The sequence below is a fragment of the Triticum urartu genome, chromosome 5A (assembly GCF_056163025.1).
Source record: "Triticum urartu cultivar PI428250 chromosome 5A, HENAU_Tu73, whole genome shotgun sequence".
In the NCBI taxonomy this organism is placed as follows: Eukaryota; Viridiplantae; Streptophyta; class Magnoliopsida; order Poales; family Poaceae; genus Triticum; species Triticum urartu.
The window spans coordinates 620,110,004-620,398,361 of record NC_141877.1 but is presented as its reverse complement, the minus strand read 5'-3'; the positions used below and the strand labels follow the sequence as shown (position 1 = coordinate 620,398,361).

The 288,358-nt window shown below is 44.8% G+C and overlaps 7 protein-coding genes, 1 long non-coding RNA gene, 1 other non-coding gene and 1 pseudogene across 16 annotated transcripts; 5 read left to right on the top strand and 5 right to left on the bottom strand.

The window, feature by feature from the left end:
• The first annotated feature begins 49,137 nt into the window (after positions 1-49,137).
• LOC125511108 (uncharacterized) lies at positions 49,138-53,574 on the top strand. Its single transcript, XM_048676394.2, has 7 exons — positions 49,138-49,361; positions 49,794-50,382; positions 51,786-52,365; positions 52,467-52,567; positions 52,648-52,728; positions 52,825-52,952; positions 53,080-53,574. The coding sequence occupies exons 2-7, from the start codon at positions 49,828-49,830 to the stop codon at positions 53,219-53,221; spliced, it is 1,587 nt and encodes a 528-aa protein (XP_048532351.1). The 5' UTR covers positions 49,138-49,361; positions 49,794-49,827; the 3' UTR covers positions 53,222-53,574.
• A 209-nt stretch (positions 53,575-53,783) lies between these two features.
• On the top strand, positions 53,784-132,278 carry LOC125511107 (uncharacterized). 3 transcript variants are annotated; one of them, XM_087522074.1, is made up of 3 exons: positions 53,784-54,203; positions 129,889-131,286; positions 131,858-132,278. In XM_087522074.1, the coding sequence occupies exons 2-3, from the start codon at positions 131,202-131,204 to the stop codon at positions 132,064-132,066; spliced, it is 294 nt and encodes a 97-aa protein (XP_087378200.1). In that variant the 5' UTR covers positions 53,784-54,203; positions 129,889-131,201; the 3' UTR covers positions 132,067-132,278. The 3 variants fall into 3 exon arrangements, with proteins under 3 accessions (XP_087378200.1, XP_048532350.1, XP_087378199.1); XM_048676393.2 differs by having other exon boundaries at positions 129,889-131,578; XM_087522073.1 differs by lacking the exons at positions 129,889-131,286; positions 131,858-132,278 and adding an exon at positions 54,296-56,159.
• On the top strand, positions 54,119-54,483 carry LOC125511109 (Bowman-Birk type wound-induced proteinase inhibitor WIP1-like). The gene is made up of 2 exons (XM_087524682.1): positions 54,119-54,203; positions 54,296-54,483. The coding sequence occupies exons 1-2, from the start codon at positions 54,119-54,121 to the stop codon at positions 54,481-54,483; spliced, it is 273 nt and encodes a 90-aa protein (XP_087380808.1).
• Positions 127,203-131,996, top strand: LOC125506222 (Bowman-Birk type wound-induced proteinase inhibitor WIP1-like). Its single transcript, XM_048671081.2, has 3 exons — positions 127,203-127,389; positions 127,485-127,701; positions 131,858-131,996. The coding sequence occupies exons 1-2, from the start codon at positions 127,299-127,301 to the stop codon at positions 127,679-127,681; spliced, it is 288 nt and encodes a 95-aa protein (XP_048527038.1). The 5' UTR covers positions 127,203-127,298; the 3' UTR covers positions 127,682-127,701; positions 131,858-131,996.
• Positions 132,279-149,437: 17,159 nt separating the features above from the next.
• On the top strand, positions 149,438-150,134 carry LOC125507508 (Bowman-Birk type wound-induced proteinase inhibitor WIP1-like; annotated as a pseudogene).
• An 18,807-nt stretch (positions 150,135-168,941) lies between these two features.
• LOC125511105 (uncharacterized) lies at positions 168,942-171,774 on the bottom strand. 6 transcript variants are annotated; one of them, XR_015602923.1, is made up of 4 exons: positions 171,320-171,769; positions 170,542-171,191; positions 169,962-170,109; positions 168,942-169,393 (listed from the first exon to the last, which is right to left on the bottom strand). It is a non-coding gene; the product is annotated as an uncharacterized LOC125511105 (long non-coding RNA). The 6 variants fall into 6 exon arrangements; XR_007284899.2 differs by having other exon boundaries at positions 168,942-169,414; positions 171,320-171,767; XR_015602922.1 differs by having other exon boundaries at positions 168,942-170,109; positions 170,542-170,780; positions 170,880-171,191; positions 171,320-171,765.
• A 15,047-nt stretch (positions 171,775-186,821) lies between these two features.
• On the bottom strand, positions 186,822-189,055 carry LOC125511292 (transcription factor bHLH106-like). Its single transcript, XM_048676622.2, has 2 exons — positions 188,554-189,055; positions 186,822-188,006 (listed from the first exon to the last, which is right to left on the bottom strand). The coding sequence occupies exons 1-2, from the start codon at positions 188,818-188,820 to the stop codon at positions 187,521-187,523; spliced, it is 753 nt and encodes a 250-aa protein (XP_048532579.2). The 5' UTR covers positions 188,821-189,055; the 3' UTR covers positions 186,822-187,520.
• A 42,843-nt stretch (positions 189,056-231,898) lies between these two features.
• TRNAE-CUC (transfer RNA glutamic acid (anticodon CUC)) lies at positions 231,899-231,971 on the bottom strand. The gene has a single exon. It is a non-coding gene; the product is annotated as a tRNA-Glu (tRNA).
• A 638-nt stretch (positions 231,972-232,609) lies between these two features.
• On the bottom strand, positions 232,610-240,106 carry LOC125511103 (uncharacterized). Its single transcript, XM_048676390.2, has 10 exons — positions 239,923-240,106; positions 239,695-239,793; positions 239,218-239,361; positions 237,325-238,422; positions 236,357-237,215; positions 235,999-236,246; positions 235,713-235,819; positions 233,964-234,111; positions 233,581-233,733; positions 232,610-233,167 (listed from the first exon to the last, which is right to left on the bottom strand). The coding sequence occupies exons 1-10, from the start codon at positions 239,959-239,961 to the stop codon at positions 233,030-233,032; spliced, it is 3,033 nt and encodes a 1,010-aa protein (XP_048532347.2). The 5' UTR covers positions 239,962-240,106; the 3' UTR covers positions 232,610-233,029.
• Positions 240,107-240,440: 334 nt separating this feature from the next.
• Positions 240,441-247,324, bottom strand: ALB1 (ALBINA 1). Its single transcript, XM_048676389.2, has 15 exons — positions 247,029-247,324; positions 246,479-246,657; positions 246,274-246,358; positions 245,878-246,194; positions 245,662-245,785; positions 244,790-244,882; positions 243,374-243,469; positions 242,929-243,093; positions 242,649-242,846; positions 242,218-242,373; positions 241,958-242,065; positions 241,647-241,781; positions 241,404-241,565; positions 241,179-241,299; positions 240,441-240,926 (listed from the first exon to the last, which is right to left on the bottom strand). Exons 1-15 carry the CDS (start codon positions 247,290-247,292, stop codon positions 240,844-240,846), a joined length of 2,286 nt encoding a protein of 761 aa, XP_048532346.1. The 5' UTR covers positions 247,293-247,324; the 3' UTR covers positions 240,441-240,843.
• Positions 247,325-288,358: the final 41,034 nt, after the last annotated feature.

Here is a 288,358-nt window from a genome sequence, read left to right as displayed (position 1 = left end):
CCAATGCCTCGTGCTTCGTCACGAGACCCTGGAGCTCTTGCTGCACCTCGCCCACCCGAGCCTCTTCCCTTTCTCGCTCGGTTCGCTCCTTGGCTGCTTTATCTTCGGCCTCGGACATCGCTTGCTTTAGGGTCGCCACTTCGGCCGTGGCCCCTGGCAAATTAATGATGATCCTGTCATTTTGCAATCGCATTCTTTTTATACATATCCATAGACTAGGTACTACTTACCTTTGTTCTCCTCGAGCTGCCTCTTGGCAAGGCCGAGCTCGTCCTTGGACCCTTTAAGGTCCTGCTTCAGTACGGCGACCTCCACAGTCAGTGCGGCTGACGCCAGCAGCGAAGCCTGCATATGCATATTGACATACTTATATTAGACTCCTGCGATATTGTTTGATCCTCTGTTCGGCTTTTCTTTGTGAACACTGAACAGAGCATCAGGGGCTACTGTCTATGCGGTAATATTTTTCCTATATTTTAAACACTTACCTCAAAGCCTGTTAGAAGGCTGGCACAGGCTTCAGTCAATCCGCTCTTGGCAGACTGAACCTTCTGGATCACCGCACTCATAATAGTGCAGTGCTCCTCGTCGAAGGAAGCGCTGCGAAGCGCTTCCAGCAGATTGTCCAGTGCCTCTGGATGGACAGAGGTCACCGGTATAGGTGTCTTGCCCCTCTTAGAAGGAGGCCGCCTGCCCGAGTCCGGAACCACTCGGAGCCCTCAGGGGCCTTGTCCCCTCTGCTCCTGGAGTCCGGAAGGCCGCCTTGAGGCGCCTCCGGGACTTTCTCCCCTCGACCCGGTGCCTCTTGAGACAATACCTCGGCGTCGTCCGCTAGGTGAGGGGAGGTGGCAGTCGGAACTGGATTGCTATCCATATCCAACAAGGACAGGGAGCCGTCCGACGATACATCGATACGGGCTCGTGGCGGCCTACATAATCATATTCGGCGTCAGGTGAAGCAGTGCGACAAAGGAATGCTATGACTTAATCTGGTATCCGAATACTTACGACTTCCCCAGGGGCTTGGGCCTGGGCAGCCACTCGTCTTCGCCGTCGGCAGCGGTGGTAGAGCTGTCCGGAAGGAGAGTCCTTCCCTTCTTGGACCCTTTGGCCTCGCTAGTTGGGGCGGCCTTCCTTTTCTTGTCTCCCCCGTCTAGAGGGGGAGCATCTTCTTCTGCCTCCTCATCTTCGGGGGAGGATTGCGCCGTAGAGTCCTCGGACGGTGAGTCCGATGACGCCTGGCGTCGGGAACTCTTTCGGGTTCCCTTTGCCTTCTTGGTCTTCTCCGGCACCGTATAAGGAGCCGGAGTCAGCATCTTCGCCAAAAGAGTGTCTGCTGGGCCTTCAGGCAAAGGAGCCGGACAGTCGATCTGTCCGGCCGTCTCCTGCCAGTCCTGTCAAAGGTACGGGAGTTTAGATCCCACATAGAGTCAAACTATGAAAAGCAAGTATCCTGTAAGAGGTAAAGCAGCTTACCGCGGTGGCTTGGCGCTTCGCGCTGAATCCGCGATCCTCAGTAGTGGGAGGGGGAACCTCGGCGCTCTTGAATAGCACCCTCCAGGCATCTTCGTGAGTTGTGTCGAAGATCCTGTTCAGAGTTTGGTGCTGCGCCGGGTCAAACTCCCACAAGTTGAAGGCCCGTTGTTGGCACGGGAGGATCCGGCGGTTGAGCATGACCTGGACTACATTGACAAGTTTGAGCTTCTTGTTCACCATGTTTTGAATATATGTTTGGAGTCCGGTCAGCTCTCCCGAACTACCCTAGGACAGGCCCTTCTCTTGCCAGGAGGTGAGCCGCGTGGGGAAGCCAGATCGGAACTCGGGGGCCACTGCCCATTTAGGGTCACGCGGCTCGCTGATGTAGAACCACCCCGATTGCCACCCCTTTATGGTCTCCACAAAGGAGCCCTCGAGCCATGTGACGTTGGGCATCTTGCCCACCATGGCGCCTCCGCACTCCGCCTGGTGGCTGCTCACTACCTTCGTCTTGACATTGAAAGTCTTCAGCCATAGGCCGAAGTGGGGCTTGATGCGGAGGAAGGCCTCACACACGAGATAAACGCCGAGATGTTGAGGATGAAGTTCGGGGCCTAATCGTGGAAATCCAGGCCGTAGTAGAACATGAGCCCCCGGACGAATGGGTGGAGAGGGAATCCCATTCCGTGGAGGAAATGGGTAAGGAACACTACCCTCTCATGGGGCCTAGGGGTGGGGATGAGCTGCCCCTCTTCTGGGAGCCGGTGCGCGATGTCGTCGGGCAGGTATCCGGCTCTCCTCAGCTTCTTGATGTGTCTCTCCGTGACGGAGGAGGCCATCCACCTGCCTCCTGCTCCGGACATGGTTGGAGAAGGTCGAGGTGGGAAATGCGAACTTGGGCGCTGAAGCTCAAGTATGCGAAAACGGATGAGCAAAGGAGGAAGAAGGCGTGGATGAAAAGGTAAATCCTTATCCCTTTATATGGGCGGATGAAACTATGCGTCCCCACTAGCCTGGTAAAACTCGCTCATCCCCCAAGCGCCGTAATCGATGGTGCGGTTGGGTTACCCACACCCGTATTGATGATAATGCCGTGATAAGGGGACACGGTCTCTGCTTTGACAAGACGTGTCAAAAAACTGCCTCGTGTTATGTGCGGGGCTAGTTAAAGGAAACGGTTCGAATAATCACCAGGCAGTGACATAATGTCGTGTTGCCAAAACTAGTCAGCAAATTGGATTTGTAGAAATATTATTCTCTCTACGGTGGTATGTGGAACTTATTTTGCGGGGTTGGACACTATCCTTATATTCAAATTCTTTCGTGGTGTATTCGGAGGAGGAACCCGCCTTGCAATGCCGAAGACAATACTGCGCACCGGACTCATCGTCATTGAAAGCCTGGTTCAGGGGCTACTGTGGGAGTCCTGGATTAGGGGGTCTCCGGACAGCCGGACTATATCCATTGGCTGGACTGTTAGACTATGAAGATACAAGATTCAAGACTTCGTCTCGTGTCCGGGTGGGACTCTACTTGGCGTGGAAGGCAAGCTAGGGAATACAGATATGTATATCTCCTCCTTTGTAACCGGCCTTGTGTAACCCTAGCCCCTCTAGTGTCTATATAAACCGGAGGGTTTTAGTCCGTAGGACAACATACAATCATACCATAGGCTAGCTTCTAGGGTTTAGCCTCTCTGATCTTGTGGTAGATCTACTCTTGTACTACCCATATCATCAATATTAATCAAGCAGGACATAGGGTTTTACCTCCATCAAGAGGGCCCGAACCTGGGTAAAACATTGTGTCCACTGCCTCCTGTTACCATCCGCCTTAGACGCACAGTTCGGGACACCCTACCCGAGATCCACCGGTTTTGACACCGACAGTGTTATTTATGTGCAGAAACAAAAGTTCTTGGAATGACATGAAACTTCACGGAACATCTTGTTGGGGGAACATAGTAATTTCAAAAAAATTCCTACGCACACACAAGATCATGGTGATGCATAGCAACGAGAGGGGAGAGTGTTGTCCACGTACCCTCGTAGACCGAAAGCGGAAGCGTTAGCACAACGCAGTTGATGTAGTCGTACGTCTTCACGGCTCGACCGATCAAGCACCGAAACTACGGCACCTCCGAGTTCTAGCACACATTCAGCTCGATGACGATCCCCGGACTCCGATCCAGCAGAATGTCGGGGAAGAGTTCCGTCAGCACGACGGCGTGGTGACGATCTTGATGTTCTACTATCGCAGGGCTTCGCCTAAGCACCACTACAATATTATCGAGGACTATGGTGGAGGGGGGCACCGCACACGGCTAAGAGATCAATGATCAACTGTTGTGTCTATGGGGTGCCCCCCTGCCCCCGTATATAAAGGAGCAAGGGAGGGAGGCGGACGGCCTAGGAGGAGGGCGCGCCAAGGGGGGAGTCCTAGTCCCACCGGGAGTAGGACTCCTCCTTCCCTTGTTGGAGTAGGAGAGAAGGAAAGAGGGGGAGAGGAACAAGGAAAAGTGGGCTGCACCCCTTGTCCAATTTGGACCAGAGGGGGGGCGCGCGCCTCCTTCCTTTTGGCCTCTCTCCTCTATTCCCGTATGGCCCAATAAGGCCCATATACTCCCCGGCGAATTCCCGTAACTCTCCGGTACTCTGAAAAATACCCGAATCACTCGGAACCTTTCTGATGTCCGAATATAGTCGTCCAATATATCGATCTTTACGTCTCGACCATTTCGAGACTCCTCATCATGTCCCCGATCTCATCCGAGACTCCGAACTCCTTCGGTACATCAAAACTCATAAACTCATAATATAACTATCATCGAAACCTTAAGCATGCGGACCCTACGGGTTCGAGAACAATGTAGACATGACCGAGACACATCTCCTGTCAATAACCAATAGCGGAACCTGGATGCTCATATTGGCTCCCACATATTCTACGAAGATCTTTATCGGTCAGACCACATAACAACATACGTTGTTCCCTTTGTCATCGGTATGTTACTTGCCCGAGATTCGATCGTCGGTATCTCAACACCTAGTTCAATCTCGTTACCGGCAAGTCTCTTTACTCGTTCCGTAATACATCATCCTGCAACTAACTCATTAGTTGCAATGCTTGCAAGGCTTAAGTGATGTGCATTACAGAGAGGGCCCAGAGATACCTCTTCGACAATCGGAGTGACAAATCCTAATCTTGAAATACACCAACCCAACAAGTACCTTCGGAGACACCTGTAGAGCACCTTTATAATCACCCAGTTACGTTGTGAGGTTTGGTAGCACACAAAGTGTTCCTTCGGTAAACGGGAGTTGCATAATCTCATAGTCATAGGAACATGTATAAGTCATGAAGAAAGCAATAGCAACAAACTAAACGATCAAGTGCTATACTAACGGAATGGGTGAAGTCAATCACATCATTCTCCTAATGACGTGATCCCGTTAATCAAATGACAACTCATGTCTATGGTTAGGAAACATAACCATCTTTGATCAACGAGCTAGTCAAGTAGAGGCATACTAGTGACACTCTGTTTGTCTATGTATTCATGCATGTATTATGTTTCTGGTTAATACAATTCTAGCATGAATAATAAACATTTATCATGATATAAGGAAATATATAATAACTTTATTATTGCCTCTAGGGCATATTTCCTTCAGTCTCCCACTTGCACTAGAGTCAATAATCTAGTTCACGTCGCCATGTGATTTAATACCAATAGTTCACATTACCATGTGATTAACACCCATAGTTCACATCGACATGTGATCAACACCCAAAGGGTTTACTAGAGTCAATAATCTAGTTCACATCGCTATGTGATTAACACCCAAAGAGTACTAAGGTGTGATCATGTTTTGCTTGTGAGAGAAGTTTAGTCAACGGGTCTGCCACATTCAGATCCGTAAGTATTTTGCAAATTTCTATGTCAACAATGCTCTGCATGGAGCTACTCTAGCTAATTGCTCCCACTTTCAATATGTATCCAGATTGAGATTTAGAGTCATCTGGATCAGTGTCAAAATTTGCATCGACGTAACCCTTTACGATGAACCTTTTTGTCACCTCCATAATTGAGAAACATATCCTTATTCCACTAAGGATAATTTTGACCGTTGTCTAGTGATCTACTCCTAGATCACTATTGTACTCCCTTGCCAAACTCAGGGCAGGGTATACAATAGGTCTGGTACACAGCATGGCATACTTTATAGAACCTATGGCTGAGGCATAGCGAATGACTTTCATTTTCTCTCTATCTTCTACCGTGGTCGGGTTTTGAGTCTTACTCAACTTCACACCTTGTAACACAGGCAAGAACTCCTTCTTTGACTGTTCCATTTTGAACTACTTCAAAATCTTGTCAAGGTATGTACTCATTGAAAAACTTATCAAGTGTCTTGATCTATCTCTATAGATCTTGATGCTCAATATGTAAGCAGCTTCACCGAGGTCTTTCTTTGAAAAACTCCTTTCAAACATTCCTTTATGCTTTGCAGAATAATTCTACATTATATCCGATCAACAATATGTCATTCACATATACTTATCAGAAATGTTGTAGTGCTCCCACTCACTTTCTTGTAAATACAGGCTTCACCGCAAGTCTGTATAAAACTATATGCTTTGATCAACTTATCAAAGCGTATATTCCAACTCCGAGATGCTTGCACCAGTCCATAGATGGATCGCTGGAGCTTGCATATTTTGTTAGTACCTTTAGGATTGAGAAAACCTTCTGGTTGCATCATATACAACTCTTCTTTTAATAAATCCATTAAGGAATGCAGTTTTGTTTATCCATTTGCCAGATTTCATAAAATGCGGCAATTTCTAACATGATTCGGACAGACTTAAGCATAGATACGAGTGAGAAACTCTCATCGTAGTCAACACCTTGAACTTGTCGAAAACCTTTTTGCGACAATTCTAGCTTTGTAGATAGTAACACTAATATCAACGTCCGTCTTCCTCTTGAAGATCCATTTAATCTCAATGGCTCGCCGATCATTGGGCAAGTCAATCAAAGTCCATACTTTGTTCTCATACATGGATCTCATCTCAGATTTCATGGCCTCGAGCCATTTTGCGGAATCTAGGCTCATCATCGCTTCCTCATAGTTCGTAGGCTCGTCATGGTCAAGTAACATGACCTCTAGAACAGGATTACCGTACCACTCTGGTGCGAATCTCACTCTGGTTTACCTATCGAGGTTTCGGTAGTAACTTGATTTGAAGTTACATGATCATCATCATTAGCTTCCTCACTAATTGGTGTAGTAGTCACAGGAACAGATTTCTATGATGAACTACTTTCCAATAAGGGAGCAGGTACAGTTACCTCATCAAATTCTACTTTCCTCCCACTCACTTCTTTCGAGAGAAACTCCTTCTCTAGAAAGGATCCATTCTCAGCAATGAATATCTTGCCTTCGGATCTGTGATAGAAGGTGTACCCAACATTTTCTTTTGGGTATCCTATGAAGACGCACTTCTCCGATTTGGGTTTGACCTTATCAGGTTGAAACTTTTTCACATAAGCAATGCAACCTCAAACTTTATGAAACGACAGCTTAGGTTTCTTGCCAAACCATAGTTCATACGGTGTTGTCTCAACGGATTTAGATGGTGCCCTATTTAACGTGAATGTAGCTGTCTCTAATGCATAACCCCAAAACGATAGCGGTAAATCAGTAAGAGACGTCATAGATCGCACCATATCTAATAAAGTATGGTTACGACGTTCAGACACACCATTACACTATGGTGTTCCAGGTGGTGTGAGTAGTGAAACTATTTCACAATGTTTTAACTGAAGGCCAAACTCGTAACTCAAATATTTCCCTTCTGCGATCATATCATAGAAACTTTTATTTTTGTTACGATGATTCTCCACTTCACTCTGAAATTCTTTGAACTTTTCAAATGTTTCAGATTTGTGTTTCATCAAGTAGATATACTCATATCTGCTCAAATCATCTGTGAAGATCAGAAAATAATGATACCTGCCGCGAGCCTCAATATTCATCGGACCACATACATCAGTATGTATGATTTCCAACAAATCTGTCGCTTGCTCCATTGTTCCAGAGAACGGAGTCTTAGTCATCTTGCCCATGAGGCATGGTTCGCAAGCATCAATTGATTCATAATCAAGTGATTCCAAAAGCCCATCAGCATGGATTTTCTTCATGCGTTTTACACCAATATGACCTAAACGGCAGTGCCACAAATAAGTTGCACTATCATTATTAACTTTGCATCTTTTGGTTTCAATATTATGAATATGTGTATCACTATGATCGAGATCCAACGAACCATTTTCATTGGGTGTGTAACCATATAAGGTTTTATTCATGTAAACAGAACAACAATTTATTCTCTTACTTAAATGAATAACCGTATTGCAATAAACATGATCAAATCATATTCATGCTCAACGCAAACACCAAATGACACTTATTTAGGTTCAACACTAATCCCAAAAGTATAGGGAGTGTGCGATGATGATCATATCAATCTTGGAACCACTTCCAACACACATCGTCACTTCACCCTTAACTAGTCTCTGTTCATTCTGCAACTCCCGTTTCGAGTTACTACTCTTAGCAACTGAACCAGTATCAAATACCGAGGGGCTGCTGCGAACACTAGTAAACTACACATCAATAATATGTATATCAAATATACCTTTGTTCACTTTTGCCATCCTTCTTATCCGCCAAATACTTGGGGTAGTTCCGCTTCTAATGACCAGTCCCTTTGCAGTAGAAGCACTCAGTTTTAGGCTTCGGTCCAGACTTGGGTTTTTCACTTTTGCTTGCCGTTCTTCTTGAAGTTCCCCTTTCTTCCCTTTGTCCCTTTACTTGAAACTAGTGGTTTTGTTTACCATCAACACTTGATGCTTTTCTTGATTTCTACCTTCGTCGATTTAAGCATCGCGAAGAGCTTGGGAATCGTTTCCGTTATCCCTTGCATATTATAGTTCATCATGAAGTTCTACTAACTTGGTGATGGTGACTAGAGAATTCTGTCAATCACTATTTTATCTGGAAGATTAACTCCCACTTGATTCAAGCGATTGTAGTACCCAGACAATCTGAGCACATGCTCACTGCTTGAGCTATTCTCCTCCATCTTTTAGCTATAGAACTTGTTGGAGACTTCATATCTCCCAACTCGGGTATTTGCTTGAAGTATTAACTTCAACTCCTGGAACATCTCATATGTTCCATGACGTTAAAAACGTCTTTGAAGTCCCGATTCTAGGCTGTTAAGCATGGTGCACTAAACTATCAAGTAGTCATCATATTGAGCTAGCCAAACGTCCAGAACGTCTGCATCTGCTCCTGCAATAGGTCTGTCACCTAGTGGTGCATCAAGGACATAATTCTTCTATGCAGCAATGAGGATAATCCTTAGATCACGGATCCAATCCGCATCATTGCTACTAACATTTTTCAACTTAGTTTTCTCTAGGAACATATAAAAATTAAATGGGGAGCAACATCGCGAGCTATTGGTCTACAACATAGATATGCTAATACTACTAGGACTAAGTTCATGATAAATTAAAGTTCAATTAATCATATTACTTAAGAACTCCCACTTAGATAGACATCCCTCTAATCATCTAAGTGATCACGTGATCCAAATCAACTAAACCATAACCGATCATCACGTGAAATGGAATAGCTTTCAATGGTGAACATCGTTATGTTGATCATATCTACTATATGATTCACGCTCGACCTTTCGGTCTCAGTGTTCCAAGGCCATATCTGCATATGCTAGGCTCGTCAAGTTTAACCTGAGTATTCTACGTGTGCAAAACTGGCTTGCACCCGTTGTAGATGGACGTAGAGCTTATCACACCCGATCATCACGTGGTGTCTGGGCACGACGAACTTTGGCAACGGTGAATACTCAGGGAGAACACTTTTTTCTTGAAATTTAGTGAGAGATCATCTTATAATGCTACCGTCAAACAAAGCAAGATAAGATGCATAAAAGATAAACATCACATGCAATCAATATAAGTGATATGATATGGCCATCATCATCTTGTGCTTGTGATCTCCATCTCCGAAGCACCGTCATGATCACCATCGTCACCGGCGCGACACCTTGATCACCATCGTAGCATCGTTGTTGTCTCGCCAATCTTATGCTTCCATGACTATCGCTACCGCTTAGTGATAAAGTAAAGCATTACAGCGCAATTGCATTGCATACAATAAAGCGACAACCATATGGCTCCTGCCAGTTGCCGGTAACTCGGTTACAAAACATGATCATCTCATACAATAAAATTTAGCATCATGTCTTGACCATATCACATCACAACATGCCCTGCAAAAACAAGTTAGACGTCCTCTACTTTGTTGTTGCAAGTTTTACGTGGCTGCTACGGGCTGAGCAAGAACCGTTCTTACCTACGCATCAAAACCACAACGATAGTTTGTCAAGTTGGTGTTGTTTTAACCTTCGCAAGGACTGGGCGTAGCCACACTCGGTTCAACTAAAGTTGGAGAAACTGACACCCGCCAGCCACCTGTGTGCAAAGCACGTCGGTAGAACCAGTCTCGCGTAAGCGTACGCGTAATGTCGGTCCGGGCCGCTTCATCCAACAATACCGCCGAACCAAAGTGTGACATGCTGGTAAGCAGTATGACTTATATCGCCCACAACTCACTTGTGTTCTACTCGTGCACAACATCAACGCATAAAACCTAGGCTCGGATGCCACTGTTGGGGGAACGTAGTAATTTCAAAAAAAATTCCTATGCACACGCAAGATCATGGTGATGCATAGCAATGAGAGGGAAGAGTGTTGTCCATGTACCCTCGTAGAGCGAAAGCGGAAGCGTTAGCACAATGCGGTTGATGTAGTCGTACGTCTTCACGGCCCGACCAATCAAGCACCGAAACTACGGCACCTCCGAGTTCTAGCACACATTCAGCTCGATGACGATCCCCGGACTCCGATCCAGCAAAATGTCGGGGAAGAGTTCCGTCAGCACGACGGCGTGGTGACGATCTTGATGTTCTACTATCACAGGGCTTCGCCTAAGCACCACTACAATATTATCGAGGACTATGGTGGAGGGGGGCACCGCACACGGCTAAGAGATCAATGATCAACTGTTGTGTCTATGGGGTGCCCCCCTGCCCCGTATATAAAGGAGCAAGGGAGGGAGGCGGCCGGCCTAGGAGGAGGGCGCGCCAAGGGGGGAGTCCTACTCCCACCGGGAGTAGGACTCCTCCTTCCCTTGTTGGAGTAGGAGAGAAGGAAAGAGGGGGAGAGGAACAAGGAAAAGTGGGCTGCACCCCTTGTCCAATTCGGACCAGAGGGGGGCGCGCGCCTCCTTCCTTTTGGCATCTCTCCTCTATTCCCGTATGGCCCAATAAGGCACATACACTCCCCGGCGAATTCCCGTAACTCTCCGGTACTCCGAAAAATACCCGAATCACTCGGAACCTTTCCGATGTCCGAATATAGTCGTCCAATATATCGATCTTTACGTCTAGACCATTTCGAGACTCCTCGTCATGTCCCCGATCTCATCTGGGACTCCGAACTCCTTCGGTACATCAAAACTCATAAACTCATAATATAACTGTCATCGAAACCTTAAGCGTGCGGACCCTACGGGTTCGAGAACAATGTAGACATGACCGAGACACGTCTCCGGTCAATAACCAATAGCGGAACCTGGATGCTCATATTGGCTCCCACATATTCTACGAAGATCTTTATCGGTCAGACCGCATAACAACATATGTTGTTCCCTTTGTCATCGGTATGTTACTTGCCCGAGATTCGATTGTCGGTATCTCAATACCTAGTTCAATCTCGTTACCGGCAAGTCTCTTTACTAGTTCCGTAATACATCATCCTGCAACTAACTCATTAGTTGCAATGCTTGCAAGGCTTAAGTGATGTGCATTACCGAGAGGGCCCAGAGATACCTCTCCGACAATCGGAGTGACAAATCCTAATCTCGAAATACGCCAACCCAACAAGTACCTTCGGAGACACCTGTAGAGCACCTTTATAATCACCCAGTTACTTTGTGATGTTTGGTAGAACACAAAGTGTTCCTCCGGTAAACGGGAGTTTCATAATCTCATAGTCATAGGAACATGTATAAGTCATGAAGAAAGCAATAGCAACAAACTAAACAATCAAGTGCTATGCTAACGGAATGGCTCAAGTCAATCACATAATTCTCCTAATGATGTGATCCTGTTAATCAAATGACAACTCATGTCTATGGTAAGGAAACATAACCATCTTTGATCAACGAGCTAGTCAAGTAGAGGCATACTAGTGACACTCTATTTGTCAGTTACGTTGTGATGTTTGGTACCACACAAAGTGTTCCTCCGATAAACGGGAGTTGCATAATCTCATAGTCATAGGAACATGTATAAGTCATGAAGAAAGCAATAGCAACAAACTAAACGATCAAGTGCTATGCTAACGGAATGGGTCAAGTCAATCACATAATTCTCCTAATGATGTGATCCCGTTAATCAAATGACAACTCATGCCTATGGTTAGGAAACATAACCATCTTTGATCAACGAGCTAGTCAAGTAGAGGCATACTAGTGACACTCTATTTGTCTATGTATTCACACATGTATTATGTTTTTGGTTAATACAATTCTAGCATGAATAATAAACATTTATCATGATATTAGGAAATAAATAATAACTTTATTATTGCCTCTAGGGCATATTTCCTTCACATCTTTTTGGAAATAATAAAAACTCCTTCAAAGATGAAGGACCAGGGGGCCCACACCCTAGCCAAGAGGGTGGGGGCGTGCCCCCTACCTCGTGGGCCCCCTGGAGCTCCTCCGACCTCAACTCCAACTCTATATATTTGCTTTCAGGGAGAAAAATATCAAGGAGAATGATTCATTGCGTTTTACGATACGAAGCCACCGCCAAGCCCTAAAACCTCTCGGGAGGGCTGATCTGGAGTCCGTTCGGGGCTCCGGGGAGGGGGATTCGTCGCCGTCGTCATCATCAACCATCCTCCATCACCAATTTCATGATGCTCACCGCCGTGCGTGAGTAATTCCATCGTAGGCTTGCTGGACGGTGATGGGTTGGATGAGATTTATCATGTAATCGAGTGAGTTTTGTTAGGGTTTGATCCCTAGTATCCACTATGTTATGAGATTGATGTTGCTATGACTTTGCTATGCTTAATACTTGTCACTAGGGCCCGAGTGCCATGATTTCAGATCCGAACCTATTATGTTTTCATCAATATATGAGAGTTCTTGATCCTATCTTGCAAATCTATAGTCACCTACTATGTGTTATGATCCGCAACCCCGAAGTGACAATAATCGGGACCACTTCCGGTGATGACCATAGTTTGAGGAGTTCATGGATTCACCATGTGTTAATGCTTTGGTCTGGTACTCTATTAAAAGGAGACCTTAATATCCCTTAGTTTCCGCTAGGACCCCGCTGCCATGGGAGGGTAGGACAAAAGATGTCATGCGAGTTCTTTTCAATAAGCACGTATGACTATATTCGGAATACATGCCTACATTACATTGATGAATTGGAGCTAGTTCTATGTCACCCTAGGTTATGACTGTTACATGATGAACCGCATCTGGCATAATTCTCTATCACCGATCCATTTCCTACGAGCTTTCCATATATTGTTCTTCGCTTATTTACTTTTCCGTTGCTATTGCTATCATCACTACAAAATACCAAAAACATTACTTTTGTTATCATTACCTTTTGCTACCGTTACCACTACTATCATATTACTTTGCTACTAAACACTTTGCTGCAGATATTAAGTTTCCAGGTGTGGTTGAATTGACAACTCACCTGCTAATACTTGAGAATATTCTTTGGCTCCCCTGGTGCCGAATCAATAAATTTGGGTTGAATACTCTACCCTCAAAAACTGTTGCGATCCCCTATACTTGTGGCTTATCAAGGCGCACCCCCACCCTCGTGGGCCCCACGAAGCTCCACCGACGCACTTCTTTCGCTTATATATACTCTTATACCCTAGATCGATCACAAAGAGCCACGAAACCACTTTTCCACCGCCGCAACCTTCTATACCCATGAGATCCCATCTTGGGGCCTTTTCCGGCGATCTGCCGGAGGGGGAATCGATCACGGAGGGCTTCTACATCAACACCATAGCCTCTCCAATGAAGCGTGAGTAGTTTACCACAGACGTTCGGGGTCCATAGTTATTAGCTAGATGGCTTCTTCTCTCTCTTTGATTCTCAATACAAAGTTCTCCTCGATGTTCTTGGAGATCTATTCGATGTAATACTCTTTTGCGGTGTGTTTGCCGAGATCCGATGTATTGTGGGTTTATGAACAAGATTATCTATGAATATTATTTGGTTCTTCTCTGAATTCTTATATGCATGATTTGATATCTTTGCAAGTCTCTTCGAAGTATCGGTTTAGTTTGGCCTACTAGATTTATCTTTCTTGGAATGGGAGAAGTGCTTAGCTTTGGGTTCAATCTTGCGGTGTCCTTTCCCAATGACAGTAGGGGCAGCTAGGCACGTATTGTATTGTTGCCATCGAGGATAAAACGATGGGGTTTATATCATATTGTTTGAGTTTATCCCTCTACATCATGTCATCTTGCTTAAAGCATTACTCTGTTCTTATGAACTTAATACTCTAGATGCATGCTGGATAGCGGTCGATGTGTGTAGTAGTAGATGCAGAATCGTTTCGATCTACTTGACACGGACGTGATGCCTATATTCATGATCATTGCCTTACATATCTTCATAATTATGCACTTTTCTATCAATTGCTCGACAGTAATTTGTTCACCCACCGCAATACATGCTCTCTTGAGAGAAGCCACTAGTGAAACCTATGGCCCCCGGGTCTCTTTCTTATTATATTGCATCTCTTTTATTTACATCGCATCTCGTTTACTATTTTGCAATCTTTACTTTCCAATCTATAAAACAAAAATACCAAAAATATTTATTTTACTATCTCTATCAGATCTCACTTTTGCAAGTGACCGTGAAGGGATTGATGTCGATGTCAAAACTGGCGGATCTCGGGTAGGGGGTCCCGAACTGTGCATCTAGGATCGATGGTAACAGGAGACAGGGGACACGATGTTTACCCAGGTTCAGGCCCTCTCTATGGAGGTAATACCCTACTTCTTGCTTGATTGATCTTGATGAATATGAGTATTACAAGAGTTGATCTACCACGAGATCGTAATGGCTAAACCCTAGAAGTCTAGCCTATGAATATGGTAATGAGTATATGTCCCCTTCTTTCCGGACTACCCCCTATGGTTTATATAGACACCGAGGGGATCTAGGGTTTACATGGAGTCGGTTACATAAGAAGGAATCTTTGGTTGCCAAGCTTGCCTTCCATGCTAAGTAGAGTCCAATCCGGACACGGTGCAGTCTTCGGTCTTCATGTCTTCACAGCCCATCAGTCCGGCCCATAGATAACAGGCCGGACGCCCGAGGACCCCTCAGTCCAGGACTCCCTCAGTAGCCCCTGAACCTGGCTTCAATGACGAGGAGTACGGCACGCAGATTTGTCTTCGGCATTGCAAGGCGGGTTCCCTCCTTCCGAACTCCAGAACAGTCTTCGGACGAAGTAAGTATATCCGGACTTGTGCATATAATGGCAGAGAATATAATAACTCACGAGCCCAACTTGTTGATAACTGTTCATGACATCATATCATGTCCGCCCGGTTGCTATTTCCAACCGTCAGCTAGCGAGCCACCCCACGTCTCGGGGTGCGGTTTTACTGGCATGTCTCGTCAGGGCAGAGATCGTGTCCCTGTATTTACGGGATTTTCATTAATGCAGGCGTGGGTAACCCAACCGTCCCCTGGGTACAACTCCTTGGTGATAGGTAAGTTTAGAGACCCTGGGAGAGACGCCCAATATTTGGGGCCTTTTTATAGAGAGCCTACCCCTTCTTCTTCCTTGCGCTCGCTCCTTCCTCAACTCCAGCCACCCCAAGTTCCAACTCTCGGGTTCCAATCACCACCAGCCTTAGTCATGTCCGGATCCAACCGTCATGGCCGATGGGTGGCCTCTTCTGTCACAGATGAGGACATTGCTGAGCTTCACGTAGCGAGGTACCTGACCTCGGAACATCGGCTTCCGGCGCAAGGGCAAGTCATACCGACCCCCAGATCTGGCGAGAGGGTTGTATTTGTGTCTCACTTCCTTCACAGGCTAGGGTTTGCGCTTAACCCCTTCGTCCGGGGGCTCATGTTCTACAAAGGGCTAGATTTTCACGATCTGACCCCGGACTCTATTCTCCCCTCAACATTTAATGTCATGTGTGAGGCCTTACTCCGGGCTCCTCCGTACTTCGGTTTGTGGCTCAAGACCTTTGATGTGAGGCCGCAGGTGGCAGAGGAGGAGCAGGCAGAGTGTGGCAATGTCATAATAGGTAAACTGGTCGGCGCGGTTTGGCTCGAGGGATCTTTCGCCAAATCTTCAGACCTGTGGCAGCAGGGGTGGTTTTATGTCAACGAGCCGCAGAGCTCCAAGTGGGCGGCTACACCTGCGTTCTGACCCAGCCCTCCAGTTCAGCTTGCTTCATGGGTCAATAAGGGATTGGACTGGGGATCCGTCAATGAAGTGCCGACTCTGCAAAGTCGCATCTGAAGCCTTATTGAGAAGGGCATCGATCTTGTGAATGTCGTTCAAATAATGCTAGTCCGCCAGATCCTGCCATGTCAGCGGCGGCCTCTTCGTATGTGGGAGTTGAACCTAGAAGGGAGGCGGACCCTACAGCACTTCTTCGGCACTACGCACGAAGGAATGTGGAAATTATATTTCGAGGAACGAGAGCAATGGTCGGACACCACCGAAGACGTTGGCCTTGACTGCAATCATCCGGACACTTCGGTAAGTATTCGGTATCCAAGCACCTTTCATTCAGGTATCTCTTGACAAGATATTGAACAATCCATCCCTGTACAGGACTGGATAAAGAAAGCGGTGCCGATCTGGTGTCCGGCACCTCTTCCCGAAGGCCCTGCGACCGACCTGCTGACGAGGATGCTGGTTCCGACATCGTACCAGGTGTCTGTGTTCAGGGAAGCCGAAACCCTTTTACCCAAGGGAAAAAGTGCAGAGGAAGCCTTCCAGGGCAAGAAGAGGGCCGCCTCTGAAGGTCAGGAGGGGAAACCTTCCAAGAAGGGAAAAATGCCGTCATCGAGCGGCTTGGGCCGGGCGAACGAGGACGAACCTTACGACAAAACGTAAGCGTGGCTGGGGCACCTCATTCTTTTCCTATTAGTGAAGTAATCATTCGATATATGTTCATCCACGCAGGTTAACGCCTGGTGCTTCTCAATCGTTCTCCTCCTCGGGAGATCTTCTTCTCGAGATGATGGAGAGTGATACGCCTTCTCTGGCCCCATCGCCCGATAGGGGGGATGATACCGAAGTATCGTCTCGAAGGGCTCCTCCCGAACACCAAGTGGTACAAGAAACGGAGAAGGCGTTACCTGAAGGCGGCGCCTCTGTCACTCGGGGTTCCGAGATCAAGACTGGAGTCCCCGAACCGTCCGGTTTACAGCCGGAGACGATTCTGGAAGTAAGTAAGCGGGATCCTTCGCGGGAAGGCCGTACTTCGGCGGCGGTTTCCGAAGACCCAAGGGTGCCGGAGCCGCTGACGGACTTGCTACGACGAGCATCCCTTTCAGAAGAGCACCGTACCTTGATGGCTACGGTGGTCAAAAAGGTTCTATCCGCGAAGAGTGGATTGGACGAGGCCTTCACGGGCCTTCTGAGAGGTTTTGAGGTTTGTGATGTAGTTTTGTCAATTGAATTTTATTGACAGAATGCACCTGTTGTATATGCAGTAGCCCCTGAGACTCGGATTGTCTTCCGAAGGAAGTGATCGGAGGATCAAAGAGATATGCTCAGGTATTAACCTTGGTTTAATTTGAAATACAGGCTGCTGCCCCTCCTGTGGCTGCCTAGAGTACGGAAGTGGCTGAACTACAGCAAAAGCTGGATATTGCGGAGGATGACATTGCATAGATCAACAGGCGTCTTAACGACTCGCAAGGTACGTATTTCGAGCATTCTTTACACCAGTGTGCTTGACGCAGGAAAGTGATGTATATTAAATGTGCATACAATGCAGATGGTGCTGCCGCCGTGGAGGCTCTTTGGGCGGAGCTAGTCCGGGCCAAGGAGCGGGTCCGGCTTAGTGATGCTGCTGCTAAAGAGGCATCGGTTGAACTGAAGGCCGAACAAGCTGCACGATGCCAGGTCGAGGAGAAGGTATCCACAATGACACTTGCTGTGGAGAATGCCACTGGCCGCTGCGAAATTCTTGAGAAGGAGAATGAAGCCCTAACGGCTGAACTGGACAAGGCCCGACAGGAGGCAAGAGAAGCGCGATCAGAGTCCAGAGCACTCCGTGAGAAGATTCGGCAGGCGAAAGAGATAATGGCTGGAAAGCCTTTTCTACTGCAGACTAAGTTTGGCGACCCGCACTATGCTCAGCTGAACCAAGTGTGGAGTTCTCCGGACGAGTATTTGGACTTGCCGAAGAGTTCTTCCGATGCAGCGCGGTATTACCAAGCGCGAGCTGGATATGCAACGGAGAAGCTTTTTTTGTCACAGTTCAGTGCGTCGAAGCGCCCGCTGCTGCTTAATGAATAGATGTCCCAATGGGCTGAACTTCATAGGGTATCCGGCGCTGCCATGAAGGGTGTTATAATCCGGCTGTGGCCAACCGAACCTGTTCCGAGTAGTTATTTCGGCTTGGTGCAGAAGCTTGTCGACGTGGTGCCGCGAATCGATGCTGCGAAGCGATCGGCGTGCATTGAAGGTGCACGGATGGCCCTTGCCTGAGTCAAGACATTTTGGGGAAAGATGAAGGCCGTTGACGTTGCTACGAAGGGTCCGCTCGGGGGAAGGGACCGTTCGGGACCGGAGAGTTACTTTGAAGACGTCCTGGAGGCCGCCCGCTTGATAGAAGGTCAATGTTCGAAAAACATAATGTTCGAGTGAAGTGTATGATGATTGTAAAAGACAACTTTATAGTTAATCTATTCGTGTTTTGCTCGAAAGCTTGAATTCCTCCTGTGCAGTTGTTTTAATATAATCTGGAAGTTTTCCAGTCGTCGGCTTCAGCCCCCTCGTAGGAAGTACGGGGGTGTTCGGTAAAGCATTTAATCACTCTTTATCCAATGTCTTGGTCCCTGAAGGAGGTGATAATGCGGCGCACCAGGCAATGGGACTATAAGGCGTTAACACTTTCACTTAACCATAGGAGTTTTATGGTGGGGCTATGACATAGCCCTGGTGTGTATGCGGCGTGTGGTGCCTTACATCTCTGATCTAAAAAAGATCCTTCGTGTTACACAGAGAATCACTAAGGATTCCAATAAGTCATCAAGTGGTTGACCAGCTCTCGCCGGATCATGACAGTCAGTTTTTGGCTTTCTCTACTGAGGTGCTCATCCGGTCTAGGCCAGGGCACAATCGCAGTAGTTCTCCCTTTACTACCCTAGCCGATAGAGCGGAACGTAGGGTAGCAAACACATGAGCCGGGCAACCCAACTATTGAACCAAGACAATGATTCGGAGCTGATGCATATAAGGCCAAACTTGCGACGCCGAAGTACGGTATAGAGCTGTTCGGACTTTTACTGGCAGCTCATTCATTCCCATGTCGAGCCCCTGGCAGGGTATGCCGAGGTGTATCCGTAGAGCATCCGTTAAGGCCGTACTTAAAAGAGTATGGAAGATCAGTTCGGATGAGACTTACTGAGAACAGAGCAATGTGCCAATGGTAAATTTATGTATATAATAATAAAAAAGAAAAGACCGCGGACCCGGCTATTTGATATGCACGGGGTCGTGATCAGAGGAAAGAGGGCATAGTACAGGCTCGGAATAAAGAGTGTGGCCCACAAAAAGTTATTTTTGTACCTCCTGTCACACGTCTGCGTCACCCGTCCTCGGGGAGGGGAGTCCTTAACGGAAGTAGCCCCTTAGGTGAGTGTACGGATCTGGACTCCAATAGAGTCCGTTGTATATGTTGTCCGGCTGGTCACCTGTTATTTAGGGATGATACATAAAAATAAAGTAAGAAGATAGAAAATGTTACGGGAATGCTTGCAGGGTGTCCGTATTATGCTTCCGCCGATGGCCATGGTATCTTGAGTGCGTAGTGATGTGCGCGTGGTGCAAATTTTGCCAGTACAGTACGTGGGTGGCGGAAGACGGACTGCTATTCGCGTTCCCGGAGTAGTTGAACATCGAAGGGAAACTGTTTCTGGCCCCTGGCGTTCTATTGGCGAGCCGATCCGTCGTCTTTGTCGCCTGGTGGCCTCCTCCCCTTGTGATCAGCGTTAAGCTTTCCTGCCTGCTTGAAGACCCAACAGTTTCGGTTGGTATGGTTAGCTGGCATATCAGGTTGACCGTGAATCTGACAAGGTCGGTCCAATATCCTGTCAAGGGTGGATGGTCCATCCTGGTTTGCCTTTAGTGGCTTCTTCCGTTGACCGGGCTTCGGATTGTGAAATCCGGCGTTCACCGCTGTGTCGCGTATATTACTGTGACTGTTGTGTTTGGTTTGTCGTGGCTTGCCGTTGCCATCTCGGATTTCGGAGGTGCCCAGGCTGCTGTCGTTGTTGCTTTTACGAGCCAGCCAGTTGTCTTCTCCCGCGCAGAAGCGGGTCATTAGAGCGGAAAGGGCTGCCATGGATTTGGGTCCTTCCTGGCCGAGGTGACGCACTAGCCATTCGTCCCGGACGCTATATCTGAAGGCCGCAGGGGCTTCTGCGTCCGGACAGTCGACAATTTGGTTCTTTTTTACTAAGAACCTGGTCCAGAGCTCCCTGGCTGACTCGTCGGGCTCCTGGACAATGTGACTTAAGTCATCGGCGTATAATGGCCGGACATATGTTCCCTGGAAATTGCCTTGAAAGGTGTCTTCCAAATCTTCCCAGTTGCCAATGGAATTTTCTGGCAAACTGTTTAGCCAGTACCGAGCTGGCCCTTTAAGCTTGAGAGGTAGGTATTTAATGGCGTGGAGGTCATCTCCCCGGGCCATGTGAATATGCAGGAGGTAATCCTCAATCCATACCGTGGGATCTGTTGTTCCATCGTATGATTCGATGTTGATGGGTTTAAACCCGTCTGAGAATTCGTGCTCCATTACTTCGCTAGTGAAGCAGAGAGGGTGTGCGGCTCCTCTATGTTGGGCCACACTATGAAGCACCTTCGGCGGGTTCCGCTTACGGTGTACGGCCCGGGCATAATCGGCTTTATAGCGTCCGAATAGGCGACCATCATCGTCGGTCGAGATATATCTTCGTGATCTGTATGTCGATCGTGTACATCCTGCTCTACCCTCAGTGTATTGGTTGATATCGCGGGTATTCCTCCGAGCTGTTTTGTTTTGACGGTCGGATGGGTTGGTATGGTGCCCTGCTTGGGCTGCTGCTTGGACTGGACCGAACTATGGTCGGCCTACCGCATTATTCGGTGGTGGTATGGGCTCCATCGCCCTGGCATCGTATTGAGGGATCCACCTATTCTTTGGGTGGCTTTTGACCGGGCTGCTAAGGCCGTGTTCTTCGGTGGCCAAGACCTCGGTCCATCTATCATTGAGCAAATCTTGGCTTGCTTGAAGCTGCAGCTGCTTCTTTCTTAGGCTCCTTGCAGTGGCTATAAGCTGGTGTTTAAAGCGCTCCTGCTCGAGAGGTTCCTTGGGCATGATAAAGTCTTCATCGTCGAGGATCTCCTCTTCCTCGGAGGGTGGGAGATAATTGCTGTCCTCCGAGTCCCCATATGTGGTCTGTTCATCAGAGTTGTCCTGCCCGCCTTCTTGTTCATCCTGCTTGGATTCTACCTCAGCAGGGTCTTTGTTGGCAGTGTTTTCTCTTGGGCGATGTGGCCTAGGGTGCCGGTTTCCAGGATGTGTACCAGGCAATTTATTCTTGCCCGGATTCTCCTTATCATCGCCGAGAGCGCCATAAGGTGTGTCTTTCATACACATATCATACCAGGAAGTGGTCTTCCCATCTCGAACGGGTAATAAGCTCTGGCCTTGCCCCTCATCGTCGTCCAAACCGTCAATGTCTTCATGGCAGGGGTCGGGCGTGTTGGTTAGGTCTTCAACAGTGGCGACGAGCTGGGTGGCGGGTGGGAAACAAAATTCTCCATCGTCCGCTGAAAGTTCGAACCGAACATAGTTCGGCGATGGGTCGTTTTCCAGGGATAGGTTTTTTAGATAGTTTAGTATGTCACCCATGGGCGCGTGTTGGAAGACATCTGTGGCGCTGAACTTGAAGGTCGATAACCGATCAAGTTCGGTATATGCGGGCTTGCAGGGTTCGGAGTTCGATGTCAGAGGCGAGTCCGGGGTTTCGTTGATGCGGATACCATAGGAAGTGGAATCTGCATGCGGTTCTAACGTCGTCGAATCGGTAGCCCCTGTGATGGAGTCAAGCTTCCCATCCTCGGGCGATTTGATCTTCTCCGGATTTAAAGCTAGAGCTGCTACAGGAGCCATCTCCTGGGTGCTGCCCAATGACAGGTTTAAGCCATGTTCGTCGGGGCAATGGGGAGCGGCTGCCGTGGTCTCGAATCCGTCGAAGATCAAATCTCCACGGATGTCCGTGACGTAATTCAAGCTCCCGAATCTGGCCTGATGGCCAGGGGCGTAGCTGTCGATCTGCTCCAGATGGCTAAGCGAGTTGGCCCGCAGTATGAAGCCGCCGAATATGAAGATCTGTCCGGGGAGGAAGGTTCCTCCTTGGACAGCGTCATTATTGACGATCGAAGGGGCCATCGAGCCTTCTGCTGACGGCACAGTAGAACTCTCAATGAAAGCACCAATGTCGGTGTCAAAACCGGCGGATCTCGGGGAGGGGGTCCCGAACTGTGCGTCTAGGATCGATGGTAACAGGAGACAGGGGACATGATGTTTACCCAGGTTCAGGCCCTCTCTATGGAGGTAATACCCTACTTCCTGCTTGATTGATCTTGATGAATATGAGTATTACAAGAGTTGATCTACCACAAGATCGTAATGGCTAAACCCTAGAAGTCTAGCCTATGAATATGGTAATGAGTATATTTCCCCTTCTTTCTGTACTACCCCCTACAGTTTATATAGACACCGAGGGGATCTAGGGTTTACATGGAGTCGGTTACATAAGAAGGAATCTTTGGTCGCCAAGCTTGCCTTCCACGCCAAGTAGAGTCCAATCCAGACACGGTGCAGTCTTCGGTCTTCATGTCTTCACAGCCCATCAGTCCGGCCCATAGATAACAGGCCGGACGCCCGAGGACCCCTTAGTCTAGGACTCCCTCAATTGACAACCCCTTTTATCGCGTTGGTTGTGAGGTTCTTGATTGTTTGTGCATGTACTAGGTGACTTGTGCATTGTCTCCTACTGGATTGATACCTTGGTTCTCAAAAACTGAGGGAAATACTTACACTACTTTGCTGCATCACCCTTTCCTCTTCAAGGGAAAACCAACGCATGCTCAAGAGGTAGGAAGGATGTGCCCGTTGTTGTTGCTAATGTTACTATTTTGACTGACTTTGTTATACTTGAGATGCCCGAGGAGGAAAACATGCCGACTATCCTTGATAGACCCTTCTTGAATACTGCAGGGGCTATTATGAATTGCAATAAAAGCAAGTTCACTTTTCATATTAATGGTAATGAGCATACGGTGCACTTTCCGAAGAAACAATTCCAAGTGAATGGTATTAATGTTATTGAAAAATCTCCGACAATCACTATTGGAAGTTTTCAAATACCTCTACCTACTTTCAAAAAGAAATATGAAATGCTTATTGTTGGGGAAATGCATATCCCCATTGAGGTAACTTAGTGATTTACGAAAGTTCTTCGGTTTCATGTTAACCGAAAGTGGTTGTTTATAAGACTTGATCAACCTTATTAATGGATCATTTTTAAATGGTATGAAGTTGATGAATTTAGTAAGCACTACTTTCTGTCCCTACTTTTTATTCTCTATTTTTATTAGTTAAATAAAATAAAATGCCATGTTTTGTCATTTTTCTGAATTTCCCATGCAATAAAAAAATGACCAAAAAATAAAAGTTCTCAGAATGCCCTGAAAATTTAATATATTTTTTCTGAATATTTGAGAATTTTTGGTGCAAAAATTACCAGAGGGAGGTGCACCAGGTGGGCACGCCAGAGCCCCCAGGCACGCCCTGGTGGGTTGTGGTCCCCACGTGGGCCCCCTCACTTACCTCTTCATACCACATCATCACTTATTGCTTCCTCTTGAGCATTGTGTTGGTTTTCCCTTGAAGAGGAAAGGGTGATGCAGTAAAGTAGCATAAGTATTTCCCTCAGTTTTTGATAACCAAGGTATCAATCCAGTAGGAGATCATGCTCGAGTCCCACGCACCTACACAAACAAATAAGAACCTCACAACCAATGCGATAAAGGGGTTGTCAATCCCTTCACGATTGCTTACGAGAGTGAGATCTGATAGATATGATAAGATAATATTTTTGGTTTTTTTATGATAAAGAGAAATAAAGATGCAAAGTAAAATAAACGGCAATAGAAATAACTAAGTGTTGGAAGATTAATATGATGGAAGATAGACCCGGGGCCATAGGTTTCACTAGTGGCTTCTCTCAAGAGCATAAGTATTACGGTGGGTAAATGAATTACTGTCGAGCAATTGATAGAATTGAGCATAGTTATAAGAATATCTAGGTACGATCATGTATATAGGCATCACGTCCGCGACAAGTAGACTAAAATGATTCAGCATCTACTACTATTACTCCACACATCGACCGCTATCCAGCATGCATCTAGAGTATTAAGTTCATAAGAACCGAGTAATGCTTTAAGTAAGATGACATGATGTAGAGGGATAAACTCATGCGATACGATATAAACCCCATCTTTTTATCCTTGATGGCAACAATACAATATGTGTCGGTTCCCTTTCTGTCACTGGGATCGAGCACCGCAAGATTGAACCCAAAGCTAAGCACTTCTCCCATTGCAAGAAAGATCAATCTAGTAGGCCAAACCAAACTGATAATTCGAAGATACTTGAAAAGATAAACCAATCATACATAAAAGAATTCAGAGAAGAATCAAATATTGTTCATAGATAAACTTGATCATAAACCCACAATTCATCGGATCTCGGCAAACACACCGCAAAAGAAGATTACATCGAATAGATCTCCAAGAAGATCGAGGAGAACTTTGTATTGAGATCCAAAGAGAGAGAAGACGCCATCTAGCTAATAACTATGGACCCGAAGGTCTGAAGTAAACTACTCACACATCACCGGAGAGGCCATGGAGTTGATGTAGAGGCCCTCCGTGATCAATGCCCCCTCCGGCGGAGCTTCGGAAAAGGCCCCAAGATGGGATCTCTCGGGTACAGAAGGTTGCGGCGGTGGAATTAAGTTTTCGTGGTGCTCCTGGATGTTTGGGGGGTACATGGATATATATAGGAGGAAGAAGTAGGTCGGTGGAGCAACGAGGGGCCCACGAGGGTGGAGGGCGTGCCCAGGGGAGTAGGTGCGCCCCCTGCCTCATGGCCTCCTCGATTGTTTCTTGACGCCCACTCCAAGTCTCCTGGATCACGTTTGTTGAGAAAATCACGTTCCCGAAGGTTTCATTCCGTTTGGACTCCGTTTGATATTCCTTTTCGGCGAAACTCTAAAATAGGCAAAAAAACAGCAATTTGGGCTGGACCTCCGGTTAATAGGTTAGTCCCAAAAATGATATAAAAGTGTAAAATAAAGCCCATTAACATCCAAAATAGATAATATAATAGCATGGAGCAATCAAAAATTATAGATACGTTAGAGACGTATCAAGCATCCCCAAGCTTAATTCCTGCTCGTCCTCGAGTAGGTAAATGATAAAAGAAGAATTTTTGATGTGGAATGCTTTCTAACATATTTCTCAATGTAATTTTTTTCTTTATTGTGGCATGAATGTTCAGATCCGAAAGATTTAAGATAAAAGTTTAATATTGACATTGAAATAATGATACTTCAAGCATACTAACTAAGCAATCATGTCTTCTCAAAATAACATGGCCAAAGAAAGTTATCCCTACAAAATCATATAGTCTGGCTATGCTCTATCTTCACCACACAAAATATTTAAATCATGCACAACCCTGATGACAAGCCAAGCAATTGTTTCATACTTTTGATGTTCTCAAACTTTTTCAATCTTCACGCAATATATGAGCGTGAGCCATGGATATAGCACTATATGTGGAATAGAATGGTGGTTGTGGAGAAGACAAAAAGGAGAATATAGTCTCACATCAACTAGGCGTATCAACGGGCTATGGAGATGCCCATCAATTGATATCAATGTGAGTGAGTAGGGATTGCCATGCAACGGATGCACTAGAGCTATAAGTATATGAAAGCTCAACAAAAGAAACTAAGTGGGTGTGCATCCAACTTGCTTGCTCATGAAGACCTAGGGCATTTTGTGGAAGCCCATCATTGGAATATACAAGCCAAGTTCTATAATGAAAAATTCCCACTAGTATATGAAAGTGATATCATAATAGACTCTCTATCAGGAAGATCATGGTGCTACTTTGAAGCACAAGTGTGGAAAAAGGATAGTAGCATTGTCCCTTCTCTCTTTTTCTCTCATTTTTTTATTTGGGCCTTTTTTGGCCTCTGTTCTCTTTTTTTCGCCCGGAGTCTCATCCCGACTTGTGGGGGAATCATAGTCTCCATCATCCTTTCCTCACTTGGGACAATGCTCTAATAATGATGATCATCACACTTTATTTACTTACAACTCAATACTTAGAACAAAATATGACTCTATGTGAATGCCTCCGGCGGTGTACCGGGATGTGCAATGATGCATGAGTGACATGTATGAAGAATTATGAACGGTGGCTTTGCCACAAATACGATGTCAACTAATGATCATGCAAGCAATATGACAATGATGAAGCGTGTCATAATAATGGAATGGTGGAAAGTTGCATGGCAATATATCTCGGAATGGCTATGGAAATGCCATAATAGGTAGGTATGGTGGCTGTTTTGAGGAAGGTATATGGTGGGTTTAAGGTGCCGGCGAAAGTTGCGTGATACTAGAGAGGCTAGCAATGGTGGAAGGGTAAGAGTGCGTATAATCCATGGACTCAACATTAGTCATAAAGAACTCACATAATTACTGCAAAAATCTATTAGTTATCGAAATAAAGTATTACGCGCATGCTCCTAGGGGGATAGATTGGTAGGAAAAGACCATCGGTCGTCCCCGACCGCCACTCATAAGGAAGACAATCAATAAATAAATCATGCTCCGACTTCATCACATAACGGTTCACCGTACGTGCATGCTACGGGAATCACAAACTTCAACACAAGTATTTCTAAAATTCACAACTACTCAACTAGCATGACTCTAATATCACCATCTCCATATCTCAAAACAATCATCAAGTATCAAACTTCTCTTAGTATTCAATGCACTTGTATGAAAGTTTTTATATTATTCCTAAAAGAAAATTTCCATGTTGTTCTAAAGGACTCTCAAAATAATATAAGTGAAGCATGAGAGATCAATTATTTCTATAAAATAGAACCACCGCCGTGCTCTAAAAGATATAAGTGAAGCACTAGAGCAAAAATTATATAGCTCAAAAGATATAGGTGAAGCACATAGAGTATTCTAATAAATTTCAAATCATGTGAGTCTCTCTCAAAAGGTGTGTACAGAAAGGATGATTGTGATAAACTAAAAAGCAAAGACTCAAATCATACAAGACGCTCCAAGCAAAACACATATCATGTGGTGAATAAAAATATAGCTCCAAGTAAAGTCACCGATAGACGAAGACGAAAGAGGGGATGCCTTCCGGGGCATCCCCAAGCTTAGGATTTTTGGTGACCTTGAATTTTACCTTGGGGTGCCATGGTAATCCCCAATCTTAGGCTCTTTCCACTCTTTGTTCCATAATAGATCAAATCTTTACCCAAAACTTGAAAACTTCACAACACAAAACTCAAAACAGAAAATCTCATGAGCTCCGTTAGCGAAAGAAAACAAAACACCACTTCAAGTTACTGTAATGAACTCATTATTTATTTATATTGGTGTTAAACCTACTGTATTACAACTTCTCTATAGTTTATAAACTCTTTTACTAGCCATAGATTCATCAAAATAAGCAAACAACACACGAAAAACAGAATCTGTCAAAAACAGAACAATCTGTAGTGATCTGTAGCTAACGCAAGCTTATGGAACCCCAAAAATTCTAAAATAAATTGCTGGACGTGAGGAATTTATATATTAATAATCTTAAAAAAGAATTAACTAAATAGCACTCTCCAAATAAAAATGGCAGCAATTCTCGTGAGCACTAAAGTTTCTATTTTTTACAGCAAGATCAAAAAGACTTTCCCCAAGTCTTCCCAACGGTTCTACTTGGCACAAACACTAATTAAACACAAAAAACACAACCAAAACAGAGGCTAGATAAATTATTTATTACTAAACAGGAGCTAAAAGTAAGGAATAAAAATAAAATTGGGCTGCCTCCCAACAAGCGCTATCGCTTAACGCCCCTAGCTAGGCATAAAAGCGAAAATAGATCCAGGTATTGCCATCTTTGGTAGGCAATCCATAAGTGGCTCTCATAATAGATTCATATGGAAATTTTATTTTATTTCTAGGGAAGTGTTCCATGCATTTCCTGAACGGAAATTGGAATCTAATATTCCCTTCCTTCATATCAATAATTGCACCAATCGTTCTAAGGAAAGGTCTACCAAGAATAATAGGACATGAAGGATTGCAATCTATATCAAGAACAATTAAATCTACAGGAACATAGTTCCTATTTGCAACAATTAGAACATCATTAATTCTTCCCGTAGGTTTCTTAATAGTGGAATCCGCAAGGTGCAAGTTTAAAGAACAATCATCAAAATCACGGAAACCTAGCAAATCACACAAAGTCTTTGGAATCGTGGAAACACTAGCACCCAAATGACACAAAGCATATCACTCATGATCTTTAATTTTAATTTTTATTGTAGGTTCCCACTCATCATAAAGTTTTCTAGGGATAGAAACTTCCAACTCAAGTTTTTCTTCATAAGATTGCATCAAAGCATCAATGATATGTTTAGTAAAAGCTTTATTTTGACTATAAGCATGAGGAGAATTTAGCACGGATTGCAACAAGGAAATACAATCTATCAAAGAGCAATTATCATAATTAAATTCCTTGAAATCCAAAATAGTGGGTTCATTGCTATCTAAAGTTTTAATCTCTTCAATCCCGCTTTTACCAAATTTTGCATCAAGATCTAAAAACTCCGAATTTTTGGAACGCCTTCTAGGTAAAGGTGGCTCATCTTCAGTCCCATCATTATAAAGATTCATATTGCAAAACAAATATTTAATAGAGACACATCAATAACTTTTAGATCTTCTTCTTCATTTTCATAGAAACTAGAAGAACACGCTTTCACAAAGCAATCTTTCTTAGCACACATCCTAGCGGTTCTTTCTTTGCACTCATCAATGGAAATTCTCATGGATTTGAGAGACTCATTGATATCATGCTTAGGTGGAATAGATCTAAGTTTCAAAGAATCAACATCAAGAGAAATTCTATCAACGTTCCTAGCCAAATCATCAACCTTAAGCAATTTTTCTTCAAGCAAAGCATTGAAATTCTTTTGTGAATTCATAAACTCCTTAACACTAGTCTCAAATTCAGAGGGCATCTTATTAAAGTTTCCATAAGAATTGTTGTAGGAATTACCATAATTATTAGAGGAATTACTAGGAAACGTGCCTCCGCGGCCGAAACTAAAAGATTTCTAGAAGCAAAATCCAATCCAGCATAATTTTTTGTATAATCATCCAGAGATTCAAACCATGTGTAGGGCAATTACGAATCATTAATTTCATCCTCTCCCAAGCTTGTGCAACATGTTCATGATCAAGTTGCTTAAATTCATAATATAGTTTCTAAGAGAGATGATTTTAGCGGGAGGAAAATACTTAGAGATAAAAGCATCTTTGCACTTATTCCATGAATCAATACTATTTTTAGGCAAAGACGAAAACCAAGCTTTAGCACGATCTCTAAGGGAAAAACGAAATAGCTTCAATTTAACAATATCATTGTCCACATCTTTCTTCTTTTGCATATCACACAAATCAACAAAGCTATTTACATGGGTAGCGACATCTTCACTAGGAAGGCCGGCGAATTGATCTTTCATGACAAGATTCAACAAAGCAGCATAAATTTCACAAGATTCAACAACGGTAAGAGGAGCAATCAGAGTGCTAAGAAAATCATTGTTGTTGGTATTGGTAAAGTCACATAATTTAGTATTGTCTTGAGCCATCGTGACAAGCAAGCAATCCAACACACGAGCAAACAAGAATTAAGCGAAAAAGAGGCGAACAGAAAGAGAGGGCGAGAGGAAAAGAGGGCGAATAAAACAGCAAGGGTGAGTGGGGGAGAGGAAAACGAGAGGCAAATGGCAAATAATGTAATGCGTGTTGGGGAACGTAGCAGAATTTTAAAAAAAAATTCTACGCATCACCAAGATCAATCTATGGAGTTATCTAGCAACAAGGGAAATGGGAGTGCATCTACATACCCTTGTAGATCGCGTGCGAAAGTGTTCAAGAGAACGGGATTGATGGAGTCGTACTCGTCGTGATCCAAATCACCGATGACCAAGTGCCGAACGGACGGCACCTCCGCGTTCAACACACGTACGGTTGGGAAGACGTCTCCTCCTTCTTGATCCAGCAAGGGGGAAGGAGAGGTTGATGGAGATCCAGCAGCACGACGGCGTGGTGGTGGAAGCAACGGTGTTCTCGGCAGGGCTTCGCCAAGCTCAGCGAGAGGGAGAGGTGTCACGGGAGGGAGAGGGAGGCGCTAGGGGCTAGGGTGCGGCTGCCCTCCCCCCCACTATATATAGGGCCCCTAGGGGGGGCGCCGGCCCTAGAGATTGAATCTCAAGGGGGGGCGGCGGCCAAGGGGGGTGGCTTGCCCCCCAAGCCAAGTGGGGCGCCCCCCATCCCTAGGGTTTCCAACCCTAGGCACAGGAGGAGGCCCAAGGGGGGCGCACCAGCCCACCAGGGGCTAGTTCCCTTCCCCACTTCAGCCCATGGGGCCCTCCGAGATAGGTGGCCCCACCCGGTGGACCCCCGGAACCCTTCCGGTGGTCCTGGTACAATACCGGTGACCCCCGAAACTTTCCCGATGGCCGGAACTGGACTTCCTATATATAATTATTCACCTCCGGACCATTCCGGAACTCCTCATGACGTCCGGGATCTCATCCGGGACTCCGGACAACTTTCGGGTTACCGCATACTAATATCTCTACAACCCTAGTGTCACCGAACCTTAAGTGTGTAGACCCTATGGGTTCGGGAGACATGTAGACATGACCGAGACGACTCTCCGGTCAATAACCAATAGCGGGATCTGGATACCCATGTTGGCTCCCACATGCTCCTCGATGATCTCATCGGATGAACCACGATGTCGAGGATTTAATCAATCCCGTATACAATTCCCTTTGTCAATCGGTACGTTACTCGCCCGAGACTCGATCGTCGGTATCCCAATACCTCGTTCAATCTCGTTACCGACAAGTCACTTTACTGTACCGTAATGCATGATCCCGTGATCAACCACTTGGTCACATTGAGCTCATTATGATGATGCATTACCGAGTGGGCCCAGAGATACCTCTCTGTCATACGGAGTGACAAATCCCAGTCTCGATTCATGCCAACCCAACAGACACTTTCGGAGATACCCGTAGTGCACCTTTATAGTCACCCAGTTACGTTGTGATGTTTGGCACACCCAAAGCACTCCTACGGTATCCAGGAGTTGCACAATCTCATGGTCTAAGGAAATGATACTTGACATTCGGAAAAGCTCTAGCAAACGAACTACACGATCTTTGAGCTATGCTTAGGATTGGGTCTTGTCCATCACATCATTCTCCTAATGATGTGATCCTTTTATCAATGACATCCAATGTCCATAGTCAGGAAACCATGACTATCTTTTGATCAACGAGCTAGTCAACTAGAGGCTCACTAGGGACGTGTTGTGGTCTATGTATTCACACATGTATTACGATTTCCGGATAACACAATTATAGCATGAACAATATACAATTATCATGAACAAGGAAATATAATAATAACCATTTTATTATTGCCTCTAGGGCATATTTCCAACAGTCTCCCACTTGCACTAGAGTCAATAGTCTAGTTACATTGTGATGAATCGAACACCCATAGAGTTCTGGTGTTGATCATGTTTTGCTCTAGGGAGAGGTTTAGTCAACGGATCCGCCACATTCAGGTCCGTATGTACTTTACAAATATCTATGTCTCCATTTTGAACACTTTCACGAATGGAGTTGAAGCGACGCTTGATATGCCTGGTGTTCCTGTGAAACCTGGGCTCCTTGGCAAGGGCAATAGCTCCAGTGTTGTCACAGAAGAGAGTCATCGGGCCCGACGCATTGAGAATGACTCCTAGGTCGGTAATGAACTCCTTCACCCATATTGCTTCTTGGGCTGCCTCCAAGGCTGCCATGTACTCCGCTTCACATGTAGATCCCACCACAACGCTTTGCTTGCAACTGCACCAGCTTACTGCCCCACCATTCAAAATATACACGTATCCGGTTTGTGACTTAGAGTCATCCAGATCTGTGTCAAAGCTAGCATCAACTAACCCTTTACGATGAGCTCTTCGTCACCTCCATAAACGAGAAACATATCCTTAGTCCTCTTCAGGTACTTCAGGATGTTCTTGACCGCTGTCCAGTGTTCCATGCCGGGATTACTTTGGTACCATCCTACCAAACTTACGGCAAGGTTTACATCAGGTCTAGTACACAGCATAGCATACATGATAGACCCTATGGCCGAGGCATAGGGGACGACACTCATCTTTTCTCTATCTTCTGCCGTGGTCGGGCATTGAGCCGTGCTCAATCTCGTACCTTGTAACACAGGCAAGAACCCCTTCTTTGACTGATCCATATTGAACTTCTTCAATATCTTGTCAAGGTACGTACTTTGTGAAAGACCAATGAGGCGTCTTGATCTATCTCTATAGATCTTGATGCCTAATATGTAAGCAGCTTCTCCAAGATCCTTCATTGAAAAACACTTATTCAAGTAGGCCTTTATGCTTTCCAAGAATTCTATATCATTTCCCATCAACAGTATGTCATCCACATACAATATGAGAAATGCTACAGAGCTCCCACTCACTTTCTTGTAAATGCAGGCTTCTCCATAAGTCTACGTAAACCCAAACGCTTTGATCATCTCATCAAAACGAATGTTCCAACTCCGAGATGCTTGCACCAGCCCATAGATCGAGCGTTGGAGCTTGCACACCTTGTCAGCATTCTTAGGATCGACAAAACCTTCCGGTTGCATCATATACAATTCTTCCTTAAGGAAACCATTAAGGAATGCCGTTTTGATGTCCATTTGCCATATCTCATAATCATAGAATGTGGCAATTGCTAACATGATTCGGACGGACTTCAGCTTTGCTACGGGTGAGAAAGTCTCATCGTAGTCAACCCCTTGAACTTGTCGATAACCCTTAGCGACAAGCCGAGCTTTATAGATGGTTACATTACCATCCGCGTCTGTCTTCTTCTTAAAGATCCATTTATTTTCTATGGCTCGCCGATCATCGGGCAAGTCAGCCAAAGTCCATACTTCGTTTTCATACATGGATCCTATCTCGGATTTCATGGCTTCCAGCCATTTGTCAGAATCTGGGCCCGCCATCGCTTCTTCATAGTTCGAAGGTTCACCATTGTCTAACAACATGATTTCCAGGACAGGGTTGCCGTACCACTCTGGTGCGGAACGTGTCCTTGTGGACCTACGAAGTTCAGTAGCAACTTGATCTGAAGTTTCATGATCATCATCATTAACTTCCTCTCTAGTCGGTGCAGGCACCTCAGGAACAATTTCCTGAGCTGCGCCACTTTCCGGTTCAAGAGGTAATACTTCATCAAGTTCTACTTTCCTCCCACTTACTTCTTTCGAGAGAAACTCTTTCTCTAGAAAGGATCCATTCTTGGCAACAAAGATCTTGCCTTCGGATCTGAGGTAGAAGGTATACCCAATAGTTTCTTTAGGGTATCCTATGAAGACGCATTTTTCCGATTTGGGTTCGAGCTTTTCAGGTTGAAGTTTCTTGACATAAGCATCGCATCCCCAAACTTTTAGAAACGACAGCTTAGGTTTCTTCCCAAACCATAATTCATACGGTGTCGTCTCAACGGATTTAGACGGTGCCCTATTTAAAGCGAATGCAGCAGTCTCTAAAGCATAGCCCCAAAAAGAGAGCGGTAGATCGGTAAGAGACATCATAGATCGCACCATATCCAATAGAGTGCGATTACGACGTTCGGACACACCATTTCGCTGAGGTGTTCCAGGCGGCGTGAGTTGTGAAACTATTCCACATTTCCTTAAGTGTGTGCCAAATTCGTGACTCAAGTATTCTCCCCCACGATCTAATCGCAAGAACTTGATTTTCCTGTCACGTTGATTCTCAACCTCACTCTGAAATTCCTTGAACTTTTCAAAGGTCTTAGACTTGTGTTTCATTAAGTAGACATACCCATATCTACTCAAGTCATCAGTGAGGGTGAGAACATAACGATAGCCACCGTGAGCCTCAACACTCATTGGACCGCACACATCAGTATGTATGATTTCCAATAAGTTGGTTGCTCGCTCCATTGTTCCTGAGAACGGAGTCTTGGTCATTTTACCCATGAGGCATGGTTCGCACGTGTCAAATGATTCGTAATCAAGAGACTCCAAAAGTCCATCTGCATGGAGCTTCTTCATGCGTTTGACACCTATGTGACCAAGGCGGCAGTGCCACAAGTATGTGGGACTATCATTATCAACCTTACATCTTTTGGTATTCACACTATGAATATGTGTAACATTGCGCTCGAGATTCATTAAGAATAAACCATTCACCAGCGGGGCATGACCATGAAACATATCTCTCATATAAATAGAACAACCATTATTCTCGGATTTAAATGAGTAGCCATCTCGAATTAAACGAGATCCTGATACAATGTTCATGCTCAAAGCTGGCACTAAATAACAATTATTGAGGTTTAAAACTAATCTCGTAGGTAAATGTAGAGGTAGCGTGCCGACGGTGATCACATCGACCTTGGAACCATTCCCGACGCGCATCGTCACCTCGTCCTTCACTAGTCTCCGCTTATTCCGCAGCTCCTGCTTTGAGTTACAAATGTGAGCAACCGCACCGGTATCAAATACCCAGGAGCTACTACGAGTACTAGTAAGGTACACATCAATTACATGTATATCACATATACCTTTAGTGTTGCCGGCCTTCTTGTCCGCTAAGTATTTGGGGTAGTTCCGCTTCCAGTGACAACTTCCCTTGCAATAAAACACTCGGTCTCGGGCTTGGGTCCATTCTTTGGCTTCTTCCCGGCAGCTTGCTTACCGGGCGCGGCTACCCCCTTGCCGTCCTTCTTGAAGTTCTTCTTACCCTTGCCTTTCTTAAACTTAGTGGTTTTATTCACCATCAACACTTGATGTTCCTTTTTGATCTCTACCTCCGCTGATTTCAGCATCGAATATACCTCAGGAATGGTCTTTTCCATCCCCTGCATATTGAAGTTCATCACAAAGCTCTTGTAGCTCGGTGGAAGCGACTGAAGGATTCTGTCAATGACCGCGTCATCCGGGAGATTAACTCCTAGCTGAGTCAAGCGGTTGTGCAACCCAGACATTTTGAGTATGTGCTCGCTGACAGAACTATTTTCCTCCATCTTACAACTGAAGAACTTGTCTGAAACTTCATATCTCTCGACCCGGGCATGAGCTTGGAAAACCATTTTCAGCTCTTCGAACATCTCATATGCTCAGTGTTGCTCAAAACGCTTTTGGAGCCCCGGTTCTAAGCTATAAAGCATGCCACACTGAACGAGGGAGTAATCATCAGCACGTGACTGCCAAGTGTTCATAACGTCTTGGTTCTCTGGGATGGGTGCGTCACCTAGCGGTGCTTCTAGGACATAATCTTTCTTGGCAGCTATGAGGATGATCCTCAGGTTCCGGACCCAGTCCGTATAGTTGCTACCATCATCTTTCAGCTTGGTTTTCTCTAGGAACGCGTTGAAGTTGAGGGCAACATCCCCTGCATATTTGATCTACAAGACACATTGTAAAGATTTTAAACTAAGTTCATGATAATTAAGTTCATCTAATCAAATTATTCAATGAACTCCCACTCAGATAGACATCCCTCTAGTCATCTAAGTGAAACATGATCCGAGTCAACTAGGCCGTGTCCGATCATCACGTGAGACGGACTAGTCAACATCGGTGAACATCTTCATGTTGATCGTATCTTCTATACGACTCATGCTCGACCTTTCAGTCTTCCGTGTTCCGAGGCCATGTCTGTACATGCTAGGCTCGTCAAGTCAACCTAAGTGTATTGCGTGTGTAAATCTGGCTTACACCCGTTGTATTCGAACGTTAGAATCTATCACACCCGATCATCACGTGGTGCTTCGAAACAACGAACCTTCGCAACGGTGCACAGTTAGGGGGAACACTTTCTTGAAATTATTACGACGGATCATCTTATTTAAGCTACCGTCGTTCTAAGCAAATAAGATGTAAAAACATGATAAACATCACATGTAATCAAATAGTGACATGATATGGCCAATATCATTTTGCTCCTTTTGATCTCCATCTTCGGGGCGCCATGATCATCGTCGTCACCGGCATGACACCATGATCTCCATCATCATGATCTCCATCATCGTGTCTTCATGAAGTTGTCTCGTCATCTATTACTTCTACTACTATGGCTAACGGTTTAGCAATAAAGTAAAGTAATTACATGACATTTATGTTCACACACAGGTCATAAATAAATTAAGACAACTCCTATGGCTCCTGCCGGTTGTCATACTCATCGACATGCAAGTCGTGATTCCTATTACAAGAACATGATCAATCTCATACATCACATATATCATTCATCACATCCTTTTGGCCATATCACATCACATGGCACATGCTGCAAAAACAAGTTAGACGTCCTCTAATTGTTGTTGCAAGTTTTTACGTGGCTTCTATAGGTTTCTACCAAGAACGTTTCTTACCTATGCCAAAACCACAACGTGATATGCCAATTTCTATTTACCCTTCATAAGGACCCTTTTCATCGAATCCGATCCGACTAAAGTGGGAGAGACAGACACCCGCTAGCCACCTTATGCAACTAGTGCATGTCAGTCGGTGGAACCAGTCTCACGTAAGCATACGTGTAAGGTCGGTCCGGGCCGCTTCATCTCACGATGCCGCCGAATCAAGATAGGACTAGTAACGGCAAGTAAATTGACAATATCGACGCCCACAACTGCTTTGTGTTCTACTCGTGCATAGAAACTACGCATAGACCTAGCTCTGATACCACTGTTGGGGAACGTAGCAGAATTTTAAAAAAATCTACGCATCACCAAGATAAATCTATGGAGTTATCTAGCAACGAGGGAAAGGGGAGTGCATCTACATACCCTTGTAGATCGCACACGGAAGCATTCAAGAGAACGGGATTGATGGAGTCGTACTCGTCGTGATCCAAATCACCGATGACCAAGTGCCGAACGGATGGCACCTCCACGTTCAACACATGTACGGTTGGGAAGACGTCTCCTCCTTCTTGATCCAGCAAGGGGGGAGGAGAGGTTGATGGAGATCCAGCAACACGACGGCGTGGTGGTGGAAGCAACGGTGTTCTCGGCAGGGCTTCGCCAAGCTCAGCGAGAGGGAGAGGTGTCATGGGAGGGAGAGGGAGGCGCCAGGGGCTAGGGTGCGGCTGCCCTCCCTCCCCCCCACTATATATAGGGCCCCTAGGATTGGCACCGTCCCTAGAGATTGAATCTCAAGGGGGGGCGGCGGCCAAGGGGGGTGGCTTGCCCCCCAAGCCAAGTGGGGCGCCCCCCACCCATAGGGTTTCCAACCCTAGGCGCAGGTGGAGGCCCAAGGGGGGCGCACCACACCAGCCCACCAGGGGCTGGTTCCCTTCCCCACTTCAGCCCATGGGGCCCTCCGGGATAGGTGGCCCCACCCAGTGGACCCCCGGGACCCTTCCGGTGGTCCCGGTACAATACCGGTGACCCCCGAAACTTTCCCGATGGCCGAAACTGGACTTCCTATATATAATTCTTCACCTACGAACCATTCCGGAACTCCTCGTGACGTCCGGGATCTCATCTAGGACTCCGAACAACTTTCGGGTTACCGCATACTAATATCTCTACAACCCTAGCATCACCGAACCTTAAGTGTGTAGACCCTACGGGTTCGGGAGACACGTAGACATGACCGAGACGACTCTCCGGTCAATAACCAACAGCGGGGTCTGGATACCCATGTTGGATCCCACATGCTCCTCGATGATCTCATCGGATGAACCACGATGTCGAGGATTCAATCAATCCCGTATACAATTCCCTTTGTCAATCGGTACGTTACTCGCCCGAGACTCGATCGTCGGTATCCCAATACCTCGTTCAATCTCGTTACCGGCAAGTCACTTTACTCGTACCGTAATGCATGATCCTGTGATCAACCACTTGGTCACATTGAGCCCATTATGATGATGCATTACCGAGTGGGCCCAGAGATACCTCTCCGTCATACGAAGTGACAAATCCCGGTCTCGATTCGTGCCAACCCAACAGACACTTTCGGAGATACCCGTAGTGCACCTTTATAGTCACCCAGTTATGTTGTGACGTTTGGCACACCCAAAGCACTCCTACGGTATCCGGGAGTCGCACAATCTCATGGTCTAAGGAAATGATACTTGACATTCAGAAAAGCTCTAGCAAACGAACTACACGATCTTTGAGCTATGCTTAGGATTGGGTCTTGTCGATCACATCATTCTCCTAATGATGTGATCCCGTTATCAATGACATCTAATGTCCATAATCAGGAAACCATGACTATCTTTTGATCAACGAGCTAGTCAACTAGAGGCTCACTAGGGACGTGTTGTGGTCTATGTATTCACACATGTATTATGATTTCCGGATAACACAATTATAGCATGAACAATAGAGAATTACCATGAACAAGGAAATATAATAATAACCATTTTATTATTGCCTCTAGGGCATATTTCCAACAATGCGAGGGATAAGAGTTTGTGATGGGTACTTGGTATGTCTTGACTTGTGCGTAGACTCCGACAACGGTGCCAGAAATGGCTCGTTGTCGGGAGTCAAATCTTGACTTGACTTGGCGCGAATCTCCCCGGCAACGGCGCCAGAAATCCTTCTTGCTACCTCTTGAGCACTGTGTTGGTTTTCCCTTGAAGAGGAAAAGGTGATGCAGTAAAGTAGCATAAGTATTTCCCTCGGTTTTTGATAACCAAGGTATCAATCCAGTAGGAGATCATGCTCGAGTCCCACGCACCTACACAAACAAATAAGAACCTCACAACCAATGCGATAAAGGGGTTGTCAATCCCTTCACGATTGCTTATGAGAGTGAGATCTGATAGATATGATAAGATAATATTTTTGGTATTTTTATGATAAAGAGAAATAAAGATGCAAAGTAAAATAAACGGCAATAGAAATAACTAAGTGTTGGAAGATTAATATGATGGAAGATAGACCCGGGGGCCATAGGTTTCACTAGTGGCTTCTCTCAAGAGCATAAGTATTACGGTGGGTAAACGAATTACTGTCGAGCAATTGATTGAACTGAGCATAGTTATGAGAATATCTAGGTATGATCATGTATATAGGCATCACGTCCGCGACAAGTAGACTGAAACGATTCTGCATCTATTACTCCACACATCGACCGCTATCCATCATGCATCTAGAGTATTAAGTTCATAAGAACAGAGTAATGCTTTAAGTAAGATGACCTGATGTAGAGGGATAAACTCATGCAATATGATATAAAACCCATCTTTTTATCCTCGATGGAAACAATACAATATGTGTTGGTTCCCTTTCTGTCACTGGGATCGAGCACCGCAAGATTGAACCCAAAGCTAAGCACTTCTCCCATTGCAAGAAAGATCAATCTAGTAGGCCAAACCAAACTGATAATTCGAAGAGAATTGCAAAGATAAACCAATCATACATAAAAGAATTCAGAGAAGAATCAAATATTGTTCATAGATAAACTTGATCATAAATCCACAATTCATCGGATCTGTACAAACACACCGCAAAAGAAGATTACATCGAATAGATCTCCAAGAAGATCGAGGAGAACTTTGTATTGAGATCCAAAGAGAGAGAAGAGGCCATCTAGCTAATAACTATGGACCCGAAGGTCTGAAGTAAACTACTCACACATCACCGGAGAGGCCATGGAGTTGATGTAGAGGCCCTCCGTGATCAATGCCCCCTCCGGCGGAGCTCCGGAAAAGGCCCCAAGATGGGATCTCACGGGTACAGAAGGTTGCGGCGGTGGAATTATGTTTTAGTGGTGCTCCTGGATGTTTGGGGGTACGTGGATATATATAGGAGGAAGAAGTAGGTCGGTGGAGCAACGAGGGGCCCACGAGGGTGGAGGGCGCGCCCCCTGCCTCATGGCCTCCTCGATTGTTTCTTGACGCCCACTCTAAGTCTCCTGGATCATGCTTGTTGAGAAAATCACGTTCCTGAAGGTTTCATTCTGTTTGGACTTCGTTTGATATTCCTTTTCGGCGAAACTCTAAAATAGGCAAAAACAGCAATTTGGGCTGGGCCTCCGGTTAATAGGTTAGTCCCAAAAATGATATAAAAGTGTAAAATAAAGCCCATTAACATCCAAAATAGATAATATAATAGCATGGAGCAATCAAAAATTATAGATACGTTAGAGACGTATCAAGCCTCTATGTATCCCTATGAGTAGTTGCTATCAATCTTACAAAGTTTTGTTGACAAATTTTTGTCACTCAAAAATTTTTATTTTCAGAAAATTGTACGCGGACATGAATATCTCCAGGAAGTTTGGCTCTAAGAAGAACTCCAAGGGTGTTATTGGGGAGTCTTCTGATAATGATCTCCACCCTCGGAGATTGGCGGAAGTACGGCCGTGCGAATGGCCGCACCCCCCGTTCCTGCAAGAGGCTGGAATTCTAGAGGAGTTCATGCAATATATTGCTAATGCCGGCCTCACCAACTTCATCGCAGATGAGTGTGACCAGCACCACATCCTCACAAACATCTTTGTTCAGAGCTTTACTTTCTTGCCTAGAAATAAACCTCCTGAAGTGAACTTTGATTTATATGCTGAAAATCATTAGATACCCCTTACTGTGTTTTGTAACATATGCATGATCCCGTCGGATGGGAGCTTGGCTGAGCCTAGGCCGGCTGGGTTTGAGGATTTTTATCGCACTCTGGCAGTGGGTGATGAGAGAGGAGTGTCAGCCACTATGGCTGCTAGCATACACTTTCCTGTCATACATTATTTTGCTTTATTTGTTGCTAAGTGCTTGCTTGCTAGAAAGAAAGTAGGTGCGCTCAGTGCACCGGACTTTGCTATTTTACACCAAGCACTAGAGGGCGACAACACCTATAGCTTGGGAGCTATTGTGGCTCGTCGCCTCCATCTTAATAAACCACAGGGTGAAATACATGGTGGGATTTATGCTACTCGTTTGGCGGCTCACTTCGAGGTTGAGATACGCCCTCATGATTTCCCTCTGACCAAAGTTTACCTAGACCGTGCAGCCATGGATCACCACCATTTTACTGATATAGAATATCCTCACATCCCTATTCCGTATAACCTGGTTTTTAGTGTGAGGACTCGTGATGTTATTCCATTGCCTACTCCTGCTTTGTTTGATTCTGTTGCCAGGGGAGGATATAGGATTATGCCAGCAGATATCATCGCCTACCGGAACGCTCAGGCTGCTGCTGAGGCAGCACACCAGGCACCTCCGAAGTGGGATGAGTGGATGCCTGCTCCTCAGGATCCATATTACCCTTCGGGCTACTGATCGACTACTAAGTTAGGCCAAAAGCCTAAGCTTGGTGGAGTATGTGTTTTCACCGACATTACATTCATGTTTATTTATTCAATTTGTCAGTGTTCGTACTTTTTCATTGTATCATCCATGCTTAGATTAATTTTCTTACTTTCTTCTTGTGTGCTTGAAAAACTTTAGAAAAACCAAAAAAAATAGTTGTAGTTAATTTACTTTATATGCATGCTTAGTAGTAGTACTAAAAAGAAAATCCAAAAGGATTTCCTTGTTCTTCTTTTGCTTGTTGGGAGTTTTCCCGTGTAAATAGTTTTTCTTGTTTTGCTTTTCACTTTTATTTGCTTGCTAAAGAAAACCAAAAACTCCTAAAATATTTCAGTGTGTTTCTCTGAATTTCTTTCCTTTTTATTCGAGTTGTACCGAGGAGAAGACCACGATGAAAATGTCGAGTGGCTCTCATATGAATAATTGTTGAACTAATAAAGAGCCCATCTTACCTTATCTTCCCCTGTTCAATAAAATGTTTGCAGATTCCAGCTTAGTCCATGGCACTCTTGCACTATTATTATTTTTCTATCATTCGGTCGTGCAAGTGAAAGGCAATAATGACGACATTCGATGAACTGGCCGTGGCAAAAAGAAACTGGTATGAACTCGACTTGTCTTGTCTGTGTAAATATGTTTAACCCAGCGTCCATGATTCAGCCCGTTATGATTAAACATGTTTGCAATGACAATTAGAGATTATAGTTTCTCATGCCATGCATAAGTAGCTGAGAGTTAATAATGATTTATCTTGGATATCAGCATAGCGTTAAAATGATTGTGATGTAGTATGATGATGTGGTATCCTCCTCCAAATGTTCGAGTGGCTTGACTTGGTACATGTTCATGCATGTAGTTGAATCAAAACCAACACAGCCTCTATAATGTTTATGTTCATGGTGTTCATATCCTACTCATGCTAGTGTCCAATGTTACTTATGCATAATGCCTGGTCATGATCGTTGTTGCTCTCTAGCTGGCCGCTTCTCAATCTTAATTGGTAGCCTTCGCCTGTACTAAGTGGGAATTCTGCTTGTACATCAAAAACCTTGAACCCAAAGTTATTTCAGATGAGTCTACCATACCTACCTATATTCGGTATTACCTTGCCGTCCTAAGTAAATTTGCATGTGCCACCTCTAAAAACTTCTAAAAAAATTATCCGTTTTATGTGCCTGGATCGTTCATGGAACGACAAGAGGTGGTCAATATCTTCCGTGCTAAGCGGGTTATTCTCAAGTCGAGTGTTTATTCACTCGCCATCGCACGAGAAAATGGACGGTAATAGGGATGCCCAATCCCAAAATGCAAACATGAAAAAGAGTTCATCTCTAAAATAATTAAACAAAAACTCCCAATGGAGTCAAAACCTTTACTTTTACCGCTTTGGAACCACCACTAGCGTGCTTAGCATGGAAGATGTTGATAACTGATGGTCGTGAAGTGAATGAGAAGGGTGCATGTCTTAAAATATCATTTATCTCTATTTTAAAAATCAAGCTCTGGCACCTCTGCAAATCACTGCTTCCCTCTATGAAGGGACCTTCTATTTACTTTTATGTTGTGTCATCACCCTCTAAAACAAGCGCCAGAAACTGAGTAGAGCACAACGGTCATGATTTATGCATTGTGTGTAGCTAATGTTGGGTGCATCATGACTGGATATTTTCTACCATGAATTACAATGTTTAGTCGCTGCTTGAACTTTGGAGGTGCTCTGCATTTATGTTTTGCGGTCTCAGAAAGGCTAGTGAGATACCATTATTGTCATATTATATCATGCTTGTTTTGACAACGTGTTGCCATTCGAGATATCTTATTATTGCTCGTTAGTTGGTTATGTCATTGATATGAGTCATTATAATCTTTGAGACTTATTGTCGACATGGTTAGTTATAATGATTGACTGAAAACCTGGGTGCTGTTTAAGCTTATTTATGCAAACAAGAGCAAAAGAGTTCATAAAAGTTTTTCTTTCTCACTTTCAGTTTATCAACTGAATTGCTTGAGGACAAGCAAAGGTTTAAGCTTGGGGGAGTTGATGCGTCTCCAACGTATCTACTTTTTCTCATGTTTTTCCTCTTGTTTTGGACTCTAATTTGCATGATTTGAATGAAACTAACCCCGGTCTGACGCTGTTTTCAGCAGAACTACCATGGTGTTGTTTTTGTGCATAAATAAAAGTTCTCGAAATGGAACGAAACTTTGCGAGGATTTTTTATTCCAATAATATGAATTTCTGAAGCCAAGACCCACCAGAGAGGGGACCCTCTCCTGGCACGCTCAGGTGGGTTGTACCCACCTAGTGGCCCCGCTAACGCCCCCCCTGATACTATAAATTCACATATTTCCAAAAAAATCAGGGAGAAAGAATTATCGCGATCCACGAGACGGAGCCGCCGCCAAGCCCTGTTCTTCCTCGGGGGGGGGGGGGCAGATCTGGAGTCCGTTTGGGGCTCCAGAGAGGGGGATCTTCATTCTTCGTCATCACCAACCAATCTTCATCGCCAATTCCATGATGCTTCCCACCGGGAGTGAGTAATTTCTTCGTAGGCTCGATGGTCGGTGAGGAGTTGGATGAGATTCATCATGTAATCGAGTTAGTTTTGTTAGGGCCCGATCCCTAGTATCCACTATGTTCTTAGATTGATGTTGCTATGACTTTGACATGCTTAATGCTTGTCACTTTGGGCCCGGGTGCCATGATTTCAGATCTGAACCATTTATGTTATCATAATTATATCCACGTTTTAGATCCGATCTTGCAATTTATAGTCACCTACTACGGTTATGATCCGACAACCCCGGAGTGACAACAACCGGGCCCACTCCCGGTGATGACTGTAGTTTGAGGAGTTCATGTATTCACTATGTGTTAATGCTTTGTTCCGGTTCTCTATTAAAAGGAGGCCTTAATATCCCTTAGTTTCCAATATGGACCCCGCTACCATGGGAGGGTAGGACAAAAGATGTCATGCAAGTTCTTTTAATAAAGTACGTATGACTATTTATGGAATACATGCCTACATTATATCGATGAACTGGAGCTAGTGTCATATCGCCCTAGGTTATAACTGTCTCATGATGAATATCATCCAACAACTCACCGATCCAATGCCTACGAATTTATCTTATATTGTTTCTGCTAAGTTACTATTGCTATCATCACTGTTACACTTGCTAAAAATTACTGCTATCACTCTTACTGTTACCGTTGCTGCTGTCACTATTATCAAAACTATCAAACTACTTTGCTACTGATCACTTTGCTGCAAAAAATTAATCTCCAGGTGTGGTTAAATTGACAACTCAGCTGCTAACACCTTCAAATATTCTTTGGCTCCCCTTGTGTCGAATTTATAAATTTGGGTTGAATACTCTACCCTCGAAAACTGTTGCGATCCCCTATACTTGTGGGTTATCACACCTGTTCACAACGCTCAGCCCTGGCCATGATGACATGACCAAGTTCATCTCTGAATACCACACCCGAGCAGCCATAGTTATTTCTAGGTGTAGAGGCCCCGCCGAGATTGGCCTTGAGTTTACTGTCATCAGGTGGTTTCCACTTCACTGCATTGTCTTTCCCCTCATAATGAAATATTGCATATATTCTAAGGAATCAACACATACCCGTCCGATCACTTCATTCACTAGGAACGACATCTCACCTTCGTGAACTTTGTTTCTATTATTCCACCAGTTTCACCAAAGGGTGACTATTTGGGCCATAGTATTTTCACTTAGCCTCCACAAAGAGTCCATCATTGCATGCACACCCGAAAAACTTTCAAGCTGCTCCATCACTTTTTCCAACTCCAGACCGCGTCATAGCTCCTTCACAACCTTACACTTTATGGAAAGGTTCCCTCCATCCTCCTCAGCTTGACCACAAAAAAAGAATTTCACTTCCTTCAACTTCAGTCCCCGATTATGAAGGTTAGTACAAAGAGCAAGTGATTCATGTTTCATCCTCAAGATGAACATTTGGATTTGCCTCGTGCATGGCATTTTCCAAATATGCCACTATGATTGGTCACCCCGCCTTTCAAGTTGTCTGACTTCTGTAGAATTGCAACCCGGGCCTCCTTTACATGACTGCTTGTCTAGCTGCACATGAAGCTCGTAAACACTTTTCACTAAATGTTCTTCTTTTTCGAAGTGCCAACACCTTCCCATAGAGGCATTCGCAGGATATGTGTTGTATCATCTGGCCAGAATGTGTCAAGGACGATCTGTTCATCCCAATTCCTGGAGATAGGGCAGATTAGCTCATTAACATGAGTTAGGAGACTTGCTCCTCTCATTGTGATGATTCGCCTAGACGAGGCCCCAGGTATCCAAGGGTCAGCCGAAATATTCATTCTTGTTCCGTCTCAAATCCTCCAGAGACACTTGGTATTTTTTTCCATGCATGTTAGTTGAACGCCATAGTGATACTTTGCGACTTGATTAGAAACCACACCTACCATGATGTACTACATAATTACAAAATAGTATGCCACTTCAATTAATGTTGTGCTATGTAACAATCACCGCCTTCTACCCCCTCCAACATTCCTGGTATATAGCTCCGCCACCAGTAGCAATGCACGGGGCACTTTGCTAGTTCCTCCAATGTAGTATTGACTTTTAGCTAAGTTTTAGCGAGGATGATTATCCTGAAACAGAACGCATGGAAATGGGCACTTCTATCCTATCTAGTGTAAACATCAAGGTTGTCTAGCTAGTGTGGCATGAAAGAATTGTCATCGATTAATGTTGAAACGTCATCAACAAGTGAAACCTATGGCTATCACTGGCAAGTTGGGGACGCCATTAAGGGATTTCAACACATCCTAACATCCACACTTAGCCGTTGGATCCACAACAACCGTAGCTGGAAGAGTGAAGCCGAGAAAACCCACCGGAGCCAACCAAGAGGCTCCGACATATAGGCAAGCCCTAAACTAGGGGGTCACTCCCTAAACTAGGTTCAATAAGAAGGAGGCTATTCTCATGTGCAAGTGAAGGATGAGAAAACATCACTTGAGAAATTTGGAAGGGCTGGGAGGGCCAAATACGAGGAAAGAAATGCATGCTCAATGCCCAAACCACCTTCCTCCGAACGAGGAGGAGGAAGTAGACAAGAAGAACCATCGAAGGATTGCCAGAATAATAAATGAAGGAAGAGGAAGATCAACTTTGGCAGCCTGAGAAACCAATGTTAGGGGATTTAGTTTAGGAGCAAGGAAAGAGAAACACATGCACACTATTGGCTAGGGTGGCACCACCACGGGCGCCTAACCAAAGACAAATAAGAGCGACAAGGGATAAAGGAACTGGATCTCAAAGATCTAGGCCTGGAGGACCTGGGTTACCCCCTGCCGCCTCAAGAAAGGCGATCACACGTACGTAGGATTCTCCGACGAGAATCCACCGAAGGGTTGGCAGATCGAACTGAAGGACAAAGACCAACAGGAGTCGAAGACCGACAACGACAACTTCCTAACTTGAAAAGGTGCCATAAATGACGCAATCCAGGAAACCCCTAAATACTACAACTAGGGGAGCAAGGGGTTGCCCTACTCACCGTCGGTGAAAGCCAAGAGGGAGAGGGGTGGGGGCGATGGTTAGGGGGGGGGGGTCTGGAGGTGCTCCGGATGTGGAAAGAACGAGGAGGGCATTATAAAGGTCCCTCAACCTTCTCATCAATGCATGTGGATCTATTTATTTTATCATATAAATCCATGATCTACGCGCACTAAATCACCAGCTATATCGACACCATGTGTTTATGTAACTGATTCAGTGACGATACATATTTTGTCACATATAAGTGGATAGTGGATACTCAGTATTGTTTGCCATACATATTAGTTGAACGCCATAATGATGCTTTGTGACGCGATTAGAAACCGCACCTACCACGACGTACTACATAATTGAAAAGTAGTACACCACTTCAATTCATTTTGTGTTATGTAGCAGTCTCCACCTTCTGCCCCTCCAATATTCCTGGTCTAGCTTCGCCGCCGATAGCAATGTATGGGGCCCTTTGCTAGTTCCTCTAATGTAGTATAGACTTTTAATTAATTTTTAGTGAAAATGATTGTCTTGGACCACGACACTAGAAAACGGGCACTTCTATTCTATCTAGTGTAAACAATAAGGTTGTCTGGCTAGTGTGGCAAGAAAGAACCGTCATCGATTAATGATGAAAATGATGAAACATCACCAACAAGTGAAAACCTGTGGTTGTCACCGACAAGACGAGGACACCGTTAAGAGCTTTAAACACACCCTAACGTCCACACTTGGCCGTTGGCTCCACAACAACTGTAGTTGCATGAGTGAAGCCGAGAAAACACGCCGAAGCCATCCAAGAAGCTCTGACATCCAGCCAAGCCCTAAACTAGGGGGGCACTCTCTCAACTAGGTTCAAGAAGAAGGACATTATTCTCATGCGCATGTGAAGGATGAGAAGGAAAGAAATGCATGCTCAACGCCCAAGCCACCTTCCTCCGAACTAGGAGGAAGTAGACAAGAAGAACTATTGAAGGATTACCAAAGGAATAAATAAAGGAAGAGGTAGATTAACTTTGGCAACTAGAGAAACCAATGGTAGGAGATTTAATTTAGGAGTAAAAGAAAGATAAACATACACACATTATCGACTAAGGGTGCCACCGCCACGGCCGCCTCACCAAAGACAAACATGAGCGACAAGGGCTAAAAGAACTAGACCTCAAAGATCTATACCCGAGGGACCTGGGTTAACCCTCCACCCCTCTCAAGAAAGGCGATCACACGTACATAGGCTTCTCGAACGAGAATCCACCAAAGGGTTGGCGGATCGAATTGAAGGACAAAGACCAACGATAGGCGAAGGCCGACGATGACCACTTCCTAACTTGAGAAACTACCATAAATGACGCAATCAAGGATAAAAAACCTAATTAGTACAACTAGAGGAGCAAGGGGTCTTCCTACTCGCCACACCAGCAATGAAGGTCGAGATAGAGGGGAGGGGGCCGATGAGGGGGGGGGGGGTGTCTGGAGGAGCTCGAGAGGCGGAAAGTACGAGGAGGGAACACAAAGGTTCCTCAATGTTATCGTTAATGCAGTTGAATAAGTTTTCTCCATCGCTAGAAGCGCATGATCTACGCGCACTGCATCAACAGCTATAGCGACACCATGAGTATATGTAACCGATTCGGCGACAAGATTGGGTGGCTAGTGTGGCAAGAAAGAACTGGTCCAACGAGCCAAACGAACCCCATTGAGAGATAATCCGAGGGCGTAAATGCAAGAAGTCCATTGAGAGGGGGAGCAGGAGCACGGGCGCCGTGAACTAAAGCGGCAGGCGGAGGAGGGAGACGAGGCCGGAGCGGAACGCTGGCAAAGCCACTCCCCCGTTCCGCTAGAAGAGAAGAGAGATGAGATGGGAGAAAGAGAAATTACGCGTCGCCCACCAACGAGCCCCACGCCTCCACCCTTCTCCTCCCCCCGCCCCGCCCCGCATCATCCCCCCTCCACTCCCCTCCCCACCCTCGGCACATCATCCATCCTCACTCCGCACGGGCCCAGCCCAAATACTCCCCCCACCCTCGTCTCTCGCCGCAAACCCTAACCCTAGCCCCCCACCCCCTCGCCGCCGCACCAATCTTCGCCGCGCCGGCGGCCGCTCCCCTCCGAGGTAACGACACGCTCTACCCAGGGTTCCTGCCCGCTGCCGCCGCCGATTTCGGTCCATTTGGTTTCCTCCGCGCCCGCCGCGCGCTTGCTCGCACCGAGGGGTTTTCGGGGGGTTTTGGGGTGCACGCGCTGGTTCCGAATCCGTCCGAGTTGCTCGCCGGCGCGCCCGTGGGCGGTCCCGTGTTCGCTCTGGGCGGGGATTCGAGGTCCCAACCTGCTATCGCCGCTGCTTCTCTCGGTGTACGCATATGCTCTTGCTGTGCTACCCTGTTTGCCGGGGTTCGGGGATGGGGCTCTCACAGTTCCTGGTCGCCTGCTTGCTCGGTTGATTGATGTATCTGTTGATTCGGTTGATTGATGTATCTATCTGCAATTACTGTTTATATGGTGCCATGATTGTGATGTGGTTTCATTTCAATGCACGCAAGTACAGCGCGGCCTTGGTCCGGAGATAGGCGCGTTCCGCGATGGATGGGCTCGGGAACTCTGCGCTGAACGCCTCAGAAGCGGTGATGAAGAGGCCCAGGAGCGTCGCGTCCAGGAGGCCGAGGCCCAAGGAGCAGCTCGCTTCCGAGTACAAGGACATATCGTGCGCGCCGTCGCGGAGCATTTCCCCGGAAGATGAGGCAGCTGCCGAGGCCAGCGGGCACCGGCGCAAGGAGCTGTACCTCAACGGGCCTGAAGGTAGGGGCTCCACCCACCATAGGAATGCCCTGTCCAAGAAGATAAAGAAAGAGGAGGGATCTGCAGGGGATATTGATATTGGCCACAATCGGAGCAGCAAGCCCAATGATGCCAAGCATATTACTCATGGTGTTCTTGCACTGGCCTCCTCAAGAAACCCTGGATCGACTGATGCCTCGCAGTTGTCCTCAAGGGACACCCCTGTGCCAGTGGAAAATAGGGTGAGAAAAGTTAAGCTCAAGGTTAGCGGACTTAACCGAATCATACCGAAACAAGAGCCTGTTGACGTTGGCATGCCTGGCACATCGGATGTCTCTTTCCATCGCCAAAAGCAGAAGGTTTGTTGTTTCTACTTAACGGAGAAACCTGCGCAAACGGAATATGCTATCATATAGAAACTTGCTTAATTTTTTCAAGTAGAACTAAGTATTGTCTGTAGGTAATTGGTGAGAGATGCTTTTACTTGTCATTTCATAGTAGTACAATGTACTTATTTTAGAGCTCATATGAAATAACACAACCCCATCCAATTATCGCTGATGTGAAAACAAGACTGATACAGCTGTAGCAACGATTATTCTTTTGTCGCTTGTCGGAATGGTAGTATTTACTCTAGTGACGTAATCTTATATGCGTATCAGTCAATGTCGTTTTTCTTTCGGTTCAACTCTCTTGTCTATGCCTTTGCAAAATGCCCTGTTATAGTTTCACTTCGGTACTGATTGACTGAAATGGCAAATATGAGGTGCTACTATTTAATTTATGTTGATAGCTTTGAAAACTGCCCATTTTCATTTTTTGTCGGTACTATATTTAATTTATAACGACTACTCTGTCGGTTGTCGGAATGTTAGTATTGTTGTAGTGAAGTAATCTTATATGCCAACGAGTTAATGTTGTTTTGCTGTTGGTTCAACTCTCTTGTCTATGCCTTTGCAAAATTCCCTGTTATGGTTTGCCTTATCTTATCTATGCCTTTGCAAAATGCCCTGTTATGGTTTGCCTTATCTTATCTATGCCTTTGCAAAATGCCCTGTTATGGTTTGCCTTATCCATGCCTTTGCAAAATGCTGTGTTATGGTTTATCCTATATATGCCTTTGCAAAATGCCCTGTGATGGTTTGCCTTACCATGCCTTTGCAAAGTCCCGTGTTATGGTTTATCCTGTATATGCCTTTGCAAAATGCCCTGTTATGTTTTCTCTTAGGTATCTGATTGACTGAAATGGTAAATATCAGGTGCTATTATTTAATTTATGTTGATAGCTTTGAAAACTGCCCGTTTTCATTTCTTGTCTGTACTATATTTAATTTATAACGACTACACTTTTGTCGGTTGTCGGAATGGTAGTATTTGTTGTAGTGAAGTAATCTTATATGCCAATGAGTCAATGTTCTTTTGCTGTTGATTCAACTCTCTTCTATGCCTTTGCAAAATTCCCTGTTATGGTTTGCCTTATCTTATTTATGCCTTTGCAAAATTCCCTGTTATGGTTTGCCTTGTCTTATCTATGCCTTTGCAAAATGCCCTGTTATGGTTTGCCTTATCCATGCCTTTGCAAAATCCCGTGTTATGGTTTATCCTGTATATGCCTTTGCAAATTGCCCTGTTTTGGTTTCTCTTAGGTATCTTGACTGAAATGGTAAATATGAAGTACTATATTTAATTTATGTTGATAGCTTTGCAAACTGCCTGTTTTCATTTTTTTGTTGTGCTCTAAGTGGGTCCCTTCTTTTCATAGGATTCTGGTGAGCAGAAACATCACAGCACAAGAAAGGATAGTCATGGTAATCAAGTTGATGGAAAACGTGGAGATAAGCATGACATTTCACCATCTTCTGACCTGGTTCGCAAAAGCAAAAGGGTCCCTAAGAAGCGAACTCTTGATTCTGATGATGAAGATGATGAATTACGTTATCTTGAGAAACTTAAAGCGGCTAAAGCGGCACCAGAACAGCCCATGGCTACTGACCAGCCTCTAGCTTATGGTTATGGTGAGGATGGTCTCAGGAAAAAGAAGCTATCCAAGGTTTCTAAAAATAAGAGCACTCCTTATGAAGTGGACAACGACTTCACTATGTCACAATTTAGCAGAGATGTTAGGAAGAAGGTGAAACTGGAGGATACCAGTGATTTTATTGTAGAGGAGGAATTTGGGTTGGATGAGTCTGATAGATTAATTGAAGCTGATTCACCTTTGGGTGTAAAGATTGAAGCTCCTGGCCTAACAACAAGGCAGCGAGCCCTCCAAGGCAGGGGTGGCCATGGTGAAAGCATGATTGAATTTCCCGACGGGTTACCAGCTGCTCCATCATCTAGAAGTACAGTTCCTAGAATATGTTAATACGAGTATATTTATTGATAACTAATGTGCTGTATCTCAGAAGAAAATGCTAAATGGTCTTGGTATTTAACGCTGCAGGGCAAAAGGATAAGCTTTCAGATGTGGAGATACAAGCCAAGAAAGCAGAAGTGGCTCAGAGGCGTAAGATGCAAGTAGAGAAGGCAGAGAGAGAGCAACAGGTTTTGTTTTTCTTCTGGCTCATTGCTTCCTTTCTTTTTTTATGTTGGGTGACCCAATTTTAATGGTCCCTACTGTACAGGCTGAAGCAATGAGGAAAATATTGGGGATTGACACAGAGAAGAAGAAGGAAGAGAGGAAGCAGAAAGAACGTGAAGACAAGGTACAATACATCAGAGTTGTATAGTAGCTGTCCTTTCTTCCCTTGCTAGCTATAATGGCAATTGCATTAATTTTTTTTCTCATTCTTGCCACGCAGGAAAAGCAAGCAAAATTCGAGGAATATAAAAGAAGCTGCATCCAGTGCGTAATGCGACCAGAAGGAACAATTGTTACATTCCCTGATACCATGGGCCTTCCTAGCATATTTAACTCTAAACCTGTCAGGTTAAATACAATGCCTACTTCTGGCTATTTTACATGCATCATTTGCGAGTGACTAGTTCATTTTGATTCTCATTGTGGTAACGTGTGCTTACATTCAACACCCCTGGCTTGGCTTTCATTTCTCCAGTTACCCACCTCCAAGAGAGAAGTGCGCAGGCCCCTCATGCCCCAACCCTTACAAGTACCGTGACTCCAAGACGAAGCTTCCCCTCTGCAGCCTGGAGTGCTACAAGGCCGTCCAGGGAGGTGGTGGGACGATGGCGTGCTGATGCTACAGAGTTGATGGTGCAAGTAACGCGCAACCGCTGGCGGACATGGAGGAGCTGGAGAAGTGCATCTCACCCAATGCCTTGCCTGTTTTGCCGTTTTTTGCGTTGCCTTTGCTAGTCTGAGGATTGAAAACCAACCGATGACAGATGATGTTGAGGTGCCTGCTGCTGATTTCCTTTGTTGGTCCTCGTGGATGTATGTATGTATGTAGCAGTGCCGTGCAAAAGAGTCTGGTTTATGTGCTAGTATGTGACAAGTGGAGGATTAGCCATGAATTGTGTACAGTAATGGTCCGGCTTGACGCTAGTGCGCTGTTGGCCATGATGGGATGAGTTGTACAATGCGTTGTGAATTTGGTCTCTGGGCGCAGCTGTCTTAGGGCCCGTTTCTGTAGACTTATGCAGGAATGGAGGTAGACCTGCATCCTCTGCTTGGCAGATTGTGCCGTAGTCTTCTTTTCTAGATGAATTGTGCTGGGGCCTGGTAAGGATGAAGGCCAAATGCTGCGTGTTAACTTGGACTTTTACTCTATCGAAATTTCGAATTCGGTATGAGAATCCGAAGATGGCCAATAATAATTATGAGAGCAGAAAATAGGTGCATGGACTGGGCGTGGAAGATGGAGATCGAATTGGAGGTGTATGCCTAAAAGGTCCAAGACAGGGAAAGGACCCAAGACCAAGCTAAGCCAGGAGTCAAACAAAGCCTATCCCAAGCACCTATCCACCCACCACCACCAGGACAACAATTTTGGTATACAGATGACGCAGAAAATTGGCAAGCTATATATAGAGAGAGTTGCTTGTAGCTTTGGCCAGACACAAGCACAGCACAAAACCATCATCCCACGAGCAGATCGACAGGAGTGGGAAGAGCAAGTTTAGCACCAACCAAGGATGAAGAGCAGCACGCTGGTGGCGATCCTAATCCTCCACGCCGTCATGGTCATGGGAATCCTCTCACACTCACAGGCCGTCGACGGTACGTTCGCTGCTGATGCTTACCGTCCGTCCCAATTTACGTATCTGTCTCGCGCGGAACAACGTCTGATTCTATATCTGCTGCCTGTGCAGTCGATTTCCCCAAGTGCTGCGACAACTGCAGCACCTGGTCGGGGGGCATGTTCTGCGACGACGTCGGCCCCAAGTGCCGCAACGGCTGCGCGAACTGCCACGTGGTGCAGACGACCCCCGTGAAGACGTTCCGGTACGGAGATGCACGCGCCACCCACTTAGGGCATCTCCAGCCGCGTCCCCAATAAGGCCTCCCCAGGCGTTTTTTTTTGCGCCGGCACCGAAAAATCGGTCCAGTCACGCCCACAGGAGCCCGATTTTCGCTGGCTTGAGCCGAAAACAGCGCCGGCGGACTCAGGCCGAACCCAACGCGCTGGGGGGCGCCCGGGGGCGCCGGGGCGAACTGTTTTGGCGCGAAACAGCCGTGGGCCCGCCGCGTCAGCGACTCTACCCTCTTCTCGGTCCTTCGTCGTCCTCATAGCTTCGTTTCTCGCGGCGAATCAATGCCAAAACTGCCGCGCTGCCGCGCCGGTCAGCCTGCGCCATTGATGCCTCACGGGCGGCGCAGTGAAGACCGGATGACGCGCGTCCCTCGCCCTCCCTCGCCCGCCACGCGTACTCACGGCGGCTCGCGCACGGGCGGCGCCTCGGCCTATATAAGACGCGCCTCAGAGCACTCGGCGACTCGTACTCTCTCGCCGTCGTCGTTCCTCCCTCGCCTCTCTCTCGCCGTCGTCGTTCCTCCCTCTCCTCTCTCTCGCTGTCTCCAGCACCCATGGCCGAGCGCTTCCCAGGCGACGGCGCGGCGGCGAACGGCTTCGGCCGCCGCCATCTTCACGAGAGCGAGGCTCGCCTCCTTTTCGAAGCCGAGTACCCGGTCCCGCCGGACATGCGGGTACTCGGGGCGTGGAGGATCAGCGCCGGCGGCGTGCCGGTGCCCCCGATACCCACCGGCGCGGTGCGGCGTGCGGAGATCGCACGCATCCGCTCGTCCCTGCCGCGTGCGGCGAGGGAGGGGCCACAGTACGTCCCCGACAGCCCGCTCTGGGAGCCCTACTTTCGCCGCGGTCACGCCGAGCAGCTCGAGGCCACCAACGGCGTCGAGCCCTCCGGCAGGCTCAACGCCGTCAGCCGGCGTCGGTGGTGGGGCGTGCCTGGGCGCACGTTGGAGGCCGTCCTCGAGTACATCGAGGACGGCAACACGCCGCGCCTCGAGTACCCCGCTCCTCCGTCCTTCACACGCCACCGGGGAAGCTCCTGGACCCCGAGGCGCATGGAGACCCGGGGGTCCTCCTCCTCGTCCGGCGGCTCCCCCTGCCTCCACCTCCGCCCCGTCAAGCCGGAGCCCCAGGGCGCGCCTGTCAGCGCGCGCACCCGCAGCTCCGGCATCCGCATCGGCGACAACGCCTCCCCCACCGGCCGCTTCGTCCTCGTCGAGCCCAAGCCGGAGCCCGGCCTCCCCGTGGAGTACGAGGAGATAGCCCGGCGTGGCTTCTCCGACGAGGACGCCCTGCGGTGGGCGCGGGACGACTACCTCCGCGACGAGATGGTCCGGTAGCGCCGGGCCCTGGAGGAGATCGCCGCCCGCAAGCGTGGGCGCGAGGACGAGCACGGCGTCGTGGTCCTCAGCGACGACGACGACGACGCCCCCGGACCGTCCAACCCGCCGCGCCAATCGGGGGAGGGATGCAGCAGGGACGGCGAAGGCGTCGGCGGGGGCGACGACGACGACGACGACGGTGACTACACGCGGTTCTACCGCCTCCTCGGCATGTAGAACCGCGTGGGCGGGCGGTGAGGGAGACGGCGGGGTAGCCTGCGGTAGTTTTGTCCTTTTTTTAAAAGTATGTTTAAATTTGAACGAACTCGCCGATGTTTGCGTTAAATTTGAGTCCTGTTTGCGCCGTATTTGACTTTTTTAAAATCCCGTGGGGGGCCGCGACTGGGGGACATCACGCCCCCAGTGCACGGTTTAGCGCCGGTGCGCCCCTAGAGGGCGATTTTTTGCCCCTCCTGAAAGGCCAACGGCTGGAGATGCCCTTAGACACGCCCTGCCCGCCGCCGTGCAAAAAGAACTGATCCCTCCAGCTCCCTCGGACAGTGAGATCGATGTTGCGCCCAAAACATAAAATAAAAAGGAGCAATGCTAGACCCATGTACAGTTACGTGAGGTTTTTACGTAAATGCTGATGAGATGAGCAGAGCCACGCTCAGCGACAATATAGTTGATGCTGCTTTAAATAAACAGTCTTGCTAAGTGTCGTTGATGCTATATTCATGAGATCTTACATTGAAATTCATGTAAAACTATTATTTTAGTTTATTTTTTTTCTTTTACATGTTATGTCACTTGACCGAGACTTGGTTAAATAAACACTGGTATTACTTTATATATACGTCTCTGCTTAATCAAATAAAAAGATCAGTTTTATTTATTGAAAGTTTTCTCCCAAATAAAAATCAGTTTATTTGTGCGATACATTTGTGCTGTCCAGTGCGCAGCGATGAGGGGAACCTTCTCCGTGCTCAAGCATATATCTACGATTGTCACACTCGGTGCGAGTCAGAATAATTATTTTTTCCAACGTAAGGATAAATTCCAGCTTTGTGTCAAAAGATCTTTTATTAGGGGTAAAAACCTGATTTATTCATCAAAATCCATATGAAGTGGGATACGTCTTGGGTCGTGGGGGACGCCAAACCAAACGTGGCGACCCGGACCTCTAGAGAAAGAAAATTTGGCTAAACTATGTGAAGGAAATATGCCCTAGAGGACATAATAAAGTTTTTATTTATATTTCCTTATACTTCCTCCGTTTCTTTTTACTCCGCATATAAGATTTGGTCAAAGTCAAACTACACAAAGTTTGACCAAATTTATATTAAAAAATATGAACGTCTACAATATTAAAACTATATAGTATGAAAATACATTTTGTGGTGCATCTGATAATATTGATTTCATATTGTCAATGTTTACATTTTTAATATAAAGTTAGTCAAACTTTACAAAGCTTGACTTTGACCAAACCTTATATGCAGACTAAAAAGAAACGGAGGGAGTATCATGACAAATGTTTATTATTCATGCTAGAATTGTATTAACTGGAAACTTAGTACATGTGTGAATACATAGACAAACAAAATGTCATTAGTTTGCCTCTATTTGACTAGCTCGTTGAATCAATGATGTTTATGTTTCCTGACCATAGACATGAGTTGTCATTTGATTAACGGGATCACATCATTAGAGAATGATGTGATTGACTTGACCTATCCGTTAGCTTAGCACGATGATCGTTTAGTTTGTTGCTATTGCTTTCTTCATAACTTATACATGTTCCTATGACTATGAGATCATGCAACTCCCGAATACCGGAGGAACACTTTGTGTGCTACTAAACGTCACAACGTAACTGGGTGATTATAAAGGTGCTCTACAGGTGTCTCCGATGGTGTTTGTTGAGTTGGCATAGATCAAAATTAGGATTTGTCACTCCGATTGTCGGAGAGGTATCTCTGGGCCCTCTCGATAATGCACATCAAGATAAGCCTTGCAAGCAATGTAGGTAATGAGTTAGTTATGGGATGTAGCATTACGGAACGAGTAAAGAGACTTGCCGGTAACGATATTGAACTAGGTATTGAGATACCGACGGTCGAACTCGGGCAAGTAACATACCGATGACAAAGGGAACAACGTATATCATTATGCGGTTTGACCGATAAAGATCTTCGTAGAATATGTGGGAGCCAATATAAACATCCAGGTTCTGCTATTGGTTATTGACCGGAGACATGTCTCGGTCATGTCTACATAGTTCTCGTACCCGTAGGGTCCGCACGCTTAACGTTCGGTGACGATCGGTATTGAGTTTATGTGTTTTGATGAGCCGAAGGTTGTTCGGAGTCCCGGATATGATCACGGGCATGACGAGGAGTCTCGAAATGGTCAAGACATAAAGATCGATATATTTGAAGCCTATGTTTGGACATCAGAAAGGTTCCAAGTGAGTTCGGGCATATACCGGAGTATCGGGGGGGGGGGGGGGGTGTTACCGGAACCCCCCGGGAGTATATGGGCCCTAAAGGGCTTTAGTGGAGTGAGAGAGAGGCAGCCAGGGCAGGCCACGCGCCCCCTCCCTCTCGGTCCGAATTGGACTAGGAAGGGGGGGGCGCCTGATAACCCACAAGTATAGTGGATCGCAACAATTTTCGAGGGTAGAGTATTCAACCCAAATTTATTGATTTGACACAAGGGGAGCCAAAGAATATTCTCAAGTATTAGGAGCTGAGTTGTCAATTCAACCACACCTGGAAACTTAATATCTGCAGCAAGGTATTTAGTAGCAAAGTAATATGATAGTAGTGGTAACGATAGCAAAAGTAATGGTAGCAAAAGTAATATTTTTGGGTTTTGTAGTGATGGTAACAGTAGCAGCGGGAAAGTAAATAAGTGAAGAACAATATATGGGAAGCTCGTAGGCATTGGATCGGTGATGGAGAATTATGCCGGATGCGATCGATCATGTAACAGTCATAACCTAGGGTGACACAGAACTAGCTCCAGTTCATCAATGTAATGTAGACATGTATTCCGAATATAGTCATACGTGCTTATGGAAAAGAACTTGCATGCCATATTTTGTCCTACCCTCCCGTGGCAGCGGGGTCCTAATGGAAACTAAGGGATATTAAGGCCTCCTTTTCATAGAGTACCGGGACAAAGCATTAACACATAGTGAATCCATGAACTCCTCAAACTACGGTCATCACCGGTAAGTATCCTGATTATTGTCACTTCGGGGTTAACGGATCATAACACATAATAGGTGACTATAGACTTGCAAGATCGGATCAAGAACTCTCATATATTGATGAAAACATAATAGGTTCGGATCTGAAATCATGGCACTCGGGCCCTAGTGACAAGCATTAAGCATAGCAAAGTCATAGCAACACCAATCTCTGAACACAGTGGATACCAGGGATCAAACCCTAACAAAACTAACTCGATTACATGATAAATCTCATCCAACCCATCACCGTCCAGCAAGCCTACGATGGAATTACTCACGCACGTCGGTGAGCATCATGAAATTGGTGATGGAGGAAGGTTGATGATGACGATGGCGACGGATTCCCCTCTCTGGATCCCCGAACGGACTCCAGATCAGCCCTCCCGAGAGAGTTTAGGGCTTGGCGCTGGCTCCGAATCGTAAAACGCGACGAATCCTTCGAAAGTGAATATACGGAGTCAGGGTTGAGGTCAGTGGAGCGTCAGGGAGCCCACGAGGCAGGGGGGCACACCCAGGGGGGTAGGGCGCCCCCAGCCTCGTGGACAGGTGGAGGCCCCCATGACGTGGATCTTTCTTCCAGTATTTTTTATATATTCCAAAATAATTCTCCGTTGATTTTCAGGTCATTCCGAGAATTTCTATTTCTGCACAAAAATAACACAATGGCAATTTTGCTAAATACAGCGTCAGTCCGGGTTAGTTCCATTCAAATCATGCAAGTTAGAGTCCAAAACAAGGGCAAAAGTGTTTGGAAAAGTAGATACGACGGAGACGTATCAACTCTCCCCAAGCTTAAACCTTTGCTTGTGCTCAAGTAGTTCAGTTGATAAACTGAAAGTGATAAAGAAAAACTTTTACAAACTCTGTTTGCTCTTGTTGTTGTAAATATGTAAAGCCAGCATTCAAGTTTTCAGCAAAGATTATGAACGAACCATATTCACAATAATATTTAGGTCTCATGTTTACTCATATCAATGGCATAATCAACTAGCGAGCAATAATAATAAATCTCGGATGACAACACTTTCTCAAAACAATCATGATATGATACGACAAGATGGTATTTCGCTAGCCCTTTCTGAGACTGCAAAACATAAATGCAGAGCACCTTTAAAGATCAAGGACTGACTAGACATTGTAATTCATGGTAAAAGAGATCTAGTCAAGTCATACTCAATGTAAACTAACAGTAATGGATGCAAATGACAGCGGTGCTCTCCAACTGGTGTTTTTTAATAAGAGGATGATGACTCAACATAAAAGTAAATAGATAGGCCCTTCGCAGACGGAAGCAGGGATTTGTAGAGGTGCCAGAGCTCGGTTTTGAAATAGATATGAATAATATTTTGAGCGGTATACTTTCATTGTCAACATAACAACCGAGAGATCTCGATATCTTCCATGCTACACACATTATAGGCGGTTCCAAAACAGAATGGTAAAGTTTATACTCCCCCTCCACCAACAAGCATCAATCTATGGCTTGCTCGAAACAACGAGTGCCTCCAACTAACAAGAGTCCCCGGGGAGTTTTGTTTGCAGTTATTTTGATTTGATTTGCATAAAAGCATGGGACTAGGCATCCCGATGACCAGCCATTTTCTCGTGAGTGAGGAGCGGAGTCCACTCCTCTTGAGAATAACCCGCCTAACATGGAAGATACAAACAACCCTAGTTGATACATGAGCTATTCGAGCATACAAAACAGAATGTTTATTTGAAGGTTTAGAGTTTCAAACATACAAATTTACTTGGAACGGCAGGTAGATACCGTATATAGGTAGGTATGGTGGACTCATATGGAACAACTTTGGGGTTTATGGAATTGGATGCGCAAGCAGTATTCCCGCTTAGTACAAGTGAAGGCTAGAAAAAGACTGGGAAGCGACCAGCTAGAGAGTGACAACAGTCATGAACATACATTAAAATTAATCAACACCGAATTCAAGCATGAGTAGGATATAATGCACCATGAACATAAATATCGTAGAGGCTATGCTGATTTTGTTTCAACTACATGTGTGTACATGTGCCAAGTCAAGCCACTCGAATCGTTCAAAAGAGGATACCACCCTATCACACCACATCACAACCATTTTAATAGCATGTTGGCATGCAAGGTAAACCATTATAGGCTCCTAGCTAATTAAGCATGGCATAAGCAACTATAATCTATAATTGTCATTGCAAACATGTTTATTCATAATAGGCTGAATCAGGAACGATGAACTAATCATATTTACAAAAACAAGAGAGGTTGAGTTCATACCAGCTTTTCTCATCTCAATAAGTTCATCATATAATCATCATTATTGCCTTTCACTTTCACGACCGAATAGTGTGGAAAATAATAATAGTGCACGTGCATTGGACTAAGCTGGAATCTGCAAGCACTCAATTCAAGAGAGAAGACAAGGTAATATGGGCTCTTTGTTAGATCAACAATAATGCATATGAGAGCCACTCAACATTTTCATTATGGTCATCTCCTCTCGACCCCCAAAGAACAAGAAAAGAAATAAAACTATTCACACGGGAGAGCTCCCAACAAGCAAAAGAAGAACGAGAAATCTTTTCGGGTTTTCTTTTTAATTACTATGACTACAAGCATGGAAAGTAAACTAACTAAAATCTACAAGTATTTTTTTTGTTTTTCTTAAGGTTTATCAAACACACAAGAAGAAAGCATAAGAAGGAAAATAAACTAGCATGGATATTACAATGGAAAAGTATGAGCACCGACAACTAGCATGAGTGTGTGAACATGAATGTAATGTCGGTGAGAAATACGTACTCCCCCAAGCTTAGGCTTTTGGCCTAAGTTGGTCTATGGCCACGGCTGGCCTGGCCGGATATCCAAAGTTGTAGCTGGGATCGTACTGAGATGCAGCGGCAATTGCCTGATGAGCTGCAACTTGGAGGCGAGCTGTCTCCGCCATCCTCTCGTACTCGGTCGCCTCCTCCCTGGTTATAACATATCTCCCCTTTGCCTGAAAGTCAAAGAAAGTAGGAGCAGGGAGAGCGACGTGATAGGTGCGTCGTGTGTCAAAGATTAGTCAGTACTGGAGGAACTGATCGTTCCTCTCAACAAATTGATGACGAACCATAGCCTCATAATCTAGATAAGAAGGTGGCAACTCAATATCATGTCCACGTATGGGTATCTCAAGAAAGTTAGCTATACGGGTTGCATAAATTCCACCAAAGAAATATCCATGAATACGATTATTATGCAACCTACGTGCAACGATAGCCCCCAAGTTGTATTGTTTATCTCCTAAAACAGCGCTTCTGAGAACGCTAAGATCAGGCACACACATGTGACATGCTTCATCTTTACCATTAATGCATCTACCTATGAAGAGAGCAACATAATGTATAGCAGGAAAATGAATGCTTCCTACGGTAGCTTGCGTCACATCTCTAGATTCCCCCATAGTTATACTAGCAAGAAAATCTCTAAATTCAGATTTGCGAGGTTCACTAACATCACCCCACTGTGGAAGTTTACAAGCAGTGGTAAAATCTTCTAAGTCCATTGTATAAGATTTATCATAAAGATCAAACAGGACAGTTTGAGAATTGCGTGATGATGAAAATTTAAACCTTCTCACAAATGAATCAGTTAAATAGAGGTATTGGCGGCACTTATTTGCCTCGAAGCTCTCAAGATCAGCATTACGCACATATGCATCAAATTCCTCCTTGATTCCTGCTCGAATCATGAAGTCCCCCGACGACCATTCACAGGGCCGCACTTGAGCATCCCTTGGTGGTTCCTTGTCCGCATCGTGTATTGCGAGTCTGGGTGCTTGCTTCCTTGAAGAACCACCTTGGTACATTTTCCTAAACATATTTCTTCCTCTGAAAAATTTCTGAAATTTTTAGTGATTTCAAAATAGAAGTGAATCAAACTCAACAATATTGATAGCAACTACTCCTACAAGTGCCTAGAGGCAATATCATGCATTAAAACTACTTTTGACCATATAAATTTGACATGCAAGCTCACGAACAGGGTCACCTAAGCAGCAAAAATATGCAATGAATAAAGCACTAGAACAAAAACTAATTGGACCATTGGAGGATTCACATACAAAAGAACAATCCCCCAAAGCCATTTTGTAAATGGAGCTTTGAGCAAGGAGATCGAAAATGGCAGCAAGATGAGCTTGGACTCGGGTTTGAGCTGGCTAGTGATGTTTTGGGGAGGAAGAAGGAGTGTGTGATAGCTGGAATAAGTGGAGGGGAGCCACTATGGGCCCACGAGGCAGGGGGTGCGCCCTGGACCCTCGTGGCCAGGTGCTTGCTCCCCTGGTGTGTTCTCAGTGCCAGATATTCTCAAATATTCTAGAAAAAATCATATTTAATTTTCAGGGCATTTGGAGAACTTTTATTTTTGGGGTATTTTTATTGCATGGATAATTCAGCAAACAGACAGAAAAAAACTATTTTTACTTTATTTATTATAAATAACAGAAAGTGAAAAGAGGGTACAGAGAGTTGTGTTTTCTAACTCCATCCATCTCATGCTCATCAAAAGGAATCCACTAACAAGGTTGATCAAGTCTTGTTAACAAACTCATCCCGAATTGCATGAAACTGGAGAATTTTCGAATAACACTAGGTTACCTCAACGGGGATATGCATGTCCCCAACAATAAGAATATCATATTTCTTCTTGATAGTAGGAAGAGGAAATTCAAAACCTCCAATAGTAATTGTTGAAATTTTTCCAATAGAATTGATATTATGGACTTGAGGTTGTTTCCTCGGAAAGTGTACCGTATGCTCATTGCCATTAACATGAAAAGTGACATTGCCTTTAGTGCAATCAATAACAGCCCCTGCAGTATTCAAAAAGGGTCTTCCAAGAATAATAGATATACTATCGTCCTCGGGAATATCAAGAATAACAAAGTCCGTTAAAATGGTAACGTTTGCAACCACAACATGCACATCCTCACAAATACCGACAGGTATAGCAGTTGATTTATCAGCCATTTGCAAATATATTTCAGTAGGTGTCAACTTATTCAAATCAAGTCTAGGATATAAAGAGAGAGGCATAACACTAACACCAGCTCCAAGATCACATAAAGCAGTTTTAACATAGTTTCTTTTAATGGAGCATGGTATAGTTGGTACTCCTGGATCTCCAAGTTTCTTTGGTATTCCACCCTTAAAAGTATAATTAGCAAGCATGGTGGAAATTTTAGCTTCCGGTATCTTTCTTTTATTAGTAACTATTTCCTTCATGTATTTAGCATAAGGATTCATTTTAAGCATATTAGTCAAACGCATACGCAAAAAGATAGGTCTAATCATTTCAGCAAAGCGCTCAAAATCCTCATCATCCTTTTTCTTGGATGGTTTAGGAGGAAAGGGCATGGGTTTCTGAACCCATGGTTCTCTTTCTTTACCGTGCCTCCTAGCAACAAAATTCTCTTATCATAACGTTGATTCTTTGATTGTGGGTTATCAAGATCAACAACAGGTTCAATCTCTACATCGTTATCATTACTAGGTTGAGCATCAACATGAACATCATCATTAACATTATCACTAGGTTCATGTTCATTACCAGACTATGTTTCAGCATCAGAAATAGAAATATCATTGGCATTCTCAGGTGTGTCAACAACAGGTTCACTAGAAGCATGCAAAGTCCTATCATTTTTCTTTTTTTCCTTTTAGAAGGACAAGGTGCATCCATATTAGATATCTGAGAATTTTGCTCAATTCTCTTAGGATGGCCCTCAGGATACAAGGGTTCCCGAGTAACTTTACTACCTCTAGTCATAACTCTAACAACATTCTCATTCTTATTATTATTTAATTCATTGAGTAAATCATTCCGAGCTTTAAGTACTTGTTCTACTTGAGTGGTAACCATAGAAGCATGTTTACTAATAAGTTTAAGTTCACCTTTAACATTAGCCATATAATCACTCAAGTGTTCAATCATGTAAGCATTATGTTTCAATTGTCTACCAACATAAGCATTAAAATCTTCTTGCTTAACCATAAAGTTATCCAATTCATCAAAACATTGGCTAGCAAACTTAGCAGGAGGGATTTCAGCTTTATCATATCTATAGAGAGAATTTACCTTCACTACCTGTGTCGGGTTATCGAGACCATGTGTTTCTTCAACATGCGGCAAATTAAGACCATGTATTTCATCAATAGGGGGTAAATTCTTAACATCTTCAGCTTTAATACCTTTTTCTTTCATAGATTTCTTTGCCTCTTGCATATCTTCAGGACTGAGAAATAGAATACCCCTTTTCTTCGGAGTTGGCTTATGAGTTGGTTCAGGAAGTGTCCAATTATTTTCATTGGTCAACATATTATTCAATAGAATTTCAGCTTGATCAACAGTTCTTTCCCTGAAAACACAACCAACACAACTATCCAGGTAATCTCTGGAAGCATCGGTTAGTCCATTATAAAAGATATCAAGTATTTCATTTTTCTTGAGAGGATGATCAGGCAGAGCATTAAGTAATTGGAGAAGCCTCCCCCAAGCTTGTGGGAGACTCTCTTCTTCAATTTGCACAAAATTATATATTTCCCTTAAAGCAGCTTGTTTCTTATGAGCGGGGAAATATTTAGCAGAGAAGTAGTAAATCATATCCTGGGGACTACGCACACAACCAGGATCAAGAGAATTAAACCATATCTTAGCATCACCCTTTAATGAGAACGGAAATAATTAAAGGATATAATAGTAGCGAGTTTTCTCATCATTAGTGAACAGGGTAGCTATATCATTTAATTTAGTAAGATGTGCCACAACAGTTTCAGATTCATAGCCATAGAAAGGATTAGATTCAACCAAAGTAATTAACTCAGGATCAACAGAGAAATCATAATCTTTATTAGTAACAAAGATATGTGAAGTAGTATAAGCAGGATCATATTTCATTCTAGCATTCAAAGTTTTTTATTTCAGCTTAGCTAAAAGTTTCTTAAGATCACTTCTATCATTGCAAGCAAGAAAGTCTCTAGCAGTTTCTTCATCCATAACATAACCCTCAAGAACAACAGGTAATTCATATCTAGGGGGAGAATCTTCATCACCACTTTCATCAATATTATCAGTTTCAATAATTTCATTCTCTCTAGCCCTAGCAAGTTGTTCATCAAGAAATTCACCTAGTGGCACAGTAGTATCAACCATAGAAGTAGTTTCATCATAAGTATCATGTAAAGCAGAAGTGGCATCATCAATAACATGCGACATATCAGAATCAATAGAAGAAGAAGGTTTAGGTGTCGCAAGCTTACTCAAAACAGAAGGTGAATCAAGTACAGAGCTAGATGGCAGTTCCTTACCTCCCCTCGTAGTTGAGGGATAGTGAAGGAAATATGCCCTAGAGGCAATAATAAAGTTATTATTTATTTCCTTATATCATGATAAATGTTTATTATTCATGCTAGAATTGTAATAACCGGAAACATAATACATGTGTGAATACATAGACAAACAGAGTGTCACTAGTATGCCTCTACTTGACTAGCTCGTTAATCAAAGATGGTTATGTTTCCTAACCATGGACAAAGAGTTGTTATTTGATTAACGGGATCACATCATTAGGTGAATGATCTGATTGACATGACCCATTCCATTAGCTTAGCACCCGATCGTTTAGTATGTTGCTATTGCTTTCTTCATGACTTATACATGTTCCTATGACTATGAGATTATGCAACTCCCATTTGCCGGAGGAACACTTTGTGTGCTACCAAACGTCACAACGTAACTGGGTGATTATAAAGGTGCTCTACAGGTGTCTCCAAAGGTACATGTTGGGTTGGCGTATTTCGAGATTAGGATTTGTCACTCCGATTGTCGGAGAGGTATCTCTGGGCCCTCTAGGTAATGCACATCACATAAAGCCTTGCAAGCATTGCAACTAATGAGTTAGTTGTGAGATGATGTATTACAGAACGAGTAAAGAGACTTGCCGGTAATGAGATCGAACTAGGTATTGAGATACCGACGATCGAATCTCGGGCAAGTAACATACCGATGACAAAGGGAACAACGTATGTTGTTATGCGGTTTGACCGATAAAGATCTTCGTAGAATATGTAGGAGCCAATATGAGCATCCAGGTTCCGCTATTGGTTATTGACCGGAGACATGTCTCGGTCATGTCTACATTGTTCTTGAACCGTAGGGTCCGCACGCTTAAGGTTTCGATGACAGTTATATTATGAGTTTATGAGTTTTGATGTACCGAAGGAGTTCGGAGTCCCGGATGTGATCACGGACATGACAAGGAGTCTCGAAATGGTCGAGACATAAAGATTGATATATTGGAAGCCTATGTTTGGATATCGGAAGTGTTCCGGGTGAAATCGGGATTTTACCGGAGTACCGGGAGGTTACCGGAACCCCCCGGGAGGTATATGGGCCTTAGTGGGCCTTAGTGGAAGAGAGGAGAGGTGGCCAGAGATGGGCCGCGCACCCCTCCCCCCTTGGTCTGAATTGGACAAGGAGAGGGGGCCAGCCCCCCTTCCTCCTCTATCTCCTCTTCCCCCCCCCTCCACGAATCCTATTCCAACTAGCAAAGGGGGGGAGTCCTACTCCCAGAGGGAGTAGGACTCCTCCTGGCGCGCCTCTCCTGGCCGGCCGGCCCCCCTCCCTTGAACCTTTATATACGGAGGTAGGGGCACCCCCTAGAGACACAAGTTGATCCACGTGATCATATTCTTAGCCGTGTGCGGTGCCCCCTTCCACCATAGTCCTTGATAATATTGTAGCGGTGCTTAGGCGAAGCCCTGCGTTAGTACATCAAGATCGTCACCACGCCGTCGTGCTGACGGAACTCTTCCCCGACACTTTGCTGGATCGGAGTCCGGGGATCGTCATCGAGCTGAACGTGTGCTAGAACTCGGAGGTGCCGTAGTTTCGGTGCTTGATCGGTCGGGCCGTGGAGACGTACGACTACATCAACCAAACGCTTCCGTTGTCGGTCTACAAGGGTACGTAGATCACACTCTCCCCTCTCGTTGCTATGCATCACCATGATCTTGCGTGTGCGTAGGAATTTTTTTGAAATTACTACGAAACCCAACAGTGGCATCCGAGCCTAGGTTTTATGTGTTGATGTTATATGCACGAGTAGAACACAAGTGAGTTGTGGGCGATATAAGTCATACTGCTTACCAGCATGTCATACTTTGGTTCGGCGGTATTGTTGGACGAAGCGGCCCGGACTGACATTACGCGTACGCTTACGCGAGACCGGTTCTCCCGACATGCTTTGCACAAAGGTGGCTAGCGGGTGACAGTTTCTCCAACTTTAGTTGAACCGAGTGTGGCTACGCCCGGTCCTTGCGAAGGTTAAAACAACACCAACTTGACAAACTATCGTTGTGGTTTTGATGCATAGGTAAAGATTGGTTCTTGCTTAAGCCCGTAGCAGCCACGTAAAACTTGCAACAACAAAGTAGATGACGTCTAACTTGTTTTTGCAGGGCATGTTGTGATGTGATATGGTCAAGACATGATGCTAAATTTTATTGTATGAGATGATCATGTTTTGTAACCGAGTTATCGGCAACTGGCAGGAGCCATATGGTTGTCGCTTTATTGTATGCAATGCAATCGCGCTGTAATGCTTTACTTTATCACTAAGCGGTAGCGATAGTCGTGGAAGCATAAGATTGGCGAGACGACAACGATGCTACGATGGAGATCAAGGTGTCGCGCCGATGACGATGGTGATCACGACGGTGCTTCGAAGATGGAGATCACAAGCACAAGATGATGATGGCCATATCATATCACTTATATTGATTGCATGTGATATTTATCTTTTATGCATCTTATCTTGCTTAGATTGATGGTAGCATTATAAGATGATCTCTCACTAATTATCAAGAAGTGTTCTCCCTGAGTATGCACCGTTGCGAAAGTTCTTCGTGCTGAGACACCACGTGATGATCGGGTGTGATAGGCTCTACGTTCAAATACAACGGGTGCAAAACAGTTGCACACGCGGAATACTCAGGTTATACTTGACGAGCCAAGCATATACAAATATGGCCTCGGAACACGGAGACCGAAAGGTCGAGCATGAATCATATAGTAGATATGATCAACATAGTGATGTTCACCAATGAAACTACTCCATCTCACGTGATGATCGGACATGGTTTAGTTGATTTGGATCACGTAATCACTTAGAGGATTAGAGGGATGTCTATCTAAGTGGGAGTTCTTAAGTAATATGATTAATTGAACTTAAATTTATCATGAACTTAGTCCTAGTAGTATTTTGCAAATTATGTTGTAGATCAATAGCTCGCGTTGTTGCTTCCCTGTGTTTATATGTTCCTAGAGAAAATTGTGTTGAAAGATGTTAGTAGCAATGATGCGGATTGGATCCGTGATCTGAGGTTTATCCTCATTGCTGCACAGAAGAATTATGTCCTTGATGCACCGCTAGGTGACGGACCTATTGCAGGAGCAGATGCAGACGTTATGAACGTTTGGCTAGCTCAATATGATGACTACTTGATAGTTTAGTGCACCATGCTTAATGGCTTAGAATCAGGACTTCAAAGACGTTTTGAACGTCATGGAGCATATGAGATGTTCCAGGAGTTGAAGTTAATATTTCAAGAAAATACCCGAGTTGAGAGATATGAAGTCTCCAACAAGTTCTATAGCTAAAAGATGGAGGAGAATCGCTCAATTAGTGAGCATGTGCCCAGATTGTCTGAGTACTACAATCGCTTGAATCAAGTGGGAGTTAATCTTCCAGATAAGATAGTGATTGACAGAATTCTCTAGTCACCATCACCAAGTTAGTAGAACTTCGTGATGAACTATGATATGCAAGGGATAACGGAAACGATTCCCAAGCTCTTCGTAATGCGGAAATTGACGAAGGTAGAAATCGAGAAAAACATCAAGTGTTGATGGTAGACAAGACCACTAGTTTCAAGAAAAGGGCACAGGGAAGAAGGGGAACTTCAAGAAGAACAGCAAGCAAGTTGCTGCTCAAGTGAAGAAGCCCAAGTCTGGTCCTAAGCCTGAGACTAAGTGTTTCTACTGCAAAGGGACTGGTCACTGGAAGCGGAACTACCCCAAGTGATTAGCAGATAAGAAGGATGGCAAAGTGAACATAAGTATATTTGATATACATGTTATTGATGTGTACTTTACTAGTGTTTATAGCAACCCCTCAGTATTTGATACTAGTTCAGTTGCTAAGATTAGTAACTCGAAACGGGAGTTGCAGAATAAACAGAGACTAGTTAAGGGTGAAGTGACGATGTGTGTTGGAAGTGGTTCCAAGATTGATATGATCATCATCGCACACTCCCTATACTTTCGGGATTAGTGTTGAACCTGAATAAGTGTTATTTGGTGTTTGCGTTAAGCATGAATATGATTTGACCATGTTTATTGTAATACGGTTATTCATTTAAGTAAGAGAATAAATTGTTGTTCTGTTTACATGAATAAAACCTTATATGGTTACACACCCAATGAAAATAGTTCGCTGGATCTCGATCGTAGTGATACACATAATCATAATATTGAAACCAAAAGATGCAAAGTTAATAATGATAGTGCAACTTATTTGTAGCACTGCCGTTTAGGTCATATTGGTGTAAAGCGCATGAAGAAACTCCATGCTGATGGGATTTTGGAATCACTTGATTATGAATCACTTGATGCTTGCGAACCATGCCTCATGGGCAAGATGACTAAGACTCCGTTCTCCGGAGCGAGCAACTGACTTATTGGAAATAATACATACTGATGTATGCGGTCCGATGAGTGTTAAGGCTCACGGCAAGTATCGTTATTTTCTGAACTTCACAGATGATTTGAGCAGATATGGGTATATCTACTTGATGAAACATAAGTCTGAAACATTTGAGAAGTTCAAAGAATTTCAGAGTGAAGTGGAAAATCATTGTGACAAGAAAATAAACTTTCTATGATCTGATCGCGGAGACAAATATTTGAGTTACGAGTTTGGTCTTCAATTAAAACAATGTGGAATAGTTTCACAAACTCATGCCACATGGAACACCACATCATAATGGTGTGTCCGAACGTCATAACCGTACTTTATTGGATATAGTGCAATCTATGATGTCTCTTACCGATCTACCACTATCGTTTTGGGGTTATGCATTAGAGACAGCTGCATTCACGTTAAAAGGGCACCATCTAAATCTGTTGAGATGACACCGTATGAACTGTGGTTTGGCAAGAAACCAAAGTTGTCGTTTCTTAAAGTTTGGGGTTGCAATGCTTATGTGAAAAAGTTTCATCCTGATAAGCTCAAACCCAAATCGGAAAAATGTGTCTTCATAGGATACCCAAAAAGTTACTGTTGGGTACACCTTCTATCACAGATCCAAAGGCAAGACATTCGTTGCTAAGAATGGATCCTTTCTAGAGAAGGAGGTTCTCTCAAAAGAAGTGAGTGGGAGGAAAGTAGAACTTGATAAGGTAATTGTACCTTCTCCCTTATTGGAAAGTAGTTCATCACAGAAATCTGTTCCTGTGACTACTACACCAATTAGTGAGGAAGCTAATGATGATGATCATGTAACTTCAGATCAAGTTACTACCGAATCTTGTAGGTAAACCAGAGTGAGATCTGCACCAGAGTGGTACGGTAATCCTGTTCTGGAGGTCATGCTACTTGACCATGACGAACCTACGAACTATGAAGAAGCGATGGTGAGCCCAGATTCCGCAAAATGGCTTGAGGCCATGAAATCTGAGATGGGATCCACGTATGAGAACAAAGTATGGACTTTGGTTGACTTGCCCGATGATCGGCAAGCAATTGAGAATAAATGGATCTTCAAGAGGAAGACGGACGCTGATAGTAGTGTTACTATCTACAAAGCTAGAATTGTCGCAAAAGGTTTTCGGCAAGTTCAAGGTGTTGACTACGATGAGAGTTTCTCACTCGTATCTATGCTTAAGTCTGTCCGAATCATGTTAGCAATTGCTGCATTTTATGAAATCTGGCAAATGGATAAACAAAACTGCATTCCTCAATAGATTTATTAAAGAATAGTTGTATATGATACAACCAGAAGGTTTTGTCAATCCTAAAGGTGCTAACAAAATATGCAAGCTCCAGCGATCCATCTATGGACTGGTGCAAGCATCTCGGAGTTGGAATATACGCTTTGATAAGTTGATCAAAGCATATAGTTTTATACACACTTGCGATGAAGCCTGTATTTACAAGAAAGTGAGTGGGAGCACTACAACATTTCTGATAAGTATATGTGAATGACATATTGTTGATCGGAAATAATGTAGAATTATTCTGCAAAGCATAAAGGAGTGTTTGAAAGGAATTTTCCAAAGAAAGACCTCGGTGAAGCTGCTGACATATTGAACATCAAGATCTATAGAGATAGATCAAGACGCTTGATAAGTTTTTTTTCAATGATTACATACCTTGACAAGATTTTGAAGTAGTTCAAAATAGAACAGTCAAAGAAAAAGTTCTTGTCTGTGTTACAACGTGTGAAATTGAGTAAGACTCAAAACCCGACCACGACAGAAGATAGAAAGAGAATGAAAGTCATTCCCTATGCCTCAGCCATAGGTTCTATAAAGTATGCCATGCTATGTACCAGATCTATTGTATACCCTACACTGATTTTGGCAAGATAGTACAATAGTGATCTAGGAGTAGATCACTGGACATTGGTCAAAATTATCCTTAGTGGAATAAGGATATGTTTCTCGATTATGGAGGTGACAAAAAGGTTCGTCGTAAAGGGTTACGTCGATGCAAGTTTTGACACTAATCCTGATGACTCTAAGTCTCAATCTGGATACATATTGAAAGTGGGAGCAATTAGCTAGAGTAGCTCTGTGCAGAGCATTGTTGACATAGAAATTTGCAAAATACATACGGATCTGAATGTGGCAGACCCGTTGACTAAACTTCTCTCACAAGCAAAACATGATCACACCTTAGTACTCTTTGGGTGTTAATCGCATAGCGATGTGAAGTAGATTACTGAATCTAGTAAACCCTTTGGGTGTTGGTCACATGAAGATGTGAACTAATCACATAAAGATGTGAACTATTAGTGTTAAATCACATGGTGATGTGAACTAGATTATTGACTCTAGTGCAAGTGGGAGACTGAAGGAAATATGCCCTAGAGGCAATAATAAAGTTATTATTTATTTCCTTATATCATGATAAATGTTTATTATTCATGCTAGAATTGTATTAACCGGAAACATAATACATGTGTGAATACATAGACAAACAGAGTGTCACTAGTATGCCTCTACTTGACTAGATCATTAATCAAAGATGGTTATGTTTCCTAACCATGGACAACGAGTTGTTATTTGATTAACGGGATAAGATCATTAGGTGAATGATCTGATTGACATGACCCATTCCATTAGCTTAGCACCCGATCGTTTAGTATGTTGCTATTGCTTTCTTCATGACTTATACATGTTCCTATGACTATGAGATTATGCAACTCCCGTTTGCCGGAGGAACACTTTGTGTGCTACCAAACATCACAACGTAACTGGGTGATTATAAAGGTGCTCTACAGGTGTCTCCAAAGGTACATGTTGGGTTGGCGTATTTCGAGATTAGGATTTGTCACTCCGATTGTTGGAGAGGTATCTCTGGGCCCTCTCGGTAATGCACATCACATAAAGCCTTGCAAGCATTGCAACTAATGAGTTAGTTGTGAGATGATGTATTACGGAACGAGTAAAGAGACTTTCTGGTAACGAGATCGAACTAGGTATTGAGATACCAACGATCAAATCTCGGGCAAGTAACATACCGATGACAAAGGGAACAACGTATGTTGTTATGCGGTCTGACCGATAAAGATCTTCGTAGAATATGTAGGAGCCAATATGAGCATCCAGGTTCCGCTATTGGTTATTGACCGGAGACATGTCTCGGTCATGTCTACATTGTTCTCGAACCGTAGGGTCCGCACGCTTAAGGTTTCGATGATAGTTATATTATGAGTTTATGAGTTTTGATGTACCGAAGGAGTTCGGAGTCCCGGATGTGATCATGGACATGACAAGGAGTCTCGAAATGGTAGAGACATAAAGATTGATATATTGGAAGCCTATGTTTGGATATCGGAAGTGTTCCGGGTGAAATCGGGATTTTACCAGAGTACCGGGAGGTTACCGGAACCCCCCGGGAGGTATATGGGCCTTAGTGGGCCTTAGTGGAAGAGAGGAGAGGTGGCCAGAGATGGGACGCGCGCCCCTCCCCCCTTGGTCCGAATTGGACAAGGAGAGGAGGCCGGCCCCCCTTCCTCCTCTCTCTCCTCTTTCCCCCCTCCACGAATCCTATTCCAACTAGGAAAGGGGGGAGTCCTACTCCCAGAGGGAGTAGGACTCCTCCTGGCGCGCCTCTCCTGGCCGAACGGCCCCCCTCCCTTGAACCTTTATATACGAAGGTAGGGGCACCCCCTAGAGACACAAGTTGATCCACGTGATCATATTCTTAGCCGTGTGCAGTGCCCCCTTCCACCATAGTCCTTGATAATATTGTAGCGGTGCTTAGGCGATGCCCTGCGACGGTAGTACATCAAGATCGTCACCACGCCGTCATGCTGACGGAACTCTTCCCCGACACTTTGCTGGATCGGAGTCTGGGGATCGTCATCGAGCTGAACGTGTACTAGAACTCGGAGGTGCCGTAGTTTCGGTGCTTGATCGGTCGGGCCGTGGAGACGTACGACTAGATCAACCAAATGCTTCCGTTGTCGGTCTACAAGGGTACATAGATCACACTCTCCCCTCTCGTTGCTATGCATCACCATGATCTTGCATGTGCGTAGGAATTTTTTTGAAATTACTACGAAACACAACAGATAGATCTTGGTTCTTGGATCTTTCAAATTCTTCATAATGATAAGTAGATATAACTCCCAAGTGACTCAAAGAATAGAGCTATGCTCCCCGGCAACAACACCAAAAAAATGTTCTTGATAACCCACAAGTATAGGGGGTCGCAACAGTTTTTGAGGGTAGAGTATTCAACCCAAATTTATTGATTCGACACAAGGGGAGCCAAAGAATATTCTCAAGTATTAGGAGCTGAGTTATCAATTCAACCACACCTAGAAACTTAATATCTGCAGCAAGGTATTTAGTAGCAAAGTAATATAATAGTAGTGGTAACGATAGCAAAAGTAACGGTAGCAAAAGTAATATTTTTGGGTTTTGTAGTGATGGTAACAGTAGTAGCGGGAAAGTAAATAAGCGAAGAACAATATATGGGAAGCTCGTAGGCATTGGATCGGTGATGGAGAATTATGCCGGATGTGATCGATCATGTAACAGTCATAACCTAGGGTGACACAGAACTAGCTCCAGTTCATGAATGTAATGTAGGCATGTATTCCGAATATAGTCATACGTGCTTATGGAAAAGAACTTGCATGACATCTTTTGTCCTACCCTCCTGTGGCAGCGGGGTCCTAATGGAAACTAAGGGATATTAAGGCCTCCTTTTAATAGAGTACCGGAACAAAGCATTAACACATAGTGAATCGATGAACTCCTCAAACTACGGTCATCACCGGTAAGTATCCCGATTATTGTCACTTCGGGGTTAACGGTTCATAACACATAATAGGTGACTACAGACTTGCAAGATCGGATCAAGAACTCTCATATATTGATGAAAACATAATAGGTTCAGATCTGAAATCATGGCACTCGGGCCCTAGTGACAAGCATTAAGCATAGAAAAGTCATAGCAACATCAATCTCAGAACACAGTGGATACTAGGGATCAAACCCTAACAAAACTAACTCAATTACATGATAAATCTCATCCAACCCATCACCGTCTAGCAAGCCTATGACGGAATTACTCACGCACAGCGGTGAGCATCATGAAATTGGTGATGGAGGAAGGTTGATGATGACGATGGCGATGGATTCCCCTCTATGGATCCCCGAACGGACTCCAGACCAGCCTTCTCGAGAGAGTTTAGGGCTTGGCGGCGGCTCTGTATCATAAAACACGATGAATCCTTCTCCTTGGTTTTTTTCTCCCCGAAAGTGAATATATGGAATCAGGGTTGAGGTCGGTGGAGCGTCAGGGGGCCCATGAGGCAGGGGGTGCGCCCAGGGGGTAGGGCGCGCCCCCACCCTCGTGGACAGGTGGAGGCCCCCCCGACGTGGATCTTTCTTCCAGTATTTTTTATATATTCCAAAATAATTCTCCGTTGATTTTCAGGTCATTCCGAGAACTTTTATTTCTGCACAAAAATAACACCATGGCAATTCTGCTGAAAGCAGCATCAGTCCGGGTTAGTTCCATTCAAATCATGCAAGTTAGAGTCCAAAACAAGGGCAAAACTGTTTGGAAAAGTAGATACGACGGAGACGTATCAGCGCCCCCTTTCCTTCCTCCCTCTCTCACCTTCCTTCTCTCCTAGTCCAACTAGGGAAGGGGGGATCCTACTCCTGGAGGGAGTAGGACTCCTCCAGGGCGCGCCATAGAGGGCCGACCCTCCCCCCTCCTCCACTCCTTTATATACAGGGGAGGGGGCACCCCATAGACACACAAGTTGATCATTGATCTCTTAGCCGTGTGCGGTGCCCCCTCCACCATAATCCACCTCGGTCATATCGTAGCGGTGCTTAGGCGAAGCCTTGTTCTGGTAGCATCATCATCACCTTCATCACGCCGTCGTGCCGATGAAGCTCTTCCTCGACACTCTGCTGGATCGTGAGTTCGTGAGACGTCATCAAGCCGAACGTGTGCAGATCACGGAGGTGCCGTACTTTCGGTACTAGGATCGGTCGATCGTGAAGACGTACGACTACATCAACCGCGTTGTCATAATGCTTCCTCTTATGGTCTATGAGGGTACATGGACAACACTCTTCCCTCTCATTGATATGCAGCACCATGATCTTGCGTGTGTGTAGGAATTTTTTTTCAAATTACCGCGTTCCCCAAAAGTGGCATTCGAGCCAGGTTTATGCGTAGATGTTATATGCACGAGTAGAACACAAAGGAGTTGTGGGCGTGGGTATATACATATTGCTTGCCGTCACTAGTTGATTCTTGATTCGGCGGTATTGTTGGATGAAGCGGCCCAGACCGACATTACGCGTACGCTTACGCGAGACTGGTTCTACTGACATGCTTCGCACACAGGTGACTGGTGGGTGTCAGTTTCTCCAACTTTAGTTGAATCAGATTCAATGAACAGGGTTCTTTCTAAAGATCAAAAAGCAATCACTATACCACGTTGTGGTTTTTGATGTGTAGGTAAGAACGGTTCTTGCTCAGCCCGTAGCAGCCACGTAAAACTTGCAACAACAAAGTAGAGGACGTCTAACTTGTTTTGCAGGGCATGTTGTGATGTGATATGGTCATGACATGATGCTAAATTTTATTGTATGAGATGATCATGTTTTGTAACACAGTTATTGGCAACTGGCAGGAGTCATATGGTTGCCGCTTTATTGTATGAAATACAATCGCCATGTAATTGCTTTACTTTATCACTAAGCGGTAGCGATAGTCGTAGAAGCAATAGTTGGCGAGACGACAAAGATGCTTCAATGGAGATCAAGGTGTCAAGCCGGTGACGATGGTGATCATGACGATGCTTTGGAGATGGAGATCAAAGGCACAAGATGATGATGGCCATATCATATCACTTATATTGATTACATGTGATGTTTATCCTTTATGCATCTTATTTTGCTTAGTTCGGCGGTAGCATTATAAGATGATCTCTCACTAAATTTCAAGATAAAAGTGTTCTCCCCGAGTATGCACCGTTGCCAAAGTTCGTCGTGTCGAGACACCACGTGATGATCGGGTGTGATAAGCTCTACGTTCACATACAATGGGTGCAAGCCAGTTTTGCACACGCAGAATACTCGGGTCAAACTTGAAGAGCCTAGCATATGCAGATATGGCTTCGGAACACTGAGACCGAAAGGTCGAGCATGAATCATATAGTAGATATGATCAACATAGTGATGTTCACCATTGAAAACTACTCCATCTCACGTGATGATCGGACATGATTTAGTTGATATGGATCATGTGATCACTTAGATGATTGAGAGATGTCTATCTAAGTGGAAGTTCTTAAGTAATTTGATTAATTGAACTTTAATTTATCATGAACTTAGTACCTGATAGTACTTTGCATGTCTATGTTGTTGTAGATAGATGGCCTGTGCTGTTGTTCCGTTGAATTTTAATGCGTTCCTAGAGAAAGCTAAGTTGAAAGATGATGGTAGCAACTAGACGGTCTGGGTCCGTAACTTGAGGATTATCCTCATTGCTGCACAGAAGAATTACGTCCTGGAAGCACCGCTAGGTGACAAACCCGCTGCAGGAGCAACGCTAGATCTTGTGAACACCTGGCAGAGCAAAGCTGATGACTACTTGATAGTTCAGTGTGCCATGCTTTACGGCTTAGAACCGGGACTTCAACGACGTTTTGAACGTCATGGAGCATATGAGATGTTCCAGGAGTTGAAGTTAATATTTCAAGCAAATGCCAGGATTGAGAGATATGAAGTCTCCAATAAGTTCTACAGTTGCAAGATGGAGGAGAATAGTTCTGTCAGTGAACATATACTCAGAATGTCTGGGTACCACGACCACTTGACTCAATCTTCCTGATGATAGTGTCATTGACAGAGTTCTTCAATCACTGCCACCAAGCTACAAGAGCTTCGTGATGAACTATAATATGCAAGGGATGGATAAGACGATTTCTGAGCTCTTCGCAATGCTAAAGGCTACAGAGGTAGAAATCAAGAAGGAGCATCAAGTGTTGATGGTCAACAAGACCACCAGTTTCAAGAAAAAAGGTAAAGGGAAGAAGGGGAACTTCAAGAAGAACAGCAAGCCAGTTGTTGCTCAAGTAAAGAAACCCAAGTCTGGACCTAAACCCGAGACTAAGTGCTTCTACTGCAAAGGAACTAGTCACTGAAAGCGGAACTGCCCCAAGTATTTGGCGGAGAAGAAGGATGGCAAAGTGAAAGGTATATTTGATATACATGTTATTGATGTGTACCTTACCAATGCTTGTAGTAGTGCCTGGGTATTTGATACTGATTCAGTTGCTAACATTTGCAACTTGAAACAGGGGCTACAGATTAAGCAAAGATTGGCTAAGTACGAGGTGATGATGCGCGTGGGAAATGGTTCCAAAGTCGATGTGATCGCCGTCGGCACGCTACCTTTACATCTTAGTTTTAGACCTAAATAATTGTTATTTGGTGCCAGCATTGAGCATGAACATTATATCTGGATCTTGTTTGATGCGAGACAGTTATTCATTTAAATCAGAGAATAATGGTTGTTCCATTTATATGAGTAATATCTTTTATGGTCATGCACCCTTGATGAGTGGTCTATTTTTACTAAATCTTGATAGTAGTGATACACATGTTCATAATATTGAAGCCAAAAGATGCAGAGTTGATAATGATAGTGCAACTTATTTGTGGCACTGCCGTTTGGGTCATATTGGTGTAAAGCGCATGAAGAAACTCCATTCTGATGGACTTATGGAATCACTTGATCATGAATCACTTGGTACTTGCGAACCATGCCTCAAAGGGCAAAATGACTAAAACTCCGTTCTCCGGAACAATGAAGCGAGCAACAAAGTTATTGGAAATCATACATACTGATGTATGTGGTCCAATGAACATTGAAGCTCGCGACGGATATCATTATTTTCTCACCTTCATAGATGATTTGAGCAGATATGGGTATATCTACTTAATGAAACATAAGTTTGAAACATTTGAAAAGTTCAAAGAATTTCAGAGTGAAGTGGAAAATCATCGTAACAAGACAATAAAGTTTCTACGATCTGATCGTGGAGGAGAATATTTGAGTTACGAGTTTGGTCTTCATCTGAAACAATGCAGAATAGTTTCTCAACTCACGCCACCCGGAACACCACAGCGTAATGGTGTGTCCGAACGTCGTAATCGTACTTTACTAGATATGGTGCGATCTATGATGTCTCTTACTGATTTACCGCTATCATTTGGGGTTATGCTTTAGAGACGACTGCATTCACATTAAATAGGGCACCATCTAAATCCATTGAGACGACACCTTATGAACTGTGGTTTGGCAAGAAACCCAAGTTGTCGTTTCTTAAAGTTTGGGGCTGCGATGCTTATGTGAAAAAGCTTCAACCTGATAAGCTTGAACCCAAATCGGAGAAATGTGTCTTCATAGGATACCCAAAGGAGAATGTTGGGTACACCTTCTATCACAGACCCGAAGGCAATATATTCGTTGCTAAGAATGGATCCTTTCTAGAGAAGGAGTTTCTCTCGAAAGAAGTGAGTGGGAAGAAAGTAGAACTTGACGAGGTAATTGTACCTTCTCCCTTATTGGAAAGTAGTTCATCAATGAAATCAGTTCCAGTGATTCCTACACCAGTAAGTGAGGAAGCTAATGATGATGATCATGAAACTTCTAATCAAGTTACTACCGAACCTCGTAGGTCAACCAGAGTAAGATCCGCACCAGAGTGGTACAGTAATCCTGTTCTGGAAGTCACTTTACTTGACCATGACGAACCTACGAACTATGAGGAAGCGATGATGAGTCCAGATTCCGCAAAATGGCTTGAGGCCATGAAATCTGAGATGGGATCCATGTATGAGAACAAAGTGTGCACTTTGGTTGACTTGCCCGATGATCGGCAGGCCATAGAGAATAAATGGATCTTCAAGAAGAAGACTGACGCTGACGGTAATATTAATGTCTACAAAGCTCGACTTGTTGCAAAAGGTTTTCAACAAGTTCAAGGAGTTGACTATGTGAGACCTTCTCACCCGTAGCGATGCTTAAGTCCTTCCGAATCATGTTAGCAATTGCCACATTTTATGATTATGAAATTTGGCAAATGGATGTCAAAACTGCATTCCTTAATGGATATCTTAAAGAAGAGTTGTATATGATGCAACCAGAAGGTTTTGTCAATCCAAAAGGTGCTAACAAAGTGTGCAAGCTCCCGTGATCCATTTATGGACTGGTGCAAGTCTCTCGGAGTTGGAATATACGCTTTGATAGTGTGCTCAAAGCATATGGTTTTATACAGACTTTTGGAGAAGCTTGTATTTACAAGAAAGTGAGTGGGAGCTCCATAGCATTTTTGATATTATATGTAGATGACATATTGTTGATCGGAAATGATACTGAATTTCTGAATAGCATAAAAGGATACTTGAATAAGAATTTTTCAATGAAAGACCTCGGTGAAGCTGCTTATATATTAGGCATCAAGATCTATAGAGATAGATCAAGACGCTTAATTGGACTTTCACAAAGCACATACCTTGATGAAGTTTTAAAGAAGTTCAAAATGGATTAGGCAAAGAAAGAGTTCTTGCTTGTACTACAAGGTGTGAAGTTGAGTCAGACTCAATGCCCGACCACTGCAGAACATAGAGAGAAAATGAAATGTGTTCCCTATACTTCAGCCATAGGCTCTATCATGTATGCAATGCTGTGTACCAGACCTGATGTGTGCCTTGCTATCAGTTTAGCAGGGAGGTATCAAAGTAATCTAGGAGTGGATCACTGGACAGCAGTCAAGAATATCCTCAAATACCTGAAAAGGACTAAGGATATGTTTCTCGTATATGAAGGTGACAAAGAGCTCGTCGTAAACGGTTACGTCGATGCAAGCTTTGACACTAATCTGGATGACTCTAAGTCACAAACCGGATATGTGTTTTTATTAAATGGTGGAGCTGTCAGTTGGTGCAGTTCCAAGCAGAGCGCCGTGGCGGGATCTACGTGTGAAGCGGAATACATAGCTGCTTCGGAAGCAGCAAATGAAGGAGTATGGATGAAGGAGTTCATTGATGTCTACTACACAACCTTCTTCTTGTAGACGTTGTTCGGCCTCCAAGTGCAGAGGTTTGTAGGACAGTAGCAAATTTCCCTCAAGTGGATGACCTAAGGTTTATCAATCCGTGGGAGGCGTATGATGAAGATGATCTCTCTCAAACAACCCTGCAACCAAATAACAAAGAGTCTCTTGTGTCCCCAACACACCCAATACAATGGTAAATTGTATAGGTGCACTAGTTCGGTGAACAGATGGTGATACAAGTGCAATATGGACAGTAGATAATGGTTTTTGTAATCTGAAAATATAAAAACAGCAAGGTAACTAATGATGAAAGTGAGCGTAAACGGTATTGCAATGCTAGGAAACAAGACCTAGGGTTCATACTTTCACTAGTGCAAGTTCTCTCAACAATAATAACATAGTTGGATCATATAACTATCCCACAACATGCAACAAAGAGTCACTCCAAAGTCACTAATAGCGGAGAACAAACAAAGAGATTATGGTAGGCTACGAAACCACCTCAAAGTTATTCTTTCGGATCGATCTATTCAAGAGTTCGTACTAGAATAACACCTTAAGAGACATATCAACCAAAACCCTAATGTCACCTAGATACTCCAATGTCACCTCAAGTATCCGTGGGTATGATTATACGATATGCATCAAACAATCTTAGATTCATCTATTCAACCAACACAAAGAACTTCAAAGAGAGCCCCAAAGTTTCTACCGGAGAGTCAAGACGAAAACGTGTGCCAACCCCTATGCATAAGTTCACGAGGTCACGGAACTCGCAAGTTGATCACCAAAACATACATCAAGTGGATCACATGATATCCCGTTGTCACCACAGATAAGCACGTGCAAGACATACATCAAGTGTTCTCAAATCCTTAAAGACTCAATCCGATAAGATAACTTCAAAGGGAAAACTCAATTCATCACAAGAGAGTAGAGGGGGAGAAACATCATAAGATCCAACTATAATAGCAAAGCTCGCGATACATCAAGATCGTACTGACGGAGTCCTGGATTATGGGGTGTTCGGATAGCCGGACTATACCTTCAGCCGGACTCCTGGACTATGAAGATACGAGATTGAAGACTTCGTCCCGTGTCCGGAAGGGACTTTCCTTGGTGTGGAAGGCAAGCTTGGCGATACGAATATGTAGATCTCCTACCATTGTAACCGACTTTGTGTAACCCTAACCCTCTCCGGTGTCTATATAAACCGGAGGGTTTTAGTCCGTAGGACAACATACACAACAATGATCATACCATAGGCTAGCTTCTAGGGTTTGACCTCTCCGATCTCGTGGTAGATCTACTCTTGTACTACCTATATCATCAATATTAATCAAGCAGGACATAGGGTTTTACCTCCATCGAGAGGGCCCGAACCTGGGTAAAACTTCGTGTCCCTTGCCTCCTGTTACCATCCGGCCTAGACGCACAGTTCGGGACCCCCTACCCGAGATCCACCGGTTTTGACACCGACATTGGTGCTTTCATTGAGAGTTCCTCTATGTCATCGCCGTCAGGCTTGATGGCTCCTACGATCATCGATGGTGATGCGGTCCAGGGTGAAACTTTTCTCCCCGGACAGATCTCTGTCTTCGGTGGCTTCGCACTGCAGGCCAATTCACTTGGCCATCTGGAGCAGATCGAAAGCTATGCCCCTGGCCGTCAGGTCAGATTTGGAAGTTTAAACTACACGGCTGATATCCGCGGGGACTTGATCTTCGACGGATTCGAGCCACTGCCGAGCGCGCCGCACTGCCACGACGAGCATGATCTAGCTCTGCCGCCTAACAGTGCCCTGAAGGCCGCACCCGCATCGGCTTCGACCCTTAATTCGGAGCCAACTGCGCCGATCGAGGATGGGTGGTTGGACGCCGCCTTGGGGGCTGCGATGCTAACGGCGATCGAGCCGAACACCAGCCCCGCACTCCACGAGACTCGTGATTCCAAGGAGCCGGACTCCTCTCTGGACTCCGAACCATTCGCGCCTCTGCTGATCGAATCCGATTGGGTGCCGATCATGGAGTTTACTGCCGCGGACATCTTTCAGCACTCGCCCTTTGGCGATATTATGAAATCACTAAAGTCTCTCTCTTTATCAGGAGAGCCCTGGCCGGACTACGGTCAGCGAGATTGGGATACGGACGATGAAGAAATTCAAAGCCCACCCACCACCCACTTTGTAGCCACTATCGACGATTTAACCGACATGCTCGACTTCGACTCCGAAGACATCGACGGTATGGACGCCTATGAAGGAGATGATGAAGAACCAGCGCCTATTGGGCCCTGGAATGCCACCTCGTCATATGACGTATACATGGTGGACGCACCAAAAGATGATGACAAGGAGCGGAAGGACGCACCGAAGGCTTGTTCCCTCGAAAAGCAGTCAAAGCGGCAACGCAAGCGCCGCCCCAAATCCCGCCTCGACAGACATAGCGATCACACAGACCCAGCGCTGGAGCAGGGCGAACCGCTGCCGGACAATGGCAATCCGGATAATCAACCGAACAAACAAATCCCATCAAGGATAATGGTCCGGACGACATAACGCTGGACAGGCACCCGGAGCAGCAGACTGCCCGTAAAAGGCTTGTTGCCACCGCGAGGAGTCTGAAAAAGCAGAAGCAAAGGCTCAAGGCTGTGCAAGACACACTCCACATCAGATGGAGTAAAATACTCAACACAGTAGCGATGTACGGTGACAATCGCCCCTCCAAGAGCTACCCAAAGCGGAAGCTGCTTCCTGAATTCGATGAGGAGGCCTCGGACCCCCCACAACCAAATATCAAAGCAGCCACCTGGTCGGATAGACGACCCCTCTATCAACATAGAGCGGCATATAACGCCACTCACAATACAACACGCGACCCATGCAAGGGCTCGCACCCAAAGGACAGCGCAACAAGATCCATCTATGGACCACGCAAGCGCGCCCCAGCATACAATGCAACACAGCAAACATCCAAACAACGCGGTACACCCAGCTACAGGGGTGCCGCACACCCCCTATGTTTCACCGATGAGGTGCTGGACCATGAATTTCCAGAGGGATTCAAGCCCGTAAACATAGAGGCATACGACGGAACAACAGACCCTGGGGTCTGGATTGAGGACTACATCCTTCATATCAATATGGCTTGAGGAGATGATCTCCACGCCATCAAGTACTTACCCCTCAAGCTCAAAGGGCCAGCTCGTCACTGGCTCAAAGGCCTCCCCGAAAGCTCCATTGGAAGTTGGGAAGAGCTCGAAGACGCCTTTCGGGCAAATTTTCAAGGGACTTATGTCCGACCTCCGGATGCGGACGATTTGAGTCATATAACTCAACAGCTCGGAGAGTCAGTCCGAAAGCTTTGGAACAGGTTTCTTACTAAAAGAACCAGATTGTCGACTGTTCGGACGCCGAAGCCTTGGCAGCTTTCAAGCATAGCGTCGGTGACGAAGGGCTCGCTAGACACCTCGGCCAAAATAAGCCGAGAACGATGGCCGCATTAACAAACCTCATGACCCGCTTTTGCGTGGGTGAGGACAGCTGGCTAGCCAGATGCAGCACCAGCGACCCCAGTACATGTGAAGTTAGAGATGGAAATGGAAAATCACGATGCAACAACAATAACAAATTCCGGAATAAAGAAGAAAACACGAAGGGCACGGCAGTAAATGCCGGATTCAAAAGCTCTCGGTCAGGTCAAAAACCGCCCCTAAAGGCACCAGGGATGAACTGTCCAGCCTCAACAAAATTATGGACCAAGTATGTCAGATCCATAGTACCCCCGGTAAACCTGCTAATCATACCCACAAAGAATGTTGGGCCTTCAAGCAGTCCGGCAAGCTCAACGCCGTACACAAGGGGGAGGATACACCAAGTGAAGACAAGGACGAGCCCCCAAGCAAGACACGGGGGAACAAAAGAAATTTCCACCAGAAGTCAAAACAGTAAACGTGTTACACGTGATCAAGGGAAAAAACAACGCGGCACTCCCAGGAAAATATACCAAGTGCCTGTCACCGCGAAGTCCTGCCACTGGTCGTCTCAACCGATCACTTTCGACCATCGTGATTACTCAGCAAGTATCCGACATGTAGGATGGCTGCCCTGGTATTAGACCCAGTAATTGGCGGATATCACTTCACACGAGTCTTAATGGACGGCGGCAGTAGCCTAAACCTAATATATCAGGATACAATCTGCGGGATGGGGTTAGACCCAACACAAATTAGCCATAGCAATACTACCTTTAAAGGAGTAACGCCAGGCCCAGGGGCTCGTTGTACGGGCTCCCTCCTACTACAAGTTATATTCGGCTCCCCCGATAACTTCCTTCGCGAGCATTTAACTTTCCATATCGCCCCATTTCAAAGTGGCTACCAAGCACTGCTCGGACGCGAAGCTTTCGCTCGCTTTAATGCAATACCACACTACGCCTCCCTCACACTCAAGATGCCCGGTCCACGTGGCATCATTTCAGTGCACGGAAATATCAAGCGATCTTTGCGCGCCGAAGAGAGTGAGGCTGCCTTGGCAGCCGCACACTAAAGGCGCCCGGACCAGCGAAAGCATCCAATAGGTTGTCAAGACCTCAGACACAACTAATCAAGTCTGGCGCCGCTACTTATACCGAATAAATGGTCACACCCCTATTTGTCAATACAAGGGGCTCAACACGCGCAAACAAGTGGCAATTTCTTCTCATCTTGAATTATACATGGTTTCTTTCAAAAACTTTCTTTTTGCACGACAACTTTTTCACCTAAATTCCTCTCTTTTACAGACGATCATCGTGCTACAACCGTCTAGGATACGGCACAATGGAGACACAGGCGCAGACGTGCAGCAGGGACCCGCTCCAAGGATTCTTTTTAGATTAAGACCCTACGTAAACCTTTTTTACCGTCTCTTGTTGATACATATCCACCATTGAGAAGGATGCTGACGTCCTGGCATGTGGCCATGCTAGAACAATGCATGTACCTGGACACAAGGGGCTTCTTACAAAGGCCATTATTTAGGCCCGGTTTATACCACTAAGACCGAATACCTTAGGGAGTTTTCGACGTCGCGAGTTTGGCCTTATATGCATCAGCTCCGAATCATTGTCTTTGGTCAAATGTTGGGTTTGCTCGGCTCCTGTGTTTTGGTGCCTTACGTTCCGCTTTACCGACTAAGGTAGCACCAGGAGAACTACTGCGGTTGTGCCCTGGTTCATCCGGACGAGCACCTCAGTAGAGAAAGCCGAAAACTAACTGTCATGATATAGCGTGAGACTGGTCAACCACTCGATGACCTGTTGGAATGTTAGAATTCCTCCGCCTTAACGAAGGGCCATTTTCCGGCCAGGCATGTACGCACCCCGGGATCGGGAAAGTGCGGAGCCACCAGGGGCTATTTAGTAGCCCCACTGTCAAACTCCTATGGCTAAGTGAAAGTGCTAAAGCATTATAGTCCGGTTGCCTCGCTCGCTCCGCTATCACCTCCTTAATAGGACCAAGACGTTGGGTTAAGTGTGAACGCGTGTTTTTGCGAGCACCTCCGCATTATATGCGTGAGGGTTGAAGCCGACGGCTGCAATCTTTCAGGTTATACACATGTATACATAAACGGCCGCCCATGAGGCATCATATTACTTTCAGGCAAAAGTATAAAAATAGCCTTATAAAAATTTATAAAAGCATTTCTCTTACAATGAGATTACATATCACTCAAACATAATATTTTTTGAGCACTAGGTCTCTATCAAACGAGCACCCTCAAGAACTTCTTCAAAGTAGTGCTCAGCAGCCCTTCAACCTATGGCTGAATCCCGCGCTGCAATAGTGGTAGCATCCATCTCCGCCCAGTATGCTTTAACACGGGCAAAGGCCATCCGTGCACCCTCTATGCACGCCGACCTCTTCATCGCATTAATGCGCGGCACCACGTCAAGGAACTGCTGCACCAAGCTGAAATAGCTGTTCGGTTTTGACCTTTCCGGCCATAGCTGATCCACAACAGACCTCATGGAGAGTCCGGACAACCTATTTAATTCGGCCCATTCGGCTAATTGGTCAGTCAATGAAAGTAGACGCTCGGGAGAATGGAATTGTCTCCAAAACAGCTGGTCTACTTCACGGTCCGTCTGACCCTGGAAATACTTGGCCGCATCGGCAGCGCTCGCCGCCAAATCCATATATACATCCTCTGAACTCCACAGCCGATCCAGAGGGGCATACCATGGATCTCCGAACTTCCTCCGCAACATAAAGGATTTCCCAGCTACAATATCCCCGGCTTCCCGCAGCTCCTCCTTCTTTGCCCTCATAGCAGAGCGGAGGTCCTTTCTCGTTGCAGCAGCCTTCTCAAGGTCTGATGCCTTCGCTTGGTTTTCCTTTTCAAGAACCTAGCAACAGTCGGCGGTGGCTTTTAATTCTATGTCCATCTTGGCCATCTTGTCTCGGCTCTCGCCATGCGCGGCCTTCTCGGCTTGCAACTCTTTGGCCGCCTTCAAAGCAGCCGCATTACCCAACCTCGCTTGTTCCTTGGCTCGGGCAAGTTCTGCCCGCAAGGCTTCAACAGTGGCAGCTCCATCTGCAGTCACAACATATTAAAGATACTGGCATCATGCTGCTCTTCCTATGTGGCGTTTACCAGATAATGACACTTACCCTGTGCCTCGTCAAGCCTTTTGTTAACAAGCTTGATGTCGGCGTCTGCCGCATCCAACTGCCGTTCTAAATGGGAAAACTCGCTAGTATGGCTAGCCACCGGAGCTTCCATCACCTGCACATAGAGGCAGTATGGTTATTACCTAGGAATATGATCCTCTGTTCGTCGTCGTTTCCGACGACAACCAGAGTCTCAGGGGCTACTATCTACACAGGGCACACCTAGCATGTGCAGGACTATCATACATTCTTTTACGTACCTCAAAGCCTGTCAGTAGACTCATAAAAGCTTCATGCAATCCATTTTCGGCGGACGATATTCTCTACATCACCGTATTCATCAGCACATGGTGTTCATCTGAGATGGCCGCTCGCCCCACCAACTCCCTCAGAACATCCGATCGCACACTAGACGGTGCCGGACTCTTTTGTTTGCTCTCTTCGGGAGCCGGACACTGGGAGCTTCGGGGGTCAATGGGATTATCTTCTGGCCTCACCGGACTCGGAGAGGCCCTCCGCGACGACACTTCAGGGTCGCCCACTTCCAGGGCGGAGGAGTCCGGAGGAGGCGTTTCGCTCTCCATCATCTCTGGAAGAAGATCCCCCGAAGGCGAGCTCATTTGAGAGGGGCTAAGGCCCGAACTGCAAAGATATATGCGGTGGTTATTTTCTCAGAAGAAAAAGATGGTATATCTGTACTATTAAAGTATTTCGGGTCACTTACGACTCGCGGGAGAATTGATCCCCCCGCGGACTTTGTGCAGCAACAACGCCCCCCAAGGTAGGACCCTCTGTGGGAGACTTCTTCTCCCGTTTGGAAGCTTCGGCTTCCGAATCCTCGGGCGTAGTCCTTTTCCTCTTCTGGTCGTCTTCCTTCACGGAGACGCTCGCTCCCTCGGTTAGAATGGGCAGCGTTGGGGGCCCGCGTCCGCCCGTATTATCCTCCATAGTATCTTCCTTCAAGGGCTCCGGGCAAGGTGCGGTCTGGAGCATCTTTTCCAATACCGGATTTTCCAAAACCTCAGGGAGGGGGGCCGAACACCGAATCAACTTCGCCTTTGTTAGCCAGTCCTGGTCAAAAAGAAAACTCTCAGAAATAACTTCGTAACAAAGGAGAGATAGTATGTTCGGCCGGAAGATGCCTTACCTGTTCGGCGGCGCGGTTACTACTCAGGCCCACGTCCTCGGTGATTTCCGGACACTCCACCTGAGGTCCGAAGAATGACTTGTACATCTCCTCGTGCGCCAGGCCGAGAAAATTTTGAATGACACGCGGTCCCTCGGGATTGAACTCCCACAGGCGAAGAGGCCGGCGTTTGCAAGGCTAGACTTGACGAACCAGCATAACTTGTATTACCGCGACCATACTGAAATCTCCATTGAAGAGATCTCGAATGCGGCTTTGTAGTATAGGCACGTCCTTGGCTGGACCCCAGCTCAGACCTCTGCTGATCCATGACATCAGTTGTGGTGGAGGGCCCGAGCGGAAAACAGGGGCGGCCACCCACTTGGCACTTCTAGGAGCAGTGATGTAGAACCACTCCTGTTGCCACAATTCAGACACCTTTGGGATGGAACCTTTGGGCCACGGAGCTCCCGTCATCTTGCATATTGAGGCACCTCCACATGCTGCATGTTGCCCCTCAATCATCTTCAGCTTTACTTCAAAGGTCAGCAGATTAGATTTGTGCAAATATTATTCTCTCTATGGCAATATGTGGAAACTTGTTTTGCAGAGCCGGACACTATCTTTGTGTTCAAAATCTTCTATGAAGTACTTGGAGGAGGAACCCGCCTTGCAATGCTGAAGACAATCTGCGCGCCGGACTCGTCGTCATTGAAGCCTGGTTCAGGGGCTACTGAGGGAGTCCTGGATTAGGGGGTGTTCGGATAACCGTACTATACCTTCAGCCGGACTCCTGGACTATGAAGATACGAGATTGAAGACTTCGTCCCGTGTCCGGAAGGGACTTTCCTTGGCGTGGAAGGCAAGCTTGGCGATACGGATATGTAGATCTCCTACCATTGTAACCGACTTTGTGCAACCCTAACCCTCTCCGGTGTCTATATAAACCGAAGGGTTTTAGTCTGTAGGAGAACATACACAACAACAATCATACCATAGGCTAGCTTCTAGGGTTTAGCCTCTCCGATCTCGTGGTAGATCTACTCTTGTACTACCCATATCATCAATATTAATCAAGCAGGACATAGGGTTTTACCTCCATCGAGAGGGCTCGAACCTGGGTAAAACTTCGTGTCCCTTGCCTCCTGTTACCATCCGGCCTAGACGCACAGTTCGGGACCCCCTACCCGAGATCCGCCGGTTTTGACACCGACACGTACCATCTCAAGAACACGAGAGAGATAGAGATCAAACACATAGCTACTGGTACATACCCTCAGCCCCGAGGGTGAACTACTCCCTCCTCGTCATGGAGACCGCCGGGATGATGAAGATAGCCACCGGAGAGGGGTTCCCCCTCCGGCAGGGTGCCGGAACGGGTCTAGATTGGTTTTCGGTGGCTACGGAGGCTTCTGGCGGCGGAACTCCTGGTCTATTGTGCTCCTCGAAGTTTTTAGGGTATATGGGTATATATAGGAGGAAGAAGTACGTCGATGGATCTCCGGGCTGTCCACGAGGCAGGGGGCACACCCAGGGGGTGGGCGCTCCCCCACCCTTGTGGGCAGCCCGGGACTCTCCTGGTCCATCTCCGATACTCCGTGGGCTTCTTCTGGTCCAAAAATAAGTTCTGTGAAGTTTCAGGTCAATTGGACTCCGTTTGATTTTCCTTTTCTGCGATACTCTAAAACAAGGAAAAAACAGAAACTGGCACTGGGCTCTGTGTTAATAGGTTAGTCCCCAAAACAATATAAAACTGCATAATAAAGCCCATAAACATCCAAAACAGATAATATAATAGCATGGAACAATCAAAAATTATAGATGCGTTGGAGATGTATCATTCATATCTGATCTAGGTGTTATACCTAGTGCATCGTGTCCAATGAAAATCTTTTGTGACAATACTGGTGCAATTGCCTTGGCAAAGGAATCCAAATTTCACAAGAGAACCAAGCCAATCAAGAGACGCTTCAATTCCATCCACGATCAAGTCAAGGAGGGAGACATAGAGATTTGCAAGATACATACGGATCTGAATGTTGCAGAACCCTTGACTAAGCCTCTCTCACGACCAAAACATGATCAGCACCAAGACTCCATGGGTGTTAGAATCATTACAATGTAATCCAGATTATTGACTCTAGTGCAAGTGGGAGACTGAAGGAAATATGCCCTAGAGGCAATAATAAAGTTTTTATTTATATTTCCTTATATCATGATAAATGTTTATTATTCATGCTAGAATTGTATTAACCGGAAACTTAGTACATGTGTGAATACATAGACAAACAGAATGTCACTAGTTTGCCTCTACTTGACTAGCTCGTTGAATCAATGATGGCTATGTTTCCTGAACATAGACATGAGTTGTCATTTGATTAATGGGATCACCTCATTAGAGAATGATGTGATTGACTTGACCCATCCGTTAGATTAGCACGATGATCGTTTAGTTTGTTGCTATTGCTTTCTCCATAACTTATACATGTTCCTGTGACTATGAGATCATGCAACTCCCGAATACCGGAGGAACACTTTGTGTGCTACCAAACGTCACAACGTAACTGTGTGATTATAAAGGTGCTCTACAGGTGTCTCCGATGGTGTTTGTTGAGTTGGCATAGATCGAGATTAGGATTTGTCACTCCGATTGTCGGAGAGGTATCTTTGGGCCCTCTCAGTAATGCACACCAAGATAAGCCTTGCAAGCAATGTAGATAATGAGTTAGTTACGGGATGTAGCATTACGGAACGAATAAAGAGACTTGTCGGTAATGAGATAGAACTAGGTATTGAGATACCGACGATCGAATCTCGGGCAAGTAACATACCGATGACAAAGGGAACAACTGTTCGCACACGAACACGTCACCGTGTACCCTCAACGCCGGGGGTGATGCACCGCAGCTCGCGTCGAAGGAGATCTGACCGGCAGCGCGATACGCAGGACAACCGGGAGATGCTTTTGTAGACCCGAAGCCCCGCTTGCCCGGGAGGGACCCCGTCAGGGCTCGCAGCGGCTATGGGCTGCTCCAGGTCGATTCGCTCGCCCCTAGAGCCTCGTGGATCCGCGGCCCTCCAGCATGAAGAACTAGCGAAGAACGAGAAGAAAGATACAAGGGAGAGATAAAAAGTAGATGAACACGAAAAAGTATTAGATGTGTTTATTCGATTGGTGTTGTTTCAATCGGCCGTCACCCCCAACATATATAAGAGGCGGCTGGACTTCCCGTACAAGCAAAGGATTTATCTAGGCTTTCCTTAAACATCAATTCACGTCCAAAACCCTAGTCAAATTCGGACTGGTTTTATCCGAACTTTCCAAAACTGTTCGGTTTAAACTGGTTGTACTTTGAGGGTACTTTTTGTGGTAACAAAGGACCTCGGATGGAAACGAGCCCAAAAGTAATCTTGACCGTTTCGACGAGACGAACAACTTTCATGTTGAACGTTTTTTCATCAGAGGTCATCTCAAGGGTCAAATCGCTTGTGCAAGACAGCTAATTATTCACGCAGCACATCAGACATACCCACATATGTGTCTGGTTCCGGGCGTCATATTTTTCCTCAGTGGAGGGTCGCGCTGTGCGGGCTCTAACTTTTGCATATGACCTTGGATTGAGACGATCTTTATATCAAAATTGATCATTTCGACGAGACGAAGACAATTCATGTAGATCAGTTTTCAATATGGGGCAGTCTTGGGGGCGTCATCAGCCGAATAGTGTTCTGAATACAAAATCCAAGTACTTCGAACACAACTTCGGCCTTAGAGATGAGACCGGATGACTATGGCCCAAATATCAAAGTTTGTCCTTTTGACGATACGGAACTTTCTCACTTTGAGCACTTCTCCATTTGAGGCCATCTTAATTAAGTTCTTCGCCGTGCCAAAATCTGGTGTCAACACATGCCCCCCTGTTTTTCGGCAAACTTGTGTGCCGAAAAATAACTTGCACGATGCTTTTCCTAAGGACGATGTCAACACTCCATCGGCCATTTTATGTGCTTAGGACGATAAGTATATATCGGCCATTTGGATTAGCAACAAAAGTAAAGCTAATCAAACATATGATGATTTGGTAATACCCTTTCATGATGTAAGAAATTATATTGCATCCATGGTTTAAAATAAGCCCATTGAGGGTAACCAATCATACCTGATGAGAAATTACATGGCATAGGCATCAACGACATTGTTGAAGAAAATGGATAATGTGTGGACCAAAGATGTTGAAACCTTCGGCTTGGTCCTTCATAGTTTTCACTCTTTTCCTTCTTCACATTTGCCGCACTCCTTGTAAAGGAAGCTTGCACATAATTCTTATTTTGAATACTTCCTTTGGGAACCCGTGCCATATTCCTTTCTTCAAGTTCTTGTGCACTAAGTTTTTGTAATTTCTTCTTTTGCCAATATGATAAGCCGAGTGGGCACCCTGGCTGTGATTTTGTTTGAAGAAATGGCAATTCTTGTTTTACCATGTGCACTCTCAACTTCTTCTCTTCAGATTTGGTACTTGATTGACTTGCCTCGTCGCCATTAGTAGCCAATGTCAATACTTTAATTGGCTCCTTCTCATTTGAGATCAAATCTGAAGTAGCACTCTTACGGCCATCTTTTTTAACACGATAAATTTGTTTGACCACCTCTTTCTTGTTCCTTGACCTCCAGACCGATTCCTTATGATTGAAACGGTCTTTGACATGTGATTGTTGAAATGTTGATCTTTTTGGAGCTGCATAATGTTTGTGAGATGGTCTAAAATAAGATGAAGAATGCGCCCTTGTATCATACTTGTCCCACGATGGATATGGATTTACATGATCATAGGAAGGTATCCATGGCATTGGCATTGGTGGCACAAAATATGGATATGAATATACTGCATTAGAATTCTCATTTTGCCAATACCAATCCTCGGGTTTGCGCCTAGGGGGTGATCTTGATGCTTTTCCATTAGTTGGCCGATAAGCACTTTTCTCTTCACTCTTCTTTTGATATTTATCTAATGATTGTGCAAAAGTGACCCGGGATTTCTTGCACTTGTACTTATTGCGGCCTTTATCTCATTTGTCTTGACTTGCATCGATCTTTGGATTTTCTTGTTGCCCCCCAGTCCTTGGCATCTTCATTGTATCTTCGATAGAACTCATGCCTTCAAGAATATTTTCATTGTGCTCTTGAACAACCTTTTTACTTGAAAACTTGATCCCATCACCTGTAGTTTTTACCTTCTCATCTTTAAAGGAATCGTCTTGAAGCAGCCGATTCAAAAACCTTTTTCTATTAGGACCAATCAGAATAGACTGGTCATCCCTTGGTGTTTCAACAAATTTTAATCGTCCTTTATCAATGGCCGATTTAACTATTTGACGAAACATGTTGCAATCCTCAAAATTATGCTTGGACGAATCATGCAACTTGCAATACATTCATCCTTGTATTGATGGCTTCACATGGTGATCAAGAACTTTAATGTAATTATTTTTCAGCAACAAATCAAATATTTGATCACACATGCTTGAATTGAAGGTATACTTCTTATTTTCAAGCCGATCTTGGTGTGCAAATGGCTTTGGAGTTGAGCAAACAAATGGTTCAGATTTAGAATCTCCCCATTCGGCTATGCATTGTGTTTTACACCCTATCTTCGATGTATTTGGATAAGATATTATATTAGCATCGGATTTTTCAAAAGAATTTGACCTTGGCTTTAAATTTCTGAAACGAAAATAGTTAGAATACACATGTCTCAATTGAGACCAAGTGCAAGCCAAGTAAGAAACAAGAAAAGCTACCCAATTAGATATGAAATTTTGATAAAGCAATGGGGAAAACTTTGGCTGCAATAGTAGGTCACTATCGGTCTTTATAAATGGCACAATAGACTGACCGATATGTTCTATAACAGTTTTATTGCTAACAAGTAAATTTCCCTTCGTCATTGATCTTTCAAAATTACTTATGAGAATTTCTCTTATAGAAGCATCAACAATAAATATGTGACCAAATCGGAAGATAGGTAAATCACTTGCTAGACATACCTTTTCAAACACGTTGGGAGAGCATGATGGTTGCGTTACTTGAACGATAGGTTGTTCCTCTTTCGAATAGCTCCCCAACACCTTGTCATCCTGTTTTTCTAGAATAGATTCGGCATACGTAATATTTGATCCGGTCTTTTCAATAGCCGAATGAACTTTTTTATCCGAATCACCATCTTTTTTGATAATTCTATCCACACCCAATGCTTTCTCTTGTTGGCATAATCTAGCTTGGATTGCAGTAGAATTAATAGGCTTTCCCTCTTTTATTAATTCATGTAGAACAACATTGCATTCATCCCAAAAAGACGTAAGATTTCTCTTAATGACCCAATCTGGATAGAATTGCCCCCGGCACTTTTAGACACTTTCAATAACGATATGTCACCGAAATTCTGTAATTGTGTTGGGGGGACATGATATGCCACGGTAGTAGGTGAAGGCATTTGTGCTCCTGTAGAAGTTTCACTTATTCGGCCATGACCATGAAGGTGGGGAGCCGAATTATGGACATCAACAGTTGCATATGGTGCCAGAAAATTAGTAGCATGAGGTGTAGCACATGATGTTTGAGGGTAATTGGCCGAATAACTAGTAGTAGCATGGCCAATTCCCCTATCCACCGGCACGTTTGGATTAACAAACTGCAAGTTATTTGCCGATGAATAAAAAGTTGAAACACTTTGTTGCATCGTATTGGAAGTTCCTACATGGGGTATCTCAACTTGATTAACCGAACTCATCATGTTGTTCATCGGCATATAGATTTGTGGGGTTGCCGCTGCATGGGAGTTGGGATACATATGTTGCATATTGCTGAAATTATATGAAGTTGAAGCTTGAAGATTATTCTGAATCGGCTGTTGCACATAATTAGATACATTATTGATAAAACTAGGGCTAGCCGATACATTATGCTCATTAGACGATCTCGCAACAACATATGCATTATTTGCATCTACATAAGTGAAGTGGGTATTCGTATTACCTTTGTAGATGTCAAACCCTAGATGACGATCTCTTCGTAGCAAGAACGGGTCGGAGACCGTTCAACGCTTCGTCCCAAGCGGAGTCGCCAAAAAGTGTGTTCACACACGAACACATCACCGTGTACCATCAACACCGAGGGTGATGCTACGCAGCTCGCGTCGAAGGAGATCTGACCGGCAACGCGATACGCAGGATAGCCGGCAGATGCTTTTGTAGACCCGAAGCCCCGCTTGCCCGGGAGGGACCCCGTCAGGGCTCGCGACGGCTATCGGCTGCTCCAGGTCGATTCGCTCGCCCCTAGAGCCTCGTGGATCCGCAGCCCTCCATGAAAGTGCAACTATCCCTAGGTGGTTTTGGTAATTCATAACAACATATAGCTCATTGAGCTAATGCTATTCCAAGATGACTATTTCAGGAAAGCTCAATGATTGGCATGGCATGGATGTGAAAGTGGAACCCTCAAAATGCTAAGGACAAAGGATTGGCTCAAGCTCAAAAGCTCAAGACTCTTCATTTTATATTTTAGTGATCCAAGATCACATTGAGTCTTTAGGAAAAGCCAATACTATCAAGGAGGGATGAGGTGTTGCTTAATGAGCCTCTTGCTTCATGTGCTTAGTGATATGCTCCAAAACCCTCAACTACTTTCCCATATCCACATATGACCTAAACCCTAAGCCAAACTCGGTCCTACCGATTCTTTCTATCCGGCGCCACCGAGTTTCACTTGTCATAAGCCACTGCCAAACCCTAGCAATTCGGTTCTACCGATAGGGATCTCGGTCTCATCGAGATGGGATTGCAAACTCTCTGTTTCCCTTTCGTAACTTTTCGGTCTCACCGAAAGAGCGAATCGGTCCCACCGAGATTGCAGTGTAAACTCTTTGTTTCCTTTTTGTAACTTTTCGGTCTCACCGAAAGAGCAAATTGGTCCCACCGAGTTTACCTGACCAACTCTCTGGTTAGCTTATTACCAAACTCGGTCTGACCGAGTTTGTGTAATCGGTCTCACCGAGATTACGTTATGCCCAAACCCTAACCATATCGGTCCTACCGAGTTGCATGTCAGTCCCACCGAAAATCTCTAACGGTCACTAGGTTTACCTTTTCGGTCCGACCGAGTTTGTTGATTCGGTCCCACCGAGATTGGAAAACTGTGTGTAACGGTTGGATTTTGTGTGGAGGCTATATATACCCCTCCACCTCCTCTTCATTCGTGGAGAGAGCCATCAGAACACATACACAATTCCAACTCATATGTTCTGAGAGAGAACCACCTACTCATGTGTTGAGACCAAGATATTCCATTCCTACCATATGAATCTTGATCTCTAGCCTTCCCCAAGTTGCTTTCCACTCAAATCTTCTTTCCACAAAATCCAAATCCTATGAGAGAGAGTTGAGTGTTGGGGAGACTATCATTTGAAGCACAAGAGCAAGGAGTTCATCATCAACACACCATTTGTTACTTCTTGGAGAGTGGTGTCTCCTAGATTGGCTAGGTGTCACTTGGGAGCCTCCGACAAGATTGTGGAGTTGAACCAAGGAGTTTGTAAGGGCAAGGAGATCGCCTACTTCCTGAAGATCTACCGCTAGTGAGGCAAGTCCTTCGTGGGCGATGGCCATGGTGGGATAGACAAGGTTGCTACTTCGTGGACCCTTCGTGGGTGGAGCCCTCCGTGGACTCGCGCGACCGTTACCCTTCGTGGGTTGAAGTCTCCATCAACGTGGATGTAGGATAGCACCACCTATCCGAACCACGGGAAAAACATCCGTGTCTCCAATTGCGTTTGAATTCTCCAAACTCTTCCCTTTACATTCTTGCAAGTTGCATGCTTTACTTTCCGCTGCCAATATACTCTTTGCATGCTTGCTTGAATTGTGTGATGATTGCTTGACTTGTCCTACAATAGCTAAAATCTGCCAAGAACTAAAATTGGGAAAAGGTTAAGTTTTTATTTGGTCAAGTAGTCTAATCACCCCCCTCTAGACATACTTTCGATCCTACAAGTGGTATCAGAGCTTTGGTCTCCATTTGCTTTGATCTCCATAGCTTTTGGTGGTCATAGCCTTGGTTTCACAACCTAGGAGAGTATGGCGTCTAGCGAGGGAAATTATCACCGTAGAGGTCCTTACTTTGATGGTACTAATTTTTCTAGTTGGAAGCATAAAATGAAAATGCATATTCTTGGACATAACCCCGCCGTTTGGGCTATTGTGTGTGTTGGTTTGCAAGGTGACTTCTTTGATGGGAAAGAACCAAACCGTGAAGCTACCGCGGATGAGTTGAAGATGTTGCAATACAATGCTCAAGCTTGTGATATTCTCTTCAACGGATTGTGCCCCGAAGAATTCAACAAAATCAGCCGTCTTGAGAATGCAAAGGAAATTTGGGACACTTAGATTGATATGCACGAAGGTACCGACTCCGTCAAGGAATCCAAGTTGGATGTGCTTCAAAGTCAACTTGACAAGTTCAAAATGAAGGATGGTGAAGGTGTCGCTGAAATGTACTCTAGGCTTGCTCTCATCACAAATGAGATTGCCGGCTTAGGAAGTGAAGAGATGATCGATAGATTCATCATCAAGAAGATTCTAAGAGTCTTGGATGGAAAATATGATACCGTGTGCACATTGATCCAAATGATGCCCAATTACAAAGATCTCAAGCCAACGGAGGTGATTGGAATAATTGTTGCTCATGAGATGTCACTTAAGGATAAAGAGGAACTTCACAACAAATCAAGTGGTGCCTACAAAGCCTCATGTGAAGCCCCTACATCATCAAGTGAGAAACAAAACTTCAATGAAGAATTGAGCTTAATGGTGAAGAACTTCAAAAAGTTCTACAAGAGTAGAAGCAAAGATAGAAGCTTCAAGTCAAGATCCTACAATGACAAAAGATCTTCTAGTTGAGAGCGAAACTGCTACAGTTGTGGAAGACCCGGACACTATTCCAATGAGTGTATGGCTCCCTACAAGAGAAGAGAAGATTCTCCAAAAAGAAGAAGCAAAGAATCACCACAAAGAGAGAGAAGGAGTAGAGATGATCGTTATGAACGAAGATACTCACGGAGAAGCAAGGATTCGGAAAGGAAGGAAAAATCATCAAGGAGCTACACAAAACGAAGACATCAAGCTCATGTTGGTGAATGGGTATCCGGCTCCGACTCCGACAGCCACTCCGAGAGAAGTTATCACTCCGACTCCGAAGATACTCAAGATGAAGGTGTTGCCGGTCTAGCACTTGTGTCAACCAACTCCTACGACATATTTGACTCACCAAATGAAGGAATTGGAAGATGATTCATGGCCAAAGGTCCTAAGGTAACACACCCCGAGTATGTTGATTTCAATAGTGATGAAGATGACTTATTAGGTGATGATTTGCTTGTTGACAACTCTAGTGATGAATACTATGATGAAACGTCAATTAATTATGCTAATCAAGATAAAACGAATGACAATGATAAGGAGAAGATTGAGGCTCTAACTAAAGAACTAAACACTCTTAAGTTAGCTCATGAAACTATCTTCAAAGATCATCAAGAACTTTTAAGAGCTCATGAGAAATTATGCTTTGAAAAGCTCAATCTTGAGCAAGAGCATGAGTTCTTAAAAGCAATCAATGATGATCTCCGCAAGAAAAGTTATTCTTACATTGCCAAGCGTTTACTCTTATCCACTTACATGCCTCAAGTCAAGTCTAGTATCAAGAACAAGAAAGATTCTTCCTCTAGCAGTAACAATGATCATGCTAAATCCAATATTGTTGCTTCTAGTAGTTCTCTTGATTCCACTAATGATTCTCTTAGCCAAGTTACACTTGAGCAAGAAAATAGCTTATTGAAGAGAATTATAGAGAAAGGAGTGTACAAAAGCCTTGCCGGGAGTAAGCAATTCGAGGAAATTGTGCGCCAGCAAGGAATGCATCGGAAGAATCAAGGTGTTGGTTTTGAACGAAAGTTCAATGCCAATGGAGTTGAGTGGGAAGAAGATCAATACCCCAAGACAAAGTTTGTTCCTCAACAAGAGAAGTATGATACTTCTTTCAAGGGGACACAAGCTCAAGATGATCTTCCACCACAAGACTACAAGCAAAATGGCAAGGACAAGCTTCAAGAGGAAATTGATGCATTTGAAGAAGCTCCTAAGACCTTAGTCAAGTGGATTCCCAAGACTACTTCAAGTTCCACTTCATCAAGTATGACTACAACTCCAAGGATTCCCATCAAGATGGTGTGGATCCAAAAGAAGAAGAACTAGAGAGTTCTTGAGGGTGACTCCGCCAACATACTTCACTCTTATCATTTTGGCAAGAACAAGTGCAATCAACTTCCACATCTTGCACTAGTTCAAGGAGTCACAAACCCTCTTGTTGGTAAGACAAGGGACAAGGTAACCTAAAAGTTTTCATGGACATCATCTTGTGTGTGCATCACTCTATGTCTATGGATATCCTTGTTTGTTCCTTGTGGGACTAACCCATGTAGGTATTGAAAGTGCAATTCACTCAAATGGATAGCTCCAAGTGATCTACATCAACATTGAGCATCCACATCTTCAACATCTACATGAAGTCATCATCGACAAAAACCGAGGTTAGTTCATCCCTCTAAGGGGGGGATATCACATCTAGGGGGAGCTTTACTCTAAGACTTGAGCTAAAGCAACTCTAAAGATGTGAACACAATAATGCTTTATGTAAAAGTGGTAACCCCACTTGAGCTTAAACGATGAGTATGACCTATGATCAAGTGTTCTCACTTGACTCCTAAGTCAATATACTCATATATAGATGACCTTGTCATCGCAAATTGCTTGATAGATGCTAGAATTGGTTGTGCATGCCTTGTCACATATTTCATTTGCCATCTTATTGTGTGAGCATGCTGGTTGCATATTTTACTCATTCGAGGACATCCACTTGTTGTTTTGATTGTTTGGTTTTATTTCCTTTTGCCAAGTGGATGGACAAGAATGCCTAAGAACCTCCTCTAGCTATCTATGCTTTTCTCGTCTCAAACTCTATTCATGCTACATCACAAAATTTGGTCAAGTCAGATTCGAACCACTCTGTGTGAGGAGCGCTCGGAGTCCCCGATTCGTCATAGACTTAAACTTCCAAAACCTCTTTATGATTCTCGGTTTGACCGATACCCCACTTTCGGTCCTACCGAGATCATTAAGTTGATCTAGGTTTTCGATCTCGGTGCAACCGATTTGAACCATTCGGTCACACCGAGTTGCAACAACTGTATATAGTTTTGCATCTCGGTGCCACCGAGTTGTTCCACCCGGTCACACCGACAGGGTCGGGCTATATATAGTCACGGGCAAAAATTTGGAAATTTCTCTGAACCCCTTCGCCCGCGCGATAGCCTGCTCTGCCAACTTGGTCTCCGGATCGTCTCCTCGCCGCCAGCCACCTCCAGTCGCTGGTCTCCGTCGCCGTCAACGGAAATTCAACCCCGCCGTTGCCGCCGTAGCGAGTCTCCGCCGAACTAGGGTATGGACTCGATCTTTGTGCTATTCCCCAATCCGATTCTTAGCACATTGTGATCATCATGATTCTTTCCATGTTTGTTAAACTTCTATCCAGTCAATGAACTCGTAGATTAGGTTTAATTTGAAAATTTTAGGGTTAGGTTTCCGCCGAAACCATCTCGGACCCACCGAGTTGAAAAACCCAGTCCCACCGATTTGGCTTATGCCATTGCACAAGTGAGACTCGGTCTAACCGAGAATTACTTATCGGTGTGACCGATTTTGGAACTCTGTGAAACCCTAGCAGTCTCGGTGCCACCGAACTGTGACTCGGTCTGACCGAGTTCACTAGTTTAGGTGCCAAAACTGCTTCGGTATCACCGAGTTTAGAAATCGGTAGATCCGAGATGCTTTCAGTGGGAAATTAAAACTAAGTTTTTGAATTATTCTTTTGCAAAAATCTATGCATTTTGTGATGCTTATCCACTCTATCTCATCTATAACCTATTCACAGGGTCAGCAGTCAGAGTTTGCATCATGTCAGACCAAAGTGATAGCCAGAACTTGTCAGAGCAGCAAGTGCAGATGAGTGAGGCCACTAGTCCCTCAAGTTCCTCAGATGATGGCAGCAGGAGCACCCCTAGCAATCTGCCTAAAGCTGCCACAAGACAGAGAAAGAAGAGAACCTCAGACTCAGAAGATGAGGATTATGTGGCAGAAGAGGAAGCAACTTCCAAGAGAGTTGAGCCAGCACAGGGCATAAAACCAGGGATGAAGATCAAAAGGACAGCAGGCAGGCAGCCTATGTCAAAGGCCAGAGCTTCAACTGAGAAGCCCACTCCCATTGAGCCAGTTGCTGCTGAAGGCAAGAAGAGGAAAGAAAGGGTGAAGAAAACTGTAGCCAGAGTGCTTGGCAAGGCTTCCATCATGGAAGATGAGGAGGAAGAAGAGGTAGCTGCACCAGCACCTAAGGCACCCAAGCTGATGGGTGATGCCATAAGAACAGGGGCAGCTGCTTCCAAGGCCAAGCCAGCTCCAAAGCCAAAGCCAAAGAGGAACACAAGAAGCATCCCAGCTACAGCCTCAGTTCCACTAGCTCCAGCGTCCACTTTAGCCTCGACTCCGACCACGTCTACAGAAGGCTTCGTCCTTGGAGTGCTCCGGACTCCACCACCACCCGAAGATCAAGCCTGAGTGTCGACTTAGCACTATGCATTTTCTAGGAACTTTTTGGTAACTTGTTGCCAAAGGGGGAGAAAATGTATAGATCATAGGCTTCGAGAGAGAGTGTTGGTTTTATTCTCTCTTGTTTTATTTGGTAGTTTTTCGAACTTTGTTTGCTTTTGTGTGAGATACTATGTCATTGCTCGTGAGACATTGATGATCATGTGTTTGATCATAAGCTACACTTAATGTTTGCTTAATATTATCATCTTATCTATCTTATGTGATCATTCACTATTCTTGGTGATGAGTGCATGTATTTCATTCTTATCATTTTAAGCGCTCCACCAAGATGTATGTGACATGCAAGAGTAACCCATGACTCTAACTCTTTGTGCATTTGCAGACCAAAGCAAATTTTAAATATGCACAAATTTAGGGGGAGCTCTTACTTGTCACATACTTCTCAAAGCGACGATATATTTCATGCTTATTATCATTTGTCGAAGCTTTGATCTATATGTTGTCATCAATTACCAAAAAGGAGGAGATTGAAAGTGCAACTATCCCTAGGTGGTTTTGGTAATTCATAACAACATATAGCTCATTGAGCTAATGCTATTCCAAGATGACTATTTCAGGAAAGCTCAATGATTGGCATGGCATGGATGTGAAAGTGGAACCCTCAAAATGCTAAGGACAAAGGATTGGCTCAAGCTCAAAAGCTCAAGACTCTTCATTTTATATTTTAGTGATCCAAGATCACATTGAGTCTTTAGGAAAAGCCAATACTATCAAGGAGGGATGAGGTGTTGCTTAATGAGCCTCTTGCTTCATGTGCTTAGTGATATGCTCCAAAACCCTCAACTACTTTCCCATATCCACATATGACCTAAACCCTAAGCCAAACTCGGTCCTACCGATTCTTTCTATCCGGCGCCACCGAGTTTCACTTGTCATAAGCCACTGCCAAACCCTAGCAATTCGGTTCTACCGATAGGGATCTCGGTCTCACCGAGATGGGATTGCAAACTCTCCGTTTCCCTTTTGTAACTTTTCGGTCTCACCGAAAGAGCGAATCGGTCCCACCGAGATTGCAGTGTAAACTCTTTGTTTCCTTTTTGTAACTTTTCGGTCTCACCGAAAGAGCAAATCGGTCCCACTGAGTTTACCTGACCAACTCTCTGGTTAGATTATTACCAAACTCGGTCTGACCGAGTTTGTGTAATCGGTCTCACCGAGATTACGTTATGCCCAAACCCTAACCATATCGGTCCTACCGAGTTGCATGTCAGTCCCACCGAAAATCTCTAACGGTCACTAGGTTTACCTTTTCGGTCCGACTGAGTTTGTTGATTCGGTCCCACCGAGATTGGAAAACTGTGTGTAATGGTTGGATTTTGTGTGGACTCTATATATACCCCTCCACCTCCTCTTCATTCGTGGAGAGAGCCATCAGAACACATACACAATTCCAACTCATATGTTCTGAGAGAGAACCACCTACTCATGTGTTGAGACCAAGATATTCCATTCCTACCATATGAATCTTGATCTCTAGCCTTCCCCAAGTTGCTTTCCACTCAAATCTTCTTTCCACAAAATCCAAATCCTATGAGAGAGAGTTGAGTGTTGGAGAGACTATCATTTGAAGCACAAGAGCAAGGAGTTCATCATCAACACACCATTTGTTATTTCTTGGAGAGTGGTGTCTCCTAGATTGGCTAGGTGTCACTTGGGAGCCTCCGACAAGATTGTGGAGTTGAACCAAGGAGTTTGTAAGGGTAAGGAGATCGCCTACTTCGTGAAGATCTACCGCTAGTGAGGCAAGTCCTTCATGGGCGATGGCCATGGTGGGATAGACAAGGTTGCTACTTCGTGGACCCTTCGTGGGTGGAGCCCTCCGTGGACTCGCGCGACCGTTACCCTTCGTGGGTTGAAGTCTCCATCAACGTGGATGTAGGATAGCACCACCTATCCGAACCACGGGAAAAACATCCGTGTCTCCAATTGCGTTTGAATTCTCCAAACCCTTCCCTTTACATTCTTGCAAGTTGCATGCTTTACTTTCCGCTACCAATATACTCTTTGCATGCTTGCTTGAATTGTGTGATGATTGCTTGACTTGTCCTACAATAGCTAAAATCTGCCAAGAACTAAAATTGGGAAAAGGTTAAGTTTTTATTTGGTCAAGTAGTCTAATCACCCCCCCCTCTAGACATACTTTCGATCCTACACTCCAGCATGAAGAACTAGCAAAGAACGAGAAGAAATATACAAGGGAGAGATAAAAAATAGATGAACACGAAAAAGTAGTAGATGTGTTTATTTGATTGGTGTTGTTTCAATCGGCCGTCACCCCCAACATATATAAGAGGCGGATGGACTTCCCGTACAAGCAAAGGATTTATCTAGGCTTTCCTTAAACATCAATTCACGTCCAAAACCCTAGTCAAATTCGGACTGGTTTTATCCGAACTTTCCAAAACTGTTCGGTTTAAACTGGCTGTACTTTGAGGGTCCTTTTTGTGGTAACAAAGGACCTCGGATGGAAACGATCCCAAAAGCAATCATGACCGTTTCGACGAGACGAACAACTTTCACGCTGAACGTTTTTTCATCACAGGTCATCTCGAGGGTCAAATCGCTCGTGCAAGACAGCTAATTATTCACGCAGCACATCACACATACCCACATATGTGTCTGGTTCCGGGCGTCATATTTTTGCTCACTGGAGGGTCGTGCTGTGCGGGCTCTAACTTTTGCATATGACCTCGGATTGAGACGATCTTTATATCAAAATCGATTGTTTCGACGAGACGAAGACAATTCATGTCTTGGGGGTGTAATCAGCCGAATAGTGTTCTGAATACAAAATCTAAGTACTTCGAACACAACTTCGGCCTTAGAGATGAGACCGGATGACTATGGCCCAAATATCAAAGTTTTTCCTTTTGACGATACGGAACTTTCTCACTTTGAGCACTTCTCCATTTGAGGCCATCTTAATTAAGTTCTTCGCCGTGCCAAAATCTGGTGTCAACAACAACGTATATTGTTATGCGGTTTGACCGATAAAGATCTTCGTAGAATATGTGGGAGCCAATATGAACATCCAGGTTCTGCTATTGGTTATTTACCGGAGGCATGTCTTGGTCATGTCTACATAGTTCTAGAACCCGTAGGGTCCGCACGCTTAATGTTCGGTGCCGATCGGTATTATGAGTTTATGTGTTTTGATGAATCGAAGGATGTTCGGAGTCCCGGATGTGATCACGGGCATGACGAGTAGTCTCAAAATGGTCGTGACATAAAGATCGATATATTGGATGCCTATGTTTGGACATCGAAAAGGTTCCGAGTGAGTTCGGGCATATACCGGAGTACCGGGGGGTTACTGGAACCCCCCGGGGAGTATATGGGCCCTAAAGGGCTTTAGTGGAGAGAGAGAGAGGCAGCCAGGGTAGGCCGCGCGCCCCTCCCCCTCTGGTCCAAATTGGACTAGGAAGGGGGTGGGGTGCCCCCCTTCCCTTCCTTCCTCTCTCCCCCTTCCTTCTCTCCTTGTCCAACTAGGGAAGGGGGGTCCTACTCCCGGAGGGAGTAGGACTCCTCCAGGGCGTGCCATAGAGGGCCGGCCCTCCCCCCTCCTCCACTCCTTTATATACGGGGGAGGGGGGCACCCCATAGACACACAAGTTCATCATTGATCTCTTAGCCGTGTGCGGTGCCCCCTCCACCATAATCCACCTCAGTCATATCGTAGCGGTGCTTAGGCGAAGCCCTGTTCCGGTAGCATCATCATCACCGTCATCACGCCGTTGTGATGACGAAGCTGTCCCTCGACACTCTGCTGGATCGTGAGTTCGTGGGACGTCACCGAGCCGAACGTGTGCAGATCGTGGAGGTGTCGTACTTTCGGTACTAGGATCGTCGATCATGAAGACGTACGACTACATCAACTGTGTTTTCATAACGCTTCCGCTTATGGTCTATGAGGGTACGTGGACAACACTCTCCCCTCTCGTTGATATGCATCACCATGATCTTGCGTGTGCGTAGGATTTTTTTTGAAATTACTACATTCCCCAACACTATGTGCTTCATAATTCACAACACGAGACTCAAAAGAAAAAGTACAATGGAGTGCAGCTGCATGGACATTAATCTCGCTGATGATCGCCCCGTATCCTCCTCTTGCACTCATGTGAATATCTGAGATGACTTGCTGACAATCAGATGCTACAACGAATTGTTGTATGTGTAGGTCTTCAGCAAGTGCTAGAGCTTCATGGCATGCTATCGCCTCAAGTGTGGCCGGGTCAAGTACTCCTTCTAATACCAGAGTCGAGCTACCCAAGTAATCCCCCCCTCATCTCTACAAACCGCAGCTGCTGATCCTCCTCTTCTTCCTAGCACTCCCGCGTCAACATGGATCTTGCAGTATCCAACAGGAGGCCTCTTTGGTTTCGGATTTGCTTGATGAGGTGTAGTATTCCGCATTGGGGCATTCGATTTATTGTTGATCAGGGACAAATCTTTGAGGAACCTGTCAATGAAGCTGTGGGTCACTTGGGGGCTTTGGAAAATTGCTTCATGTATTGCCTTCCGACGAGCATGCCAGATAGCCCATAGTGTAACAGCCATGTTGACAAATTCTTCATGAGTTAAAATATCCATCGATGTAAATAGCCACTGTTTTGCTTTTGGCTCAGAATTTGCTGTGATTTTATGTGTGATCTCCGCATTAGCCAATGCCCAAACACTTTTCGATGTTGTACATTCCAATAGGGAGTGACGCCATGAGTCTCGTATCCCACAAATCCCGCACAGGTTGGAGTCAGACATATGACGATGTGCTCTAATATCGTTTGTTGGAAGCGAATGTTTTGAAAGCCTCCATAAAAACATTCGAATTTTCCCAGGAACTTCAGTCTTCCATAGCGATTTCCATGAACTCTCTTCCGCCCTGGTGCTAGATGGGCCTGGTGCTCCTTCTAGCCATGCTTCACGGCGTTCCCTCGTAGCCACCAACATCTTATACGCCGACTTGACCGAGAAGGTCCCATGTTTTTCATAGTGCCAGGCCCAAAAATCAGATATGTTTCGGGTGCACAGCGGGATTCCAAGGATCACTTGAGGATCCATTAGAAAGAATGTAGCTTGGACCACTTGTCTATCCCATGACGTTGTCGCTCTGGTTATGAGTTCTGAGACCCTTGTTGGCGGATTCAACACACGGCAACCATACGGTCTAAACGACTCTTCTCTGGGCAGCTAATTGTGATTCCATATGTCTGTAGTTTCTCCGTTTCCAATCCGTTTTACCAGGCCCTGCTTCATGGTATCTCTACCCTCAACAATGGCACACCAAATCTGGCTTGGGTGGTTCCCCAACTCGGCCTGGAGGATGTCTGTGGTTGGATAATAGATGCTCTTTAGCACTCGAGTGCTTAGCGAGTCAGGATTTTGAAGCAGTCGCCATGCCTGCTTAGCGAGCATTGCGAGATTGAAGAGTTCGAAATCCTTGAACCCTAGGCCTCCCATTCCCTTAGGTTGGGTCGTAGTTTTCCAAGAAACCCAATGAGGCTTCCTTTTTCCTTCCTTTGCACCGAAAGATACACGACTGAGTTTGCACTGTTCACTACAATGATGAAAGGATCCTTCTCGGTGGACGACAATTCGTAGCACGCAGACACATGGATTTTGGGCCACATGATTGGGTCGTGATCAGTAAAGTGGACCATCACATGCATGTGTTTAGGGCATGTACAATGGTGCTATCTTAGGAGTGTCACGTAGGATAAATGATGAGGTGGAGGAGAGAGAGCCCATAAGAAAAGGTTGGTCTTCTCTTATTTAAGAGAAGACAAGAGATGATCTCTTAGCACAATATGTCTCACCATATTTTTAGGAATAGCTAGTTATTGAAGATAAGGCTAAGAGATGACCCATTGTACACACTTTTTTTGTCCTCTCTAAATTACATGCAAGATTTAAGATAAGACTATCTTATCAACCATTGTACATGCCCTTAGACCCCTGCATGTGTTTGAAGCTTAATCCCGTGTGAATTCCTACATGAGACAGGTTTTGGTAGAGACATCACGGTTCACCCACCACACCTCTCATGCTTTTTCTCTTGACTTCAAATTTTAATCTATTGAAATGTTTGGATCCAAAATCCAATTTCTATTTCGTTTGCATATTCGTGTTAGTTGTGACAAGGGATTTGGAACAAGACCACTCTTCAACATGTTTGGACAAGTGTTTAAAACTTCACCAAGTTTCAACTACTAAAAGTTGATAAGAATGAATGATACATTCACTAAGTTTCAAAACTAAAACTTAAATACAAACCCTAAACCCTAAGTTTCTAAAACTAAAACTTAAAAAAAACTGTAAGCCCTAAGCCCCAAATCGTAAACCTAAAACCCTATGAAAGGATCGAGAAGAGGTGTCTAGAGGGGGGGTGATTAGACACTAAGTGCCAAAAGTTGCAGTTTTTAATATTCTTAAGTTTAACTGGAGTTTAAGCACAAGTTTAACAAACACAATACATATCAAGCAATCATGCAATGAGTATATGAGCAGCGGAAAGTAAAGCATGCAACTTGCAAGAATGTAAAGAGAAGGGTTTGGAGTATTCAAATGCAATTGGAGACACGGATGTTTTTGTCGTGGTTCCGATAGCTGGTGCTATCGTACATCCACGTTGATGGAGACTTCAACCCACGGAGGGTAACGGTTGCGCGAGTCCACGGAGGGCTCCACCCACGAAGGGTCCACAAAGAAGCAACCTTGTCTATTCCATCACGGCCGTCGCCCACGAAGGACTTGCCTTACTAGCGGTAGATCTTCACGAAGTAGGCGATCTCCTTGCCCTTACAAACTCCTTGGTTCAACTCCACAATCTTGTTGGAGGCTCCCAAGTGACACCTAGCCAATCTAGGAGATACCACTCTCCAAAAAGTAATAAATGGTGTGTTGATGATGAACTCCTTGCTCTTGTGCTTCAAATGATAGTCTCCCCAACACTCAACTCTCTCTCACAGGATTTGGATTTGGTGGAAAGAAGATTTGAGTGGAAAGCAACTTGGGAAAGGCTAGAGATCAAGATTCATATATGGAATATCTTGACCTCAACACAAGTGTAGGTGGTTCTCTCTCAGAAAATGTGTATTGGAAGTGTAGGTATGTTATGATGGCTCTCTCTACGAATGAAGAGTGGCTGGAGGGGTATATATAGCCTCCACACAAAATCTAACCGTTACACACAATTTTCCAAACTCGGTGGGACCGAATGGTTAAACTCGGTCGGACCGATTCAGCAAACCTAGTGACCGTTAGGATTTTCGGTGGGACTGAGATGCAACTCGGTAGGACCGATATGGTTAGGGTTAGGGCATAACGTAATCTCGGTGTGACCGATTACAAAAACTCGGTGGGACCGATTTTGGTAATAAGCTAACCAGAGAGTTGGTCAGGCAAACTCGGTGAGACCGATTACACAAACTCGGTGGGACCGATTTTGGTAATAAGCTAACCAGAGGGTTTGCATTGTAATCTCGGTAGTACCGATTGCTCAAACTCGGTGAGACCGATTTTGGTAATGGACATACACAGAGAGATTACAATCCCATCTCGGTGAGACCGAGATCCCTATCGGTGAAACCGATTTGATAGGGTTTGTGGCAGTGGCTATGACATCTGAAACTCGGTGGCGCCGGATAGATAGAATCGGTGGGGCCAAGTTTGACTTTTGGTTTAGGTCATATGTGGATGTGGGAAGGTAGTTGAGGGTTTTGGAGCATATCACTAAGCACTTTGAGCAAGAAAGCCATTAAGCAACACCTCATCCCCTCTTGATAGTATTGGCTTTTCCTATAGACTCAATGTGATCTTGGATCACTAAAATAGAAAATGTAGAGTCTTGATCTTGAAGCTTGAGCCAATCCTTTGTCCTTAGCATCTTGAAGGGGTTCCACATCCTCTAGTCCATGCCACTCCATTGTTGAACTTATCTGAAACATACTAGGTAAAAGTGTTAGTCCAACAAGAGATATGTTGACATTAATTACCAAAACCACCCAGGGAGCACTTGTGCTTTCAATATCCCCCTTTTTGGTAATTTATGACAACATACATCAAAGCTTTAGATAAAGATATAGAGAATAGCAAGTAAAGCTTTGGAAAGACATGTAACATGCATAGGCTCCCCCTACATGTATGCAATCATGTGAATGCGTAAACATGACAGAGTAAGCAAGGTGTTACATGTATCTTGGCTATTTGCATCAGAGCAAATGATGTGAATGTGAGAAATGTACCTTCATGCTCATGAGTCCTTCTTGCAAACAGTATGTACATCAGCAAGAACTTCTCATTCATATGATTGTGATGCATATACTTACCTTGTGGTCTTGAGTTGGCTTAGGATGGGATGAACCTGCGCAAACAAGGTTAAATAACACAGATACACCTACTGACCAGAGCAAGCAAGAGAAACCACAAGAGAACCAAGACTGGGATAACATGTAGAGTGAGTACTAAGTACCACATTGGATATAGACATGTCCCCAAAGGTAAAGATATGCAATAAAATCAGAGATTTCCTTCCCTTAGATGTCTTGCTCCCCCTGAATCTGCATGGGATATTGGGAGAAGATAGGGAACAGAAAATCAAAGCAACAAAAAAGGAAACAACAGAGCTTGAGCTAAATCAAGCAACCAAACATGTCTTTCCCCTCTTAAAGACATGTGACATCTCTCCTCTTGAACACCAAGCATCTGGGGTCTTTGATGATATTACTTTCTCCTAGTTGAGAAACTCTCTCCCCCTGAGTATTCTCTCTTTCTCCCCCTATAGGAAGGATTAAGCTTTGATGTGATCTCTCTCTCCCCCTTTGACATCAATTTCCAAGAAGGGCTCTTCTGGACATGTGATACAAATGGGTTGGTCCTCAAGTCACAAAGCAAAGCAGCATGTCTAATATGATGCTGGTAGAGGACAAGAATCATTGAGTGGAGCTGGAGCAACCAGAAATCAGGAATAAGTGGCAAGTTGGTTTTCCTGTGGTGGAATCGGTGACTCCGAGTTGTGTGCTTCGGTTGCACCGAAATATTTCGGTTGGGCCGAAGAGAACAAACCGGTGTGACCGAGTTCATTAGAGTGAAACCACTTGTCACCTCAGCTCACTAGATAAGTAAGATCTCACAAGGATATGCAAGGAATTTACTGAAAGATTTGCAATGAATTGGATGCAGAAAATGCAGAACAAAAAGGAAAGAAAAGAAACTAAAAGTTCTAGATGAGGGGAAACAAATATGCAAGAGACAAAAGCATGGAGAGACACACGAGAACTTCATATAGAGATGGTCGGCGACAAAGTCACCTATGTTAGAGTATATTGACTTAGGAGTCAAGTGAGAGAACTTGATCATAGGTCATACTCATCGTTTAAGCTCAAAATGGGGTTACCATTTTACGTTTAAGCCTTTTGATGTATTCACATCTGGTCGAGTTGCTTTGACTCATGACTTGGAGTAAAGCTTCTCTAAGACGGAATAACATACCTTGGGTGGTGGTGTTGATCTTGCTCATGTAGTTAAACTTGTGTGGGTTGCTCAAGGTTGATGTAGTTCATCAAGGGTTGGGAGCACCACTTGGAGTTTGAGTTCATCTACCGACATGGGTTAGCTTTGCAAGGAAGAGCACTTGTGTATCCAAAATGACAATCATGAGACTCAACATAGAATTTGCCAAAGGATATGTTTGAATGATTTCGTGCTTCCTTGTCTTCAACCACCATTGTGTAGAGACTTGGTGATGTAGAGATTGCTCAAGATGTGAGTGAGTTGAAATCTCATAGATTTAGATTCAACCAAGTACCTACATGGGTTAGATAACATGCAAGGTACAAATATATCCAATACATATGAATAGCATCATAAGAGAAATATCGAGGATTAGTCATAGGCTCATGCCCCGCATGTATCAAATGGAGTTCCTACTCCAAGTTTGAAGCATCAATGATGTTCAATTCACCTCTCAACCTGCAAAACACTTTCTCATCAAGTGGTTTAGTGAATATATCTGCCAATTGCTTATCGGTGCGAACATGCTTAAGGTTAATGTCCCCTTTTGCAACATGATCTCGAATGAAATGATGACGAACTTCAATATGCTTAGTTCGAGAATGTTGCACGGGATTGTGAGCAATCTTAATAGCACTTTCATTGTCACATAGCAATGGACCATGTTTCATATATATCCCATAATCTTTAAGAGTTTGGGTCATCCAAAGTAATTGAGCACAACATGAACCAGCGGCAATGTATTCCACTTCGGCGGTGGATAAGGATACTGAGTTTTGTTTCTTGGAAGACCAAGACACAAGAGATCTACCAAGGAATTGACAAGTACCCGAAGTGGATTTTCTATCAACCTTGTCTCCGGCATAGTCCGAATCGGAGTAGCCAACAAGATCAAAAGAGGACCTCTTAGGATACCAAATGCCAAAATTTGGTGTATGGATTAGGTATCTCACTATCCTTTTCACAGCCTTAAGATGACACTCTTTAGGAGCAGCTTGATATCGTGCACACATGCACACACTTAGCATAATATCGGGACGAGAGGCACATAGATATAACAATGAACCAATCATAGAGCGATAAACCTTTTGATCAACCGGTTCACCATCTTTGGTCAAATCAAGATGTCTACTAGTAGGCATGGGTGTAGTCATACCTTTGCATTCTTGCATATTGAACTTCTTGAATAACTCCTTGGTGTACTTTGTTTGAGAGACAAAGGTACCTTCCTTAGTTTTCTTGATTTGCAAACCGAGAAAGAATTTGAGTTCACTCATCATAGACATCTCAAACTTCTTCGACATTAGCTTTCCAAACTTCTCACTAAAATGAGGGTTAGTTGAACCAAATATGATATCATCAACATAAATTTGGCACACAAATAGTTCCCCATTAACCCTTTTAGTAAAAAGAGTAGAATCAATTTTACCAATTTTAAATCCTTTTTCAATAAGGAACTTGGTCAAGCATTTATACCATGCTCTAGGAGCTTGTTTAAGACCATAAAGGGCTTTGTGAAGTTTGTAAACATGATTAGGTTTCTTAGGATTGACGAAGCCGGGAGGTTGCTTAACATAAACTTCCTCCTCAATTTTGCCATTTAGAAAAGCACTTTTAATGCCCATTTGGTACAAGGTGATATCATGGTGATTAGCATAAGCAAGTAAGATGTGAATGGACTCAAGTCTAGCAACGGGAGCATATGTCGCACCATAGTCCATACCTTCAACTTGTGTGTAGCCTTGGGTGACGAGACGTGCTTTGTTGCGAACCACTTGTCCATCTTCATCTTGCTTGTTGCGAAACACCCATTTGGTACCAATGATGTTGTGGTTGTTGTCAGGCTTCTCGACCAATGTCCACACTTGATTTCTCTCAAAGTTGTGTAGCTCTTCATGCATAGCGTTTATCCAGTCCGGATCCTCCAATGCTTCTTCAACCTTCATAGGTTGAATGCTAGAGATGAATGAGTAATGTTCACAAAAGTTAGCTAAACGAGTTTTAGAGCGAGTGATTCTCCCGGTTTGGATATCATTGTAGATTTGCTCGACGGGATGATCCTTAGCAATTCTTGCTCGAACTCGTGAAAGCTTTTGCTTGGGTCGGGGTGGAACATCCTCTTCATCTTGTGCTTCTTCTTGGCCTTCTTCATTGTTGACGTTGTCGTTCTCCTTTCGTGGTGGAGAAGGAGGTTGTTGATGTTCATCTTGGTGCGCTTCCTCGTTTTCTTCATCTTGGCGTGTCCCACTTGTGGATGCTTCCGTATCAACTCTTGGTTCACCTTGTCGTGAGGTAGAAGTTTCCACTTGGACGAACGAGGTACTCTCCTTCACTTCCGTTGGACGAATCTTGCCAATGGACAAGTCTTGAATTGCTTCCGAAGGGTCTTTGTCTCCTACATCAATTGGCAATTGCTCTACTTGCGAGCCGTTAGATTCATCAAACTTCACATCTACCGTCTCTTCAACCTTTCGGGTGAAATTGTTGTAGACACGGTAAGTGTGAGAGTTTGAGCCATAACCAAGTAGGAAACCTTCATGAGATTTAGGAGCAAATTTAGAATGACGATGCTTATCAAGAATGTAGCACGTTGAGCCGAATACTCGAAAGTATCCAACTTGGGGTTTGTTACCGGTGAGGAGCTCGTATGCCGTCTTGCCGAGTAGCTTGTGAAGATACAAGCGATTTTTTGCATGACAAGCTGTCTCAACCGCTTCCGCCCAAAAGTGCTTTGGCGTTTTGTACTCATCAAGCATCATTCTCGCCATCTCGATAAGAGTCCGGTTCTTCCTTTCAACAACTCCATTTTGTTGAGGTGTGTACGTAGCCGAGAACTCGTGTGAAATCCCTTCTTCGTCAAGAAAGGTGTCCACATTTGCGTTCTTGAACTCCGTTCCGTTGTCGCTCCGAACCTTCTTGATCTTCACGTCAAACTGATTTTGGGCCTTCCTAGCGAAGTTTTTGAAGATCTTTTGGACCTGCGATTTGTCATCAAGAAAGAACACCCACGTAAATCTTGAAAAATCATCAACTATGACTAGACCAAATGAGTTACCACCGAGACTCTTGCAGGCATTTGGACCAAAGAGATCCATGTGAAGTAGCTCGAGTGGTCTTCTTGTGGTCATGATGTTCTTCGCGCGGTGACTTCCTCCAACTTGTTTCCCTGCTTGACAAGCACTGCAAAGTCTATCCTTGTCAAATATGACATCTTTTATTCCAAGGATATGATCACCTTTAATAAGCTTATCAAGATTTCGCATACCAACATGACCTAGTCTTCTATGCCACAACCAGCCTTTAGAAGATTTGGTAATTAAGCAAGTTCTAGGTTGAGCCTTTTTAGTAAAATCAACAATGTAAATATCTCCTCTACGTATACCGGTAAAGACCATTTTATGATTGTCTCTACGAAACACTTGGCAATCTACTTTGAATTATCACGGGATTCAACGAGCATGACATTTTGTATGGAGCTATCATGTGAGATGGCCACCTTACCAAGGCCAACCATCTTACCCTTTGAATTATCACCAAAAGTGACATATTTTCGAGGGCCGTCGTTTTCAGCAAGCTCACGGAACATATCTTTATCTCCGGTCATATGATCAGTACATCCACTATCAAGGACCCATTCCTTTCCTCCAACCATGTAGCCGTGAAGATTTGCCATAAGACCAAAATGCATCATTGCATCATCAAGATCATAGTCACTATCATCATCTTCATCATAGTATCCATGTTCAACATCATCTTGTGATTGATCAATTCCTAGAGAGGGTAATTCATTAGATAAATGATCATCACAATGGTTACCTTTATGAATTCTTATAGCTTGGGATATGATATCGCTAATGATTCCAACATTTCCTTTAGCACGCATGAGATTGGTAAGCTCAAATAGACAATCACCAAAGCTAGGATCACTAGAGTTCATCTTACTCAAGGCAATAGACTTATGGAGAATTTCGTCTAAATTTTTCAAGGAATAATCTGGAAATCGTTCCTCAAGAAATCTCCATATGGTGTAGGCACACTTGAGAGTAGGCAAACATCTAATCAAGTTTCTAGGCAAGCCTCTAATGATGAGCTCAACAGTTCTAAGATTGCGAATCATGTCAATATCTTCATCTAGGGTAGGGTGCAATGGATCAACATGAGGTGCACAAGGGCTAGTAATGTACTTGTTCAAATGATATTCATTGAAAATCTCAAGCATTTCATATTTCCACTCATGAAAATACTCTCCATCAAGAATAGGCATTCTATGTCTAATACTCCCCAAAGTAGACACATCCATCTTCCTCCAATGGTGTTTAAACCAAGGCAATGGAGACCAAAGCTCTAATACTAATTGAAAGGATAGAGAAGAGGTGTCTAGAGGGGGGGGTGATTAGACACTAAGTGCCAAAAGTTGCAGTTTTTAATATTCTTAAGTTTAAGTGGAGTTTAAGCACAAGTTTAACAAACACAATACATATCAAGCAAGCATGCAATGAGTATATGAGCAGCGGAAAGTAAAGCATGCAACTTGCAAGAATGTAAAGAGAAGGGTTTGGAGTATTCAAACGCAATTGGAGACACGGATGTTTTTGTCGTGCTTCCGATAGGTGGTGCTATCGTACATCCACGTTGATGGAGACTTCAACCCACGGAGGGTAACGGTTGCGCGAGTCCACGGAGGGCTCCACCCACGAAGGGTCCACGAAGAAGCAACCTTGTCTATTCCATCACGGCCGTCGCCCATGAAGGACTTGCCTCACTAGCGGTAGATCTTCACGAAGTAGGCGATCTCCTTGCCCTTACAAACTCCTTGGTTCAACTCCACAATCTTGTTGGAGGCTCCCAAGTGACACCTAGCCAATCTAGGAGACACCACTCTCCAAGAAGTAATAAATGGTGTGTTGATGATGAACACCTTGCTCTTGTGCTTCAAATGATAGTCTCCCCAACACTCAACTCTCTCTCACAGGATTTGGATTTGGTGGAAAGAAGATTTGAGTGGAAAGCAACTTGGGAAAGGCTAGAGATCAAGATTTATATGGTTGGAATGGAATATCTTGACCTCAACACAAGTGTAGGTGGTTCTCTCTCAGAAAATGTGTATTGGAAGTGTAGGTATGTTCTGATGGCTCTCTCTACGAATGAAGAGTGGGTGGAGGGGTATATATAGTCTCCACACAAAATCTAACCGTTACACACAATTTGCCAAACTCGGTGGGACCGAATGGTTAAACTCGGTCGGACTGATTCAGCAAACCTAGTGACCATTAGGATTTTTGGTGGTACTGAGATGCAACTCGGTAGGACCGATATGGTTAGGGTTAGGGCATAACGTAATCTCGGTGTGACCGATTACACAAACTCGGTGGGACCGATTTTGGTAATAAGCTAACCAGAGAGTTGGTCAGGCAAACTCGGCGAGACCGATTACACAAACTCGGTGGGACCGATTTTGGTAATAAGCTAACCAGAGGGTTTGCATTGTAATCTCGGTAGTACCGATTGCTCAAACTCGGTTAGACCGATTTTGGTAATGGACATACACAGAGAGATTACAATCCCATCTCGGTGAGACCGAGATCCCTATCGGTGAAACCGATTTGCTAGGGTTTGTGGCAGTGGCTATGACATCTGAAACTCGGTGGCGCCGGATAGATAGAATCGGTGGGGCCGAGTTTGACCTTTGGTTTAGGTCATATGTGGATGTGGGAAGGTAGTTGAGGGTTTTGGAGCATATCACTAAGCACTTTGAGCAAGCAAGCCATTAAGAAACACCTCATCCCCTCTTGATAGTATTGGCTTTTCCTATAGACTCAATGTGATCTTGGATCACTAAAATAGAAAATGTAGAGTCTTGATCTTGAAGCTTGAGCCAATCCTTTGTCCTTAGCATCTTGAAGGGGTTCCACATCCTCTAGTCCATGCCACTCCATTGTTGCACTTATCTGAAACATACTAGGTAAAAGTGTTAGTCCAACAAGAGATATGTTGACATTAATTACCAAAACCACCCAGGGAGCACTTGTGCTTTCACCCTAAAAGCAAATGAAACTTGATATAACAACTATGTGAATATTTAAACATTGGATTTTTTAGAAGTTGTCAAAACGTATTCAAGATCGGCCTTGTTCGAAAGTTCTCATCGCAACGAAAACAAATATACAAACAAAACTTAACTTGGAATTTTGATTCAAAAGATATAGTAGATTCAAATTTGAAGATGAAATGAAAAGGCATGGGAGGTGGGGTGGATGATGCATGTAACTCTGGCAAAAGCCACCAAAAGCATTCATTGATGCCCCCCGCACTACAATAATCAAAGGCCTTAAGACCAAACAAGTATGTGAATCTTAAAGCAATTTAATGGCTTCATGTATGTGTGCTCTTGTACCTGCGAGTTTCTGCCTTGTCCCTGCGTGGCCTTGCGAGTTTCTGCCTTCTCACTAACAGTTGACACACTTGGTGTGAGTCAAAATGCTTATTTTTTCAACATAAGGTGTGACACCCCCGTTTATAATCGTGCACTAACAATACATGCATCATGCATGATCATGAATAGTGACTCACGTCAATATCACAACACAACTCTACGACACAAATTAAAAATAAATCTTATATTACAAGCCAGGGCCATGCTACTTGTGAGCTGCGTTGAGATTTTCCCCGAACAAAAAGGGTGAAGCAATATAGTAGCTGGTAAGTATTTCCCTTAGTGAGAACCAAGGTTATCGAACCAATAGGAGAATCACACAAACCCTAGTGAACAACACCCACACATACAAAAGTAAATACTTGCACCCAACACGGGCAAGAGGGTTGTCAATCCCCTTAAACTAGTTATTTGCAAGGATCAAATCTTGTATAGGTAGATAGATAAATTGAAAAACAAAATAAAAGTAAATAAATTACAGCAAGGTATTTTTTGTTTTAGTAATATGATTAAAGTAGACCGGGGGGGCATAGTTTTCACTAGAGGTTTCTCTCTCGAAACAATATCATACGGTGGGTAGACAAATTATTGTTGGGAAATTGATAGAAAAGCACATAGTTATCATGTTATTCATGGCAATGATCAAGTATATAGGCATAACGTCCGTGACAAGTAGACCAAAACGATTCTGCATCTATTACTATTCCTCCACTTCGAGATCGCTTCTATGCTTGCCCATCTAGGTATTAAGTTCATAACAAACAAAGTAATGCATGAGGTATGATGACATGATGTAGACAAAATAAACTCAAACAATATGAATAAACCCCATCGTTTTATCCTTAATGACAACAATACAAACACGTGCCTCGCTACCCCTTCTGTCATGAGGTGAGGACATCGCAAGACTGAACCCTCACAAAGCACCACTCCCACTGCGCCAAACCAAACAGATAGATCAAAGAGAAATACAAAGCTATAAAAAATATGCATAATAAAGTTTAAAAAAGACTCAATTACTTTCAATGAATAATCTGATCATAAACCCACAATTCATCGGATCTCAACAAACACACCGCAAAACAAGATTAAATCGGATAGAACTCCAAGAAGATCGAGGAGAACATTGTGTTGAGGATCAAAGAGAGAGAGAGAAGAAACCATCTAGCTACTAGCTATGGACCCGTAGGTCTATGGTGAACTACTCACGCATCATCGGAAGGACAGCAAGGTTGATGTAGAGGCCCTCCGTGATCGATTCCCCCTTCGACAGAGTACCGGAAAAGGCCTCCAGATGGGATCGCAAAAATCAAGAAGCTTGCGGCGGGAGAAAAAGTGTTTCGAGTGGATCTCTGTTGGTTTAGGAATATTTGGGAATTTATAAAGGTGGAATTAGGTCAAACGGAGTTGCGTGGGAGTCACAAGCTCAGGGGGTGTGCCCCACCCCCGGGGCATGCCCTGTGAGCTCTTGGCTATCCGGTAAGGCATCTGGCCTCCTCCTGAACCTTCTAGGATCCCTTCTGGTCTAGAAAAAAATCATTGTAAAGTTCCATTGTGTTTGAACTTTGTTTGGTACTGACTTTCTAAAAAGCCAAAAACAAGCAAGAAACAGAAACTGGCACTAGGCACTGAGTTAATAGGTCAGTCCCAAAGAATGATATAAAATAACATAGAAATGCATATAAATCATGCAAGATTGATAATATAATAGCATGAAACAATAAAAACAAAATTTTTGATGTTGAATGCTACCTAATATGTGTATAATGTAATCTCTTTACGGTATAAATATTGGGAAACGATGAAGTAACAATATCAACATAATAATGTCCATGAATATAAGAAGCATAATCATTACTTTTTTAAAATATACGATCCTTCACCAATGTTGTCCCTACTCATTGCGTTCATCATGAAGTATACTTTTATATTTTATTCATTTACCTTTTTAGGTATCAATAATGTATGTTATAACTTTGGTCAAACATAACCATGTTTGACTTTTGACAAACAAAAGATGCATCACATTGTGAACGGAGGGAGTATATATTATTTTTAAACGAGTCTCGCTTCGGTACAATCCCCTTGTAATACGTATAAAGGTGTAGTATGGACCTTTCACAATACATATAAAGGGGTAATATTATTTTTAAACGAGTCTCGCTCTGGGACATGGAGGATCTGGAGAGCCTGTTTGTTTGCCGTTTTTGTGATACCTTTGCTAGTCTGAGGATTGAAAACCGAGCGATGACGGATGATGTTGAGATGCCTGCTGCTGGTTTCGTTTGTTGGTCCTCATGGATGGATGTATGTGGTAGCTGGACCATGCAAAAGAGTCTGGTTTATGTATGTGGCAAGTGGAGGATTAGTCATGAATTGTGTACAGTGATGGTCGGGCTTGACGCTAAGGCGTTGGCCATGATGGGGTATGAGTTGAGTTCGCTCCTTATCCATCACTAGTAAGCATGCATATGCAACGCACGTCTAAATCAAAAGCAACCTATAAAATTCATGTGGGTATTATTTTTATTTCATATTGAAACTAATTAACTTTCATGTTACGGAAGCTCTTCGGGTGAAATGAAGCTTACTGTATACTATTCTCTTCATTTAAAAATATAAGATGTTTGTATATTTCAATATAGATTATACAAACTAAAATGAGTGAACAAACACGCTAAAACATGTCTATATACATTCAATCCGTACAAAAGTTAGAATATCTTGTATTTGTGAATGGAGGGAGTGCTAAGCGTGTACGTATGTTGTCTTGATCAACGCATTCTGAATTCATATTCCAAAAATTTGGTGAGGGGTGGCGGTGGGGTAGAATATATGTAGTGTCTGATGATCCCCATGTCTCATGAGGTTTAATACAAACCCCATGACTTATCTATTGATGATATCATGTAAAGTGCTAGTAGACAAGGAAATCCCAAACCAAGAAATCATAGTCAGATAGTAAAGTATGCAACATATCTAATTTCTTGTGTGAACTTGAAAGGACATATAATAGGTTTAGTCATTGTCCAAGTGAACATGATAGAGATGCAAACTTTGCTTAAAGATACTAAAAGAGGTGCATATAATTTGTTCTCTCCTGGGTTCAACCTACATGTTGAATTGCTGGACTCGAATACAAAGGGAGTCGGTGAGATAGAAGAGTTCGCCAGTGGTCAAGACCATTTTGCCCCCATCCTGAGTTTCTCGCATCACCTGTAGTGCGACATTTGTGACCAAAAATGAAGGGAATTTAACATTTCTATATGACATACATGGTATTCAAAATTAGTTATGTGAAGATTAAACACAAATTAAACTTGTCATATCAACATCTCAACTGTAGAGGACTGATGATGGGCATATCTTTCCCCGATTGACAGGTTTGAATTGTTGTCAGTGATAGGACCAAATGCACCGGCAAATTCATGTAAAAATGTAAATAAAATGAGAGAAAAACAGACTCACCTGATTGAGCAACGCGCGACCAAGAATACAATTGCAAACGTGGTGCCGGGACCGTGGGGGCAAGAGCACGTTACTCTATTCAGTATGAAAATACATTAGACATGCATACAATAAACAAGGCTCTGTCATAGTTCTTCACAAGTACATATTGCATACATAAGTTGAAGGGGTTTCTTAAAGAACAGCAGCATGCTGTACTTTGTCACTCCTGAGTGGCAAGCACGTTGTTGAAGTAGGATAATCACAATCAGCATCCTTGAACGAGCTATCACTGGCTTCAAGTACAACTTGTACAAAGTTTGTTAATTTGTCTAGCTTTTTGCCTGAATCATGGGTGCTCTCAATACACGCACCTCTGAAAAATAGAGAGCACCCATATAAGCTTAAATTGCTTGGCCGTGGTAGGATATTAAAAAACAGACTTGTTCCTTGTTGTTATAGAAATACATGGCATGAGCTGCAGTTATTTTATATCTTCTATTTTGGATTGCCGGGGTTCATGTTCCCCTCCAACCTGCATTAGCAAAATATGTAGGCCTTATCGGTATAGTGGACAACTCTAGAGCTAATGGAAATGCATAACCTCCATACATCTGCATCAGGCTTGCTTACCAACTACTCGGTAGAAGTTGAAACTGAGCTCAACATAATGAAAAAAAAAAGTTCAGGAAATAAATCGTGCCCTTGTCGACAGTATGCAAGAATCATACCTGAACACTACATGCAGACATGTAGACCACAAAACAGCTAGTCATTCCTATTGTATAGATTTCTAAGTCTTATGATGTGGTAAAATTATAGGTAAGCAGGTTAGCCCTGTCATTTGGATCAAGATGGTTGTTATACATCTCTCACCTCCACCTCAGTCCATCAATTAAAAGCAAATCATGCAAGGCTTTATTTATAAGCAAGGCACATACCTGCTTCACACCAGCATGTCAACTGCTCACGTACATGCTAACAATGAGCTCATAAGCTTTACTGCCATTGCACCTACTGAAGAGGCTAGGCTGTACTATCCCCGCAGACACCAGTACTGGGCATCAGGCAACCGAACAGAACATGCATATAATTAATTTCCCTGCATGTAAAAAGCAAAAATCAGCCTGGGCAGCGTGGTGCCAGTTTTGATAGGGCGTCAGAATCATGCCTGAAGGATAGCCACATAGTGGAGGGCAGTAGCGTCGGCTGAGGGGTGTGGCGAATACGTCCGTGGGGCAGCAGCCGAGCGTCGAAGCCACAGATGGCTATGGCGACCTACGCTCCAGGAGTGGCCAGCGAGTAACACAGGTGGGTTACACATCCACCTAGCCGTCGACTCTATCTTTCTCACCATCCCCTGCGAGTAACAGCAAGAGGCGGCGGCCTTGACAGGGACCTTCTTGTTTACTGGCTGCAGGGCTGCCCGCGCTGCTGGAGGAACAGCTACGTCGTTCTGAAAACCACCAGAGCAATTTAGAATCCATCATCAAAAAATTGCTTTAGAAGGCATGCAAGAAGAAACGGGATGGTATCTGTGCCTTGGATGGATCGGTCTAGGCCTTCTTCAAGAGTTGAGCACCAAACCTCTTGATGATTGGACGATTGATCCCTGTCGGTAGCTGGACCTTGTTGTTGGAGCAAACAAGACGGGATCCAGTTCAGCACGAAGAGTGGACAAAGAGGGGAAGAAAGTAAAACAGGATGGGCCTTCGATCCTTGTGTTGATTTTCTTACCTGTCGAAGACCTGGGCGTGGACGACGCTGCCAATTTCCCCGAGGCCCGAGCACGTGCATGTTTCCTCCTGCACCGGGGCGGCCGACGTCGGTGGCGATGGCCTTGAGCTTCCCTGCGGGTAGAGCGACACCTGAACATCACCAAGAGAAACATGAGTAAAGATCAAGGAGTTGCTTGTTTGACGGACGAATCCGGCAAGAAACTCGCTCTCGTCAGTCTGCCCTGGTTGGATACGTAGATAAAATCCGATCTCACCAAATTATTAGAGTCATATGAACAACAGACTGAGAGAGAAACCCAATGGTGCAGGCGTGACCAAATCGAGAGCCACTACAGGGGTGTTCTTGACGCGGCACGGTGGGAAAGATAGAGTCGGCGGCTCGCCGGATGTGTAACTCACTTGTGTTGGCCGCCGGCTGCGGAGCGGCCATTGGTGCCTGTTGTTTCGGCTCCTGAACGGAACATGGCGGAGCGACGGCCTCCAATTCCTCTGATCTAGGCGGCATCCCGTGGGCGTGGGGAGCGAGAGGAGTGGAGGAGGTTGGTGATGACTCCGTGCGGCGGGCGTGCATGCCTCCTATGGGATTGGAAGAGATTTTTGGTAGGGGGAAATTAACAGATGGAATAGCGTGATTAGTGGGATTAGAGGGAAACGACATGTGGGATATTCTTATGCGGGTGGAGTACGGTCAGTCATTCTAAATTGCTAACTACACACATGACTCGGGATTAAGTTAATCATAACCATTAGATTTTATTCAGTGGATTTAATCTAGCGGTGCTAATCAACCTGGATATAATTGTGGTGTGGCGTTAAGAAAGAAATAGTTTGATTGTTTAATAGTAGTACAGAAGCAAATTATTAGAGTCGTATGAACAACAGACTGAGAGAGAAACCCAATGGCGCAGGCGTGACCAAACCGAGAGCCACTATAGGGGTGTTCTTGACGCGGCACGGTGGGAAAGATAGAGTCGGCGGCTCGCCGGATGTGTAACTCACTTGTGTTGGCCGCCGGCTGCGGAGCGGCCATTGGTGCCTGTTGTTTCGGCTCCTGAACGGAACATGGCGGAGCGACGGCCTCCAATTCCTCTGATCTAGGCGGCATCCCGTGGGCGTGGGGAGCGAGAGGAGTGGAGGAGGTTGGTGATGACTCCGTGCGGCGGGCGTGCATGCCTCCTATGGGATTGGAAGAGATTTTTGGTAGGGGGGAAATTAACAGATGGAATAGCGTGATTAGTGGGATTAAAGGGAAACGACATGTGGAATATTCTTATGCGGGTGGAGTATGGTCAGTCATTCTAAATTGCTAACAACACACATGACTCGGGATTAAGTTAATCATAACCATTAGATTTTATTCAGTGGATTTAATCTAGCGGTGCTAATCAACCTGGATATAATTGTGGTGTGGCGTTAAGAAAGAAATAGTTCGATTGTTTAATAGTAGTATAGAAGCAAATTATTAGAGTCGTATGAACAACAGACTGAGAGAGAAACCCAATGGCGCAGACGTGACCAAACCGAGAGCCACTACAGGGGTGTTCTTGACGCGGCACGGTGGGAAAGATAGAGTCGGCGGCTCGCCGGATGTGTAACTCACTTGTGTTGGCCGCCGGCTGCGGAGCGGCCATTGGTGCCTGTTGTTTCGGCTCCTGAACGGAACATGGCGGAGCGACGGCCTCCAATTCCTCTGATCTAGGCGGCATCCCGTGGGCGTGGGGAGCGAGAGGAGTGGAGGAGGTTGGTGATGACTCCGTGCGGCGGGCGTGCATGCCTTCTATGGGATTGGAAGAGATTTTTGGTAGGGGGGAATTAACAGATGGAATAGCGTGATTAGTGGGATTAAAGGGAAACGACATGTGAAATATTCTTATGCGGGTGGAGTACGGTCAGTCATTCTAAATTGCTAACAACACACATGACTCGGGATTAAGTTAATCATAACCATTAGATTTTATTCAGTGGATTTAATCTAGCGGTGCTAATCAATCTGGATATAATTGTGGTATGGCGTTAAGAAAGAAATAGTTCGATTGTTTAATAGTAGTATAGATTGTTTGTCGTTGTACCTTGTTCCGTATTGTGATCTGTCTCTGGGAGTCCATCTCTGTGGACTGTCGTGATAATTCACTGGAAGCAGCTCCATCTCTGTGGACTGTCATGATAATTCATCGGAAGCAGCTCCCTGGGAGTCCATCTCTGTGGTCTTGTAGTGTCCTGTTCTGCGCAGGTTGTGCTGCAGCCTTCTTCTAGATGAATTGTGCTGGAACCTGGTAAGGATAATGACCACGGGCGCCATGTTAACTTTGATTATCTTTTTTTTTCCTATTGAAAACTTGAATTCGATATGAGAATCGGAAGATGGAGAAAATAGGTGCATGCACTGGACATGGAAGACGGAGGATTGGAGATGTATGCCTAACAGGTCCAAGCCAGGGAAAGGACACTACAAGAATAAGCCGGGAGTCAAACACGTTTATATCCCAAACACTATTAGATAACAATTGATAGATGACGCCGAAAATTGGCATGCTATATATGGAGACAGTTGCTTGTAGCTTTGGGCAGACACAACCACAGCACAAAACCATCATTCCACGAGCAGATCGACACGACTGGGAAGAAAAGAGCTTCGCTCGACAAGTTTAGGACCAACCAACCAACGATGAAGAGTGGCACGCTGGTGGCGATCCTACTTCTCCAGACCGTCGTGGTCATGGGGATCCTCGCACACTCACAGGCCGCGGACGCGGACGGTACGTACTACGTTGCTCATGCTTATCGTCGTCGTTCAAATTAATTATCTGTGCCGCGCGCTGCAACGTCTGATTCCATTCCATGGACCGTGCAGACGATTTCCCCAAGTGCTGCGACCACTGCAACTCCTGGTCGGGGGCCCAATTCTGCGACGACGTGGGCCCCAGGTGCCGCGACGGCTGCGTCAATTGTCGCGTGGTGCAGACGCGCCCCGTGAAGACGTTCCGGTGTGGAGATGGACGCTCCGCCTTCCCGTACATTCCCTGCCCGCCGCCGTGCAAAAACAACTGATCGCTCCACCTCATCACACGGTGAGATCGATGTCGGGCCGGAAAATACTCCCTTCATTCCTAAATATTTGTCTTTCTAGACATTTCAGATGACTACTATATACGAATGTATGTAGACATATTTTAAAATGTAGATTCACTCATTTTGTTTCATATGCAGTTACTTGTTGAAATGCCTAGAAAGACAAGTATTTAGGAACGGAGGGAGTATAAAATAAAATAAAGGCTCCGATGAGACGTGCAGAGCCGTTGTGGTTTTTTTTGAGCCGTTGTGGTTGTACACGCCCAGCAGCAACTGTCGGCGTTCTCTCTACTTTGAGAGATACAGTATATAGTTGATGTTGCTCCATAATAAATAAATAAATAAATGAGCTTTGTAAAACCTGGTTCCGTGCCCCGCTGGTAGGCTCGGAATTAGTTGAGACTGTTTAATAAATTACAGTGATTCAAAAAAAAAGTTTATATATGATCTCTGCTCAATCAAATGAAAATCAGTTTATTTGTGCGATATATTTGTACTGTCCAATACAACGGTGAACGGATCCTCCTGGGTGGGCAAGCATATATGTACAGTTGTCACACTCGGTGCGAGTCGGCATAATTATGTTTTCCAACATAAGGATAAACTCCGGCTTTGCATCAAAGATACACAACGGACATTGGTAGTCCAGTGTAGCGATGGACGGATCCTTCTCGGTGGACGACGGTTCATGGCACGCAAGAGCTAGGATACGCGGATTTTGGGCCACATGATTGCGTCGTGATCCGTAAAGTGGATTGCTTGTGTGCTTACAGCTTAATCCCGTGCGAATTCCTGCACGATACAGGTTTTGGCAGAGACATCACGGTTCACCCACCACACCTCATGCTTTTTCTCTTAACTTCACAATTATAAGCCAATGTATCTTTTGGATAAGAAATCCAACTTGTATTTTGTTTGCACATTCGTGTTAGTTGTGACGAGGGATCTGGGAGAAGGCCACTCTTCAACATGTTTGGACAAGTTTTTGAAACTTCATCAAGTTTCAACTACTGAAACTTGATAAGAACGAATGATAAATTCCCTCTCATTCACCACGTTTCAAAACTTCAACTAAAACACAAAATTTAAACCCTAAGGCCTAATTTGGCAATATAGTTTTCTCAAAACTGCAGTAATCTAAAACTTAAGTATTCAATTGCCTAGGCAACGAATATTCAGTTTCTAAAAACCATATTTTTTTCTTCTTCAATCTAGCAAAAAGTGGTCAAGATTTGTTAAATACCACAAAAAAACCATGGTATTGGAGATACCACAGTTTATAAAACTATGGTATTTGTTGAAGCCAAACACCTCAAAGTTTTGAAAACTATGGTTTGTGATAAAACCATAGTATTATCAAAATACATCAAAAAAAACTGAGCTGCCAAACACAACCTAGTTTCTAAAACTAAAACTTAAAACCTAGAACCATAAAAGCAATGAAACTCGGTAAAAAAAAACTTAATATTATCACTCGCAAGTTTGAATATGTAAACCTCGGATTTTTTTTTTAGAACTTGTTATAATATACTCAAGATTGGTCTTATTAGAAAGTTCGCGTCACAACAAACACAAATATGCAAATGGAACTTAATTTGGACTTTTGGTTCAAAAGATAAAAGAGATCATGGGAGGTGTGGTGGATGGTGCGATGACGGATGATGTTGAGGTGCCTGCTGCTGGTTTCCTTTGTTGGTCCTCATGGATGTATGTATGTATGTAGCAGTGCCGTGCAAAAGAGTCTGGTTTATGTATGTGGCAAGTGGAGGATTAGTCATGAATTGTGTACAGTAAAGGCGGGCTTGACGCCAAGGCGTTGGCCATGATGGGGTATGAGTTGAGTTCGCTCGTTATCCATCATTGTTTTTCGTTGTACTCTTGTTCTGTGTTCTGATCTGTCACTGGAAGCAGCCGTCTGGGAGTCCATCTCTGTGGGTTGTCGTGATAATTCACCGGGAGTCATCTCTATGGACTGTCGTGATAACACACTGAACACTGGTAGTCCATCTCTGTGGACTCGTGATAATTCACTGGTAGCCCATCTCTGTGGACTGTCGAGGTAATTCACCGGAAGCAGCTGTCTGGGAGTCCATCTCTGTGGTCTTGTAGTGTCCTGATGCCTAACAGGTCCAAGCTAAGCCGGGAGTCAAACAAGTTTATCCCAAACACCTATCCACCATTGATAGATGACGCAGAAAATTGGCAAGCCATATATAGAGAGAGTTGCTTGTAGCTTTGGCCAGACACAAGCACAGCACAAAACCATCATCCCACGAGCAGATCGACAGGAGTGGGAAGAGCAAGTTTAGGACCAACCAAGGATGAAGAGCAGCACGCTGGTGGCGATCCTAATCCTCCATGCCGTCATGGTCATGGGAATCCTCTCACACTCACAGGCCGTCGACGGTGCGTTCGCTGCTGATGCTTACCGTCCGTCCCAATTTACGTATCTGTCTCGCGCGAAACAATTTTGGTATACAGATGACGCAGAAAATTGGCAAGCTATATATAGAGAGTTGCTTGTAGCTTTGGCCAGACACAAGCACAGCACAAAACCATCATCCCACGAGCAGATCGACAGGAGTGGGAGGAGCAAGTTTAGGACCAACCAAGGATGAAGAGCAGCACGCTGGTGGCGATCCTACTCCTCCACGCCGTCATGGTCATGGGAATCCTCTCACACTCACAGGCCGTCGACGGTACGTTCGCTGCTGGTGCTTACCGTCCGTCCCAATTTACGTATCTGTCTCGCGCGGAACAATTTTGGTATACAGATGACGCAGAAAATTGGCAAGCTATATATAGAGAGAGTTGCTTGTAGCTTTGGCCAGACACAAGCACAGCACAAAACCATCATCCCACGAGCAGATCGACAGGAGTGGGAAGACCAAGTTTAGGACCAACCAAGGATGAAGAGCAGCACACTGGTGGCGATCCTAATCCTCCACGCCGTCATGGTCATGGGAATCCTCTCACACTCACAGGCCGTCGACGGTACGTTCGCTGTTGATGCTTACCGTCCGTCCCAATTTACGTATCTGTCTCGCGCGGAACAATTTTGGTATACAGATGACGCAGAAAATTGGCAAGCTATATATAGAGAGAGTTGCTTGTAGCTTTGGCCAGACACAAGCACAGCACAAAACCATCATCTCACGAGCAGATCGACAGGAGTGGGAAGAGCAAGTTTAGGACCAACCAAGGATGAAGAGCAGCACGCTGGTGGCGATCCTAATCCTCCACGCCGTCATGGTCATGGGAATCCTCTCACACTCACAGGCCGTCGACGGTACGTTCGCTGCTGATGCTTACCGTCCGTCCCAATTTACGTATCTGTCTCGCGCGGAACAATTTTGGTATACAGATGACGCAGAAAATTGGCAAGCTATATATAGAGAGAGTTGTTTGTAGCTTTGGCCAGACACAAGCACAGTACAAAACCATCATCCCACGAGCAGATCGACAGGAGTGGGAAGAGCAAGTTTAGGACCAACCAAGGATGAAGAGCAGCACGCTGGTGGCGATCCTAATCCTCCACGCCGTCATGGTCATGGGAATCCTCTCACACTCACAGGCCGTCGACGGTACGTTCGCTGCTGATGCTTACTGTCCGTCCCAATTTACGTATCTGTCTCGCGCGGAACAATTTTGGTATACAGATGACGCAGAAAATTGGCAAGCTATATATAGAGAGAGTTGCTTGTAGCTTTGGCCAGACACAAGCACAGCACAGAACCATCATCCCACGAGCAGATCGACAGGAGTGGGAAGAGCAAGTTTAGGACCAACCAAGGATGAAGAGCAGCACGCTGGTGGCGATCCTAATCCTCCACGCCGTCATGGTCATGGGAATCCTCTCACAGGCCGCCGCTAACGGTACGTACGTTCCAGTTCTGTCCCGGCCGCAACAACGTCTGATTGCATCTTTGTCATCGATGGCGCTAAGATCTTAGCTTATACTGTACTCCCTCTGTAAATTAATATAAGAGTGTTCATCTTGCATGATAACTACTTTAATGATTTAAATGCTTTTATATTAATTTACGGAGGAGGTACATACATGTGATAATTAGCTGATGTGAATCCAGTTAGCATGCAAGATGACGACGTCTTGTAAGGCGACGGATTGAGATTTGATTGCGTGCATGCGTGCAGATAACTTCCCCAAGTGCTGCGACAAGTGCGACTCCTGGTCGGGGTACCAGTTCTATGACGACGTCGGCCCCAGGTGCCGCCACGGCTGCGCCAACTGCCAGGGGGTGCAGATGAGGCCCGTGAAGACGTTCCGGTGTGGAGATGGACGCCCCGTCTTCGACGGGCAGGGCACGCCCACGCCCTGCCCGCCGCCGTGCAAAAAGCACTGATCGCTCCAGCTCCCTCAGACACTGACGAGATCGATGTTGCGCCCAAAATATAAAATAAAAAGGCTCCGGTGAGATGAGCAGAGCCACGCTTAGCGTTCTCTTTCCTTTGAGAGATAATATAGTTGATGTAGCTTTAAATTAAATAAATAAACACGGGCATTAGTTTATATATGCGTCTCTGCTTAACCAAATAAAAATCAGTTTATTTGTGCGAAATATTTGTGCTCTTCAGTGCGCAGCGGTGAACGGAACCTTCTCGGTGCTCAAGCATGTATGTATAGTTGCCACACTCGGTGTGAGTCGGAATAATTATTTTTTTCCAACTTTTCCCACGTAAGGATAAACTCCGGCTCTGCACCGAAATACATAAGGTTGACGTTTGTACTAGTCCAGTGCAGCGATGAACGGTTCCTTCTCGGTGGACGACGATTCGTGGCACGCAAAGGCTAGGACACATGGATTCCGGGCCACATGATTGCGCCGTGATCGGTAAAGTGGACTGGTCACATGCATGTGTTTAGACCTTTGCATGTGTTTGAAGCTTAATCCCCCGTGAATTCCTGCACGAGACATGTTTTGGCAGAGATAGAACGGTTCACCCACCTCACCTCCCATGCCTTTTCTCTTGACTAGAAATTTTAATTTTATTGTATTTTTGGATCCAAAATCCAATTTGTATTTCTTTTGCACATTCGTGTTAGTTGTGACAAGGGATTTGGAACAAGACCACTCTTGAACAAGTTTGGACAAGTGCTTGAAACTTCACCAAGTTTCAACTACCCAAACATGATAAGAACGAATGATAAATTCACCAAGTTTCAAAACTAAAACTTAAACACAAACCATAAACCCTAAGTTTCTAAAACTAAATTGTAAGCCCCCAGCCCTAAACCCTAGGCCCCAAATCAAAAACCTAGAACTCTAAAAGCAAAAACTTGGTAATTTTTTTAATATAACTACTATCTGAATATTTAAACCTTGGATTTTTTTAGAAGTTGTCAAAATATATTCAAGGCCGGTCTTGTTTGAAAGTTCTCGTCGCAACGAACACAAATATGCAAACGAAACTTAACTTGGACATTTGATTCAAAAGATAAAGTAGATTCAAATTTGAAGATGAAATGAAAAGGCATGTGAGGTGGGGTGGATGGGGCATGTAATTCTGGCAAAAGCCACCAAAAGCATGCATGGATGGACCCCGCACTATAGTAATCAAAGGCCTTAAGACCAAACAAGTTTGCGGATCTTAAAGCAGTTCGACGGTTGCATGCAAAAAATGTTGTTTTGTGATCAAGAGAAAACAATTATACATCTTTTCATTTCCTACCCTTTTTGTTGCTTTGATCTGGCACACTACAACTTGTCACCCCGGCCCCAATAAGTATCCCAAATTTTTTTGGTAACTTGGTAGTTGGTATCAATCCAAAGTTTAGGGTCATATATATGTAGGGGTTTGTGCCTTACTTTGAGCAATTTGAAACTGCCAAAATGATTGTGCTTTTAACGGGCCATCTTTTGTAAACTTTTTTGTAGGTTATCATCCGGGCGACATATATATATATATGTGTGTGTGTGTGTGTGTGTGTGTGTGTGTGTGTGGTCATCACTTCAGCGTAGGGACGCTCCGGAGCACATGGCCTTTGGGTGCAACCGTCTGGCGATGGCTGCTCACGCGTATTCAATCTGTTTGGTTGGCGTGTCATTATTAGATTATGTGGTTAAGATAATCTTCTTTTCCGACCGGTTGGTCTTTCCACTTTGTATTTTAGCATTTTGAAATAATCAAATCACTTTTAATAAATTTAGCTGTGTGCTTCATGATGATGAAGAGCCCACCCCCCCCCCCCCCTTTCAAAAAAGAAGTGCATGGCAAATTTTTATTTCCTTCAAGTTATTATGTTACCTCTTCTGTTATGTATGAAATAAATTTTGATTTGTGACAACAGAACTGCATTTTCCTTAGATAATAAGTTATCGGTGTATCATGGATTGTATTTTCGTTCATTGGTCTATTAAGTGGAAGCTGACATTATTAACAAATGTAACGAGAAAAGAAAACCCATGCACACTGATAAAAATAAAATAGCACGACAAAGCATACTTTCCTTCTAATTTATGACATACCCAATAATAATTATGAGAAAATGGGTGCATGCACGGGGCTTGGAAGATGGAGAACTGAAGATGTATGCCTAACAAGTCCAAGTCAAGGAAAAGACACAAGACTAAGGTATGTGAGAAATCAAGCAAGTTTATCCCGAACTCCTATCCACAAGGACGGCATCCGGCTGCCTCCTTCCCGACGACGCGTGTATGACTGTTTGGGAGAGCAGGTCTCCGAAACCCGCTCTTTGTGATCCTCTAGAGGGATAAAGTTTTTGAAGAGCGTCTCGGCATGACTACTCGTTACTGTTTGTCTACGTCCACAACTTCAACTACTTCCTCGACCATGTTGGAATTTTGCTACTAGGCCTTTGGCCCAAAGCCCAACTAAAATTCTGAAATTCTCTTGGCCCATTCATGCACACTTGTGAGTGGAGTGAGTGAGACTAAAGTTTAGTCTCACCTCGAAAGTTGAGAGAGAGTTGCACCTCTTTATAAGGTGAGCGCTTCTACCACTTGTATGAGTATGAGAAGAGGAGACCTACACGCGCGCTCCTCCTCCTCGCTCGCCACGCTGCGTCGCGGGTTGCGGGATTGAGCTGAGCCGAGGACAGAGCTATGCACGTTGTCTATGTTTTTGGGGAGCGCACTCGCGCGACTGCTGGCAGCGACGACTTCGCGAACGACGACTTCTTCCCCGACCTCGGCAACCTCATCCTCGACGACATGGGAGACAACGTCAACGCCGGCGGTGCTGCTACCGCTGCACCGTATGTGATTCTATCCTTCCTGTTTGAGATCGTGATAGAATTCATGTTTCTAGTATGTGCCCTAGATGTGATTTGTTCATCTACTATGATAGTTCGCATGATTAGTTTAATCTCTGCTATTGCTGTCATGATTTATCTTGTGTTCATTCGGAGTGTTCTGGATGATTCCATTATGGATCCGTATATGTCGTTTGAAAACGGCAAGAACATGTGGGTTGCGCTCGAGGCCAAGTTTATGACTACAAGATGACTGATAAGCGCTTTGTTGTACAGCGGGCTCATGAGATACAGTCACTCACAAAAGAACTTGAGTACTTCAAGTGTGTGTTACCGGACAAATTTGTTGCCGGAGGCATCATCGCCAAGCTTCCACCTTCGTGGAATAATTTTGCTACTTTCCTGAAATACAAGAGACAAGAGTTTTCCGTTGCGGATCTCATTGATACTCTTGATGTTGAAGAGAAGGCGAGAGCAAAGGACACACGTGCTCAAGTTGCTGAGGGAGCTTCTAGTGCCCACATGGTACAGAAGAAGAACTTCCAGCCCAACAAGTTCAAAAACAACAAGAACAAAACTCAGGGCAAAGGCAAGTTTGATACAAAGAACAAGCCGTCACATTCTACCAACTTCAAGAAGAATTCGCATAAGAAAGGGAAGGGACTTTGCCATGTCTGCGGTGATCCTAATCACTGGGCTCCGAAGTGTCCTAACCGCTTTGAGGAGCGCGAACATGAGAAGAGCGGCAAGTCCGCTAATGTTGTCATCGGTGATACTGATATGAAGGATTCTGGGTACGGTATTCTTCCTATCATCCTTTCAGTATTTCAATCTCCTGATTGGTTAATTGACACCGGTGCCAATGTACATGTTTGTGTTGATGCCTCCATGTTTTCTTCTTACCAGGTCACAGGGACTTCTTTCGTGCTGATGGGGAACGGGTCACATGCCATCGTTCGAGGTGTTGGTACGGTCGATCTGAAGTTTACTTCTGGGAAGACCATGCGGCTGAAGAACGTTCATCATGTGCCGTCCATCAATAAAAATCTCGTTAGCGGTTTCCGTTTATATGGAGATGATTTTAAGTTGGTTTTCGAATCCAATAAAGTTGTAATTTCTAAGTATGGACAATTTGTTGGAAAAGGCTATGAGAGCGGAGGCTTGTTCCGCCTCGCCTGTCTTTGTCAGATATTTACACTAAAGTTATTAATAATATTTGCCACAATAATGAGTCTGATATTTGGCATTCATGACTTTGTCATATTAATTTTGGTTGCATGACGCGGCTAGCCAATATGAATTTAATTCCGAAAATCTCTACTGTCAAAGGCTCTAAGTGCCAAGTATGTGTGCAAGCTAAGCAACCTCGCAAGTCCCATAAGACTGCAGAGGCAAGAGACTTGGCGCCACTAGAGCTGATACATTCTGATCTTTGTGAGATGAATGGCGTGTTGATAAAAGGTGGAAAGAGATACTTCCTGACGTTGATTGATGACTCCACTAGATATTGTTACGTGTATCTTTTGAAATCAAAAGATGAGCCTTTAACTTTCTTCAAAAACTATAAAGCTGAGGCAGAGAACCAACTTGATCGAAAAATTAAACGGCTTAGGTCCGATCGTGGTGGAGAGTATTTTTCCAACGAATTTGATCTATTTTGTGCGGAACATGGTGTAATCCATGAGAGGACGCCTCCCTACTCACCTCAGTCAAATGGGGTAGCCGAAAGAAAGAATCAAACTCTAACTGATATGGTTAACACCATGTTAGACACATCGGGTCTTTCTAAGGAATGGTGGGGGAGGCGCTAATGATTGCGTGTCATGTCCTAAACCGAGTTCCCACAAAGCATAAGACCATGATTCCATTTGAGGAATGAGAAAGGAAAAGATTGAAACTCTCTTACCTACGTACTTGGGGTTGTTTGGCGAAAGTCAATATACCAATTCCCAAGAAGCGCAAGCTTGGACCAAAAACCATGGATTGTGTTCTTCTGGGCTATGCTTTTCATAGAGTTGGCTATAGATTTTTGATAATAAAATCTGAGGTATCCGACATGCATGTTGGAACGATTATGGAGTCGAATGATGTGACTTTCTTTGAGGACATATTTTCGATGAAGGATATGTCGAGTTCATCAAACCAGGAGATACCTACTCCATCTAGTGAGGAATTCGCTGTAATTCCTGAACCCACCATTGCGATGGAACACGTCGAGAATCCTGTTGAGGGTGACAATGGAACTCCTGTGAGGAGTAAGAGATAGAGGACTGCAAAGTCCTTTGGTTATGATTTCATTGTGTACCTCGTGGATGACACACCCAGGACTATTTTAGAAGCATGTGCATCTCCTGATGCTGACTACTGGAAGGAAGCTGTTCGTAGCGAGATGGATTTCATCTTAGCTAACGGAACCTGGAAGATCACTGACCGTCCTTATGGGTGCAAACCTGTAGGATGTAAGTGGGTGTTCAAGAAGAAGCTTAGACCTGATGGTACGATTGAAAAGTACAAGGCACGGCTTGTGGCTAAGGGTTATACCCAGAAAGAAGGTGAAGACTTCTTTGATACTTACTCACCCGTGGCTAGACCAACCACAATTCGGGTGCTACTATCACTGGCTGCCTCACATGGTCTTCTTGTTCATCAAGTGGACGTTAAGACGGTTTTCCTCAATGGAGAGTTGAAGGAGGAAATTTCTATGGATCAACCAGATGGTTTTGTAGTACCTGGTCAGGAAGGAAAGGTGTGCAAATTATTAAAGTCTTTATATGGCCTTAAACAAGCTCATAAGGAGTGGCATGAGAAGTTCGAAAGAACATTAACCGCTGCCGGCTTTGTAGTAAATGGCGGTGACAAGTGCGTGTACTATCGCCATGGTGGGGGCAAAGGAGTTATTCTTTGTCTGTATGTCGATGACATGCTGATCTGTGGAACCAACCTTGATTTAATCAAGGAGGTTAAGGATTTATTATCTCGTTGCTTTGAGATGAAGGATCTAGGAGTAGTTGATGTTATCTTAAACATCAAGATGTTAAGAGATGAAAATGGTGGGATCACACTGCTTTAGTCTCATTATGTGGAAAAGATCTTGAGTCGTTTTGGGTATAGTGACTGCACGCCTTCTCCAACTCCATATGATGCTAGTGTGTTGCTTCGAATGAATCGACGGATTGCTAGAAATCAACTGAGGTATTCTCATATTATTGGCTCGCTTATGTATTTGGCGAGTGCCATGAGGCCTGACATCTCTTTTGCTGTAAGCAAGCTGAGTCGGTTTGTGTCAAAACCGGGAGATGATCATTGGCATGCGCTTGAGAGAGTTATGCGCTATTTGAAAGGTACTGCGAGCTATGTGATTCACTACACTGGGTATCCAAAGGTACTGGAGGGTTATAGTGACTCAAACTGGATATCTGATACTGATGAGATTAAAGCCACAAGTGGTTATGTTTTTACACTTGGTGGTGGCGCTGATTCCTGAAAGTCTTGCAAGCAGACCATCTTAACGAGGTCAACTATGGAAGCAGAACTCACAGTATTAGACACTGCCACTGTTGAAGCAGAGTGGCTTCGTGAGCTCTTGATGGACTTATCTATGGTTGAAAAACCAATACCCCTATCCTGATGAACTGTGATAATCAAACTGTGATCGTCAAGATAAACCGTTCTAAGGACAATATGAAGTCCTCAAGACATGTGAAGAGGGACTAAAATCTGTCAGAAATTTGAGGAACTCCGGAGTTATTACGTTGGATTATATCCAAACGTCGAAAAACTTGGCAGATCCCTTCACAAAGGGTCTATCACGTAACGTTATAGATAATGCATCGATGAAGATGGGCTTGAGACCCACCGCATGAGTTGTCCATAGTGGTAACCCACTCTATGTGATCGAAGATCCCGTGAAGTAGAAGTGGGAGACAAGCTGTTGGTCAGCTGAGAGGAGAGTATCCCTATTTTAATTATCCCACTCCATGAAGATGCAATACTCTCATGATCTGCATGGCAGGTTGGTATTTATCTTAATGTGTTCCAAGTGGCTTATTTGAGTAAGCAGAGATCTGTTGTCCTGCAGAGCATCTCCTGAGAAACACACCTATATAAATTTGACTGTTAACGTCGCAGTCTATGAGAATTGGGTGTTCTCTAATAAATTCATGAAAGGCCCTGGAGTATGACATATATGCTCCGCCTGCGGTGAAGCCTTGCGGCAGCCCAGTATCGGTCAAGAATTTGTGTGAAACTAGTTTCGCGGATAACTTGTAGTTCAAGGCATAGTCCACTATTCAAGTTGTGATCTAGTGTAGCATAAAAATCTAAGTGGAAGTTCTGAAGGAAATATGCCCTAGAGGCTATTTATTTCCTTATATCATGATAAATGTTTATTATTCATGCTAGAATTGTATTAACCGGAAACATAATACATGTGTGAATACATAGACAAACAGAGTGTCACTAGTATGCCTCTACTTGACTAGCTCGTTAATCAAAGATGGTTATGTTTCCTAACCATGAACAAAGTGTTGTTATTTGATTAACGAGGTCACATCATTAGTTGAATGATCTAATTGACATGACCCATTCCATTAGCTTAGCACCCGATCGTTTAGTATGTTGCTATTGCTTTCTTCATGACTTATACATGTTCCTATGACTATGAGATTGTGCAACTCCCGTTTGCCGGAGGAACACTTTGGGTGCTACCAAACGTCACAACGTAACTGGGTGATTATAAAGGAGCATTACAGGTGTCTCCAAAGGTACATGTTGGGTTGGCGTATTTCGAGATTAGAATTTGTCACTCCGATTGTCGGAGAGGTATCTCTGGGCCCTCTCGGTAATGCACATCACATAAGCCTTGCAAGCATTACAACTAATATGTTAGTTGTGAGATGATGTATTACGGAACGAGTAAAGAGACTTGCCGGTAACGAGATTGAACTAGGTATTGGATACCGACGATCGAATCTCGGGCAAGTAACATACCGATGACAAAGGGAACAACGTATGTTGTTATGCGGTCTGACCGATAAAGATCTTCGTAGAATATGTAGGAGCCAATATGGGCATCCAGGTCCCGCTATTGGTTATTGACCGGAGATGTGTCTCAGTCATGTCTGCATTGTTCTCGAACCGTAGGGTCCGCACGCTTAACGTTACGATGACAGTTATTATGAGTTTATGCATTTTGATGTACCGAAGTTAGTTCGGAGTCCAGGATGTGCACGGACATGACGAGGAGTCTCGAAATGGTCGAGACATAAAGATTGATATATTGGAAGCCTATGTTTGGATATCGGAAGTGTTCCGGGTGAAATCGAGATTTTACCGGAGTACCGGGAGGTTACCGGAACTCCCCGGGAGCTATATGGGCCTTAGTGGGCTTTAGTGGAAAGGAGAAAGGGGCAGCCCAAGGTGGTCCGCGCGCCTCCCCCCTCCCCTAGTCCTATTAGGACAAGGAGAGGTGGCCGGCCCCCCTCTCTCTCTTTCCCCCTCGGGGAATCCTATTCCAACTAGGATTGGGGGGGAGTCCTACTCCCGGTAGGAGTAGGACTCCTCCTGCGCCCTCCTCCTGGCCGGCCGCCCCCTCCCCCTTGGATCCTTTATATACGGGGGCAGGGGGGCACCTCTAGACACACAAGTTGATCCTTGAGATCGTTCCTTAGCCGTGTGCGGTGCCCCCTGCCACCATATTCCACCTCGATCATATTGTAGCGGTGCTTAGGCGAAGCCCTGCGACGATAGAACATCAAGATCGTCACCACGCCGTCGTGCTGACGGAACTCCTCCCCGACGCTTTGCTGGATCGGAGCCCGAGGATCGTCATCGAGCTGTACGTGTGCTAAGAACTCGGAGGTGCCGGAGTAACGGTGCTTGGATCGGTCGGATCGGGAAGACGTACGACTACTTCCTCTACATTGCATCAATGCTTCCGCAGTCGGTCTGCATGGGTACGTAGACAACACTCTCCCCTCTCGTTGCTATGCTTCACCATGATCTTGCGTGTGCGTAGGAAATTTTTTGAAATTACTGCGTTCCCCAACAGTGGCATCAGAGCCTAGGTTTTATGGTTTGATGTTATTTGCACGAGTAGAACACAAGTGAGTTGTGGGCGATATAAGTCATACTGCCTACCAGCATTTCATACTTTGGTTCGGCGGTATTGTTGGACGAGACGACCCGGACCAACATTACGCGTACGCTTACGCGAGACCGGTTCTCCCGACGTGCTTTGCACATAGGTGGCTTGCGGGCGACTGTCTCTCCAACTTTAGTTGAACCGAGTGTGGCTACGCCCGGTCCTTGCGAAGGTTAAAACGGAGTCTATTTGACAAACTATCGTTGTGGTTTTGATGCGTAGGTGAGATTGGTTCTTACTTAAGCCCGTAGCAGCCACGTAAAACTTGCAACAACAAAGTAGAGGACGTCTAACTTGTTTTTGTAGGGCATGTTGTGATGTGATATGGCCAAGACATGATTTTTATTGTATGAGATGATCATGTTTTGTAACCGAGTTATCGGCAACTGGCAGGAGCCATATGGTTGTCGCTTTATTGTATGCAATGCAATCGCGATGTAATGCTTTACTTTATTACTAAGCGGTAGTGATAGTCGTAGAAGCATAAGATTGGCGAGATGACAACGATGCTATGATGGAGATCAAGGTGTCGCGCCGGTGACGATGGTGATCATGACGGTGCTTCGGAGATGGAGATCACAGGCACAAGATGATGATGGCCATATCATATCACTTATATTGATTGCATGTGATGTTTATCTTTTATGCATCTTATCTTGCTTTGATTGACGGTAGCATTATAAGATGATCTCTCACTAAATTATCAACAAGTGTTCTCCCTGAGTATGCACCGTTGTGAAAGTTCTTCGTGCTGAGACACCACGTGATGATCGGGTGTGATAGGCTCTATGTTCAAATACAACGGGTGCAAAACAGTTGCACACGCAGAATACTCAGGTTATACTTGACGAGCCAAGCATATACAGATATGGCCTCGGAACACGGAGACCGAAAGGTCGAGCGTGAATCATATAGTAGATATGATCAACATAGTGATGTTCACCAATGAAACTACTCTATCTCACGTGATGATCAGACATGGTTTAGTTGATTTGGATCACGTGATCACTTAGAGGATTAGAGGGATGTCTATCTAAGTGGGAGTTCTTAAGTAATAGATTAATTGAACTTAAATTTATCATGAACTTAGTCCCTGATAGTATCTTGCTTGTTTATGTTGAATGTAGATAGATGGCTCGTGCTGTTGTTCCGTTGAATTTTAATGCGTTCCTTGAGAAAGCAAAGTTGAAATATGATGGTAGCAATTACATGGACTGGGTCCGTAACTTGAGGATTATCCTCATTGCTGCACAGAAGAATTACGTCCTGGAAGCACCGCTGGGTGCCAGGCCTGCTGCTGGAGCAACACCAGATGTTATGAACGTCTGGCAGAGCAAAGCTGATGACTACTCGATAGTTCAGTGTGCCATGCTTTACGGCTTAGAATCGGGACTTCAACGACGTTTTGAACGTCATGGAGCATATGAGATGTTCCAGGAGTTGAAGTTAATATTTCAAGCAAATGCCCGGATTGAGAGATATGAAGTCTCCAATAAGTTCTATAGCTACAAGATGGAGGAGAACAGTTCTGTCAGTGAGCATATACTCAAAATGTCTGGGTATAATAATCACTTGATTCAATTGGGAGTTAATCTTCCAGATGATTGCGTCATTGACAGAATTCTCCAATCACTACCACCAAGCTACAAGAGCTTCGTGATGAACTATAATATGCAAGGGATGAACAAGACTATTCCCGAGCTCTTCGCAATGCTGAAAGCTGCGGAGGTAGAAATCAAGAAGGAGCATCAAGTGTTGATGGTCAATAAGACCACTAGTTTCAAGAAAAAGGGCAAAGGGAAGAAGAAGGGGAACTTCAAGAAGAACGGCAAGCAAGTTGCTGCTCAAGAGAAGAAACCCAAGTCTGGATCTAAGCCTGAAACTGAGTGCTTCTACTGCAAGCAGACTGGTCACTGGAAGCGGAACTGCCCCAAGTATTTGGCGGATAAGAAGGATGGCAAGGTGAACAAAGGTATATGTGATATACATGTTATTGATGTGTACCTTACCAATGCTCGCAGTAGCACCTGGGTATTTGATACTGGTTCTGTTGCTAATATTTGCAACTCGAAACAGGGACTACGGATTAAGCGAAGATTGGCTAAAGACGAGGTGACGATGCGCGTGGGAAACGGTTCCAAAGTCGATGTGATCGCGGTCGGCACGCTACCTCTACATCTACCTTCGGGATTAGTATTAGACCTAAATAATTGTTATTTGGTGCCAGCGTTGAGCATGAACATTATATCTGGATCTTGTTTAATGCGAGACGGTTATTCATTTAAATCAGAGAATAATGGTTGTTCTATTTATATGAGTAATATCTTTTATGGTCATGCACCCTTGAAGAGTGGTCTATTCTTATCTCGATAGTAGTAATACACATATTCATAATGTTGAAGCCAAAAGATGCAGAGTTGATAATGATAGTGCAACTTATTTGTAGCACTGCCGTTTAGGTCATATCGGTGTAAAGCGCATGAAGAAACTCCATACTGATGGACTTTTGGAACCACTTGATTATGAATCACTTGGTACTTGCGAACCGTGCCTCATGGGCAAGATGACTAAAACACCGTTCTCTGGTACTATGGAAAGAGCAACAGATTTGTTGAAAATCGTACATACAGATGTATGTGGTCCGATGAATATTGAGGCTCGTGACGGATATCGTTATTTTCTCACCTTCACAGATGACTTAAGCAGATATGGGTATATCTACTTAATAAAACACAAGTCTGAAACATTTGAAAAGTTCAAAGAATTTCAGAGTGAAGTTGAAAATCATCGTAACAAGAAAATAAAGTTTCTACGATCTGATCGTGGAGGAGAATATTTGAGTTACGAGTTTGGTGTACATTTGAAAAATTGTGGAATAGTTTCGCAACTCACGCCACCCGGAACACCACAGCGTAATGGTGTGTCCGAACGTCGTAATCGTACTTTACTAGATATGGTGCGATCTATGATGTCTCTTACTGATTTACCGCTATCGTTTTCGGGGATACGCTCTAGAGACGGCCGCATTCACGTTAAATAGGGCACCATCAAAATCCGTTGAGACGACGCCTTATGAACTGTGGTTTGGCAAGAAACCAAAGTTGTCGTTTCTGAAAGTTTGGGGCTGCGATGCTTATGTGAAAAAGCTTCAACCTGATAAGCTCGAACCCAAATCGGAGAAATGTGTCTTCATAGGATATCCAAAGGAAACTATTGGATACACCTTCTATCACAGATCCGAAGGCAAGACTTTTGTTGCTAAATTCGGAAACTTTCTAGAGAAGGAGTTTCTCTCGAAGGAAGTGAGTGGGAGGAAAGTAGAACTTGACGAGGTAACTGTACCTGCTCCCTTACTGGAAAGTAGTACATCACAGAAAACTGTTTCAGTGACACCTACACCAGTTAGTGAGGAAGCTAATGATAATGATCATGAAACTTCAGATCAAGATACTACTGAACCTCGTAGATCAACCAGAGTGAGATCCGCGCCAGAGTGGTACGGTAATCCTGTTCTGGAAGTCATGCTACTAGATCATGATGAACCTACGAACTATGAAGAAGCGATGGTGAGCCCAGATTCCGCAAAATGGCTTGAAGCCATGAAATCTGAGATGGGATCCATGTATGAGAACAAAGTATGGACTTTGGTTGACTTGCCCGATGATCGGCAAGCGATTGAGAATAAATGGATCTTCAAGAAGAAGACTGACGCTGACGGTAATGTTACTGTCTACAAAGCTCGACTTGTTGCAAAAGGTTTTCGACAAGTTCAAGGGGTTGACTACGATGAGACCTTCTCACCCGTAGCGATGCTTAAGTCTGTCCGAATCATGTTAGCAATTGCCGCATTTTATGATTATGAAATTTGGCAAATGGATGTCAAAACTGCATTCCTGAATGGATTTCTAGAAGAAGAGTTGTATATGATGCAACCAGAAGGTTTTGTCGATCCAAAGGGAGCTAACAAAGTGTGCAAGCTCCAGCGATCCATTTATGGACTGGTGCAAGCCTCTCGGAGTTGGAATAAACGCTTTGATAGTTTGATCAAAGCATTTGGTTTTATACAGTCTTTCGGAGAAGGCTGTATTTACAAGAAAGTGAGTGGGAGCTCTGTAGCATTTCTGATATTATATGTGGATGACATATTACTAATTGGAAATGATATAGAATTTCTGGATAGCATAAAGGGATACTTGAATAAGAGTTTTTCAATGAAAGACCTCGGTGAAGCTGCTTACATATTAGGCATAAAGATCTATAGAGATAGATCAAGACGCTTAATTGGACTTTCATAAAGCACATACCTTGACAAGATTTTGAAGAAGTTCAAAATGGATCAAGCAAAGAAAGGGTTCTTGCCTGTGTTACAAGGTGTGAAGTTGAGTCAGACTCAATGCCCGACCACTGCAGAAGATAGAGAGAAAATGAAAGATGTTCCCTATGCTTCAGCCATAGGCTCTATCATGTATGCAATGTTGTGTACCAGACCTAATGTGTGCCTTGCTATAAGTTTAGCAGGGAGGTACCAAAGTAATCCAGGAGTGGATCACTGGACAGCGGTCAAGAACATCCTGAAATACCTGAAAAGGACTAAGGATATGTTTCTCGTATATGGAGGTGACAAAGAGCTCATCGTAAAAGGTTACGTTGATGCGAGCTTTGACACTGATCCGGACGATTCTAAATCGCAAACCGGATACGTGTTTACATTAAACGGTGGAGCTGTCAGTTGGAGCAGTTCTAAACAAAGCATCGTAGCGGGATCTACATATGAAGCGGAGTACATAGCTGCTTCGGAAGCAGCGAACGAAGGAGTCTGGATGAAGGAGTTCATATCCGATCTAGGTGTCATACCTGGTGCATCGGGTCCAATGAAAATCTTTTGTGACAATACTGGTGCAATTGCCTTGGCAAAGGAATCCAGATTTCACAAGAGAACCAAGCACATCAAGAGACGCTTCAATTCCATCCGGGATCTAGTCCAGGTGGGAGACATAGAGATTTGCAAGATACATACGGATCTGAATGTTGCAGATCCGTTGACTAAGCCTCTTCCACGAGCAAAACATGATCAGCACCAAGGCTCCATGGGTGTTAGAATCATTACTGTATAATCTAGATTATTGACTCTAGTGCAAGTGGGAGACTGAAGGAAATATGCCCTAGAGGCAATAATAAAGTTATTATTTATTTCCTTATATCATGATAAATGTTTATTATTCATGCTAGAATTGTATTAACCGGAAACATAATACATGTGTGAATACATAGACAAACAGAGTGTCACTAGTATGCCTCTACTTGACTAGCTCGTTAATCAAAGATGGTTATGTTTCCTAACCATGAACAAAGTGTTGTTATTTGATTAACGAGGTCACGTCATTAGTTGAATGATCTAATTGACATGACCCATTCCATTAGCTTAGCACCCGATCGTTTAGTATGTTGCTATTGCCTTCTTCATGACTTATACATGTTCCTATGACTATGAGATTATGCAACTCCCATTTGCCGGAGGAACACTTTGGGTGCTACCAAACGTCACAACGTAACTGGGTGATTATAAAGGAGCAATACAGGTGTCTCCAAAGGTACATGTTGGGTTGGCGTATTTCGAGATTAGAATTTGTCACTCCGATTGTCGGAGAGGTATCTCTGGGCCCTCTCGGTAATGCACATCACATAAGCCTTGCAAGCATTACAACTAATATGTTAGTTGTGAGATGATGTATTACGGAACGAGTAAAGAGACTTGCCGGTAACGAGATTGAACTAGGTATTGGATACCGACGATCGAATCTCGGGCAAGTAACATACCGATGACAAAGGGAACAACGTATGTTGTTATGCGGTCTGACCGATAAAGATCTTCGTAGAATATGTAGGAGCCAATATGGGCATCCAGGTCCCGCTATTGGTTATTGACCGGAGATGTGTCTCAGTCATGTCTGCATTGTTCTCGAACCGTAGGGTCCGCACGCTTAACGTTACGATGACAGTTATTATGAGTTTATGCATTTTGATGTACCGAAGTTAGTTCGGAGTCCCGGATGTGATCACGGACATGACGAGGAGTCTCGAAATGGTCGAGACATAAAGATTGATATATTGGAAGCCTATGTTTGGATGTCGGAAGTGTTCCGGGTGAAATCGAGATTTTACCGGAGTACCGGGAGGTTACCGGAACCCCCCGGGAGCTATATGGGCCTTAGTGGGCTTTAGTGGAAAGGAGAAAGGGGCAGCCCAAGGTGGGCCGCGCGCCTCCCCCCTCCCCTAGTCCTATTAGGACAAGGAGAGGTGGCCGGCCCCCCTCTCTCTCTTTCCCCCTCGGGGAATCCTATTCCAACTAGGATTGGGGGGAGTCCTACTCCCGGTAGGAGTAGGACTCCTCCTGCGCCCTCCTCCTGGCCGGCCGCCCCCTCCCCCTTGGATCCTTTATATACGGGGGCAGGGGGGCACCTCTAGACACACAAGTTGATCCTTGAGATCGTTCCTTAGCCGTGTGCGGTGCCCCCTGCCACCATATTCCACCTCGATCATATTGTAGCGGTGCTTAGGCGAAGCCCTGCGACGGTAGAACATCAAGATCGTCACCACGCCGTCGTGCTGACGGAACTCCTCCCCGACGCTTTGCTGGATCGGAGCCCGGGGATCGTCATCGAGTTGTACGTGTGCTAAGAACTCGGAGGTGCCGGAGTAACGGTGCTTGGATCGGTCGGATCGGGAAGATGTACGACTACTTCCTCTACATTGCATCAACGCTTCCGCAGTCGGTCTGCGTGGGTACGTAGACAACACTCTCCCCTTTCGTTGCTATGCTTCACCATGATCTTGCGTGTGCGTAGGAAATTTTTTGAAATTACTGCGTTCCCCAACAAGTTCAACTTCACAGTCTCCACTAAGCACCGGTATATAAACAATGTTTTGAAACTAAATGATGAGATGTGACAATGAGACTTTGGGGGGTTGTTGGAATTTTGCTACTAGGCCTTTGGGCCAAAGCCCAACTAAAATTCTGAATTTCTCTTGGCTCATTCATGCACACATGTGAGTGGAGTGAGTGAGACTAAAGTTTAGTCCCAGCCCGGAAGTTGAGAGAGAGTTGCACCATTTTATAAGGTGAGCTCTTCTACCACTTGTATGAGCATGAGAAGAGGAGACCTACAGAGCTATGCACGTTGTCTATATTTTTGCTGCTCGGGAAAAATTAATGAGTCATTAATTAATAATTAATGGACGCGTTAATTACTGAACCCTTTCCGATTCTTTTGGATCGTGATGACTCGGACGTGGGGTTTACTCCCACGACCTACCCGGCCCGCACTATATAGTCAGGCAGACGTCTACCCTAGTTGTCGCCGCTTCGTATGGTTTCTCACCACCGTTCCAGATCATTGCGCCGCCAAACAAGTCTTCTTCATCCCTCCTTTCGCCGTGCACCGGGAGAAGGGACAGCAGGCCTCCGGAACCCCGCCTCTCGTGATCCTGTACGGAAGAGGGGCGATCAAGTTTTTGGGGAGCGCACTCGCGCGACTACTGGCAGCGACGACTTCGCGAATGACGACTTCTTCCCCGACCTCGGCAACCTCATCCTCCACGACATGGGCGACAACGTCAACGCCGACGGTGCTGCTCCCGCTGCGCCGTATGTGATTCTATCCATCCTGTTTGAGATCGTGATAGAATTGATGTTTTTAGTATGTTCCTTAGATGTGATCTGTTCATCTACTATGATAGTTCGCATGATTAATGTAATCTCTGCTATTGCTGTCATGATTTATCTTGTGTTCATTCAAATTAAATTTCATAATAATTTGATCATATTTCCAACAGACCTCTCCACCAAAGATATGGGTGACACATCCAGATCTCAAACAAGAAACCCGCGGAAGCCTATGCCGCCACAGCTTTGTCCTTTTGAACTAGAGGGTATGATCTATGTTAGCCATACTTGTTATTGTTATCATAGATGTTTGTGTTTTATGCTTATTACGTATGTCTATTTTTCAGTGTGAGATTAATATTCTTAGCGATGTCATCGTGATTTATTTGTGAATTAAATTAATCAAAAAATTATAATATGAAATATTAATAATTATGAGAAATGTGTTTTGTTTTTGAGGGAATTATGAGAAATAGGTGCATGCACTGGAGGAAGATGGAGAATTGGAGATGTATGCCTAACAGGTCCAAGCCAGGGGAAGGCCAAGCTAAGCCAGGAGTCAAACGGGTCTGTCCCAAACACATATCCACCAGGATAACAATTGATAGATGACGCAGAAGTTTGGCATGGAACATCTATATATAGAGTTGCTTGTGGCTTTGGCCAGACACAAGCACAACAAAACCATCACTCCACGAGCAGACAGGACTATGAAGAGCTTTGCTCGACAGGTTTAGGATCAACCAACGATGAAGAGCAACGTGCTGGTGGCGATCTTCGTCCTCCAGGCCGTCATGGTCATGGGAATCCTCTCACACTCACAGGCCGCCAACGGTACGTACGTTGCCGATGCTCATCGTCGTTGCAGCTAATATATCTGTACGGGCGCCAACAACGACTGACTGCATCTTTGTGATGGCATTAAGATCTTAGCCTTATAGCCTACGTACATGTGATATAATTAACTGATGCGGTGATAGATTGATCTGATTTCATGCGTGCGTGCAGACAATTTCCTGAAGTGCTGCGACCACTGCAACTCCTGGTCGGGGGCCCAATTCTGTGACGACGTGGGCCCCAAGTGCCGCGACGGCTGCATCAACTGCCACGTGGTGCAGACGAGGCCCCCGTGAAGACGTTCCGGTGTGGGGATGGACGCGCCGCCCTTCCAGAGAATCCCTGCCCGCCGCCGTGCAAAAAGAACTGATCGCTCGCTCGAGTCGAGCTCACCAGACAGTGAGATCGACGTTGCGCCGAAAATAAATAAGAAAGCTCCGACGAGATGAGCAGAACCGGCCGGTGTGGTGTACATGCACGTGGCCCATGCCCAGCAACACTTGTGAGATAGTAGTTGATGTTGCTCCATAAAAAATAAACACGTGTATCCATTTACATATATGCGTCTTTGCTAAATCAAATAAAAAGTCTGTTTGTTTGTGTGATACATTTGTACTGTCCAGTGCACCGGTGAATGGATCCTTCTCGATGCTCAAGCATATGTACGGTTGTCACACGCGGTGCGAGTCGGAATAGTAATATTTGTCCAACATAAGGTAAACCCCGGCTTTCAATCAAAAGATACATACTACCGTATATATTTTTAAAATATATTATGAATTTAAAAATAATATCATCTTAAAAGAAAAAGATCAGATCTACAGTGACAACCAGCGACAGGTGCAAAACATCTATCAGTAACCCGCCAATGATAATGTACTCCCTCCGTTCCTAAATATTTATCTTTCTGAAAATTTCAACAAATGACTACATACGAAGCAAAATGAGTGAATGTACACTCTAAAATATGTCTATATACATCTGTATGTGGTAGTCATTGAAATATCTAGAAAGACAAATATTTAGGAACGGAGAGAGTAGTTACCAACTGCGAGCGGCCACCACTAGTGAAAGACCCTGGCACTGGCAAGCAAACCACCCATAGCGTCGCTTGGTTAAAAGAAAATAACGTTGCCCTCTGTTTATCTATCATGGGAGCGATTTTGTTGTTGCCGTGGCGGGTCCGTTTGGTTCCTCCGCAAAATCGGTTATAGCCTCACTAGGCAAGGACCAGTGTTTGGTATTGAAGAAAAAACCTGGCTTTTAAGGGCCAGCTAGCCTCACTAGACCAGGAAAAACTCACCCGCCAAGGAAAGCCAACTCGGCTCGCTCTCGACAGCAAATCTCCTGGCGCAAAAAATTTCCACACGAGACCACACACGTTCCATCACGTGACTGCCAGCAAAACTGACGCATCCAAACGCACATCTTACGGTAAGGCTGGCAAAGCCGAGCTAGGCTAGTGTAGCTATAGCTCACCCGACAATGCAACCAAACGCTCCATATATATAGCTAGTGTTTAAGAAACTAGTTTAACAGTGATATTGTTGTAGAATTGTCACGGCAGATGTCCTAGGGTGAGGACTTAGTCGTGATGCCAACGCATCTATGTGGTAGCTTGAGAGGGGTTGAGCGGAATCGAGAAACGCAACACAAGACAGGGATTTAGACAGCTTCGGGCCCCGGGACACATCATCCGGTAACAACCCTACATGCTGTTTGAGACTGGGTCTCATTATCATCACGAGGGAGTCACCGTAAACCGGCTATCCTCTTTGTGTCTAGCCCTAAAATTCTTTCTTCTTGCTTGTCCCCTCTTTGGGGAGCCCTGCCCCTCCTTATATAAGTTAAACGGGCAGGTTACATGTAGAGTCCATCTCGGACTAAGACTTAAACTATTTTAACTTTCCTTCCTGAGCTTCTTAACGTCTGCCGGCTTAACATTGTCTGTCGGTTTAACATTGTTTGCCGGTTTAACATTGTCTGCCGGTTTAACATTGTCTGTCGGGTTATGATTGACTTAACACCTGCCGGTGCTACCATCTGTCTTAACTCTGCCGGTTTAACACTCGCCGGTTTACCGTCTTTCTTAGCCATCTGTCTTAACTGTCTGCCGGCTTACCACCAGCCGGTTTACCGTCTGTCTTAGCCATCTGTCTTGACTCTCTGTCTTAACTCTCCGCCGGTTTACCATCCGCCGGTTTACCAAGTCCCAACCGGTTTACAACTCCAGCCGGGTCATACCGCGGGGTATATCCCCGACATTAGCCCCCAGTTTAATTTGGATTTATCCATGTTAAACTGATCTTGATTATCCTTACGTCCTTGTCACTTTCTTCTTCTATAAAATCCGAGTCAATAGACCAGCTTTATAATCAATTTGTTGATATCGGTTTGTCATAGAGAAATATTGTGAAGAATAACTTCTTTGACTCAGCTCCCAATGCTTAACAAAAATATTGGTCTTTGAAATACTCATCTGATATTCAACCGGTTTAAGAATGTAGAACTTTGCCGGTTTAAGACTTGAACTTGCCGGTTTATCATTGCCGGTTTACAAATATTGATGGCACCGGGTCATAATTGTGGTTAACATCAAGCTTGAAAATAAACCTCTTATATGCCTATCACTTGTAGCCCCCAAGTCTGAAGAAGGTAGCATAGCAAAGCTTAAGACTTGCTTCAATATGAATGTCACAAGCTTGAAGAAATCCAGGTTGTTCATCTCAATCACCAGTCAGGACCGAGTATTCCACATATGTAGCCCCCAAGTGCCAGGTTGTCATGCTTGCAGCAACCTGGGACTTGAAATTGCCTTATGCTCAGAAAAACTTCAACCAGTGTAGCCCCCAAGGGCCGGGTTATTATGCAATAATAAGCAGGGACTTTGTAAATATGATCACGTAAACTTGAGCAGCAATGTGTAGCCCCCAAGGGCCGGCTTAATAAGATAATATTGAGCTGGGACTTGATATATTCTTTAATAAAATCATCATATGATGTAACCCCCATCATGGGGTTTGAACCCATGACCATAAGGTTAAGAGCTTTGTGCTCTACCAACTGAGCAGTGGATCCTTTAATAATAGATGAAAATTTATGTACCTTGAATTGTTAACAAGAGCAATTGGTAGCCCCCAAGGGTCGGCTCATTACGATGTGATGAGTCGGGTCTTCAATAAGTGAGCAAACAATGACTTTGCATTAGCCCCCAAGTGTCATGGTGCATGCTTGCAGTGACATGAGACTTGTGTATTTTATGTAATCCCAATTTGGACAATGTATCCCCCAAGTGCCGGGTCGTAAGCCTGCAGCGACTCGGGACTATTCCTTCCATTGTACAATAAATCATATCTGTTGATAAAATAAGACGAGGATTGCGCTAAAGCGACTTTGAAAACCTCAGTCATAATATTGGTTATTGATAACCATAAAAATCCAGCCGTGTTGGCTATTAAAGATTTTGAATAATATAACCTGGTTTGAAAACTGATTCCTGTCATATAAGCCGGTATATCCATGCACATATGATACATGCTATGATGATGTAATGATGATGTATGATGCAATATATGATGATGTATATATATGATCAAGAGGGTTTAAGCTATGGTTCGGATACGACCAGAGCCCCCATGTAGTCATAATTGTAGCATTGTGCCGATCAAGAGGTGTAGCTATGGTTCGAATACGACCAAGCCCCCAAGTGATTTTCCTAGTGCCCTTATGCTTATCAAGAGGTGTAACTATGATTCGAACCCATAGCCCTCAAGTGATTTCCCTGGTGGCCTGATGCCTATCAAGAGGTGTAGCTATGGTTCGGATACGACCAAGCCCCCAAGTGATTTCCCTGATGCCCTTATGCTTATCAAGAGGGTATAAGCTATGGTTCGGATACGACCAGAGCCCCCATGTGATTTCCCTGGTGGCTTTAAGCCTGTCAAGAGGTGTGACTATGGTTCGAACATAGCCCCCAAGTGATATTGTGAACTGTGCTCATGGGATACCTATGTTTGAGTTGTGTTATGCAGCAGACTCTCTTTGGCCCCTTATGATAATATTGGCTTGATAACCGGATCAAGAGGGTAGTAGCTATGTTCTCTTTGGTGAATACACCTATGTTTGAACAGGAAGCCCCCAAATGATATTGTGAGCTGTGCTCAAGGGGCACCTATGTTTGAGCTGTGCTCTGCAACAGACTCTCTTTGGTCCCGTAATCTTTTCTGAGAACTCAAACTTGCGAGAGATTTATTCTTTTTGAACTGGAGATTCTTAAACCGGATACTAGGAGCTTCAAAGCTTTTCGGGAGATAGCTTTCCCTTGAACCAGATTATAAACCGGAATCCTTCTTTTTTAAGCCGGAAATTTTCTGACGGCCTTTAAAATTGCACCAATATGGCGGTTTAGTGTCCTGCATTAGATAACTTTGCAAGCCGGAGTAATTGCTCTTTTAAAGAAAGCAATATATAATATAAAATATACTGGATGGACTTCACCTGATATGTTAGGCCAGAAAATATCCACCGCGGAGTTGACCATCAGCACGGTGAAGGTGAAACCAATCACGACCGAGTCAGCCGCGGGAACAGACAGACGGGCTGGCCACGGCGTCGTGAGCCGGTGCGGACGGGCGAGTCAACCATGCTGTGTTGATATAGCGGGGGTGGCAACCTGCGCAGGATGATCGCTAGTGCAAAAAAATAATATTTGCTCACACCCCTTTTGCAACACCTTTTTGTAAGGGATAATGGTCCTGTGAAAAAAAAATATCATAGACCAGAGTAATTGTTCGCAAACAATCTAATATATGCTGATAAAGTATATAGCAAAGATAGCATCTGGTTACTTGTGAGACAATCGTGGGCACCGACATTGGATGATATAGTCGGACGTTAACTTTGTCCGATCTTTTAAATCGTCGGACGCGTCTAACAACCTCATGGAGTAGTATTCTGCACCATAGTCTTCCCGTAGTCAAAATACAGACTAGCAGTTGGAGTACTAGTACTGCCTCTGATCTTTTTTCTTGGCGTTTATGCTTATCCCGCATACCACAACAAAAATCAGATTGCCTGACTCCTGGATTGCTGTAGTAGACCTTCCATGAGATGTATACTAGTACTTTTCTTATTCTCTCTTTTCTTTTGGCCTTTGACCACCATTGCATGTGCGTGCATCATCAAACAGGGCTAGTGGGCACATGCCTCGATCATGTCTTTGTCCGGGGCGTTGGGCGTGTGCTACTGTAGGTTTTTTAATAAGGGACAACAATAACAGCAGATCCGTTGCCACTGCTCATTAGTACTTTTTTGTTGTTGCTGTCCACACGCATCCGCTGGTCATAGCCGATATGATTATTATTATCCAGAAGATCAAAGCCCTCCTGACCGCTGCCAAATAAATCAGTCTAGACCGACTGCTCGCGATAAACCGTCTGTCCTTTGACCAATTCAGTACGTATCATCCAGTTTGAGTACAGAACCAGAGCAAGGTGAAGCGGCCTTTGGTACGACAGGCGGGTCTGGAGACGAAGCACCGGAGCAAAGCTCGGCCTGCGACAGCGGCAGCGACTTGCGGTAGATGCAAGGGTAAGGCCGAAGTGGTGAAGCGACTCTTGGCGGTTTTGAAATAGAAGCCAGTAGCAGGGGCAACATTGACGTGGTGAACCGGAAGCCAACCCGGCGGAAAAAGGCGCAGGCAGTACAGGCGGCACATCCGAGCATGGTTGCGAAGGGGGCGAAACAAACCGGCGACGTGGTCGGTCTGAAGCGCCGTGGCGATAAGTACGGCGACTCGAAGTGTGGACGTCGGCGTTCATGGAGGCAGCACATGTTGACCATGGCAGCGGTGGCAGCTCGCGAATCAGGACCAGCTCGGGCGGAGGTGACCCGACCGCGGCGGTTCGGCGTGGCCACGGAGGAGGCGAGATGCAAAAATCCGGGCGGTTTTGGTATTGCTGCGGCGGTGGCCAGCTCGAGAAAGCGTGGCGCAGCGATTTGGCGAGGCCGAGCTCAGGGACGGAGCCACAACGGCACTAAGCCAAGGCGGCTTGGAGGCCTCGACTGCTGCAGCGGCTTCGACAGCGCGGTGGCTTGGAGCAGGCAACAGCGACTCAACATGCAAGAGTCGTCCGCGGAAACAGTCCAGTGGTTTTTAGAAAGCAAACCGGCGACTCCGGGCACGGCCGTTTTGACGCGTCGTCCACGGCAGAGGCGGCCCAATGCGAAGACGAGCCCGGTTCGATGCCGGCGGCACCAGCCGGTGACTGATACGATTGGGCCGACCTGCGACAGCCCGAGACGGAGTTTAACCTGGAGCAGAGAGGCAGGCCGGCGGCTGCGGTTGTAACGGCAGCGGGTCTCGACAGCGTCTCGGCGATTGTCGGCGGGGACTGGTGGCTCGGCGAGGCCGGATCAGGGCGGCTCCCAGGCGGGTCTTGACCGCGTCCACGGCGAAGGCGAGAGGCGGGTCACGGTTGTGCCGGCAGCTCATCTGACGGCGGTCGAGGAAGAGGCGCGAAGTGCGTGGGCAGCCAGCATGGGCGGCTCGGCCCCGCCCCGGTGGTGGCTCCAGGCAGCTCGTGGCGGAAACAGAGTCCAGCAGGTTGAGGCTAACAAAGCCATGGAGGCGGCGTCCGGCGGTTCAAGCGCGAGCCGGCGGTTCGACGGTCGTAGGGACGACGGATTGGAGCGAAACCATGGCCCCGTCACCGAGGCGTCCAACCGGTAGTCTCATAAATATGGCCTGAGTTTTCTTTGTGTCGTATCCGTACTGCTCCAAGAAGTTACTGTAGATCGTATCCTGGCGAATCCGGCTTGTAGCAGGTCAGGGCAGAAGCGAGGAAGACCTTGGAGGCGGGCACAGCTCTCAGAGTATGTAGTGGCAGCAGCAATGGCTCGGTGACTTGAGGTGGTTGAATCCGGGTGGGTCAATGTTGACCCGAGGCGACTCAGGTGAGAGGCGAGGCGCAACCACGATTTGGACTAGAAGTCGGGTATTATCTCGGGTAGCAGACGGCGGTTTACCTGAAGGCCGGTTTAGTGAGGACAGCAGCGATTATTGAGGTGTGTCGATAATTGAGTTCGGGTTAGGCTGGTTGTAATGGTAGTATCATAGCTAATATCATGTGTAACAACTAGGCAATTTTGATGAGGTGTCATAGCATTAAATGAAGAAAAAGATGGTGGAGTATCATATCATGATACCGTATCATAATAAATGTTATGCTACTTTGTGTCATGCATGACAATAAATAGAGTACTACATGATACTGATATATGATACTATGCATTAGGGAGGTAGTATCATACACTAGTATCATATGCATGATACTAGTATATGATACTCCTCATTACAACCAGCCTTATCGCCGGCTATGGGATTCCCTCAGATGAATAGTAGCAACAATTAAATCTCCTCGTGACTCGCCGCAATGCTGGGTTGTGTCTGGACATCGAGCATGTTAGAATTGATTTTGATTTCAGGTGATTTTTCCTTCATCCGCACATTGCAACTGGGTGAACGACTCATGATCCGACAGCTCTGGTATTTGCATCATGGATTAATCATCATACTCCATCCTAAGCCACAACAACTCAAATAATACTTTGTCTTAGTCTAAGTAGACCGCCATGATTTTTTCGGCGGTTTGTAAAAAACATAACCCTAAATCTCTTTCGCTTTAAATCTCATATCCCGTTCCGGCTGCTTGCTAAGGAGACGATATAGATCCTTCCAAACCGGTTCTTCTTCGTTCGACAAATTGCGAGCTTCTTGATCCTTGAAGAGCGCCCTCCAAGAACTCAACACCACCGTGTGCTTAACCCCACGGTGGGCGCCAACTGTCGTGGAATTGTCACGGCAGATGTCCTAGGGTGAGGATTTAGTCGTGAGGCCAACGCACCTACGTGGTAGCTTGAGAGGGGTTGAGCGGAATCGAGAAACGCAACACAAGACAGGGATTTAGACAGCTTCGGGCCCCGGAAAACATCATCCGGTAACAACCCTACATGCTGTTTGAGGCTAGGTCTCATTATCATCACGAGGGAGTCGCCGTAAACCGGCTCTCCTCTTTGTGTCTAGCCCTAAAATTCTTTCTTCTTGCTTGTCCCCTCTTTGGGGAGCCCTGCCCCTCCTTATATAAGTTAAACGGGCAGGTTACATGTAGAGTCCATCTCGGACTAAGACTTAAACTATTTTGACTTTCCTTCCTGAGCTTCTTAACGCCTGCCGGTTTAACATTGTCTGTCGGTTTAACATTGTTTGCCGGTTTAACATTGTCTGCCGGGTTATGATTGACTTAACACCTGCCAGTGCTACCATCTGTCTTAACTCTGCCGGTTTAACACTTGCCGGTTTACCGCCTTTCTTAGCCATCTGTCTTAACTGTCTGCCGGTTTACCACCGGCCGGTTTACCGTCTGTCTTAACCATCTGTCTTGACTCTTTGTCTTAACTCTCCGCCGGTTTACCATCCGTCGGTTTACCAAGTCCCAACCAGTTTACAACTCCAGCCGGGTCATACCGCGGGGTATATCCCCGACAGATACATATTATGTCTCAACAAGTACTGTAAAGTATAATACAACACTAGTACCGGTAGAAGCTATTGATGAATTTTTTGATAGCTACATGAAGTCTACTGGTAATTCTTAGAGATATACCGCACAGGAGACATCGAAGGTTCTCGCAAAAAAAGGGATATTGAAGGGGAAGATGCCAGCCCATCAAGAATAGAACGTTTCGGAGGAAAAGTCTGTGTCGGCTACACCTTGGCCCCCAATCCCCCATCGCCTGTGCACCATGCCGCTTTTATCTATTGAGGGCTCATTCCTACAATTGGATGGTAGGAGTGTCATCTTTGCCATCAGTTTATATTCAACTGCAAAGATGCTTTGGAAGCGGAGTAACATGCTCTTATGCAAGGGATGGCGTTGGCTATTCAACATACGAACCTCTCAATTCTTGTCCAACCGGATTTCTCAAAGGCACCATGTGTGTTATCAGGTGATGGACTGGCTCGCTTAGCTTATGGACATCTCATTGCGGAGATTAGAGCTTTGATGAATGACGAGTTTATACCATAGAAGATTCAACGGGAACAAAACAGGGTTGCAAATCAACTGGAAAACTATAATCCAACTGAGTGTACAACCGCTAGTTGACTACAAAGGAGCCCCCCATGCATCGAGCAACTTTTGCCTCTTGACTGTAACACTACAATTATGGAATAGAACTTCTATTTAACAAACGGGATTGAGAGAGTATATAGTGATAAACCCGTTAAAAGGTAGACCTGCATCTTCTGTGTGTTAACTTTTTATTATTGAAAATAGGATTTGCTAGATGAGGGTTGCAACCAAAAGTCTCTCTCACTAGTCGGAAGGAGGGAAATGAGTGCTCCTATTTGGGGTATAGATATGTGTAGGGCGCAATAACGGGCTCCCCCGTGGTTTGGGACAACACGAAGCAGGGGTTGGGGGGGTCTTTTTCCCTTTCGTTTGTTTCTCCTTTTCTTTCTTTTATTATTCTTTTCCCTTTTCTTTTTAGTTTTTTGAAAAATGCTCAAGATTTAAAAAAATGTACGGTGAATTTGAAAAATGTTCATGGGTTTCAAAAAATGTTCATGGATTTGATTTTTTATGAATTTCAAAATTTGTTCCTGGATTTGAAAAAGTGGCCATGAATTCAAATTGTTACCGTATTTAATCCATGTTCCAAATTACAAAAAAAAGTTCATGGAGTTGAAAATTGTTCGTGTATTAAAAAATATTCATGAATTTCAGAAATATGTTCATGACTTCAAAATTGTTCACAAATTTTAGAAAATGTTCATGACTTCAAGATTGTCCCCGAATTTAAAAAAAATGTTTCCGAATTTTAAAAAAATGTTCATGAATTGTCCACCCACAACCACGGAGGCCCAAACTTGGCGAGGCGCTAACCATGACAAGAGACAGGGACCAGACACTCCTGGCTGGATCCAGCGACTCCTAGCCCCACCATTGCCGCTATGGCAGCACCGCATATATAGCCTGCAAGCCCAGCCATGAAGCCGCCCAAGCGGCCACCGCAGCTGTCATCACCTCGAAGAGGGGCCGCCGCCCCGGAGCCCTACGTTCGCCATCCATCATCGTCGATGTGCCAGCAACCACCACGGAGAGGAGACCAGCCGATTTGCCCCACCGCCACCACCACGCGCGGGCTTTGCCCGACAGCAACTACCGGCACGATGGCGAGGAGGTGGAGCGGAGCAGGGATGGCTGCCGGTGGAAGGAGATGGTGTAGGAAATATGCCCTAGAGGCAATAATAAAGTTATTATATATTTCCTTATATCATGATAAATATTTATTATTCATGCTAGAATTGTATTAAACGAAAACATGATACATGTGTGAATACATAGACAAACAGAGTGTCACTAGTATGCCTCTACTTGACTAGCTCGTTGATCAAAGATGGTTATGTTTTCTAGCTATAGACAAAGAGTTGTCATTTGATTAACGGGATCACATCATTAGGAGAATGATGTGATTGAATTGACCCATTCTGTTAGCTTAGCACTTGATCGTTTAGTTTGTTGCTATTGCTTTCTTCATTACTTATACATGTTCCTATGACTATGAGATTATGCAACTCCCGTTTACCGGAGGAACACTTTGTGTGCTACCAAACGTCACAACGTAACTGGGTGATTATAAAGGTGCTCTACAAGTGTCTCCGAAGGTACTTGTTGGGTTGGCGTATTTCGAGATTAGGATTTGTCACTCCGATTGTCGGAGAGGTATCTCTAAGCCCACTCGGTAATATACATCACTTAAGCCTTGCAAGCATTGCAACTAATGAGTTAGTTACGGGATGATGTATTACGGAATGAGTAAAGAGACTTGCCGGTAACAAGATTGAACTAGGTATTGAGATACCGACGATCGAATCTCGGGCAAGTAACATACCGGTGACAAAAGGAACAACGTATGTTGTTATGCGGTTTGACCGATAAAGATCTTCGTAGAATATGTAGGAGCCAATATGAGCATCCAGGTTCCGCTATTGGTTATTGACCGGAGACGTGTCTCGGTCATGTCTACATAGTTCTCGAACCCATAGGGTCCGCACGCTTAAAGTTCGATGACGGTTATATTATGAGTTTATGTGTTTTGATGTACCGAAGGTAGTTCGGAGTCCTGGATGAGATCGGGGACATGACGAGGAGTCTCGAAATGGTCGAGACGTAAAGATCGATATATTGGACGACTATATTCGGATATCGGAAAGGTTCCGAGTGGTTCAGGTATTTTTCGGAGTACCGGGGAGTTACGGGAATACGGGGGAAGAAGTATATGGACCTTATCGGGCTTTAGGAGAGAGAAAGAGAGAGGCAGGCCGCACGCCCCCCAATGACTAGTCTGAATTGGACGAGGGGGAGGGGCGGCGGCCCCTCCTTCCTTCTCTTCCCTCTTCCCCTTCCTTGTCTCCTACTCCTACTACTTGGAAGGGGAGGAATCCTACTCCCGGTGGGAGTAGGACTCCTCCAGGGCGTGCCATAGGGGCCGGTCCTCTCCCCCTCCTGCACTCCTTTATATACGTGGCCAGGGGGCACCCCATAGACACAACAATTGATCTCTTGGATCTTTTAGCCGTGTGCGGTGCCCCTCTCCATCATAGTCCACCTCGATAATATTGTAACAGTGCTTAGGCGAAGCCCTGCGACGGTAGAACATCAACATCGTCACCACGCCGTCATGCTGGTGTAACTCTCCCTCAAAGCTCGGCTGGATAGGAGTTCAAGGGACGTCATCGAGTTGAACGTGTGGAGAACTCGGAGGTGCCGTGCGTTCGGTACTTGATCGATCGGACCGTGAAGACGTACGACTACATCAACCGCGTTGTGATAACACTTCCGCTTTCGGTCTACAAGGGTACGTGGACACACTCTTCTCTCTCGTTGCTATGCATCACCATGATCCTGTGTGTGCGTAGGATTTTTTTTTTGAAATTACTACGTTCCCCAACAGTGGCATCCGAGCCAGGTTTTATGCATAGATGTTATATGCACGAGTAGAACACAAGTGAGTTGTGGGCGATACAAGTCATACTGCTTACCAGCATGTCATACTTTGGTTCGGCGGTATTTTTGGATGAAGCGGCCCGGACCGACATTACGCGTACGCTTACGCGAGACTGGTTCTACCGACGTGCTTTGCACACAGGTGGCTGGCGGGTGTCACTTTCTCCAACTTTAGTTGAACCGAGTGTGGCTACGCCTGGTCCTTGAGAAGGTTAAAATAACACTAACTTGACAAACTATCATTGTGGTTTTGATGCGTAGGTAAGAACGGTTCTTGCTCAGCCCGTAGCAGCCACGTAAAACTTGCAATAACAAAGTAGAGGATGTCTAACTTGTTTTTGCAGGGCATGTTGTGATGTGATATGGTCAAGACATGATGCTAAATTTTATTGTATGAGATGATCATGTTTTGTAACCGAGTTATCGGCAACTGGAAGGAGCCATATGGTTGTCGCTTTATTGTATGCAATGCAATCGCCCTGTAATGCTTTACTTTATCACTAAGCGGTAGCGATAGTCGTAGAAGCATAAGTTGGCGAGACGACAACGATGCTACGATGGAGATCAAGGTGTCGCGCCGGGGACGATGGTGATCATGACGGTGCTTCGGAGATGGAGATCACAAGCACAAGATGATGATGGCCATATCATATCACTTATATTGATTGCATGTGATGTTTATCTTTTATCCATCTTATCTTGCTTTGATTGACGGTAGCATTATAAGATGATCTCTCACTAAATTTCAAGATAAAAGTGTTCTCCCTGAGTATGCACCGTTGCAAAAGTTCTTCGTGCTGAGACATCACGTGACTATCGGGTGTGATAGGCTCTATGTTCAAATACAACGGGTGCAAAACAGTTGCACACGCGGAATACTCAGGTTAAACTTGACTAGCCTAGCATATGCAGATATGGCCTCGGAACACTGAGACCGAAAGGTCGAGCGTGAATCATATAGTAGATATGATCAACATAGTGATGTTCACCATTGAAACTACTCCATCTCACGTGATGATCGGACATGGTTTAGTTGATTTGGATCACGTGATCACTTAGATGATTAGAGGGATGTCTATCTAAGTAGGAGTTCTTAAGTAATATGATTAATTGAACTTTAATTTATCATGAACTTAGTCCTGGTAGTATTAGTATATCTATGTTGTAGATCAATAGCTCGCGATGTTGCTCCCCGTTTTTTATATGTTCCTATAGAAACACTAAGTTGAAGGATGTTAGTAGCAATGATGCGGATTGGATCCGTGATTTGAGGATTATCCTCATTGCTGCACAGAAGAATTATGTCCTTAATGCACCGCTAGGTGACAGACCTATTGCAGGAGCAGATGCAGACGTTATGAACGTTTGGCTAGCTCAATATGATGACTACTTGATAGTTTAGTGCACCATGCTTAACGGCTTAGAATCGGGACATCAAAGACGTTTTGAACGTCATGGACCATATGAGATGTTCCAGGAGTTGAAGTTAATATTTCAAGCAAATACCCGAGTTGAGAGATATGAAGTCTCCAACAAGTTCTATGGCTAAAAGATGGAGGAGAATAGCTCAAGCAGTGAGCATGTGCTCAGATTGTCTGGGTGCTACAATCACTTGAATCAAGTGAGAGTTAATCTTCCAGATAAAATAGTGATTGACAGAATTCTCTAGTCACCATCACCAAGTTAGTAGAACTTCGTGATGAACTATAGTATGCAAGGGATGACGAAAACGATTCTCGAGCTTTTCATGATGATGAAATCGATGAAGGTAGAAATCAAGAAAGAGTATCAAGTGTTGATGATTAACAAGACCACTAGTTTCAAGAAAAGGGCAAAGGGAAAGAAAGGGAAATTCATGTAGAATGGCAAGCAAGTTGTCACTTCCATGAAGAAGCCCAAAGCTAGACTAAAGCCTGAAACTGAGTGCTTCTATTGCAAAGGAAATGATCACTGGAAGCGGAAATGCCCTGAATATTTGATATACAGGTTATTGATGTGTACCTTACTAGTGTTTATAGTAGCCCCTGGGTATTTGATACTTGTTCAGTTGCTAAAAAATTAGTAACTCGAAACAGGAGTTACAGAATAAACAGAGACTAGTTAAGGGTGAAGTGACGATGTATGTTGGAAGTGGTTCCAAGACTGATATGATCATCATCGCACACTCCCTATACATTCGGGATTAGTGTTAAACCTAAATAAATGTTATTTGGCGTTTGTGTTGAGCATGAATATGATTTGATCATGTTTATTGCAATACGTTTATTCATTTAAGTTAGAGAATAATTGTTGTTCTGTTTACATGAATAAAACCTTCTATGGTCATACACCCAATGAAATTGGTTTGTTGGATCTCGATCGTGGTGATACACATATTCATAATATTGAAGCCAAAAGATGCAAAGTTAATAATGATAGTGCAACTTATTTGTGGCACTGCCGTTTAGGTCATATTGGTGTAAAGCGCATGAAGAAAATCCATACTGATGGGCTTTTGGAATCACTTGATTATGAATCAGTTGATGCTTGCGAACCATGCCTCTTGGGCAAGATGACTAAAACTCCATTCTCCGGAACAATGGAGCGAGCAACTGAATTATTGGAAATAATACATACTGATGTATGCAGTCCGATGAGTGTTGAGGCTCGCGGCGTGTATCGTTATTTTCTGACCTTCACAGATGATTTTGAGCAGATATGGGTATATCTACTAGATGAAATATAAGTCTGAAACATTTGAAAAGTTCAAAGAATTTCAGAGTAAAGTGGAAAATCATCATAACAAGAAAATAAAGTTTCTATGATCTGATCGTGGAAGAGAATATTTGAGTTACGAGTTTGGTCTTCATTTGAAACAATGCGGAATAGTTTCGCAACTCACGCCACCTGAAACACCACAGCGTAATGGTGTGTCCGAACGTCGTAATCACACTTTACTAGATATGGCGCGATCTATGATGTCTCTTACTGATTTACCGCTATCGTTTTGGGGTTATGCATTAGAGACATCTGCATTCACGTTAAAAAGGGCATCATATAAATCCGTTGAGATGACACCGTATGAACTGTGGTTTAGCAAGAAGCCTAAACTGTCGTTTCTTAAAGTTTGGGGTGGCGATGCTTATATGAAAAAGTTTCAAACTGATAAGATCGAACCCAAATCGGAGAAGTGCATCTTCATAGAATACCCAAACGAAATTGCTGGGTACACCTTCTATCACAGATCCGAAGGCAAATTCGTTGCTAAGAATGGATCCTTTCTAGAGAAGGAGTTTCTCTCAAAAGAAGTGAGTGGGAGGAAAGTAGAACTTGATGAGGTAACTATACCTGCTCCCTTATTGGAAAGTAGATCATCACAGAAATCTGTTTCTGTGACTCCTACACCAATTAGTGAGGAAGCTAATGATGATGATCATGTAACTTCAGATCAAGTTACTACCGAACCTCGTAGGTCAACCAGAGTGAGATCCGCACTAGAGTGGTACGGTATTCCTGTTCTGGAGGTCATGTTAATTGACCATGACGAATCTACGAACTATGAGGAAGTGATGATGAGCCCAGATTCTGTGAAATGGCTTGAGGCCGTAAAATCTGAGATGCGATCCATGTATGAGAACAAAGTGTGGATTTTGGTTGATTTGCCCGATGATCGGCAAGCCATAGAAAATAAATGGATCTTCAAGAGGAAGACGGTCGCTGATAGTAGTGTTACTATCTACAAAGCTAAACTTGTCGAAAAAGGTTTTGACAAAGTTCAAGGTGTTGACTACGATGAGATTTTCTCACTTGTAGCGATGCTTAAGTCTGTCCGAATCATGTTGGCAAATTGCCACATTTTATGAAATCGGGCAAATGGATGTCAAAACTACATTCCTTAATGGATTTTTTAAATAAGAGTTGTATATGATGCAACCAGAAGGTTTTATCGATCCTAAAGGTGCTAACAAAGTGTGCAAGCTCCAGCGATCCATCTATGGATTGGTGCAAGCATTTCGGAGTTGGAATATAGGCTTTAATGAGTTGATCAAAGCATATAGTTTCATACAGACTTGCGATGAAGCTTATATTTACAAGAAAGTGAGTGGGAGCACTACATCATTTCTGATAAATATCTATGAATGACATATTGTTGATCGGAAATAATGTAGAATTTTCTGGAAAGCATAAAGGAGTATTTGAAAGGAGTTTTTCAAATAAAGACCTCGGTGAAGCTACTTACATATTGAACATCAAGATCTATAGAGATAGATCAAAACGATTGATAAGTTTTTTCAATGAGTACATACCCTGACAAAGATTTTGAAGTAGTTCAAAATGGAACAGTCAAAAAAGGAGTTCTTGCATGTGTTTTAAGGTGTGAAGTTGAGTGAAGACTCAAAACCCGACCATGGCAGAAAATAGAAAGAGAATGAAAAGTCATTCCCTATGCCTCAGTCATAGGTTCTATAAAGTATGCTATGTTGTGTACCAGATCTATTGTATACCCTACATTGAGTTTGGCAAAGGAGTACAATAGTGATCTAGGAGTAGATCACTGGATAGCGGTCAAAATTATCCTTAGTGGAATAAGGATATATTTCTCGGTTATGGAGGTGATAAAAGAGTTCGTCGTAAAGAGTTACGTCGATGCACGATTTTTACATCGATCTAGATGACTCTAAGTCTCAATCTGGATACATATTGAAAGTGGGAGCAATTAGCTAGAGTAGCTCCGTGCAGAGCATCGTAGACATAGAAATTTGCAAAATACATACGGATCTGAATGTTGCAGACCCGTAGACTAAACTTCTCTCACAAGCAAAACATGATCACTCTTTGGGTTTTAATCACATAGCAATGTGAACTAGATTATTGACACTAGCAAACCCTTTGGGTGTTAGTCACATGGAGATGTGAACTAATCACATAAAGATATCAATTATTGATGTTAAATCACATGACGATGTGAACTAGATTATTGACTCTAGTGCAAGTGGGAGACTGAAGGAAATATGCCCTAAAGGCAATAATAAAGTTATTATATATTTCCTTATATCATGGTAAATATTTATTATTCATGCTAGAATTGTATTAAACGGAAACATGATACATGTGTGAATACATAGACAAACAGAGTCACTAGTATGCCTCTACTTGACTAGCTCGTTGATCAAAGATGGTTATGTTTCCTAGCCATAGACAAAGAGTTGTCATTTGATTAACGGGATCACATCATTAGGAGAATGATGTGATTGACTTGATCCATTCCATTAGCTTAGCACTTGATCGTTTAGTTTGTTGCTATTGCTTTCTTCATTACTTATACATGTTCCTATGACTATGAGATTATGCAACTCCCGTTTACCGGAGGAACACTTTGTGTGCTACCAAACGTCACAACGTAACTGGGTGATTATAAAGGTGCTCTACAGGTGTCTCCGAAGGTACTTGTTGGGTTGGCGTATTTCGAGATTAGGATTTGTCACTCCGATTGTCGGAGAGGTATCTCTGGGCCCACTTGGTAATATACATCACTTAAGCCTTGCAAGCATTGCAACTAATGAGTTAGTTGCGGGATGATGTATTACGGAACGATTAAAGAGACTTGCCGGTAACAAGATTGAACTAGGTATTGAGATACCGACGATCGAATCTCGGGCAAGTAACATACCGGTGACAAAAGGAACAACGTATGTTGTTATGCGGTTTGACCGATAAAGATCTTCGTAGAATATGTAGGAGCCAATATGAGCATACAGGTTCCGCTATTGGTTATTGACCGGAGACGTGTCTCGGTCATGTCTACATAGTTCTCGAACCCATAGGGTCCGCACGCTTAAAGTTCGATGACGGTTATATTATGAGTTTATGTGTTTTGATGTACCGAAGGTAGTTCGGAGTCCTGGATGAGATCGGGGACATGACGAGGAGTCTCGAAATGGTCGAGACATAAAGATCGATATATTGGACGACTATATTCGGATATCGGAAAGGTTCCGAATGGTTCGGGTATTTTTCGGAGTACCGGGGAGTTACGGGAATACGGGGAAAAAAGTATATGGACCTTATCGGACTTTAGGGGAGAGAGAGCGGGGCAGGTCGCGCGTCCCCCAATGACTAGTCCGAATTGGACTAAGGGGAGGGGCGGTGCCCCCTCCTTCCTTCTCTTCCCTCTTCCCCTTCCTTGTCTCATACTCCTACTACTTGGAAGGGGAGGAATCCTACTCCCGGTGGGAGTAGGACTCCTCCAGGGCGCGCCATAGGGGCTGGTCCTCTCCCCCTCCTCCACTCCTTTATATACGTGGCCAGGGGGCACCCCATAGACACAACAATTGATTTCTTGGATTTTTTAGCCGTGTGCGGTGCCCCTCTCCACCATAGTTCACTTCAATAATATTGTAACAATGCTTAGGCAAAGCCCTGCGACGGTAGATCATTAACATCATCACCACGCCGTCGTGCTGACGGAACTCTTCCTCAAATCTCGGTTGGATCGGAGTTCGAGGGACGTCATCGAGTTGAACGTGTGCAGAACTCGGAGGTGCCGTCCATTCGGTACTTGATCGGTCGGACCGTGAAGACGTACGACTACATCAACCGCGTTGTGCTAACACTTCCGCTTTCAGTCTACAAGGGTACGTGAACACACTCTTCCCTCTCGTTGCTATGCATCACCATGATCCTGTGTGTGCGTAGAATTTTTTTTTTTAAATTACTACGTTCCTCAACAGATGGCGGGCGCGCTAGTCGCCCTGCTGGGGAACGACGCAGGGGCAGATCCCTTTTTTGGGATCAAGGCGTTAGTAGCAGACAACCTTGGATAGCTACATGAAGTCTACTGGTAATTCTCGGAGATATTAAAGGTAACTGTAAAAACAGGGCTATTGAAAGGGGAAAATGCCGGAGATACTAAAGGTAACTACAAAAACAAAGCTATTGAAAGGGGAAAATGCCAGCCAATGAAGAATGGAATGTTTCAGAGGAAAAACTCTATGTACTGGTTGCACCTTGGCCCCCATCTCCTGTGGACCATGCCGTTTATCCCATTTATGGCTCACTAGATCATTGATAGCGCGCGTTGCTACGCCCGTCTATTTGAGCGCTCCAATGTTAGGGATTGATACTAATATATGTTGAGATTTAGTTTGTTTTAAAATTGACATCAACTAATATGTATATACTGTATTAGTAAAAAAAATTAGCTGATTTAGTCCATTGTACATGTTGTGGGCATTCTCTTTAGTTCTTGGTGGATTAGCTGAGTTACATAGTCCAGGATTTCTCATAACCCAAGCCCATGATTTACCACCAATAATTGCATAAGATACACATTACTGAGATATAACATTTTTCATCAAGGGACAAGCTAGACAAATTGACAGCTACATAGGCTTACATGTTCCTGGGCAGCACCAATCTGAGGTAGCTAGTGCGCGAGCCACACCATTACAAGCTTTAGGACAATAAACATCGAATATTTATCAAAGTAAAAAAGACAAGAGGAAGGAGAGATTTCTGAACATGATAGCATTAACACAAATATTTCATCTCTTTCTCCTACCACCAAAGCAAGCATGACAGACTGTTTATATGCAGAGATTCAGTTCGCCAAGCATCTCAGGCATGTGGAAATTTCGCAGAAGTTGCTGCAACAATGACACAACTGTTCCTTTAATGGCCAAGATAGGTCTTGGGTCAGCTGATCACACACCCGCTTTGAGTAGCCAAATATTATGATTTTGGATCAATGCTTTTGTGACCACATGATCTGAAAATTAGCATGAATCTCCTAAAAGAATGCGTATATGTTAAGAGAATCGACATTAATGTTGATATTTTAACTTGTTAGATGCAACACACGAACCCTGTGAAATACTCGTACTACTATCTTCAAGTTCTATTTATGTGGTGCTTCCTCAAAACAGGGAAAGTGTACTAAGAAAAACTGAAACGCTCCACGCCATACATAGGAGCATGTAAAATTTGTCAATCTTGCAACATCATATGGTATGATCGAGTGAAACTAATTGTCGTATATTGAAAATAATCAAATATATACAGTGGCAGAGGACGGAGAATAATTGAGGTGGGGCAGACACGAAAGCATAATTTGTTTTTGATGAAAAGCTAAAGTAGCCAATACAAACTAAAATGCACACAAATAGTTTTCCATGTAAAAGAGTTACATATGCACAGTGAAATGTGACAAATGAATAAAGTCAGGAAGTTGCATGGCATAATAGAAAAGAATCGCCGCTAATTTTACAATATTAAGTCGTAAAACATTTCGGGCGGATCAATTCTATGCACAAACAAAAAAGGGACACTTTACAAACCTGTGGGCATAAGAAATCGTTCGAGCCACTGATCGCTTGCTGATCTATACCATATGGTATATGAACGGGAAGGGCCACCCCAGCGTACCGCACTCCTGCTGGCCGACGACCTCCCATGCCGCTGCTGACCGCCATACCCGCGCCATCCCTGCTAGGGGTTCATTGTCGTCAGTTCGTGTCGACCCGTGTGAACTGGAACGCGGATGAACGAACAAAGGAAATCAAACGTCCGTGGACTGTGGTCATGATCGGTGGCTACTTAGATACATCCCAATAAAATGGCAGTGCTTGCGGCCCAATAAAACAGGGTTTTGTTTCGCAGGATTTGTTTAGCGATCAATCTAACTTGCATAGGTAAAACAGAGTAGCTGGAAATCAAGGTAGGGCGAGCGCCCAACCTTGCCCTACCGAGAGCTGCGCCTATACATATAGACTTACATAAAGTATCAAGTTCTTCAGATTCCTCTAAACATATTTAACGCCAAAGCAGAAGCAAGAAATTCATTACAAGACTATCAATGTGTTCACACAGCTTAACAGGTATCTCATACATGACATAGGTCATGGTGATGAATAATACCTGAATGGAGGTCGATGGAGCCCTTGAAGGCCTTGAGGCGGTCTACCATGCCCAGATAACCCCGAGCCTACCAACAATGCGCTGGACCAGGTTGACTGGCTCCCCAAGGATGGCTCCATGCCCATATCAAGTTAGACAAACTTGCCCTCCGAAAATGACAACCATGGCACAACTCTCAGATCTATATGCGAATTCGAATACCAATAGCAACTATTGCACACAAATGGCTCCTCTCAAACCTGAAAAAGAAAATATGGAAACAAGGAAACAAGGAAGCAGGAAACAAGGAAGCGTGAAGATATCGGAAATTGAATAATTCAAAGCTATGGATGACTTGCCTTTATTTTGCCAATATAACAACACTTAAATATTTAGATTGGTTACACAGAAAAATCATCAAGGTGGGAACCCTCTGCTGCCATTTGTTATTGTGCCACGGCTGATGTGCTGTCTCAATGTAGTTGAATTCAATCTACAAAAGACGAATAATAAAACAAGGATCTGACTGGAACTCTGCAATACTATGGCCTTCATCCAGATTTTCCATCCTTCCATGCTTAATTCATCAAGAATGCGGGAGCTATCATGAGGGGGAACACCGACATCAATTAGACCAATTGGAATCAAATATCTCCTCGGTATCCTTCTCTCTGAAGAAAAAAAAAATTCTTCTCAGTATCCTTCAATAGCACAAGGTGACGTCCCTACTACAAAGGACACACAGAAGATTGGATTAGGAAAAGAAAAGAAAATTAAACAAACCGGCTCAAACACTAACCAGATAGAAGTTCCTCCAGGAAGATGAACAATCCCTCTGTAGCGCAAGTGCGCACCACGATCCATTCCCTGAACAATCCCTTCATCCTACGACTGGTGTTCGGGATGGGCTTCGTTCTACAGATCGCGATGGCGGAGAGGCCTCAACGTTGCCGGAACTGGAGGCGTCGCCTCATGCCCACCATCGCCATGCGGGGAGGGGATCTCTCCGTCCTCACCAACCTCTTTGCCGTCTCCCTGGCTGCCTCGCCGGGGTAAAGGGAAGGGGAGGATCCTGCGCGCTTTGGCTGGATCCATTCAGAAGAAGACGCGAAGACGGCGCGGCGGCTGCGTCGCCCGCAACCCCGATCCGTTCTCTCTGGATCGAAGAGGTTTCCTTTCCTTTCCGGAGACGGGACCGCAACGAGTATCCTATTGGGCTGTTTGTGCTAGGTTAGATAAATGGGCTGTCCAGCCCAGTTCACCAGAGGGCTCGGTTTTTTCCTCCGGAGCAGCAGCCCCTTAGGACAGCATATCTAACGGTCAGAAATGACCAAATCAGCAAAATGGACGGCCGAAAATTCAAATCGCTGTGAGGGCAGGGATTAGGTGCAGTTATACTGTCCTTAATTCTTAGAATTTGATGGTTCGGCGGCTCCACGCATGATACTCACGAGATATGATGGGAGTGTTAATCTTTGCTGCACATCAGTTTGTATTCAACTGTAAAAATGCTTTGGAAGTCGAGACACATGCTCTTATGCAAGGGATGTCATTGGCTATTCAACATACGAACCTCCCGATTCTTATCCAACCGGAGTCTTCGGAGGCATCATCTATATTATCACGTAATCGACTGGCTCGCTTAGCTTATGAACATCTTGCCGCGGAGATTAGATCTTTGATGCTGATGAGTTTATTCCACGGTTCAAAGGGAACAAAATATAGTTGCAAATCAATTGGTAAACTATAGCCTCACTGAGTGTACCACCACTATTTGACCACACATGAAGGGCCCATGTATCGGGAAACTTTTGCCTCTTGATTGTAACACCATAATTATAAAATAAAACTTCTTTTTACCGAAAAAATGGGATTGAGAGAATATATAATGATAAACTCGTTAGAAGGTAGACCTGCATCTTCTGTGCATGTTAGTTTATTTTTAAACATAATTCGCTAGATGAGATGAGAGGTGCAACTCTCTCTCTCTCTCTCTCTCTCTCTCTCTTCCCCTCTCTCTCTGGTCCGAAAGAGGGGGGGGTCGTTCCATTTTTGCATTTTGTTTCTTTTTTCTTTTCTTTGTTTTATTCTTTCCCATGTTTCTTCTTCATTTTTCCCTTTTAATGAAATTCAAAAAATGCTCAAGAATTTGGAAAAATGTTTGCAAATACAAAAACTCATGTGATGGTGAATTTCAAAATAGTCTTGGTTTAAAAAAATTTCCCAATTTCAAAAAATGTTCTGAATTTCAAAAATTGTTTCCAGATTTGAAAAGATGATCGTGAATTCAAAGTTTGTTACCATATTTTTAAACATTATTCCAAATTGTAAAAAAAATCTATGAATTTAAAAATTGTTCATGTATTAAAAACTATTCATGAATTTCAAAAAATGTACATGACTTCAAAATTGTTCCCTAATTTAGAAAAAAAATCATGATGCAAAAAATGATTTTGAATTTCAAATTTTTTCATCAATTATAAAAAATCATGAAATTACAAAATATTGGAAAGTTAAGAATTGATTTTTTCTATATTTGAGAATAATAATAATAATAATAATAATAATAATAATAATAATAATAATAATAATTGGAAAACAGAAGAAAACTAACAGAAAAAGACGATGAAAGAACGACACAGCCGATCACGTTAAACATGCCTGCTCCATACAGCATCGCTGCGGCCATCGGTGGAATTAGCGCTTCAGGCGCCTGTTATCATTTTTCAAACGGGCGCTGAAGCGCACCCCCTCCGCTGCCAGGCTGGGCCGGCCCATGTATCCTATGTTTTTCATGTCAAGACGTTCAAAAACCGAAATCACTAATTAAGAAGTACTCGTTGTAAAGAACACTCCATTTTTGCAGGTCGCGACAAGTGGCGTCCATGTAGCGCGCCACTTGTCGCAACCTGGGAGTTTTCCCTTTTTTCGTAAATCCGTTTATTCAAAAGGTTTTATCTTTTAAACCGTGCGTCCAAATCTCGAACCGTTTTCATCATTGGATTCCTCGCGTCGAGATCTTCAAAACTAGATCCCATGTTGATAGGTTTTAACAAACTTTTTTTAAAAAACGATAAAAATACCGAGCGAAAAAACCGAACCGGGAGCATGGTTTTTTTCCCTTTCCGAAAGAGGCATGTCCGTGCCTCTCGCGAAATCACACCGTAACTCTCGTGGAAGAAAAAAAACAGAAAATACGTTTTTTTGTTTCTGAGAGGCACGGCCGTGACTCTCGTGAAAGCACAACCGTACCTCTCGCAGAAGTAAAACCGTGACTCTCGCGAAAGAAAAAAAATAGAGAACGCGTATTTTTTTCCCTTTTCGAGAGGCACGGCCGTGACTCTCGCGAAAGCACAACCGTGCCTTTCGCGGAAACAAAATCGTGACTCTCGCGAAAGAAAAAAAAACAGAAAACGCGTTTTGTTTTTCCCTTTCCGAGAGGCACGGCCGTGACTCTCGCGAAAGCGCAATTGTGCCTCTCGCCAAAGCAAAACCGTGACTCTCGCGAAAGAAAAAAAAAGAAAACGTGTTTTTTCCGTTTTCGAAAGGCATGGCCGTGACTCTCGCTAAAACACAACCGTGCTTCTCACAAAAAAAACGTGACTCTCGCAAAAGGAAAAAAAAGAAAAACACAGTTTTTTCACGCAAAAGAATTTTTTCTGATTTTTTTTTATCGAAAAGCTAAGGAAGACCGGTAGAAAACCGTTTAAAAATCAAAAACACGTGCGGAAAAATAAAAAATTCCGGATTAAGCCCTTCAAAAACGGTGCACCTCCGGAATTCAAACTCCTGATCTTTTCCTTCAGCCCAAGCGACACTAACCACTACGCCATCGAACAACTAGTGATTTATAACTATTCTAAGAAAAACTAGTGATTTATAATTTGTTATTTTTTTCATTGTTCTATTCTCTCGCGGGAATCCACCGTTTTTGGGATGCTTCCCAACCTAGTTCGTTCCTGGTTTGCTGGTTATTTCCGGAGCGGTTTTCTTTCAGTTTTCTTTTTTCTTTTTTAATGCATGTTTTTTAATTCGTGTTTTTTCAGAATCGGTGATTTTTTCCAGTTTTCTTTTAAAAAACAATGAAGTTAGCATAGTATGTACAAGATGATTTTTAGCATTTGAAGTCCTTGGCGACACGGCCTTGACAGACAAAGCAAGGCCAAGAGAGATCCTAGCTCTGAAACTCGGCCGATGATGTTTCTTTCTTGAAAGAAATTTCGATAGATAATTTACCTAGCATGGCATACAGTCTCTGAATAAAATGAATAAAGACCCATGTGGACACATATCAACCAGAAGAAGTAGAAGAAGAAGAAGATAATGATGATGATGATGATGATGATGATTCGTCACAACTTACTTACGTACGACGACGACCGATCGATCACACATCCACAGAGGGAGCCGGAGGCGCTACCACGACGACATATTCGCCATAGGCAGAGCTGTCGATAGAAAGGGGGTGAAGCCTATTTGGAATCGAAAAGGAAAAAGGAAAAAGTAATAAAGATAGACTGCCGATGAGCCGATAGCTGCCTGATAACTAGTGTTGTTGACCAGAAGTAGCGTGCGAGTGCTGCGTACAGTCCACAGGAAAGAGAGACTTTCGAAAAGCCGTTCCCCGTGTTGGATCGGATATGATGTGTGTGGGTGGCGTGCATGCATGCATGTTGACTTCTTCTTCCTCTTCGCTTGATCGTCGTCCGCCTCTGGTGTGTCGTCCGGCCGGCCGGCCGGCTAGCTTTTCCACCAAAAGCGACGCAGGATTTCTCCAGTGCGAGCTGCCCAAAACTCCCAATGGGCCGGTTGACCTCTAATCATCTTATAACATCTCTCTCTCTCTCTCTCTCTCTCTCTCTCTCTCTCTCTCTCTCTCCATGGCCGGGCTAGCTTTCGGTGCGCATGAACTGTACTTGGAAACTGTGTATGGGTAACACACACACACACACACACACGCGCACGCACGCACACACACGCACACAGGAGACTGTCCTAAAACAGCAGGGGGCTGTCGTGCAAAAGCCATGACAACTCCAATCTGAAAAGAATGGCATCTTTCAATTCAACTCATCTCATCTGCTTTAGCACGGACACGGTGCACTGCTCCGGTTGGATCTGAATCTCATCATACAAATTGTTTCTCTCTCTTTCTTCCTTCTCTTTTGGCGCAAACCAGGAATGGTCGCTGTCACACACACAGGGGCGCCCGATGCCTAATCGCTTACTACAGCATGATCGACAATTTTTATTCCGAATCCCCCGCGCCCGCGGGACAAGTGCCCGTAACTGTGGCGTGCCTGCCTCTACAGTCTCAGCTCAGGCTTTCCTTTCAGCGGAAGCATGTAGCATTTCGCTCTGTCGCGTGCAGTGGGCATCAATCACCATACTGTTCGTCACACGACGGTGCTAGTAGGATGCATGCACATGGTCCAGGGGCACTAAAAGAATTTTGGACGACGGTGCCCCTGATTATTTTCTGTGGACTAATTTAGCTCATCAACATTAATAAATGTTAATCCCTTCGTCTAGGTGTATAAATCATTTTAGGTTGCAGGTTGTGCACCGTGACCAAGGTGAAAGAAAAAACGAGAGATTTTAATACTTATTTGCTACTTCCTTTGTAAAATAATATAAGAGCGTCTAGAATACTAAAGTAGTGATCTAAATGCTCTTATATTAGTTTACAGATGGAGTAATTAATAGCATTGCATGCAATGAACAGACCACTGTATGTCGTGTTTGAAAGTCTCAAGTCACTGAAGTCATACACGCCCCACCTCTTTTACTGGTTGATTCCTTTATTTATGTCAAGCAACAAGAAATGGGGTGAAAGTTAGTGCATGCACCGCGTCAGTGTTTTGGGATTATCTGGTTTTCGTAAGATGACTTATACACATAAACGAAGGGAGAGGGAGTACGTAGAATGACCTATTAGTACTATACGTAGTTGATGTACGCATGCACCACGGTTAGCTTTCTCTAATCTTGCCAAAAAGCATCAGATTAACTAGTTCTTGCTCCATCCCATCGCCTCTCCCGTCGACCTATAGAGTATTAAGAAAAGGTGGTGCTCGATGGTGGCGCTGATCATCTGGCCGGGAAAGTAACTTTCGGGTGGATCGAACATGGTTTCACTCCTGACACTCACCCGCACGCAGACGCAGCGCTCCGTGCGAGTGCGCGCGTGTCCGTCCGCTCCGCCCGAGTCTCTTCTTTTGAGCACGCATGCATGCATGCATGCACGGCGACTACCCCGGCCGTTGGTGAGAACGAGCGAGAGTGACCGAGTGACTTCTCACGATCCGAGGAACAACAGCTCAACTGCCTTTACCCTTTTACCCTCTTTTTACCATCGCACGCAGCGGCCAGGACAGGAGACACCCAAACATGTCACGCCAGTAGAGTAGGGCACGAAGGCTGTCGACGATCATCCATCTCTCCATTCATTTCGTCGATCGACCATGGCTCCAAAGGTCTTTTTGGCCGCCTCCTCGTCTTTTAGCGCCTCGCCTCGCGGTTAATCATGGACTCTCGAGCGCGCATGTCAAAAGCTACCGAGCATGCCCCTTTCCATCTCGAGCGTGGTACATTACCGTGCCGGCTATGGCGAGCTAGGCGCCGTGGTTTGACCTGCGCATTAGTGAGTACACGATCGACTTGGAGATCGAAAAGGCGGTAATAACTTTCCCAAGGAGTGCAAAGTGGAGAGAGCTAGCTAGATAGCCGTAGCTAGCCAGGAGATGATGTATATATGGACGAGACTCTCCGGGCCAGCTTGGTTCCTGGCTGATGCTTGCCACATTTTACCATTGGTTCTCTTCGGTAGATTGGGTAATTAAGTTATTCATCTGTGTCTGTTCGTATAATTACTTTGATGGAACTAGCTTAGGTTCTTCCACCTTCTTGTCAATTCGTGGTCCACACAAGTGTCGGAACTCTTTTTGTTGGGTTAGCGGGAGAGTGTGACCTCTGCCTACCCTTTGCGTGTTTTACAAGTGTAGCAATTATGAATTCAACCTTGGTAAAAAAGAAACATACCAATTGCCACTAACTAATTGGTCATTCCTTTTTCAAAAGAAAAACTTTCGTTCTATTCTCTTCAACCATAGCAGTACAACAAATACCAGAAATAATTAAACCAGATCCATAGAACACCTAGCGATGACTATAAGCACTGAAGCGAGCCAAAGGCGCACCGTCGTCATCGCCTCACCCTCGCTGGAGCTAGACAAAACTTGTTGTAGTAGACAGTCGAAAAGTTGTTGTGCTAAGGCCCCATAGGACCAACGCACCAGAATAGAAACCGCCGCCGATGAAGAGATGTGTAGATCGATATGACCCAACTCGAAGACGCACGAATGTAGACGAATAAAGACATGATCTGAGTAGATCCACCAAAGACAACCAACGGCCGAATCATGCGAGATCCGTCGAAGGCACACCTTCACGCGCCCTCCGACGATGCTAGATGCACCACCGGGGACAGGGGCTAGGTGGAGAGAACCTATTTCATTTTCAAGGAGCTGCCACCGTCTCGTCTTTCTGAGTAGGACACAAATCCTAACAAAACTTAAAAGAACATTTTAAAAAGGAGCCCTCCCGCCAGCAAGGGCCGAGATCCGCCACGCCCCCATGGCCCTAAGCCACCGGAGACGTGGCGGAGAAGGCAGAGGAACCCTAGCTAGACTTTTTACTAGAGAGGAGGCGGCGGCTGCATGAGGCCAACCCTGGAGGCGGTTAACTAATTGGTCGTTGGTTGTATGTTGTTTCTCTTTTCGCCAAAAATCGCGCCAAGTTTTGGTACGTAGAATATGCCAATATGGTTTCATCCTACAAGTCCAGAATGCCAGTTTTGCTAATCATAAGTTGCAAAAAAAAAGGGTATTGGGCCTTTCCGCCAAAAAAACATGATGTTTTAGGTTATATTTAGACATAAAGGAAAAATCTCAGTCGAGCTGTCGATGGACCCTACTGAAGCAATTATAGTATTATGCTAATGACGGGGTTGTAAGCACATGTCTAACGTGTGCGCAACAGCTGTCAAGCCAACTTGGGAATTGGATTACCGAAAGGCAGAGCCCTTTGCCTAGCTACACGGGCAATGCAAGAAAGCTTGGCTTGTGATAGGTAGGTGTGGAATGAAAGGGGAAACATCAAACATGCATAGCAAAAAGGAATGGAAGGAGCCGACTAGCCGAGATGCATGGAAAGAAAGGGAGAAAGAAAGGCGATGCTTGTGTAAAGCGGTTAAGGCCGGGCACGCAGACGCGGTGATGATTAGCAGTGATTAGTTAGGGGAATGAAAAGGTGGCAGCCATGATTAGCAATTGATAGAGAGAGTGGCGAGGTGGAGACGGGGTTCGAGCATGACGGCATGATCGTCACGTGCGGAGAGAGAGAGAGAGGGAGAGAAGGGATAGAGGGATGGATTGAAGAAGGAAAGGGACAGAGCGTTTGGTTGGTTGCGTTGCATGCATGGGACCGGCAAAGGGAATGATGATTGCCGCTGACACAACTCGCAGCACGCGCGCCCCGGATCCTCTACGCCCTCCTCTCCACGCCACACACCACACCCTCTCTTTGTGTCTCTGCTTCTCCTCCTTCTTATGCTATGTGGTTAATTATTACTAAAACGTAGTAGTACTCGTGGCCAGTACTGCAAGCCTGCTCGTTCATTCATGGCCAGTACTTTAGTCCCACATAAGGAAGGGATTAAGGATACACACATGCATGTATATATAGAGTACTTGTACGTACGTGGCATGCATTATAGTATACGTGAGGACCGGTGCAGTGCGGCTCTAGCTTGTGGTGCTGGCACACATTCCGTGCGACAAGGGGCACATGAAATGAAGGCCGCGTGCGCGTGTAGCTAGTACCGTAGGTATCACGTACCGAACTGCACATGAGAGCAGCGGCTCTGCTTACTTAATTATAGAAGGAGAATGGACGAGAGAGACGTGCCTGTCTGTGTACTGTGTCTGTGTGTGCAAATTATATGAAGGATGGTCCCGGGGCTAGCGACTCGTACTGTCGTACACGAGGGTGAGGCCGGCGGACCCAACCCCGTAGGAGTACTTCACTCGATCTCCTTGCGGGCACGCTTCCTTCCTTTGTACCCACGCGACGGACAAGCACCCGCCGTCGCCACGCCGATCGAGCTACTTGCGCCGGTGCCCGTCCATCTCTCTCCGCGGCTTCCACGTACAGTACGTGCCTACGTGCTCTGGGTCCATCCATCCACAGCGCCGCAACCACCGCCGTACGTACGCATTCGATGGAGCTGTATCTTTTTTGATGGGGCTGGATCTTGGATGGGCCTGGGGCGGTAGAGTCAGAGTCAGACCGCCCCGTCTACGTATACAGCGGAGGTGACATGCTTGATAGTAGCACCGTCCATCGGCCTTGGTAAAGGTGGATGCATGGTAGCTTCCGGGCTCCGGACGGTGCCGGAGACGATGACGGCAACTGTGGGTGTCGCTTCCCTCTCGAGGGCGTCGCAGTAGGTCCTCTTACGGTACCAGGGCTCTGCGGTGAAAACTCTCGCAGGTCCTTTCGGGCTCGACGACGGTGGCCTTGTGCCTCGTCATCCTCTTGAGGGCACCGCCACGGAGCCCCGGCGCCCCTCGGTTGTAGCTGGCCAGCCGGTTCGGGTTTGCCTTGTCACCGACATCCTGGACTTTGGCTTAGGGTGGTCTCGATCTTCTGCTATCTTATAAACGTGTCCTTGTAGTCTCTGTTCTTCCTTACCATCTCTTGACAGGAGCGGCGCTTCACGACCCGAAGTGAGGGCGTCGCAGTAGGTCCTCTTACGGTACGAGGGCTCCAGGGTGAAAACTCTAGTACATCCTTCTGGCTCGCCTACACCGTCATCATCTTGAGGGTGTCGCCACGGATCCCCGACGCCCCTCGGTTGTAGCTTCCCAAACGCTTTCGGTTTGCCTTGCCACTGACATGTAGCGTCCTCGACTTTGGCATAGGGTGGTTTCGATCTTCTGCTATCTTATAAACGTGTCCTTGTAGTCTCTGTTCTTAGTTCTTACCATCTCCTAATAGGAGCGGTGCTTCATAACCCGAAAGGAGGGGGCTGTCTAAGCGGCGAGCCACCCCTTTTCGGAGATGGTTCGGTGTGTTTGGTACCACGATGTCCGATGATTTCTCTGGTCGGCACGACTTTGGTCTTGTTGAGTAGTCTTGGATGTCTCTTTTTAGGTGTGCAGCTTTCTATTTTTTAAGTTCAGCACATATGCCCTGTCTTGGATGCCATTTTATTTTTCTTTTGATCGGCTTGTTTGAGGGTTATTCCTCGCTACTTTGTACCAGTTCGACGGTATATCCCTTTATTTTTAAAGGGGGCAAAAACCTATTTTGAGCTTAAAGATGGATGTCGAGAAGCATGGTTTAACATTTTGGAAGCAAATATATTTTCACCCCTCACTGAAATGAATGAAAATTTTGATCATTTCGACATAGTTCTAGAATATTTTGAACGAATGTAATCAAATTAAAGAATTCTACATTTTTAGTTTTAAAGAATTGATAGTGTAGTCTCCTCGCCGGGGTGGCTTCTTGTGTCAAGGAGACCTAAGGGCATCTACAACGCAGGCGCTTAGCCTAGGCGCCAGGGTCTCTTTCCCGGCCGTTCCGCTCGATTCCTGGTCAATCCCAGGATTTCCTTTGGCATCGATGCCTCCCCTGACGTCGGGCGCTTGAGCCTTTTTTTTCCGCATGCATCTGTTTTGACGTTAGGCGGGGCGCTAGATCGACACTAAAAAAATCAGCTAAGCGCTCAACCCGGCGCTCGTGCGTTGGAAAGGCGGACTCCTCCACCGGTGCTTATTGATTAATTCTTTTTTTAATGATGCAAGCGCCCAAACAAGCGCCTCTGCATTGAAAATGCCCTGAGGAGGCAGCGCCGATGGCGGTATATGGCTGGTGTGCCGCGTGAGCGCGGCCTGGCTAGCACTAGTGACGTCGTCGCTAAGTGGTGGCAGCTGCTACGATTTTCCCCTAGAAAATCACATAGGAGAAACGAAGGGTCTTATACTCTCGAAAAATTTCATCTTAGTGTTAGTTTATTTGTTATTTTTGGAATAGCTCTTGGCTTTTTTGTTAAGTGGCTCGACCTGCCAATTGGTTAACAGAAAATTCAGCAATTTAACCCATTGTCTGTGGTTTTAGAGGAAATCGTGCTCCGTATTGAAACACGAAGGTCAAAATATCAACCCGAAAGATGAGGGACCAAATTAATATCTCCCTCAAAAACTTGAGAGATAAAAAGAAGTACTTTTCTCATCAAATTATGACCAATATTTCAACCTATTTTTATTTTAGTGCAACGTTTTGAGAGAAAAAGAATATTTTGGTACACACCAAAATTGCCGACAAAAGTTTCAACCCTAGCCGGGGAAATTGTGGCAAGTCGAGTACGTGAGTAGGAAACAAAAGGCGCTGGCTGGATGACGAAGAGAAGAATTCAACTTTTTTTAAACACAAACAAATATTTCAAGACAATGTCAAACATTTCATGAAAGCATGATGAATTTCGACCATTGTTTCAGTTAGCTTTGAATCTAGTTCAAAATAAATAAATTGGCACATGCTGAAATGACCCCCAATTTTTTTTTGCTCTTTCATTAAAGAAACTTTCTTGTATGAAATTCGCACGAAACTACCCATTCGAAAGGAAAAAACTTCCAAAGATAATGAATACCATTGGTTTTGCAGCCATTGGTGGTCGTACGGCACTGCTTTGTTGGGAGAGGGACGTACGGCAGTCAATGTTAGGACATTTCACTGGCCCTCGTCCCTGGGAAATCAGCACGAGGATTTGATTCTAGGTTCCATCCAGCAAGCCATGAAGTCACATCGACGTTTGAGATTTTCCTTTTTCATTTCCACTTCGAAAAGGGAATATAATTAAATACGTACACACGTGTATAAGATATGCATCCATCGTGACGAACTCGTATTTGCCCTCTGGTTATTGTCACCGTGCAGGGGCGGCTGATTTAGAGCCTTACGTACGTGCACAGCGACACATGCACATTCTCTACACACAAGGATATATGTTCATCAATACACATTCCCACTGGTTCGTCGTATTGTCACTTTCGTGTACATGCACGTGTTCGTCTCGCGGCCATTTTATTTCGCTCATCGTCTGCAATCTGGAGGACGACTGGACGAGCGACGGCCAGCCAGCTAGCGGCGCTCTCTCTCTCTCTCTCTCTCTCTCTCTCTCTCTCTCTCTCTCTCTCTCTCGCGCGCGCGCGCGCGCGTGTGGCGTCACTGATGCAGCCAGCAGTCGATGGCGGCCTGTCTCGCTAGCGCTGGACAAGGACCAAAGCAAATTTAGTTAAACATGATTTTTTATGCCTTCATGGACTGGAATATAATTATTTTTCAGTCAGTCTTATAAATTTATTCATGCTTTTTTTTACTCTTACAAAATTTACTCATGTATATCCGCCTCAATTGTTTTACTCATCTGTAAAAAATGGAATCTGATATCGGTAGTTGTCAATTTGGCTAATCCTTTTCCCCACAATTTTTTTTGGCTAATCCTTTGTTGATTTACAAATTTGTTCATGATCTCGGTGGTAATAATTTGATCGTGTGTAGTGGAAAAATAGTAGGATTTGTTCTCAAAGTTCAGTTTTTTTAATAAAATCTTGCACAGTTCTAACATCATATCAACAATACCCGGTACCAATTGAGGACTAAGAAAATCCCAGCTGAAAATTAGCAAAACCGTAAGTAAACACATGTTACTGTTTCGGAGGCGAAACACCATGGTGCATTTGAACACTCCAAGATAAGTTTTTCGAGGAAACAAACCCTTTGTTCCCTTTGCTCGCTCCTCCCACATTGTCCATTGCACCTCGATCAACTGTAAGGGCTTTCTCCGATTGCAGGAAAATAAAAAACGTAGGAACAAGAAAAACATAGGATTGAAAGGCCATGTACTATGAAGTTATACAGGGTTTCGAATCACAGGAATTTGGTGAGAGGTACCTTTTTTGCGGGTATTGTGAGATGTACCTTTTGATGGCGCATAGGAAATAAACATACGGATTTTAAAGCATTGAGAGAGAGAGAGAGAGAGAGCATCTCAAAGGAAAAATAAACCAAAGTTTCAGCTCATGTTGAGATTCCTATGGAATAGGGGGGCATAGGAATGGATTCCATAGGAATTTTACAATCTCGATCCTATGATCCAAATTGCCTTCATAGGAAAAAAATCATTGGGATTCAGATCCTCCAATATTCCTATGAAAATCTTACAATCCAAATTTAAATAGAGTCTTAGCGCTATAAAGTCAGGCCAAAGGAGAAGTGTGAAGTTTTTTCTTGCATTTTAATGGATAATTGTTCTTGTTCTTGTATTCACCAAAAAAATTGTTCTTGTTCTTCACTCAAGCCCTTGATTTTTTTTAGAACACGTAAGAGATTTGCATGTCTATATATTGAGATCTCAAATGGTTGATCCAGTCAAAATTGGGAACCAGATCCAGAATTGAACACCTCTATGAACCAAATTTAAAATAATCTCAATAAAAATTGTTGACCTAGTCAAAATCCTGAACCAAATCCGATATTGTACACCAAAATTAAATGAGAGAGCTCCAAAATTAAGGAGCATAGTGTGTTTATAGATAGATTGCTGGTGATGACTGCGATCTGTAGCCCTTGATTTTTGTAGAGCGTCAGGTATGTTTGAAGACTCAGAATCACTAAAATTTGCACATAATAGTGTACTTTGAACCGAATAATATATCATTTTTAAACAAATTTTTTTCATATATAATTTGTAACTTCATGAAATTCAAACATGAAGTTCTAACCTAGGTGGTCACGGATGGCGTCATATATTTTCTCGGTTCGGGTTTATATGGCCACACTTGTGGAAAGACGTTTCTCCATTATTTTAATTGATAAAATGTTAGTTATATACTGTGAAAAATATATCATTGGAATCACATTTTTTTGAGCATCAGTACAGACACAGACGCTCATATACACGCGCATACATTCACCCTATGAACGCACACACGCACACCCTACCCCTATGAGCACCTCCGAGAGACTGAGCTGGCATGTCATCTTAAGATTTACGAAGTCACCGTAGGCGCCTCGTCGTCGACGGGAACGTCTCCTCCCACTGAAAGCGCATTGCCGGAAATCCTGAAATAAATTCAGGAATAATGAGAGCACCAGGATTTGAACCCTAGTGGGTTGGGGATACCACTGTCCACCTAACCAACTCAACCACAGGTTGATTCTCACATTGGAATCACATTAAAAATAGTTGCCAATGTGTTATGATGAATAACTTATACTCTCTATGTTTTTAAATATCAGTCTTTTTAGAGATTCCAATGCGGACTACATATGGAGCAAAATGAGTGAATCTACGATCTAAAATATATCTATATACATCTGTATGTAGTCCTTATTGAAATCTCTAAAAAGACGTGATTTAGGAACAGAAGGAGTATTTCGATGATGATTCAATGGTTATTTGTTGTCATAAAAAGCATGCTTAAATCATGAAAACAATGCATACCCGTACGCATCATAACTCTGAACAATTAATATTGCATTCTCTGTGCTGGGAGTTCGGATCAGAACTTCTGCCATGCCCTGCTAGCTACTCCATCTAGCCCGGCCCTGCCCTGGCATAGATATGTATATATACAGTCGTACAGACACACGGCATTCTTTTGTTATCTCGATGTAGAAAACATGTGATTCCTGCAGCTGCTCTCGTCTGATAAAAAGATTGGAACTAGCAACGACATACTAGTACTGTGCCGCAGAGACACAGCCTTACGTACACATATGCATGTGATCTTCTGAAAGTCTGTCCTCCTTAATGATGTATTAGTAGTATTGGTAAAACAATGATGGAAACTATGATGAAATAATTACATAAATCTGTGCCCACCAGTAATTGTATTGCACTCTTCTTTTGGCCTCTCTCTTAGCTTTTAGTGATTCAAATGAATTTGTTCTTTTAAGAGTTCAAATCCTTGGAACTTTTATTGAGTAATGAATCTTTGGAAGTTTTTCTATGTGGGAACTTTGCTCTCAGTTTTAAAGGAAAATTTCGATCAAGTCTATCTTCTTGGAAAAATCTCTATAGGTTCCTATTTTCCTCTCCATGTCGAAATCAAACCCATTATTTTGTGTTGATTATGGATTGACACATGTAATATGCTTATCTCTTTTAAAGGGATATTCCGTTCACTCAAAACATCACACCAAGATATCAAAAATGATGTCCAGTGGGTAGGATAGAACCCACCCGGATGAGATAGGGTTTGAACCCTAGTTAATCAACATGGATGCACCACTATGAACCTCTACCACTAGGCAGAAACCCAGACCTCACTTGAAATGAAGTCTTATCCGGTCTCTGCATAACAATGTGCCCTATCTATTTTGAATCCTATGAATCAAAGTTCTTATGCTGTAAGTCTGTAACTCGATTTCTCACTATTTTCAAGTATATTGCAATATGGACATGGATGACAATTTTTATTCATGTTTTCAGAAAGAATACACTGATTGGTTTAGTTGATTATTGCTTGCGTACATGAAATGCCTGATTTTTTTTTCATTTCAACTTGGCATGTCCATGGATTACTTACCATATACACAGTGTCACAATAACAAAACCAATCACATTTACTTCCACGCCCTAGATTCAAGCGTTTAGGTATGTGTATTCATGTGACCTACTTCTGCATGCCAACTGCCAAGCTAGCCAGCAAAGTAGCCATGCCATTGCCAGCCCCAGCAAGTAGCTAGTGTGGGCAGAAAGCACATCACAGCAATGGCTTGATTACAAGTTTACATTTTTACACACACCCCATGTCTTCCTTTTGTCCCCACAAAAGAGCATGCACACAGACACAGTGGGTGGCCTGACATGGAGATCTCTGCCCCTCCCTCCTCCCTCTAAAAAAGCCATAGAGGAGCAAGATTACAAAAGGAAACCAGCAAGAAACAAAAGCTCATCCACCTTCCCCCCTTTCCCAGACCAGACAGGGCATGCAGCAGCAGGCATCAGCATGCATGTAGTACCAGTACTAGCAAACTAGTCCATGCATGCACTCATGTGTCATGAGAGCTAGCTGCTCACTGCTCTCTGCTCTGCATGCCACACTGGCTAGCCATACTACTGTGCACTGCAGCATGCACCAATACAAGCAATCATTGATTGGTTCCCCTTTCCTCTCCTCCATATTCAAACAATCAAACTGGCATATGCATGCCTAGATCATTCAATATGTCCAAGCCCCAAACATTCGTTCTTTTTTCATTCATTCACAAGACCGGACAGACAGGAAGCATGTTGCTACATTGCTATGCAATGCGTTGGAACAAACATCTTTGTTTTGATCTTAGGACTTGCCATGCATTGCTACATGTATGCATGCAAACATCTTTGTTTGATCCGAAGACTTGTCTTACATGCATGCATGCATGCATGCATATAAGGCTAGCTAGCTAGCTGCATGCCCTGACATGATCAAAAATGGACTTGTGGGATCTTGTAAACAGAAATGCTTCCAGAGTTATCCAATGTATATGTAGCATATGGCAATCAAGTCTGGAACTTTGCATTGTGCATATATTCTGACATTAACTGTTATTTTAGGGGCTGGGTTTGCCATGGCTTTGAAGCAACATTTGATTAAAGCTCAAGCAAACCCTAATGGTAAAAGAGTAGTAATATATATATCCCTAATTATACATGGCATATTGGCATCACCAAGGAGAGTTAGCTAGCCATATAGTGGTATATATGGAGAATTGGAACTAATTAACCATCACACAAAACTAATTAACCTTGAAAGCAAATTAACACGCTGTATAGTAGTAGTAGTAGTAGTACCATTACCATGGCATGCATGAGATCCATCGCCATATGCAATCATATCGACCAGATACTATGAGCTATGGCCGCCGGCCGGCTAGCTGATTCATTAAGCAGCCGCTTGCATGTTCATGTCGGCGACGCGTCTCCTCTTGGGCCGGTCGCCGGCGGCAGCCCCCTGCCTCTCCACGAGGGCCCTCAGGGCCTCCTTGAGGAAGTCGGCGCCGCCGTCCTCGGAGGATGTGGAGTAGTCGTCGTCGGCGTGTCCTCCGGCGTCGCGCGCGAGGACGAGCACGTTGCGGACGCGGCCGCCGAGGGTGGCCATCTCGGCGCGGAGCGTGCGGAGGCGGAGCGCGCGCAGCGTGTCGATGAGGCCCGGGAGGAGGTCGGAGCGGTCGTCGCAGCAGACGGAGGCCTCAAACACGGCCGCCGCGCCGCCGGCGCCGCCTCCCGACGCGAGCACCACGATCTCGTCGTGCTCCGTGGGGAACAGGTGGCTCGCCGGCGCCGCCGCCTCGCCAACGACGCCGGCCATGCGCTGCTTCAGCTCCCGCACCCTCTCCACCGCCTTGGCCAGCAGCGTTGCCTTGTCTATCTGTAAACACACATGTACAAGATGAGTTCATGAGCTAAAGTTCATCAAGAAATCTTGTTTGCACAATCAATCTCTCAGATGACGAACCCTAGAGCGTATGATTGATCAGAAATGAAAAAGGGTAGAGAGGAGAAGGTGAAAAATTATGCAAAATTGTAGACATGGTACTAGGCACAAAAGAAGCAAATCATGGAGAGGAACAAGCCAAGAGACGAGGCAGCCCTAACCTGACCTAGCTAGTCAGTGTCATTCATAGGATGATAGCAGCTAGTAGTTAGGAGAGGTTCCATTCTAGTGCTACTTGCGCACACAAAATCCAGCTTTAATCACAAGGATTAGCTGAGCTGAGAACCGTAGCAGCTAGCTACTCATGGGGGTAGCATCTAGCCACTGCAATCCACAGTAGAATTCTAGATGCATGACACGCAATCCAGTTCTTCCATAAAGATTTCGCTTGATCGATCTCGCATCGAGCATGTTGCGCAGAAACTAAATTAGGGGGAAATCACGAGGGCACAGGACTTAGATGTGTAATGAAATTGCATGCCTTGGGGTCGCAGGCGAGGACGGCGCGGAGGCGGTCGAGGTGCGACTTGATCCGCTCGCGGCGGCGCTTCTCGGCCTCGCGGTGGTTCCGCGTCGCCGCCACCGCGCGGTCGTGCGCTGCCTCGGCAGCCGCAGCGGCGGCTACCTCGTCCTCCTCGGACAAGGCAGCCGCGCCGCCGCCTGGCGCCGACTGCCACATGGAGCCCACGAAGAAGGGCGGTAGCATGGCCGCTTCCGCGCCGGCGAACGACGCCTCCGCCGGAAACATGCCCGCCAGAGCTAGCTAGAGCTTCAGCTTCTCGCCTTGCTGCCTTGATCACAAGCTCCTAACTTAACAAACTAATTGGCGCGGTGGTGTTGTGCTGTGAACTAACTACTGTTCCTCGGACATGGACTGCAATCGAAGGAAGGGAGAAGAGAGAGACGGATGGGATGGGATGGGATGGGATGGGGGAACGAGGAGAGGCGAGAATAAATAAACGGGGCTTCGAGGAGAGAGGGAGAGCGCATGTGGGCGGATAGAGATAGAGAGAGAGAGGGGAATGTTAGAGAGAGACGGGGCGAGGCGAGGTGAGGCGAGTGAGTGGCGGGTGGGCCCGCTTGTTGACCCGTCAGAGATAGAGGGCTGTGCCTGTGCGAGCCCTGTGAGCTAGGGATGACGGATGGGAGGTGGTGCTGGCCTAGCTGGCTCTAGGGGCGGTAGAGATGTCCCGGCGGGGGCGGCTCGACGGCTGCGATGGTGCCGACCTTGCGCCGGCCGTCGCGCTCCGGCGAGATACGGCCGTGGCGGTGATGGCGATCCGTCGTTTGACTCCCGTGCAACAGCGTATACGCCGGCTCACCCACACCCCGGGGGAATGTTTTGCCTTGCCTTGCCGCGTTGTGGCACTACCACTGCTTGAACTAGCTTCGCCACTTGGGTGAAAGTGAAACCCGAGTAGGTCTCTCTCTATCCACCTATGGAGAATTGAAAAGTGCGTCCCGGGTTTTCCTTGCGTGACCAGATCATGCTGATATTAACAAGTTCATTTCAAATCCAAATTAAGGATTGGTATTAATACCAGGGTATTGGTTCACGCTGGTTGATTTTTTTTTTGTTTTGAGAAAAAACCACACTGGTTGATGATGGCAGGCCCCTGGGTGTACTCGTAGGCCGGCTGTCGGCTCATTGGGCCACAGGGTGGCCCAAGCCCATGACTTGACCAATGGAGGGATCAACTTGGTGTAAGTGAGTGGCAGAGTGTCAAACATACTGAAGGACAGGCCGGTCACTTGCTAGTGGGCCATCGATGGTTCTTGGGCAAAATTTGTAACAACTCTAGAGAGAAAGCCAGAGACAAGGACAAGGACGCGCCATGGCCCGGTTTGATCCCCATGACGCTCCGCCGCTAGTGTAAAGCCCCTCAAAATTTTACTTGGTGTACAAGACTATCAATCTATCATGCCCGGATCTAGGAGTATCCCAGGAGATTAGGCTAGATTGCACCGACCAGTGAATCATGTAAACCCTAGCCATGTCCCCCTATATAAGGCATGGCTAGGGTCTTCTCTCCATAAATCATCTCTTACATACACGATCCTTGCGATCTCACCATTGTACTCAAAAGCCTAGTTCTCATAAGAGGCTAGTCCACCATAATACATCAAAGGAGTATGGTGTTACCTCGACAGTGAGGGCCTGAATCTGGTAAACTGCCTTGTGGGAATCCCATCTAGGCAACCAGCTATGTGCACAATCCTATGATGATTACTGTTGGATCCTGAACCAACACCCGTAATCGATATTGCCAACCGCCCTTATTTTTTTGCGGAAAGGCACAAGCACTTGAGAGGGACATAATCCTCACAAGTTCTTCAATGAATTCCTACTTAGCTGGCTTCAACAAACGAAATTGGAGGTGGAGAACAAAAACATGCGGCAACATCATCCCCTCAGCATGTCGCCGCAATGGACAAATGCTAATCACGGCAGACCGAGTGCGGCTAGCGATGGACACCCATCCTCCTACTCATCGGTGTCACTCAGAGGAAAGCCAATGACATGCAGAAAGCCGATGAACCACTACTATTCACATCACTACCACCGCCCCAACTTACCGCCCCAACTTCACCAGCCATGAAAAAAGTCAAGAACCCTACGGGACACAAACTAGACACATAGATCCGAGATTCCCCCATCCTCTCGCTACCGTGGCGGCTGGTGGGACGCAGAGGGACCTACAACGGTGCCGACGGGTCGAGGAGGAAAGTTGGTCGCCTCCTTGTTGCCTTATGTCTTTCAACCCCTAGAGTAAGCATCAGGAATCCTTCTAAGGGCTGGAGTAAGCATCTCGGAGTTGGAATGTATGCTTTGATGAGATGATCAAAGATTTTGGGTTTATACAAAGTTTATGAGAAACTTGTATTTCCAAAGAAGTGAGTGGGAGCACTATAGAATTTTTGATGAGTATATGATGTTAACATATTGTCGATCAGAAATAATGTAGAATTTCTGGAAAGCATACAGGGTTATTTGAAAAGTGTTTTTCAATGAAAAACCTGGTTTAAGCTACTTGAATATTGAGCATCAAGATCTATAAGGATAGATCAAAAAACGCTTAATAGTACTTTCAAATGAATACATACCGTGACAAGATTTTGAAGGAGTTCAAAATAGATCAGCAAAGGAGGAGTTCTTGGCTGTGTTAGAAGGTGTGAGTATTGAGTAAGACTCAAGACCTGACCACGGCAGAAGAGAGAGAAAGGACGAAGGTCGTCCCCTATGCTTTAGACGTAGGCTCTATATTATGCTATGCTGTGTACCACACCTGAAGTGTGCCTTGCCATGAGTTAGTCAAGGGGTACAAGAGTGATCCAGGAATGGATCACATGACAGCGGTCGAACTTATCCTTAGTAACTAGTGGACTAAGGGATTTTCTCGATTATGGAGGTGGTAAAAGAGTTCGTCGTAAAGGGTTACATCGATGCAAACTTTGACACTAATCCGGATGACTCTGAGTAGTAAACCGGATTCGTATAGTAGAGCAGTTATTTGGAATAGCTCCAAGTAGCGCGTGGTAGCTGCATCTACAAGATGACATAGAGATTTGTAAAGCACACATGGATCTGAAAGGTTCAGACCCATTGACTAATAAACCTCTCTCACAAGCGAGATATGAACAAACCCCATGGGTGTTGGATTCATTACAATCATATAGTGATGTGAACTAGATTATTGACTCTAGTGCAAGTGGGAGACTGTTGGAAATATGCCCTAGAGGCAATAATAAAATGGTTATTATTGTATTTCTTTGTTCATGATAATTGTCTATTGTTCATGCTATAATTGTATTAACTGGAAACCGTAATACATGTGCGAATACATAGACCACAACATGTCCCTAGTAAACCTCTAGTTGACTAGCTCGTTGATCAATAGATGGTTATGGTTTCCTGACCATGGACATTGGATGTCGTTGATAATGGGATCACATCATTGGGAGAATGATTGATGGACAAGACCCAATCCTAAGCATAGCACAAGATCATATAGTTCGTCTGCTAAAGCTTTTCTAATGTCAAGTATCATTTTCTTAGACCATGAGATTGTGCAACTCCCGGATACCGTATGAATGCTTTGGGTGTGCCAAACGTCACAACGTAACTGGGTGGCTATAAAGGCACACTACGGGTATCTCCGAAAGTGTCTGTTGAGTTGGCACGAATCGAGACTGGGATTTGTCACTCCGTGTGACGGAGAGGTATCTCTGGGCCCACTCGGTAATGCATCATCATAATGAGCTCAATGTGACTAATGAGTTAGCCACGGGATCATGCGTTACGGAACGAGTAAAGAGACTTGCCGGTAACGAGATTGAACAAGGTATAGGGATACCGATGATCGAATCTCGGGCAAGTAACATACCGATAGACAAAGGGAATTGTATACGGGATTGATTGAATCCCCGACATCGTGGTTCATCCGATGAGATCATCGTGGAACATGTGGGAGCCAATATGGGTATCCATAACCCGCTATTGGTTATTGGCCGGAGAGATGTCTCGATCATGTCTGCATGGTTCCCAAACCCGTAGGGTCTACACACTTAAGGTTCGGTGACGCTAGAGTTGTTATGGGAAATAGTATGTGGTTACCGAAGGTTGTTCGGAGTCCCGGATGAGATCCCGGACGTGACAAAGAGTTCCGGAATGGTCTGAAGGTGAAGATCGATATATTGGACGAAGGGTATTGGAGTCCGGAATTGTTCCGGGGGTACCAGGTGACGACCAGCGTGTCTGAAAGGGGTTTCAGAGGCCCCGGCAAGCGTTGGGGGGCCTTATGGGCCAAGGGGAGGGGGCACATCAGCCCACTAAGGGGCTGAGCACCCCTCCCACCCCATCTCACGTAACTTGGAGAGGTGGGGGCGCCTCCCCTAGGGCAGCCACCCCTCCCGGCTTGGGGGGCAAGTTTCCTAGGGGTGGGGGCGCCCAAACCCATCTAGGGTTTCCCCTATGGCCGCCGCCCCTCCCCTAGGGAACCCTAGGGTGCCTCCTCCACCCCTTACCCCTATATATAGTGAGGGTGAGAGAGGGCAGCCGCACCCCTTCCCTGGCGCAGCCCCTCCCTCCTCCAACTCTTCCTTCTCCTCCGTAGAGCTTGGCGAAGCCCTGCAGGAATACCACAAACTCCACCACCACGCCGTCGTGCTGTCAGAGTTCTCCCTCAACTTCTTCTTCACCTCTTGCTGGATCAAGAAGGAGGAGACGTCCCCGGGCTGTACGTGTGTTGAACGCGGAGGCGCCGTCCGTTCGGCGCTAGATCGGATCTTCCGCGATTTGAATCGCTGCGAGTACGACTCCATCAACCACGTTCTTGTAACGCTTCCGCTTAGCGATCTTCAAGGGTATGAAGATGCACTCCCTCTCTCTCGTTGCTAGCATCTCCTAGATTGATCTTGGTGACACGTAGGAAATTTTTGAATTATTGCTACGTTCCCCAACAGTGACATCATGAGCTAGGTCTATGCGTAGATTCTATGCACGAGTTGAACACAAAGTAGTTGTGGGCGATGTTTGTTCAATTTGCTTGCCATTACTAGTCTTATCTTGATTCGGTGGCATTGTGGGATGAAGCGGCCCAGACCGACCTTACACGTACACTTACGTGAGACAGGTTTCACCGACTGACATGCACTTGATGCATAAGGTGGCTAGCGGGTGTCTATCTCTCCCACTTTAGTCGGATCGGATTCGATGAAGAGGGTCCTTATGAAGGGTAAATAGCAATTGGCATATCACCGTTGTGGCTTTTGCGTAGGTAAGAAACGTTCTTGCTAGAAACCCATAGCAGCCACGTAAAACATGCAACAACAATTAGAGGACGTCTAACTTGTTTTTGCATGGTATGCTATGTGATGTGATATGGCCAAAAGGATGTGATGAATGATATATGTGATGTATGAGATTGATCATGTTCTTGTAATAGGAATCACGACTTGCATGTCGATGAGTATGACAACCGGCAGGAGCCATAGGAGTTGTCTTAATTTATTTATGACCTGCGTGTCAATGAAAACGCCATGTAATTACTTTACTTTATTGCTAACCATTAGCCATAGTACTAGAAGTAATAGTTGGCGAGGCAACTTCATGAAGATCATGATGATAGTTGGAGATCATGATGATGGAGATCATGGTGTCATGCTGGTGACGATGGTGTTCATGCCGTGCCTCGAAGATGGAGATCAAAAGGCGCAAGATGATATTGGCCATATCATGTCACTTTATGATTTTCATGTGATGTTTGTCATGTTTACATCTTATTTGCTTAGAACGACGGTAGCATAAATAAGATAATCCCTTGCTAAAATTTCAAGAAAGTGTTCCCCCTAACTGTGCACCGTTGCGAAGGTTTGTTGTTTCGAAGCACCACGTGATGATCGGGTGTCATAGATTCTAACGTTCGCACACAACGGGTGTAAGCCAGATTTACACATGCGAAACACTTAGGTTGACTTGACGAGCCTAGCATGTACAGACATGGCCTCGAAACACAAGAGACCGAAAGGTCGAACATGAGTCGTATAGTAGATACGATCAACATGAAGATGTTCACCGATGATGACTAGTCCGTCTCACGTGATGATCGGACATGGCCTAGTTGACTCGGATCATGTATCACTTAGATGACTAGAGGGATGTCTATCTAAGTGGGAGTTCATTAAATAATCAGATGAACTTAATTATCATGAACATAATCAAAAGGTCTTTGCAAATTATGTCGTAGCTTACAATTTAGTTCTACTGTTTAAGATATGTTCCTAGAGAAAAATTTAGTTGAGAGTTGACAGTAGCAATTATATGGACTGGGTCCGTGAACTGAGGATTGTCCTCATTGCTGCACAGAAGGGCTATGTCTTTAATGCACCGCTCAGTGTGTTGAACCTCGAGCGTCGTCTGTAGATGTTGGGAAACATCTGACATACACGTTTTGATGACTACGTGATAGTTCAGTGCGTAATGCTAACGGTTTAGAATTGTGGCACCAAATACATTTTTGAAACGTCGCAGAACATATGAGATGTTCCAAAGACTGAAATTGGGATTTCAGACTAGTGCCCACGTCAAGAGGTATGAGACCTCTGACAAGTTTCTTAAGCCTGCAAACTAAGGGAGAAAAGCTCAATCGTTGAGCATGTGCTCAGATTGTGTGAGTACTACAATCGCTTGAATCGAGTGGGAGTTAATCTTCCAGATGAGATAGTGATGGTTCTCCATAGTCACTGCCACCAAACTATTGGACCTTCGTGATGAACTATAACATATCAGGGATAGACATGATGATCCTTGAGCAACTCGCGATGTTTGACACCGCGAAAGTAGAAATCAAGTAGGAGCATCAATTGTTGATGGTTAAACCACTAGTTTCAAGAAGGGCAAGGGAAAGAAGGGATACTTCATGAAACAGCAAATCAGTTGCTGCTCTAGTGAAGAAACCCAAGGTTGAACCCAAACCCAAGACTAAGTGCTTCTCTAATGAGGGGAACGGTCACTGAAGCAGAACTACCCTAGATACTTGGTAGATGAGAAGGCTGGCAAGGTCGACAGAAGTATTTTGAATATACGTTATATTATAGTGTACTCTATGAAGGAAATATGCCCTAGAGGCAATAATAAAGTTATTATTTATTTCCTTATATCATGATAAATTTTTATTATTCATGCTAGAATTGTATTAACCAGAAACATAATACATGTGTGAATACATAGACAAACAGAGTGTCACTAGTATGCCTCTACTTGACTAGCTCGTTGATCGAAGATGGTTATGTTTCCTAACCATAGACATGAGTTGTCATTTGATAAATGGGATCACATCATTAGGAGAATGATATGATTGGCTTGACCCATTCCGTTAGCTTAGCACTTGATCGTTTAGTTTGTTGCTATTGCTTTCTTCATAACTTATACATGTTCCTATGACTATGAGATTATGCAATTCCCGTTTATCGGAGGAACACTTTGTGTGCTACCAAACGTCACAACGTAACTGGGTGATTATAAAGGTGCTTTATAGGTCTCTCCAAAGGTACTTGTTGGGTTGGCGTATTTCGAGATTAGGATTTGTCACTCCGATTGTCGGAGAGGTATCTCTGGGCCCTCTCGGTAATGCACATCACTTAAGCCTTGCAAGCATTGCAACTAAATGAGTTAGTTGCGGAATGATGTATTACGGTGAAGGAAATATGCCCTAGAGGCAATAATAAAGTTATTATTTATTTCCTTATATCATGATAAATGTTTATTATTCATGCTAGAATTGTATTAACCGGAAACATAATACATGTGTGAATACATAGACAAACAGAGTGTCACTAGTATGCCTCTACTTGACTAGCTCGTTAATCGAAGATGGTTATGTTTCCTAACCATAAACAAAAGAGTTGTTATTTGATTAACGGGATCACATCATTAGGAGAATGATGTGATTAACATGACCCATTCCATTAGCTTAGCACCCGATCGTTTAGTATGTTGCTATTGCTTTCTTCATGACTTATACATGTTCCTATGACTATGAGATTATGCAACTCCCGTTTGCCGGAGGAACACTTTGTGTGCTACCAAACGTCACAACGTAACTGGGTGATTATAAAGGAGCTCTACAGGTGTCTCCAAAGGTACATGTTGGGTTGGCGTATTTCGAGATTAGGATTTGTCACTCCGATTGTCGGACAGGTATCTCTGGGCCCTCTCGGTAATGCACATCACATATGTTGGGTAACTAGCAGAAATTCAAAATTTTCTACGCATCACCAAGATCAATCTATGGAGAGACTAGCAACGAGGGGAATGAGATTGCATCTACATACCCTTGTAGATCGCTAAGCGGAAGCGTTCAAGTGAACGGGGTTGATGGAGTCGTACTCGTCGTGATTCAAATCACCGATGATCAAGTGCCGAACGCACGGCACCTCCGCGTTCAACACACGTACAGCCCGGTGGCGTCTCCCATGCCTTGATCCAGCAAGGAGAGAGGGAGAGGTTGATGGAGATCCAACAGCACGACGGCGTGGTGGAAGTAGCGGGATTCCAACAGGGCTTCGTTAAGCGCTGCGGGAGGAGGTAGATGTGTCACGGGAGGGAGAGGGAGGCGCCAGGCCTTAGATTAGTTTGCTCCTCCTTTTCCCCACTATATATAGGGCCAAGGGAGAGGGGGAGGCGCAGCCCTTGCCCCTTCCTCCAAGGAAGGGTGCGGCCAAGGGTGGGGAGGAGTCCATCCTCCCCAAGGCACCTCGGAGGTGCCTTCCCCTTTTAGGACTCTCCTCTTTTCCCATCTCTTGGCGCATGGGCCTCTTGGGGCTGGTGCCCTTGGCCCATATAGGCCAAGGCACACCCCCTACAGCCCATGTGGCCCCCCGGGGCAGGTGGCCCCACCCGGTGGGCCCCCGGGACCCTTCCGGTGGTCCCGGTACAATACCGATGACCCCGAAACTTGTCCCGATGGCCGAAATAGCACTTCCTATATATAATTCTTTACCTCCGGACCATTCCGGAACTCCTCGTGACGTCCGGGATCTCATCCGGGACTCTGAAAAACTTTCGGGTTACCGCATACTAATATCTCTATAACCCTAGCGTCACCGAACCTTAAGTGTGTAGACCCTACGGGTTCGGGAAGCATGCAGACATGACCGAGACGTTCTCCGGTCAATAACCAACAGCGGGATCTGGATACCCATGATGGCTCCCACATGTTCCACGATGTTCTCATCGGATGAACCACGATGTCAAGGACTTAATCAATCCCGTATACAATTCCCTTTGTCTAGCGGTATGTTACTTGCCCGAGATTCGATCGTCGGTATCCTTATACCTTGTTCAATCTCGTTACCGGCAAGTCTCTTTACTCGTTCCGTAACACATCATCCCGTGATCAACTCCTTGGTCACATTGCGCATATGATGATGTCCTACCGAGTGGGCCCAGAGATACCTCTTTGTTTACACGGAGTGACAAATCCCAGTCTCGATTCGTGCCAACCCAACAGACACTTTCAGAGATACCTGTAATGCACCTTTATAGTCACCCAGTTACGTTGTGACGTTTGATACACCCAAAGCACTCCTACGGTATCCGGGAGTTGCACAATCTCATGGTCTAAGGAAATGATACTTGACATTAGAAAAGCTTTAGCATACGAACTGTACGATCTTTGTGCTAGGCTTAGGATTGGGTCTTGTCCATCACATCATTCTCCTAATGATGTGATCCCGTTATCAACGAAATCCAATGTCCATGGTTAGGAAACCGTAACCATCTATTTGATCAACGAGCTAGTCAACTAGAGGCTTACTAGGGACATATTATGGTCTATGTATTCACACGTGTATTACGATTTCCGGATAATACAGTTATAGCATGAATAAAGACAATTATCATGAACAAGGAAATATAATAATAACTAATTTATTATTGCCTCTAGGGCATATTTCCAACAGTCTCCCACTTGCACTAGAGTCAATAATCTAGTTCACATCGCCATGTGATTAACACTCACAGGTCACATCGCCATGTGACTAACACCCAAGAGTTTACTAGAGTCAGTATTCTAGTTCACATCACTATGTGATTAACACTCAATGAGTTTTAGGTTTGATCATGTTGCTTGTGAGAGAGGTTTTAGTCAACGGGTCCGAACCTTTCAGATCCGTGTGTGCTTTACAAATCTCTATGTCATCTCCTAGATGTAGCTACCACGCTCTATTTGGAGCTATTCCAAATAACTGTTCTACTTGGAGCTATTCCAAATTGTTGCTCCATTATACGTATCCGGCATCTCTACTCAGAGCTATCCGGATAGGTGTTAAGCTTGCATCGACGTAACCCTTTACGACGAACTCTTTTACCACCTCCATAATCGAGAAAATTCCTTAGTCCACTAGTTACTAAGGATAACTTTGACCGCTGTCCTGTGATCCATTCATGGATCACTCTTGTACCCCTTGACTGACTCATGGCAAGGCACACTTCAGGTGCGGTACACAGCATAGCATACTGTAGAGCCTATGTCTTAAGCATAGGGGACGACCTTCGTCCTTTCTCTCTATTCTGCCACGGTCGAGCTTTAAGTCTTAACTTCATACCTTACAACTCAGGCAAGAACTCCTTCTTTGACTGATCCATCTTGAACACCTTCAAGATCACGTCAAGGCATGTGCTCATTTGAAAGTACTATTAAGCGTTTTGATCTATCCTTATAGATCTTGATGCTCAATGTTCAAGTAGCTTAATCCAGGCTTTCCATTGAAAACACTTTCCAAATAACCCTATATGCTTTCCAGAAATTCTACATCATTTCTGATCAACAATGTGTCAACAACATATACTCATCAGAAATTCTATAGTGCTCCCACTCACTTCTTTGGAAATACAAGTTTCTCATAAACTTTATATAAACCCAAAATCTTTGATCATCTCATCAAAGCGTACATTCCAACTCCGAGATGCTTACTCCAGTCCTCAGAAGGATAGCTGGAGCTTTGCATACTTATTAGCATCTTTTCAGGATTGACAAAACCTTTCGGTTGTATCACATACAACCTTTCCTCAGAAAATAGTCGAGGAAACTATGTTTTGACATCCTATCTGCAAGATTTCATAAATAATGCAGTGATCGCTAACATAATTCTAACAGACTCTTAGCATCGCTACGAGTGAGAAAATCTCACCGTAGTCAACTCCTTGAACTTGTCAGAAAACATCTTAACGACAAGTCGAGCTTTCTTAATGGTGACATTTACCATCATTGTCCGTCTTCCTTTTAAAATCCATCTGTACTCAACAGCCTTACGACCATCAAGTAGTTCTTCCAAAGTCTACACTTTGTTTTCATACATGGATCCTCTCTCGGATTATATGGCCTCGAGCCATTTATCGGAATCCGGGCCCACCATCGCTTCTTCATAGCTCGTAGGTTCATTGTTGTCTAGCAACATGACTTCCAAGACAGGATTACGTACTACTCTGAAGTAGTATGCATCCTTGTCATTCCACGAGGTTTGGGAGTGACTTGATCTGAAGTCTCATGATCAATATCATAAGCTTCCACTTCAATTGGTGTAGGTGCCACAGGAACAACTCTTTGTGCTCTGCCACACGCTAGTTGAAGAGACGGTTCAATAACCTCATCAAGTCTCCACCATCCTCCCACTCAATTCTTTCGAGAGAAACTTTTCCTCGAGAAAGGACCCGATTCTAGAAACAATCCCTTATTGCTTTCGGATCTGAGACAGGAGGTATACCCAACTGTTTTGGGTGTCCTATGAAGATGCATTTATCCGCTTTGGGTTCGAGCTTATCAGCCTGAAACTTTTTCACATAAGCGTCGCAGCCCCAAACTTTTAAGAAATGACAGCTTAGGTTTCTCTAAACCATAGTTCATACGGTGTCATATCATCGGAATTACGTGGTGCCCCTTTTAAAGTGAATGTGGTTGTCTCTAATGCCTAACCCATAAACTATCGTGGTAATTCGATAAGAGACATCATGGTATGCATCATATCCAATAGGGTGCAGTTATGATGTTCGGACACACCATCACACTATGGTGTTCCAGGCTGTATCAGTTGTGAAACAATTTCCACAATGTCTTAATTCTGTGCCAAACTCGTAATTCAGATATTCATCTCTATAATCATATCATAGATATTTTTATCCTCTTATCACGACGATCTTTCAACTTCACACTGAAATTACTTGAACCTTTCAATAATTCAGACTTGTGATTCATCAAGTAAATATACTCAACGTCTACTCAAGTCATCTGTGAAGTAAGAACATAACGATATCCACTACATGCCTCAGCACTCATTGGACTGCACACATCAAAATGTATTACTTCCAACAAGTTGCTTGCTAGTTCCATTTTACTGAAAACGAGGCTTTCAGTCATCTTGCCCATGTGGTATGATTTGCATGTCTCAAGTGATTCAAAATCAAGTGAGTCCAAACGCTCCATTTGCATGGAGTTTCTTCATGCATATACACCAATAGACATGGTTCGCATGCCTCAAACTTTTCAAAAACGAGTGAGCCCAAAGATCCATCAACATGGAGCTTCTTCATGCGTTTTATACCGATATGACTTACGTGGCAGTGCCACAAGTAGGTGGTACTATCATTACTATCTTTTGGCATGAACATGTGTATCACTACGATCGAGATTTCAACAAACCATTCATTTTAGGTGTAATACCATTGAAGGTATTATTCAAATAAATAGAGTAACCATTATTCTCCTTAAATGAATAACCGTATTGTGATAGACATAATCCAATCGTGTCTATGCTCAACGCAAACACCAATCTCGATGGTAGAGGGAGCGTGCGATGCTTGATCATATCAACATTGGAAACACTTCCAACACATATCATCAGCTCACCTTTAGCTAGTCTCCGTTTATTCCGTAGCTTTTATTTCGAGTTACTAACACTTAGCAACCGAACCGGTATCTAATACCCTAGTGCTACTAGAAGTACTAGTAAAGTACACATTAACATAATGTATATCCAATATACTTCTATCGACCTTGCCAGCCTTCTAATCTACCAAGTATTTAGGGTAATTCTGCTCCAGTGGCTGTTCCCCTTATTACAGAAGCACTTAGTCTCGGGTTTGGGTTCAACCTTGGGTTTCTTCACTAGAGCAGCAGCTGAATTGCTGTTTCATGAAGTATCCCTTCTTGCCCTTGCCCTTCTTGAAACTAGTGGTTTCACCAACCATCAACAATTGATGCTCCTTCTTGATTTCTACTTTTGTGGTGTCAAACATCGCGAATATCTCAAGGATCATCATATATGTCCCTGATATATTATAGTTCATCACGAAGCTCTAGCAGCTTGGTGGTAATGACTTCGGAGAAACATCACTATCTTATCTGGAAGATCAACTCCCACTTGATTCAAGTGATTGTTGTACTCAGACAATCTGAGCACAAGCTCAATAATTGAGCTTTTCTCCCTTAGTATGTAGGCTAGAAGAACCGTCGAAGGTCTTATACCTCTTGACGTGGGCACGAGCTTGAAATCCCAATTTCAGCCCTCGAAAACATCTCATATGTTTCGCGACGTTTCAAAAACATCTTTGGTGCCTCAATTCTAAACCATTTAACTGAACTATCACGTAGTTATCAAAACGTGTATGTCAGATGTTCGCAACATCCACAGACGACGTTCGAGGTTCAGCACACTGAGCGGTGCATTAAGGACATCAGCCTTCTATGAAGCAATGAGGACAATCCTCAGTTTACGGACCTAGTCCGCATAATTGCTACTATCAACTTTCAACTAATTTTTTCTCTAGGAACATAATTAAACAGTAGAACTGAAGCGCGAGCTACGACATAATTTGCAAAATCCTTTTGACTATGTTCAGAATAATTAAGTTCATCTTATGAACTCCCACTTAGATTAGACATCCCTCTAGTCATCTAAGTATTACATGATCCGAGTGAGCTAGGCCGTGTCCGATTAACACGTGAGACGGACTAGTCAACGTCGGTGAACATCTTCATGTTGATCGTATCTTCCATACGACTCGTGTTCGACCTTTCGGTCTCTGTGTTCCGAGGCCATGTCTTCACATGCTTAGGCTCGTCAAGTTAACCCTAAGTGTTTTTGCATGTGTAAAACTTCTTACACCCGTTGTATGTGAACGAAAGGATCTATCACACCCGATTAACACGTGATGCTTCGAAGCGACGAACTGTAGCAACGGTGCACAGTTAGGGGAGAACACTTCTTGAAATTTTAATGAGGGATCATCTTATTTACTACCGTCGTACTAAGTAAACAAGATGCATAACATGATAAACATCATATGCAATCAAATAATAGTGACATGATATGGCCAATATCATATAGCTCCTTTGATCTCCATCTTGGGGCTCCATGATCATCTTGTCACCGGTATGACACCATGATCTCCATCATCATGATCTCCATCATCATGTCTTCTTGAAGTTGTAATTCCTTTGACAAGAACATGATCAATCTCATACATCACATATATCATTCATCACATCCTTTTGGCCATATCACATCACATAGCATACCCTGCAAAAACAAGTTAGACGTCCTCTAATTGTTGTTTGCATGTTTTACGTGGCTGCTATGGGTTTCTAGCAAGAACGTTTCTTACCTACGCAAAACCACAACGTGATATGCCAATTTCTATTTACCCTTCATAAGGACCCTTTTCATCGAATCCGATCCGACTAAAGTAGGAGAGACAGACACCCGCTAGCCACCTTATGCAACTAGTGCATGTCAGTCGGTGGAACCTGTCTCACGTAAGAGTACGTGTAAGGTTGGTCCGGGCCGCTTCATCCCACGATGCCGCCGAATCAAGATAAGACTAGTAACGGCAAGCATATTGAACAAAATCAACGCCCACAACTTCTTTGTGTTCTACTCGTGCATAGAATCTACGCAATAGACCTAGCTCAGATGCCACTGTTGGGTAATGTAGCAGAAATTCAAAATTTTCTACGCATCACCAAGATCAATCTATGGAGAGACTAGCAACGAGGGGAAGGAGAGTGCATCTACATACCCTTGTAGATCGCTAAGCGGAAGCGTTCAAGTGAACGGGGTTGATGGAGTCGTACTCGTCGTGATTCAAATCACCAATGATCAAGTGCCGAACGCACGGCACCTCCGCGTTCAACACACGTACAGCCCGGTGGCGTCTCCCATGCCTTGATCCAGCAAGGAGAGAGGGAGAGGTTGATGGAGATCCAACAGCACGACGGCGTGGTGGAAGTAGCGGGATTCCAACAGGGCTTCGTTAAGCGCTGCGGGAGGAGGTAGATGTGTCACGGGAGGGAGAGGGAGGCGCCAGGCCTTAGATTAGTTTGCTCCTCCTTTTCCCCACTATATATAGGGCCAAGGGAGAGGGGGAGGCGCAGCCCTTGCCCCTTCCTCCAAGGAAGGGTGCGTCCAAGGGTGGGGAGGAGTCCATCCTCCCCAAGGCACCTCGGAGGTGCCTTCCCCTTTAAGGACTCTCCTCTTTTCCCATCTCTTGGCGCATGGGCCTCTTGGGGCTGGTGCCCTTGGCCCATATAGGCCAAGGCACACCCCCTACAGCCCATGTGGCCCCCCGGGGCAGGTGGCCCCACCCGGTGGGCCCCCGGGACCCTTCCGGTGGTCCCGGTACAATACCGACGACCCCAAAACTTGTCCCGATGGCCGAAATAGCACTTCCTATATATAATTCTTTACCTCCGGACCATTCCGGAACTCCTCATGACGTCCGGGATCTCATCCGGGACTCCGAACAACTTTCGGGTTACCGCATACTAATATCTCTATAACCCTAGCGTCACCGAACCTTAAGTGTGTAGACCCTACGGGTTCGGGAAGCATGCAGACATGAACGAGACGTTCTCCGGTCAATAACCAACAGCGGGATCTGGATACCCATGATGGCTCCCACATGTTCCACGATGTTCTCATCGGATGAACCACGATGTCAAGGACTTAATCAATCCCGTATACAATTCCCTTTGTCTAGCGGTATGTTACTTGCCCGAGATTCGATCGTCGGTATCCTTATACCTTGTTCAATCTCGTTACCGGCAAGTCTCTTTACTCGTTCCGTAACACATCATCCCGTGATCAACTCCTTGGTCACATTGCGCATATGATGATGTCCTACCGAGTGGGCCCAGAGATACCTCTCCGTTTACACGGAGTGACAAATCCCAGTCTCGATTCGTGCCAACCCAACAGACACTTTCAGAGATACCTGTAATGCACCTTTATAGTCACCCAGTTACGTTGTGACGTTTGATACACCCAAAGCACTCCTACGGTATTCGGGAGTTGCACAATCTCATGGTCTAAGGAAATGATACTTGACATTAGAAAAGCTTTAGCATACGAACTGTACGATCTTTGTGCTAGGCTTAGGATTGGGTCTTGTCCATCACATCATTCTCCTAATGATGTGATCCCGTTATCAACGACATCCAATGTCCATGGTTAGGAAACCGTAACCATCTATTTGATCAACGAGCTAGTCAACTAGAGGCTTACTAGGGACATATTATGGTCTATGTATTCACACGTGTATTACGATTTCCGGATAATACAGTTATAGCATGAATAAAGACAATTATCATGAACAAGGAAATATAATAATAACTAATTTATTATTGCCTCTAGGGCATATTTCCAACAACATAAGCCTTGCAAGCATTGCAACTAATGAGTTAGTTGTGAGATGATGTATTACGGAACGAGTAAAGAGACTTGCCGGTAACGAGATTGAACTAGGTATTAAGATACCGACGATCGAATCTCGGGCAAGTAACATACCGATGACAAAGGGAACAACGTATGTTGTTATGCGGTCTGACCGATAAAGATCTTCGTAGAATATGTGGGAGCCAATATGAGCATCCAGGTTCCGCTATTGGTTATTGACTGGAGACGTGTCTCGGTCATGTCTACATTGTTCTCGAACCCGTAGGGTCCGCACGCTTAAGGTTTCAATGACAGTTATATTATGAGTTTTGATGTACGAAGGAGTTCGGAGTCCCGGATGAGATCGGGGACATGACGAGGAGTCTCGAAATGGTCGAGACGTAAAGATCGATATATTGGACGACTATATTCGGACATCAGAAAGGTTCCGAGTGATTCGGGTATTTTTCGGAGTACCGGAGAGTTACGGGAATACGTATTGGGCCTTATTGGGCCATACGGGAAAGAAGAAAAAGGGCCTCAAGGGTGGCCGCACCCCTCCCCTTGGTCTGGTCTGAATTGGACTAGGGAAGGGGGGCGCCCCCTTCCTTCCTTCTCCTTTTCCCTTCCTCTTTTCCTATTCCATATGGGAGGTGGAATCCTACTAGGACTAGGGAGTCCTAGTAGGACTCCACACTTGGCGCGCCCCCTCCTAGGGCCGGCCTCCTCCTCCCTTGCTCCTTTATATACGGGGGCAGGGGGAACCTCTAGACATAAGTTGATCCACGTGATCATATTCTTAGCCGTGTGCGGTGCCCCCTTCCACCATAATCCTCGATAATATGGTAGCGGTGCTTAGGCGAAGCCCTGCGACGGTAGTACATCAAGATCGTCACCACACCGTCGTGCTGACGGAACTCTTCCCCGACACTTTGCTGGATCGGAGTCCGGGGATCGTCATCGAGCTGAACGTGTGCTAAAACTCGGAGGTGCCGTAGTTTCGGTGCTTGATCGGTCGGGCCATGAAGACGTACGACTACATCAACCGCGTTGTGCTAACGCTTCCGCTGTCGGTCTACAAGGGTACGTAGATCACACTCTCCCCTCTCGTTGCTATGCATCACCATGATCTTGCGTGTGCGTAGGAAATTTTTTGAAATTACTACGTTCTCCAACAGTGGCATCCGAGCCTAGGTTTTATGTGTTGATGTTATATGCACGAGTAGAACACAAGTGAGTTGTGGGCGATATAAGTCATACTGCTTACCAGCATGTCATACTTTGGTTCGGCGGTATTGTTGGACGAAGCGGCCCGGACCGACATTACGCGTACGCTTACGCGAGACCGGTTCTCCCGACGTGCTTTGCACAAAGGTGGCTAGCGGGTGACAGTTTCTCCAACTTTAGTTGAACCGAGTGTGGCTACGCCCGGTCCTTGCGAAGGTTAAAACAGCACCAACTTGACAAACTATCGTTGTGGTTTTGATGCGTAGGTAAGATTGGTTCTTGCTTAAGCCCGTAGCAGCCACGTAAAACTTGCAACAACAAAGTAGAGGACGTCTAACTTGTTTTTGCAGGGCATGTTGTGATGTGATATGGTCAAGACATGATGCTAATTTTACTGTATGAGATGATCATGTTTTGTAACCGAGTTATCGGCAACTGGCAGGAGCCATATGGTTGTCGCTTTATTGTATGCAATGCAATCGCGCTGTAATGCTTTACTTTATCACTAAGCGGTAGCGATAGTCGTGGAAGCATAAGATTGGCGAGACGACAACGATGCTACGATGGAGATCAAGGTGTCGCGCCGGTGACGATGGTGATCATGACGGTGCTTCGAAGATGGATATCACAAGCACAAGATGATGGTGGCCATTTCATATCACTTATATTGATTGCATGTGATGTTTATCTTTTATGCATCTTATCTTGCTTTGATTGACGGTAGCATTATAAGATGATCTCTCACTAATTATCGAGAAGTGTTCTCCCTGAGTATGCACCGTTGCAAAGTTCTTCGTGCTGAGACACCACGTGATGATCGGGTGCGATAGGCTCTACGTTCAAATACAACGAGTGCAAAACAGTTGCATACGCAGAATACTCAGGTTATACTTGACGAGCCAAGCATATATAGATATGGCCTCGGAACACGGAGACCGAAAGGTCGAGCGTGAATCATATAGCCGATATGATCAACATAGCGATGTTCACCAATGAAACTACTCCATCCCACGTGATGATCGGACATGGTTTAGTTGATTTGGATCACGTAATCACTTAGAGGATTAGAGGGATGTCTATCTAAGTGGGAGTTCTTAAGTAATATGATTAATTGAACTTAAATTTATCATGAACTTAGTCCTGGTAGTATTTTGCAAATTATGTTGTAGATCAATAGCTCGCATTGTTGCTTCCTTGTGTTTATTTTGATATGTTCCTAGAGAAAATTGTGTTGAAAGATGTTAGTAGCAATGATGCGGATTGGATCCGTGATCTGAGATTTATCCTCATTGCTGCACAGAAGAATTATGTCCTTGATGCACCGCTAGGTGACGGACCTATTGCAGGAGCAGATGCAGACGTTATGAACGTTTGGCTAGCTCAATATGATGACTACTTGATAGTTTATGATGGGGAACGTTGCAGAAAACAAAAAAATTTCCTACGATTTCACCAAGATTCATCTAGGAGTTCATCTAGCAACGAGTGATCGGATTGCATCTACATACCTTTGTAGATCATGCGCGGAAGCGTTCAAAGAACGGGGATGAGGAAGGCGTACTCGACGTGATCCAAATCACCGGAGATCCTAGCGCCGAACGGACGGCACCTCCGCGTTCAACACACGTACGGTCAGCGTAACGTCTCCTCCTTCTTGATCCAGCAAGGGGGAAGGAGAGGTTGAGGAAGATGGCTCCAGCAGCAGCACGACGGCGTGGTGGTGATGGAGCTGCAGTACTCCGGCAGGGCTTCGCCAAGCACTATGGAGGAGGAGGAGGTGTTGGAGAGGGAGAGGGAGGCACCAAAGGCAAGGGTGAGAGGTCCTCCCTTCCCCCCACTATATATAGGGGGCCTAGGGGGGGGGGCGCCGGCCCTAGGAGATGCAATATCCTAGGGGGGGGGGCAGCCAAGGGAGGAATCCCTCCTCCCCAAGGCACCTAGGAGGTGCCTTCCCCTTCTAGGACTCTTCCTTTAGGGTTTCCCCCACCCTAGGCGCATGGGCCCTAGGGGGAAGTGGCGCCCCAGCCCACTTTGGGCTGGATCCCTTCCTACTTCAGCCCATGGGGCCCTCCGGGATAGGTGGCCCCACACGGTGGACCCCCGGAACCCTTCCGGTGGTCCCGGTACAATACCGGTGACCCCGAAACTTGTCCCGATGGCCGAAATAGCACTTCCTATATATAATTATTTACCTCCGGACCATTCCGGAACTCCTCGTGACGTCCGAGATCTCATCCGGGACTCCGAACAACATTCGGGTTACTGCATATACATATCCCTACAACCCTAGCATCACCGAACCTTAAGTGTGTAGACCCTACGGGTTCGGGAGACATGTAGACATGACCGAGATCGCTCTCCGGTCAATAACCAACAGCGGGATCTGGATACCCATGTTGGTTCCCACATGCTCCTCGATGATCTCATCGGATGAACCATGATGTCGAGGATTCAAGCAACCCCGTATACAATTCCCTTTGTCAATCGGTATGTTACTTGCCCGAGATCTGATCGTCGGTATCCCAATACCTCGTTCAATCTCGTTTCCGGCAAGTCACTTTACTCGTACTGTAATGCATGATCCCGTGACCAGACACTTGGTCACTTTGAGCTCATTATGATGATGCATTACCGAGTGGGCCCAGTGATACCTCTCCGTCATACGGAGTGACAAATCCCAGTCTTGATCCGTGTCAACCCAACAGACACTTTCGGAGATACCCGTAGTATACCTTTATAGTCACCCAGTTACGTTGTGACGTTTGGTATACCCAAAGCACTCCTACGGTATCCGGGAGTTACACGATCTCATGGTCTAAGGAAAGGATACTTGACATTGGAAAACTCTAGCAAACGAACTATACGATCTTGTGCTATGTTTAGGATTGGGTCTTGTCCATCACATCATTCTCCTAATGATGTGATCTCGTTATCAATGACATCCAGTGTCCATAGTCAGGAAACCATGACTATCCGTTGATCAATGAGCTAGTCAACTAGAGGCTTACTAGGGACATGTTGGTGTCTATTATTCACACATGTATTACGATTTCAGGATAATACAATTATAGCATGAATAAAGACAATTATCATGAACAAGGAAATATAATAATAATGATTTAATTATTGCCTCTAGGGCATATTTCCAACAGTCTCCCACTTGCACTAGAGTCAATAATCTAGTTACATTGTGATGAATCGAACACCCATGGAATTCTGGTGTTGATCATGTTTTGCTCTAGGGAGAGGTTTAGTCAACGGATCTGCTACATTCAGGTCCGTATGTACTTTACAAATATCTATGTATCCATCTTGAACATTTTCACGAATGGAGTTGAAGCGACGCTTGATGTGCCTTGTCTTCTTGTGAAACCTGGGCTCCTTGGCAAGTGCAATAGCTCCAGTGTTGTCACAGAAGAGCTTGATCGGCCCCGACGCATTGGGTATGACTCCTAGGTCGGTGATGAACTCCTTCACCCAAATTGCTTCATGCGCTGCCTCCGAGGCTGCCATGTACTCCGCTTCACATGTAGATCCTGCCACGACGCTTTGCTTGCAACTGCACCAGCTTACTGCCCCACCATTCAAAATATACACGTATCCGGTTTGTGACTTAGAGTCATCCAGATCTGTGTCGAAGCTAGCGTCGACGTAACCTTTTACGACGAGCTCTTCGTCACCTCCATAAACGAGAAACATTTCCTTAGTCCTTTTCAGGTACTTCAGGATATTCTTGACCGATGTCCAGTGTTCCTTGCCGGGATTACTTTGGTACCTTCCTACCAAACTTACGGCAAGGTTTACATCAGGTCTGGTACACAGCATGACATACATAATAGAACCTATGGCTGAGGCATAGGGGATGACACTCATCTCTTCTATATCTTCTGCCGTGGTTGGACATTGAGCTGAGCTCAATTTCACACCTTGTAACACAGGCAAGAACCCCTTCTTAGACTGATCCATATTGAATTTCTTCAATATCTTATCAAGGTATGTGCTTTGTGAAAGACCTATGAGGCGTCTTGATCTATCTCTATAGATCTTGATGCCTAATATATATGCAGCTTCTCCAAGGTCCTTCATTGAAAAACTCTTATTCAAGTAGGCCTTAATGCTGTCCAAGAGTTCTATATCATTTCCCATCAAAAGTATGTCATCTACATATAATATAAGAAATGCTACAGAGCTCCCACTCACTTTCTTGTAAACACAGGCTTCTCCATAAGTCTGCGTAAACCCAAACGCTTTGATCATCTCATCAAAGCGAATGTTCCAACTCCGAGATGCTTGCACCAGCCCATAAATCAAGCATTGGAGCTTGCATACCTTGTCAGCATTCTTAGGATCGACAAAACCTTCCGGCTGCATCATATACAATTCTTCCTTAAGGAAACCATTAAGGAATGCAGTTTTGACGTCCATTTGCCATATCTCAAAATCATAGAATGCGGCAATTGCTAACATGATTCGGACGGACTTTAGCTTCGCTACCGGTGAGAAAGTCTCATCGTAGTCAACCCCTTGAACTTGTCGATAACCCTTAGCGACAAGCCGAGCTTTATAGATGGTCACATTACCATCCGCGTCTGTCTTCTTCTTAAAGATCCATTTATTTTCTATGGCTCGCCGCTCAACGGCAAGTCAGTCAAAGTCCATACTTCATTTTCATACATGGATCCTATCTCGGATTTCATGGCTTCTAGCCATTTGTCGGAATCCGGGCCCGCCATCGCTTCTTCATAGTTCGAAGGTTCACCGTTGTCTAACAACATGATTTCCAAGACAGGGTTGCCGTACCACTCTGGTGCGGAACGTGTCCTTGTGGACCTTCGAATTTCAGTAGGAGCTTGATCAGAAGTATATTGATCATCATCATTAACTTCCTCTCTAGTCGGTGCAGGCACCTCAGGAACATTTTCTTGAGTTGCGCCATTTTCCGGTTCAAGAGGTAATACTTCATCAAGTTCTACTTTCCTCCCACTTACTTCTTTCGAGAGAAACTCTTTCTCTAGAAAGGATCCATTCTTGGCAACAAAGATCTTGCCTTCGGATCTGAGGTAGAAGGTATACCGAATAGTTTCTTTAGGGTATCCTATGAAGACGCATTTTTCTGACTTGGGTTCGAGATTTTCAGGTTGAAGTTTCTTGACATAAGCATCGCATCCCCAAACTTTTAGAAACGACAGCTTAGGTTTCTTCCCAAACCATAATTCATACGGTGTCGTCTCAACGGATTTCGACGGAGCCCTATTTAAAGCGAATGCGGCAGTCTCTAAAGCATAGCCCCAAAAAGATAGCGGTAACTCGGTAAGAGACATCATAGATCGCACCATATCTAATAGAGTGCGATTACGATGTTCGGACACACCATTACGCTGAGGTGTTCCAGGCGGCGTGAGTTGTGAAACTATTCCACATTTTCTTAAGTGTGTGCCAAACTCGTGACTCAAGTATTCTCCTCCACGATCTGATCGTAGGAACTTGATTTTCCTGTCACGTTGATTCTCAACCTCACTCTGAAATTCTTTGAACTTTTCAAAGGTCTCAGACTTGTGTTTCATTAAGTAGACATACCCATATCTACTCAAGTCATCAGTGAGGGTGAGAACATAATGATAGCCACCACGAGCCTCAACACTCATTGGACCGCACACATCAGTATGTATGATTTCCAATAAGTTGGTTGCTCGCTCCATTGTTCCTGAGAACGGAGTCTTGGTCATTTTACCCATGAGGCATGGTTCGCACGTGTCAAATGATTCATAATCAAGAGACTCTAAAAGTCCATCAGCATGGAGCTTCTTCATGCGTTTGACACCTATGTGACCAAGGCGGCAGTGCCACAAGTATGTGGGACTATCATTATCAATCTTACATCTTTTGGTACTCACACTATGAACATGTGTAGCATTACGCTCGAGATTCATTAAGAATAAACCATTTACCATCGGAGCATGACCATAAAACATATCTCTCATATAAATAGAACAACCATTATTCTCGGATTTAAATGAGTAGCCATCTCGAATTAAACGAGATCCTGATACAATGTTCATGCTCAAAGCTGGCACTAAATAACAATTATTAAGGTTTAAAACTAATCCCAAAGGTAAATGTAGAGGTAGCGTGCCGACGGCGATCACATTGACCTTGGAACCATTCCCGACGTGCATCGTCACCTCGTCCTTCGCCAGTCTCCGCTTATTCCGCAGCTCCTGTTTTGAGTTACAGATGTGAGCAACCGCACCGGTATCAAATACCCAGGAGCTACTACGAGTACTGGTAAGGTACACATCAATTACATGTATATCACATATACCTTTCGTTTTGCCGGCCTTCTTGTCCGCTAAGTATTTGGGGCAGTTCCGCTTCCAGTGACCACTTTCCTTGCAATAAAAGCACTCAGTCTCGGGCTTGGGTCCATTCTTTGGCTTCTTCCCGGCAGCTTGCTTGCCGGGCGCGGCAACTCCCTTGCTGTCCTTCTTGAAGGCTTTCTTACCCTTGCCCTTCTTGAACTTAGTGGTTTTATTCACCATCAACACTTGATGTTCCTTTTTGACTTCTACCTCTGCTGATTTTAGTATTGCAAATACTTCAGGAATGGTCTTTTCCATCCCCTGCATATTGAAGTTCATCACAAAACTCTTGTAGCTTGGTGGAAGCGACTGAAGGATTCTGTTAATGACCGCGTCATCCGGGAGATTAACTCCCAGCTGGGTCAAGCGGTTATGCAACCCAGACATAGTGAGTATGTGCTCACTGACAGAACTGTTTTCCTCCATCTTACAGCTGAAGAACTTGTCGGAGACTTGATATCTCTCGACCCGGGACTAAGCTTGGAAAACCATTTTCAGCTCTTCGAACATCTCATATGCTCCGTGTCTCTCAAAACGCTTTTGGAGCCCCGGCTCTAAGCTGTAATGCATGCCGCACTGAACGAGGGAGTAGTCATCGGTACGTGCGTGCCAAGCGTTCATAACGTCTTGTTCTGCAGGGAGAACAGGTGCGTCACCCAGCGGTGCTTGTAGGACATAATCTTTCTTGGCAGCTATGAGGATGATCCTCAGGTTCCGGACCCAGTCCGTGTAGTTGCTGCCATCGTCTTTCAGCTTGGTTTTCTCTAGGATCGCGTTGAAGTTGAGGACTACGTTGGCCATTTGATCTACAAGACATATTGTAAAGTTTTTAGACTAAGTTCATGATAATTAAGTTCATCTAATGAAATTATTCAATGAACTCCCACTTAGATAGATATCCCTCCTGTAATCTAAGTATAACATGATCCGAGTTAACTAGGCCGTGTCCGATCATCACGTGAGACGGACCAGTCAACATCGGTGAACATCTTCATGTTGATCGTATCTTCTATACGACTCATGCTCGACCTTTCGGTCTTCTGTGTTCCGAGGCCATGTCTGTACATGCTAGGCTCGTCAAGTCAACCTAAGTGTTTGCATGTGTAAATCTGTCTTACACCCGTTGTATGTGAAGGTTGGAATCTAACACCCGATCATCACGTGGTGCTTCGAAACAACGAACTGTCGCAACGGTGCATAGTTAGGGGGAACACTTTCTTGAAATTATTATGAGGGATCATCTTATTTACTACCGTCGTTCTAAGCAAACAAGATGCAGAAACATGATAAACATCACATGCAATCAAATAATAATAGTGACATGATATGGCCAATATCACATAGCTCCTTTGATCTCCATCTTGGGGCTCCATGATCATCTTGTCACCGGCATGACACCATGATCTCCATCATCGTGTCTCCATGAAGTTGCTCGCCAACTATTACTTCTACTACTATGGCTAACGCGTTTAGCAATAAAGTAAAGTAATTTACATGGCGTTTCTCAATGACACACAGGTCATACAAAAAATAAAGACAACTCCTATGGCTCCTGCCGGTTGTCATACTCATCGACATGCAAGTCGTGATTCCTATTACAATAGCATGAACATCTCATACATCACATATATATCATTCATCATTCATCACAACTTTGGCCATATCATATCACAGAGCACTTGCTGCAAAAACAAGTTAGACGTCCTCTAATTGTTGTTTCATGTTTTACGTGGCTGAAGTAGGGTTCTAGCAAGAACGTTTTCTTACCTACATGAAAGCCACAACGTGATTTGTCAACTTCTATTTACCCTTCATAAGGACCCTTTTCATCGAATCCGCTCCAACTAAAGTGGGAGAGACAGACACCCGCCAGCCACCTTATGCAACTTGTGCATGTTAGTCGGTGGAACCGGTCTCACGTAAGCGTACGTGTAAGGTTGGTCCGGGCCGCTTCATCCCACAATACCGTTGAAGCAAGATAAGACTAGTAGCGGCAAGAAAGTTGACAACATCAACGCCCACAACAAATTGTGTTCTACTCGTGCAAGAGAACTACGCATAGACCTAGCTCATGATGCCACTGATGGGGAACGTTGCAGAAAACAAAAAAAAATCCTACGATTTCACCAAGATCCATCTAGGAGTTCATCTAGCAACGAGTGATCGGATTGCATCTACATACCTTTGAAGATCACGCGCGGAAGCGTTCAAAGAACGGGGATGAGGAAGGCGTACTCGACGTGATCCAAATCACCGGAGATCCTAGCGCCGAACGGACGGCACCTCCGCGTTCAACACACGTACGGTCAGCGTAACGTGTCCTCCTCCTTCTTGATCCAGCAAGGGGGAAGGAGAGGTTGAGGAATATGGCTCCAGCAGAAGCACGACGGCGTGGTGGTGATGGAGCTGCAATACTCCGGCAGGGCTTCGCCAAGCACTATGAAGGAGGAGGAGGTGTTGGAGAGGGAGAGGGAGGCACCAAAGGCAAGGGTGAGAGGTCCTCCCTTCCCCCCACTATATATAGGGGGCCTAGGGGGGGGGGGTTCCGGCCCTAGGAGATGCAATCTCCTAGGGGGGGCGGCGGCCAAGGGAGGAATCCCTCCTCCCCAAGGCACCTAGGAGGTGCCTTCCCCTTCTAGGACTCTTCCTTTAGGGTTTCCCCCACCCTAGGCGCATGGGCCCTAGGGGGAAGTGGCGCCCCAGCCCACTTTGGGCTGGATCCCTTCCCACTTCAGCCCATGGGGCCCTCCGGGATAGGTGGCCCCACCCGGTGGACCCCCAAAACCCTTCCGGTGGTCCCGGTACAATACCGGTGACCCGAAACTTGTTCCGATGGCCGAAATAGCACTTCCTATATATAATTCTTTACCTCCGGACCATTCCGGAACTCCTCGTGACGTCCGGGATCTCATCCGGGACTCCGAACAACATTCGGGTTACTGCATATACATATCCCTACAACCCTAGCGTCACCGAACCTTAAGTGTGTAGACCCTACGGGTTTGGGAGACATGTAGACATGACCGAGATCGCTCTCCGGTCAATAACCAACAGCGGGATCTGGATACCCATGTTGGTTCCCATATGCTCCTCGATGATCTCATCGGATGAACCACGATGTCGAGGGTTCAAGCAACCCTGTATACAATTCCCTTTGTCAATCGGTATGTTACTTGCCCGAGATCTGATCGTCGGTATCCCAATACCTCGTTCAATCTCGTTTCCGGCAAGTCACTTTACTGTACCGTAATGCATGATCCCGTGACCAGACACTTGGTCACTTTGAGCTCATTATGATGATGCATTACCGAGTGGGCCCAGTGATACCTCTCCGTCATACAGAGTGACAAATCCCAGTCTTGATCCATGTCAACCCAACAGACACTTTCGGAGATACCCGTAGTATACCTGTATAGTCACCCAGTTACGTTGTGACGTTTGGTATACCCAAAGCACTCCTACGGTATCCGGGAGTTACACGATCTCATGGTCTAAGGAAAGGATACTTGACATTGGAAAACTCTAGCAAACGAACTATACGATCTTGTGCTATGTTTAGGATTGGGTCTTGTCCATCACATCATTCTCCTAATGATGTGATCTCGTTATCAATGACATCCAATGTCCATAGTCAGGAAACCATGACTACCCATTGATCAACGAGCTAGTCAACTAGAGGCTTACTAGGGACATGTTGGTGTCTATTATTCACACATGTATTACGATTTCCGGATAATACAATTATAGCATGAATAAAGACAATTATCATGAACAAGGAAATATAATAATAATGATTTTATTATTGCCTCTAGGGCATATTTCCAACAGTTTAGTGCACCATGCTTAATGGCTTAGAATCGAGACTTCAAAGACGTTTTGAACATCATGGAGCATATGAGATGTTCCAGGAGTTGAAGTTAATATTTCAAGCAAATACCCGAGTTGATAGATATGAAGTCTCCAACAAGTTCTATAGCTAAAAGATGGAGGAGAATCGCTCAACTAGTGAGCATGTGCTCAGATTGTCTGAATACTACAATCGCTTGAATCAAGTGGGAGTTAATCTTCCAGATAAGATAGTGATTGACAGAATTCTCTAGTCACCATCACCAAGTTAGTAGAACTTCGTGATGAACTATGATATGCAAGGGATAACGGAAACGATTCCCAAGCTCTTCGTAATGCGGAAATTGACGAAGGTAGAAATCGAGAAAAACATCAAGTGTTGATGGTAGACAAGACCACTAGTTTCAAGAAAAGGGCAGAGGGAAGAAGGGGAACTTCAAGAAGAACAACAAGCAAGTTGCTGCTCAAGTGAAGAAGCCCAAGTCTGGTCCTAAGCCTGAGACTAAGTGTTTCTACTGCAAAGGGACTGGTCACTGGAAGCGGAACTACCCCAAGTGATTGGCAGATAAGAAGGATGGCAAAGTGAACATAAGTATATTTGATATACATGTTATTGATGTGTACTTTACTAGTGTTTATAGCAACCCCTCAGTATTTGATACTAGTTCAGTTGCTAAGATTAGTAACTCGAAACGGGAGTTTCAGAATAAACAGAGACTAGTTAAGGGTGAAGTGACGATGTGTGTTGGAAGTGGTTCCAAGATTAATATGATCATCACCGCACACTCCCTATACTTTCGGGATTAGTGTTGAACCTGAATAAGTGTTATTTGGTGTTTGTGTTGAGCATGAATATGATTTGATCATGTTTATTGTAATACGGTTATTCATTTAAGTAAGAGAATAAATTGTTGTTCTGTTTACATGAATAAAACCTTATATGGTTACACACCCAATGAAAATAGTTCGTTGGATCTCGATCATAGTGATACACATAATCATAATATTGAAACCAAAAGATGCAAAGTTAATAATGATAGTGCAACTTATTTGTGGCACTGCCGTTTAGGTCATATTGGTGTAAAGCGCATGAAGAAACTCCATGCTAATGGGTTTTTGGAATCACTTGATTATGAATCAGTTGATGCTTGCGAACCATGCCTCATGGGCAAGATGACTAAAACGCCGTTCTCCGGAACTATGGAGCGAGCAACTGACTTATTGGAAATAATACATACTGATGTATGAGATCCGATGAGTGTTAAGGCTCGTGGCGGTTATCATTATTTTCTGACCTTCACAGATGATTTGAGCAGATATGGGTATATCTACTTAATGAAACACAAGTCTGAAATATTTGAAAAGTTCAAAGAATTTCAGAGTGAAGTGGAGAATCATCGTAACAAGAAAATAAAAGTTTCTACGATATGATCGCAGAGGTAAAATATTTGAGTTACGAGTCTGGCCTTCAGTTAAAACAATGTGAAATAGTTTCACTACTCACGCCACCTGGAACACCACAGCATAATGGTGTGTCCGAACATCATAACCGTACTTTATTAGATATGGTGCGATCTATGGTGTCTCTTACCGATCTACCACTATCGTTTTGGGGTTATGCATTAAAGACAGCTGCATTCACGTTTAAAAGGGCACCATCTAAGTCCGTTGAGACGACACAATCTGAACTGTGGTTTGGCAAGAAACCAAAGTTGTCGTTTCTTAAAGTTTGGGATTGTGATGCTTATATGAAAAAGTTTCATCCTGATAAGCTCAAACCCAAATCGGAGAAATATGTCTTCATAGGATACCCAAAGGAGACTATTGGGTACACCTTCTATCACAGATCCGAAGGCAAGACATTCGTTGCTAAGAATGGATCCTTTCTAGAGAAGGAGTTTCTCTTGAAAGAAGTGAGTGGGAGGAAAGTAGAACTTGATAAGGTAATTGTACCTTCTCCCTTATTGAAAAGTAGTTCATCACAAGAAATCTGTTCCTGTGACTACTACACCAATTAGTGAGGAAGACTAATGATGATGATCATGTAACTTCAGATCAAGTTAATACCGAATCTCGTAGGTAAACCAGAGTGAGATCCGCACCAAAGTGGTACGGTAATCCTGTTCTGGAAGTCATGTTACTAGACCATGACGAACTTGCGAACTATGAGGAAGCGATGATGAGCCTAGATTCCATGAAATGGCTTGAGGCCATGAAATCTGAGATGAGATCCATGTATGAGAACAAAGTATGGACTTTTATTGACTTGCCCAATGATCGGCGAGCCATTGAGATTAAATGGATCTTCAAGAGGAAGACGGACGCTGATAGTAGTGTTACTATCTACAAAGCTAGAATTGTCGCAAAAAGGTTTTCGACAAGTTCAAGGTGTTGACTATGATGAGAGTTTCTCACTCGTATCTATGCTTAAGTCTGTCCGAATCATGTTAGCAATTGCTGCATTTTATGAAATCCAGCAAATGGATGTCAAAACTGCATTCCTGAATGGATTTCTGGAAGAAGAGTTGTATATGATGCAGCCGGAAGGTTTTGTCGATCCAAAAGGAGCTAACAAAGTGTGCAAGCTCCAGCGATCCATTTATGGACTGGTGCAAGCCTCTCGGAGTTGGAATAAACGCTTTGATAGTATGATCAAAGCATATAGTTTTATACAGACTTGCGGTGAAGCCTGTATTTACAAGAAAGTGAGTGGGAGCACTACAACATTTCTGATAAGTATATGTGAATGACATATTGTTGATCGGAAATAATGTAGAATTATTCTGCAAAGCATAAAGGAGTGTTTTTAAAGAAGTTTTTCAAAGAAAGACCTTGGTGAAGCTGCTTACATATTAAGCATCAAAATCTATAGAGATAGATCAAGACGCTTGATAAGTTTTTTCAATGAGTACATACCTTGACAATATTTTGAAGTAGTTCAAAAATGGAACAGTCAAAGAAAGAGTTCTTGGCTGTGTTACAAGGTATGAAATTGAGTAAGACTCAAAGCCCGACCACGGCAGAAGATAGAAAGAGAATGAAAGTCACTCCCTATGCCCCAGCCATAGGTTCTATAAAGTATGCCATGATGTGTACCAGATCTATTGTATACCCTACACTGTGTTAAGCAAGGGAGTACAATAGTGATCTAAGAGTAGATCACTGGACATTGGTCAAAATTATCCTTAGTGGAATAAGGAAATATTTCTCGATTATGGAGGTGACAAAAGGTTCGTCGTAAAAAGTTACGTCGATGCAAGTTTTGACACAGATCTGGATGACTCTAAGTCTCGATCTAGATACATATTGAAAGTGGGAGCAATTAGCTAGAGTAGCTCCGTGCAGAGCATTGTAGACATAGAATTCGCAAAATACTTACGGATCTGTATGTGACAGACCCGTTGACTAAAATTATCTCACAAGCAAAACATGATCACACCTTAGTACTCTTTGGGTGTTAATCACATAAATGATGTGAACTAGATTATTGACTCTAGTAAACCCTTTTGGTATAGGTCACATGACGATGTGAACTATGGGTGTTAATCACATGGTGATGTGAACTCTTAGTGTTGAATCACATGGCGATGTGAACTAGATTATTGACTCTAGTGCAAGTGGAAGACTGAAGGAATTATGCCCTAGAGGCAATAATAAAGTTATTATTTATTTCCTTATATCATGATAAATGTTTATTATTCATGCTAGAATTGTATTAACCGGAAACATAATACATGTGTGAATACATAGACAAACAGAGTGTCACTAGTATGCCTCTACTTGACTAGCTCGTTAATCGAAGATGGTTATGTTTCCTAACCATAAACAAAAGAGTTGTTATTTGATTAACGGGATCACATCATTAGGAGAATGATGTGATTGACATGACCCATTCCATTAGCTTAGCACCCGATCGTTTAGTATGTTGCTATTGCTTTCTTCATGACTTATACATGTTCCTATGACTATGAGATTATGCAACTCCCGTTTGCCGGAGGAACACTTTGTGTGCTACCAAACGTCACAACATAACTGGGTGATTATAAAGGAGCTCTACAGGTGTCTCCAAAGGTACATGTTGGGTTGGCGTATTTCGAGATTAGGATTTGTCACTCCGATTGTCGGACAGGTATCTCTGGGCCCTCTCAGTAATGCACATCACATAAGCCTTGCAAGCATTGCAACTAATGAGTTAGTTGTGAGATGATGTATTACGGAACGAGTAAAGAGACTTGCCGGTAACGATATTGAACTAGGTATTAAGATACCGACGATCGAATCTCGGGCAAGTAACATACCGATGATAAAGGGAACAACGTATGTTGTTATGCGGTCTGACCGATAAAGATCTTCGTAGAATATGTGGGAGCCAATATGAGCATCCAGGTTCCGCTATTGGTTATTGACTGGAGACGTGTCTCAGTCATGTCTACATTGTTCTCGAACCCGTAGGGTCCGCACGCTTAAGGTTTCGATGACAGTTATATTATGAGTTTATGAGTTTTGATGTACCGAAGGAGTTCGGAGTCCCGGATGAGATCGGGGACATGACGAGGAGTCTCGAAATAGTCGAGACGTAAAGATCGATATATTGGATGACTATATTCGGACATCGGAAAGGTTCCGAGTGATTCGGGTATTTTTCGGAGTACCGGAGAGTTACGGGAATACGTATTGGGCCTTATTGGGCCATACAGGACAGAAGAAAAAGGGCCTCAAGGGTGGCCGCACCCCTCCCCTTGGTCTGGTCCGAATTGGACTAGGGAAGGGGGGCGCCCCCTTCCTTCCTTCTCCTTTTCCCTTCCTATTTTCCTATTCCATATGGGAGGTGGAATCCTACTAGGACTAGGGAGTCCTAGTAGGAGTCCACACTTGGCGCGCCCCCTCCTAGGGCCGGCCTCCTCTTCCCTTGCTCCTTTATATACGGGGGTAGGGGGCACCTCTAGACACAAGTTGATCCATGTGATCATATTCTTAGCCGTGTGCGGTGCCCCCTTACACCATAATCCTCGATAATATTGTAGCGGTGCTTAGGCGAAGCCCTGCGACGGTAGTACATCAAGATCGTCACCACACCGTCGTGCTGACGGAACTCTTCCCCGACACTTTGCTGGATCGGAGTCCGGGGATTGTCATCGAGCTGAACGTGTGCTAAAACTCGGAGGTGTCGTAGTTTCGGTGCTTGATCGGTCGGGCCGTGAAGACGTACGACTACATCAACCGCATTGTGCTAACGCTTCCGCTGTCGGTCTACAAGGGTATGTAGATCACACTCTCCCCTCTCGTTGCTATGCATCACCATGATCTTGCGTGTGCGTAGGAATTTTTTTGAAATTACTACGTTCTCCAACATACAGAACGAGTAAAGAGACCTACTGGTAACGAGATTGAACTAGGTATTGAGATACCGACGATCGAATCTCGGGCAAGTAACATACCGATGACAAAGGGAACAACGTATGTTGTTATGCGGTCTGACCGGTATAGATCTTCATAGAATATGTGGGAGCCAATATGAGCATCCAGGTTCCGCCATTGGTTATTGACCGGAGATATGTCTCAGTCATTTCTACATAGTTCTCGAACCCGTAGGGTCCACACGCTTAACGTTTCGATGCCGGTTATATTATGAGTTTATGGGTTTTGATGTACCGAAGGTTGTTCGGAGTCCCGGATGTAATCACGGACATGACGAGGAGTCTCGAAATGGTCGAGACATGAAGATTGATATATTGGACAACTATATTCGGACACCGGAATGGTCCCGGGGGTTATCGGATATATACCGGAGTACCGGGGGGTTACCGGAACCCCCCGGGGGTTATTGGGCCTCATGGGCCCAAAGTAGTGGAAGAGGAGAGGCAGCAGGAGGTGGCGCGCAGCCCCCCTTGCCCCAATCCAAATTGGGAAAGGGAAGGGGCGCAGCCCCCCTTCTCCTTCCTTCTCTCCACCTCCTCCTTCCCCCTTCTCCTAGTTGGAATAGGAAGGGGGGGGGGCAAAACCTACTTGGAGTAGGATTGCCCCCCCTTGGGCGCGCCTCCTCCTCTTGGCCGGCCCCCTCATCCTCCACTCCTTTATATACGTGGCCAGGGGGCACCCCATAGAGACAACAATTGATCTCTTGATCTCTTAGCCGTGTGCGGTGCCCCCTTCCACCATAATCCACCTCGATCATATCATAGCGGTGCTTAGGTGAATCCCTGTAACGGTAGAACATCATCATCGTCACCATGCCGCCATGCTGACGGAACTCTCCCGTGAAACTCTACTGGATTGGAGTTCGCGGGACGTCATCGAGCTGAACGTGTGCTGAACTCGGAGGTGCCGTGCGTTCGGTACTTGGATCGGTCGGATCGTGAAGACGTACGACTACATCAACCGCGTTGTGCTAACGCTTCCGCTTTCGGTCTACGAGGGTACGTAGACAACACTCTCCCCTCTCGTTGCTATGCATCACCATGATCTTGCGTGTGCGTAGGAATTTTTTTGAAATTACTACGTTCCCCAACACTTTACTAGTACTCCTAGTAGCACCAGGGTAATAAATACCGGTTCGGTTGCTAAGTGTTAGTAACTCGAAATAAAAGGCTACGGAGACTAGCTAAAGGTGAGATGACGATATGTTGGAAGTGTTTCCAAGGTTGATGTGATCAAACATCGCACGCTCCCTCTACCATCGAGATTGGTGTTAAACCTAAATAATTGTTATTTGGTGTTTGCATTGAGCATAGACATGACTGGATTATGTTTATTGCAATACGGTTATTCATTTAAGGAGAATAATGGTTACTCTGTTTATTTGAATAATACCTTCAATGGTCTTGCACCTAAAATGAATGGTTTATTGAATCTCGATCGTAGTGATACACATGTTCATGCCAAAAGATATAAGATAGTAATGATAGTACCACATACTTGTGGCACTGCCATTTGAGTCATGTTGGTATAAAACGCATGAAGAAGCTCCTTGTTGATGGATCTTTGGACTCACTCGTTTTTGAAAAGATTGAGACATACGAACCATGTCTATTGGTAGATATGCATGAAGAAACTCCATACAGATGGATCGTCTGGACTCACTTGATTTTGAATCACTTGAGACATGCAAATCATACCACATGGGCAAGATGACTGAAAGGCCTCGTTTTCAGTAAGATGGAACAAGAAAGCAACTTGTTGGAAGTAATACATTTTGATGTGTGTAGTCCAATGAGTGCTGAGGCACGCAGTGGATATCGTTATGTTCTTACTTCACAGATGATTTGAGTAGATGTTGAGTATATTTACTTGATGAAACACAAGTCTGAATTATTGAAAGGTTTAATTAATTTCAGAGTGAAGTTGAAGACCGTCTTGACAAGATGATAAAATGGCTATGATATGATCATAGAGATGAATATCTGAGTTACGAGTTTGGCACACAATTAAGACATTGTGGAAATTGTTTCACAACTAATACCGCCTGGAACACCATAGTGTGATGGTGTGTCCGAACATCATAACTGCACCCTATTGGATATGGTGCATACCATGATGTCTCTTATCGAATTACCACTACCGTTTATGGGTCAGACATTAGAGACAACCACATTCACTTTAAATAGGGCACCACGCAATTCCGTTGAGACAACACGGTATGAACTATGGTTTAGAAAAACCTAAACTGTCGTTTCTTAAAAGTTTGGGACTGCGACGCTTATGTGAAAAAGTTTCAGGCTGATAAGCTCGAACCCAAAGCGGATAAATGCATCTTCATAGAATACCCAAAACAGTTGGGTATACCTCCTATTTCAGATCCGGAATCAAAAGTGATTTTTTCTAGAAACGGGTCCTTTCTCGAGGAAAAGTTTCTATCGAAAGAATTGAGTGGGAGGATGATGGAGACTTGATGAGGTTATTGAACGTCACTTCAACTAGTGTGTAACAGGGCACATGAAGTTGTTCCTGTGGCACCTACACCAATTGAAGTGGAAGCTTATGATAGTGATCATGAAACTTCGGATCAAGTCACTACCAAACCTCGTATGTCGACAAGGATGCGTACTACTTCAGAGTGGTATGTAATCCTATCTTGGAAGTCATGTTGCTAGACAACAATGAGCCTACGAGCTATGGAGAAGCGATGGTGGGCCCGGATTCCGACGAATGGCTCGAGGCCATAAAATACGAGAGAGGATCCATGTATTAAAAAAACAAAGTATAGGCTTTGGAAGAACTACTTGATGGTCGTAAGGCTGTTGGATGCAGATGGATTTTAAAAGGAAGACGGACAATGATGGTAAGTGTCACCATTAAGAAAGCTCGACTTGTCGTTAAGATGTTTTCCGACAAGTTCAAGGAGTTGACTATGATGAGACTTTCTCACTCGTAGCGATGCTAAGAGTCTGTTGGACTTATGTTAGCAGTTACTGCATTATTCATGAAATCTTGCAGATAGGATGTCAAAACATTGTTTCCTCAGCGTTTTTCTTGAGGAAAGGTTGTATGTGATACAACCGGAAGGTTTTGTCAATCCTGAAAGATGCTAACAAGTATGCAAAGCTCCAGGAATCCTTCTAAGGACTGGAGTAAGCATCTCGGAGTTGGAATGTACGCTTTGATGAGATGATCAAAGATTTTGGGTTTATACAAAGTTTATGAGAAACTTGTATTTCCAAAGAAGTGAGTGAGAGCACTATAGAATTTTTGATGAGTATATGATGTTAACATATTGTTGATCAGAAATAATGTAGAATTTCTGGAAAGCATACAAGGTTATTTGAAAAGTGTTTTTCAATGAAAAACCTGGATTAGGCTACTTTAACATTGAGCATCAAGATCTATAAGGATAGATCAAAAAACGCTTAATAGTACTTTCAAATGAATACATACCGTGACAAGATTTTGAAGGAGTTCAAAATAGATCAGCAAAGGAGGAGTTCTTGGCTGTGTTAGAAGGTGTGAGTATTGAGTAAGACTCAAGACCTGACCACGGCAGAAGAGAGAGAAAGGATGAAGGTCGTCCCCTATGCTTTAGACGTAGGCTCTACATTATGCTATGCTGTGTACCGCACCTGAAGTGTGCCTTGCCATGAGTTAGTCAAGGGGTACAAGAGTGATCCAGGAATGGATCACATGAGAACGGTCGAACTTATCCTTAGTAACTAGTGGACTAAGGGATTTTCTCGATTATGGAGGTGGTAAAAGAGTTCGTCGTAAAGGGTTATGTCGATGCAAACTTTGGCACTAATCCGGATGACTCTGAGTAGTAAACCGGATTCGTATAGTAGAGCAGTTATTTGGAATAGCTCCAAGTAGCGCGTGGTAGCTGCATCTACAAGATGACATAGAGATTTGTAAAGCACACATGGATCTGAAAGGTTCAGACCCATTGACTAATAAACCTCTCTCACAAGCGAGATATGAACAAACCCCATGGGTGTTGGATTCATTACAATCACATAGTGATGTGAACTAGATTATTGACTCTAGTGCAAGTGGGAGACTGTTGGAAATATGCCCTAGAGGCAATAATAAAATGGTTATTATTGTATTTCTTTGTTCATGATAATTGTCTATTGTTCATGCTATAATTGTATTAACTGGAAACCGTAATACATGTGTGAATACATAGACCACAACATGTCCCTAGTAAACCTCTAGTTGACTAGCTCGTTGATCAATAGATGGTTATGGTTTCCTGACCATGGACATTGGATGTCATTGATAACGGGATCACATCATTGGGAGAATGATGTGATGGACAAGACCCAATCCTAAGCATAGCACAAGATCGTATAGTTCGTCTGCTAAAGCTTTTCTAATGTCAAGTATCATTTCCTTAGACCATGAGATTGTGCAACTCCCGGATACCGTAGGAATGCTTTGGGTGTGCCAAACGTCACAATGTAACTGGGTGGCTATAAAGGCACACTACGGGTATCTCCGAAAGTGTCTGTTGAGTTGGCACGAATCGAGACTGGGATTTGTCACTCCGTGTGACGGAGAGGTATCTCTGGGCCCACTCGGTAATGCATCATCATAATGAGCTCAATGTGACTAATGAGTTAGCCACGGGATCATGCGTTACGGAACGAGTAAAGAGACTTGCCGGTAACGAGATTGAACAAGGTATAGGGATACCGACGATCGAATCTCGGGCAAGTAACATACCGATAGACAAAGGGAATTGTATACGGGATTGATTGAATCCCTGACATCGTGGTTCATCCAATGAGATTATCGTGGAACATGTGGGAGCCAATATGGGTATCCAGAACCCGCTATTGGTTATTGGCCGGAGAGATGTCTCGGTCATGTCTGCATGGTTCCCAAACCCGTAGGGTCTACACACTTAAGGTTCGGTGACGCTAGACTTGTTATGGGAAATAGTATGTGGTTACCGAAGGTTGTTCGGAGTCCCGGATGAGATCCCGGACGTGACGTGGAGTTCCGAAATGGTCCGAAGGTGAAGATCGATATATTGGACGAAGGGTATTGGAGTCCGGAATTGTTCCGGGGGTACCAGGTGACGACCAGCCTGTCCGAAAGGGGTTTCGGAGGCCCCGGCAAGCGTTGGGGGGCCTTATGGGCCAAGGGGAGGGGGCACATCAGCCCACTAAGGGGCTGAGCGCCCCTCCCACCCCATCTCACGTAACTTGGAGAGGTGGGGGCGCCTCCCCTAGGGCAGCCACCCCTCCCGGCTTGGGGGGCAAGTTTCCTAGGGGTGGGGGCGCCCAAACCCATCTAGGGTTTCCCCTATGGCCGCCGCCCCTCCCCTAGGGAACCCTAGGGCGCCTCCTCCACCCCCTTACCCCTATATATAGTGAGGGAGAGAGAGGGCAGCCGCACCCCTTCCCTGGCGCAGCCCCTCCCTCCTCCAACTCTTCCCTCTCCTCTGTAGAGCTTGGCGAAGCCCTGTAGGAATACCACAAACTCCACCACCACGCCGTCGTGCTGTCAGAGTTCTCCCTCAACTTCTTCCTCACCTCTTGCTGGATCAAGAAGAGGAGACGTCCCCGGGCTGTACGTGTGTTGAACGCGGAGGCGCCGTCCGTTCGGCGCTAGATCGGATCTTCCGCGATTTGAATCGCCGCAAGTACGATTCCATCAACCACGTTCTTGTAACGCTTCCGCTTAGCGATCTTCAAGGGTATGAAGATGCACTCCCTCTCTCTCGTTGCTAGCATCTCCTAGATTGATCTTGGTGACACGTAGGAAATTTTTGAATTATTGCTACGTTCCCCAACAGAATCTCACTGAGTACAACAGACCATTGAGCTAATTAAGTTGTGTTGAGTGTATGTTACATGGTTCGTGGCATTTGTTGAAATTGACCTGGATGCAAAATTCATCCGATTTTTGTGTGGCCATTGTTTTATATATTCCGCTAATCGCGAAAACCGCAGATCTTAGTCCCTCTTGATAGAAAAAGATATCAATTTGTAAACAAAAACTTTGGTTGATACGAGGTGTATATTTTAGATTATTGGAGAGGGCCCTAGCTCCTGCCAGTGTTCTCCTCCCTTCTTATCATCGTCGAACGATGCATGGAACTCAATTGGTAGCAAAACATTTCAAAGATAGCCAAAGGTGTAAGCATGCTCATTCGCTAATGCGGGAACCCTTACCAAGGACGGGCCCACAAGTCATATCACTGATGAGCAGTTGTGCTTGTCACTAGTACTTGGTTACTAGAGATGGGATGGCCGCTCGTCACTAATAATAACGTATCAGTGACAGGTGGGCCCCTTGTTTTTACATACTAGTGGTGTGTGCCATGAAGGTGCTTGCACCCATCACTAGTTGTTGGCCCATGTCCAGCCTAGTGGCCTTCTAAGTGAGATGCTCCCTTATTTTGAGCATTTCACTTGTGATTCATAGGAGGCATGTTCATATTTATATACAATCAGTAATATTATGCACATATGATTCGCATGTCATCCATATGTTATATAACCGCCTGTTGACCCCTACCCGTCGTTGGTAAGCGGTACTAGTGACGGCCCACTCATGCCCATCACTGGTAAGATGGTTTCTATAGCCATTTCTGGAATAGCAAGTTCAATAATAAAAAATTTATTGACAATACTGTTGTGTTATATCTACACTAGCCCTCACCGAAAAGAAGTGAGGATTATGCTGCTAGAGAAGAACCCCTCTGTCGTCCGGTGCCAGCCTCTCTCACCTCTTCTCCAGTGTTTTCGTTGCTGTTGAGTGGGCAATGAGCCTTTACTTTTAGTGTAAATTTAGATCTCTAGTATCCCCTTTTAAAGATATTTTTGTTCTTCTTTGACGAGTTCTCCGTCCAGGTATTTTTATACTTGGTTGATTTTATCATATCACCGACTTCCTGGAAACCGACACCCATGGTGAGTTGGCTGCAAACCAATTATTTTTTATTTCATGTAGTAATAAACAACACAACTAATATTGATTGAGAGAAAATAGAGATCTTTGACGGTCTACTTCATTTCTGTTGTCACCGTCGGTGACAATGAATACACGATTTGCAAGGTAAGGCTTTGATGACATGGATGGATGATGATATGTCTTACTCTAGAATTCACCCACCTGTGAATTTGATGATATCATGCTATCCTCACCTCAATTTATTGCCTAAAAAACTAGGGCTCTCATGTGCTTTAGTTACTCTTTTGGTTGGCAATTATAATCAAACCAGAGGATTTTTCTCAAAAAGTACATAGAAGAATTCTAGTGATATGGACAAAACAAAGGGATGTTCTTATAAGCAATAAAATGAATTAGTGTTCCCTTACGAACATTAGATGTGGACAAAACAAAGAGATGTAAAAGGAAGAGTATTTTGTACCAACTTGGGTAAGATGGCTGCTATAGTTGTTTCTGCAGTAACGAGTGGAATAAAAAATTGAGCGACTGGCATTACCATTGTATTATATCTACTCTAGCCCTTGCCAAAAAATGAGGATCATGCTACTAGAGGAGAACCCCTCCGTTGTCCGTTGCCGGTACCTCTCGCCTCTTCTCTAGTGAGCCTTTAATTTTAGTGTAAATTTATGTCTCCAATTTCAATTATTATGTTCTACTCCCTTGTTTAATAATTCTTGTCATGGTTTTAGCTCAAATGTGAACTAAAACCATGGCAAGAGTTATAGAATGGTGGGAGTTGGTTTTTTCTATTCTTCTCTGTTGAGTTCTCCATCCGGGTATTTCTATTCTTGGCTGATTTTATCATACTTTTGATTTCGTGGAAACTGACATCCATGGCGAGTCGTCTGCAAGCGAATTTTCTCTTATATAGTTTCATGCGGTAATGAACAATACAACAAGTTTTGGGAGAAACAAGAGATCTTTGACGCTCAACTTTATTCATAGTGTCACCGTCGCTAACAGTGAATACACGGTTTGCAAGGTAAGGAGTTGACGACATGGATGGATTATGATACATCTTACTCTCACATCCATCCACCCATGGATTTGATGGTATCATGCTACATTCACCTAAATTTACTGTCTAACCAAAAAAATGTCTACTCTCACCCTCGCCGAAAAGAAGTGGGGATTATGATACTAGAGGAGAACCCCTTAGTTGTCTGGTGTTGGTCCCTCCTGCCTCTTCTCGAGCATTATCGCTGTCATTTAGTGGGCAAGTGGCCTTTATTTTTAGTTTAATTTTAGATCTCTAATTTCATTCTTTTTACTCTCCCCGATCCATATTAATTTGTTGTACTAAAAGAGCAACCATTAATATGGATAGGAGGAAGCATTGTTTTTTCTATTCTCTCATGTGTTCTCTATCGGGGTATATTTTTATCCTTGGCTAATTATATCACCAGCTTCCTAGAAGCTGACATCCATGGCAAGTTAGTTGCAAACAAATATTCTCTTATATTTTTCTTTTGAATTTTCCGCTTATATATTTTTATGTTGTAATGAACAATACAACCAATATTGGGAGAAAAGAGGGATCTTTGATGGTCCACTTCATTCGTGGTGTCACCATTAGTGAATACACGGTTTGCAAGGTTAGGAGTGGACGAGATGGATGTATGATAATACATCTTACTCTCACTTCCATCCACCCATGGATTTGATGATATCATGATGCGGCCACCTAAATTTATTGTCTAACCAAAAAAGTATCTACTCTAGCCATCACCAAAACAAGTGGGGACTATGCTATATTAGAGGACAACCCCTGCGTCGTCCGGTGCCAGCCCTCTAGCCCCTTCTCCAGCACTGCCGTTGTTTTTAGTTTAAATTTAGGTCTCTAATGTCATTTTAAATATATTTTTGTTCTTCTCTGACGAGTTCTGCATCTTGATATTTTTATCCTTGCTTGACTATATCATATACCACCAACTTCCTAGAAACCAACATCCATGGCGAGAGTTGGTTGAAAACGAATTTTCTTTCACATGTAGTTTTTTTTTTGAATTTTCTCTCTTATATATTTTTATGTTGTAACGAACAATACAACTGATATTGGGAGAAAAGGGAGATCTTTGGCGGTCTACATCATTCCTGGTGTCACTATTGATGACAATGAAAACACGGTTTGCAAGGTAAGAAGTTGACGACATGGATGGATGATGACACATCCTACTCCCGAATCCATCCACCCGCGGATTCGATGATATCATGCTATGGTCACCTCGTTTGCTTCAATCACGCTTTTAGTTGGCAATTGTAATAAAATCAGAGGAATTTTCTAGTGACGTGGACAAAGTAGGGAGAAGTTCCACTGCAAGAAAAAAAAAAGGAGAGAGAATTAGTGTTCACTTACGGACATTAGATGTGGACAAAACAAAGAGAGATGTGAAAGGAAGAGTGTGTGTGCTCCACCTCCACCGATGAGTACTTACAACATATGTAGGCAACATCACCCGCAAAAAAAAAAACATATGTAGGCAACACATTGCATCATCATAATGGCATATAGGGGTGAGAAGAGGGTAATGATTGTGCAAGGCACGAGTGGCCCGTGCGAACCGCAATTATGCTGGCTGCTCAGCAGCTCAATGAGGCTGCCGCCTCCCGCTTTGCGGCCTTCGCCCACCAAAGCGCCCTGCAAACGCACCGTCTTAGTCCACGACGCCATCATTCATCAGATATTGTTAGTGTAGATCCATCAGCCCAAAAATGCTGTACCCAACCGGCGCATTTCACATGCGTGCCCATTTTTTGTGTCTGAACCATTTGCGTAGAGAAACAAAAAAAAAGGAATTCCGTCGCCGGGACTTGAACCCGGGTCTCTCGGGTGAGAGCTGAGTATCCTAACCACCTAGACTACGACGGATCACGTTCAGACTTGTTACAGCCGAGTTAATATTGTTGCCAGTTTTAGTTTCAGTCAAGGTAAGACTATCTAACCACGCCCTTTGAGCCAAGGTTAATACAGCCATATCCATATGTATTCCTTTGTCCAAATAGATAAATTATACTGTATTTACTTGAACAGCGGCAATAGGCAGTGAAATATTATGAATCAACAACTTTTCTCTTCCGAATTACGATGCATATCTCCCAGTTTCATTTATCATGAGAAACCGGTAACATAGGGCGCCCCACTAGTCCCCCCAAAAGGGTTTGGTCAGGACATTAGGGAACCAGAAAGGTTAAAAAGAAACTTTTTTTTGCTGGTGGTTAAAAAGAAACTTTACAGCGCAAAACAGAACAATCTGGCCATAGCCACAGAGCCAGAAAAGAACCATCACTGAAGTTCTAAGCACTGCAACACAGCCCCAAAATAAAGCTAAAACACACCCTAGCACTGTATTCTCAATTTAAATCAACAAAAAAAATTTATCCATAATATTTCTCTAGCATTGTATTTACAACTTACAACAAAACAATATTCTTATAAATACATGCAAGGAGATTGATATACACAAAGTCTGGACTAGTCCATCTGCAGAAAAGCATTGTTGATTTAAATAAAATGAAACAGGGCGAAAAGCTTATATTGATCTAAAGAAAACATATCATGCCCTACAGATTGCTTAGCTGCCGATTTCTAAGAAGAGTACAATCTCCAGTGAACGTCACGGTGTTCGGGAAATGAACAACAGTCCCCAGAATAAAATAACAGGAGCAATATAGCTTAAGGACAAATGCCTAAACGTAATCTGCCTCCATAGTTTAGCCCTTGGAATTCTTCAAATATGGGCAGCTGTGTACCACTACCACATCACCATTACGGACGCAAAAAATGATGAAAGACACACACAGGCATCAGCCTTAGGCCTTAGCGCAGGCTGCGCAGCACAGGCGAATCCAAGTCTGACAGAAACATGCCTTTGAAAACTTTGCTTGCAATTGGACGATGATGGTGCTCCAGGCATTTCGTGACAAGAATTATATTTCTTGACTCATCTCAAATGCACGCTGTTGTTGGAATAATGGCATCTTAATCCGCCGGAATGGGGCGCACCGGTCTTTCTTCAGGTGAATCAGCTTCCCAGAAAACAGACTGCCTATGATCCAGCTTGCTGGCTGCGAGAGAGAGAGAGATACAGGAGAATTAGAGGCACTGGAGATGACAAATACCAGTTTGGGAAAAAAGGATAAAGCGTAGGGAAACATTTGAATGGTAAATACAGCGATACAGCCATGTATAATGTGAATCAAGTAAACATGTCTTATTGGCAGCAGGGAAGCAAGCCGTTCGGATCCTAATCAGTTGAGTTTTATAGAAGGTCTAGATGAAACAACATAACTGAATTACGAGAGGTAGACAATGGATTAAGATATGTTGTGACAAGTTACTTCTCTATATTTACTTGTAGAGCTAGTATTCAAACCTTGAAAGACAGTCTACTCTATCTGAGCAGTTGCTGCTTATATTCAGTCATTTCTGTATTTACTTATATAACTCTAACAGTTTCTACATTCAAAATTCAACTAACCGCTGTTTTTATGTCATGTTCCAGCCCACAATGACTTAGATGACGTGATGCGCTCGCCTCATTTGCAACAAGAATGATTCCGCGAGAACAACTTTTATCCTTCAAGCTTTGAATTAATCCTTGAAGAGATACAAAAACTTGGCCACCTCCATGCTGTGGAATACAAATACTATAATGTAAGGGCCACATCATGTAGACAAGGAAACTAGTCATGTATATATCTGACACAACCAGTATTAAAAATCAGATATATCAAATTAAGAGTGAACTAAAACAATGCCTCTTAACTATGACAACAGTATATGATGTATTACAGTTCACTAAAAAATATTGCTTGATTAGTAGGTCATCCACCATGTTTTCTCACCAGGCTTGCAACATACCTTGATAATGTTCGAAAATTTTGAACAGAAGCTGATTTTGCCGTGGATCAAGAATCCTACTCCATGAAATACCAATTTATTATTTCTTAGGTAAACTGATTGGCCAAATGTTGAAATCTCCACTGTATGCCTTTGTCGAATTAAATACCTAGCAAAAGGGTATATCAAAAGTTGAGCATCAAGAACAAAGTATTTTAACTTAATCCATATGGACAACAGAGCAAATGTTCCTCGCTGAATTTTTAGTTGCTGAAAATAAAGCTAGGATAAACAATATTCAGAATAAACTTTCCATGTGGTGTATGTGAAATATTCAGAATTACAGTATGAACAATTAAGCTAATTAATCGTGTCAGTGTTTAGATAATAACCATTTAAAAAGATAGTTCTTAGGAATCCTATGTTGCTTGAGTTTAAGTTTGGACTAGCAAATAGGCCCGTGCGTTGCCACGGGAGAAAAAGAATCAGATTATGCAAATTATGCCAGAATGAGATATGGACTTTTAAAATGTCACTTCATAAAGTACGTCAAAATCATGTCACGATGAGATATGGACTTTTTTTACCCGATGTGTGATGGACTAAATAAAATAATAAAACAACCTCTCCAGATCTCCTCAAAAAGTTTATGTAAGCGATGGTATGTTTTGTTCGTTATTTACGTATCTATTTCAATGGATCTGTTTGAATTTTTTTGTGATCCTTTTCTAAAATTTCATGGTCATTTTTTCCAATTTCGGAAAGCATGTTAAATACACAAGCATTTTCTAAGAATCATGAACATTATTTTATTTCATGAACATATTTTTCTGAAATCGAGAATTTCTTTATGATATGCAAATATTTTTTAGAAATTGCGAACATTTTGATTTCCCGACCATTTTCTGAATTCATGGAATTTTTATGATTTCTCAAAAAAAAATCAAAACTCACAAGCTTTTAAATTTTTGAAATCCCGAATTAATTGAAAAACGAGAAAACAAAAACAGAAATGAGAAAAAAAGGCAAAAAACGAAATGAAAAACAGGAGTTTCTTTTAAATCATGAACATTTTATGTTTTCCAGAACATTTTTTGAATTCACAAACGTTTTATGTTTCTTAAAAAAAACTCGCAACCTTTTGAATTTTTGGAAATCCCTAATAATTAATTTATAGAAGGAAAACACAAAACAGAAATGAGAAACGAACAAACAAAATGCGAACTGAAAAAACATACGCATGGGCCGGTCCATTAACGCGGGGGCAGGGGGGGAGGGTTCGCAAAAAAGAGAAAAAATGGGGCAGAACCTAGGATCGAACACAAGTCTCCCCGCTGGAGGACCAAGGCATTAGCCACAGGCGCACTACGCTACACCTTCAAGTGTGTTATATGAGGATATCCTTTATAAGAACCAAATCGAACGGGACTTTGAGAAAAACCGAACCGTTTTTTCACTTATGGGTGGCATGGTGGGTAATTTGTGTCAAGTTCGTGGGTAATTCTAATGACGTACGACCAGAAGCACTATTTGCTTTATTATTAGGGGAAGATAATTTAGCCCACCAAATGAAATATCTTTCATTTCTTAGAAGAGCTTGGCATCGGATGACAGATCTCAAAATGCATATACACTTTTAAGGTGTTTAGTAATTTTCCCTCAACTGCTTCAAGAAAGATATGAAAACTGAAGCTTTCATGAACAAAGATGTGATAAAGTTTAAAATTCCATTTTCACAAGATAGGTGTGCTGCAAGGTGTCATTGCTTACTTTCCAGGTGGCAACAGTAAACCAGCTTGAAGAGAATCAAAAAGCCAATTGGAATTCAAAATCCAGGAATCGGTAGCACAACCATATAAGAACTTAGCTGTTGATACCTGTTGCAACAAACACCTATCAGACACAGTGCAATTTGGTACTGTAAAAAAAAAAAAGAATGTGTAATTTTAAATGGGAGCCTACAGCCCTACACCAATTTCTCCTACAGGCTACAGCATATACTAAAACTATAAAATGATACATGATGAACGATAGATGGTATCCAGCTATAACAAACCTTTTTAGGGGAAAGAACTACAGGAGGCTTCCACCTCACGAGCTCTGCAAGCTTGCTTTTTTTATCAAATGGACAGGGTGGCACTTTAGAAAGAACACAACCTCCAAATTTCCGTATTACAGACACAATCTCTTTCTCCTTATGACTTTGAAATCCAGTCACCAAGAACTCTAGTCCATGAAATATGGCTTCTTTTTTGCTAGTGCATTCCCTGGGCTCCTGCATGTCAGCAACTCTGCTTTCAGACCCTGCAAAGATACAAGAGTGAGGGTCACCAAAAGTATGTAATGACCGTGCATATATTTACCCACGATATACAGTACATATCTAGCATAAGAGAACATAAACCAGAACTTACAACTGAATCGAGATTTAACCCTTCTGCTCTTGGTTTGTCTAGTACTAAGTTTAGCATTCAACAATTGGGGTCCTTTTCTTTTAAGGCCTCGTTTACCAACACTCAAATATGTTGTGGGTTGAGGCAAAACTTCTGATGGGATATATTGCTCTTTGTTGTGATGCTCGTTATCATCTTGAGCATCAGATGACTTCTTCTGAACCAAAGAAAATTCGTTCAAGCTTCCAGCTTCAGCATTGTTTTCAGTGAACTGATTAGAGGCTCGGATACGCTGTATCTTCTTATTTAAGATTATCGGTGCGCTTCTCTCCTTCTGACAAACTGCCACATTAACATCATTATGAGCCAGACTACCTCCCGAGATGTTTGATATAGGTCCTAGCATGCTAAAAGGCCTGAGGGAACTATGTGTTCTTCGCCTCCATGGATTAGATTCTTGTACCTTATCTAACGGCACAGAAGATGGACCGGCTTCTACATCTAGGTCATTCTTCAGAGATTCCTTGCGATATACTGGTTCACTGTTTTCCTCATTCCTCTGTTTACATTCAGGAGGTTGACTAGTGGATACTTCATTGCAAGATATGCTACACGGAACAAATGAACAGAGAGGATCCTCAGGTGATAAGCTTGAACATACTACTTGATGGCACGACTCTGCACTTTGAACCTCTCCATGGAAACCTTCATTCTTTTGGAGAAAAGATGCTCTTGAAGAGGCAACCATTTCTGTCGATGTCGCTCTAGGTGCAGGAGAGCACTCATTCATGCTATCCATTGACTCAGAAATGAAGCTAGTCCTTATATGCTTCCTTGCACGACCACCAAACTTCGTCTCTTCAACAATTCTTCCAGCTTCCTGGAAATATATTTTACATTGTAATTACATAGATGAAGAGTGCTGAATGAGATAGGCATATGATCCATTAAGTTTGTTATAAAAAAATGTTCATGGGCAACAAATTTACCTTTGTGATATTTTGACCTCTTACTGGATTCCTCAAGTTCTCAGTAAAAGCACGGTTGTTTTGAGTCAACTTCTCGAAAGCAGCTTCCTCATTTCTCGAGCAAGAGATTGCTTTATCTTGAGCTAGTTGCTTTATAGAAACACATCCTGGACTTGATTCTTTTACTAGCGTACCAGCAGAACTATTCTCTGCCAAAGAATCAGGTACATGGTCACTGGTATAAGCATCTTGGCTGTGCCATTCTTTATTTTGCTCCTCGGAAGAACAAATGTCTACATCATGTGGGGCACAACTAGGCTGAGAGATGCTCTGTTTCAAGTTAGTTGTGTTGTGGCCTTGAGATGAACAAGCAGTTTGAACAGTACACAGGCCAACATCTTCAAATACATCAAGCATTTCGATCTCATCCAATTCTGCAAGCCAATCGCTCTCATCCCGATCATTTTGAAAGGATCCACTATCATGTTCTGTTTCCTCAAGAAAACACTGTTTCCGAGCTTCCTTTACACGCAGAGCAGCTTCGAGGGCAGCTGCAGTCAACTTATCAGGCTGGCAATCATCAAGTATCATTTCTGCAATAACCATAGCCTCAGAAGCAGCAATAGATAGCTCAACCGCATCATTAGCATCTGCCTTACGGAGCTTCTGAACATCAACTTTTCCACCAGATGGTTGATGTTTTCTTGCACCAAGTGGTTTAGTGACATCCTTGCTAGCCACTCTACGGACTCCTTGTTGTGTATCATCCTTAAGGCCTTTAGCCTCTTGCACAGCTTTGATCTCTTGTGCTTGACCATCAACATAAGAGTCCTTTAATGGTCCTTTGCATGTACCAGAATTCAGAATCTGTGGGCCAACATTGGCTTGAACTGAGGAGATATCCTTGCTAGCCACTCTACCAACTTCTAGTTGCTTATTATCCTTAATGCTTTTAGCCTCTTGTACAGCTTTGATCTCTTGTACTTGACCATCAACATAAGAGCCCTTGAACGGTCCTTTGCATGCACCAGAGTTTAGAATCTGAGGGCTAACATTGGCTTGAACTGAGGAGAGTTGTGCTGCACTTTCTGAAGAAAGGTGCAGAGAGAAAGGCAGCACCTGGAGGGGGGAAATTCAACCCATGTTATAACAGCACACGACAAGAAGATTATGTTTGTGCAGCAGAGGAAGAGCCAATTATTTTGGCTGTTACAAGCCTATGTTTGCTACTATACTAACTTGTTCACTCGTAAAATGAAAACACATGCACAATGTTCAGAACCCCATTATTCATAAGCACATATGAAAAATACACGGTAGGCAAGATGAAAATGGCATACTGAGGGCCTCTTTGATTCAAAGGATTTTCATAGGATTTTTGAAGGATTAGAATCCTTAGGAATTTTTCCTGCGTTGATCGTTTGATTCGCAGGATTGAATCCCATAGGATTTTTTCCTCATGTCAACTACAATTCATAGGAATTCTAGCATCCACTCCAACCTCTTGGAAGAAATCCTTTGTTTTTCCTGTGATACAATCAAACAAACTCAAATCCTATAGGAATCCAATGGGCACGTCATTTCAATCCTACATTTTTCCTACTCCTGTGTTTTTGCGATCTGCTAATCAAAGAGGCCCTGAACCTACAATTTTATTCTTTCCCCATTCAATGGAAGATTACGGACAGAACAAAAGTAAGTACGCTGTACAAGTGTGCATCCCTGGAACAAATAATGTAACTCGGGGCAAAGAAGAAATCGACAGATCCATAACTGTTATGCAGGATTGAATCATTAAAGGCTACAGCTACAGGTACATGTACTACCATCTCCTGAATTATTTGATCAAACAGAATGACAACACCCTAAGTTGTGACCAAACTTCAGTGATTAGCATCAAGAATCTTAGCCTACCTCTCTGCCTGTTGGAGTATTTTCAGCAGGTGTATCCTCGTCTCCCGACAGATGCAGACGGAACCCGCTGTAACCATCAGCACTTACGGCGGCATTCCGACAACTCCGTTGCTCTTGTGCAGGGTCCACAATGCACACACAGTCCTGCAGTTCAGTGAAGAGAACACACTACACCAGATGAGAACAGACAGTGCACCGAGAAACGTATATAGATAAACATGCACAATCACACCAAATGCATTCAGATCCAATTCAATCGTATGCCATTTCATGCCAATGACCAATCACCAGTTTTGAGTTATTGTCGATAAGGTGGGATAGTTGGCAAAAAGGATTCGAACCGGGGATTTCCCCCTTTCTGTAACATGCTCAAAGGAAATAGCAAGGCGCTTGCAAGTGTTGGGTAATCAGAGAATAAGAAACTCAGAGCGTACAAGGTTAGCACCAATCGACGCGCAAATCAGGCGAGAAAAGCACCTCACAAGGCGGCGACGACACGCCGGGGCTGTCTCTTCGGTGCTCGCCGGCCGTCGGCTGCCGATGCGGCTGAAGCCATTGCGGGAGCCACGCGTCATCCTGAAGAACTCGAAGAAGCCCGAAAGGGCGTCAGAAGAGGGCGCGTCCCAAACAGTTCACATCTCCCCCCTCCCGCCCAACCGAGAGAGAGAGAGAGAGAGAGAGAGAGAGAGAGAGAGAGAGAGAGACCTCAGAGAAGCGCGGCGAGTGGTAGGCGCAGGTCGACATGGCGGCCCGGCAGTCGCCGGCTGCGGCTGGGTGGCGCCGCCACGAGAGGAGAGGAGTGGAGGGAGGAGCGGGGGGTCTTCTGGTTTACTTTCTGTACTAAATCTGGCTTGCTTGATAAGCCTCTCTCTCCTCCGTCTCCCGCCACCGCCCACCGCAGCGGTTCGCGCCATAAAAATGACAGCATTTTTTTTAGGCAAATAAAAATGACAGCAAGGTCTCCCCCTTTCTCCCCGCTGTACCGTCTGACAGGTGGGCCCGGCCTGGTGCCGCCGAGGCATGGGCCTGGGCCGCAATTTTCTGCTGGATCTATTTTCAGGGTGCCTTTTGTAGGAAATTTGTTACTGTTATCAACCACGCTCTGCCAAAGGTAACAATTTCCTTCCCACACTTATTTTTGCATTTAAAAAGGAAATATTATTTCGTGATACTCAACAGCATCAATTTTTTTCGGGTAAACACATCATAACCACGCTGTCACCAGTGGTAATTTTCTTCGCATAATTTTAGAAAGAAATATCAGTTCATGTGCTTTACAAAAATGAAGGAATGTTATTTAGTGACACCCAACAGCAGCGCATTTCTGCCTCGAAAATTAACAGCAGTAGATTTACAGGGCCAATTATCGGAGAGCCAGTGGGAGAATTCCGACATTTACACGAAGTTATGCTCGGATTTTAGCCCTGCTGGTGCTGGTAAAAGAGAAAGAAAGAAGACAAGAAAACCTACACCAAAATTGGGTCATAAGAGCTGAAACGCACGCCCCAAAAAAAAGTTACAGAAAGGACTAAGGACAGCTGCACAAATTACTGCACGAACGACTTGTATCACCAGAAGGTACAAACAACAATTGGGCGGGGGCGATCGATGCTCCGAGATCGCTCTCTAGCTCTTCAAGTCCGCCAGCGCGGTCTTAGTGGCAGCGGAAATCACGGCGTCCGAAGCATTTGGCAGGTAGTAGTATTTCCCTGGCACAGCAAGGAAAGAAGCTGTGTTCATGGAAGGTTATGCAGATAACTAATTTACGGTATGTCGGTGCTTATAGTTAGTGATGAAGATGGCAGGTGTATCTTTTTAAGTGGCGACAAGGTTCCTCGGACTCCACTCATATTACCTTATACCATGAAAATGCGTTAAAAAAATCAAAACAAGAACAGGCATGGTTTCCTACAGGTTTCAGATCGAGTAGTGTAATTATTCTGATGTAGTGTTGAGAATACCTTGGGCAACCCTTGCAATTTCCTTGGCGAATCCCGTAGATACAAACTTGTTCTCGGTATCGATGACGAGAAGCGACATTCCTGCCTTGAATATTTTTGCAGACACATCAAGTATCTCATCCTTGCAAAGAGGAAACAAATTCTTCAGTGCCTTTTGAACACAGCAGGAAACTTCAAAATGATGGCCCAAGGATACATTGTTTGGTGTTAGGATAAGAGTGGTACCTTCAATTCTTGAGTAGATGGTCTTGGTGCGTCTGAAGCAGCGGCAGCTTCTGGGTCATTGGATTTCTTCAGTGATACATTAGCTCTTCCATCGGTGATTGCAACGATCATGATACGCCCAACGTCGCCACTCTTTTCAGCGTTCAATCCCACTCTGACAGCCTTGAAGTAGAATCCACAATGTTATCCAGATTATAATGTCCTGGCATTACAGAAGAATTCAACGCAGTTCTTGGTTCTTACTGTACTCAGGCCATGAGCTAAAGGAGAACCGCCACCGCATGGTAGCTTTTCAAGACGTTTGCGAGCCATTGCAATGGATCTTGATGGTGGAAGTAGAACTTCAGCATAGTCTCCACGGAAGGGAATAATTGCAACCTGAGGGATGCCAAAATGGAAGCTAAAGTTAGTGCACAAACTGTCCATATAACGATGATTACCTGGAGGGGAAGCACAAATGGAGGTGTCTTACAAGGTACGCAGCAAGTAACAAATGCTAATCACTAAAAAAAGATGGCAAATTCTAATGCTAAATTTTCACATTTCAGTAGTACCTGATCTCTGCTTGTGTAACTTTCTGCAAGCAACTTCAATGCTGCACCTTTGGCATTCTGCATGCGGTTCAGAGCCATGCTGCCACTAGCGTCCACAACAAATATGACCTGTCATGAGAATAAGTCCAAACAGAGTTGTGAAGTCTCGTGGTAAGATAAATCTGCTTTGCCACATACATAAAACATGACTGGCCTAATATACATATTCCCATGAAATTGCACAAGCAAATGTGGAGAGAGAGAGCGAGAGAGAGACAGACCAGAGCACCGGCTTTTCGAGCCATTCTCTTGGCTCTCATGTCAGTCTTTTCAACAAAAACTTTTCTTGTCTTGTCAAGACTTTTCTCTCTCCGCAGTTTTTGGTATGGTGCAGCTGCTCGAAGTGTCGCGTCAACAGCTAATCTCCTGACTGGACCCTACAACAGAATGAACTGTTTAGATGAACCAATTTGGTGAGAAAGGGTACCAAGCATAGGAGTGATATTACAAAGGAAGGTGTCTGCTATATCAGTAAAATTAATGGAAAAGACCGGGAGGCATCAGAGGAATTCAAAATGCAATAAAACAGACCTAGATAAGGAGAAGTGCCGAAGCATTATTTGCATAAAGAAACAAACACGAGAATGGATTCAGGAATGTTTGAACAATCAAGTGTTTAGAGTTGCAGTGTTGACGAGGTAAAACTTGAGACCTTTGGAAGCATAGGCTTAATGTATCGGCCCCTGTCTTCTGAGAATATGACATTTTTTGCTCGCCCAGCCTTTCCTTTTTTTCTTTGTGCTTGCTGAGCAAAGAAAAGGAGCTTATCATCTACTAGTCCACCTTCAGCATCAAAAATAAACTCCTCGGGTATCTGGTCATCTTGTTTTTCGTTTTCTTCGTCATCATCCTGTCAGAAAACAACAACTAACGAGCTCTAAGAAACAAATGAATAGGCATCAAGTACGGGTTGCTCAATCATAAAATTCAACCTCCTTTTCCTCCTCATCCTTCTCATCATCTTCCTCCTTCTCATCTTGATCTTCTGCATTATCTTGATTTTGTGGAGGTGGTGGAGGTGGAGGTGGAGGCGGTTGGTTTTGCTGCTCTTGTGGGTTATCAGATATGATAGAACGAGGTAAAATAACTAGCTCTACCTGCAAGAAGATGCCATGTGTGTCAAATATTAAGTAGAACACACTTCAATTTTTTTGACACAGGTGCAAACAGAAATAGCATAGCAAAAGAAAGAAAAAAAATGAGTTATGCCAGCACTAAATTTCCATGCTACTTTATATTTTATTCTTAACAACCAGACACAGTAAACTTCATTTGGAACAGTCAAGTTAAGAGATGGAAGAAACAGTCAACTGAAATTCCATGGGGTTTGTTGCTTCATTACTTAATGAAGAATCCGCAAGCATAAAAATACTTAACAGCTTTCTTAAGGTCCTCCGCGAAAACTTTTTCACGTCCTTCCATGGCAGCAAGACATTTTGCCACTCGAGCAGCATACAACTCAGCCCGGTGCCCCTGCAGCAAATTTCAAGACTCAGAAATTAATATATAAATATGAAAACACATTCATTTTAACTTTCCAACTCAGCATTAACCACAATAAATAAGCATAACTGTCTCAACAAGCAATATGTTGGTGTGATGGACGCCAAACAGGTATAGCTGTGTAAGTGTGTAGCATCTAGATTAGGCCATTAGGGATGACAACGGTGCGGAATCTTTCCGCCAGTTCCACAGAAAAAATGGAAACGTAGAGAAAATATGGAAACAGAAACGGAAACAAACATGGAATGACGTTTCCTTGAGGAACACGTGCGGAAATGAAATTTTCGTATCCAAAGGCGCTGAATTTTCCGTTTACATTTTTCATATATGTAGCCCATTCCAACAGGCAAAAGCCCATATACCTTTGGCCTGGCCCAACCCAACCCTAATCTTAACACACCTAAACTTAATCTCCCAATCATTTCCCTAGTCACTGCCTCATTGGGTCATACGCAGCTGCCTGCCCTCGATCCTCCACCGATGACGCCCCTCATCCCCCCCCCCCCCCCCCCCCCCCGAGCGGGAACCATGGTATATATTCAGTCATATTAGTAATTGAACAAGTTTGCTCATTTGCTTGTGTTTTTCTGCATGATTCAAGGGGTCTCTTAGTTTTTTTTTTCTTTCACATCGAAGGTGTCTCCAAGTTCCAGCAAGCATTCACTTTCATATCCATGTCCGCACCGTATTCGCTCTGTATTCGTTTCCAGCAATATGTATTTCCATATTTGTTTATAGGCTTCCTGTATTCGCCCCACCCCCTCCCTCCCCCCCAAAAAACGAAGGAGTAGAACTAGAATGACATCACTGGTTATGACATATAACCAGTTGACTACACGAGGTTATAACATACCAAATGAGCATAATGAAATAGCCCAGGTGGCATGTTGCAACTGAAGGTAACAACAGGAAATGGGGTCGACTTTACTAAGACAAGGTAAAAATACAATCAGTAACCTTGGCTTTATTGCCAAAAGCTCAAATAGTTTGGAACACTTGAAAATGGGTTGATTAGTCGATCCAGTTACATTTGTTGTACATATATAGAGAAAAGATTCGCCGAAGACCTTGAATAATGGTGTCAAATGTCAAACAAAAGAAGGTATGCATATTTCCAATGATATGATACATACTAGAGTAGCCAATGATGGCTACATATGTTGACTGTTATCTGCAGCTGGTAGTACTGCGCATAATACAAAACAACATTGATTCTACAAACAGTTGGCTCAATGCCTCAAAGTAAGCTCATTGGCTGGAAGAACATCAAGCTTCAACTAGTCAACTAACCTGACAACCACCACGTATAGCTTCCATGACAAGATATTTGAGCTGTTCTGTGCTGATAGCAACATCCTTCAGATATTCTCTTGCCAAAATTATCTGAGTGACCATGTATTATCATTGTGAGACAAGCAGTACATAACACAGATTTTAACTCAAATACTGCCTTGCACTACATATACGCTGTTTTTTACCTTTTTAATCTAGACTTGAGATTTTGCATACTTCAAAACAAATGATAAAAGTTGTAAATAGTGGAAGTCATGTGGTCAATATATGTGCGCATGTCTAATATAAGCACAATTTGTGGGTCCTGTCTATATATGCCAACTGGACGAGTGACATGCATCCTTTGTGTTTCTTGTCTAATATATGCCTACCTTGTTTACTCGACAATATGCGGTTAAAAGAGAGATATGTCCCTTGATTTCACAACTGAAGACAATATTGTCTCATGCGTCAACACATCTTACAATGGTAATTTTATAAAATTCATTATTTCAGACAAACTAAATTGATCTATATGAAATGAAGGAATATATATTAAGTCCAAGTTTAACTAATAGTACATCCACTATAAACGCAAGAGTCCATGCTTTTTAAGTCCAAGCATGTGTTGCGCATGTGCCAGACGTAATTTCTTGCTTCCACGTGACCACTGGTTTCTCCTTTGTAATCACGAGTCTTTGATAGCTATATAATTGTGGACCCCAGACATTTTGTAACTGAGTGATTTAACATATACAATGCTCTTGGAAGGTCTTTTCTACGCAATAAAAAACAAAACTAAATGGAGTTTGCACCCTACTCTGATTTGATAAAACAGGTTGCAAGCTTTGTTAGTTAATGATCTCAGTAACTCGGTTATTCAGTAGTACCTGAGTTTTTGCAACCTCAGTTTCCTCTTCCACCATCTTAAAAACATCTTTGCTACACTCCTGAAATTGGGTTGCAATATTGACGGCTGCCACGCGGTCATCAAAACTCAATGGAAGGTCAGCACTGCGAAATGAAACATTATGATAATGAACAAACCATGAATTTGGTAATAAAAGTAAATAAGCAAGCAATCTTTCAATTCAAGTCTAAAGTACCTTAAATTAATTGCAATACGATCAAGTAAGTGTTCACGTACGGATCCTTCCTCCGGGTTGTACGTAGCAATTAGAAGTGGTTTGCATGGATGACGGAAGCTAATTCCCTCTCTTTCCACAATATTAACTCCTTCCGTCAAGACATTCAGAAGCAGATTGCTTATGCCGTCGTCCAATAGATTTATCTCATCCACATAAAGGACACCTCTGTGAGCTTCAGCAAGAAGACCAGGTTGAAACACAGTAGTCCCTGATCTCACTGATTGTTCAACATCAACAGACCCAATGAGCCTGTCCTCTGTTACACCAAGTGGAATCTGTCATAGGAAACCTGCGGCATTATTAAACTAACAACGATCCGGGAAGATACTATGACACCAAATTGGTGTGCTTTACCTGCACAAAAGGTGCTTTGACAATCTCAGATTTGACATTACCATCAGCATCATACTGCACTTGGTCAGCCAAATGGTCCTCCCATCTACCATAAGAGGAGCTTAATCAAGTAAGCTGATGAAACGTTTAAGAAACAAGAAGAAGCTGAACATCAGATGACGAAATGATCAAAGCGTTTTCAGATATGGCATTGTGAAGACATTACTCTTCTGGAATGTTGGGGTCAGCGTTTGCGATTGAGCCAACGACCACTTCGATTGGCGGAAGCATAGCGTGCAAGCCGCGGGCCATCACCGTCTTTGCCGTCCCGCGCTTCCCGGAGATGGCAATGCCTCCAACCTCGCGGTCAATCGCGCCAAGCAGCAGAGAAGTTTTAATTGCATCCTGGACGACCACATGAAATTCACAAGTTACAACAAAGTTGGGTTCACACAGCAATGCAGGAAACCATGGGAGAAAACTACAGCTTGCAAGTGAATGATTGACTACCATATTTTCGAGCTCCAGAAAGCCTTGCTGAGATTAAATCGTAAAAAGTTGCATGCCATTTTCAGCGAACGCCTCTAAATCATGTAAATTTTGTGCGTGTTGGCTGTTGCCACTTCTACATTGTGGTTGAAATGGCACAAGTTCTCGATTAGAACGGCCTAATGCGCATAACCAGCTCGGGGAAATGCTGCGACCAATCCCGCCGCCCAATCAGTCAATCAGCAGCACCCAGGGCAGCACGAATTGGCCGAAAGAAATCTCCTCACCTGCCCAACGACGGCGGCCAGCGGGAAGTACTCCCGTCCGTACTGCTGCTGCCCCGACGGCGCGGGGCTCGCGGGCGCGGGAACGGCGCCGTTGGTGGAGTCGAGGACCTCGGAGGCCGAGGCGACGGCCGCGAGGCGTGGAGGAGCCTCTCGCCGCCGCAGGGCGCGGGGGGCGAGGGATACCGCGGTGGCGGGAGACGAGGGGAGGCGGCGGGGCGGGAGGTGCGGGAGGGAGGCGGAGAGGGCGGTGGCCATGGCAGCCATGGGGACTGGGGAGTGTCCTCTGTGGGCGTGGGAGCGCTTATCGTTTCTTATCTGGTTTCCCGGGGATCCGCATCGCACGCATCTCGGCCGCGTGGTTCTCGCTCCGGGATCCACGGCCGTCCGATCGGAAACGGCAGGATGTAATAGTCTTTTTTTTTTGTGAGGGTGAAACCGGGAGCTCTTTATTCAACATCAACTCCTCCAGCAAAATCTCAGCAAAATCTGCTGAGAGGCTAGTTACAAGAAAACTTGGTGTGGTATCAAGCCAACACTCTGTAACATCTAAAGTGCTTGCTTGCTTCGCACAGAGATGGGCAGGGACGTTGGCTGCCCTATCGACATGCTAAACTACAAAAGACTTAAACGAAGGAACATGCTCCCCAATTTCAGAAAAGATAGGCGCCACCACTGCACGAGAGATGTGACATGAGTTCCAGAGATTCACAACCTCCAAATTATCAGACTCCAGAACCACTTCTTCATAGCCCCGAAGATGCACGAAGATGACTCCATCGCTGATAGCAAAAGCTTCAGCTATGAGCGGGTCCGTGACCCCTGGGTATGGTTTGCACCATGCTGCAAGAAAGGATGATCGGGACCGAGCTACTCCCCCTGCCCCTCCCCTCCTTGCATCCATTGCAACACTTCCATCAATGTTTATTTTGATCCATCCCAACTCAGGCGGGCGCCAATCATGGCCGGGCAGGATTCGAGCGTGATCACGAGGCAGCTCAAGAACTGCTAGGGACTCCCGAACCCGCTTCAGAGACTGAATTGGATTGTATGCCTTTTTGTCATGGGTGATATTGTTCCGTGAGGTCCAAATCGTCCACATAACAGTCACTATTGTCGCTCTCTGCGACTCTGAGAATATTTGATCGCACAGGATATCTCTTGACCAGGTCAGAGGGTGCAATACCGGCCTTCTGATGTTCAACCATTTGGGGGCTGCATCACAAAACTGCCTGGCATGAGAACAGTCCAGCAGGGCATGCATCATGTCTTTGTCAGTGTGAAGATAGATTTTGCATGTACTAACCGTAGCAATGTGACGATGTTTAAGAGTTGCTTCTACTGAGAGGATGCCATGTAATACCCTCCACCAGAAGACTCTCACTCTTGGGGTGACTTTGAGCTTCCACAACCGAGACCACATCTGTTTGTCTGCCAATGAATATTCGGTAAACGTCCCTTCCTCTAGAGCAGTTTGCTCGTTCCGAGTCGTTAGAGCACGATACGCTGATCTTATAGTGTAGCAACCCGATTTTTCAAGAGCCCATGCCAACGAGTCATCACCTCCTCCTTGCCTCAACGGAATGTTGAGAATAGCATCCGCGTCTGGGGGTATGAAATTTTCGCGAACCACATCGGTCTTCCACTCATTTTACCAAACTCATTTTACTCATCTTTTATTTTTTCTTTTCTCGAATACGCACGAGTATGCGTATCATTCAATAAAGAAGGAGGGGGAGAGCCCCGAAACACCACGGTGTTACAAGATTCGTTACATGGGCGTTGCCCCAGTCCATATGTCGGTCACCCTACCGCTTAGCTAGGTTAACTACTCAAATGATGCACACACCGCTATACCCGCAAAGAAAACGTATAGCTCGCCTTTGAGGAGCCCTGCTCTTCTCCAAACTCGGCCTTCCTTCTCAACTCCACGTAGTGCTGTTGTTGTGGCCGGTTGCACGACGATATCATTTCGATGTTTCCATATCTGCCACATACCCATCTTTTCTGTACTCTTGTCAACCACTGTGGGTTTTTTCCATCTCATTTCGACTCGATGGATGGATCCTGGTTTTGGAGACAAATGTTCCTCTTCTTACAAAGCTCAAGGTGATGCCCTTGTCCATGTGCGAAGATTTCAACACACGTATATAGAAAGAAACAAACGAGGTCACGATGTATATCCTTGGAGGCAATTATCCAACAAGAAGAACCCGTTACGTCCTAAGAGCCATAACTATCGGGAGAAGTCAAGAGAACATGACAATGGAAACATGTTACATCAAGGAGCACTGTCGGTGTAATCGATCGCCATCGGTCCACGCAGACCAACCGTGACATTGTATTATCAGCCTAATCGAAGGGCAATGCGCATCTAAGGTTGCCATACGTCGTGGCACCACCTTTGTTATGGGTGCATTCAAAAGGGCAGCTTGGATGAGACCACACACCATGGGTCAGCGCTGTAGGGGGAGGGGGTGCAGCCTAACAAGCTGAGGGACGCAGGTAGCTCGAGCATGGCCAAGTGGAATGGCCTCGCACGTTGTCGGATCACGGGTTCCGGCAAAACCCTTAAGGTTCGAACACAGGGGTGCGCGCGAAGATATCCCCCCCATCGATCCACGTCCTAACTTAGCCTTGATCTCACGAACTAACTCAACGAACTCGCAACACAAGGACACAGGATTTATACTGGTTCGGGCCACCGTTGTGGTGTAATACCCTACTCCAGTGTGGTGGCGGATTGCCTCTTGGGTTGAGGATGAACAGTACAAGGGGAAGAACAGCCTCCTGAGGTTAAGGTGTTCTTGTGTGTGTGAGGATGCGGTCTAGGGTTTTGTTCTTGACCCCTCTCCTCTTGTCTTCTTCTTCTCCCTAGCTACGGTGGTGGCTAGTTATATTTATAGAGGCCCTGGTCCTCTCCCCAAATATTGAGCGGGAAGGGAGCCAACAATGGCCAATTTGAAAGGGGACAACTAGTACAAGCTATCCTGACAAAAGCAGTCTTCGCCTGCCAAAGGCTCTGGTGGTGACGCCGTCTTGGGCTCCACGGTGACCTCCGTCTTGCCGTCCTTCCGGTCTTGGTCTCGTTGCACCAATATGGAAACCTTTGCTTGATGCCTCGGTACTCCGCGCCTGCGCCTGCCCCCTTAGCACCAAAGAGGAAACAAGGACGCTGCGCGCGCTGGCGCCCGCCTGGTCTCGATCGTCATGGCTTACGTCACGAGAACCTCGCGAGGTTTGCCTGGCCTTGAACTTTCCGCCCCTCACGAGCCAGCCTGGTGAGGCCGCTCCTGAGGAGGTCTTGTGTCATCCGCCTCGCGAGGCTTGGCCCCTCGCGAGGGTCTTGATTCCTCGTTGATGAAGATGGGTCGTACAGGCCTGCCAGCAAAGCCACGCCGTGGGCCGCAGGCAGGCAAGTCTGGGGACCCTGTTCCCAGAACGCCGACAGTAGGCCCCGGGCCCAAGGCGCGCTCGGGCTTGGCTTCGAGGCGAAGCCAAGGGTCAAGTGCGGAGCGCCGCGGGCCCCAATAGCCTGCGGCCTCGGTTGACGCGTGGCGGTTGATTGGACGTGGGCGTCTCCGCTTTCCCACGCTGCCTCGGCAACTGCCCGACTGTTAAAAGGCTGGCGTAGACAACGTTCGCCTTCACTGTTTCCTTTCGCCTTGCTCAGATCCACTTTCTTACTCTCCGCTTCTGAAATCTTCAGATCCGCTCCCATCCTTTCCTGCATCGGCGACCAATGGCGCCCCGGAGGGTCAAGCCCGCCTCATCCCCGGTGCCGTCTGCGGCGAAGGCTTGGTATGAACCTGCCCTCGACTCGCCCAACGTCTCGTAGAAAAACCTCGCCGCCATGCGCCTGCTGTCGGCGGGGGAGAGTAATGAAAGGGGGAAGACGGAGCTCCGGGTTGCCTCCGACGTGCCGGAGCCCGAGGGGAGCGCGTTCTTCCCCTTCTTCACGAGCAGCATTGCCGCCGGGTTGGTTCCTCCCTTCTCCGATTTCTTCTATGAGGTCCTCGACCACTACGGGCTGCAGGCGCTGCATCTCCATCCCAACTCCGTCCTTCTCTTGTCCATCTTCGCCTACTATTGTGAGGCGTATTTGGGCGTGATGTCGTCTGTGGCCCTACTGCGCCACTTCTTCTTCCTCCGTGCCAGCGAGGGCCATATCTCCGGGTGCGCCAATTTCATCGCGGCCGGCAAGGCCAACTCGATCTCAACCACCGGGAAGAAGGCCGACAATCTCAGGGCTAAATGGGTCATGATGAGTGCCAAGCGTGTCCACCCGCGCTTGGTGGTGCCGACGGAGAAGCCCCAGGCCGACAAGGTGTGGTCCTGCGCAAAGCTCACCGACGAGCGGGCGACATTGGTACTGGAGCAGATGAAGTCCGACCTGAAGCCTGGCAATGCGAAGGCGGCGAGAATTACAGGGGCCATGCTCCTGAGGGAGTTCCTAGCGCTACGCGTGGCTCCGCTCCAGGCCCGCTCGCATCCCTTGTGGGAACTCGGGGATGAAGAGGACAAGGTTTGCTTGAGCTCGGAGGCCTTGTCCGATGAGGAGCTGACCGCAGCTCTCTGCCTCCTGGTTGGGGACGATCATGAGTATCCTCCGAATGTCTTTACTCCCTTGTTCTTCCACAAGGACAGTGCGCTGATCGTGGCCTCCAAGCCGACCTTTGACGGGCGTGGACTGGTGCCGCCTGTGCTCACCGGGGCCCGAACGACGCCAGCGCCGGTGGAGCTGTTTTCTGATGTGTCCCGCAGGGAGGGAGAAGAGGAGGAGGAAGACTCAGAGGTGACCCCTGAAGGGATGGGGGAGACCTCCCCCTGAGTAAGGCTGACATCCTCCACGCCTTCCCCGACGATGATGAGGCTGACGCTTCCCCGGAAAAGGAGGGACTGGCCGTGATCCCGATGAGGAGTCGGTCGGCGCTGATCCCCCGAGGTTCTGCTGCTGCTCCACCGCTGGCTGGGGCCGCCTCTGGTTCAACTGCTACTCCTGCTTCAGCTTCGGGGGCCGGTGCACCCATGCCTCGAGCCACGACGCTCTCCGGCTTCAAGCTCACCAAGCGGAAGGTGGACTATGTTGCCGTAGACCAGTAAGTGCCCCGCCTCGTCTTGTTCCTGTTGTCGATGCTCGTTTCCAACTCTCTTTCCCTGTTGCGTAACCAGGCTGTCGTCTGCGGTGAAGAGGAGGAGGGAGAGCAGGGTGGTGCCACTTGATTCCGTGCCGCCTCCTGCGACCGCGCCCCTCTCCATGAGCAAAGGTGGGGGTGGTGCTCATGCTTCTCCAGTCCGGTCGTCCTCACGAGACCCGGTGGAGCACCCTCGGGAGGAGTCATCCCCCGAAGCGCCGCAGGCTCAGGAGGTGCCGGTGTCTGGCACGGCTGGAGATGTTCCAAAAGCTCAGGAGGCCTTGATCTCCCAGGCTCTGGTGACAACGTCGCCCCCTTCTCTAGCTGCGCCCCTGGCCCCAGGTTCTTTTGCTTCCTCAGCCGTCTTGGAGCGCGCCCTCTCGAAGATGGCCTGGCTATGGGAAGATCTCCAGGGCACAGACTCACGCCTGGTGGCCGAGCGCTTGGAGCTGGTCTCTGGCTGGCTTCACTCCGACTCGATGGTTCGAGCGTCACTGGGCCAGGCCGCGGCGGCCTCCGAGAAGGAGAAGCAGACCTGTTGGGGATATTACTACTGCAGGTAAACTGGCCTTATGTAGCCGAGTTGACTCTTTGAAGATTAGAAGCCCATGAAGATGTAAAGATGATGGCGCTTTACGGAGGGCCCAAAGGCGAGTTATAGTCTGTAAATGTAAACCGGCCTAGTCATGTAACTTGTATAGTAAGATAGAAAGAGAGAGGCCGAACCGGATACGTTTATGATCCGGCTTCGGGACTCTGTAGCCCGACGGGCGTCAACCTATGTATATAAAGGGACGACCCGGCTGCGGTTTAGGGACAGACAACAACAACTCGAGAGCCAGACAAAGCGGATTCGCTCCCTGGCCTTCGAAACCCTAGCAATACCAATCACAACTAGACGTAGGCTTTTACCTTCATCGAAGGGGCCGAACTAGTATAAACTCCCGTGTCCCCTTGTCCGGTTTAACCCCTTTAAGCTAACCCGTTGCGATGGCTCCACGACTAAGTCCTTTCACGAGGACATCTGCCGTCACAAACGCACGATGGTTTTGATTTCTTGAAGGGCAGCTTCGATGGACTCAAGGGATACGCTGTGGGCCGGATGACGAAGAGTCGCCGCGGCAAGCTCTACATCGACAACGCAGGATGGGGTCCGGAGGCCGATTCAATCGAATACGGGTAGCGGGTCCCCTTTGGTGGGATTCACGTCTTCATCGGCAAGATCGGCGAACCGGCCCCTGAGCCGGACATCTGCACCAACATCATCGAAACGGCTCGGCATGCAAGTTCTTCGCCAGTACAGCTCGAGGCAAGGCATGTTTTCGTAGGTGTCGTCCATGGATCGGGGTACGAGGACGGACCGGTGTCTGATGGAGAAACCTTAGTCTGCTCTGATGACGAGTCTTCTGGAGAAACCGAATCGCTTTACCAGTTGCAGGACGGCCAGATTGAGGGAGGATCCAAGGGCAACAGTATTCCGGATTCCCCTGGTCTGCCAAACCGGGCCGCCATCTTCATGGCTGGCACACAATCGGCGCCTCATTCATCTACTGCCGCAGCAATGCTCTCCGGTTCAACGACAGCCACACCAGCAGGGGCAGGAAGCTCGGCGCCACCTCCGGCCCAAGTCTTGTCTGATTTGTTCGACGCTCTGGCAACATTGATGTCCGCGGAGGTGGACGCAGCAGCCAGGGATCAGCACGATGCAGAGATTGTAAAAGTGAAAGATCAGATAGCCCAGGCTAAAGCGGACCTAGCAGAAGAGAACGCCAGGATGGCTACGGAGCGGGCCGAGTTGGAAGCACAGGCTTACCGGATTAGACTGGATCAGAATGCTTCATAGGAAGTCATGAGAAGAAGGTACCGATCACTTCTCCCGTCGGTTTATGAGCCGCAGAATCTTTTCAACACGCCAGGTGCAGGAGCTGGTAACCAACCCACGCTAAACCGGGCGGGGGCGCCGGGAGCAGGAGCGCAGGTTCAGCCGCACACGACGGACCTGCCTCGCCAGAACAACGTTGTACCATCAACGCCGCCCGGGCATTATTCCAACCCGTTGGACAACATTGTGGCCGCCGCTTCACGCCTAGCGGCCCTCCCAACCGACGGCGAGTCACCAATTGCAGTGGAAGCGCGTCGGGCCAGGGATCTCCTTCAGACAGCACTAAATCAACAGCAAGCATATTCACACAGCCGTGAGAGAATTCATTCCACTCCCCGTCCAAGCCGGAGTTATAGCAGACATGTGGAGGACGAACCGGCTGTTGGAAATATGCCCTAGAGGCAATAATAAATTAGTTATTATTATATTTCCTTGTTCATGATAATTGTCTTTATTCATGCTATAACTGTATTATCCGGAAATCGTAATACACGTGTGAATACATAGACCATAATATGTCCCTAGTAAGCCTCTAGTTGACTAGCTCGTTGATCAAATAGATGGTTACGGTTTCCTAACCATGGACATTGGATGTCGTTGATAACGGGATCACATCATTAGGAGAATGATGTGATGGACAAGACCCAATCCTAAGCCTAGCACAAAGATCGTACAGTTCGTATGCTAAAGCTTTTCTAATGTCAAGTATCATTTCCTTAGACCATGAGATTGTGCAACTCCCGGATACCGTAGGAGTGCTTTGGGTGTATCAAACGTCACAACGTAACTGGGTGACTATAAAGGTGCATTACAGGTATCTCTGAAAGTGTCTGTTGGGTTGGCACGAATCGAGACTGGGATTTGTCACTCCGTGTAAACGGAGAGGTATCTCTGGGCCCACTCGGTAGGACATCATCATATGCGCAATGTGACCAAGGAGTTGATCACGGGATGATGTGTTACGGAACGAGTAAAGAGACTTGCCGGTAACGAGATTGAACAAGGTATAAGGATACCGACGATCGAATCTCGGGCAAGTAACATACCGCTAGACAAAGGGAATTGTATACGGGATTGATTAAGTCCTTGACATCGTGGTTCATCCGATGAGAACATCGTGGAACATGTGGGAGCCATCATGGGTATCCAGATCCCGCTGTTGGTTATTGACCGGAGAACGTCTCGGTCATGTCTGCATGCTTCCCGAACCCGTAGGGTCTACACACTTAAGGTTCGGTGACGCTAGGGTTATAGAGATATTAGTATGCGGTAACCCGAAAGTTGTTCGGAGTCTCGGATGAGATCCCGGACGTCACGAGGAGTTCCAGAATGGTCCGGAGGTAAAGAATTATATATAGGAAGTGCTATTTCGGCCATCGGGACAAGTTTCGGGGTCATCGGTATTGTACCGGGACCACCGGAAGGGTCCCGGGGGCCCACCGGGTGGGGCCACCTGCCCCGGGGGGCCACATGGGCTGTAGGGTGTGTGCCTTGGCCTATATGGGCCAAGGGCACCAGCCCCAAGAGGCCCATGCGCCAAGAGATGGGAAAAGAGGAGAGTCCTAAAAGGGGAAGGCACCTCCGAGGTGCCTTGGGGAGGATGGACTCCTCCCCACCCTTGGCCGCACCCTTCCTTGGAGGAAGGGGCAAGGGCTGCGCCTCCCCCTCTCCCTTGGCCCTATATATAGTGGGGAAAAGGAGGAGCAAACTAATCTAAGGCCTGGCGCCTCCCTCTCCCTCCCGTGACACATCTACCTCCTCCCGCAGCGCTTAACGAAGCCCTGTTGGAATCCCGCTACTTCCACCACGCCGTCGTGCTGCTGGATCTCCATCAACCTCTCCCTCCTCCTTGCTGGATCAAGGCATGGGAGACGTCTCCCTTCCGTACGTGTGTTGAACGCGGAGGTGCCGTCCGTTCGGCGCTAGGATCATCGGTGATTTGAATCACGACGAGTACGACTCCATCAACCCCGTTCTCTTGAACGCTTCCGCTTAGCGATCTACAAGGGTATGTAGATGCACTCTCCTTCCCCTCGTTGCTAGTCTCTCCATAGATTGATCTTGGTGATGCGTAGAAAATTTTGAATTTCTGCTACGTTACCCAACAGTGGCATCTGAGCTAGGTCTATTGCGTAGATTCTATGCACGAGTAGAACACAAAGAAGTTGTGGGCGTTGATTTTGTTCAATATGCTTGCCGTTACTAGTCTTATCTTGATTCGGCGGCATCGTGGGATGAAGCGGCCCGGACCAACCTTACACGTACTCTTACGTGAGACAGGTTCCACCGACTGACATGCACTAGTTGCATAAGGTGGCTAGCGGGTGTCTGTCTCTCCTACTTTAGTCGGATCGGATTCGATGAAAAGGGTCCTTATGAAGGGTAAATAGAAATTGGCATATCACGTTGTGGTTTTGCGTAGGTAAGAAACGTTCTTGCTAGAAACCCATAGCATCCACGTAAAACATGCAAACAACAATTAGAGGACGTCTAACTTGTTTTTGCAGGGTATGCTATGTGATGTGATATGGCCAAAAGGATGTGATGAATGATATATGTGATGTATGAGATTGATCATGTTCTTGTCAAAGGAATTACAACTTCAAGAAGACACGATGATGGAGATCATGATGATGGAGATCATGGTGTCATACCGGTGACAAGATGATCATGGAGCCCCAAGATGGAGATCAAAGGAGCTATATGATATTGGCCATATCATGTCACTATTATTTGATTGCATATGATGTTTATCATGTTATGCATCTTGTTTACTTAGTACGACGGTAGTAAATAAGATGATCCCTCATTAAAATTTCAAGAAGTGTTCTCCCCTAACTGTGCACCGTTGCTACAGTTCGTCGCTTCGAAGCATTACGTGTTAATCGGGTGTGATAGATCCTTTCGTTCACATACAACGGGTGTAAGAAGTTTTACACATGCAAAAACACTTAGGGTTAACTTGACGAGCCTAAGCATGTGAAGACATGGCCTCGGAACACAGAGACCGAAAGGTCGAACACGAGTCGTATGGAAGATACGATCAACATGAAGATGTTCACCGACGTTGACTAGTCCGTCTCACGTGTTAATCGGACACGGCCTAGCTCACTCGGATCGTGTAATACTTAGATGACTAGAGGGATGTCTAATCTAAGTGGGAGTTCATAAGATGAACTTAATTATTCTGAACATAGTCAAAAGGATTTTGCAAATTATGTCGTAGCTCGCGCTTCAGTTCTACTGTTTAATTATGTTCCTAGAGAAAAAATTAGTTGAAAGTTGATAGTAGCAATTATGCGGACTAGGTCCGTAAACTGAGGATTGTCCTCATTGCTTCATAGAAGGCTGATGTCCTTAATGCACCGCTCAGTGTGCTGAACCTCGAACGTCGTCTGTGGATGTTGCGAACATCTGACATACACGTTTTGATAACTATGTGATAGTTCAGTTAAATGGTTTAGAATTGAGGCACCAAAGATGTTTTTGAAACGTCGCGAAACATATGAGATGTTTTCGAGGGCTGAAATTGGGATTTCAGGCTCGTGCCCACGTCAAGAGGTATAAGACCTTCGACGGTTCTTCTAGCCTACATACTAAGGGAGAAAAGCTCAATTATTGAGCTTGTGATCAGATTGTCTGAGTACAACAATCACTTGAATCAAGTGGGAGTTGATCTTCCAGATAAGATAGTGATGTTTCTCCGAAGTCATTACCACCAAGCTGCTAGAGCTTCGTGATGAACTATAATATATCAGGGACATATATGATGATCCTTGAGATATTCGCGATGTTTGACACCACAAAAGTAGAAATCAAGAAGGAGCATCAATTGTTGATGGTTGGTGAAACCACTAGTTTCAAGAAGGGCAAGGGCAAGAAGGGATACTTCATGAAACAGCAATTCAGCTGCTGCTCTAGTGAAGAAACCCAAGGTTGAACCCAAACCCGAGACTAAGTGCTTCTGTAATAAGGGGAACAGCCACTGGAGCAGAATTACCCTAGATACTTGGTAGATTAGAAGGCTGGCAAGGTCGATAGAAGTATATTGGATATACATTATGTTAATGTGTACTTTACTAGTACTTCTAGTAGCACCAGGGTATTAGATACCGGTTCGGTTGCTAAGTGTTAGTAACTCGAAATAAAAGCTACGGAATAAACGGAGACTAGCTAAAGGTGAGCTGATGATATGTGTTGGAAGTGTTTCCAATGTTGATATGATCAAGCATCGCACGCTCCCTCTACCATCGAGATTGGTGTTTGCGTTGAGCATAGACACGATTGGATTATGTCTATCGCAATACGGTTATTCATTTAAGGAGAATAATGGTTACTCTGTTTATTTGAATAATACCTTCAATGGTCTTACACCTAAAATGAATGGTTTGTTGAAATCTCGATCGTAGTGATACACATGTTCATGCCAAAAGATAGTAATGATAGTACCACCTACTTGTGGCACTGCCACGTAAGTCATATCGGTATAAAACGCATGAAGAAGCTCCATGTTGATGTATCTTTGGGCTCACTCGTTTTTGAAAAGTTTGAGGCATGCGAACCATGTCTATTGGTGTATATGCATGAAGAAACTCCATGCAAATGGAGCGTTTGGACTCACTTGATTTTGAATCACTTGAGACATGCAAATCATACCACATGGGCAAGATGACTGAAAGCCTCGTTTTCAGTAAAATGGAACTAGCAAGCAACTTGTTGGAAGTAATACATTTTGATGTGTGCAGTCCAATGAGTGCTGAGGCATGTAGTGGATATCGTTATGTTCTTACTTCACAGATGACTTGAGTAGACGTTGAGTATATTTACTTGATGAATCACGAGTCTGAATTATTGAAAGGTTCAAGTAATTTCAGTGTGAAGTTGAAAGATCGTCGTGATAAGAGGATAAAAATATCTATGATATGATCATAGAGATGAATATCTGAATTACGAGTTTGGCACAGAATTAAGACATTGTGGAAATTGTTTCACAACTGATACAGCCTGGAACACCATAGTGTGATGGTGTGTCCGAACATCATAACTGCACCCTATTGGATATGATGCATACCATGATGTCTCTTATCGAATTACCACGATAGTTTATGGGTTAGGCATTAGAGACAACCACATTCACTTTAAAAGGGGCACCACGTAATTCCGATGATATGACACCGTATGAACTATGGTTTAGAGAAACCTAAGCTGTCATTTCTTAAAAGTTTGGGGCTGCGACGCTTATGTGAAAAAGTTTCAGGCTGATAAGCTCGAACCCAAAGCGGATAAATGCATCTTCATAGGACACCCAAAACAGTTGGGTATACCTCCTGTCTCAGATCCGAAAGCAATAAGGGATTGTTTCTAGAATCGGGTCCTTTCTCGAGGAAAAGTTTCTCTCGAAAGAATTGAGTGGGAGGATGGTGGAGACTTGATGAGGTTATTGAACCGTCTCTTCAACTAGTGCGTGGCAGAGCACAAAGAGTTGTTCCTGTGGCACCTACACCAATTGAAGTGGAAGCTTATGATATTGATCATGAGACTTCAGATCAAGTCACTCCCAAACCTCGTGGGATGACAAGGATGCATACTACTTCAGAGTAGTACGTAATCCTGTCTTGGAAGTCATGTTGCTAGACAACAATGAACCTACGAGCTATGGAGAAGCGATGGTGGGCCCGGATTCCGATAAATGGCTCGAGGCCATATAATCCGAGAGAGGATCCATGTATGAAAACAAAGTGTAGACTTTGGAAGAACTACTTGATGGTCGTAAGGCTGTTGAGTACAGATGTATTTTAAAAGGAATACAGACAATGATGGTAAATGTCACCATTAAGAAAGCTCGACTTGTCGTTAAGATGTTTTCTGACAAGTTCAAGGAGTTGACTACGGTGAGATTTTCTCACTCGTAGCATTGCTAAGAGTCTGTTAGAATTATGTTAGCGATCACTGCATTATTTATGAAATCTTGCAGATAGGATGTCAAAACATAGTTTCCTCGACTATTTTCTGAGGAAAGGTTGTATGTGATACAACCGAAAGGTTTTGTCAATCCTGAAAAGATGCTAATAAGTATGCAAAGCTCCAGCTATCCTTCTGAGGACTGGAGTAAGCATCTCGGAGTTGGAATGTACGCTTTGATGAGATGATCAAAGATTTTGGGTTTATATAAAGTTTATGAGAAACTTGTATTTCCAAAGAAGTGAGTGGGAGCACTATAGAATTTCTGATGAGTATATGTTGTTGACACATTGTTGATCAGAAATGATGTAGAATTTCTGGAAAGCATATAGGGTTATTTGGAAAGTGTTTTCAATGGAAAGCCTGGATTAAGCTACTTGAACATTGAGCATCAAGATCTATAAGGATAGATCAAAACGCTTAATAGTACTTTCAAATGAGCACATGCCTTGACGTGATCTTGAAGGTGTTCAAGATGGATCAGTCAAAGAAGGAGTTCTTGCCTGAGTTGTAAGGTATGAAGTTAAGACTTAAAGCTCGACCGTGGCAGAATAGAGAGAAAGGACGAAGGTCGTCCCCTATGCTTAAGACATAGGCTCTACAGTATGCTATGCTGTGTACCGCACCTGAAGTGTGCCTTGCCATGAGTTAGTCAAGGGGTACAAGAGTGATCCATGAATGGATCACAGGACAGCGGTCAAAGTTATCCTTAGTAACTAGTGGACTAAGGAATTTTCTCGATTATGGAGGTGGTAAAAGAGTTTGTCGTAAAGGGTTACGTCGATGCAAGCTTAACACCTATCCGGATAGCTCTGAGTAGAGATGCCGGATACGTATAATGGAGCAACAATTTGGAATAGCTCCAAGTAGAACAGTTATTTGGAATAGCTCCAAATAGAGCGTGGTAGCTACATCTAGGAGATGACATAGAGATTTGTAAAGCACACACGGATCTGAAAGGTTCGGACCCGTTGACTAAAACCTCTCTCACAAGCAACATGATCAAACCTAAAACTCATTGAGTGTTAATCACATAGTGATGTGAACTAGAATACTGACTCTAGTAAACTCTTGGGTGTTAGTCACATGGCGATGTGACCTGTGAGTGTTAATCACATGGCGATGTGAACTAGATTATTGACTCTAGTGCAAGTGGGAGACTGTTGGAAATATGCCCTAGAGGCAATAATAAATTAGTTATTATTATATTTCCTTGTTCATGATAATTGTCTTTATTCATGCTATAACTGTATTATCCGGAAATCGTAATACACGTGTGAATACATAGACCATAATATGTCCCTAGTAAGCCTCTAGTTGACTAGCTCGTTGATCAAATAGATGGTTACGGTTTCCTAACCATGGACATTGGATTTCGTTGATAACGGGATCACATCATTAGGAGAATGATGTGATGGACAAGACCCAATCCTAAGCCTAGCACAAAGATCGTACAGTTCGTATGCTAAAGCTTTTCTAATGTCAAGTATCATTTCCTTAGACCATGAGATTGTGCAACTCCCGGATACCGTAGGAGTGCTTTGGGTGTATCAAACGTCACAACATAACTGGGTGACTATAAAGGTGCATTACAGGTATCTCTGAAAGTGTCTGTTGGGTTGGCACGAATCGAGACTGGGATTTGTCACTCCGTGTAAACAAAGAGGTATCTCTGGGCCCACTCGGTAGGACATCATCATATGCGCAATGTGACCAAGGAGTTGATCACGGGATGATGTGTTACGGAACGAGTAAAGAGACTTGCTAGTAACGAGATTGAACAAGGTATAAGGATACCGACGATCGAATCTCGGGCAAGTAACATACCGCTAGACAAAGGGAATTGTATACGGGATTGATTAAGTCCTTGACATCGTGGTTCATCCGATGAGAACATCATGGAACATGTGGGAGCCATCATGGGTATCCAGATCCCGCTGTTGGTTATTGACCGGAGAACGTCTCGGTCATGTCTGCATGCTTCCCGAACCCGTAGGGTCTACACACTTAAGGTTCGGTGACGCTAGGGTTATAGAGATATTAGTATGCGGTAACCCGAAAGTTGTTCGGAGTCCCGGATGAGTTCCCGGACGTCACGAGGAGTTCCGGAATGGTCCGGAGGTAAAGAATTATATATAGGAAGTGCTATTTCGGCCATCGGGACAAGTTTCGGGGTCATCGGTATTGTACCGGGACCACCGGAAGGGTCCCGGGGGCCCACCGGGTGGGGCCACCTGCCCCGGGGGGCCACATGGGCTGTAGGGGGTGTGCCTTGGCCTATATGGGCCAAGGGCACCAGCCCCAAGAGGCCCATGCGCCAAGAGATGGGAAAAGAGGAGAGTCCTAAAAGGGGAAGGCACCTCCGAGGTGCCTTGGGGAGGATGGACTCCTCCCCACCCTTGGCCGCACCCTTCCTTGGAGGAAGGGGCAAGGGCTGCGCCTCCCCCTCTCCCTTGGCCCTATATATAGTGGGGAAAAGGAGGAGCAAACTAATCTAAGGCCTGGCGCCTCCCTCTCCCTCCCGTGACACATCTACCTCCTCCCGCAGCGCTTAACGAAGCCCTGTTGGAATCCCGCTACTTCCACCACGCCGTCGTGCTGCTGGATCTCCATCAACCTCTCCCTCCTCCTTGCTGGATCAAGGCATGGGAGACGTCTCCCTTCCGTACGTGTGTTGAACGCGGAGGTGCCGTCCGTTCGGCGCTAGGATCATCGGTGATTTGAATCACGACGAGTACGACTCCATCAACCCCGTTCTCTTGAATGCTTCCGCTTAGCGATCTACAAGGGTATGTAGATGCACTCTCCTTCCCGTCGTTGCTAGTCTCTCCATAGATTGATCTTGGTGATGCGTAGAAAATTTTGAATTTCTGCTACGTTACCCAACACCGGCCGTGTCCAGTAGTGCACATCGCCGAAATTCGCCATGAGGGAACAACCCATCTGGGGGAGGTGCTAATGCGCGAGATGTTATGGACCATGGCCGCGCACGTCGAGAGACCGAGTTAACAGCTCGACACGGAGCACGACAGCATACTCCGGTTCGCCCCACCGCCTCCGTGGAGCCAGGGGCGATGTTCAGTTCCTTAGGGGTACCGTGTTTAACTCCCGCTTTGCGTAATGTGCGACTACCCAAGGATTTCAAGGGACCTCGTAAGGTACCAAATTACACCGCCGATTTGCACCCAGAGGCGTGGGTGGAGAGCTATGTGATGGCAATGGAGATGTTAGATGTCGATGAGGCGGTGTGTGCTAAATATTTCACCATGATGTTGGAAGGAACATGTCGCACTTGGTTGAAGAGCTTGCCGACCAACTCTATTGGATCATGGGCCGAACTGAAGCACCAGTTTATCCAGAACTTCAAGGATACGTGTAAGCAGCCAATGTCAATTGTAGATCTGGCCGCTTGTGTCCAAGAGGAAGGGGAGTCCACGACCCATTGGGTCAAATGGGTCTCGGCGATTTTGCATTCATCAGATCGTATCAATGCAGACACCGCAGTGTTAACGTTAGAGGGCAATTGCCGTTTCAAACCGTTGAAACAGAAGTTGGGAAGGCTCAAACGTCACTGCAACGACATGTCAACACTCATGGCCGCTTTGGTTAAATATGCCGATTCAGATAATACCAAGGATTCGTATTCAGAGGAGGACAAACCGGAGAAGGGTAAGAAGAACGACAATGCTAAAGGCCAACAACATAATCCGGCGGGCCATGGAAACACTGGTAAGCGCAAGGCCAACAGTAGTTTGGACTTTGTCGCAAATACCAATGCGCAGGAGAATGGCCAGCACCGTAAAGGCAAGCAGCCCCAGGGGGGTGGAGGTCCAGGCAACAATTTGGAGCGTTTGTTAAATCAGCCCTGTCCAAAGCATGGATCGAAGGAGAAACCGGCATCACATCTCTGGAAAGATTGTTATATCATGCGGGATTTCAAGAATTCCAATATGTTCCAATATGACAGCGGCCCGCCCGGCAGTTCAGGAGGAGGTTTCCACGGGACGGGTTACGGAGGTGGTGGTTCCGGTTCAGGGTTTCCAGGCAATCAAACCGGACACGTCAATCAAGGACACCAAGGCAACCAGGGAGGTTACAACCATCAAGGGAGTCAGCAGCAGCAGCAGTAGTCGGGTTATCAGAGCAATCCCAAATAGCTGAACAACGGGCAATATCATGTCTTCACTACTAGTTTGTGCAAACGTGATCAGAAGCTTCACAAAAGGGCAGTCAACTCTGTTGAGCCGGTAGTACCTCAGTATTTATGTTGGTCGGAGCAACCTATTTTGTGGAGTAGAGAGAATCACCCGCCCCGGGTTGATAATCCAGGTCATTTGGCCTTGGTGGTAGCCCCTCAAGTTGGGGGATACAAGTTCACTAAAGTGCTCATGGATGGGGGAAGTAGTATCAATATTTTGTATTATGATACATTCCGCCGTATGGGGTTGACAGATAAGGATCTTAAACCATCGAATACGGTATTTCATGGTGTGGTGCCTGGTAAGTCTGCATATCCTGTTGGTAAGATAGCTTTGGAGGTAGCTTTTGGAGATGACTACGATTCAAGGTCAGAAACATTGACATTTGAGGTGGTGAAGATCAAAAGTCCGTACCACGCCTTGTTTGGGCGGCCGGTTTATGCTAAGTTTTGTTGGGTAACGTAGCATAAATTCAAAATTTTCCTACGTGTCACCAAGATCTATCTATGGAGAGCCAGCAACGAGGGGAAGGAGAGTGCATCTACATACCCTTGTAGATCGCTAAGAGGAAGCGTTCAAGAGAACGGGGTTGATGGAGTCGTACTCGTCGTGATCCAAATCACCGGAGATCCTAGTGCCGAACGGACGGCACCTCCGCGTTCAACACACGTACAGCCCGGTGACGTCTCCCATGCCTTGATCCAGCAAGGAGAGAGGGAGAGGTTGAGGAAGACTCCATCCAGCAGCAGCACAACGGCGTGGTGGTGGTGGAGGAGTGTGGCAATCCTGCAGGGCTTCGCCAAGCACCACGGGATATGAGGAGAAAGAGAGGGAGGGCTGCACCAACGAGAGAGATCTAATCGCTTTCAATGGGCAGGCCCTAGGCCTCACTATATATAGGGGAGAGGGAGGAGGGTGCACCCCCTCTAGGGTTCCCACCCCTAGGGGGGGCAGCCCTAGATGGGAAAGGGGAGGCGGCCAAGAGGGGGAGAGGGGGGGCGCCCCCTAGGGTGGGCCTTAGGCCCATCTGAGCCTAGGGTTTCCCCTTCTCCTCCTTTGCTGCGCCTTGGGCCTTGTGGGAGGTGCACCAGCCCACTCAGGGGCTGGTCCCTCACCACTCTTGGCCCATGCAAACCTCCGGGGTTGGTGGCCCCACTTGGTGGACCCCCGGGACCCTCCCGGTGGTCCCGGTATGTTACCGATAAAACCCGAAACCTTTCCGGTGACCAAAACAGGACTTCCCATATATAAATCTTTACCTCCGGACCATTCCGGAGCTCCTCGTGACATCCGGGATCTCATCCGGGACTCCGAACTACATTCGGTAACCACATACAAACTTCCTTTATAACCCTAGCGTCATCGAACCTTAAGTGTGTAGACCCTACGGGTTCGGGAGACATGCAGACATGACCGAGACGTTCTCCGGTCAATAACCAACAGCGGGATCTGGATACCCATGTTGGCTCCCACATATTCCACGATGATCTCATCGGATGAACCACGATGTCAAGGACTTAATCAATCCCGTATACAATTCCCTTTGTCTATCGGTACGATACTTGCCCGAGATTCGATCGTCGGTATCCCGATACCTTGTTCAATCTCGTTACCGGCAAGTCTCTTTACTCGTTCCGTAACACATCATCCCGTGATCAACTCCTTGGTCACATTGTGCACATTATGATGATGTCCTACCGAGTGGGCCCAAAGATACCTCTCCGTCACACGGAGTGACAAATCCCAGTCTCGATTCGTGCCAACCCAACAGACACTTTCGGAGATACCCGTAGTGTACCTTTATAGTCACCCAGTTACGTTGTGACGTTTGGCACACCCAAAGCACTCCTACGGTATCTGGGAGTTGCACAATCTCATGGTCTAAGGAAATGATACTTGACACTAGAAAAGCTTTAGCATACGAACTACACGATCTAGTGCTATGCTTAGGATTGGGTCTTGTCCATCACATCATTCTCCTAATGATGTGATCCCGTTATCAATGACATCCAATGTCCATGGTCAGGAAACCGTAACCATCTATTGATCAACGAGCTAGTCAACTAGAGGCTTACTAGGGACATGGTGTTGTCTATGTATCCACACATGTATCTGAGTTTCCTATCAATACAATTCTAGCATGGATAATAAACGATTATCATGAACAAGGAAATATAATAATAATCAATTTATTATTGCCTCTAGGGCATATTTCCAACAGTCTCCCACTTGCACTAGAGTCAATAATCTAGTTCACATCGCCATGTGATTAACACTCACAGGTCACATCGCCACGTGACCAACATCCAAAGAGTTTACTAGAGTCAATAATCTAGTTCACATCACTATGTGATTAACACTCAATGAGTTCTGGGTTTGATCATGTTGCTTGTGAGAGAGGTTTTAGTCAACGGGTCTGAACCTTTCAGATCCGTGTGTGCTTTACAAATCTCTATGTCATCTCCTAGATGTAGCTACCACGTTCTATTTGGAGCTATTCCAAATAACTGTTCTACTTGGAGCTATTCTAAATTGTTGCTCCATTATACGTATCCGGCATCTCTACTCAGAGCTATCCGGATAGGTGTTAAGCTTGCATCGACGTAACTCTTTACGTCGAACTCTTTATCACCTCCATAATCGAGAAAATTCCTTAGTCCACTAGTTACTAAGGATAACTTTGACCGCTGTCTTGTGATCCATTCTTAGATCACTCTTGTACCCCTTGACTAACTCATGGCAAGGCACACTTCAGGTGCGGTACACAACATAGCATACTGTAGAGAGCCTATGATAAAAGCATAGGGGACGACCTTCGTCCTTTCTCTTTCTTCTGCCGTGGTCGAGCTTTAAGTCTTAACTTCATACCTTACAACTCAGGCAAGAACTCCTTATTTGACTGATCCATCTTGAACACCTTCAAGATCATGTCAAGGTATGTGCTCATTTGAAAGTACTATTAAGCATTTTGATCTATCCTTATAGATCTTGATGCTCAATGTTCAAGTAGCTTAATCCAGGCTTTCCATTGAAAAACACTTTCCAAATAACCCTATATGCTTTCCAGAAATTCTACGCCATTTCTGATCAACAATATGTCAACAACATATATTTATCAGAAATTCTATAGTGCTCCCACTCACTTCTTTGGAAATACAAGTTTCTCATAAACTTTGTATACACCAAAAAATCTTTGATCATCTCATCAAAGCATACATTCCAACTCCGAGATGCTTACTCCAGTCCTCAGAAGGATTGCTGGAGCTTTGCATACTTATTAGCATCTTTCAGGATTGACAAAACCTTCCGGTTGTATCACATACAACCTTTCCTCAAGAAAATCGTCGAGGAAACAATGTTTTGACATCCTATCTGCAAGATTTCATAAATAATGCAGTAATCGCTAATATAATTCCAACAGACTCTTAGCATCGCTACGAGTGAGAAAGTCTCATCGTAGTCAACTCCTTGAACTTGTCGGAAAACATCTTAATGACAAGTCGAGCTTTCTTAATGGTGATACTTACCATCATTGTCCGTCTTCCTTTTAAAATCCATATGTACCTAACAGCCTTACGACCATCAAGTAGTTCTTCCAAAGTCTACACTTTGTTTTCATATATGGATCCTCTCTCGGATTATATGGCCTCGAGCCATTTATCAGAATCCGGGCCCACCATCGCTTCTCCATAGCTCGTAGGTTCATTGTTGTCTAGCAACATGACTTCCAAGACAGGATTACGTACCACTCTGAAGTAGTACGCATCCTTGTCATCCCATGAGGTTTGGTAGTGACTTGATCTGAAGTTTCATGATCACTATCATAAGCTTCCACTTCAATTGGTGTAGGTGCCACAGGAACAACTCCTGTGCCCTGCCACACACTAGTTGAAGAGACGGTTCAATAACCTCATCAAGTCTCCACCATACTCCCACTCAATTCTTTCGAGAGAAACTTTTCCTCGAGAAAGGACCCGACTCTAGAAACAATCCCTTATTGCTTTCGGATCTGAGACAGGAGGTATACCCAACTGTTTTGGGTGTCCTATGAAGATGCATTTATCCGCTTTGGGTTCGAGCTTATCAGCCTGAAACTTTTTCACATAAGCGTCGCAGCCCCAAACTTCTACGAAATGATAGCTTAGGTTTCTCTAAACCATAGTTCATACGGTGTCATCTCATCGGAATTATGTGGTGCCCTATTTAAAGTGAATGTGGTTGTCTCTAATGCCTAACCCATAAACTATCATGGTAATTCGATAAGAGACATCATGGTATGCATCATATCCAATAGGGTGCAGTTATGATGTTCGGACACACCATCACACTATGGTGTTCCAGGCTGTATTAGTTGTGAAACAATTTCCACAATGTCTTAATTCTGTGCCAAACTCGTAATTCAGATATTCATCTCTATGATCATATCATAGATATTTTATCCTCTTGTCACGACGATCTTTCAACTTCACCCTGAAATTACTTGAACCTTTCAATAATTCAGACTCGTGATTTATCAAGTAAATATACTCAACATCTACTCAAATCATCAGTGAAGTAAGAACATAACGATATCCACTACACGCCTCAGCACTCATTGGACTGCACACATCAAAATGTATTACTTCCAACAAGTTGCTTTCTAGTTCCATTTTACTGAAAACGAGGCTTTCAGTCATCTTGCCCATGTGGTATGATTTGCATGTCTCAAGTGATTCAAAATCAAGTGAGTCCAAACGGTCCATTTGCATGGAGTTTCTTCATGCATATACACCAATAGACATGGTTCGCATGTCTCAAACCTTTCAAAAACGAGTGAGCCCAAAGATCCATCAACATGGAGCTTCTTCATGCGTTTTATACTGATATGACTTACGTGGCAGTGCCACAAGTAGGTGGTACTATCATTACTATCTTTTGGCATGAACATGTGTATCACTACGATCGAGATTCAATGAACCATTCATTTTAGGTGCAAGACCATTGAAGGTATTATTCAAATAAACAGAGTAACCATTATTCTCCTTAAATGAATAACCGTATTGCGATAGACATAATCCAGTCATGTCTATGCTCAACGCAAACACCAAATAACAATTATTTAGGTTTTAATACCAATCTCGATGGTAGAGGGAGCGTACGATATTTGATCAACCTTGGAAATACTTCCAACACATATCGTCATCTCACCTTTAGCTAGTCTCCGTTTATTCCGTAGCTTTTATTTCGAGTTACTAACACTTAGCAACTGAACCGGTATCTAATACCCTGGTGCTACTAGGAGTACTAGTAAAGTACACATTAACACAATGTATATCCAATATACTTCTATTGACCTTGCCAGCCTTCTCATCTACCAAGTATCTAGGGTAATTCTGCTCCAGTGGCTGTTCCCCTTATTACAGAAGCACTCAGTCTCGGGTTTGGGTTCAACATTGGGTTTCTTCACTAGAGTAGCAGCTGAATTGCCGTTTCATGAAGTATCCCTTTGTTCCCTTGCCCTTCTTGAAACTAGTGGTTTCACCAACCATCAACAATTGATGCTCCTTCTTGATTTCTACTTTCGCGGTGTCAAACATCGCGAATATCTCAAGGATCATCATATATGTCCCTGATATATCATAGTTCATCACGAAGCTCTAGCAGCTTGGTGGTAATGACTTCGGAGAACCATCACTATTTCATCTGGAAGATCAACTCCCACTCGATTCAAGCGATTGTTGTACTCAGACAATCTGAGCACAAGCACAACAATTGAGCTTTTCTCCTTAGTTTGTAGGCTAAGAAAATCGTCGAAGGTCTTATACCTCTTGACATGGGCACGAGCCTGAAATCCCAATTTCAGCCCTCAAAACATCTCATATGTTCCGTGACGTTACAAAACGTCTTCGGTGCCTCAACTCTAAACCGTTTAACTGAACTATCACGTAGTTATCAAAATGTGTATGTCAGATGTTCGCAACATCCACAGACAACGTTCGAGGTTCAGCACACTGAGCGGTGCATTAAGGACATAAGCCTTCTATGAAGCAATGAGGACAATCCTTAGTTTACGGACCTAGTCCGCGTAATTGCTACTATCAACTTTCAACTAAATTTTCTCTAGGAACATATCTAAACAGTAGAACTAAAGCACGAGCTACGACATAATTTGCGAAGACCTTTTGACTATGTTCAGGATAATTAAGTTCATCTTATGAACTCCCACTCAGATAGACATCCCTCTAGTCATCTAAGTGATTACATGATCCGAATCAACTAGGCCGTGTCCGATCATCACGTGAGACGGACTAGTCAACATCGGTGAACATCTTCATGTTGATCGTATCTTCTATACGACTCATGCTCAACCTTTCGGTCTTCTGTGTTCCGAGGCCATGTCTGTACACATGCTAGGCTCGTCAAGTCAACCTAAGTGTTTCGCGTGTGTAAATCTGTCTTACACCCGTTGTATGTGAACGTAAGAATCTAACACCCGATCATCACGTGGTGCTTCGAAACAACGAACTGTCGCAACGGTGCACAGTTAGGGGGAACACTTTCTTGAAATTATTATGAGGGATCATCTTATTTACTACCGTCGTTCTAAGTAAACAAGATGCATAAACATGATAAACATCACATGCAATCAAATAATAGTGACATGATATGGCCAATATCATATAGCTCCTTTGATCTCCATCTTGGGGCTCCATGATCATCTTGTCACCGGCATGACACCATGATCTCCATCATCATGATCTCTATCATCGTGTCTTCATGAAGTTGTCTCGTCAACTATTACTTCTACTACTATAGCTAACGGTTAGCAATAAAGTAAAGTAATTACATGACGTTTATGTTGACACGCAGGTCATAAATAAATTAAGACAACTCCTATGGCTCCTGCCGGTTGTCATATTCATCGACATGCAAGTCGTGATTCCTATTACAAGAACATGATCAATCTCATACATCACATATATCATTCATCACATCCTTTTGGCCATATCACATCACATAGCATACCCTGCAAAAACAAGTTAGACGTCCTCTAATTGTTGTTTGCATGTTTTACATGGCTGCTATGGGTTTCTAGCAAGAACATTTCTTACCTACGAAAAGACCACAACGTGATATGCCAATTGCTATTTACCCTTCATAAGGACCCTTTTCATCGAATCCGATCCGACTAAAGTGGGAGAGACAGACACCCGCTAGCCACCTTATGCAACTAGTGCATGTCAGTCGGTGGAACCAGTCTCACGTAAGAGTACGTGTAAGGTCGGTCCGGGCCGCTTCATCCCACAATGCCACCGAATCAAGATTGGACTAGTAACGGTAAGCATATTGAACAAAATCAACGCCCACAACTACTTTGTGTTCTATTCGTGCATAGAAACTACGCATAGACCTAGCTCATGATGCCACTGTTGGGTAACGTAGCATAAATTCAAAATTTTCCTACGTGTCACCAAGATCTATCTATGGAGAGACCAACAACGAGGGGAAGGAGAGTGCATCTACATACCCTTGTAGATTGCTAAGCGGAAGCGTTCAAGAGAACGGGGTTGATGGAGTCGTACTCGTCGTGATCCAAATCACCGGAGATCCTAGTGCCGAACGGACGGCACCTCCGCGTTCAACACACGTACAGCCCGGTGACGTCTCCCATGCCTTGATCCAGCAAGGAGAGAGGGAGAGGTTGAGGAAGACTCCATCCAGCAGAAGCACAACGGCATGGTGGTGGTGGAGGAGTGTGGCAATCCTGCAGGGCTTCGCCAAGCACCACGGGATATGAGAAGAAAGAGAGGGAGGGCTGCACCAACGAGAGAGATCTAATCGCGTTCAATGGGCAGCCCCTAGGCCTCACTATATATAGGGGAGAGGGAGGAGGGTGCGCCCCCTCTAGGGTTCCCACCCCTAGGGGGGGCGGCAGCCCTAGATGGGAAAGGGGAGGCGGCCAAGAGGGGGAGAGGGGGGGCGCCCCCTAGGGTGGGCCTTAGGCCCATCTGAGCCTAGGGTTTCCCCTTCTCCTCCTTTGCTGCGCCTTGGGCCTTGTGGGAGGCGCACCAGCCCACTCAGGGGCTGGTCCCTCACCACTCTTGGCCCATGCAAACCTCCGGGGTTGGTGGCCCCACTTGGTGGACCCCCGGGACCCTCCCGGTGGTCCCGGTACGTTACCGATAAAACCCGAAACCTTTCCGGTGACCAAAACAGGACTTCCCATATATAAATCTTTACCTCCGGACCATTCCGGAGCTCCTTGTGACGTCCGGGATCTCATCCGGGACTCCGAACAACATTCGGTAACCACATACAAACTTCCTTTATAACCCTAGCGTCATCGAACCTTAAGTGTGTAGACCCTACGGGTTCGGGAGACATGCAGACATGACCGAGACGTTCTCCGGTCAATAACCAACAGCGGGATCTGGATACCCATGTTGGCTCCCACATATTCCACGATGATCTCATCGGATGAACCACGATGTCAAGGACTTAATCAATCCCGTATACAATTCCCTTTGTCTATCGGTACGATACTTGCCCGAGATTTGATCGTCGGTATCCCGATACCTTGTTCAATCTCGTTACCGGCAAGTCTCTTTACTCGTTCCGTAACACATCATCCCGTGATCAACTCCTTGGTCACATTGTGCACATTATGATGATGTCCTACCGAGTGGGCCCAGAGATACCTCTCCGTCACACGGAGTGACAAATCCCAGTCTCGATTCGTGCCAACCCAACAAACACTTTTGGAGATACCCGTAGTGTACCTTTATAGTCACCCAGTTACGTTGTGATGTTTGGCACACCCAAAGCACTCCTACGGTATCCGGGAGTTGCACAATCTCATGGTCTAAGGAAATGATACTTGACATTAGAAAAGCTTTAGCATATGAACTACATGATCTAGTGCTATGCTTAGGATTGGGTCTTGTCCATCACATCATTCTCCTAATGATGTGATCCCGTTATCAATGACATCCAATGTCCATGGTCAGGAAACCGTAACCATCTATTGATCAACGAGCTAGTCAACTAGAGGCTTACTAGGACATGGTGTTGTCTATGTATCCACACATGTATCTGAGTTTCCTATCAATACAATTCTAGCATGGATAATAAACGATTATCATGAACAAGGAAATATAATAATAATCAATTTATTATTGCCTCTAGGGCATATTTCCAACAAGTTTATGGCAAGGCCATGTTATGTTTACCTACAGCTTAAAATGCCAGGTCATAAGGGGACTATCACAGTACATGGAAGTAGAAAGATTGCTTTGGAGTGTGAAGAAGGCGATGTGGCTTATGCTGAGTCGGTTTGTGCCACGGAGGAGTTAAAATTCTATAAGGAGCAAGTTGATCCAGCAGACATGACCTCCTTAAAAAAAGCCAACTATGGAACATGATCCAACATTGAAGTTCAAATCAGCTACAGACACTAAGATGGTTGACTTTGTCCCTGGCGATTCATCCAAACAGTTCAGCATCAGCGCTAACTTGGATCCCAAATAGGAAAGCTCGCTCATCGAGTTCATCTATGAGAATCGGGACATCTTTGCATGGAAACCTTCTGACATGCCAGGTGTACCGAGAGAACTCGCTGAGCACACACTCAACATTGATCCTAAGTTCAAACCAGTCCGACAGTTCCTCTGCCGTTTCAACGAGGAAAGACGCAAGGCTATAGGTGAAGAGGTAGCCCGTCTATTGGCTGCTGGATTTATTGTCGAAGTTTTTCATCCAGAGTGGTTAGCCAATCCGGTGCTGGTTCTTAAGAAAAACGGCACTTGGCGCATGTGTGTGGACTACATAGATTTAAACAAGGCTTGCCCTGCAGACCCCTTTGCTCTCCCTCGCATTGATCAGATAATTGATGCTACGGTGGGTTGTGACCATTTGTGTTTTTTGGATGCTTACTCTGGTTATCATCAGATCAAAATGGCAGTTAAGGACCAGGAGAAGACAGCCTTTATAACTCCCTTTGGAGCCTTCTGCTATGTTTCCATGCCCTTTGGACTCAAGAGTGCCCAGGCAACTTACCAGCGATGTGTTCAGAATTGCCTTCATAAGCAAATTGGGCGCAATGTTCATGCGTATGTGGATGATATTGTGGTCAAATCCAGAAAGGAGGGGACATTGATAGATGATCTACGGGAAACCTTTGACAATCTCCGGGTTTACAAGATGATGCTCAATCCGGAGAAGTGTGTTTTCGGTGTCCTGGCAGGCAAGCTCTTAGGCTTTCTGGTTTCAAACAAAGGCATTGAGGCTAATCCGGAAAAGATTGCAGCAATTACATCCTTGGCTAAACCGGCGTGTATTAACGATGTTCAACATCTGGCCGGCCGGATTACAGCCTTGAGCCGGTTTATCAGCCGCCTTGGAGAGAAGGCCATCCCCTTATATCAGATGCTCAAGAAAACAAATAACTTTGTCTGGAGTGAGGCAGCTGATAAGGCGTTTGAAGATCTGAAGAGGCAGCTAGTGGAACCGCCCGTGCTGGCAGCACCGATCGATAAAGAGCCATTATTATTATATGTGGCTGCTAATGCCCGGGCTGTCAGCGTAGCCATTGTGGTAGAGCGCAAGGAGCCTGGCAAAGAGTATCCGGTTCAACGGCTGGTTTATTATATCAGTGAGGTGCTCATTGAGTCAAAGCAGAGGTATCCACATTGGCAGAAACTGATGTATGGGGTGTTTATGGAAAGCCGGAAGCTCAAACACTATTTTCAGGGCCATCCTATCACAGTGGCCAGTTTAGCTCCTCTGGGCGACATCATTCAAAACAGAGAGGCAACTGGCCGGATTGCCAAGCGGGCCATTGAGCTTGGACCTCACGGGCTCAAATATATACCCCGCATGGCGATCAAGTCCCAGGCACTCGTGGATTTCATCAACGATTGGACGGAGTTACAGGCACCTGAGGAGAAACCAGATAATACATATTGGACTATTCATTTTGATGGGTCCAGACATTTAGAGGGTTCGGGGGCTGGAGTCGTATTAACTTCCCCACGAGGTGACAAGTTTTGTTATGTCCTCCGTTTAATGTTCCCTTGTACTAACAATGCAGCTGAATATGAGGCTTTACTCCACGGTCTTCGGATGGCTAAAGAGATGAATTTGAGCCGGGTTAAGTGCTTCGGCGATTCAGATCTAGTGGCTCAGCAAGTGTCTGGCACTTGGGATTCTAAGGACCCACTCATGGCTGCATATCGGCGAGAGGTGGACGCAGTGGCTGGTCACTTTAAAGGTTATCAGGTGGACCATATAGACCGGCGGAAGAATGAAGCGGTGGATGCTTTAAGTCGTCTTGGTTCCCAACGTAAACCGGTTCCGCCCAATGTCTTTCTTGATGTATTGCACAATCCGTCAGTCAAAATACCAACCGAAGAAGATTTGGCTATTCCTGATCCGGAGGCTCAGTTGGTGGCAGCTCTGCATGCCATACCGGATTGGACGATCCCATATCTGGATTACATGAACCGGGGCGAGTTACCAGCTGAGGAAATGTTGGCTCAACAGATAATCCGGTGTTCCAAGTCCATGACCATACTCAACGGGGAGTTACATCATTACAGTGTTTCAGGAGCAATTCAGTGATGCGTTTCTCCTCAAGAAGGTTGTGAGATTTTGCGAGAAATTCATGAAGGGGATTGCGGTCACCACGCCGGTTCAAAGTTGTTGGTTGCCAAAGCTTTTCGCCACGGTTTTTACTGGTTGACGGCGCATGCTGATGCGGAGGATTTAGTCAAAAGATGTGATGGATGTCAAAAGTTTGCCCGCCGTGCGCACGTTCCGGCTCAAGAGTTGCGGATGATTCCAATTACATGGCCGTTTGCAACTTGGGGGCTGGATATGGTTGGACCCTTCAAGCGCTCCAAGGATAAGAAGACCCACCTATTAGTAGCAGTTGATAAATTCACTAAATGGGTAGAGGCAGAGCCAGTCAGCAAGTGTGATGCAGCCACGGTGGTTCAATTGATCAAAAAGGTGATATTCCGGTATGGCTTTCCACATAGCATTATAACAGATAATGGTACTAACTTATCAAAAGGAGAGATGGAAGAATTCTGTCAACGTGAGCACATCCGGCTTGATCTAGCATCAGTGGCTCACCCCCAATCTAATGGTCAAGCGGAAAGGGCAAATCAAGAAATTCTACGGGGTATCAAACCAAGGCTTATGGTTCCCTTAAAGCGGACGCCGGGTTGTTGGGTCGAGGAGCTACCTTCTGTGTTATGGAGCATCAACACCACACCCAATAGGTCTACGGGTTACACGCCTTTCTTCATGGTTTATGGAGCGGAGGCGGTTCTTCCTAGTGACATCCGTCACGATTCGCCTCGTGTGGCAGCTTATGTTGAAGCTGATAATGAGAAGGCACGTCAGGATTCTCTGGACCTGTTGGATGAAGAGCGGGATCTTGCAGCAGCACGTTCAGCAATTTATCAACAAGATCTTCGACGTTATCACAGCCGCCGGGTTAAAACTAGAACCTTTCAAGAAGGTGATTTGGTGCTCCGGCTCATCTAGGATCAGACTGATATGCACAAGTTATCCCCCCCTTGGGAAGGACCCTTTGTGGTCAGCAAAAATCTGCACAACGGATCCTACTACCTCATTTATGTTCGAGAGCATGAAGACTCACGTCAATCGGAGGAGGAGACAAAGCGGCCATGGAACATAGCTCTCCTTCGGCCTTACTATACTTGAGGCCATAGGCTCTTCACCTGTACATATTTATGACAGTGTATATACCATATAATAAACCGGAGCCTCCGTTATAAGCGGGGTATCTGTTCTCTCTTATATCATATGTGTGCTTTTACAAGTTAACGGTCAAAGCGGAGTCTTTGTTAAACCGGCTTTAGCAACTACATAAAGATAAATAAAATCACTAGGGGGCTTGGTCATGTTTGAACCACAGCTACACCTCTTGATAGGCATTTCAGCCACACAAGGAAAAATTTGTGGAGCCAAAGAGAGTATTGTACACAGTACAAACTCAAAAGGCACACGTTGAGCATCGCTCACAAAGTTACTTGGGGGCTCTTTTTTGCAAAACAACAAAGAGTTTGAAAGGACCCTCGTAATTGGCTATCAAGCCACGGCTTGGAAGCCTGGTGTATTCACCTAAAACCCCGGGTTAACCTGCCTTCATCAAGTAAGCCACTCATATCCAGGTAATCCTGGTATGACCCATCGAACGTTTGACAAGTCAATCTTTTACAGACCCTGAACTTGTCACAGTTAAAACGATGATTGGTTAATTGGAGGCCCATCTTAAAAGGCTTTGTTAAATAGTTTAACTTAGAGGCCTGGCAGCCCATGAAAAGCCTCGATTTGGAGCCTGGCAACTCGTAAAAAGCCTCGCATATTTTCCTATTTGAATTTTGTTTGTTGACAATCATAAGTATTTTTTTGATAAACCGGCGTCCTTGACCCGGCTTGCTTTCCAACCACCAGTTGTTGGCACATGATCAATTATAAACCGGTGGTCATTGACCCGGTCTGGTTTGACTAAATCGCCAGTGTTATAAAGAAAATCCGGTAGTTATACCACTCCGGTTTAATAGATAGACCAACTTTATGAAGATGAAATTATCAAATGTATCGGGTTGGTGTTAAACACCTTTGCTGTATACACGTTTGGTCAATCAATGAGGTATGTTCTGTACATTATTTTTTGTACAAACACTTGATTATTCAGCTAAAGTACTATATACTTCTTGGATATTATGACATGTTTAGCGGTAAACCGCTAGACACTTTTAAGTTTTTTGGACCCAGGAAGGCAAGTCATCATAGGCTATGCATAAAATATATCCTAAAGGGCGGCACAGATTGTCACAAAGCGTTATGAAACATGCTCGATGGCATGGCAGATAAACAAAGTTTCCGCTATCCTATTACATGAAGATTCAAAGCGGCTCAAACAGTGCCATTGTTTTTCACAGTAGCCATATAAACCGGCGACCAGATCAAGACTCTTCATCACGACGGTTTGACGATTGCGGATCAGTTGGTGTAGGCACTTCTTCATCCCTGACCAATCGATTCCGGTTAAAGCTTGGAACACTGCTTCCTCATGGATAAGATCAGAAGGGTTAATATCAGGGGCATAAGTGTGCTTACGAATCGGAGGCACAAGTTCTTCGACTTCATGGATATCGGCCGGCTGTCTTTTCCCTTATGCATCATAAAACGGTTGGAAATGGGACAAATCGCTGTCCTCAGCCAATTTACTGGCCGCTGGCCGCATCTGTTTGGTCAGCCGCCGAAGATCATCATTGTCAAAGTTTGAACCGTCTTCTTTAACGCCTGGATATCCTTTAATGATATCCTCCGCTTCAAGGTCTGGAATCCAGGCCTTGGCTCGAATAAGGGCGGTTAATGCTCTTGCTCTCGCAGCGGCTCTCTTCAACTCGACAATACGCGCCGGTAACATGCCCAGCTTCTCAAGGGTCTCCTTAATCAACGTTGGCGCCGATTTGTTATAAGCCGCCGTACTAATGGCTCGCTGAGACCCAGAGTATAACTTCTCAACCAATGTATATGCCGCTTTGAGCTTCATCCGCATATCTGCACCAAGATGAGTGATCCGAGTTCCTGCCAAAGATTGTATCAACATTTTGGTCAGTTTTAAGATTCATTGACTGGTGCAACATACATAAGCAGACACTTACCAAAGATAGCAGAGGTCATAGCGTTGATTTGGCGCTTCAAATCGGCTAGTTCTTCAACCACCGATTTCAGGGCTTCCTCGGCATCGACAGCTCTTTTGGTTAAACCGACTTTTTCGGTTTCCCATTCAGCACGATCTTGGTTGAAGGATTCTTTCAGCTTTTCCATTCCGGCCAGGGCCTGCGTCAGCTCCTCTTTGGCTTTTGCAGCTTCGGCTTGTTGAGACTTCACATTTTCTTGCAAGTCAGAGTTTTGGGCATCTTTGCTTCTCAGTTCAGCCTGCAACATTGAAGGTATATTCAACAAAACAACATATTTATGCACTAAGTATAAAGCATATAACAAGTTATCCACTTCATACTTGGGGGCTAATGCCTATTTGCTCTCAAATACTACCCTCTGTGCAAGTCTCCAGAACAATGCAAGCATTATCCTTGACACTTGGGGGCTAATGTACGTTTGTTCTAAATCGGCGGTGTGGATTAAAAACCGGATTAACTTGCCAAGTTAAACCGGCCTTTGGGGGCTATGCTGCAGAATGTTATCTAATTTTTTCAAACATGAGTCTTATCTATGATACGCCTACGCAAGGATCAATGATGGGATGCTTGAAGTGTTACAAAGACCCGGTTTATGATTAACAATCATAAAACGGTTCTTGGAGGCTACTTGGAATAGTATTTCAGCTATAAATCAATGTACAAGGGAGAAGCATTTACCTCATATCGTTCTTTCATCAAATTCACCAAATCGGCTTCATAATCCCGGTTTGAGTGCAGACGGTTCAAGAAGCCGGAATGAAGCTCATCAGCGTTAAGATGAGCATAGTTTGATAATTCGCTGCTCCATTTACCTTTATCCCTGGCAATTTGCTCTTCTTTGGCACTATGCTAAGCCAAAATGACGGGATGACCAGGAGAGCTGTGGCCTATTCCAGTAATAATAACGTCATCACCTTGGCCTTCAGGATTTTTGGTGGATGATGATGGAATTTCAGTGTCTTTCATTGGATTAGCCCGGTTTGGTTCTGCCGGTTCAGTATCAGGGGCGGCAGGCTCAACATCTGTTGGTTCGTCAGTATGTTGGCCGTCAAGGGGCAGATCATCAAAAGTTGTTTCAGGATGGAGACCTTCCGGTTCACCTCTTGGTTCTTCTTCTTCGGCAACAGGGCCTTCTGGCGGATTGGTGACCCGAGCTTTCTTACTGGGTCTGGCTTTGGCCCTGCAAACAGAATAAAAAAGGATTAACATCATGTTCAAAAGATGTAGGGCGCATTGAAAGGAAAGATTTTTCATAACTCACCCGGCCACAGTTTTCAAAGGGGGGAGTTGAGTTGCTGTCGATTCACCAGAAGAGGAAGGCTCACCTGATAATTTGAATCGGATGGATTAAGGGGCTGTCTGAAATAACCTGCCTTGGGGTAAGAATGGTCAGAAGTAGGAGAGACCTCAGACCGGCGCTTCCGAACTGGAGTATCAGGTAAACCGGCAGAGGTGACCTGTTGGCCACTGTGCCGGGTTGTCCGGCGAGCATCATGCTGTTGAGTCTTCAAAATAAATGTTGGATCCAAGTGAGCAAGAGGATGAGAAAAGCTTACTTTCCGGATTGCTTGGCGAGTTTTTTGTGTTGGCATAGAGTCTAAACCGGAGGAAAGGGTAATTACCTCTACGTCATCAGCCTGACTAGCTTCTGCCTCCTCCTGAGGAAGATCATTGTTAACAAGATGCATAAAAAGGGAGCCAAGTGAGTCAAGTTCTACCTCAACTTCTGGGTCATCAGTATCATCATCAAGTTCCATATTAATCCGGTCAGCCGTTTTCCGCTTTGACGTCCGTTTTACGGCTTTGGTCTTCGGGCGGGTTGGCTTGACCACTTTGTCTCCAGTTGGCTTTGCCGCTTTCTCTATGGATTTCCATTTCCAGAAGGGGTCATCACCCTATATATATAAAGAAGAAGGGTTACAACTTGTATAAGTTAAAGATATTAGAGATGAAGAGGAAGTGTAATGCTTACATCAGGCGGTTTGTTCTTGGTATAGAAGGGACTCAGACCGGTTTGACTACAAACCAGTTCCGATTCATTCAGAATCTTCTTTACACCTTCAGTAACTTCTTCCTCAGATAATTGGATGTTGCAGTGGCGTTGAGGATCGTCAACTTCACTGGTATATTCGCACATTAAACCGGGACGCCGGCTTAGCGGCAAGATACTCCAGGATATCCAATAGCGCACAAAATCCACACCTATTAAACCGTTTGCCATAAAGGCCCGAAGCTTGGCGATTTGAGGAGCGTATTTTGCCCTTTCTGAAGAGCTCAGGCGTTGTGGCATTGGGTGAGTATTGGAAAATATATGATCAGGGAAGCCGGGGAGGGGATTTTCATCCTCAGGCGAAGTGTCTCTGCAATAAAACCATGTTTGGTTCCATTCCTTTGGGTGGCTATGATGTTTGGAATGAGGAAAATACACTTCTTTCCGCTTTTGAATCGAGACACCACCAAGCTCTGTGTTCGGGCCATTCACAAACTCTGTGCGCCGGTTTAAGTGAAAGAAATCCCCGAACAGCTCTGCAGTTGGTTCTTCTTGTAAATAGACTTCACAGAAGACTTGGAAATTGCATAAGTTGGAGACTGAGTTGGGACCAATATCTTGTGGATGCAGTTGGAAGCTGGCAAGCACATCTCGATAAAATTTTGACCCTGGCGGTTTGAAACCACGGCCTATATGGTCAACAAAGACTACCACCTCGCCTTGTCTTGGGGTTGGAGGATTCTCTGTTCCTGGAACTCGCCATTTGATCTCAGTTTTCTTAGGCAGAGAGCCGATGCTAACCATCTCATTCAATTGAGCCTCAGTAACCCGGGAACGAGCCCAGTTGCAGGCAGTGAATTGTTTGGCCATTGCAAAGCGAACAAACTGAAAATGAAGGGCCGGTTTATAAATTACGCATGATTATACACAAGAGACAAGGGAGTAAGAAACATACTGATATGATAAATGGTACAACCCAGAGATTAGTATAATGAGAGAGAAAGGTGATGCTAGCACAAGATTGATCAGACACTGTTAAATCGGAGCATAATTATGAAGGTAACATGCTCTTCCGGTTTATCAGAGGGCTAATGGCATAGACTATTTATACAATGTTAAACCGCTTATATTGGTGCGAGGAGAAACAGATCTCATAGGAACATAGAAACAGATCTCACGGTGATGTATAAAACTTTCGGATCTAAAGATAAGACAGAAAAGCAAAAATAATTGGATCTTGAAGGGGTGCAGAACTGAAGCAATTTTTGACAGACTAGATCAGTTCTTTGCACATAAGGATTTGTGATGACCATGGTAGGTAAGCTACGGCAAGAGATGCATCAAGCATGAAGTGTCCATCTATTAAAGGAAGAACAGGGAAGAATAACACTGATGAACTTCGGAAGAACTGCGAAGAATGTCGAAACCCTAGAACAGATCTATGGTGAAAATGTTGGAAATATGCCCTAGAGGCAATAATAAAAGCATTATTATTATATTTCCTTGTTCATGATAATTGTCTTTATTCATGCTATAATTGTGTTATCCGGAAATCGTAATACATGTGTGAATAACAGACACCAACATGTCCCTAGTAAGCCTCTAGTTGGCTAGCTCGTTGATCAACAGATAGTCATGGTTTCCTGACTATGGACATTGGATGTCATTGATAACGAGATCACATCATTAGGAGAATGGTGTGATGGACAAGACCCAATCCTAAACATAGCACAAGATCGTATAGTTCGTTTGCTAGAGTTTTCCAATGTCAAAGTATCTTTTCCTTAGACCATGAGATCGTGTAACTCCCGGATACCGTAGGAGTGCTTTGGGTATACCAAACGTCACAACGTAACTGGGTGACTATAAAGGTAGACTACGGGTATCTCCGAAAGTGTCTGTTGGGTGACATGGATCAAGACTGGGATTTGTCACTCCGTATGACGGAGAGGTATCACTGGGCCCACTCGGTAATGCATCATCATAATGAGCTCAAAGTGACCAAGTGTCTGGTCACGGGATCATGCAGTACGGTACGAGTAAAGTGACTTGCCGGTAACGAGATTGAACGAGGTATTGGGATACCGACGATCGAATCTCGGGCAAGTAACATATCGATTGACAAAGGGAATTGCATACGGGGTTGATTGAATCCTCGACATCGTGGTTCATCCGATGAGATCATCGTGGAGCATGTGGGAGCCAACATGGGTATCCAGATCCCGCTGTTGGTTATTGACCGGAGAATCGTCACGGTCATGTCTGCTTGTCTCCCGAACCCGTAGGGTCTACACACTTAAGGTTCGGTGACGCTAGGGTTGTGAAGATATGTATATGCAGTAACCCGAATATTGTTCGGGGTCCCGGATGAGATCCCGGACGTCACGAGGAGTTCCGGAATGGTCCGGAGGTAAAGAATTATATATAGGAAGTGCTGTTTCGGCCATCGGGACAAGTTTCGGGGTCACCGGTATTGTACCGGGACCACCGGAAGGGTCCCGGGGGTCCACCGGGTGGGGCCACCTATCCCGGGGGGCCCCATGGGCTGAAGTGGGAGGGAACCCAGCCCATAGTGGGCTGGGGCGCCACCCCCCCCCAAGGGCCCATGCGGCTAGGGTTGGGGGAAACCCTAGAGGGGGCGCCCTTGCTTGGGGGGCAAGCCCCCCACCCTAGGCCGCCGCCCCCCTAGTAGATCCATCTACTAGGGCCGGCGCCCCCCCCATGGCACCCCTATATATAGTGGGGGAGAGGAGGGACTTCAGACCCAGCTCCTGGCGCCTCCCTCTCTCCCCGTTACGTCCCTCTTCCTCGTAGTATAGGCGAAGCCCTGCTACTGTGGCGCCCTGCATCCACCACCACGCCGTCGTGCTGCTGGATCTTCGTCAACCTCTCCTTCCCCTTGCTGGATCAAGAAGGAGGAGACGTCTCCCGTCCCGTACGTGTGTTGAACGCGGAGGTGCCGTCCGTTCGGCTCTTGGTCATCGGTGATTTGGATCACGTCGTGTTCGACTACATCATCACCGTTCTTTTGAACGCTTCCGTGCGCGATCTACAAAGGTATGTAGATGCATATGATGAATCGTTGCTAGATGAACTCCTAGATGATGTTGGTGAAACGAGTAGGAAAATTTTTGTTTTTCTGCAACGTTCCCCAACAGTGGCATCATGAGCTAGGTCTATGCGTAGTTCTTCTTGCGCGAGTAGAACACAATTAGTTGTGGGCGTAGATTTGTCAACTTTCTTGCCGTTACTAGTCTTTTCTTGCTTCAGCGGTATTGTGGGATGAAGCGGCCCGGACCAACCTTACACGTACGTTTACGTGAGACCGGTTCCACCGACTAACATGCACTAGTTGCATAAGGTGGCTGGCGGGTGTCTGTCTCTCCCACTTTAGTTGGAGCGGATTCGATGAACAGGGTCCTTATGAAGGGTAAATAGAAGTTGACAAATCACGTTGTGGCTTTAACGTAGGTAAGAAGACGTTCTTGGTAGAACCCTAATTCAGCCACGTAAAACTTGCAACAACAATTAGAGGACGTCTAACTTGTTTTTGCAGCAAGTGGGTTGTGATATGATATGGCCAAAGTTGTGATGAATGATGAATGATCTATATGTGATGTATGAGATGTTCATGCTATTGTAATAGGAATCACGACTTGCATGTCGATGAGTATGACAACCGGCAGGAGCCATAGGAGTTGTCTTTATTCTTTTATATGACCTGCGTGTCATCGAGAAACGCCATGTAAATTACTTTACTTTATTGCTAAACGCGTTAGCCATAGTAGTAAAAGTAATAGTTGGCGAGCAACTTCATGGAGACACGATGATGGAGATCATGATGATGGAGATCATGGTGTCAAGCCGGTGACAACATGATCATGGAGCCCCAAGATGGAGATCAAAGGAGCTATGTGATATTGGCCATATCATGTCACGTTTATTATATGATTGCATGTGATGTTTATCATGTTTTTGCATCTTGTTTACTTAGAACGACGGTAGTAAATAAGATGATCCCTCATAACAATTTCAAGAAGTGTTCTCCCCTAACTATGCACCGTTGCTAAAGTTCGTCGTTTCTAAGCACGCCGTGATGATCGGGTGTGATGGATCCTTACGTTCACATACAACGGGTGTTGACGAGCCTAGCATGTACAGACATGGCCTCGGAACACATGCAAAACACTTAGGGTTAACTTGACGAGCCTAGCATGTACAGACATGGCCTCAGAACACAGAAGACCGAAAGGTCGAGCATGAGTCGTATAGAAGATACGATCAACATGAAGATGTTCACCGACGTTGACTAGTCCGTCTCACGTGATGATCGGACACGGTCTAGTTAACTCGGATCATGTAATACTTAGATGACTAGAGGGATGTCTAATCTAAGTGGGAGTTCATTAATAATTTGATTAGATGAACTTAATTATCATGAACTTAGTCTAAAATCTTTGCAATATGTCTTGTAGATCAAATGGCCAACGTAGTCCTCAACTTCAACGCGTTCCTAGAGAAAACCAAGCTGAAAGACGATGGCAGCAACTATATGGACTGGGTCTGGAACCTGAGGATCATCCTCATAGCTGCCAAGAAAGATTATGTCCTACAAGCACCGCTAGGTGATCCACCCGTCCCACAGAACCAAGACGTTATGAACGCTTGGCAGACACGTGTTGACGACTACTCCCTCGTTCAGTGCGGCATGCTTTACAGCTTAGAGCCGGGGCTCCAAAAGCGTTTTGAGAGACATGGAGCATATGAGATGTTCGAAGAGCTGAAAATGGTTTTTCAAGCTCATGCCCGGATCGAGAGATATGAAGTCTCCGATAAGTTCTTCAGCTGTAAGATGGAGGAAAATAGTTCTGTCAGTGAGCACATACTCACTATGTCTGGGTTACACAACCGCTTGTCTCAGCTGGGAGTTAATCTCACGGATGATGCGGTCATTGACAAAATCCTCCAGTCGCTTCCACCAAGCTACAAGAGCTTTGTGATGAACTTCAACATGCAGGGGATGCAAAAGACCATTCCTGAGTTGTTCTCAATGCTGAAATCAGCGGAGGTAGAAGTCAAGAAGGAGCATCAAGTGTTGATGGTCAATAAAACCACTAAGTTCAAGAAAGGCAAGGGTAAAAAGAACTTCAAGAAGGACGGCAAGGAAGTTGCCGCGCCCGGCAAGCCAGCTGCCGGGAAGAAGCCAAAGATTGGACCCAAGCCCGAGACTGAGTGCTTTTATTGCAAGGGAAGCGGTCACTGGAAGCGGAACTGCCCTAAATACTTAGCGGACAAGAAGGCCGGCAAAACAAAAGGTATATGTGATATACATGTGATTGATGTGTACCTTACTAGTACTCGTAGTAACTCCTGGGTATTTGATACCGGTGCCGTTGCTCATATTTGTAACTCACAGCAGGAGCTGCGGAATAAGCGGAGACTGGCAAAGGACGAGGTGACGATGCGCGTCGGGAATGGTTCCAAGGTCGATGTGATCGCCGTCGGCACGCTGCCTCTGCATTTACCTACGGGATTAGTTTTAAACCTTAATAATTGTTATTTAGTGCCAGCTTTGAGCATGAACATTGTATCGGGATCTCGTTTAATTCGAGATGGCTACTCATTTAAATCCGAGAATAATGGTTGTTCCATTTATATGAGTGATATGTTTTATGGTCATGCTCCTATGGTGAATGGTTTATTCTTAATGAATCTCGAGCGTATTGCTACACATATTCATAGTGTGAGTACCAAAAGATGTAAAGTTGATAATGATAGTACCACATACTTGTGGCACTGCCGCCTTGGTCACATAGGTGTCAAACGCATGAAGAAGCTCCATACAGATGGACTTTTGGAGTCTCTTGATTATGAATCATTTGACACGTGCGAACCATGCCTTATGGGTAAAATGACCAAGACTCCGTTCTCAGGAACAATGGAGCGAGCAACCAACTTATTGGAAATCATACATACTGATGTGTGCGGTCCAATGAGTGTTGAGGCTCGCGGTGGCTATCGTTATGTTCTCACCCTCACTGATGACTTGAGTAGATATGGGTATGTCTACTTAATGAAACACAAGTCTGAAACCTTTGAAAAGTTCAAGGAATTTCAGAGTGAGGTTGAGAATCAACGTGACAGGAAAATCAAGTTTCTACGATCAGATCGTGGAGGAGAATACTTGAGTCACGAATTTGGCACACACTTAAGAAAATGTGGAATAGTTTCACAACTCACGCCGCCTGGAACACCTCAGCGTAACGGTGTGTCCGAACGTCGTAATCGCACTCTATTAGATATGGTGCGATCTATGATGTCTCTTACCGATTTACCGCTATCTTTTTGGGGCTATGCTTTAGAGACTGCCGCATTCACTTTAAATAGGGCTCCGTCGAAATCCGTTGAGACGACACCGTATGAATTATGGTTTGGGAAGAAACCTAAGCTGTCATTTCTAAAAGTTTGGGGATGCGATGCTTATGTCAAGAAACTTCAACCTGAAAAGCTCGAACCCAAGTTGGAAAAATGCGTCTTCATAGGATACCCAAAAGAAACTATTGGGTACACCTTCTACCTCAGATCCGAAGGCAAGATCTTTGTTGCCAAGAATGGGTCCTTTCTAGAGAAAGAGTTTCTCTCGAAAGAAGTAAGTGGGAGGAAAGTAGAGCTTGATGAAGTATTACCTCTTGAACCGGTAAATGACGCAACTCAAGAAAATGTTCCTGAGGTGCCTGCACCGACTAGAGAGGAAGTTAATGAAAATGATCAAGATACTTCTGATCAAGCTCCTACTGAAATTCGAAGGTCCACAAGGACACGTTCCGCACCAGAGTGGTACGGCAACCCTGTCTTGGAAATCATGTTGTTGGACAACGGTGAACCTTCGAACTATGAAGAAGCGATGGCGGGCCCGGATTCCGAAAAATGGCTAGAAGCCATGAAATCCGAGATAGGATCCATGTATGAAAACGAAGTATGGACTTTGACTGACTTGCCCGTTGAACGGCGAGCCATAGAAAATAAATGGATCTTTAAGAAGAAGACAGACGCGGATGGTAATGTGACCATCTATAAAGCTCGGCTTGTCGCTAAGGGTTATCGACAAGTTCAACGGGTTGACTACGATGAGACTTTCTACCGGTAGCGAAGCTAAAGTCCGTCCGAATCATGTTAGCAATTGCCGCATTCTATGATTTTGAGATATGGCAAATGGACGTCAAAACGGCATTCCTTAATGGTTTCCTTAAGGAAGAATTGTATATGATGCAGCCGGAAGGTTTTGTCGATCCTAAGAATGCTGACAAAGTGTGCAAGCTCCAACGCTCGATTTATGGGCTGGTGCAAGCATCTCAGAGTTGGAACATTCGCTTTGATGAGATGATCAAAGCATTTGGGTTTACACAGACTTATGGAGAAGCCTGCGTTTACAAGAAAGTGAGT

What these genes read in the sequence shown, in the direction of transcription:
- LOC125506222 (XM_048671081.2), top strand. Translation starts at nt 127,299, where the DNA reads ATGAAGAGTGGCACGCTGGTGGCGATCCTACTTCTCCAGACCGTCGTG. An exon ending in ACAGGCCGCGGACGCGGACG is followed by an intron (nt 127,390 to 127,484) that starts GTACGTACTACG and finishes TGGACCGTGCAG; the next exon opens with ACGATTTCCCCAAGTGCTGC.
- LOC125511109 (XM_087524682.1), top strand. Translation starts at nt 54,119, where the DNA reads ATGAAGAGCAGCACGCTGGTGGCGATCCTAATCCTCCACGCCGTCATG. An exon ending in ACACTCACAGGCCGTCGACG is followed by an intron (nt 54,204 to 54,295) that starts GTACGTTCGCTG and finishes CTGCCTGTGCAG; the next exon opens with TCGATTTCCCCAAGTGCTGC.
- ALB1 (XM_048676389.2), bottom strand. Translation starts at nt 247,292, where the DNA reads ATGGCTGCCATGGCCACCGCCCTCTCCGCCTCCCTCCCGCACCTCCCG. An exon ending in TTAAGCCTATGCTTCCAAAG is followed by an intron (nt 242,374 to 242,648) that starts GTCTCAAGTTTT and finishes ATTCTGTTGTAG; the next exon opens with GGTCCAGTCAGGAGATTAGC. An exon ending in AATTGCAAGGGTTGCCCAAG is followed by an intron (nt 240,927 to 241,178) that starts GTATTCTCAACA and finishes TTGCTGTGCCAG; the next exon opens with GGAAATACTACTACCTGCCA.
- LOC125511103 (XM_048676390.2), bottom strand. Translation starts at nt 239,961, where the DNA reads ATGTCGACCTGCGCCTACCACTCGCCGCGCTTCTCTGAG. An exon ending in GGTTAAATCTCGATTCAGTT is followed by an intron (nt 236,247 to 236,356) that starts GTAAGTTCTGGT and finishes GTATCTTTGCAG; the next exon opens with GGTCTGAAAGCAGAGTTGCT. An exon ending in AATTTTCGAACATTATCAAG is followed by an intron (nt 233,734 to 233,963) that starts GTATGTTGCAAG and finishes TGTATTCCACAG; the next exon opens with CATGGAGGTGGCCAAGTTTT.
- LOC125511292 (XM_048676622.2), bottom strand. Translation starts at nt 188,820, where the DNA reads ATGTTTCCGGCGGAGGCGTCGTTCGCCGGCGCGGAAGCGGCCATGCTA. An exon ending in TCCTCGCCTGCGACCCCAAG is followed by an intron (nt 188,007 to 188,553) that starts GCATGCAATTTC and finishes GTGTGTTTACAG; the next exon opens with ATAGACAAGGCAACGCTGCT.
- LOC125511108 (XM_048676394.2), top strand. Translation starts at nt 49,828, where the DNA reads ATGGATGGGCTCGGGAACTCTGCGCTGAACGCCTCAGAAGCGGTGATG. An exon ending in AGCTGCTCCATCATCTAGAA is followed by an intron (nt 52,366 to 52,466) that starts GTACAGTTCCTA and finishes TTAACGCTGCAG; the next exon opens with GGCAAAAGGATAAGCTTTCA. An exon ending in TTTAACTCTAAACCTGTCAG is followed by an intron (nt 52,953 to 53,079) that starts GTTAAATACAAT and finishes TCATTTCTCCAG; the next exon opens with TTACCCACCTCCAAGAGAGA.
- LOC125511107 (XM_087522073.1), top strand. Translation starts at nt 55,011, where the DNA reads ATGGCCGAGCGCTTCCCAGGCGACGGCGCGGCGGCGAACGGCTTCGGC.